The sequence below is a fragment of the Stegostoma tigrinum genome, chromosome 22, assembly GCF_030684315.1.
Source record: "Stegostoma tigrinum isolate sSteTig4 chromosome 22, sSteTig4.hap1, whole genome shotgun sequence".
NCBI classification, from domain to species: Eukaryota; Metazoa; Chordata; class Chondrichthyes; order Orectolobiformes; family Stegostomatidae; genus Stegostoma; species Stegostoma tigrinum.
This window is the reverse complement of record NC_081375.1, coordinates 2,348,603-2,636,960: the sequence shown is the minus strand read 5'-3', so window position 1 is coordinate 2,636,960 and position 288,358 is coordinate 2,348,603. Positions and strand designations below refer to the sequence as shown.

The window sequence follows — 288,358 nt, the reverse complement described above, 5'->3', positions numbered from 1 at the left end:
GTAGAGCATTGATAAGACCACATCTGGAGCACTTTATTTACAAAAGGATACATATCTTAAAAGCAGCTCAGAGAAAGTTCACTCAGTTGATTCCAGGGATGACTGGTGGGTTTGAGGAGAATGAGGTGATTTTATTGATATCCTGAAGGGAGTAATCAGGCCGAGAGATTTTTTAAAATTAATTCATGAGCGTTACTAGCTAGGCCAACATTTGTTGTCTGCCTTTAATTGCCTAGAAGGCCGGTGAGAGTAAGCTGCATTCCTGTGGCTGTAGAGTCACCTGTAGGTCAGACCAGGTAAGGATGGTATTTTCCTTCCCTAAAGGGCATTGATGAACCAGATGGGTTTTTCCCAATAATCGTCAATGTTTTAATTGTCATCATCAGGCTCTTAATTCCAGATACTTTTTATTGAATTCAAATTCCACCATCTGCTGCAGCAGGATTTGAACCCCAGACCCCAAAACATTAGTTGGGTGTCTGGATTAATAGTCTAGCAATGATATAGCTAGGCCATCGCCTTCCCCTGTGTGCCCTTATGGGAGAGAATGGAATAGGGGACAGAGTTTAAAAATAAAGGGTCTCCTACTTAAGGCCGAGATGAGAAGGATAATCTTTCCTCAGAGGGTCCTGAATCTTTGGAAAACTCCTCCCCAGAGAATGATTGAATATTTTTGAGGCAGTGTTATATTCTTGACTAACAAGCAAGTCAGAGGTTGTCTTAAGTAAACGAGGGAGAGTTGTTTAAAGTCATAGAGATGTTCAGCATGGAAACAAACCCTTTGGTCCAACATATCCATGCTGACCAGACATCCTAAATTAGTGCCGTTTGCCAGCATTTGGTCCATATCCCTCTAAATCCTTTCTATTCATGTACCCATCCAGATGCCTTTTAAATGTTGTAATTGTACCAGCCTGCACCACTTCCTCTGGTAGCTTGTTCCATACACACACCACCCTCTGCGTTGCCCCTTAGATCATTTTTAAAAATCTTTTTCCTCTCACCTTAAACCTGTGTCCTCTAGTTTTGGACTCTCCTACCCTGGGAAAAAGACCTTGTCTATTTAGTCTATCAATGCCCCCCTTGATTTTATAAACCCCTATAAAGTCACCCGTCAGCCTCCAACGCTCCAGGGGAGGTAGCCCCAGCCCTGGTTTGTCTTACCAAAATACAATCTCTTATTTGTCTAAATTAAATTCCATCTGCCATTCCCTGGCCCATTGGCCCATCTGATCATGGTCTATTGTACTCTGAGGTAACCTTCTTCACTGTCCACTACACCACTAGTCTTTGGCTGGATGGCAGGTTTGTAATATAAAGCCTCACTTGCAGCATGGGTCAATTCCATCACCAGGTGGGGCTATCATGTAGGATTCTTCTTCTCAACCTCTGTTCTTGCCTGTGGTGTGGTGACCCTCAGGTTAAACCACCATCACTTGTCTCTCTGTAATGAGAGAGCATCGTTATGGTCTGATAAGGCTGTGATAACTTTACCCTTACTCTGAATGGGTGTGATTGTGGACCTGAGGCCATGATCAGGTCAGTTGTGATCTGACTGAATTGTCGGACAAGTTTTGAGAGGTTGAATGGCCTTCTCCTGATTCTATTTTGTATGTTGGTAAGGTTGGATCCTCCGTTAGAGGTGGGAATTAACTTTGCATTTTGGATCTTTCTTGTTCAGATGTGAAATCACTACCAGAGAATACTGCCAGTTTAAGGATGGATATTTCCATGAGGAAGCGACCTTGTGTTCACAGGTAACATTGAAATCGAGTGGACACCCTGTTCTCACTGCTCCAATCATAAGTAATGTATTGTACACCCAGAATGTTGGGTTAATAAAGGATACAAGAATCAATTATAAATCTTAGATCTACAGGGTTCACCACAGAAAAGGGCCATACCTTTGGTTGTCTGACCTGCGCACAATCTGTCCCACAATTTATGGGCTATGATATGTACAGGCCAGCTTGTCCAGCCAGGCTGCTTACAATGAGCTTTACATGGGAAATGACTCTTTGTGGAAGTTTGGTTTTTGACCTGTTGAGTGACTGGTCGCCTCTCTGTTATAGGTACACTGCCTGGATGAAGTATGTGGGTTATTGCCATTCCTGAATCCAGATGTTCCAGATCAGATCTACAGGCTTTGGCTCTCCCTGTTTCTTCATGCTGGGTAACAAAAACTCACCATTTACAATATTGTGGCTATAAGAGCGTGGATCCTGTCATTGACATGAGGAGCAGCTGAAAAGAATGAAAGAGAGAGTGAGCTCAAAGTTGTGGTACATATTGGTATCAATGATGTAGAGGAGGACAGGCATTGAGCTTGTGTACCCAGGAGTAGGGAGGAATCTCCAAATAAGTGAACTCTGGATGAATCCCAATGCCATGCGTTAGCAAGAGCAGAGGTAGGAAGAAGGACAGGATCAATCTGTCACATGAGGTTTGGTATTTGCAGAGGGTGTAGGGCTTCTACAATGTTGCACACTGGGACCTATTATATGGCAGGAGCCAACTCTTGCTACTTGTGAGAATGGTGAGATAAGAGATCAGGCAATTGGCTGACCGATTAGTAGAAATAAACTTGCAGAATAACAGGTTAGAAGTTGAGAGAGGGACTGATTTGATTCTTCTGCAAAAGTTGTTATGATCTCAATGGGCCAAATGGCTTTCTATGCTGTAATGACCAAGGCTGACCTTTTTTGTTTTGGCAAAGTGCAGGTCACATTGTATCAGAGATAGTGGGAACTGCAGATGCTGGAGAATCCGAGATAATAAAATGTGAGGCTGGATGAACACAGCAGGCCCAGCAGCATCTCAGGAGCACAAAAGCTGACGTTTCGGGCCTAGACCTCTGATGAAGGGTCTAGGCCCGAAACGTCAGCTTTTGTGCTCCTGAGATGCTGCTGGGCCTGCTGAGTTCATCCAGCCTCACATTTTATTATTATGCAGGTCACATTGTGTTTGGTGGAGGGATTCTCGCTGTGAGGTTTGTCACTGGATTTTATTAAACTTGTTACATTTATTTGCCATTCCCAGCCCATGGAGAGAAGCAGGATTTTAGTCCTAATAAACATCCTCTTTATTTTTATACTCCGCCTCATTGGCCTAAAAATACCAACCAAAATGAATTGCCTTATATTTCTCTGCATCTGCCATTTGTTTGCTCATTCCACCAACTTGTCAATGTGCTTTTGGTATTCGACACCTAATGCCTTAACCTCCCCCCTCCCCCCACCCACCCCGCGTCCGCGTGCGCGCGCGCGCGCACACACACACACACACACACACACACACACACACACACACACACACACACACATAGTCTGCAATACTTACATATTTCACATCAACTGCAAATGTTGAGACTGTACTGCGTACACATCTGGGTCAATAATGTTTCAGCAAAACCTTGGGATCCATCACTGGCCCATGGTGAACTCCTTCCTCCAATCTGAAGAATGTCCATTAACCATTACTCTCTGTTTCCCAACACTCAGCCAATTCTATGTTCATTGTTGCTTCTGACAATTTTATTCTAGGAGCTCTCACTTTGCTCACAAAATCCTTTTGGGGTAGCACTGTACTAAATGCCTTTTGGAAACCCATGTACATTATATCAACAACATTGCCTTCAGCGACCCTTTCTGTCACTTCTTCAAAAATTACAGTTAGTTAAATCTAATTTTGTCTTATAAAAGCCATGCTGACTTTCTTTAATCAACCCCTGTTTGCCCATGTAACAATTAATTTTGTGCTGAATTATTGTTCCTTGGAATGAACTCACTGCCAAAGTTAAAATAGACAAAACCGAAACAACTGCAGGTGCTGCCAATCAGAAACAAAAGCAGAAGTTGCTGGGAAAGCTCAGCAGGTCTGGCAGCATTTGTGAAGAGAAATCTTTTTGTGGTAGCATTATACCAAATACCAAAGCACTATACTAACCTCCTCAGAACATTCTGAGGAAGAGTCACCAGACCCAAAACATTAACTCTGATTTGTCTTCACAGATGCTGTTAGATATTCGGAATTTTTCCAGCAACTTCTGTTTTTTGTGCCAAAGTTAAACTGACTGGTGTATAACGCCTGATTTATTTTTGCAGCTCCTTTTCACCAAGAGGCTATGATCATTGCAATTCTCTAGCTTTCTAACACTACCCCCTGAGTCTATGGAAAATGGAAAGATTGTGGTCAGTACCTCTGCAAGTTCGACACTCACTTCTCTCAGTTTCCTTGGATGCTTCTCATCTGGTCCTAGCATCTTATCAACTTTTAGCACAGACAGGTTATTTGATATGTGATTTGATTTGGTTTGATTTATTGTCACATGTACCTAAGTACAGTGAACAGCTTTTGTTTGTGAGCAGTTCAGGCAGATCATAGTAAGAAAGGAAAACAGATTGTAGGGTGTTAAAAACTTTGACAGAGTACAAGGTTACATCGCGCAGGACGTGAGACAATTTCAACATTAACCAGATTTAACATTATTGGAAGTTAGACAGTCCATTCATCAGTCTAAAAACAGCAGGGAAGAAGCTGTTCTTGAACCTGTTGGTGAGTGTGTTCAAGCCTCTGTATCTTCTGCCTGATGGAAGAGGTTATAGAAGAGCATTATTGGAGTGGGACGGGTCTTTGATGATGTTGGCCACCTTTCTGCAGCAGTGAGAAGTGTAAATGCAGTCCGTGGATGGAAGGTTGGCTTCTGTGATGGTTTGGGCCGTCCACACCACTTTCTGTAGTTTCTCATGGTCTTGGTCAGAGCAGTTGTCGTACCAGGCCGTTATGCATTCGGACAGTATGCTTTCAGTGATGCACCTCTAGATGGACTTGCTGGATTTCCTCAGTTGCCTGAGGAGGAAGAGAAGTTGTTGTGCCTTCCTAACCATCCCATCTACATGGGAAGTCCAGGACAGAATATTGGTTATTGTCACTCCCAGGACCTTGATATTCTCCACCCTCTCAACCTCCGCTCCTTTCTCCTCCTCCTTTCTTTCTGAAGTCAATGATCAGTTGTTTAAATTTACCGACATTGAGATAAAGGTTATTATCATTGTGCCATGTCACCAAGCGCTCTCTCTCCTTTCTGTATATCTCTTTGTTAACAATTATAAACGCTTGTGGTAACTAACTTATCCTTCCTGCTGCCTCAGGAAAGCAGCGAACATAATCATAATAATAATCAACCTTTTTCTTCGGTATGATGGCTTCAGCTTGTACAAGGGGGCATAGTTACACATTGAGGGGAGATAGATTTAAGACAGATGTCAGAGGCAGGTTCTTTACTCAGAGAGTGGTAAGGGTGTGGAACGCCCTGCCTGCCAATGTAGTTAACTTAGCCACATTAGGGGCATTTAAACAGTCCTTGGATAAGCATATGGATAATGATGGGATAGTGTAGGGGGATGGGCTTGGATTAGCTCACAGGTCAGCACAACATCGAAGGCCGAAGGCCCTGTTCTGTGCTGTATTGTTCTATGTTCTAAAGACCCCTCTTACCCCAGTTATACTGTCTTCCAGCCTGTTCCATTGGGCAGAAGTTTGAAAGCACTCACCATCAGATTCCAGGATAGCAGCAACGGCAGGTACCAATCAGTGATAACGCAGTGTGGGGCAGGAGGAACACAACAGGCCAGGCAGCATCATAGGGTCAGGAAAGTTAATGTTTTGGGTTGGAAAACTTCTGAAGATTCGAGAACAGATTCTTCCCTGCTGCTATTAGACTAATGAATGGACCTCTCATATTTATATTAGAGTTGATCTTTCTCTGCACCTTCTCTGTAGTAGTAACATTATATTCTGCATTCTGTTGTATTATTCTGATATACTTATGTAAGGTATGATTTGTCTGGATAGAATGCAAAACAATACTTTTCACTGTCTCCTTCCATTGGCTGGGAATCACTCACTATTGTATCTGTTGTAAAGAATTTACATTGATAAAATGATCCCAAAATAAAGACAGCATTAATACTGACCCTCTGATTGAATTAGCAGTGAAATCTGAGATGTTTCTCAGTGATATATAACTGATGAAGTGTGACAGTATTTCTGCATAAATTCACCTTTGATCTGATGACAGAGCAAACTCTATCTGAATCCCTTTGTGACTGGCACTGACCCCACCCACTGGCTTTGTGCCCCCTCCCCCACCCCACATGTGCCCTGTGCCATTAACCAGGCGGTTACCTCAGTCACTCCCACTGCCGATGCTGACATCACTTTCACTTCCACCTTTGATACCATCTCCACCCACACACCCACTCCTGGTTCCAGCTGTACACACAACCCTAAGCCCAAGCCCTGCCAGGTATTCACCATCCCCCAGACCTCCCCTTCACTGAGGACGAATGGTCAGTTCTCAGCAAAAGACTCATATGCATTCTCCTGCACCCACACATCAACGAATTCTGTACATATCTGGATGTTGAACTCTTTCTCTACCACCTCCACTCCACACCTGTTTCTTTGACAGGGAGTCTAGGCCATACTCTGCAGACCCCTTCTCCCACCTTCAACTAACCCCATCCTGCCGGACACCACCCCACAGCCTTCTACATTGCAGAGTCCAGGCACCAACTCTCTGACATCTCCTCCTACCACTCCCACTGGCACTGTTGATCATGAAGCCATCTCCCAGACCATCACTAACCTCATCACCTCAGGAAACCTCCCACCCATAGCCTCCAACCTCATCATTCCTCCAAAACAGCACAGCCCATTTCTATCTCCTTCCCAAAATCCACAAACCTTACTGCCCTGCTCAACATATTGTCTTTGCCTACTCCTGCCCCACTGAACTCATCTCCGCTTACCTCGACTCTGTCTCTTCCCACCAGTCCAGGACCCCCCACCCCCACGTTCAGGACACTACCCACACCTTCCACCTCCTCCAAGACTTCTAATTATCCAGCCCATAACACCTCATCTTCACCATGGACTTCCAGTGTATACCCATGTTTATGGCCGAAAAGCCCTCCACTTCCTCGCCCACAGGACCAACCAGTCCCCCTCCACCAACACTGTTGTCCACTTAACAGAACTTGTCCTTACTCTGAACAACTTCTCTATTAACTCCTCCCACTTCCCACAAAGTGAGACCGTGGCTATGGGCACCCATATGGGTCAACCTGCATCTTTGTAGGATACATGGAACAGCCCCTCTTCCGCTGCTACACTGGCAGCGTCCCCATCTCTTCCTTCGCTACACGGATGACTGCTTCAGCGCTGCCTCATGCTCCCCTGAGGACCTTGAACAATTCATCAACTTTACTAACACATTTCACCTCAAACATAAATTCACCTGGACCATCTCCAATGTCTTCCTCCCCTTCCTGGACCTCTCTGTCTCCATCTAGAACATAGAACATTACAGCACAGTACAGGCCCTTCGGCCCTCGATGTTGTGCCGACCTGCCATACCAATCTGAAGCCCATCTAACCTACACTATTCCATGTACGTCCATACGCTTGTCCAATGATGACTTAAATGTACCTAAAGTTGGTGAATCTACTACCATTGCAGTCAAAGCGTTCCATTCCCTTACTACTCTCTGAGTAAAGAAACTACCTCTGACATCTGTCCTGTATCTTACACCCCTCAATTTAAAGCTATGCCCCCTCATGTTCGCTGTCACCATCCTAGGAAAAAGGCTCTCCCTATCCACCCTATCTAAACCTCTGATTATTTTATATGTTTCAATTAAGTCACCTCTCAACCTTCTTCTCTCTAATGAAAACAGCCTCAAATCCCTCAGCCTTTCCTTGTAAAGTCCCTCAGCCTGTCCTCATAAAGTCCCTCAGCCTGTCCTCATAAAGTCCCTCAGCCTGTCCTCATAAAGTCCCTCAGCCTTTCCTCGGAAAGTCCCTCAGCCTTTCCTCAAAACTGACATCTATTTCAAGCCTCCTAACTCCCACAGCCAACAGGACTACACCTTCTCTCACCCACCTTCCTGCAAGAATGTGATCTCTTACTCTCCATTCTTCTGCCTCCACTGCGTCAGCTTTCAATGGGGCATTCCACTCATGATGTCCTCTTATTTCAAGGACCACAACGTCCCTCCTTCGATGATCAAAAATACCCTCAACCACATCTCTTATGTTTCTCACACGTCTGGCCTCAAACCCACTCTCCCCAACAAAAGTAAAGACAGAATCCCCTTGTCCTCTCATATCACCAACAACCTCTGTATTCAATGTATCATACACTGCCACTTCCACCTCCTACAATCCAACCCCACAACCAAGGAGGTACTTCCTTCCCAACCTCTATCTGCCTTCTGTAGGGACTGCTCTCTCCATGACTCCCTTGTTCGCTCCTCACTCTCCATTAGCTCCACCACACCCGGCACCTTCCCCTGCAACTGCAGGAAATGTTACACCTGCCTCTACATATCCCCCCTCACCTTCATTCAAGGCACAAAACAAACCTTCCAGATGTGACAGGGGTTCACCTGTATATCCTCCAACTTGGTCGACCGCATCCGCTGCTCCCGATGTGGCTTCCTCTACAATGGTGATACCAAGCGGAGGCTCAGAGACCACTTTGTATAGCATCTGCACTCTGTACGTGATAATCAAGAACACCTTCCAGTCACAAAACATTTCCGCTCCCCCTCCCACTCCCTGGCTGACATGTCCATCCTGGGCTCCTTCTGTGTCACAATGACGCCACCAGCAAACTGGAGGAGCAGCACCTCATATTCTCCCTCAAAAGCCTATAGAACATAAAACATTACAGCACAGTACAGGCCCTTCAGCCCTCGATGTTGTGCCGACCTGTCATACTGATCTCAAGCCCATCTAAGCTACACTATTCCATGTACGTCCATATGCTTAACCAATGACGATTTAAATGTACCTAAAGTTGGCAAATCTACTACCGTTGCAGGCAAAGCGTTCCATTCCCTTACTACTCTCTGAGTAAAGAAAATACCTAATTTCTGCTCTTGTGTCTTATGGTCTTAATTAGATTCAAAATCCACCTGCTGCTGTGGTGGGATTTGAATATGTGCCTCCAGAGCACCAAACTGTTTCAGGAAAGATTATCAATATTTAGTTGGGTTAATGGTGTTTTTAGGTTAATTATGATTTCTATCACTTTTATTCAAAATAGATTGAGAAACACTTTCATTGTCCATGTTTATTTTATGGAAAAATTCCCCAAATTAGAATAGCAGAGTGCAGAGGTTTTATAGAACTGCTGTAGAAACCAAACTGGCATTTCAATCTCCATTGTGAATGTCATCTTTTGAATTAATCGAGTGTTTCCTTGTTTCTCGAACTTTAGTTCTAAGGAACAGACAGACACAGAAGTATTAGCAGGAACATATATTCATTTTGAAGTGTCACTTTTTCCTTGAAATGTTCCTGTTTTCTCAATTGATTAGCTTGAATAATGCTTTTGCTTGCCTGATTTCTTCAAGATGGATCTCTAAGCTAAGTGTATCTATTGTAGTTCTCCTGGAATCGTTTTAGTTTCATTTCCGGGTAAATTAGATAACAGAACATTACAGCACAGTACAGGCCTCGTAAGACCTTCCCTCCATACCAGGCAACATCCTAGTAAATCTCCTCTGCACCCTTTCCAAAGCTTCCACATCCTCTTATAATGCGGTGACCAGAACTGTATGCAATTCTCCAAGTGCGGCCGCACCAGAGTTTTGTACAGCTGCAGCATTACCTCTTGGTTCTGGAACTCGATCCCTCTATTAATAAAAGCTAAAACACTGTATGCCTTCTTAACAGCCCTGTCAACCTGGGTGGCAACTTTCAACGATCTGTGTACATGGACACCGAGATCTCTCTGTTCATCTACACTACTAAGAGTCTTACCATTAGCCCTGTACTTTGCCTTCTGGTTACTCCTACCAAAGTGCATCACCTCACACTTGTCTGCATTAAACTCCATTTGCCACCTCTCAGCCCAGCTCTGCAGCTTATCTATGTCTCTCTGCAACCTACAGCATCCTTCGTCACTATCCACAACTCCACCGACCTTAGTGTTGTCTGCAAAGTTACTAACCCATCCATCTACGCCCTCCTCCAGGTCATTTATAAAAATGACAAACAGCAGTGGACCCAACACCGACCCTTGCGGTACACCACTAGTAACTGGTCTCCAGGATGAAGATTTCCCATCAACTACCACCCTCTGTCTTCTTTCAGCAAGCCAATTTCCGATCCAAACTGCTATATCTCCCACAATTCCATTCCTCCGCATTTTGTACAAGTTGTACAATGGTCTAAACATGGAATTCATCAGTTTTAAAATCATCCCACACCTGGCCTCTTCCCCTGTTCAACCCTCCCTCTCATTCCTGCCTCCTTGACCTGACACAATCTGCCCACTTTTGTCCCCACTTAGCCTCCCTACCCTTCCCACCCACCAATCCCCACTACCCCATGCATCCAACCTATCACTACCCAACCTGTGTTTCCTCAGCCTCATCCATCCTCCCTCCCACCTCCTTGACGTGACGCAACATGTCCATCTTGTTTCTCACCTATCCAACCATTCCTCCCATTGACCAATCCCCACCTGCATCCACGTATCACCATCCCACCCACTTACCCCCAGTGCCACCCCACCACTACATTTATTTCCCAGCTCCTTTCTCCCTTCCTATTTCTGAAGAAGGGCCTTGACCCAAAACCATCAACTTTACTGCTGCTCTGATGCTGCCTGGTCTACTGTGTTCATCCAGCTCCACACGGCGTTAACTGTGACTCCAGCATCTCCAGTTCTTGGTATCATCAGGATACTTACACCTGTGAATTTCTAAAGACATCAAGTCATGCAGCACAAAAACAGACCCTTCAGTCCAACTAGTCCATGCCGACCAAGCTTCCCAAATTAAACTAGTCCCACTTGCCTGCATTTGAGCCACATCCCTCTGTAACTTTCCTATCCATGTTACCAAACCAAATGTCTTTTAAATGCTGTAACTGTACCTGCATCTACTACTTTTTGGCCGTTCATTTCACATATGAACCATACTCTGTGTGAAACTATTGTCCCTCAGGCCCCTTTTATGTTTTTCTCTTCTCTCACCTTAAAAATACGCCCCTTAGTGTTGAACTCTGTTTTCCTGGGGAAAAGACTGTGGAAATTCAATTAATCTGTGCCCCTCATGATTTTGTAAACCTCTGTAATGTCACCCTCCTATGCTCCAGTGAAAGAAGTCCCAGTCTATCCAGCCCCTCCTTATAACTCAATCCGTCTAATCCCGATAACATCCTGGTAAATCTTTTCTGCACCGTCTCCAATTTACTAATATCCTTCCCCTGACAGGGAAACCAGAACTGGATGCAGTGCTCCAAAACAGGCCTCACCAATGTCCTGTACAACCTCAACATAACAACCCAACTCCTGTAGAGCTCCTCTGATGTTGCCTGGCCTGTTTTGTTCCTCCAGATCCACGCTGTGTTATCTCCAACTCCTATACTCTGTAGCCTGAGCAATGAGTGATTATCAGAAGCTGTATCAGGAAGGACTCAAACAGAATGAACTATCCCACCCCATCATTATGTTTAGTCCACCCCATCATTCTGTTTAGTGGTATAAACATGCTTAAATGTTGTAGCGTATCCAAAATAACTCAATATGTTAGGCCTTTATTCATTAGAGTTTAGAACAATGAGAGGTGACCTTCATGAAATTTACAAGGTTCTGAGAGGTAGACGTGTTTAGCCAGAGGGTGGTGAATCTTTGGATCTCACTGCCACAAGAGGCTGTGCAACGCAAGTCTTTGTGTGTATTTGAGGAGATCTTGATTAGTAAGGTGATCATACAGTTGAGGGGAAGGCAGGAGAATGGGTTTGACAAACATGACAGCAACAATCAAATGGCAGAGTAGACCCAACGGACTGAATGGAGTAATTCTCTCCTATATCTACGGTGTTTAGCACTTATGTTTCCACTAGAGTAGAAATCTTGAACAAGGGGACATAGCAAGACAATAAGGCGACACCCATTTAAACATAGGAACAGGAGTAGACCATTCAGCCCCTTGAGCCTGTCCCACCATTCAGTGAAATCAGACTGATCTGTGGCCTAACTCCATAAGTCCGCCTTTGGCCCATATCTCTTAATACCTTTGCTTAAGAAAAATATATCTATCTCTCCCTTAAAATTAACAACTGATCCAGCATCCACTGCCATTTGTGGAAGAGAGTTCTAAACATCGACCCACCCTTTATGTATAGTAGTGCTTCTGAAAATCTCTTCCGAACAATGTGGCTTTAATTTTCAGACTATGTTTAAAATTTCTCCCAAAGCGTGGTAAATGTCTGGCATTCTCTACCCCAGAGAGTGGTGGAGGCTAGATCAATTAAAGTATTTAAAGGTGAGGGAGATAGATTGCTGAAGTGTCAGGCAGTGGATCGCTATGGCCTGAAACAAGAGTTAAGGTTTGGGGTAGAACGGCCATGATCTTGTTAAATGGTTGGGCAGGCTCAAGGGACTGAATGGCCTACTCGTGCTCCTATTTCTTAAGTTCTTATGCTCTAACCCCTTTGAGAAATTTCAATAAACCATGCAAGGCCACAAGATCAATTTCATTAACATGAATGTAATTTTAACTGCTTTTAAAAATTAGTTTCAAGACTTTATGTTGACTTGAACTAAATTAAACATTGCACACACTTGCAAAAATAGTTAGAAGGCCTTTAAAGTTTTAAAATTACTTCAAAGAAAGCTTAAGGCCGTATAAAGAACATTCACTGTAACATTGCAAGACTACAGCAGGTTAAGGTGAAGTACCTCGTGTGTTGATATCGGATAGCCTAGTGCTGCTTGTTACTTGAGCCACTCTGGGTAGATCTTTACTGATGGATTCAAGCTGCAGCTATATCCCAAAGATCCTAGAGCTACACACAAAAAGGGAAAGTATGGACCATACCAAAACTCAGCAGGTCAGGCAGCATCTGTGGAGAGAAAACAGGATTGAGTGACCCTTGTTGGCTCAGTTTGCTTGTTTCAGGGTTCCAACATCTGCAGATCTTTGTTTTATTAAAGAGTTGGAACATTCCACGTCACCTCGTCCAGAACATGGTATACGTGGACACTTGATACAAGTGAAAAGTGACACTCTACCATTCTAATATATTTCATATTCTTTTCTCTTGTTCTCTCTCTCAAACTGTCACACTTTCTTTTCACTTCACTTTGGCTCTATTTCTGTTATTCCTCTGGCTGTATCCTCCTTTGTGCTGCCCTATCTCACTCTCCTCTCCCTACCCCTCTGCAGGATTATCCACTGCCTGATTTCCGTGCTATTCCAAATGACCATTCTTCGGGACCTGGAGAAGTTGGCGGGTTGGCTGCGCATTTCAATCATCTACATCCTGAGTGGAATGATGGGAAACTTGGCAAGTGCGATCTTCCTGCCGTACAGAGCTGAGGTACAACGACAGGATGATGAGGGGGAGTGTTGGAAAGTTGGCCTCAGTGGAGGTTGTGATAAGCCAGGCCAAATACAAAAACAACTGGAGCAACACTGTGTAATGCAGCCCATGTTTCACTGTCAATCAGATTTTCCGGCTATTTCTGGATATGACATATTGGCTTCAATCATTTCCTAAAGGATTGGGAAGAAGTGATTGTCTGACTTGATATACGACAATATTATAGTGCAGACCCTCTGACAGTGCAGCTCTCCCTCAGCGCTAACCCTCCGACAGTGCCTGCTCCCTCAGCACAGACCCTCTGACAGTGCAGCTCTCCCTCAGCGCTGACCCTCCGACAGTGCGGCACTCCCTCAGCGCTAACTCTCCGACAGTGCGGCGCTCCCTTAGCACTGACTCTCTGACAGTGCGGCACTCCCTCAGCGTTAACCCTCCAACAGTGCGGCGCTCCCTCGGCACTGACTCTCTGACAGTGCCAGCTCCCTCAGCACTGACCCTCCAACAGTGCAGCTCTCCCTCAGCACTGACCCTCTGACAGTGCGGCTCTCCCTCAGCACTGACTGACAGTGCCCGCTCCCTCAGCACTGACCCTCCGACAGTGCGGGACTCCCTCAGTGCTAACCCTCCAACAGTGCGGCGCTCCCTCAGCACTGACTCTCCGACAATGCGGCGCTCCCTCAGCACTAACCCGCCCTTTCGAAATAATCTGAAGTAAACTGGGCACTTTTCAGAACATATTGAGGCACACACAGTACAGCGAGAGACACTGAGTGAGTGGGCACTGTGGGAGGGTCAGTGCTGAGGGAGCGCCGCACTGTGGGAGGGTCAGTGCTGAGCAGAATATAGATAGACTGGAGAGTTGGGCAGGTAAATGGCAGATGGAGTTCAATCTGGGCAAATGCGAGGTGATGCATTTTGGAAGATCAAATTCAAGGGCGAACTATAGATTAACTGGAAAAGTCCTGGGGAAAATTGATGAACAGAGAGATCTGGGTGTTCAGGTCCTTTGTTCCCTGAAGGTGACAACGCAGGTCAATAGGGTGGTCAAGAAGGCATATGGCATGCTTTCCTTCATTGGGCGGGGTATTGAGTACAAGAGTTGGCAGGTCATGTTGCAGTTGTATAGGACTTTGGTTCGGCCACATTTGGAGTACTGTGTACAGTTCTGCTCGCCACATTACCAAAAGGATGTGGATGCTTTGAGAAGGTGCAGAGGAGGTTCACCAGGATGTTGCCTGGTATGGAGGGTGCTAGCTATGAAGAGAGGTTGAATAGATTAGGAATATTTTCATTAGAAAGACGGAGATTGAGGGGGGACCTGATTGAGGTCTACAAAATCATGAGGGGTATAGACAGGGTGGATAGCAAAAAGCTTTTTCCCAGAGTGGGGTTTCAATTACTAGGGGTCATGAGTTCAAAGTGAGAGGAGGAAAGTTTAAGGGAGATATGCGTGGAAAGTTCTTTACACAGAGGGTGGTGGGTGCCTGGAACACGTTGCCAGCGGAGGTGGTAGACGCAGACACGTTAGCGTCTTTTAAGATATATTTGGACAGGTACATGGATGGGCAGGGAGCAAATGGACACAGACCATGAGAAAATAGATGACAGGTTAGACAGAGGATCTTGGTCGGTGCAGGTTTGGAGGGTCGAAGGGCCTGTTCCTGTGCTGTTCTTTGTTTCTTTGTTTGTTTCTTTGTAATCCGCCGACAGTGCCCACTCCCTCAGCACTGACCCTCCCACAGGGCCCACTCCCTCAGCACTGACCCTCTGACAGTGCCCGCGCCCTCAACACTGACCCTCCGACAGTGCGGCGCTCCCTCAGCACTGACCCTCCCACAGGGCCTGCTCCCTCAGCACTGACCCTCCCACAGGGCCCACTCCCTCAGCACTGACCCTCCCACAGGGCCCGTTCCCTCAGCACTGACCGTCCGACAGTCCCCACTCCCTCAGCACTGACCCTCCCACAGGGCCCACTCCCTCAGCACTGACCCTCTGACAGTGCCCGCGCCCTCAGCACTGACCCTCCAACAGTGTGGCGCTCCCTCAGCACTGACCCTCCCACAGGGCCCGCTCCCTCAGCACTGACCCTCTGACAGTGCCCACTCCCTCAGCACTGACCCTCCCACAGGGCCCGTTCCCTCAGCACTGACCGTCCGACAGTGCCCGCTCCCTCAGCACTGACCCTCCCACAGGGCCCACTCCCTCAGCACTGACCCTCCCACAGGGCCCACTCCCTCAGCACTGACCCTCCCACAGGGCCCGCTCCCTCAGCACTGACCCTCTGACAGTGCCCACTCCCTCAGCACTGACCCTCCCACAGGGCCCGCTCCCTCAGCACTGACCCTCCCACAGGGCCCGCTCCCTCAGCACTGACCCTCTGACAGTGCCCACTCCCTCAGCACTGACCCTCCCACAGGGCCCGTTCCCTCAGCACTGACCGTCCGACAGTGCCCACTCCCTCAGTGTCTCTCGCTGTACTGTGTGTCCCTCAAAATGTTCTGAAAAGTGCCCAGTTTACTTCAGATTATTTCGAAAGGGCAAGTATCTGAAAAGTTTGAATATTGGGATAGGAACCCCTGGCCCTTTTAAGTTTCCTTGTGTCTTGGCCCCTTATCCTGGTGGATAAACGTATGTATGCTGATGTTTTTTCTATATTATTGCAGTAACAGGTGGCACTTATATGGTGCCATTAACATGGTATAAATGTCCCTGGGCGCTTCATAAGACTGCAATCAGATAAAATTTCACAGAACCATATAAGAGTTTGAGATTTTTAAAAATATTCATACGTGAGTTGTGGATGTTGTTTGCCGGGCCAGCATTTATTGCCCTTTCCTAATTGCCCAGCAGGCAACTGAGATTCCACCACATTGCTGTGGGTTTGGAGTCATATGTAGGCCTGACCAGGTAAGTATGGCGGTTTCCCTCCATAAAGGACATTAGTGGACCAAAAATGGCTTTTCTGACAAACAGTCCCAAAAAGTTCAGAAAGGAAGGATGGTTTGACAGATTTGATTGCGGGCAATATTACAGTGCAGGCCCTCAAAAATTAGAAAGTCAACAACGGTTTCATTAGATTCTTAGTTCCAGATTTTTATTGACTTCAAATTCTAGGATTAGTGCCCAGGTTCCCAGGACATTCACCTGGGTCTCTTGATTAATTGTCTAGTGACGTTATCATTAGGCTATCACCTCCACCCCAACCAATTCTGGTAACAATGAGATTGTAAGAACTGCAGATGCTGGAGTCCGAGATAACACAGTGTGGAGCTGGAGGAACACAGCAAGCCAGGCAGCTCCAGAGGAACAGGAAATTTTGACATTACAGTTCGGAAATCGTCTTCAGAAATAGGAGAGGGGGAAGGGAACTCCAAAATAAATAGAGAGGGGGGTGGGGCTGGGGAAGGTAGGTGGGATGATGATAGGTGAATGCAGGTAGGGAGTGCTGGGGATTGGTCAGTGAGGTGAGTAGGGCAGATAGATGGGAGAGAAAATGGACAGATCAAGGAGGTGGGGATGAGAGGGAGGTTTAGACATGGGCTGAGGCTAGGGGTGGGAAGGTTTTAAACTGGTGAATTCTATGTTTAGGCCATTGGGCTGTCGGGTCCTGAGATGGAATATGAGATGGAGCTCCTCCAGTGTGCAGGTGGTGTTATTGTGACACTGGAGGAGGCCCAGGATGGACATGTCATCCAGGGAGTGGGAGGGGGAGTTAAAATGGTTCATGACTGAAAGGTGTGGTTGGTTGTCAGATACAGAGCACAGATGCTCTACAAAACAGTCTCCAAGTCTCTGCTTGGTTCCCCTAATGTAGAGGAGGCCACATTGGGAGCAGTGGATACAGTAGACCAAGTAGGAGGATATACAGGACAAGGAAGTCAGAGAGAGAGAGCAGCCCCCTCCTCCCAATTCCTCCGCCTCTGCTGTATCTGCTCCCACAATGAGGCGTTCAATGCCCAAACATCCCGGAAGTCCTCGTTTTTCAAGGACCGTAACTCTGCCCCCAACCAGGTGATCAAAAATGACCTCAACTGCATCTCTTCCATTTCCTGTTCTTCTGCCCTTGCTCCCGTCCCTCCAAGAAAAATAAAGACAAAATCCCCCTTGTCCTCCCGTACCACACCACGAACCTCCGTATCCAACATTGCAGTCTCCACCACTTCCACCTCCTACAATCTGACCCCACAACCAAGGATACATTTCTCACCCCACCCCTATCTGTCTTCTGTAGGGCCCACTCACTCTGCGACTTCCTCGTCTGTTCTATGCTCCCCAGTAACCCCACCACCCCCGGTACTTTTCCCTGCAACATCAGGAGGTGCTATACCTGCCCCTACACCTCGCCCCTCACCTCCATTCAAGGCACAAAACAAACCTTCCGAATGTGACAGGGGTTCACCTGTGACTTCAGCTTGGTCTACTGTATCCGCTGCTCCTGATGTGGCCTCCTCTACATTGGTGTGACCAAGCGGAGGCTCGGAGACTGCTTCATAGAGCATCTGTGCTCAGTACGTGACAAAGAACCACACTTTCCAGTTGTGAACCATTTTAACTCCCTCTCCCGCTCCCTGGGGGACATGTCCATCCTGGGCCTCCTCCAGTATCACAATAACACCACCTGCACACTGGAGGAGCTACACGTCATATTCCACCTCAGGATCCTACAGCCCGATGGCCTAACCATAGAGTTTATCAGTTTCAAAACCCCCTCCGCCTCATCCCATGACCAACCCTCCCTGTCATCCCCGCGTCCTTAACCTGTCCATCTTCTCTCCCGCCTACCTGCTACTCCCACCTCACTGACCAATCCCCACTACTGCCTACCTGCTCTTACCTTTCGCCATCCTACCTACCTTCCACAGCCCCACACCACCTCGCTCTATTTATTTCTGGGCTCTCCTCCCCCTCTCCATTTCTGAAGAAGGCTCCCGACCCGAAACATCAGCTTTCCTGCTCTTTTGATGCTGCCTGTCCTGCTGTGTTAATCCAGCTCTATGCTGTGTTATCTGGTAACGAAGAGCTTCTCAAAGAGAGAGGATTTAAACAAAGTCTGAAAGACAGAGAGAAGTAGAGAGGTGGGGAAATGAAAGGAGGGCATTGCAGAGCATGTGGCACAGCCAGTGGGGGGGCTCGTGTGTGAGTGAGTAAAACTCTGCAAGTATGAAAAGTCTGACTGCAAGGTGTGCATTGTAACAATGGTTCCCTCTTTTGCCCACGCCAGGTTGGTCCTGCAGGATCGCAATTTGGTTTGTTGGCCTGCCTCTTTGTAGAATTATTTCAGAGTTGGCCAATCCTGGAGAAACCATGGAAAGCCTTGATGAAGTTGGTGGGAATTGTCCTTTTTCTTTTTACCTTTGGCTTATTGCCTTGGATTGACAATATTGCCCATATATTTGGATTTGTTAGTGGTTTCTTGCTATCTTTTGCCTTCTTGCCATACATTACATTTGGCCAAAGTGATAAATACAGGAAGATAATAATGATCATTGTCTCGCTTCTGGTCTTTGTTGGACTTGCAGCATCACTGGTGATCTGGTTCTACATTTATCCCACAAAGTGTCACTGGTGTGAATACCTCACCTGCATACCATTCACCAGCAGCTTTTGTGAAAAGTATGACCTCGATCAAACCATAAGTGAACAATAATTTGGAGCATGCAGTTTCTGGATAAATGAACTTACTGAAAAAAAGGCAGCTGGGTAATGATCACAGTTAATTTATGCAAATTGTACAGCCCATTGTTAGTAAGATTGAGAAGGTGAATGGTGCTGTTACACTGGGCATTTGGAAAGTGGAATACAGTGCTTACTGTGTGATAGTTTGAAATGACAACAATATCATCCAATTGCTGCCTTAGTCAATTACTCTGCTCCACAACTATTCAACACAATAACTCTGTTCTCAGTGTTGTTTGTTGGTTTGCAAACATTGATTGTCTTCTCTTGACAAATCAAGAGGAAGAAACTAATGTAAATTGTGAAAAATCTGCATTTGCCTGTAACTTCCACTTCTGGACAATATAATCTTTTTGATGAGTCACAAAATTGATTGAATGTTTGTTGGTGTAGTTGTAAAGGCAGATTCTGTTGAACCTACTAATTAGCAATGTCTTTGAAGGTTCTGTGTATGTTGAATTTTTTTGTTATTGATTTTATGTTTTTTGCTAGCTTACACTCATACTTCATTGTCACTTTCATTATGATTCCAGTTGATGTTACTCCTGGGCCAGTCAGATCCCAGAAGGAAATCTGCCTTGATAAAATCAGTTTTCTAAATATAACTTGATGGTCATTCACTGATACAGAGGCACAGAAGACTGAATTTTTTTTAAACAATAAAATGAAGTTTATTGCATAAAAAGGGAACATAAAATAAAACAAATCAAGCTAGCAAATATAAAAAACAACATAAAAGAACTGAAGATACATGACAAAACAAAGTCTCACTATCCTCCAACAACATCATTTCATAGTGAGTCAAATCCACAGAAATCACTATTCCATACCAACCTTTAAGTTTGACTGTTTCTCCCAAGTTTTGTTTTGCAAAATATGATGTGGAGGTGCCACTGTTGGATTGAGGTGATATCAGAAGTCACACAACACCAGGTTTATTTGAAAACACAAGCTTTCAAAGTGCTTCTCCTTCATCAGGTGAAGTGAAGGGATGTGCACAGGCACACAGTTTATAAGTGGAGAGATCATTGCAAGATAATTCCAGGTAATTAAGAGCTTCAAAAGAGAGTACAAATGATGTGAGTGGAATGTCAGGAGGCTGAATAACAGTTCTCTGCAGGTGATCAAAAGTGTCAGACGATGTGAGTAAAGTGTCAACAGCTGAAGAGCAAGTGAAGGAATGACCTATAATCTGATTAATTGAAACAGAAAGATAATTACAAAGTTAAAAATAAGGTTGTACTGGAGACAAACCAGACAGCTAGAATAACATAATAGGTCTAAGAGTCACATGCCAAGGATCTAACCAAAGTCAGAAGTAATCCAAGACTGTGCAAACTAATTAAGGTAGAGAGATCATAACACATTATCAAGGTGATGGTGTTAAAACAGGACAGTAAGGATTTTCTAACCAAACACTCCTCATCTAGAAGTTTTATAAGTTAACTGTTATCCCAAGGGAACTGACCTTTCCTTGCAGTCTCCAGTACCCTTTCTAGCACGTAGTTAGGTTCTGGAATGCATTGGATATGTGATGGAGATGGTTCAATTGAGACATTCAAGAGAGGCATTGGGTGATTATTTAGAAAGAAATAATGAGTAAGGGTACGAGAGAAAAGCAGGAATATTGGCAGTGGGTAATGAATGCTCATTTGAAGGCCTGGCACAGACATGATGGGCCAAATGGCCTCCTTCTGCACTGAAACACCTCTGTGACACACTTCTGGATGATGGAAATGAATGTACTATCGCCAAGTTTGCAGATGACACAAAAATAGATGGGGAGACAGTAGTGAGGATAACGAAGGATCTGTAGCAGGATACAAACAGGTTGAATAACTCCAGATAATAAAATGTGAGGCTGGATGAACACAGCAGGCCAAGCAGCATCTCAGGAGCACAAAAGCTGACGTTTTGGGCCTGGACCCTTCATCAGAGAGGGGGATGGGGTGAGGGTTCTGGAATAAATATGGAGAGAGCGGGAGGTGGACCGAAGATGGAGAGAAAAGAAGGTAGGTGGAGAGGAGCGTATACGTGGGGAGGTAGGGAGGGGATAGGCCAGTCCAGGGGAGACGGACAGGTCAAGGAGGTGGGATGAGGTTAGTAGGTAGGAGATGGAGGTGCGGCTTGGGGTGGGAGGAAGGGATGGGTGAGAGGAAGAACAGGTTAGGGAGGCAGAGAGAGGCTGGACTGGTTTTGGGATGCAGTGGGGGGAGGGGATGAACTGGGCTGGTTTTGGGATGCGGTGGGGGAAGGGGAGATTTTGAAACTGGTGAAGTCCACATTGATACCATTAGGCTGCAGGGTTCCCAAGCGGAATATGAGTTGCCGTTCCTGCAACCTTCGGGTGGCATCATTGTGGCACTGCAGGAGGCCCATGATGGACATGTCATCTAAAGAATGGGAGGGGGAGTGGAAATGGTTCGCGACTGGGAGGTGCAGTTGTTTATTGCGAACCGAGCGGAGGTGTTCTGCAAAGCGGTCCCCAAGCCTCTGCTTGGTTTCCCCAATGTAGAGGAAGCCACACCGGGTACAGTGGATGCAGTATACCACATTGGCAGATGCGCAGGTGAACCTCTGCTTAATGTGGAAAGTCATCTTGGGGCCTGGGATAGGGGTGAGGGAGGAGGTGTGGGAGCAAGTGTAGCATTTCCTGCGGTTGCAGGGGAAGTTGCCGGGTGTGGTGGGGTTGGAGGGCAGTGTGGAGCGAACAAGGGAGTCACGGAGAAAGTGGTCTCTCCGGAAAGCAGCAAAGGGTGGGGATGGAAAAATGTCTTTGAGTGGTGGGGTCGGATTGTAGATGGCGGAAGTGTCGGAGGATGATGCCTTGTATCCGAAGGTTGGTGAGGTGGTGTGTGAGAACGAGGGGTTCCCATTATCACTGAATAACTCCAAATGGTGGGTTACCAGTCACTGCTGTTGGATCCTGCACATGTTGTCACAGTGGAACCTGGAACGTGTCCCCAGATTCCACTGTTACACAAGAGGTGCATTCTACCAAGCTGAGCTGTGCTCTTATAACTTACTCGTAAATTTCTGTTTCACTTCACTTCCTCAAGTTTAAAGAATATTAATTGTACATCAGTAACATTTTCCTCTTTCTTATGCGTTACACACTTTTAAATTACAGACCAACTTCCACTTTAAATACTGGACAATGGAAATTCCCACACTGTCATGTTCACCAAGGTCACCTCTCTTCCCGCGCTGACTCATGCTTGCACTCAATGAGTTTAGGTTTACCATAAAATTTCCCTCTGGGACGGTTTAGAATCACACCTCTTGGTGCAGCGCTTCAGCATTTCAGCTCCTGGTCTCCATGAAGCTCTTTCCAATCAATGTCACACTTCGGATTCCACCAAATTTGAAAACACCTGCTGCTCTCTCACAAGCACGTAAACCAGCCTGAACTTGTGCTGTTTATATGATTCACGACATCGGTTTGCCTTTTACATATTTTACAAATTTTATCACCAATTGTGTACTATATTAAAATGAATTTTTTTTTAAAAAGGCCTTGGTCATTTAGCTGAGACATACCCAATGAACAGCTCACTCGTTTCCCTCTATTAGAGCCAGCATCAATTCCAATCCACTCCGATGAACCAAGCTCTGGCTCAAGCTCTCCCTCACAGGGACCCCACTCCCTCCCCACGGTGATACTACCTAAGGGTCCCCACCCGCTCCCCTCACTCACATTGTCACAGGGTCCCCACCCCGTCCACTCACTCACTCACTCACAGGGTGCCCAACCCCTCCCCTCAGTGATACTGTTACAGATCCCCGTGCTCTCCCCTCGGTGGCACTGCCTCAGGGTCCCCACCCACAGCCCTCAGTGACACTGACACAGGGTCCCCACCCCCTCCCCTCACTCACACTGTCACAGGGTCCCCACGTCCCTCCCCTCGGTGACACTGTCACAGCTCCCCATGCCCTCCTCTCAGTGACACTGTAACAGGTTCCCCACCCCCTCCCCTCACTCACACTGTCACAGGTTCCCCACCCCCTCCCCTCACACACTGTCAGAGGGTCTCCATGCCCTCCCCTCACTCACACTGTTGCAGGGCCCCCACCCCCTCCCCTCACTGACACTGTCACAGGGTCCCCACCCCCTGCCCTCATTGACACTCTCACAGGGTCCCCACTCCCTCCCCTCACTCACACACTCACACGGACCACACCCCCTCCCCTCAGTGGCACTGTCACAGCATCCTAAACCCCTTCCCTCAGTGGCACTGTCATAGGGTCCCCACCCCCTCCACTCACTCTCTCACAGGGTGCCCACCCCCTCCCCTCAGTGATACTGTTACAGATCCCCGTGCTCTCCCCTCGGTGACACTGCCTCAGGGTCCCCACCCACTCCTCTCACTCACATTGTCACAGGGTCCACACCCACACCCCTCAGTGACACTGTCACAGGGTTCCCCACCCCCTCCCTTCACTCACACGGTCCCCTCCCGCTCCCCTCAGTGGCACTGTCACAGGGTCCCAACTCTCTCCCCTCAGTGACACTGTCACAGGGTCCCACCTCCTCCCCTCACTCACACTGTCACAGGGTCCCCATCCCCTCCCCTCAGTCACACTCTCACAGGGTCCCCACCCGATACCCTCAGTGACACTGTCACAGGGTCCCCACCCCCTCAGTGACACAGCCACAGGGTCCCCACCACCCACCCTCCCCCTCAGTGACACTGTCACAGGGTCCCCACCACCCCCCCCTCAGTGACACTGTCACAGGGTCCCCACCCCCCACCCCCCACTCAGTCACACTGCCACAGGGTCCCCACCCCCCCCAGTGACACTGTCACAGGGTCCCCACCCCCCCCAGTGACACTGTCACAGGGTCCCCACCCCCCCCCTCAGTGACACTGTCACAGGGTCCCCCCCCCTCAGTGACACTGTCACAGGGTCCCCACCCCCCCCCAGTGACACTGTCACAGGGTCCCCACCCCACCCTCAGTGACACTGTCACAGGGTCCCCACCCCCCCCAGTGACGCTGTCACAGGGTCCCCACCCCCCCCCCTCAGTGACACTGTCACAGGGTCCCCCCCCGTGACACTGTCACAGGATCCCCACCGCCCAAGTGACACTGTCACAGGGTCCTCACCCCCCCCTCAGTGACACTGTCACAGGGTCTCCCCCCCCTCAGTGACACTGTCACAGGGTCCCCACCCCCCCCTCAGTGACACTGTCACAGGGTCTCCCCCCCCCTCAGTGACACTGTCACAGGGTCCCCCCCCCCCTCTCAGTGACACTGTCACAGGGTCCCCACCACCCCCCCTCAGTGACACTGTCACAGGGTCCCCACCCCCCACCCCCCTCAGTGACACTGTCACAGGGTCCCCACCCCCCCCCAGTGACACTGTCACAGGGTCCCCACCCCCCCGCTCAGTGACACTGTCACAGGGTCGTCCCCCCTCAGTGACACTGCCACAGGGTCCCCACCCCCCCCCAGTGACGCTGTCACAGGGTCCCCACCCCCCCGCTCAGTGACACTGTCACAGGGTCGTCCCCCCTCAGTGACACTGTCACAGGGTCCCCCCCCCTCTCAGTGACACTGTCACAGGGTCCCCACCACCCCCCCTCAGTGACACTGTCACAGGGTCCCCACCCCCCACCCCCCTCAGTGACACTGCCACAGGGTCCCCACCCCCCCCCAGTGACACTGTCACAGGGTCCCCACCACACCCCCAGTGACGCTGTCACAGGGTCCCCACCCCCCCGCTCAGTGACACTGTCACAGGGTCGTCCCCCCTCAGTGACACTGTCACAGGGTCCCCACCCCCCCTCCAGTGACACTGTCACAGGGTCCCCACCCCCCCCAGTGACACTGTCACTTGGTCCCCCCCCAGTGACAATGTCACAGGGTCCCCACCCCCCCCTCAGTGACACTGCCACAGGGTCCCCCCCCCCCCAGTGACACTGTCACAGGGTCCCCACCCCACCCCACTCCAGTGACACTGTCACAGGGTCCCCACCCCCCCTTCAGTGACACTGTCACAGGGTCGTCCCCCCTCAGTGACACTGCCACAGGGTCCCCCCCCCCAGTGACAATGTCACAGGGTCCCCACCCCCCTCAGTGACACTGTCACAGGGTCCCCACCCCCCCCTCAGTGACACTGTCACAGGGTCCCCACCCCCCCCCCCAGTGACACTGTCACAGGGTCCCCACCCCCCCCTCAGTGACACTGTCACAGGGTCCCCACCCCCCCCAGTGACAGTGTCACAGGGTCCCCCCCCAGTGACGCTGTCACAGGGTCCCCATCCCCCCCCCTCAGTGACACTGTCACAGGGTCTTCCCACCCCTCAGTGACACTGTTACAGGGTCCCCCCCCCCCCCCCAGTGACACTGTCACAGGGTCCCCACCCCACCCTCAGTGACACTGTCACAGGGTACCCACCCCCCACCCAGTGACACTGTCACAGGGTCCCCACCCCCCCCTCAGTGACACTGTCACAGGGTCCCCACCCCCCCCAGTGACACTGTCACAGGGTCCACCCCCAGTGACATTGTCACAGGGTCCCCACCCCCCCCCTCAGTGACACTGTCACAGGGTCTCCCCCCCCTCAGTGACACTGTCACAGGGTCTCCCCCCCCCTATGTGACACTGTTACAGGGTCCCCACCCCCCCCTCAGTGACACTGTCACAGGGTCCCCACCCCCCCCAGTGACACTGTCACAGGGCCCCCCCCAGTGACACTGTCACAGGGTCCCCACCCCCCCCTCAGTGACACTGTCACAGGGTCTCCCCCCCACTCAGTGACACTGTCACAGGGTCCCCACCCCCCCCCTCAGTGACACTGTCACAGGGTCTCCCCCCCCCCTCAGTGACACTGTTACAGGGTCCCCACCCCCCCCCCCCCTCAGTGACACTGTCACAGGGTCCCCACCCCCCCCCTCAGTGACACTGTCACAGGGTCCCCACCCCCCCCCCCCAGTGACACTGTCACAGGGTCCCCACCCCCCCCTCAGTGACACAGTCACAGGGTCCCCGTCCCCCCCAGTGACACTGTCACAGGTCCCCACCCCCCCCTCAGTGACACTGTCACAGGGTCTCCCCCCCCCCTCAGTGACACTGTCACAGGGTCCCCACCCCCCCCCTCAGTGACACTGTCACAGGGTCCCCCCCCCCCCCCAGTGACACTGTCACAGGGTCCCCACCCCCCCCCCCCAGTGACACTGTCACAGGGTCCCCCCCCAGTGACACTGTCACAGGGTCCCCACCCCCCCCTCAGTGACACTGTCACAGGGTCTCCCCCCCCCCTCAGTGACACTGTTACAGGGTCCCCACCCCCCCCTCAGTGACACTGTCACAGGGTCCCCACCCCCCCCCCCTCAGTGACACTGTCACAGGGTCCCCATCTGCTCTATTCTATCATTTACTCCCTACCCCACCCACCCCTCCTTTTTTCTGTAAATAAACTGGTGTTTTCCCAGCCACCATCAGCTCTGAGGAAGGGTCACCGAACCTGAAACGTTAACTCTGTTTTCTCTTCCACAGATGCTGCCAGACCTGCTGAGCTTTTCCAGCAACTTTGTTCTTGTTCTTGTACTTCAGCCCTCACTCCGTCTCTTCCTTCCTGCAACAGTGACAGGATCCCCCTGTACTTACCTACAATCCCACCACTTTGTTTTTGTTCTTGAAATGATTGGGGAGATAGAGCTCAAAGAGAGAAAAGAACAGTTAGACAAAGGAGTGGATAGCGATCTGGCTGGAAAGGTGAATAGCTATTAATAGGGACTGTTAGTGGCTAACAATGGGATGTGTGTAATAGCAGACTATGTGATAACAAGATCTGCATGTGAAGGTTGAGGTAAGGACATGGGAGAGCTCAAGTCCTAAAGTTATTGCATTTGATACTGAGTCCAAAGGCTGCAGGGTCCCCAGATAGAAAATGAGGCGCTGTTCTTTCAGCTTGCACTGAGCTTCACTAAAGCACTGCAGCGAGCCTGAGACAGAGACGTTGGCCAGGGAACAGGGTGGTGTGTTAAAGTAGCAGACAACTGGCAGCTCAAGCTCATTTTTATGAATAGAACGCAAGTGTTATCCAGTCCTCACTTCATTACCCCCATGTAAAGGAGACCACATTGTGAGCAGTGATGTATTAGACTAGATTGTGGGAAATGCAGGTAAAGTGCTTCTTTACTTGGAAGGTATGTTTGGGCCCTTGAATACTGAGGAGGGAGAAGGTAAATGGGCAGGTGTTACATCTTCTGCAGTTGTAGGGGACGGTGCCATGAAACCATGGAGCGATGTTGGGAGTGAAGGAAGTGTGGGCCAGGGTGTCCCAGAGGGAACGGTCCCTGTGGAAAGCGAACAGGGGAAGGGGGAGAATATATGTCTGCTGGTGGCATCTCATTGGAGGTGTTGGAAATGGCAGCTAATGATCCTTTGGATGAGAGTGCTTGTGGGATTGTAGGTAAGTACAGGGGGATCCTGTCACTGTTGCAGGAAGGAAGAGACGGAGTGAGGGCTGAAGTACAAGAACAAGAACAAAGTTGCTGGAAAAGCTCAGCAGGTCTGGCAGCATCTGTGGAAGAGAAAACAGAGTTAACGTTTCAGGTCCGGTGACCCTTCCTCAGAAATGATAGTGGCTGGATGTATACTGACATTTTCCCAGCCACCATCAGTTCTGAGGAAAGGTCACCGAACCAGAAACGTTAACTCTTTTTTCTCCTCCACAGATACTGCCAGACCTGCTGAGCTCATCCAGCAACTTTGTTTTTGTTCCTGATTTACAGCATCTGCAGTTCTTTTGGTTCTTATGCTGAAGTATGGGAGATGGGTCGGACATGGCTGAGGACCCTGTCAACTACAGAGCTGGGGAATCCATGGTTGAGGAAGAAGGTGGACAAGTTGAAGGCTCCCTTGTTGAAGTTGGCATCATTGGAACAAATGTGATGGGGTCAGAGGAACTGGGAAAATGAAATTTATAGGAAGCAGGGTTTAGACCTGAGGTTTTATAGTCCAGGCAGCTGTGGGAGTTGGTGGGTTTGTAGTGGATATTGATGGCCAGCCTATTCCCAGAAATGGAAACAAGGATGTCGAGGAAGGGAAGGAAGGAGTCACAGATGGACCAGGTGAAGGTGAGAGCAGAATGGAAATTAGAAATGAAATTGATAAACTTTTCCAATTCTGGGCAAGAGATGGCACTGATGATATTATTGCTATATCGGAGAAAGACTTGTGGCTGGTGGTCAGAATAGGACTGGAGCAGGGAATGTTCCATGTATTCCACAAAGGGAGAGGTATAACTGGGGCCCCTGCTGATAGCCACGGCCACCTCTCTGACCTGAAGAAAATGAGAGGAGTTAAAAGAAAAGTTGTTGAGAGTCAGGACGAGCTTGGCCAGGGTGAGGAAGGTGATGGCGGATGAGAATGGTTCAGGTCTGAGACCATCCTGATGGGGGATGGATGTCTAGAAGGATTGCATGTCCGTGGTAAAGAGAATGCAGCTGGAGCCTGCAAAATGGAAATTCAGAAGATGTTGTAAAGTGTCATAGGAATCTCGGATGTACGTGGGCAGGGACTGGACCAGGGGAGAAAAGACCAAGTCAAGGTAGGAAGAGATGAGTCCTTTGGGGGTAGGAGCAGGCAGAAACAATGATTCAGCCTAGGTAGCTCTGTTTATGGATTTTGGGAAGTATCCAAAGACTCAAACATGAACTCAAACTACAGATGAAGAAGCACTTTGCACAATCTAGTCTAAAACATCGCTGCTCACAATGTGGTCTCCTCTACATTGGGGAAATGAAACATTTGACTGGGTGACCACTTCACAGAATATTGAAAAAGACCAGTTGCCTGCCACTTCAGCATACCTCCGTGTTCTCTGGTCAATATCTCTGCCTCTGGCTTGCTGCAGTGTTCCAGCGAAGCTCATCTAAAGCCGAAATAACAAGGGTCTTCGATCCGCAACGTCAGCTTTCCTGCTCCTCTGATGCTGCTTGGCCTGTTGTGTTCATCCAGCTTCACACCGTGTTATCTCAGATTCTCCAGCATCGGCAGTTCCTACTATCTCTGAAACACCTCATTTTCCACCTGGGGACCCTACAGCCTTTGGGGTCAGTGTCGAGTTCAATAACTTTAGGGCCTGAACCCTCCCATGTCCTTACCCAGTCCCTACACACAGGCCTTGTTATCATATAGCCTACTATTTTCCACCACCCATTGTTAGCCAGTAACAGTCTCTGTTAATAGCTATTCAGCCTTCAAGCCAGATCATTAACCACTTCTTCATCTGTCTAAGTGCTCTTCTGTCTCTTTGAGCTCTATCCCTACCTATCATTTACTCCTTACTCCCTCCCCCACCCTACTTGCTGCATACAAACTGACATTTCCCTAGCTCCATCAGTTCTGAGGAAGGGTCACTGGACTCGAAACATTAACTCTGATTTCTCGGCACTGCTACTGCCAGAACTGCTGAGCCTTTTCAACAATTTCTGGTTTTGACTCTGATTTATAGCATCTGCAGTTCTTTCATTCATTTGTGGTTTCTTTATTATCTACCCAGATGCGACCTTTTTAATGAAATATCCTGATACTTCATAAAACATTGTTAGAAAGAGTACCCATTATTCCTGAGATAGTAGGAACTGCTGATACTGGAGAATCTGAGATAACAAAGTGTGAAGCTGGATGAACACAACAGGCCAAGCAGCATTGGAGGAGCAGGAAAGCTGACGTTTCTGGTCTAGACCCTTTCTGATGCTGCTTGGCCGACTGTGTTCATCCAGCTCTATACATTGTTAACCTATTATTCATGCTGGTGTTAAATAAGAAACGTCCTCCCCGCGAATTCAGTATTGTCTGAAACAACTGCTCCTTTGTAGAATGAAATCTAACTTCAGTGCCCCAGCTTAAAACGTTAACATATTAAAATGCATTTATCAAAAGTACAGTGCTAATGTTCCACTCCAAGTTTGAGTTACTTAAGATATGACAGTGGCAATGAAGTTAAATAAACCTGAACAGAACTGGAACAAAGTTCCTCGCAAGTTGTTTTGCTAATGCTGCTGAGCAGGATTTAAACTAAATTGACAGGAGTGTGGAACAAGGTGAGAGTATCAGAAGGGAATGCCAACGTGTTCTAAATACTGGCAGAAACAGTTAGTACTGGAATTCGTGGGTGGAGTCAGAATAAGGAAGAATTTAAACATTCTAAGCCTGGGTTACAGTTCATAATGCAAATGAACAGAGTATATTAAATAAGGTTGCTGTATAATAGGTGCACACTTCTACATGGAGATTGGATGGTGTGGGGCTAACAGAGGCCTGGCTCAAGGAAGAGAAAGGCTGGGTGTTCAAAATTGATTGATCCAAGGTGATCTGGAAAGATAGGAAAGGAAAAGAACAGGTGGTGTTATTGGTTATGGAGGCCATTGTAGCGCTAGAGAAAGGGAATATGTTGGGTGTCCAAGCACAGAGTTTTTGGCTACAACAAAGAAACAAAAAGGTGCAATTACATTACTCAGAGTAGACTCTAGACCACCACCTGGTGAAAAGAATATAGAAGAGCACATCTGCTGGGAAATTTCAGAGAGGTGCAAATGTTATACAACGTTACCGTAAAAAGACACATTTTGTCAAAGCTTTTTGTCTTGCAATCATCAGGACATTTTACAAGAATAACAAACCAAGAGGAAAATTATGTTTGTCCTATATAAGAAGAAATGTGGATTGTTTGACAACTGGCCTCTCATTGATAGAGGCATTGCCTGATGAATGCAGATGTTAGTGCTGATAAACCAGACAGATTGGTTGATTTTAAGTGGTCAGGATATTGCCCTAAGAAATCCACAGTGAATGGCTGTCAGGTATTTTGTTAAGTTTAAATGGAATGATGTACATTGATATTCTTTCCATCTGCAACCCTCAGGAGATTAAGATATAAGATGAATTTAACTGAGAAATTGCATGTCATGAGAGTTGGTATGTCTGAGCAGTTCAAGAGGACCCCCCACTAGACTCTTAGAACAACCGTCATAGTAAATTAATCTGAGGCTGGGCTTTGGAAGCTGGCGGGGTAGGGGGGGGGGTGTCATCTATTTAAAACAGAGATGAAGAGAGATTTTCTCCTCCACAAAGGGTCATGAGACTTTGGAATTTATTTGCTCAAAAAGGGGTGGAAGTTGAGTTTAACTACATTTAAGGCTGGCAAGGGTAGGTTCTTGATGAGCAAGGGGGTGCAAAGGTTGCAGGTCGACAGGAATATATAGTAATCAGATCAATCACAATCTTATGAACAGCTTTGGGCCCCCTAGCATTGGAGGCAGCCCAGAGAAGGTTTCCTAGGCTGATGCCAGGGGTGTAGGGACTGTCTGATGAGACAAGATTGAGTAAATTGAACAAAACAACTTGCTGACTCTTTTCATATCTTTCCCTCTCCACCTATGTGCTGCCCTACTAAACTATTCTCCTAAACCGATAAATACCACCTTTTCATAGCTGCTATCAATTCTGAAGATGAGCCATACCAGACTAAAAACATTAACTCTACTTTCTCCCCACAGATACTGCCAGACTGGATGAATTTCTCCAGCAATTTCTGTTTATGTTTCTTTGTGCACCCAGTGTTCATGATTTTTTGTTTTATTTGTGTAGATTATGTCTGTACTCAATACCTTATATAAATGCGTAAGATTCTTAGGTTGCTTTATGGGTAGCTACACAGAGATTGTTTTCCCTTGTTGGAGAGTCTAGGACCAGAGAGTGTAATCTCAGAATAAGGGATCACCCTTCTAAAACAGAGATGAGGCAGAATTTCTTCTCAGAGTGTAGTGAATCTGTGGAAATCTTTACTGCAGAGGACTGTCAAGGCTGGGTCATTAAATATGTTTAAGATTGGAATAGTGATTTTTAATCAGGAAGGGAATCAAGGGTTACGGGTAAAAAGCAGGCAAATGGAGTTGAGCATTATCAGATCCACCAGATCTATTCTTATGTTGTTTGTCTTACTCTGGATCATTACATGTCATCTTGCATTACTAGATTTAATGATAGTCTGATCGTTGTCCCCCACTGACACCTGATCAACTTGCCCCACCCAATTCCCCAGAACCAAATCCAGAAATGCCTCTTTGCTCATTTGGCCAGAAACACACTGGTATAGAATAATTCAGGGAAGTGATGGTCTGGTGGTATTATCGCTGGACTCCTTGCGAATCCAGAGACCCAGATAATGTTCTGGGGATCTGGGTTAGAATCCTGCCATGGCAGATGGTAGAATTTGAATTCAATAAACATTTGGAATTAAGAATCTAATGATGACCATGTGCCGACTGTCAGGAAAAACCCATTTGGTTCACTAACGTTCTTTAGGAAAGGAAACTGCTATCCTTACCTGGTCTGGCCTACATGTGACTCCAGACCCAAAGCAAATGTGTTTGACTCTTAACTACCCTGTGGGCAATTAGGGATGGACAATAAATGCTGCCTAGCCAGTGATGTCCTCATCCTGTGAATGAATAAAGAAATGAAACATTTCCCAGCACCTTAGAAATTCTCGCCTGTATCTGCCTTTACACTGTCGCTATTGCAATCTACACAAAGGCAACTAAAGTTCCTAGTTATGACTACTTTATAGTTTTTGCACTTCTCTATATTTTTCTTGCAAATCAGCTCCTCACTTTCTTAATTAATAGTATCTATTATAATTTGAAAAATATTCCAAAAGATGGCTTGACTAGAGTCTCATATCATTTGTAAAGAGCATGTCTTTCTTTTTTGCACTTTTTAAAAATTATGGGGAAGAACTGTTTTAAAACCAGAGTTTAAAAGAATTGCTGCAAGTTTTGGAAAGCAAGTCACCTGATCCTCATGGTAAGCATTGTTTGCACAGCTGTTTGTATAAGCAGGGATTGAAGTTGGAGTGGATGAGTCCAAGCTGACGGGTTTCATGTACAGATGCAGCTGGCTGACAATGAGAAGTTGATTGGCCCATGGACAAATGACAAATTATCAGGGATAAAAGTCTCTTGTCTGCCAACGACCAGGTAATTTCTTCTCAGGTACCTGAATAGCTTGGGGCTGGGAACAAGTTAAACAGAAATGTTTTGTCTCCACCAGCAGAGGATCTTTCTATCTGTTTCTACAGTCAAAACCCATTTGAAACCTAAAGAATTCTAAATCATGATCAGAGATAATGGGAACTGCAGATGCTGGAGAATCCAAGATAACAAAGTGTGGGGCTGGATGAACACAGCAGGCCAAGCAACATCTCAGGAGCACAAAAGCTTTTGTGCTCCTGAGATGCTGCTTGGCCTGCTGTGTTCATCCAGCCTCACACTTTGTTATCTTGAATTCTAAATCATCTTTCCTCCAGTTGTTGTTGTAAGCTGTGACTTTCAACTTAGCTTTTAGGGAAGCGAGGAAGCAGCTGTCATTGTCTAAGGTGTTGGCACATTATGATCCCAAAAAGATCTGCTGCTGACTTGCTACACCTCCCCAGGGTAGGTTTAACTCACAGGTGGCCCAATGGAAGGAAAACACTCAATAATGTATGCTTCCCAGACTTTGGCTGATATAGAGTGCAAATATACTGAGATAGAGAAGGTAGGCCTGGTGGTCATCTTTGGTGTGAGAAAACTACACCAATACTTTTACAGGCATGAATTTGTAATAATATCAGACCATAAACCCTGGCTAGGGATACTCAAAGAGGACAAGGCCGTGCTGCCCATTGCTTCAGGTTGAATTCAGTGGTGGACTCTCATTCTAAGTATGTACAATTACAAGTTGGAATACCATCAGGGAGGCCAAGTGGCAAATGTGGATGCCTTGAGCCATCTCCCAGCAGCAGATATACCACCACTGGAACAGTCTGTTCTGCTTTTAAACTTTCTGGACACCCTTCTGATCACCACTGACAATATATGACTATGGACACAAAAGGATCTGTTCCTGGCAACACTAAAACAGCTGGTGCTGATAGGGGAAACATAAAGGCCATCATAACCAGAACTGAGACGTTTCTGGACCTGGTGAGACCAGATCTATGTACAGGACAAAATTATATTACAGGGAGCAAGGCTGATTGTCCTGAGCAAAGGTCACTGCCAGATAGAATTACAAAATATAAAACTTCATAAAATTACGAAAAGAGTATATGGGGTTGACAGTCAGAATCCTCGTCCGAGAGTTGAAATGTCTAAATATAGAGGGCAAGCAATTAAGGTAAGTGGGGGAAAGTTCAAGGGAGATGTGAGCATAGTAGTTGCCTTGAACATGTACGTGCTTGGAAGAAGCGTTTAAACATTATGTTCAGGTTCTCCATTTGCTGTTCATTGGTCTTCCCTTTATTAGTACGTCATCCAGATGAATGGCAACCTAGGGCAGCCCTTGTAAAATGTTCTCCATAGTTTGCTGGAAAAGGTCGCAGGCTGATGATACTCCAAATGGCAATCTTGTCCATCGGTATAAACCTCTTATGGATATTAATTGTTTTGTACTTCTGGTACTGCTTGAAGCATATTCCGCACCCAGTTGCAGGTAGGTGCGGCTTACATCCAGCCTTGTGAAGGACAGCCCCCACCCCCTCCTCCACCAATGTTGTGTACAAACCCTCTGTGTGAGTGATTGGGTATTTATCCAGCTATGAAGAGCGGTTTACTGTTTGTTTAAAACCCCCACAAAGATGAACAGAGTCATCCGGCTTCACAATCAGTACAACCAGTGCTGCCAGTCTGCAAACTGCACTGGTTTGATGATTCCTTCACTCTCCAGCCTCCTGTCTTCTGACCCTACTTTTCCTTGCAAAGCTAATGGCACTGGGCAGGCCTTACAGATTGTGGAATTGCTTCCTGGTCGACATGTAAAGTTGCTTTGGCCCCTTTAATTGTTCCAAGCCTTTCCTGAAACACTCCTGGGTATTTCACTAGGACTTCACTCAGGCAGCCATTTTCTAAACCAATTCCACCCCAATTGGCTTAGGCCTGAGCCTTTTATTACCAACATTAGTAATTGTACCAATAGCTTCTCATTGGGAGACCTGAACCAAAGGTGTCCCCTTAATCTGTGACTGTTCCCTGTCGTGTGTTCTCAGTCTGGTTGAGGTATTATGCAAGCTTTAGGGGTTGGAATCCAAAGTGAATCTTGTTAAAGATTGGTTCTATAATCACTGATAAAGCTGTGCTCGGTATTGACCTCCATGACGACTGGGCGACAATTTAGCCAGATATTAATTTTAAGCAATTCTGATTTGGATGTCGCTAAGCAAAGAACAAAGAACAAAGAAAATTACAGCTCAGGAACAGGCCCTTCGGCCCTCCAAGCCTGCGCGATCGAGATCCTCTGTCTAACCGATCATCTATTTTCTAAGGGTCTGTGTCCATTTGCTCCCTGCCCATCCATGTATCTGTCCAGATACATCTTAAAAGACGCTAACGTGTCTGCGTCTACCACCTCCGCTGGCAACGCGTTCCAGGCACCCACCATCCTCTGTGTGAAGAACTTTCCACGCATATCTCCCTCAAACTTTCCTCCTCTCAAATTGAGCTCATGACCCCTAGTAATTGAGTCCCCCACTCTGGGAAAAAGCTTCTTGCTATCCACCCTATTTAATTGTTCCGTATAAGGGGACTTTCCATGGTGTGCACTCTCCTGAGGACTGGCCTACAAATTTTCTTAATCAAGTCAGGCCTTGTACGGCTCCTCTGTTGACTCGGGTCCGCGTGCCGACAGCAACTACAATGGCTTGCCGCACAGATCTGGAAGAATGTTTTAGCCACTTAACTGAGGCTCAGCTTTGTTGTGGGGTTCTGCTGTGCGCTGGTCCAGGGTCCCCCTGTTCAGGATATGGCCTGTGCGAGGCTCTGTGATTGCCTGTACTCATGTGGCGTTCCCCAAGCGCAGATGGACAGGTTGATAGTGTCTACTTCCATTGGGATGCCCTGTAGCTCCCATGCTCCACGAACTGCATTTTCTAATGATACAGCCAGATACAGTACCTGTTTGAAGTTCAGTTGGGCTTTAGCTACTAGGTGCTTCTGTGTGGTTATATCATTAATCCCAAATGATCTCTCAGCGTCTCATTCAGCATTAACCCAAAACCACTTGCCTCTGCCAGTTGTCTTTACCTTGTCAAAAATCCTGCTACAGATTCCCATAGTTCTCTAACAGCCAAATAAAACTAATAGTGTCACAGGATTAGAGAGGGTTGGGTGTCATAATTCCTTAACGAATTCCATCAAATCTGAAGAAGGGTCCCGACCCAGAACAACAACTTTCCTGCACCTCTGATGCTGCCTGGCCTGCTGTGTTCCTCCAGGTCCACACTGTGTTATCTACGATTCCAGCATCTGCAGTTCTTACTATCTCTGAGGTTTTAGCATCTGGTGCCTCTAGGAAAGTTAAGCAAAAATGCTGCAAGTCCACAAGCAGCCAGAAAGATTACTCATTGCTTTTCATCTGCCCAAAAATCTTTAGCCTGAAAAAAAATCACATTCTTTCCATTTTCTGGACTCAGTCTTCGATGGCAGGATCAAATGGGTCAAACTTCCAAAATAAACACATGATGCCAGAAATGCTTACCCCCCAACTGCAAAATGACACTGAAATAACTGCACAGAGGTTGGTATCCTGTCACCAAGTCATCTTTTATTTACTTGTACATAGTGCGCTGGCGCCAGCTAGCCAGCCAGCTCAGAGCCAATCCCCTGAACTGAGGAGATTCTAAATCCCCTGTTAATATTGGTCAGCCAGTGCCTCCTGACTAGGCCAGGTTAACAACTCCAATTGAGGACATTGTCATCAACAAGGTCCACTTGGTTTCAATCACGACAGTCAGCTCTACTCTTTATGAAGGTGCTGACCCACTCTCTCATGTTGTTTGAGAAGTTGCTGACTCTACTCTTCACAAAGCTGCTGTTCTGAAGCATAGATTTCTCCAAATTCTTGCTAAATCTGCTTCTTGGTGATGCTGTCTCACTGCCCACTCCTCATAGTATGGAATTCCTTCAGCCTCAGCATCAATATGACCTGGCTATGCTAATTTACTTAATCCTGGATCTGCTTCCTGAGTCTCCGGTAATGAAGATATGCCAGACATCTATTTTGAATTATCCTCATTCTTAAATAGAGTTTCATCTTTCATAACATTTACCTGTGGCATTACTGTGACCTCTACTGATGGATTTTGTTTAGTCATTGCTCTGGTCGCTAAACACAATGAAAAAAATGCCCAGAACCTATTCTTGCAACTGTTCCATCTCTTTAATCTCAACTGGGCTTCCTGTGATTATAGGCAAAGCTGCAATTTCATTCCTGTCAAATCATTCTCCAGGAGAATCCATGTGTAACTTCTTAACTGCACCTTCTACCACTATTCCTGACACCAAGTCACACACTCCCATTAGAATTGGTTTAATGGAACTGAGATATATTCTCCATCAACAATGTGGCTTTTAATGATGTGAAGGTACTGCTGTTGATCTGCGGTGGGTACGGTCAGAAATCACATGACACTAGGTTATAGTTCAACAGATTTATTTGAAAATGCAAGCTTTTGGAGTGTAACCCCTTCACCTGGCGAAGCTCCAAAAGCTTGTGGTTTCATTTAAACGTGTTGAACTATAATCTGGTGTCATGTGCTTTCAATGGATTCTGGAAGGAAACTCCAATATATTAAAGACAAAAAGATAACGAAGGAGAGAATAGAGCCCCTTAAAGATTAGCAAGGCTGTCTGTCTGGAATCACAGGAGATGGGGGAGATACTAAATGGGCTTTTTGTGGCTGTGTTTACTGTGGAGAAGGATAAGGATGCTAGAAAATGTGGGGAAATAAATAGTGACTTCTTGAAAAATGTCCAAATTACAGAGGAGATGGTGCTGGACGTTTTAAAATGCATAAAGGTGAATAAATCCCCGGGTCCTGATCAGGTGTACCCGACAACATTGTAGGGAGCTAGGAAAGTGATTACTAGACTTCCTTGCCGAGATACTTGGATCATTGATAGCCACAGACAAAGGGCCATAAAACTGGAGGTTGGCTAACATGATGTTACTATTTAAGAAATGTGATAAGGAAAAACCAGGGAAATATAGACCAGTGAGCCTGACATTGGTGGGCAAGTTGTTGGAGGAACTTGAGGGATAAGATTTATATGTATTTGGAAAGGCAAGGACTGATTAGAGATGGTCAACATGGCTTTGTGCCTGGGAAATTGTGTCTCACTAACTTGATTGAGTTTTTTGAAGAAGTAACAAAAAGGATTAATGAAGGTAGAGTGGTAGACAATATCTATATGGACTTCAGTAAGGCAGTCAGTAGGTTTCCTCATGGTAGCCTGACCAGCAAGGTCAAATCACACAGAATAGAGGGTGAACTAGCCATTTGGATACATAACTGGTTTGAAGGTAGAAGACAAAGGGTAGTGGAGGGTTGCTTTTTCAGACTGGAGGCCTGTGACCAGTGGTGAGCCACAAGGATCGATGCTGGGTCCACTGCTTTTTGTCATTTATATAAATGATTTGGAGTTGAACGTCGGAGGTGTGGTTAGTAAGTTTGTGGATGACATCAAAATTGGAGGTGTAGTGGACAGTGAAGAAGGTTACCTCAGAGTACAATGGGATCTTAGTCAGATGGGCCAGTGGGGTGGGGAGTGGCAGATGGAGTTTAACTTAGATAAATATAAGATGCTACGTTTTGGAAAGGCTAATCAGGACAGGACTTATACACTTAATTGTAAGATCCCAGGGAGTGTTGCTGAACAAAGAGAACTTGGAGTGCAGTTCATAATTCCTTGAGTGGAGCTGCAGGTAGATAAGGTGGTGAAGAAGGTACTTGGTATGCTTGCTTTTATTAGTCAGAGCATTGAGTATAAGTGTTGGAAGGTCATGTTGCAGCTGTACAGGGCATTGGTTAGGCCACTTTTGGATTACAGTGTTCAACTCTGGTCTCTCTGCTATAGGAAGGATGTGGAAAAGCTTGAAAGGGTTCAGAAAAGATTTACAAGGCTGTTGTCAGGGTTGGAGGGTTTGAGCTACAGAGAGAAGCTGAATAGGCTGGGGTAATTTTCCCTGGAGCGTTGAAGATTGAGCTTATAGAGGTTTACAAAATTATGAGGGGTATGGATAGGGTAAATTGCTAAGGTCTTTTCCCCAGGGTGAGGAACCCAAATCTAGAGGGTATAGGTTTAAAGTGAGAGGGGGAAGATTTAAAAAGGACCCAAGGGTCAACTAAGAGGTGACCTAATAGAGACATACAAGATGATCAGAGGATTAGATAGGCTGGATAGTGAGAGCCTTCTTCCTCGGATGGAGATGGCTAGCACGAGGGGATGTAGCTTTAAATTGAGGGGTGATAGATATGGGACAGATGTCAGAGGCAGGGTCTTTACTCAGAGTGCTAAGGGCGTGGGATGCCCTGCCTGCAACAGTAGTAGACTCACCAAGTTTAAGGGCATTTAAATGATCATTGGATAAACATATGGATGATAATGGAATAGAGTAGGTTCGATGGGGTTCAGTTTGGTTTCACAGGTCGGCTCAACATCGAGGGCCGAAAGGCCTGTACTGCGCTATAGGGTTTTATGTTCTACTTTTTCATGCAGAGGGTGGTGCATGTATGGAATGAGCTGCCAGAGGAAGTGATGGAGGCTGGCAAAATTAAAATATTTAAAAGGCATCTGGGTGGGTACTTGAATAGAAAGGGTTGAAAGGGATATGAGCCAAATGCTGAAAAATGGGTGGAGATCAGTTCAGGATACCTGGTTGGCATGGATGAGGTGGACTGAAGGGTTCATTTCCATGCTGTACATCTCTATGACTCTATCAGATCAGCCATGATATCTTTGAATGGCAGAACAGGCTCGATGGCTGAATGGCCTTCTTCTGCCCCTATGTGTTATGGTCGTATGATTCTTAGAATTCTCTTTTGACACTGAAGCACAAATTTCAAGTGTTCTACTTGTCAATTTACTTTGCATGTGCAGTAGCCAATGTTCCTTCAGCTATTCATTTGTCTCACTATTTTCTCATCTAACATGAGAGATGTCCCCGCACCCATTCCTTAAATGTTGGTAGGACCTGCAAAAACTTAATTATTTCCTTAATGGACTTTAGACAATGACTAAGTTATTCCTCACCAGGGCTGGCAATGGCACCTGAAATTCTACATTTTAACTCAATTTAACTATTGAGCTCGAATTTCCCTACCTCACTCCTCTTTTTCTAACTGAAATTCAATTTCCACTTTCCTAAGCTTTCTTCCCTTAATCCTCTCTTCTCTCTGAAGTTCAAGTTTTTAAAATTTGCTTCCCATCTCCAGCTTCTTTTTCTGTATCAAGTTGCTTTGACTTTTCCTAATGTTCAAATTGCCTTAGCTGTAATTCAGTTTGAACTGACCCAGCTTTCTCACTGCTTAGAGTACCAGGTCTCTCTCATATTTATATCAAGCCCAAATTCTGCGCTAATCCTTCAATTATCTCTGTCTTTTTAGTTGCGGCAGGCAATTCTACTTCTAATTTACTGGCCAATTCAATTACCTCTGTCTTTTGTGAACTTTCATAAGTTTGTCAGAGACATCTCTTCCATTTACAGAAAGGCTTTGGCAGCTTTCTAGTGTCCTCTTGTTTTTTTAATGAAAACCATTTTATCTTTCATTACTTACACTAACTCCACACCTAATTTTACGTTGTCCTCGTTTTTAAATATTCTGGCCCTGAGCCCCCAGACTTTGTCTTGACTCATTAGGATAGTGTACTTGAAATCAAGCTGCACTACTCCTGGAATTGTCACAAATCTGAAGATATCAAAAATCCCAATATGCCTTTGACATGCAGCTACCCAGAATAAAAGCAAAGCACAGCTGGCGCCTTTCTAATAATAAAGTAACTATTCATTTTAACACTCTCAACTTTTAACAATAGTAAACAGATTTCTAAATTATATACCTTAAACTTCACCCTTTCCAAAAATTACCATACACTCACAGATGAAGAAAAAAAAGACAAAATACAAATATTGTGAGTGGAGACAAAGAAAAGGTCAGAAGGAAAATTCTGTGCCACCAGTTCATATCACAAAATTGGATGGGTTGGTTTGACAATGTTTTTGATTCTTCAATGATATCTCACTGTTATCTCTGCAGATCTATCACATATAGAGAGGTGGTCACACCGCAGGCTCAGAGTCTGCAGGCAGGAAGGGAATTGGACACCAGACAGAGCAAAAGAGATAGGCAGGTAGTGCAGGAATCTCTTGTGGGCATTCCCCCTGCAAAACAGTTGCACTGCTTTGAAAACAGTTGAGGGAATGACCACTCGGGGAAAACAGCAGCAGCCAAACTTGTTGCGTCACGGTTGGCTCTGCTGCAGCAGGGAGGGGGACAAAGTCTGCTAGGGCAATAGTCATGGGATTCAATTATAAGGGGAGTAGACAGGCATTTCTGTGGCTGCAAACGAGACTCCAGGTGCTCGGCTCAAGGATGTCTTGGAGCAGTTACTGGACATTCTGGAGGGGGACGATGAACAGCCAGTGACTGTGGTATACATCAGTACAGCAACAGGTTTAAAAAATAGAATACAGGGGGCTAGGAAGTAAGTTACAAAATTGGACCTGAAAGGTAATGTTCTGAGCATTGGTACTGCCGCCACGAGCTAGTCAGAGTGGAAACGACAGGATAAACGTGGCTGAAAAGATGGTGTTGGGAAAGGGTTTCAGACCCTTAGGACACTGGGATCAGTTCAGACCTGTACAAATTGGACGTGTTACCCCTGGGCAGGAGTAGGACTGATGTCCTCGGGTGCTAGAGCATTTGGGGAGGGTTTAAACTAATATGCCAGGGGGATGAGAACCTGTGTAAGGAGTCAGAGAAAAATGCAGCAAGGACAAAAACAAAATGTAGAAAAAGGAATAAGAAAAGTGATAGGTAGAGAAACCTAGAACAAAATTCAAACAGAGCTATTGAGAAAAATAAGAGGGAGACAAACAATGTTAAAAAGACAAACTTAAAAGGCTTTGTGCCTTAATACATGAAGTATTTGCGATAAAGTGGATGAACTAATTGTGCAGGTAGATGTAAACAGGTTTGACATAACTGGGATTAAGAAGACATGGCTGCAGGGTGACCAGGGATAGGAACAGAATGTCCCAGGGTATTGAGTACTCAGAAAGGACAGGCAAAAGGAAAAGGTGGTGAATTGGCATTGCTGGTTAAAGAGGAAATTAACACAATAGTGAGAAAGGATATCATCTGTGACAATGTGGAGTCTGAATGGGTAGAATTGAGAAATACCAAGGGGCAAAAAACATTAGTGTGTGTCATATATAGAACCGAAATTGTAGTGGTGATATTGGAAATGGCATTAAACAGAAAATTAGAGATGCATGTGATACGGGACTATCAGTGACCAGTGGTGTGATTTTAATCTCTGTATAGATTGGGCAAATCAAATTAGCCACAATGCTGTAGAGGAGGAATTTCTGGAGTGTACATGGGATGGTTTTCTTGACCAATATGTGGAAGAACCAACTAGAGCGCAGGCCATTTTAGACTGGGTGCGGTGTAATGAAAAGGGAATCATTGCAAAACTGGCTGTGCGATACCTCTTGGGGATGAGCAACCATAACATGATAAATTTTTTAATCAAGATGGAGAGTGAGGTTGGTGATTCAGAGATTAGGGTGCTGAATCTTAACAAAGTAAACTATGAAGATATGAGGCATGAGTTGGCCTTGATAGATTGGGGAGAGTTACCTAAAGGGATGACCGTGGATAGACAATGACAAACATTCAAGGAACACATGGGGGAACTACAACAACTGTTTATTCCTGTCTGGCACAAAAACAAAGTAGGTAAGAGGGCCAATCCATGGTTATGATGGAAATTAGACATAATATCCAATCTTAGGAAGAAGCATACAAATTGGCCAAGAAAAATAATGTATCAGAGGATTGGGAGAAGTTTAGAATTCAGCAAAGAAGGACCAAGGGATTGGTTAAGAATGGTAAAATACAATATGAAAGTAAGCTTGCAGGGAACATAAAGACTGACACTAAAAGTTTCTATAGATATGTGAAGAGAAAGAGATTGGTGAAGACATATGTAGGTCTGCTACAGGCAGAAATGGGGGAATGTATAAGAACGGACAAAGAAATGGCTGAGGAACTGAATATATACTTTGGTTCTGTCTTCACAAAAGAGGACACAGATCAGATACCAGAAATGTTGGAGAATGCAAGATTTAGTGAGAGAGAGATCAACATTAGTAGAGAAAGGGCACTGGGAAAATTGATGCGATTGAAGGCGAATAAATCCCCAAGGCTTGACAATCTACATCCTATGACACTTAAAGAAGTGGCTGTACAAATAGTGGAAGCATCGGTGATCATCTTTCAGGATTCTATAGACTCCGGAATAGTCCCTGCAAATTGGAGGGTGGCTACTGTCATTCCAATATTCAAAAAGAGAAGTAGAGAGAAAATAGGGAATTATAGACCAGTGTGCCTAACATTGGTAGTGGGGAAAATTCTCAAATCCATTATCAGGGACTTTATAACAGAGAATTTAGAAAGCAGTGGCGGGATCAGACAGAGCATGGGATTGGGGAAGTGTATTGACATTGATAGGAGACTGGTTGGCAGAGAGGAAACAAAGGGTAGGAATTAATGGGTCCTTTTCAAATTGGCAGGCAGCAACTAGTGGGGTGCCACAGGGATCGGTGCTGGGACCCCAGCTGTTCACAATATATATTAATGATTGGGATAAGGGAACAAAATGTAACATGTCCCAATTTGCAGATGATACCAAGTTGGGGTGAACTGTGACAAAGGTGTTGAGATCCTTCAGCATGATCTGGCAGGTTGAGTGAGTGGGAAAATCAATGGCAGATATAGTACAATTTGGATAAATGTGAGGTTATTCACTTTGGAAGCAAAAACATGAAGGCAGATTACGACATGAACGGCTATAAATTGGGAGAGGGGAGTGAGCAATGGGACCTGGGTGTCCTTGTGCACCAGTTGCTGAGGGTAAGTATGTAGTTGCAGCAGGCGGTAAAGAAGGCAAATGATATGTTGGCCTTCATTGCGAGAGGTTTTGAGTGCAGGAGCAGGGATGTGTTGTTGCAGTTATACAGGGCCTTGGTGAGACTACACCTAGAATATTGTGTACAGGTTTGGTCTCCTTTTCTGAGGAAGAAGGCTCTTGCTCTCGAGGGATGTAGCGAAGGTTTACCAGGCTGATTCCGGGGATGGTAGGTCTGACGTATGAGGAGAGATTGATTAGATTGGGATTGTTTTTGCTGGAGTTCAGATGAATGAGGGGGAGATCGCGTAGAGACTTATAAGATTCTAACAGTACTAGGCAGGGTAGATGCAGGGAGGATGTTCCTGATGGTGGGTGTGTCCAGAACCAGGAGTCACAGTATGAGGATTCAGGGTAGACCATTTAGGCCAGAGATGAGGAGACATTTCTTCATCCAAAGACTGGTGAGCCTGTGGAATTCATTATCACAGGAAGTAGTTGATGCCAGAACATTGAAAGAATTAGATATATCACTTCGGGAAAATGGGATCAAAGGTTACGGGGAGAAAGCAGGATTAGGTTATTGAGTTGGATGATCAACCATGATCACGAAAAATGGTGGAGCAGGCATTTTTGCCGAAAGGCCTCCTATTGCTCCTATCTTCTTTGTTTCTATGTGATGCAATGTTGAATTTGGAGTTGACTGGTTGCTTGGTTGGACCCAGGTTCTTTCTGGGTGTCGTTGGGCTTTAGAACAATTTGTTTCAGCAATTCTGAATGTAGCTTTTTTGTTCTATTGACAGATAATTGGAGAGACTAACAGAGTACAGAGAAAGAGTAGAGAAAAAGATTGATGCAGCTAACATCAATCCCTTGCACATTCTCGCCTTTTCAAAGTGTCCATTTTTCTCATTTTTAGTCAATAGCCCAAAGAGTTAAATGGTGGGTCTCTTACATGATACCATGAACTGCTACTTTGTGAAATAAGCTTTTTTGTGGAACCTTGTCAAACGTCTTTAAACACACTCCCTTTATCCTCATTGCATGTTACTCCATCAATAAGTTGGTTGAATAGGATTTCCCTTTCACAAAACCATGCAGATGTCTCCTGATTGCTTAGAGGTTTTCCAAGTGCTTTATTACAACCTCCTTAATGATCGATTCTGACATGATCCACGTGACAGATGTCAAGCTAAATGGTTACAATTTCCTATTTTCTGCTTTCCTTCGTTCTAGGACAGAGATGTTATATTTGCTACTTTCCAACCTAATGAGCAATTCTATAACCTAACAAATTTTGGAAGATTAACACCTATGCACGTACCATCTCATTAGCCACCTCTCCAGTCTGGACTGCTACAAAAACACTACTAACTATACCATAGTAGGCCAGCCAACATCAGAGGAGCAGGAAAGCTGCCATTTCAGGTTGCGATCCTTTTTCAGAAATTTCTGAGGAAGGGTCCCAACCCAAAACATCAGCTTTCCAGTTCCTCTGATGCTGCCTGTCCTGCTGTGTTCCTCCAGCTCCACACTGCATTATTTCTGACTCCAGCATCGGCAGTTCTTACTATCTCTCACTAACTATACCATTCCAACTTTCCCATACTAGGCCCACAGCCTTGAATGTTATGACATGTCAAGTGCTCATTGAAGTGGTTTTTAAAGATTGTAAGGGTTACCCACCTCAGCTACTCTGCCAGGCAGTGCATTCCAGACCTCCACCACCCTCTGGGTGAAAAGGTTGTTCCTCAAACCCCTTTTAAACATTGTGCCTTTCACTTTAAAATTATGCCCCCTTGTTCTTCATCTTTTGATGAAGAGGGACAGCTGCTTTCTACCCACTCTGTCTAAGCCCCTCATGATCTTATACAGCTCCATCATGTCCACCTCAGTCTTCTATGCTCCTCAGAAAACAACCTAAACATATCCAAACTTTCTTCAAAGCTCAAGTGTTCCATCACAAGCAGCATCTTGGTGAATCTTTTTTTATATTCCTTTCAATGCAATCACGTCCTTCCCATGGTGCAGTGACCAGAACTGCTCACAGTACTCTGAGGGTGATCTAACCAAGGTCCTGTACAGCTCTAATACAAACTCCCTGCTCTTATAATCCATTCATAAAGGCTAATATCTTATATGACTTCTTAACTACCCTACCAAGCTGTTCTGCTGCGTTCAGAAATCTATGGACAAAGTCAGACATCACACAACACCAGGTCATAGTCTCTTCGGTCCGCTTCCCCCTCTATCCCTATTTATTCCAGAACCCTCACCCCATCCCCCTCTCTGATGAAGGGTCTAGGCCTGAAACATCAGCTTTTGTGCTCCTGAGATGCTGCTTGGCCTGCTGTGTTCATCCAGCTTCACACTTTATTAACCAGGTTATAGTCCAACTGGTTTATTTGAAATCACAAGCTTTTAGACCATTGCTCCTTTAGACCATTGCAGTGAGAGAGAAACACACAGTCACAGAGTTTATAGGCATAGAGATCAAAAGATCAACTAACTGGTGTGACTGGAGTGTCAGATGATAAATCTCTGCAGGTGACCAAGACTGTTAGACCGTGAGTAAAGTGTGAACAGCTGAATAACCAGCGATTAGGATGACCTATAATCTGATTAAATGAGGCAGAGAGATAATCACAAAAAGTTAAAAATAAGGTGGTGCTGGAGGCAAACTAAATGACGGGAATAACATGATAGATACATGCCGAGGCTTTACTCGAAGTAACAACTAATTCAAAACTGTACAAACTACTTAAGGCAGAGAGATCATACCAATTTATCAAGATGATGGTGTCAAAACAGGACAGTGAGGAAGATTTTACAGATACAGAACAGTGCGGTGGGATCACATGTAGTGAAACAGAAAGCCAAGATCACAGTTGAGGCTGCCTTCATTGGTATGGAACTTGGCTGTCAGTTTCTGCTTGGTGATTCTGCATTGTTGTGTATCTCAAAGTCCACCTTGGAGGACACTTATCTGAAGATCGGAGACTGAATGTCTTTGACCGTTGGTGTTCTCCAACTGGGAGGGAACATTTCTTTCTGGTCATTGTTGTGCAGTGTCCAAATATCGATTTTTGTAACTTCTGTGTGGTTGCACCAAAATACCATGCCTCAGGGCATCCTTGCCTGCTGCGTAAGGGATAGACAACATTGGGCGAGTCACATGAGTATCTGCCATGTACATCGTGGGTGGTGTTCCCATGTGTGATGGTAGTGTCCATGTTGATGATCTGACATGTCTTGCAGAGGTTGCCATGACAGGATTGTGTGGCATTATGGTCAATGTTGACCTGAAGGCTGAGTAGTTTGCTGCGAATAGTGGTCTGTTTAAGGTTTGGTGGTTTTTTTGAAGGTGAGAAATGGAGGCGTAGAGAGATGCTCATCGCCACTGATGACATGCTGAAGGCTGCAAAGAATATGGTGCAATTTCTCTGCTCTGGGCAAGTACTGAATCTGCTCAGATTAGGAGGAATGCGATGGACACCTAAAGGTTTTGAATGATGCCCTCATAAGGACGGGATACAATGCTCAGCTCATCAATCACCAGTTCTGATGTGCCACCACAGAAAATCGCAAAGACCTCTCCATAAGATGGACACAGGATATGACCTATAGGATACCCTTTGTTGTCCAGTACTTTGTCAGAGTGGAGAAACTATGCCGTGTTATTCACAGCCTTCAACCTGTCATTGATGATGAGTATTGTGCCAGGATGAATGGTTGAATGGACACTGCTCAACAATCACCAGATAGGGGTGGTCCCTCCCAGTGGGGGAATACTTCAGCAGTCAACGGCATTCAGCTTCTGATCTTCAGGCAGGCATCCTTCAAGGTGGACTTTGAGATACACAACAACGCAGAAACACCGAGCAGAGATTGATAGCCAAGTTCTATATCCATGAAGATGGCTTCAACCGTAATCTTGGGTTCATGTTGTCCTACAAGTGACCCCACCACACTGTTTTGTATCTGTAAAATCTTCCCCACTGTCCTAGCACCCCCTTGATAAATTGTTATGATCTCTGTCCCATTATTAGTTTGTACAGTTTTGTATTACTTATTAGTTTGGTTGGACCCTCCCCATGTGACTCTTATACCTATCATGTTAGTTGTAATTTATTTTGCCTCTAGCACCACCTTATTTCTAATTTTCTCATAACTATCTCTGCCTCACTTAATTGGATTATGGTTATCAGATTAGATTACCTACAGTGTGGAAACAGGACCTTTGGCCCATCAAGTCCGCACCGCCTGTTGAAGCATCCCACCCAGACCCATCCCCCTATAACCCACACACCCCTGAACACTACGGGCATATTAGCATAGCCGATCCACCTACCCTGCACATCTTTGGACTGTGGGAGGAAACCGGAGCACCCGGAGGAAACCCATGCAGCTACAGGGAGAGTGTGCAAACTCCACACAGATAGTCACCCAAGGCAGGAATTGAACCCAGCTCCCTGGCGCTGTGAGGCTGCAGTGCTAACCACTGAGCCACCATGCCACCCACAAGTGTCAGCTGTTGACACTTTATCCACTGTGTAATACTCTTGGTCACCTGCAGAGATTTATCATCTGACACTCTACTCACACCAGTTGTTTGATCTTTTGATCTCTCTGCCTATAAGCTCTGTTCTGTGTGTTCCTCTCTCACTGCACCTGGCATAGGAGCCATGCTTTGAAAGGTTGTGATTTCAAGTAAACATGTGTGACATTGACTTTGTCCAACACCAACATCTCCACATTCAGAAATCTGAGGACAAGCATCCCTAGATCCATCTGTTTTTTGATCTTCCTAGTGTCCTGCCATTCATTGAGTACTGAGACAGTAGGAACTGCCGATGCTGGAGAATCTGAGATAGCAAGGTGTAGAGCTGGATGAACACAGCAGGCCAAGCAGCATCAGAGGAGCAGGAAAACTGATGTTTCAGGTCTAGACCCTTCTTCAGGAAATGAGTACTCCTCTGTTTTGTTACTTCCTCCAATGTGCATCACTGCACACATCCGTGTTTAACTCTATCTGCCACTGCTCTGCCCACCTGACAAATCAGATTATATCAAATTATATCTTCCTGTAACCTAACAATTTTTCCCTCAATGTCAACCACCTGGCCAATCTTTAAAATCCAACGCTGCAATGCTGAAAACATTACATTTATCCCCACGTCCAAATTATTGATATAAATTGTGAGCAGTCGAGTGTGAAGCACTGATTCTCCTGTACCCTAGTCACTTGCCTGCCAACTTGAAAGTGACGCATTGATTTGTGTTTGACCATTAGCCAGTTCTCAATCCATGCCAATAAATCCCTTAATGATATCCGCAATGGTAATGTCGCTACGTCTGCACTTGAAGGCTTGGGCTCAAGTTCCACGTGCCTGGAGCTGCGTCTAATTCTGTCCGAACATTAAAAGATAATGTTTCTATCCTCCCAGTCCCACCTGTTGTAATTTTGTTTCCTCATCTCTGAGACCTGACGAAGAGATTTCCGAAAATCTCAGCATTCCACATCCTGATCCTTCACCCCGATCAGTTTCCCCGGCCATGGGCACACCCATCAATAGGCGGGGCTAGCAAGGAGGGCGGAGCTATCTCAGGATTAACAAGGAGGGCAAGGCCAGCCGGCAGAAATAGGCGGGGCTAGTTGGGAAGGCGGTGTTAATAGTGGGCGGGGATGGGTAAATAGGGCGGGGCTAATGGGGACAGTGGGACAAACGGGGCGGGGATGTGCCGTAAAGGGTGGGGCTACACAAGAGGGTGGGTAACAAAACACTGCCCCGCCCCGTAGGATTGTCCCGCCCCAGGAAGCGACCAATCAAAGTCGCAACCATGGTGTCCCGCCCCCAGCGTGCTATGACGTAAGGTTACGCTACGTAAATACGTCACCACGTTGCCGGGCGGCTTCTCCCAGCGGCGGCGATGGAGGCGGATGCGGATTTGGGTATCGGCGGTAGCCCAGCACCCGGTGATCCGGGGCTAGGCGATAGTCTGCCGTGTGAGGCATCTGGGCCGCAGGACAGCCCGACACCCGGGGAACCCGGTCCCGGTAGCATTGTGGTACCCGGCCCTGGTGGCAGAGGAACACCTGGGGATCCGAGGCCCCTGCTCACGGCCACTGGAGAGCCGAGGCCTGCCGTCCCAGGTTCTCCATCCTCTGCACCATCTCCCGCGCAGTCCCCGGCCCCAGGCAGCCAACGGCTCCTGTTTGTGGATGACCTTGTGTCTGGCACCTACAAGGGGGCCTTGAGGCACGGCATTGTCGGTTTAATTCATGGCGAGGTCAGTAGCGGTGAGAGCTCGGACACGGACGAGGAGGGCGCCGGCCGGGAGCGACCCCTTAAGAAAGGTTATGTCCGGGTGCAGTGGTATCCCGAGGGTGGCAAGCAGGACGTGAAGGAAATCAGGGTGAGATTGGCATGATGCTGAGAGGGGGCTGCTGGGGTTTCGGTGAAACACTGAAAGAATGTTTTCTGTTGAACTAAAATGTAGAACTAAGGCATAGTAGGAACTCTGGGCAACAGTATTTCTTTTAAAATGGGATAAAGGAACATTTTGTTTGTGAGGGTTGAATGCCTGTAATTCCCTTCCTGAAAAGGCAGCGGATGCACCATTTTTAAAAGGCAGAGGTGGATAGGTTTTTGATTACGAAGGGATACGCAGAAACGTGGGGTTGAGGTTAAAATCAGATCAGCCGTGATTTGGAAGAGCTGAATGACTGTGTGTAGTTCCATGTTCCTGTGGTCTTTGACATGTATGTTGGTGTATATATGATTCAGCTGTGCTGAATACCCTTCTGCCTGTGCATTGAAATCCTAATTTTTTTTTCCTTTTTTAAAAAAAAATCTCCCAGGCTAGACAGGGTCCACTTTGTTCAGGTTTGAATGAGACCATGTTCTCTGCCTCCTGCCCAATTTTGTAAAGTGATCATCACTGAGAAGAATTCACAACTTCCCCTGACAAAGGGTTTTGGCCCAAAACGTTGACTTTCCTGCTTGGATGACCTGTGTTTTTTCAGCTTCACACCTATAGAGTTTTACACTTTTCTGGCGGTTGCTGTTGTGCACCAGTTCTGTTGATTTTCCATTCATGAAATGTACGTGTACAATGATGTGCAGAAACCTTGGTGGATGGTGAGTTACCATTGACCAGAAACTTATCTGATCTGTTCACATGTGTTCTATGGCTGAATGAAGTTTAAGACCGAGTGTTGTGTAGTAATTAGACTAACTTCTGAATCCTGAAGCTTGACAACCAGTTGTAAATAGAAGCCAGGAGTGACACTATTCTGTTATGGCATACTAATGATGCTGTAAGTTCAACACTGTCTAGGGCAAAGCAGTCTGCTTGATTAAAGGCCATCAACCATCTTAAACAACTGCTCCCTTCACCATGGGTGTGGTGTGACTGCAGTTTCTCCTAAGTATAAGATTTACTGCAGCAATTGTGTAAGATATATTTTAAAATTGGCTTTCTCCATGGGACAGCAGTGTCATTGGGATGTTTTACCATGATAGGTAAAAGAACCTAAACTGAGTTCATTAATTTGTGACTCAAACTACTGTATTGTTGTAAAAGCTGATCTGCCTCTTGGAGCTTGAAACCTGCTCTGACCTGCTCTGACCTGGTCTGGCCTGTGATTTCAGGGTCAGCGATGTGGTTGACTCTTAACTGCTGTATGGCTTAGCAATGCACTCAGCTATGTAAAACCAAAATTACAATGTTGATCAATCTCCCCATCTTCAATGGAATTTAAGAATGTGCAACAAATGTTGATCTCGCCAGTGACACCCACCACGTTCCAAGAACAATTAAACTCGCCACTACTGTAGAAACCTGAAATCAGCAATTGTTTGGGAGAACCATAACTTCTCTGTCCAGCTCACTGTTCCAGGAGCTGAGCACCTGGAATTTCCCAGTGTTCTGCCTTTCAGTTGCTCCTATTGGCATCATCCTCCAGATCAGCTTTTACAACAATACAGTAGTATTCACTCAGAGCCAAAACTCCTGGAGTCCATGAGCTTTTAGTGGATGATTGAGTTTGGCTTTGAGACAATATTTTGTGTTATCATGTCTTTGATCTTATTCCTTCAACAAAGTCTCCTCAAGCCTCACTCTATAAAAATTGTCCTCTTGTTTTCATTACCTTCACCTCCAGCAACAAGTCCAAGGAAGTTGTGGTATTTTTTCTGTCACTAAGATTGAGACTATCTGATCGGCAATGTCTGTTGGATTCCTCCCTACCTGTACCATCCTAGGTCAAACCTCCTTGAAAGCTTATTCCTGCCCTAGTTTTACTCCTTGGGTTCTGTCCCTACCCCCTTTCACATTTTCCCTCACTACCCCTCTTCAAACTGACAGTCGACCACTTTGACCTTGTAAATGCTCCCCCATCCAACATTGTCTAAAGAAGCAATTGAGCAATCTGGGACCTTTTCTCATTGGAGGTTAGAAATATTGATAGGGTAAATACTAAATACATTCTCATTGCATTGGGGATTGTAGAGATAAGGGACACAGGTTCAGAATGAAGCATCTCCAATCTAGGATGAGGGTGAATTCTTCCCTAATTTTGTGAATTTCCATAAAGGGCTGTAGAAACTTTAATCATTGAACGTATTTGGTACTGAGTTGTAGATATCCTAAACCATAAAGGTATCGAGCTTTATAGGGACTAGGTGATCAGTGGAATTGAGACCCGATCAGCTATGGTTTTATAAAGCAAGCTTGAGGGACTGTGTTGATTACTTTCCTGTTTCTTATTCTGGTGTTCTTTCTAGAATCGTTGAATGAGGTTACCATTTTCCAAATTCATATGCAAGTTTCCTAGAACACTACATCTCTCCACTAGATCTCTGCCCACTAATGGTGTTGAGATAGCTGTCTTACACAGAGTTGTGAGAGCATGGAATGCGTTGCCAGCAGCAGTTGTGGAAGCAAGGTCATTGGGGTCATTTAAGAGACTGCTGGACATGCATATGGTCACAGAAATTTGAGGGTGCGTACATGAGGATCAATGGTCGGTACAACATTGTGGGCTGAAGGGCCTGTTCTGTGCTGTACTGTTCTATGTTCTATGTTTTAAATCACAAATAAGACCACACGAGTGTGATTGAACTTTCTTCCCTTGTCCTTTTCAACCTGCTGCAGCCTTTGATATCATTGATCTTGCCATTGTTCTCCACTGCCTTTGTACCTGTAAAGAATATTTTTGAGCCAGTTGGAATTTTGCAACAGAAAAGCTTCGTAGACACCATCGCTGAGAACAGCTGTCTGCTTTTTGGATTTTTAAAAGTTTACCTCAGGTTCATAAACTGCATTGGATTGATTTCAGCAATCATTCTCTGGGTCATTTGTCCATTAATATGGCTACTATCCTCCCAAGCCCATGATCTGCAGTGATTTTAAAAAGACCAGATTTATCTCTTGCTGTACCAGTTTTCTGTTCGGATTGAATACTGCTTCATTTGTAATGTCATCATTGAGTGATGTCTTTTCAGAAACAATCATACAGAAAATTTCAACACATTCTCAAATACCTTATTTTGTTATTAAAATTGGCTGTAGTGGCTGTGCTTTTCATAGACAACAGCTAACTTGACATGAATTTCTGATGTTCTCTCTTTTGCTACTTCTAATTTCCAGATAATTGGCAACTGTCGGTGTATTTTGGATTGGATATCATTCCAATTCTGGGGCCTTGTATTTACTGGCAATTGGTGTTACCAGTCATTCCTATTAAATGTTAACCTCCCTTGCAGGCTGGTTGACACCTTCCAGTCCCACTTTCACTTAATTCTGTGAAATGGATGCAATATAGTAGGTGTCTCTGTTCCCTTGCTGTCAAGTGTGTAATCATACTTGAATTTTGCTGTTCTGGTGCATGCATGCATATTGTAAGTGTTACTGTTTCCTTTCATTCTATCTGATAGTCTACTATAGTATATTTGCTTTGATTAATCCATGTTTGTATTTTGTACCCACATACAATACACTGCTAATGTTCTTTCCTGATGCTTCTGTGATGTGTGCTGATGAGTACTTTGAGTAGCCATTAGCTGTTGGTGAAATCATTATGGTGAAAATGAAGAAAGTAAATTCTGAATTTCAGCAGGCAGCACTGCTATATTACTCTAAAATAGACGCTTTGAAATTTTGCATTGCTTGGAATAATGACAAGACTGCATCAGACATTCTGTGTAAATATATCTGATGCAACATATTCCCTCTGGGATAATGCAAATGGTTCTCGGAGTGATGTAATGGAAAATGCTCAATCTATCTTGTTGTGGTAATAAGCTGATTTTTAGTTTTTATAGAAATACTGTACTCATGAATGTCTGTCTCTAAGACTCTTTAACATTCACTTTTTGACCAATCTTTGGGTTGCGTATCATAATATCTGCCTCTTCCTTTGATTTGGTGTCAGTTGTTTTCTGATTCTGTTCTTGTAAAGCACATTGGAATGTTTTACTGCATTAAATGCTGCCTGGCCTGCGGTGTTCTTCCAGCCTCCTGTTTGTCTGTCTTGGATTCCAGCATCTGCAGTTTTTTTTGTCTTTAACTCTGTTGATCTGGTTTCCACATGTATTCTTGTACCTACACTGTAAACGAGAAAACATTGTGCTGTGAATGGATAGAGATAGCAGCACACAATACAGTTGATTTTTATATTCCTGATTCCGTGCCACTTGCTGGAGATTGCAGGCTTGAGCAGCCGTGCACCATTTTAGAAAACATTGAGCTCAGAAATAATGATACTGAAAGCAACTTTTTTGGAGATAGCTTGAACTCCTGTCCTGTGATACTAATTTAAATCTGTTAATATGATGTAATTGCTTTGATTTTGTTAGAAACTTTTGTAGGATAAGTGTGGGGAATAGGTTAAGATTTCTCAATTTGCAACTACTTTGCAAATTGATAGTAAACAAATTAATACTGGTTATCTTAATTGATTTAAAATTGGCATCCTGACCTCAGATTAGAAGCTAATGCAATGTATTTTTAGAAGGCGTGCCAAACATACTCCTTTAACATTCTGACTTTGGACTTTGTACATCTGACAGTGGCCTTTTCTTAATAGTGAATAAAAATCTGTTTTCTGACTTACCGAAGCATTTGCTCATTGCCCTTTCCTCAGCATTCTTCTGTGGAAGATAGCTGTCAGCATGCTATTATTAGAATTTGAGTATTACTGGCAAGGCCAGTGGCTGTTGCCCATGCGAAAACTGGTGGCAGGCTCTTGGCTTGATTCATTGGTGAGCGTGTCATGCAGGTATGTCACAGTGCTGTTAGAGTAAAACCTCAAGTTTTGACCCAGTCAGTGAATGAACAGCACCATAACTCCTAGCCAGGATGGTGAATGACTTGATGGGAGCTTGCAGATAGTGGTATTCCTATGAGTTTTCTGCCTTGTCCTCTTAGGGAGTATGAATTGCTGGTTTTAAAATGTACTGTGAAAGGAGCCAGCAGTTACTGCAGTACGTCTTGTATTGGGGTGGGGGGGGCGGTGGTGTGGGTGGAGGTGAGTGGTGAATATTAAATATTCATCAATATTACTACGGCTACTGGGTTTCATATGGTGCTGAGCTTGAATGTGTTCGAGTGGTTCTCATCTGGACAAGTAGTGATAACAAAGTGTGGAGCTGGATGAACACAGCAGGCCAAGCGGCATCTCAGGAGCACAAAAGCTGATGTTTGGGCCTAGACCCTTCATCAGGATGAAGGGTCTAGGCCTGAAACATCAGCTTTTGTGCTCCTGAGATGCTGCTTGGTCTGCTGTGTTCATCCAGCTCCACACTGTTATCTTGGATTCTTCAGCAACTGCAGTTCCTGTTATCACTGGACAAGTAGTGACATTCCCTTCACACTCCTGATTTCGGAGTCAGGACGTGGGTTACTTGCAGACTGCCAACCCTCTAATTGGCTCTTTGCAGCCAGTGTTTGCATGACTGATCCAGTTGTGTTTCAGGCTACTGGTTTTGATGGAGAATTTGGTGATATTGACACTGTTGAATGACATGAAAAGCAGTTGGATCCCCTTATAGGAAATTATAACTGCTTGGTGCTTGAGTACTGCAAATGTTATTTAGCCCAAATTTGAATGTTCATTGCAATCATCAGTCCATTTCTGACCTTCTTGAATAGAAGGTCATTAATAAAATGGTTGGGTGTGAGAACCTGGAGAGTTTTTCTCATGATTTCCATTTACTTTGGTTTTTCCCTGGCTTCCTGATGCCAGTATCAGTCTGATATTGCTTTGTCGAGGGTAGATGCTTTTATCTCACCTCTGGAATTCAGCTGATTTGTCATTTGGACAAGGTTGTGCCAAGTAGCTCTTGCAGAACCTAAAGTGACAGTCAATGTTTACTTAAATTATGCAATTCATTGCTTTACTTTCCAGAATTGCAGTATCTTTGGTTTGTGATTGAGTGGAGGTGGTGCTTGTTTTGCTGTGCGCTGACCCAGCTCTGCTGCATTGAGGAAAGCTGCTGAGCAGATGTGCCACTGTTGTGCAGTGCAGGTTAGAGGAGGAGCCTCTTAATCGCACCAGAAGATTGATTCTTCTGTCAGTTGCTGGATGCAGCATTAAAAGCTGTCACAGCAAAGGATCCAATTTTTGGGCCAGATGGTTTAACTTATTGCATTGACATTTCCTTCCAATTTGTACTATTGCAGAAACATAAGCAGATTTGTTCAATGTGCAAAGAAGTCAAGTGATGTAATGTTAAGCCATAGCGTGACTTAAAGAATCTAGTAGAATGTAAGACAGTCAGGTGTGATATGATTAGTAGCTGAAATTACACGGATTGTGGCTAAATTAGGGCCAACCACATGCAAGTCTGAAGAAGGATCTAGGCCCGAAATGTCAGCTTTCCTGCTCCTATGATGCTGCTTGGCCTGCTGCATTCATCCAGCTCTACACCTTGTTATCTCACATGCAATTCACGTTGCCAATCACTTTGCTTTCAGTTTATACAAGTATTGCTGTAACAGTCTCTTGTAAATTATGGTAGGTTTGTTATTCTCTGGAATGGTATTGGTTTGTTCCTGGTATTGACCTAAAATAGTAGGTAATAGTGTGGTGGGCCACAGCATTTTTGAGCAGTAGGCATAGTTGGGGGCTTGTAGGAGTGGAGAGGGCCCCTCCCCCCAAAGAAAAGGCTCAATGCCCCTAGTCTAAGTTAGTGATGGCTGTGGTGCTCCTCCTCTGTTCCTGCTTGCTTTCCTGACTTCTTGTTGTATCTCCAGCGTTTGCTGTGAATAGGTTCAGCATGTGAAAGTGACTTGAAAGGATGCTGAACCTACCAATCCTATGTATGGGTGTAACTTTTTTCTAGTTACCTCCATGAATTCACTTACCTGCGTGTTTTGGAATATTTCGGGGATGAAGCCATCCACCTCCTATATACACCCTGGTCCTCAGGAATGTCTTGAAGTCTTTGGTTCTTTCAAAACATTAATGCATTCAGTACCTCTATAGCTGCCATCTTCAACACCAGTGTGACCTCATGTGGTCTAGTGGATTTTAAAAAAAGCTTTCAGCTCAGTTAGTTTTGAGTACTAGCACAAGCCAAACAGACATGCCAAGGAGTTCTTGGAGGTCTGGCATTCCAATCAGAACTTCAAACACATTGAATTAGACCCTGTGTACAAACGAACAAAGAAAATTGCAGCATAGGAACAGGCCCTTCAGCCCTCCAAGCCTGCGCCAATCAAGATCCTCTGTCTAACCTGTCATCTATTTTCTAAGGGTCTGTGTCCATTGCTCCCTGCCCATCCATGTACCTGTCCAAATATATCTTAAAAGACACTAATGTGTCTCCGTCTACCACCTCTGCTGGCAACGCGTTCCAGGCACCCACCACCCTCTGTGTAAAGAACTTTCCACGCATATCTCCCTTAAACTTTCCTCCTCTCACATTGAACTCATGATCCCTAGTAATTGAGTCCCCCACTCTGGTGTGGAGGGGGGGGAGCTTCTTGCTATCAGAACCAGAAGTGATACCAGCCACACCAGAAAACAGACGTTTAAATAACAAGCAGGACAGAACACCGATGCTTCACCAGAGACGTGCTGACCATGTTACCTGGCAGATGAAATGTCTGCAGTCAAGCCTATTGGCTCAGTGAGCAAACCTACAACCTGACCTTCCCTTCAGGATCAGCATCAGATTAGAAGTGGATGTTCTATGATTGCAAGGTGTTCAGCACCATTTGCAGCTCCTCAGATACTGGAGCAGTCGATGTTCAAATGCAACAAGATGTGAACACCACCCAGACTTGGACTGACAAGTGGCAAGTAACATTCACACCACACAAAAACCAGGCTATGACCATCACTGCAAAGAGAAAATCTAAACACCGCCCCTTGACATTCATTGGAGTTATCATCACTGAATACCCCAGTATCAACATTCTGGGGTTATTGACCAGAAATGCATGGGACTCACCACATAAGATGCAGCAGCTACAAGTGCAGGTCAGAGGTTAGGGATCTAGTGAATAGTTACACGCGAAGCCTGTCACGTTCTACAAGGCATAAGTCAGGAGTCGATGGAATGATTCCTACTTGTCTGGATCAGTGCAACTCTAATAACACTCAAGAAGCTTGACCCCACCCAGGAGGAAACAGACTACATGGTTGGCACTGTGTCTCCAAACATGCACTCTTCCACTGATGGTCAGTAGCGGGAGCATGTATAATCTGCCAGATGCGATCCAGAAATTCAAAGATTATATAAATGATTTGGATATGAATATAGGTGGTATGTTTAGGTTTGCAGATGATGCCAAATTTGGTGGTATAGTGCTCTGTCAAGAAGATTGCCATTAGGGTACAATGTATCTTGATCAGATGGGCTGACGGACTGAGGAATGGTAGGTGGTATTTAATTAAATGAGGTGCTACATTTTGGGATGGCCAATCAGGGCTGAACCTATATACTTAATGGTAGTGCGCTGGGGAATGTTGCTGAATAATGACCTTGGGGTGCAGGTTCATAATTCCTTGAAAGTGGATTTCCAGGTAGATGTGTTAGTGATGAAGCTTGGTGAGCTTGCCTTTTATTTTTTTTTTGGACAATGCATTGAGTATAGGAGTTGGCGGGTCATGGTGTGGCTGTACGGGACATTGGTTTAGCCACTTTTGGAATACTGAGTTCCGTTCGGGTCTTCTTTCTTTAGGAAGGATGTTGTGATACCTGAAAGGGTTCAGGAAAGAATGATGAGGATGTTGTCAGGGTTGGAGGGTTTGAGCTGTAGGGAAAAGGTGAATAGGCTGGGGCCATTTTCAGTGGAGTGTCGGAGGCTGAGGGGTGACCTTGCTGATGTTCATAAAATCATGACGGGCACTGATAGGGTTAATAGTCTAGGTCTTATCCCCAGGGTAGGGGCATCCAAAACTAGAGGTCATAGATATAAGATGAGAGAGGAAAGATTTAAAAGGGACCTAAGCGGCAGTTTTCACGCAGTGGGTGGTATGTGTATGGAGTGAGCTGCCAGAGGAAGTAGTGGAGACTAGTACAGTTAGAGCATTTAAAAGACATTTGGATAGGTACATGAATAGGAAGGATTGAGGGGGATATGGGCCTAATGGGATTGGATTAAGTTAGGCTATCTGGTCAGCATGGGTGAGTTGGGCCAAAGCGTCTGTTTTTGTGCTGGACGTCTGGCTGTACCCTCGGACAACACCTTCCAAACGCACGACCACGTTCTGATCTGAAACTACGAGAGCAGCAGATGCGTGGGAACACCATTGCCTTCAAGCTCCCCTCCAAGCCACTCACTATTCTGACTTGGAAACGTGTCTCCATTCCTTCATTGCTGGGTGAAAATCCTGGAATTCTATCTGTGGCATTGTGGTTTAACCCACAGCTGGTGGACTGCAGCAGTTCAGCACCAACTTCTTGAGGGCAAGTAGGCATGAGCAGTGATGTCCACAACGCACAGATCAATAAAGAAAACATATACCTCAGTGTTTCATGTTGGTACTAATAGAAGATTCTGTCTGGGTAACTGGAAAAAGAGTATGCATAAATGGGCCTTTTTTTTTTCAGGTTGCTGAGATGTAATGCTGGTGTGCTTCTGGAAACGGTGTTCGGATCTCAACTATTTACAATTTAAATGACTTTGAAACAACAGCAGGAAAGGTTGCCAAATTTACTGCTGATACAAAGAAAGGTTGCAAAGTGATTTGTGAAAAGGGCATAGAGGTTTCAAAAAGTATAGTAAATCCAAGAACTGTGGATGCTGAACATCTGAAATACACAAATACTGAGGTTGTTGGAGAGAGACCAGAGCTGACTGAGTCCAGTATCCTTTGAACATTGACCACTCAAGAGGCGAACAAAAACAGAGGCAAAGATTTGGCAAATGGTGTGTAAGGTGGGAAAATGTTTTAAGTGTATTAACAAAACGGAGTGATTTTCAAAGCTTTAAGATCCCAAAGGATCTGGGTGTCCTTGTGAACGAATCACAAAGTTAGTGTTCAGATACAGCGCGTAATTAGGAAAGCAAGTAAAATATTCTTTATTGAGATGGAAATTAAGATAAAAGTAAGGGGAAGAAAAACACCAAGCTATGGATGCTGCAAATCATAAAATCAGAAATTGCTGGAAAAAGTCAGCAGGTCAGACAGTGCCTGTTGAGAGAAAGTAGAGTTCATGTTTTGGGTCCAGTGACCCTTCAGAACTGGTTGTAGCTGGGAAAATGTTGATTTATGATTTGAATGGGAGGGTGGTGTTGGTGGTGAGTAAAGGATTAGTCAAAATGGAGCACAGAGACAGAGATAGAGTTGAGCACACGAAAGAATGGGTAAAAGACAGTCTGAAAGAATGAATAGCTGCCAAAAAGTAGTGTTGGCTGACATTTGGTTGCTTTGTGGTAGCAGCTGGTGTGTGGGGTTTGGGGTAAGGTAAGGACGTGGGAGAAGGTGCTGAGGCTCCGACATGATTGAACTCCCCATTAAGTCCAGCAGATTGTGTTTCCCAAGCGGAAAATGAGATGATGTTTTAACAGCTAGCGCACAGCTTTGCTGCGGTATAAATGTGAAGGATTTTTTCAGGCTCTCTCGTTGGAACATGGGCATCACTGGCCTGCATTTCATTGTCTGTCCCTAGTTGCCCTTGAGAAGGTGGTGGTGGTGAGCTACTGCCTTGAACCATGGTGTCCATGTGGTACTGGTAGACTCTGACTGCATTTAGGGAGGGAGTTCCAGGATTTGGAACTAGACTCTGAAGGAGTGGTGATATACTTCCAAAGCAGGATGGTGGTGTTCCCAGTGTCTGTTGCCATTCTCCTTCTGGATGAGTGATCATGGGTTTGGATCTTGAGAATTGGGGAGGTGTTGGCTTGTGAGGGAAAAGTGGGATCGATGAAGCTTGTATCTGCTGGTGTTTAGAAGAATAAGAGGTGACTTGATTGAAACACAACCTTTGGGGGTTCTCGATTTGTCAGGTATCCAAATGTGCTGACAACACGAAAATAGGCAGCATTGTCATCAGTATTGACAATAGCATAAATTTACAACAAGATGTTGGAAGCTGTGGCTGGCAGACTTGAATATAAGCAAATATGAAGTTATCCATTTCTGGCTGAGAGGATTGATCAGGATATTTTTTAGATGGCAAAAGGTTAAATGCAATGGATGTCCAATAAGATTTGAAGGTTCAGGTGTGTAGCTCTTTAAAATGCCACAAACAGGTGCAGAAAATAGTAAAGAAAGCCAATGGGATGCTGGCATTCATATCTGAAGGACTACAGTATAGGGATGCAGGTGTTTTGCTGCAATTATACAAAATGCTAGTTAGACCCCACTTTTTAGGATACTAAGGTGTTAGGAAGGTTGACTTGGCTCCAGAGCACGATCAATGCAGGTTTGCTAGAATGATGCCTGGGCTTCAGGGGTTAGTTTGAGCAGAGATTAGACAAAGTAGGCCTTTATTCTCCTGGGTTGAGAATGTTAAGGAGTGATCTAATCAAGATTTTTTGGATATTGACTGGGAAAGGCAGGGCAGATAAAGATGAGCTATTTCCACTGGTTAAAGATTTTAGAACCAGGGGGCGTAGTCAAAGAATTAAGGCCAGGCCATTCAGGAGAGACTTAGAAGTCACTTCTCCAGAGTGTTGGAGGTTTGGAATTGAATTGCTAATTCAGTTCTCAAATTTAAATTTGAGACAGATATTTAGAAAGCAAGGTTATTGAGGGATATGGGCCCATGGCAGGCAAAAAAATTTAGGCCACTGATTAGCCATGATTTTGAATGGCAGAACAGACTCGAGGCTGAATGGCCTACTCCTGTTCCCATGACAGAGTAGATATTTATCTCCTGGGAGGAACCAGAAGTATGGCATTTTTAGCTTTTGTATTAAAAAAAAATTACACTTTAGGTTTCTTTTCCTGAAAAGTAGGTAGCACGGTCTTTGAACGTTTTAACTGAGGTAAATAAATTCTTGTCAGCATGGGGATGAAATCTTTATCAGGGGTATGTGGGAATGTCGAGTTGAAGTTAGCCAAATTGGATGTCATTTTATTGAATGCAGAGTAGACTTGAGGGGTTGAATGACCTACTCTTCAAAATCACTTGTTTGTACGAGAGAACTTGTAATGAATTGGAAGAGGGCATTGAAAGGTATAATGTATAGACTTTGAATAATTGTATTATTTGCAGTAGCCATGCAATCCCTCAAAGTACAAAGAAACCCTTAAAAATGACAGTTATCTTTGGCTAACAAAGGAAATGAGGATTATACAAGACATAGAGAAAAGGTATTTTAAGTTGTCATGATTTGTAATACTGAAGTCTGAAGATTTGGAGGATTTCCGACTACAACAAAGGAGGATCACAAAACTAATGAAAGAAAGGGTACATAGAGTATTCTTGTCAATGAACAAACATTCGAAAGGACTGTAAGAGCTTCTGTAGTTACCTAGAAACAAAATATTAGCTGAGGCAAGTATGGGTGCTTTACAGGCTGAGGCAGGGAGGATGTATGATAGGAACTGGAGAAATGGCAGAGAAGTTAATTGATTGCTTAGTGCCTGACTAGCTACTTTCTCTGTTATCTACTTGGCATCTGTTGTGTGCATCTTTTGACTGTTTAATTTTGCTTTTTATACAACATTTATTTGTTTTGCCATGTTTATAGAAATTTTGTTCCAATAAAGAAAAAAAATCCTACGTTTATAGTTAAATTCAAATCAAAGATTGGCAACTAATTTTTGGCCCCCGATTTGATTGTTCCTTTTCATTTTCATACTGAAAAATGACCTTATTTCAAAAGGAACCAATTTAAGCAGGCTTTCTTGAATTGACTGAAAACAAAATGTTAGCTATCCCAGCAGGTCAGGTAGCATTCTTAGAGAAAGCAAGCTAATACTTTGAGTCTAAATGATTTCTGATCATAGCTGAAGGGAAGATCTGAAGAGTCATCGTGACTTGAAGCATTGGCTTGTTTCTTCATGGATACTGCCTGTCCTCCTGTGATCACCAGCATTTTGTTTTCAGTACAGATTCCAGCATCTGCAGGAATTTGCTCCTTTTTTCAATTGACAGTAAGTTTATTAAATGCTAAATGTAAGGAAAAAATGTTTTTTATTTCCAATGTGAGCATGAAAGTCCGAAAAATATGAAAGTTTTTAAAAGGTTTTTGCTGTCTCAGGATTATAATTGAGTCTCTGACCTGTCACGAAAAGTGGCTACTTGAACTTTGCAGTTGTTGCACCACAGGTTATTACGTGTGCTGACATTGGTAATTGAAGTCATTTCAAAATTCTGAGTTGTGTAGGTTGATCAAGATACTGGTCTAATTTCATTTGACTGTGACTGAAATCCATCATTCAGGGTGAGAAGAGTTTTTTTTGTCCTATTTCCTTTTGTCTATCTTGCTAGTGAGAGTCTCCTTATCTGAAACATGGTGACTAAGGGATCATTCTTTTGGCTGTGAATGAATCATTTAGCTGAGTTGGCCATGCAGCTGGTTTTTTTTCCTATTCGTTTGTGGAATGTGGGCATCACTAGCTGGCTAGCACTTCTTGCCCATCCCTAGTTGCACTTGAGAAGGTGGTGGTGAGCTGCTGTCTTGAACTACTGCAGTCCACCAACTATAGGTCGACAAGCAATGTTATTAGGGAGGGAACTCCAGGATTTTCATCCAGTGACTGTAAAGGAATGGTGATATATTTCCAAGTCAGGATGGTGAGTGGCTTGGGGTGAATGTGAAGGTGGTGTTCCCATGTATCTGCTGCCCATGTCCTTCAGGATGGAAGTGTTTGTGGGTTTGGAAGGTGCTGTCTGAGGACCTTTGAATTTCTTGTCCTCCTGCACACTCCATTGAATCTGGCTTGATGGTAATTGTTAAAAGGGTTATTTGATGGGCCATGAGATTACAGATTGTGCTGGAGTACAATTCTGCTGCTGTTGACGGCCCAGAGTGCCTCTTGGATGCACAGTCTTTAGCTGCTAGATCTGTACAAAGTCTGTCCCATTTAGCAAGGCGATAGTGCCACAACACGGATGGAAGTTATTTGCAATGTGAAGGTGGGACTTTGCCTCCAAGGACTATGCAATGGTCACTCTTAGCGATACTGTTATGGGCAGATGCATCTGCAGCTGGCAGATTGGTAAGGATGAGGTCAAGTATGTTTTTCCCTCTTGTTGGTTCCCATCACCTGCCACAGCGATGTGCTTTAGGAGCTGACCAGCTCAATCAGTAATGCTGCTGCTGAGTCACTGTTGGTGGTGGACATTGAGAAACCCCACCCAGTGTACATTTTGTGCCCTTTCCATCCTCAGTGCTTCCTCCGAGTGTTACTCAACATAGAGGAGTACTGATTCTTCAGCTGAAGGAGGACGGTATGTGGTAATCGGGAGATTTCCTTGCCCATGTTTAACCTGAAGCCATGAGACTTCGTGGAGTCTGGAGTTAATATTGAGGACTCCTACAGCAGCACCCTCCTGACTGTATCTCACTGTACCATCACCACCTCTTGCTGGTCAGACAGGGATGGTGATGGTGACAATGGGAACTGCAGATGCTGGAGAATCCAAGAGAACAAAGTGTGGAGCTGGATGAACACAGCAGGCCAAGCAGCTTTTGTGCTCCTGAGATGCTGCTTGGCCTGCTGTGTTCATCCAGCCTCACATTTTGTTGTCAGGGATGGTGATGGTGTCTGGGACATTGCCTGCAAGGCATGATTTCCATGAATATGACAATATCAGGCTGTTGCTTGACTACTCTGAGAGACCGCTGTTCCAATTTTGGCACAAATCCCTGGATATTACTGAGGAGGACTTTGTAGGGTCGACAGGGCCACTTCTGCCTTTGTCTTTTCCAGTGCCTCGGTTGATGCCAGGTGGTCTGCTGGTTTCATTTCTCTGAGATTTTGTAGTGATTTGGTACAACTGTTCAACATGGAGGACTATGAAATGGCAAGCCATGATGAATCCAGAGGGCAGTTGAGAGTGAACCATGCTGCTGTGGTTCTGGAGTCACTTGTAGGCCAGCCAGGTGAGGGTACCGGATTTCCTTCCCTGAAAGACACGAGTGAACCAGATGGGATTTCACCTTGTGCAATTCCAACAGCACAAGTTCAATTCATGCACTGGCTGAAGTCATTATTCAGGTCCTTCCTCCTTGATGTTTCCCCTTGTCTGGTGTGGTGACCCTCGAGTCTCTTTCTAATGCGAGAACAGCCCTTTGGTCTCTGGGACTTTGGTGACCTCTTCAACTCTGACCTTCACCCCAGGTGCTTATTACAACACAGGCCAGTGTACATGGGTACCTTAGCCCACTGGCACACAAGACTGACTGACCTATTGCTTCACTTCAGTAGAATTGACATTGGCTTTTTAACTGCTGTCCTCTGTATTCTTTAGTTGAAAATACAATGTCTGCAGTTGTGGGTGGCCTACCATTGAAAAGGGTGTCCCAAGACCACAGTTCAGTCTGTTTGATATTTCCCCTCTTCCTTTTGAGAGGTGGTTGTTTGAAGTTCTCTTTGGATCTTTAGGTGTGACATTCCACAGGATACACTCTCCAGGCAGCCACTTGGTTTACATTTGAGGCATTTTTGGCTTTATCAGCTCTCCTTCTCTTTGAAATTGTGATTTCAAATAAATTTGAGTTTAAATGTCATTAGTATTTAGGGATTCTGACCTGTGATTGTGATCTTTCTGCGCTTCACACTCCTACGTATCTTCCTCAGTCTAATAGTTTGACAATTTTAGCTATTCAATAATCTTTCTACTCATAGTTGTTTATTTCCTTACAAATTTGTTCCTCTTTCTAGTGAGCTGGTGCCCTATATTCTACAATTATACATTCTACAATTCTGCATATAAAATTGAAGGGAATAGCTAAACTAGAAGCAGGCAGGTTATTTCCAGAGATGCTGGAGAATCCAAGATAATAGTGTGGAGCTGGATGAATGCAGCAGGCCAAGCAGCATCTTAAGAGCACAAAAGCTGACGTTTCGGCTCCACTTGCAGGTGAAGCTAAAGCGGGTGTGGGGGGGGGGTGGGTTTGCCTCACAATAAGGCGGAGCAAATTTAGGACCAAGTTGAGAAGGAACTTCTTCACCCAAAGGGTTGTGAATCTGTGGAATTCCCTGCCGAGAGAAGCAGTTGAGCTGCCTCATTAAATATTTTTAAGGCTGAGATAGAGTTTTGAATAGTAAATGACTTGAATGTAATGGTGAGCGGATGGTAAGTAGGGCTGTCTGTGAAAAGATCAGCCATGATCTTATTGAATGGCAGAGCAGTCTTGAGAGGCTAGACGGCCCACTCTGATATTTCTTATGTCCCTTTTTTAGTTCCTTGGCTCTAACCATGTAGACATTGCCATTGACATCTCTCTCCATCAATGTGCTCTTAATCTATGTTACCGCCCCCTACATTTTCTTCCTTCTCTATCTTTCCTGAACACTTAAATTTGAGCTACTTCTGTTGCCATGTGATTAAATTCAAATCGTCAAACTTTCACAGTGTCAATAAATGATGCTGATGTAGCAGGGCAGTCTGTAAAAACTGATGTATAAATGCTGTGCACAGCAGAATTCATTGGTGAATGTTTGGTTAACTGTATGAGGTCAAAATGTGCTTATTCAATAGATAAGTAAAGTCTAGAATTCTTCTGTGAATGATTTTACAGTTTTTGGTGATTGTCATTGAGAATGCAGAAATTCTATGAACATCATGACTATTAATGGCTGAAGTCATGTGTATAGTTAGCATTTATAGTAATTAACTCTGTTTTTCTAATGCCTTTGTAATAAAAAATAATTGTAGGCTTATCACAAGTATTACAAAAACAAAGAATGACACCAACTCATGTGAGATAATAGAACTGATGACCAAAAGCTTCGTTAGACTTTTGTCTTAAAGGCAAAATGGAAGATGGCAAGATTAGGGAAGGAATTCAAACTTGTGGCCCAGGCAGCTAAACATGGAGCCACCAATAATATTGTAACTAAAATTTGAGTTGCTCAAAATGAGAATTGAAGGAGAGTTGCAGGACTGGAGATTAGAGATGGAGAACGGTTAGACTTCAGAAAAATTTGAAGGAGAAATTTAAAATTGAAGTGTTTCTTTACTGGTTGCCTATGTAGGTCAGCGAGCATGGGGATATAATGGTGATTGGAACTCGGTGTGAGTTATTGCATAGGCACCAGAGTTACCGAGGGTAGAATGTGGGAACTCCGCTTGGAGTCAAGTCCGTATGTATGCATGAGGGTCTCAGTAGTGATGCGCTGATTCAGGAGCGGAGTTAGATTATGGAGATGGGAACAAACAATCCTTGTAATGGTATTATCAGAAATTTATTGTGTTCAGGTTTGAAAATTAGCCTATTTCAACTTCTTCTCAAGAAGACAGATGAAATAAGTGGCTAGCAAACAGTTTGTGGTAGGTACTAAAGAGAATAGCTTTGGTTTACCCAGTATTTAATTGGAAGAAAGTATTGCACATCCAATATGTAACGTCAGACAAAACAGTCTAACAGTTTTTGAGATGCTTCCTTTTTTTTAGGAATCCTATCTAAAGGATTGTGAAAATTGTTCATTTGGAGCCCTTAAGGGAAACCTGATTTTTTTTAAAATTTTGGGGTCACACCTGAGACTTGTGGCAAAAATCCAGCAATAAGGGTGAGAACAGAGTCCTTTTATTGCCCTGTTTCCTTTTGTTTAATTTGTTGCACTACTGAATAGAATTCCATCAAGTCTGTGGTTATTAGGAGTTGTGGATTGCTTCATACTATTGGAGCTCACATTGGGTCTAGCCTGTGAAGATCTATAACCCCAGCTCGGCCTTTGCCACTTCCCTGAGGAAACCCTTTTAAGAATCCTATGCACGAGCTGAGAAACAAACTGCTATTCTCCTTGTAAGATTCCTAGAGGAATTTCTTTTGATGTCTCCTGAGCAAACTACATTTGGAGATCCTACGGACAATTGCCTATGAGCCCAATAACTTGGGTATGTTCAATTTTTGATGGTGTAGTCTTTGAAACGAAATTTTCTAATCATGATGCTGTGATTTCTAAAATTTGGAAATGATGAGAGGATGTGACTTAATTCTGACTTTAGTCTGGAAAATGTGCTCCACTTCAGACCCATAATTGTTACAGCCATTTGGCCCGTGTCTGCTGGCTTTCTGATTTTAAGGATTTTGTTTAGTGCCACTCATTTTGCCTCCTTCCTGTATCCTACATGTTCTTTCCATTCAGATAATAACCAAATTCCTCCTTTAATGACTTTTCACCACCCTGAGTGGATTGTGTACCTCAAACACTTGGTGTGTGATAAATATTTTTTCTTGTGTTTTACCAGTTTTCTTAATTCTGTGCCTTTTGTTCTCAATCCTCTTCCTAAATCAGAATCATGTTATCCCCTCTACTCATGATTTGAAATGAGGAAAATTGTCCTCGCTTTAACTTAATGTGAGCAAGTAGATGAAGATCATTCAATGTTTTATTTTTAGTGAGGTACCATTAGCCACTGAACCAGTTGTTCATTTGGTGCGCAGATGTTTCGTTACCCTTCTCGACATCATCAGTGCGACCTCTCATGGAAGCAGAACATCCTTGCTTCATTAAGGATTTGTATGATCCTCTGGTGTGATGGTCTTGTCGCTTCCAGTTCTGTTGTTTTAGCAGCGGTCTGTAGGTGGTGTCTATTTCTGTGTTTGTTAATGGACAAATGTGGCTTGCAGAAATTCCCTTGCATGTCTGGTATTCGCTTGTCCCAGTCGAACTCCTGGCCCTCATTGTCTGTGTATATTGAGACAAGTGAATATTGGTCGTGTCTTTTCGCCGTCAACTGGTGTTTGTGTATCTTCGTTGTCGGTTTCCTCCCTGTTTGTCCAATGTAATGTTTATTGCATTCACTATAGCATTCGGATTATTGTGTTGGTCTTGTTGACACTTGGTATGGAGTCTTTGGTCTTTGATAACATTTGGCACAATGTTGCTGTATGTTTATGTATAATCATGATCTTACACAGTCTTAGGAGTCTAGTAGGCATCTCTGATACATTTTTGATGTAGGGTAGTTTCGCTAGGGTCTTCTGTTCTACAGTCCTCTATTTGTTTTGTAGGCATCTGCGGACTGGGGTATCTGTTGGTGAAAACTGTGTTGTTTTACTTCCATTCTCTGGCCTTCTGGAGTGTTGCAGTGTGATGCGGCTCATTTAAGTAGCATATTGATGCAGCTCTGTTTGTGTACGGTGGGGTGGTTGCTATTGAAGTTAAGATTTGGTCTGTGTGCATGGCCCTCCTGTACACTTAGGTCTGGAATTTGCTGTTAGCTCTCTACCATTACGTCTAAGAACGGGAGCAATTTGTTGTTTTCTTCCCCTCTAGTGAAATTTGTCTGCAAAGATGTTGACAAGTTGGTCGGTTTCTTCTACTTTGTGCCTTTTATTACAAATGTGTTGTTTATGTACCTTACCCACGTTTTTGGTTGGATTATAGGAAGAACTGTGTGTTCCATGATGAGACCAGAGATGGGTGATCCCATTGTGGTGTTGATCTATTTGTTTATCTGTCTGTTGAACGTCAAGTGCATTGTGAGACATAAATCTAGCAGTTTCAGTAAGCTGCCCTTGATGTTGCCGGTGTTCGAGGTCAGTATTCCTGGTCCATCCAGTAGTGAGGCTAATGTCTCTCTGGTTAATGGTATCTCAACTGATGTGAATAGTGCTGTAACATCAAAGGAGATCATGATTTTGTCCTTGTCGATTTTTGTGCCCTTGAGCTGCGTGCAAAATTCTTGGGCCAAACATGCAAAGGAATTTCTGAAAACCTGGTTCTCAACATGGGACTCTGTTAACTAACACACAGAATTAGACCATGTTTACAAACAGTTTATGAAACTGTTTATGAAACCCCCCGTCACACCAGAGGATCAGAAATCTGGAAGGAAGCAGAGCACCAACGCTTTAATTAGAGGTTGCACTCATGATGTTGCCTAGAAGGGTAATGAAACGTTTGCACACTAGAGCATAACCAGTTTGGTGAGCTAACAAACATCAACTGGAGTAGAATTAAGAATGTTCCATGTACTCAATAAGACAGGAAGATCTGGACCCATGTAGATACTCATGGCAACCTTTCACGTGAAGAAAGTGTGAGAAGTTTAAAGGAGAAATTGCTCAGGGTAAGGACAAATTCAGCCAGGCAGAGGAAGAGGGTAGTAGTGGACAGGGATGATTCTGGCCTTTTTTCCAGATAGAAGTGGAGGGCCCTGAGACCATCCTGATGGGGGATGGATGTGTAGAGGGATTCTGTCCAAAGTGGAGCCAACAGTTGAACTCTGTAAACTGATGTAAAGCATCAGCGGAATTGCAGATGTAAGCCAGAAGGGCCTGGACCAAGGGGAAAGTTTTTGTGGAGCAGGCAGAGGAAAGAGCAATGGGTCTGCCTGGGAAGTCCTGTTTTTGGATTTTGGAAAGAAAGTAGAAGCATGAAGTTGCCCCTCAGGTCCTCCTTAAATCTTTTCCCCTCTCACCTTTAGAATCACAGAATCCCTACAGTGTGGAAACGGGCCCTTCGGCCCAAACAGGTCCACACTGACCCTTGGAGCATCCCACCCAGACCCATTCTCCCCTATAATCCACACACCCCTGAACACTACGGGCAATTTAGCATGGCCAATCCACCTGTGCCGCACATCTTTGGACTGTAGAGGGAACCAGAGCACCCGGAGGAAACCAATGCAGACATGGGGAGAATGTGCAAACTCCTGTAAGACACTCGCCTGAGGGTGGAATCAAACCTGGATCCTTGGCACTGAGAGGCTGCAGTGCTAACCACTGAACTATTTTGCCGTCCTTAAACAAGACTTAATGAGGATTGTCACGCACTTCATCTGGAAGAAGGTTACACCTAGATTTGAACTCTGATCCCAGAGCTTGGAAACCAGCATGCTCACCATTACACCATGGTAACCAGAGCCTTAAACCCATCTTAAACACGTGCTCTCTAGTTTGCAGTTCCCCATTCCTGGGGAAAAGACTTTATGACGATATATTCATCCTATCAATGCCCCTCATGACCTTATACGCCTCATTAAGGTCACTCCTCATTTTCCTATGTTGCAAGGAGTAAAGTCCTGTCCTGTCCTGGCCAACATCTTCCTCTAACTCAGGCCTACTAGCCCTGGCAACATCCTTGTAAATCTTTGCACACTTTCCAGTTTAACTGTGCCTTTGCTGTATCGGGGCGACTGAAACTACACAACACTCCCAGGTGTGGCCTCATAAATGACTTATTCAGGTGCTACATAGCGTCTCAAGTCATAGACTCAATGCCTTGACCAATGACGGCCAACCTGCTAAATGCCACTGCCTTCACCCTGTCAGCTGTGACGCTGCTCTCAATGAACTAGAACTTGTACTCCTAGGTCCCTCTGCACAACACTCCACTCCTCAGCACCTTACCAGTTACTGTAAGTCCTACCTTGGTTTGATTTTCCAAAAGTGCAACACCTCACACCTATCTGTATTGAATTGCATCTGCCAATCCTTGGTCCATTTCAAGATCCCTCTAATGTTTGTTACCCTTCTCGCTATCAACGACACCTCCTAATTTTGTATCATCTGCAAACTTAGTAATCATGCCCTATACGTTCACATCCCAGATCATTTACATAAATAACAAAGGTCCGAGCACTGACTCCTCTGGCACACTGCTAGTCACAGGCTTCCAGTCCAAGAAACAACCTTCAATCATCACCCTCTGCTCCTACCTTTTGAGCCAATTTTGAATTTAATTAGCTTGCTGTTGCTGGATCCCACGTGACTGAACCTTCATGACTAGCCTGCCGTGTGAGACCTTGTCAAAGGCCTTACTAAAGTCCACTTGGAGATAGTAAGGACTGCTGATGTTGGAGTCAGATAACACAGGGTCCCAACCGGAAACTTCAGCTTCCCTACTCAGCTGCGTGGCCTACTGTGTTCCTCCAGCTTCACACTGTTATCTCTTAAAGTTCACGTAGACAACATCCTTCAGACCTAATTGATCTCTGCTGGATCTTGCCCAATGGCCCCAAAATTGGCTGTGCTCCAGTTCAGAACCTCAACCTGTGAGCACAGAAATAAGAGAATATGATGAATGCATGGCTCGGAGTAGCTGCAGGAGGGAGGATTTTACATTCCTGTATCACTAGGACTTGGCAGCAGAACTGGAGGATGTGGGTCTGTTTGCAAGTGCTTTTGAGAGGAATTTAAACTAGCTCAGCAGGGCATGACCTTTTTAATAAAGGAACCAAGGCAGAGGAAGGTCAGCCATGTTGAATTTCAAGGAAGTAAGGTGAGGCTGGATGGCCTGTACTTTGATACCAGAGTATTATAGGTGCAACAGATGAGTTAAGGATATGCATTGATATGTTGGATTGCAGTGTTACTATCAAGGATAGTAGGAACTACAAATGTTGGAGAATCTGAGATAACAAGGTGTAGAGCTAGATGAACACAGCTGGCAAAGCAGCATCATAGGAGCAGGAAAGATGACGGTTTGGGCCTTGACCCCCCCTTCTGAAATGAGGGAGGGGAAGGGGGTACTAAAATAAATAGGAGAGAGGGGAAAGCGGATAGAAGATAGACAAAGGAGACCGACTGGTCAAAGAGGCGGGGATAGAGCCAGTAAAGGTGAGTGTAGATGGGGAGGTAGGGAGGAGATAGGTCAGTCCAGGGAGGAAGGACAGGTCGGGGGGGTGGGGGTGGTGGAGGAGGATGAGGTTAGTAGGTAAGAAATGGGGTTGGGGCTTGAGGTGGAAGGAGGGGATAGGTGGGAGGAAGGACCAGATCGGGAGGCAGCAACATGCTGGACTGGTTTTGGGATGTGATAAGGGGAGGGGAGATTTTGAAGCTTGTGAAGCCCACATTGATGTCATTGGGCTGCAGAGTTCCCAAGCGGAATGAGTTGCTGTTCCTGCGACCTTCGGGTAGCATTGTTGTGGCACTGTAGGAGGCCCAGGATGGGCATGTCGTCTGAGGAATGGGAGGGGGAGTTGAAATAGTTTGTGACTGGGAGGTGCAGTTGTTTAGTGTGAACCAAGCGTAGGTGTTCAGCAAAACAGTTCCCAAGCCTCTGCCTGGTTTCCCCGATGTAGCGGAAGCCACACTGGGTACAGCGGATGCAGTATACCACATTAGTAGATGTCCAGGTGGACGTTTGCTTGATGTGGAAAGTCGTCTTGGGGCCTGGGGGGGAGGTGTAGGGGCAGGTGTAGCACAGGTTGGTGGGGTGGTATGTGAGGACGAGGGACATTCTGTTTTGGTGTTTATTGTGGGAAGGGGTGTGAGGGATGAGTTGCGGGAAATGCAGGAGACACGGTCGAGTCCTTGAAAAACAAGGACATCAGAGATGTACAGGAGTGGAATGCTGCATCCTGGGAGCAGATGCAGTGGAGGCGAAGGTATTGGGAATAGGGGATGGCACTTTTGCAGGAAAGTGGGTGGGAGGTGTTGTATTCTAGGTAGCTGTCGGAGTTAGTGGGCTTGAAAAAATCAGTTCCTAGGTGGTTGCCAGAGATGGAGACAGAGCTTGAGGCAGCGCCGATATAGTCATCAATGTAATAGAGGAAGAGGTGGGGCTGAGGGCTAGTGTAGGTATGGAAGAGGGATTGTTCCACGTAACCTATAAAAAGGCAGGCATACTTGGGCCCATGCGGGTACCCGTGGCCACCTGCTTTGTCTGTAGGAAGTGGGAGGAATTGAAAGATAAATTGTCGAGCGTGAGGATGAGTTCGGCTAAACGGATGAGGGAGTCAGTGCAGGGGGATTGGTTGGGCCTGTGGGACAGGAAGAAGCAGAGGGCCTTTAGGCCATCTGTATGGGGAATGCAGGTGTATAGGGACTGGACATCCATGGTAAAGGTGAGGTGTTGGGGTCTGGGGAATTGGAAGTTCTGGAGGAGATAGAGGGCGTGGGTGGTGTCATGGACATAAGTAGGGAGTTCCTGGACCAAGGGGGAGAAAATGGAGTCCAAATAGGTGGAGAACAGTTCAGTGGGGCAGGAGCAGGTGAAGCCAATGGGACGAGCAGAGCAGTTGGGTTTGTGGATTTTGGGAAGGAGATAGCAGGCGGTGTGGGGTTGGGGAGCGATTAGGTTCGAGGCTGTGGGTGGGAGGTCACCAGAAGTGACGTGGTTGTGGATGGTTTAGAAGATGGTTTGGTGTTCAGGGGTGGGGTCATGATCAAGGAGGCGTTAGGTGGTGTTGGAGAGTTGGCACCAGGCCTCGGCGATGTAGAGGTCAGTGTGCCATACTATAACTGCGCCTCCCTTGTCAGCAGATTTTATGGTGAGGTTGGGATTGGAGCAGAGGGTTGCATGTTCTGCGGGGGGGGGGGGGGGGGGGGGGGAGAAAGAGGTTGGAGTGGGTGAGAGGTTGAGGCGATTATAATCATGATGGCAGTTGGAGATGACAAGGTCGAGGGAGGGTAGGAGGTCTTGGGGTCGTGTGTAGGAGGAGGGGGTGCGTTGGAGGCGGGAGAAGGTGTCAATAGAGGGAGGGTTAGGCTCACAGTTAAAGTAAGCACGGAGGTGGAGGTGATGGAAAAACTGCTCAACCTCCAAGCGTGACTGGTATTCATTGGTGCGTGTGGAGAGGGACAAAGGTGAGCCCTCTACTGAGGGCGAACGGTCAGTCCTCAGTAAAGGGGGAGGCCTGGTGGAATGGTGAAGACTCGGCAGGGCTGGGTGCTGCTGTTTCCTCTGGAGGTGGTGGGCAGAGTGACGTCCGCGGTGGGTGGCATTGCGTAGGTGTTGGTGGTGGATGGAGGTGTATCGAAGCAGGGCGACAGGCGGCAGCAGTGGTGATGGTAGGTGTGTCCTCAGTGTCTGTGGTGTTGGACTTTGGAAACGGAGGCGGTGGCATTCGCTGTCCCGAAAGTGGTATATCTGGCGACACAGGATGTGACGTCGTCCAAGGTTGCTCCGATAGTGGCCACATGACTAATGGTGGCGGGCACATTGTGGGGAAGGTCTGGGGAAGAGTTGGGCTTTTGGGAGGTGGGCAAAGCCTGTTTTGGGTGGTAGGCATAAGTTTGTTTTTGTGTTCACTAATGCTGAGTAGAATTGAGTTCAGGTTGTGGATCCTACGAAGAATGAAAAAAACAGGAGAGGCCCTTTGCAGGTCTGGGAGAGGGAGGCTCTGAGCTGGGGTAGGCTTGATTGTAGTGCCTGGAGATGTTGGCACATTGCTGCGAGTGTGTTTCAGGCGTCGCAGGGAGAAATGCTTCTGAAGGGTCTCAATGTTCTGCATGTAGACATTTTCACAGTTGGGGCCAAATTGGGAAGGCTTGAGTGTGGACTGTAGCACATTGGGGATGATCTGGTCCTGTAGGCAGGTACTAAGAAAGGTAATAAAATGTGAGGCTGGATGAACACAGCAGGCCAAGCAGCATCTCAGGAGCACAAAAGCTGACGTTTCGGGCCTAGACCCTTCATCAGAGAGGGGGATGGGGGGAGGGAACTGGAATAAATAGGGAGAGAGGGGGAGGCGGACCGAAGATGGAGAGTAAAGAAGATAGGTGGAGAGGGTGTAGGTGGGGAGGTAGGGAGGGGATAGGTCAGTCCAGGGAAGACGGACAGGTCAAGGAGGTGGGATGAGGTTAGTAGGTAGCTGGGGGTGCGGCTTGGGGTGGGAGGAAGGGATGGGTGAGAGGAAGAACCGGTTAGGGAGGCAGAGACAGGTTGGACTGGTTTTGGGATGCAGTGGGTGGGGGGGGAAGAGCTGGGCTGGTTGTGTGGTGCAGTGGGGGGAGGGGATGAACTGGGCTGGTTTAGGGATGCAGTGGGGGAAGGGGAGATTTTGAAACTGGTGAAGTCCACATTGATACCATATGGCTGCAGGGTTCCCAGGCGGAATATGAGTTGCTGTTCCTGCAACCTTCGGGTGGCATCATTGTGGCAGTGCAGGAGGCCCATGATGGACATGTCATCAAGAGAATGGGAGGGGGAGTGGAAATGGTTTGCGACTGGGAGGTGCAGTTGTTTGTTGCGAACTGAGCGGAGGTGTTCTGCAAAGCGGTCCCCAAGCCTCCGCTTGGTTTCCCCAATGTAGAGAAAGCCGCACCGGGTACAGTGGATGCAGTATACCACATTGGCAGATGTGCAGGTGAACCTCTGCTTAATGTGGAATGTCATCTTGGGGCCTGGGATGGGGGTGAGGGAGGAGGTGTGGGGACAAGTGTAGCATTTCCTGCGGTTGCAGGGGAAGGTGCCGGGTGTGGTGGGGTTGGAGGGCAGTGTGGAGCGAACAAGGGAGTCACGGAGAGAGTGGTCTCTCCGGAAAGCAGACAGGGGTGGGGATGGAAAAATGTCTTGGGTGGTGGGGTCGGATTGTAAATGGCGGAAGTGTCGGAGGATAATGCGTTGTATCCGGAGGTTGGTAGGGTGGTGTGTGAGAACGAGGGGGATCCTCTTGGGGCGGTTGTGGCGGGGGCGGGGTGTGAGGGATGTGTCGCGGGAAATGCGGGAGACGCGGTCAAGGGCGTTCTCAATCACCGTGGGGGGGAAGTTGCGGTCCTTAAAGAACTTGGACATCTGGGATGTGCGGGAGTGGAATGTCTTATCGTGGGAGCAGATGCAGCGGAGGCGGAGGAATTGGGAATAGGGGATGGAATTTTTGCAGGAGGGTGGGTGGGAGGAGGTGTATTCTAGGTAGCTGTGGGAGTCGGTGGGCTTGAAATGGACATCAGTTACAAGCTGGTTGCCTGAGATGGAGACTGAGAGGTCCAGGAAGGTGAGGGATGTGCTGGAGATGGCCCAGGTGAGCTGAAGGTTGGGGTGGAAGGTGTTGGTGAAGTGGATGAACTGTTCGAGCTCCTCTGGGGAGCAAGAGGCGGCGCCGATACAGTCATCAATGTACCGGAGGAAGAGGTGGGGTTTGGGGCCTGTGTAGGTGTGGAAGATGGACTGTTCCACGTAACCTACAAAGAGGCAGGCATAGCTGGGGCCCATGCGGGTGCCCATGGCCACCGCCTTAGTCTGTAGGAAGTGGGAGGAGTCAAAAGAGAAGTTGTTGAGTGTGAGGACGAGTTCCGCTAGGCGGATGAGTGTCGGTGGAGGGGGCCTGGTCGGGCCTGCGGGACAGGAAGAAGCGGAGGGCCTTGAGGCCATCTCCATGCGGAATGCAGGTGTCGGGCCTGCGGGACATTTACAATCCGCCATTTACAATCCGACCCCACCACCCAAGACATTTTTCCATCCCCACCCCTGTCTGCTTTCCGGAGAGACCACTCTCTCCGTGACTCCCTTGTTCGCTCCACACTGCCCTCCAACCCCACCACACCCGGCACCTTCCCCTGCAACCGCAGGAAATGCTACACTTGTCCCCACACCTCCTCCCTCACCCCCATCCCAGGCCCCAAGATGACATTCCACATTAAGCAGAGGTTCACCTGCACATCTGCCAATGTGGTATACTGCATCCACTGTACCCGGTGCGGCTTTCTCTACATTGGGGAAACCAAGCGGAGGCTTGGGGACCGCTTTGCAGAACACCTCCGCTCAGTTCGCAACAAACAACTGCACCTCCCAGTCGCAAACCATTTCCACTCCCCCTCCCATTCTCTTGATGACATGTCCATCATGGGCCTCCTGCACTGCCACAATGATGCCACCCGAAGGTTGCAGGAACAGCAACTCATATTCCGCCTGGGAACCCTGCAGCCATATGGTATCAATGTGGACTTCACCAGTTTCAAAATCTCCCCTTCCCCCACTGCATCCCTAAACCAGCCCAGTTCATCCCCTCCCCCCACTGCACCACACAACCAGCCCAGCTCTTCCCCCCCACCCACTGCATCCCAAAACCAGTCCAACCTGTCTCTGCCTCCCTAACCGGTTCTTCCTCTCACCCATCCCTTCCTCCCACCCCAAGCCGCACCCCCAGCTACCTACTAACCTCATCCCACCTCCTTGACCTGTCCGTCTTCCCTGGACTGACCTATCCCCTCCCTACCTCCCCACCTACACCCTCTCCACCTATCTTCTTTACTCTCCATCTTCGGTCCGCCTCCCCCTCTCTCCCTATTTATTCCAGTTCCCTCCCCCCATCCCCCTCTCTGATGAAGGGTCTAGGCCCGAAACGTCAGCTTTTGTGCTCCTGAGATGCTGCTTGGCCTGCTGTGTTCATCCAGCCTCACATTTAATTAATGTGGCTGTAGCACCTGGTTTGCTTCAGGATGTGGTCGACCAAAAATTAATTAATTTAGGTGTCACTGACTTGCAGAAACAAGCCCAGGGAACCTTCTGGATATCTGGGAATATTCGAGACTAGGTCAGCGTAATTTTGTGTTGGGGGGTAGCAGCGGTGTTGGAGAAGGGACGTGATTAGATTCCCTACAGTGTGGAAACAGGCCCTTTGGCCCAACAAGTCCACACCGCCCCTTGGACCATTCACCCAGACCCATCCCCCTAGAACCCACACACCCTTGAACACTGGGCAATTTTAGCATGGTCAATCCACCTACCCTGCACATCTTTGGACTGTGGGAGGAAACCCACGCAGACACTGCGAGAACGTGCAAATTCCGCACAGTCGCCCGAAGCTGGAAACGAACCCAGGTCCCTGGCGCTGTGAGGCTGCAGTGCTAACCGCTGAGCCACTGCTGCCCCATGCTTAACAAATCTGGTAGAATTTTTCAAGGTGATCAGGTGTAGGTGTTTGTAATGCGCTTGATGTAGTTTCTTTTCAGCAAAGCCATTGACAAAGTCCCAGATGGGAGAATGATTTTGAAAGAAAGGTAAAAACCTTCTTGGTTTCCAGGGTAATTTGGCAAGTTGGATCCAGAATTAACTTTGGAAGACAGAGGGTGGTGGTAAAGGCTGTTTGTATAACTGGAGGCTGGTATCCAGTGACATACCACACGGATCATGCTAGGTCTCTTTTTTTTTTGTTTCTTTTTTGCCTGTTTACATCCAGAAAAACTCTTGTGCACAACTGAATAGCTTTTTATTTCCCTGTCACTAAATCCCACTGGTAGGGTCCCTTGCACATTGTATGTATGGATGATGTACAGTGGTCCTTGACTTATAAACATCTGCCTTGCGGGGGAGGCCCCACATTACAGTAATTTTAAGGTCAGATGTGGATATACATTCATTCTTCGGAACAGCTATTTTATATTGTTTTGAGTAGTTTTCTGATTTGCCTACAAATCGACATAGAACCGTATTCAGGAATGGAACCTGTTCACAACTCGAGACTGCCTATGGAAGTGAATGTGAGGGTGTTGACACAAGTTTGTAGTGACACAAAGATTAGGTTGATGGTGAGGAAGATGGTCTTTAGTAAGATATGATTTTAGTATTGTGGATGGAATTTAATCTTGGATAGTGGGAGGTGTTGCATTTTGGAAGAAGTAACCAGACAAGGGAGTACTCCATGCCAGGGTACCAGGACGTTGTGGGATCTTGAAGCTGCAGGACAGGTTAATAGAGTAGCTAAGAAGGCATAGAGGATACTTGCCTTCAATAGTCAAAGCATAGATTATAATAATGAGATTATTTTGGAACTGTACAGGACTGTGGCTAGACCCCAGCTGGAGTGCTGTGTGCCGTTCTGATCACCACACTGGAGGGGTGCAGATTCACAAGGATGTTGCATGGGCTGGAGCAGTTTTTATATGACAAGAGGCTGCCTAAGCTCAGGTTGTTTGCTTGAGAGTCGAGAGAAGGCTGAGAAAGGACATAATTGAAGTGTATACGATTGAGGGGCATGGATAAGGTGGGTAAAAGATGTTTCCCTTGGTCGAAAGGTCAATAACAAGGCATTATGGATGCAAATTTGCTCGCTGAGCTGGAAGGTTTGTTTTCAGATGTTTCGTCAGCATTCTAGGTAACATCAATAGTGACCCTCCAGTGAAGCGCTGGTGTTATGTCCTGCTTTCTATTTGTGTTTAGGTTTCCTTGGGTTGGTGATGTCATTTCCTGTTCTTTTTCTCAGAGGGTGGTAGATGGGCTCCAAATCAGTGTGTTTGTTGGAGTTCCGGTTGGAATGCCATGCTTCTAGGAATTCTCGTGCGTGTCTCTGTTTGTCTTGTCCTAGGATGGATGTGTTATCCCAATCAAAGTGGTGTCCTTCCTTATCTGTATGTAAGGATACGAGTGATAGTGGGTCATGTCGTTTTGTGGCTAGTTGATGTTCATGTATCCTGGTGGCTAGCTTTCTGCCAGTTTATCCAATGTAGTGTTTGTCACAGTTCTTGCAAGGTATTTTGTAAATGATGTTCGTTTTGCTTGTTTGTCTGTATAGGGTCTTAAGTTTATTAGCTGCTGTTTTAGTGTGTTGGTGGGTTTGTGGGCTACCATGATGCCAAGAGGTCCGAGTAGTCTGGCAGTCATTTCTGAGATGTCTTTGTAGGGGAGAGTGGTTATGGTTTCTGAGCCCGTTTTGTCTGTTTGTTTGGGTTTATTGCTGAGGAATCAGCGGACTGTGTTCATAGGGTACCCGTTCTTTTTGAATATGCTCTATAGATGATTTTCTTCTGCTCTTCCTAGTTCCTCTGTGCTGCGGTGTGTGGTGGCTCGTTGGAATAATGTTCTAATGCAGCTTCGTTTGTGGGTGTTGGGATGGTTGCTCCTGTAGTTCAGTATTTGGTCCGTATGTGTTGTTTTCCTGTAGACGCTGGTTTGAAGTTCCCCATTGACTGTTCGCTCTACTGTGACATCTAGGAATGGCAGTTTGTTGTCGTTTTCCTCCTCTTTTGTGAATGTTATGCCAGTAAAGGGTATTATTGATGGTCTTGAAGGTTTCCTCTAATTTGTTTTGTTTAGTGATGACAAAGGTGTCATCCACAGAGCGGACCCAAAGTTTGGGTTGGATGATTGGCAGAGCTGTTTGTTCGAGTCTCTGCATTATTGAACATAAAACATCGAACAGAGAACATTACAGCTCAGTACAGGCCCTTCGGCCCTCGATGTTGTGCCGACCTGTCATACCAATCTGAAGCCCATCTAACCCACGCTATTCCATGTACGTCCATATGCTTGTCCAATGACTACTTAAATGTACTTAAAGTTGGCGAATCTACTACCGTTGCAGGCAAAGCATTCTATTCCCTTACTACTCTCTGAGTAAAGAAACTACCTCTGACATCTGTCTTATTATCTTTCACCCCTTAATTTAAAGCTATGCCCCCTCGTGCTCGCCGTCACCATCCTAGGAAAAAGGCTCTCCCTATCCACCCTCTGATTATTTTATATGTTTCAATTAAGTCACCTCTCAACCTTCTTCTCTCTAATGAAAACAGCCTCAGTCCCTCAGCCTTTCCTCAAAGACCTTCCCTCCATACCAGGCAACATCCTAGTAAATCTCCTCTGCACTCTTTCCAAAGCATCCACATCCTCTTTTATAATGCGGTGACCGGAACTGTACGCAATTCTCCAAGTGCAGCCGCACCAGAGTTTTGTACAGCTGCAGCATAACCTCTTGGTTCCGGAACTCGATCCCTCTATTAATAAAAGCTAAAACACTGTATGCCTTCTTAACAGCCCTGTCAACCTGGGTGGCAACTTTCAAGGATCTGTGTACATGGACACCGAGATCTCTCTGCTCATCTGCACTACTAAGAATCTTACCATTAGCCCTGTACTTTGCCTTCTGGTTACTTCTACCAAAGTGCATCACCTCACACTTGTCTACATTAAACTCCATTTGCCACCTCTCAGCCCAGCTCTGCAGCTTATCTATGTCTCTCTGCAACCTACAACATCCTTCGTCACTATCCACAACTTGACCGACCTTTGTGTCGTCTGCAAATTTACTAACCCTTCCTTCTACCCCTCCTCCAGGTCCTTTATAAAAATGACAAGCAGCAGTGGACCCAACACCGACCCTTGCGGTACACCACTAGTAACTGGTCTCCAGGATGAACATTTCCCATCAACCACCACCCTCTGTCTTCTTTCAGCAAGCCAATTTCCGATCCAAACTGCTGTATCTCCCACAATTCCATTCCTCCGTGTTTTTTCACATTAGTCTAATCTGGGGAACTTTATCAAACGCCTTGCTGAAATCCATATACACCACATAAACTGGTTTACTCTCATCTACCTGTTTGGCCACCTTCTCAAAGAACTCAATAAGGTTTGTGAGGCATGATCTTCCCTTCACACAACCGTGCTGACTATCCCTAATCAATTTATTCTTTTCTAGATGATTATAAATCCTGTCCCTTATAACCTTTTCCAACACTTTACCAACATCTGAGGTAAGGCTCACTGGTCTATAATTACCAGGGTTGTCTCTACTCGCCGCCTTGAACAGGGGAACCACATTTGCTATCCTCCAGTCATCTGGCGCTATTCCTGTAGACAATGACGAGTTAAATATCAATGCCAAAGGCTCGGCAATCTCCTCTCTGGCTTCCCAGAGGATCCTAGAATAAATCCCATCCGGCCTAGCGGACTTATCTATCTTCACCCTCTGTAGGATTTCTAATACCTCTTCCTTGTGAACCTCAATCCCACCTAGTGTGGTAGCCTGTATCTCAGTATTCTCTTTGACAACATTGTCGTTTTTCTAGAGTGAATACTGTTGAAAAATATTCATTTAGCGCTTCCCCTATCTCCTGTGACTCCACACACAACTGACCACTACTATCCTTGATTGGGCCTAATCTTACTTTTGTCATTCTTTTATTCCTTAAATACCTATAGAAAGCCTTATGGTTTACCCTGATCCTATCCGCCAACAACTTCTCATGTCTCCTCCTGGCTCTTCTGAGCTGTCTGTTTAGGTCTTTCCTGGCTATCTCGTAGCCCTCAAGTGCCCTAACTGAGCCTTCACATCTCATCCTAACGTAGGCTGCCTTCTTCCTCTTGACCAGAGATTCCACCTCCTTCGTAAACCACGGCTCCCGCACTCTACAGCTTCCTCCCTGCCTGACAGGTACATACTTATCTAGGACACACAGGAGCTTTTCCTTGAATAAGCTCCACATTTCTAATGTGCCCATCCCCTGCAGTTTCCTTTCCCATCCTATGCTCCCTAAATCTTGCCTAATCACATCGTAATTGCCTTTCCCCCAGCTATAACTCTTGCCAGTGGTATACACCTATCCCTTTCCATCTCTGAAGTAAACATTATAGAATTGTGATCGCTATCACCAAAGTGCTGACCTACTTCCAAATCTAACACCTGGCCGGGCTCCTTATCCAGTTCCAAACCTAATGTGGCTTCGCCCCTTGTTGGCCTATCTACATACTGTCACGAAGCCCTCCTGTGCACACTGGACAAAAACTGACCCATCTATAGTACTTGAACTATGGTGTTCCCAGTCAATATTTGGAAAGTTGAAGTCCCCCATGACAACTACCCTGTCTCTCTCACTCCTATCGAGAATCATCTTTGCTATCCTTTCTGCTACATCTCTGGAGCTATTCGGAGGCCTGTAGAAAACTCCCAACAGGGTGACCCCTCTTTCCTCTTACTAACCTCAGCCCATACTACCTCAGTTGACGAGTCCCCAAACATCCTTTCTGCAACTGTAATACTGTCCTTGACCAACAATGCCGCACCTCTGCCCCTTTTACCATCTTCTCTGTTCTTACTGAAACATCTAAATCCCGGAACCTGCAACAACCATTTCTGCCCCTGCTCTATCCGTGTCTCCGAAATGACCACAAAATCGAAGTCCCAGGTACTAACCCATGCTGCAAGTTCACCCACCTTATTCTGGATGCTCCTGGCATTGAAGTCGACACACTTCAAACCAACGTCTTGCTTGCCGGTGCCATCTTGCTTCCCTGAAACTTTTTAAATTTGGACTACCCTACTTTCAACATTTTCTATAGTCGAACTACAATTTTGGTGCCCATCCCCCTGCTAAATTAGTTTAAACCCACCCGAATAGCCTTAGCAAATTCCACCCCCATCCCCCCCGATATCGGTACCCCTCTGGTTCCGGTGAAGACCTTCCTGCTTGTAGAGGTCCCACCTCCCCCAGAAAGAGCCCCAATTATCCAAGAATCCAAAACCCACCATCCCTGTAGCCACGTGTTCAACTCCTCTCTCTCCCTATTCCTCGCCTCACTAGCACGTGGCATGGGCACCAAACCAGAGACAACAACTGTTTGTCCTAGGTCTAAGCTTTCCTCCTAGCTCCCTGAATTTCCTCTTTAAATCCCCATCTCTCTTCCTACCTATGTTGTTGGTGCATTTCTGGTTGCAGCAGCAGCAGCGCGAGCGGGAGCTTGGAGCAGGGGCCTGTCGGGAAGCCAGTGAGTCACTGTTTTTGAATCTTTAAAAAGCTTAGCTCGAGTGCCGGTGGAGGCACGCTGAGCAGGAGCCGACATGGGACTGATGAGTAAGTGAGGTAATTGTGTGGTTGTGTTACCCGAAACACTACCCGGGTAGTGTTTCCCACCCATCCTCCTCCTCTAACCAAAAAAAAGGTTCTGTGTGCCCGATTGGTAAGGTAGCTAGTTTATTTTTTATTCTTTATTTTTAAACAGTCTCTTTGGGAATTTAGAATAATGGGAACGGAGGTCGGGGCAGTTGAATGTTTCTCCTGCAGAATGTGGGAGGTAAGGGTCACCACTAGTGTCCCTGCTGACTACATCTGCAGGAAGTGCACCCAACTCCAGCTCCTTGAAAATGGCATTAGGGAACTGGAGCTGGATGAACTTCGGATCGTTCGGGAGGCAGAGGGGGTTATTGAGAGGAGTTACAGGGAGGTAGACACTCCTCAAGTACAAGAAAAAGGCAGATGGGTTACGGTCAGGGGACGGAAAGGGAACCGGCTGGCAGTGCAGGGATCCCCTGTGGCCATTCCCCTCAACAATAAGTATACCGTTTTGGATACCGTTGAGGGGGACGACTTACCGGGGAAAGCAGTGGGGCACAGGTCTCTGGCACAGAGTCTGTCCCTGCTGCTCAGAAGGGAAGGGGTAAGAGGAGCAGAGCATTAGTCATTGGGGACTCCATAGTTAGGGGGACAGAAAGGAGGTTCTGTGGGGACGAGAGAGACTCAGGGTTGGTGTGTTGCCTCCCAGGTGCCAGGGTGCATGATGTCTCTGATCGTGTTTTTGGGATCCTTAAGGGGGAGGGGGAGCAGCCCCAAGTCTCTGCTAAGAACCCTGATATCGGAGATCCCATGGGTATTCCGTTGGTTTGTCTGTAGGTTTTGTTATTGAAAGTGAAGTGGGTGGTAAAGCATAGGTTCACCAGCTTGATGTCCTTGCTGATGAGGTTGGTGGTGTCTGGTGTATGTGTCTTTGGTTCTTCTAATAGTGTAGTCATTGTTTCCTGGCCAAAGAAACGAACCTTCCAGGTCAGCGAGCAAACTTACATCCAGAACCCCACCTGAGCTACAAATCTTCTCAGAACTTGCTAGCAAGGCATTATAATTTTGAAGTGAAATTCAGGAGATTCAGAAGGCTCTTGACGAAAAAGACTTTGATCCAGAGGACCAAAAGAAATGGGAATAGGTGTAGGGTGTTCAGCCTGTGGAGCCTTCGATAGGATCATGGCTGCTCCGGCATTCCTTATGTTCACTTGTCTACCCTTTCTCATAACCCTTGATTTCCAGAGATAGCAAGAACTGCAGATGCTGGAGTCAGAGTCAGTACAGTGTGGACCTGGAGGAACACAGATGGATGTGTCATTAAGGGAGTGGGAGGGGGTGTTAAAATGGCTGGCAACCAGAAGGTGGTGTTAATTATAGTGTATCACCATCCCACCTACCTTCCCCCAGCACCACTCCCCTCCCTGTATGTATTTCCAAGCTCCCTTCCCCTCCCCCAGCCCTGATGAAGGGTGTAACCCGAAACGTCGACTTTCCTCATCCTCTGCTGTATGATCTGCTGTGTTCCTCCAGCTCTACACTGTATTGACCCTTGATTTGGTTTTTTTTCCCTATTCAGCAAGAATCTACGTATCTCAGTCTTAAATATACACAAGGACTCCACGTGCACAGCTCTGTGGCAAGTAGTTCGAAAGATTTGCATCCTTCAGGAGGAGAAATTCTTCATCAATTCAGTCTAAAATTCTGATACGACATCCTCTGGCTCCTGGAATCTGGAATGCACTGTCGAAGGCATAGTTGAGATGGGAAACCTCAATCTTTTTAAAAGTACCTGGATGTGCATTTGAAGTGTTGTAACATTCAAGATTATGGGCCAAATGCTGGAAAGTTGGTTTAGTGTAGATTTAGAAACAAGAAACAAAAACCAAATCTGGTGAGAGCCCACACCCTGGTCTGTCATGGTATGGGTTGTTTCTAGTAAAGCTAGCCTATTCTCGTGTGCTCTCACTTGTGTGGTCATACTGTCTTGCTGTCTGTCAGCAGTCACACAGTACTTGCCCTGTGATATTCTCTCTCCCCTGCATTTGTGTGTATTCCCTGTTCCTGCTGGGTGCTGGGGTTTACTACCGGAGTCTAAGGATTTTCAAGTAAGGTAGGCTGGTCAGGCCAAAAATGTCCTGTAATGGGGTTATGGGGAAGGGTGGGTCTAGGTGGGGTGCTCTTCAGAGCATCAGTGCGAACCCAAAGGGCTGAACACCCTCTATTTGCATTGTAGGGATTTGATGATCCAGCCTCTCATTCCAGTATCTCCAACCTTCACTCAACCCCATTTTAGATGTGAAAGGTTTCATACTCTGCCTTTCCTTCTTGCTGTACAACTCTTGCCTGTTTCTCTTGCAAATTTCCTGAGTTATGTTTCCTTTATCGCAAAGGAACATTACCAATGTCAGCATCTGTTCATCATTCAATCAGAATTTGGGGTTTTCTACTTGCGGTTATAGTTTATTGGCTTTTATCAATTGCTCGTTAACTTTGTCCAAAGACTGCTGGGATGAAAATCTGCACCAATTTTACACTACAGTAAAATATAGTTAAGGTTTATATTGCCAGATAATTTGAAATTTCATCTTCAATGCTTCATCAAACGTTCACATCCCTGTCACAGCAAAGTGTGATGTTCATTGAGCCAGCAATCATGATCGTTGACTTGCCTAAGTGATCAGCTTAGTTCTATGATTTTTAACTTCACTCCTGATGTTGAAGCAGCACATTGTTTTGGTACATTTTTACTGGCTTTTAAATGTAGCTACGGCTGTTATTCTCTAATATGTGATTTGCAATATGGGATAATCTACACTGGTTCAATTTACTTCAACATGGTGTGGAGCTGGAGGAATGTTTTCTGGTTTACTTGATGTTCAGTATAGTGACCAACTTCATTTATTATTCCTTCACAGCTCAAGCTCGAAGACCGTTCACTGATGCCCCGTGACCTCGTTCGACGCATGGGCAAAAATGCTGTAAGTTCGTTTTCTCCATTTTTTTAAAGACTTTTTTTAGCTAATGACATTGAAGCATTCTAGTTTCCTTCTAGCCCCAGATTTCATAATTTTGGTTTCTTGCTAAGGTCAATGTTTAGTCCACAATGTATTTTTTTTCCTCATCCTTTTCCCTTTGCACAGAGTTCTGCTGTTTCGGGACCTCGCACGTGAAAATATCAATTCTGGTGTGTTGTGTCTGCTAGTTGCCTGGTGTAGTTTTGGTGCTGGACTATTGGGTTCAGTTCATTTTCCATGATGACCAAAGACCTGTACATTTTTCAGAAGGTGCCAAAACTGTAATTGTGGAGTGGTCAGAAAATGGTTTGTTAATCCTGAAAGTAATTCACGGAAGGGATCTTGGCATTCTACATCACTTAGGTCCTGTACTATGTGGCTGTTAATGTCATGCAATTAGAGGTGAGGGCTGGGTAGAAATTAAAGGACAGAAAATATCAAAGATTAAGTGCACAAATAGTGACAGGAAGTGGTGCTTGGATAATCATCTTCATTTGTCCTGGATAACCTGTTTAGCGTTGTAGTCTAGATTTTCTTCTGTTTCCTTTTGTTTATTGCTCTGAACAATAAACAATCTCATGAGGGGTATTGTTACATATATGTGCTAATCTTGCTGACTTTAGATGACAGCAAAATGTGCCAAAAATTTTAAAACCTTGAGCCATAGGCATGAGAGCCAAATGTCCTCCAAGTGGTGTCATTGATTATTTTTGCCTGGAAGGTCCTAAGTTTGACCCTGATCAGTTAAGTGATTGGATTTGAACGTGACAGATGAGTTTTGGTGATGAGGAACTCCTACAAAGAAAATTACAGCACAGGAACAGGCCCTTCGGCCCTCGAAGCCTGCGCCGATCAAGATCCTCTGTCTAACCTGTCATCTATTTTCTAACGGTCCGAGTCCATTTGCTCCCTGCCCATCCATGTACCTGTCCAAATGTATCTTAAAAGATGCTAACGTGTCTGCATCTTAACACCTCTGCTGGCAACACGTTCCAGGCACCCACCACCCTCTGTGTAAAGAGCTTGCCATGCATATCTCACTTCAACTTGCCTCCTCTCACTTTGAACTCATGACCCCTAGTAACTGAGTCCCCCGCTCTCGGGGGTGGGGGGGGAGCTTTTTGCTATCCACCCTGTCTATACCCCTCATGATTTTATAGACCTCAATCAGGTCCCCCCTCAATCTCCGTCTTTCTAACGAAAATAATCCTAATCTATTCAACCTGTCTTCATAGCTAGCACCCTCCATACCAGGCAACATCCTGGTGAACCTCCTCTGCACCCTCTCCAAAGCATCCACATCCTTTTGGTAACGTGGCGACCAGAACTGCATGCAGTACTCTAAATGTGGCCGAAACGAAGTCCTATACAACTGCAACATGACCTGCCAACTCTTGTACTCAATACCCTGTCCAATGAAGGAAAGCATGCCATATGCTGCCTTGACCACCCTATTGACCTGCGTTGTCACCTTCAGGGAACAATGGACCTGAACACCCAGATCTCTCTGTTCATCAATTTTCTCTAGGACTTGTCCATTTACTGTATAGTTCGCCCTTGAATTTGATCTTCCAAAATGCATCACCTCGCAGAATATAGATAGACTTGAGAGTTGGGCAGATAAATGGCAGATGGAGTTCAATCTGGGCAAATGCGAGGTGATGCATTTTGGAAGATCAAATTCAAGGGCGAACTATACAGTAAATGGAAAAGTCCTGGGGAAAATTGATGAACAGAGAGATCTGGGTGTTCAGGTCCATTGTTCCCTGAAGGTGACAACGCAGGTCAATAGGGTGGTCAAGGCGGCATACGGCATGCTTTCCTTCATTGGACGGGGTATTGAGTACAAGAGTTGGCAGGTCATGTTGCAGTTGTTACAGCAGAACTCCTACGCGTGTCCCAATTTATGATTGCCAAGAGGACACTCCAGTTTGCAAAATGCTTATTTTTCTGTCTGAAATTTTACTTTCAGGAGCTATTGATAGTGTTTTTAGTTCTACATCAGAAGAAAGTAGCTCTGGCAAGGCCAGAATTTGCAATCACTGTGATACCCCACGAACATAGAACATAGAACATTACATTACAGCACAGGACAGGCCCTTCGGCCCTCGATGATGTAGCGACCTGTCATACCGATCTCAAGCCCATCTAACCAACACTATTCCACGTACGTCCATTTGCTTATCCAATGACGACTTAAATATACCTAAAGTTGGTGAATCTACTACCATTGCAGTCAAAGCGTTCCATTCCCTTACCACTCTGAGTAAAGAAACTACCTCTGACATCTGTCCTATATCTTTCACCCCTCAATTTAAAGCTATGCCCCCTCATGCTCGCCGTCACCATCCTAGGAAAAAAGCTCTCCCTATCCACCCTATCTAAACCTCTGATTATTTTATATGTTTCAATTAAGTCACCTCTCAACCTTCTTCTCACTAATGAAAACAGCCTCAAGTCCCTCAGCCTTTCCTCGTAAGACCTTCCCTCCATACTAGGCAACATCCTAGTGAATATCCTCTATTAATAAAAGCTAAAACACTGTATGCCTCCTTAACAGCCCTGTCAACCTGGGTGGCAACTTTCAAGGATCTGTGTACATGGACACCGAGATCTCTCTGCTCATCTACACTGCTAAGAATCTTACCATTAGCCTTGTACTTTGCCTTCCGGTTACTCCTACCAAAGTGCATCACTTCACACTTGTCTGCATTAAACTCCATTTGCCACCTCTCAGCCCAGCTCTGCAGCTTATCTATGTCTCTCTGCAACCTACAGCATCCTTCGTCACTATCCACAACTCCCCTGACCTTAGTGTTGTCTGCAAATTTACTAACCCATCCTTCTATGCCCTCCTCCAGGTCATTTATAAAAATGACAAGCAGCAGTGGACCCAACACCGACCCTTGCGGTACACCACTAGTAACTGGTCTCCAGGATGAACATTTCCCATCAACTACCACTCTGTCTTCTTTCAGCAAGCCAATTTCTGACCCAAACTGCTATATCTCCCACAATTCCATTCCTCCGCATTTTGTACAATAGCCTATTGTGGGGAACCTTATTGAACGCCTTGCTGAAATCCATATACACCACATAAACCGGTTTACTCTCATCTACCTGTTTGATCACCTTCTCAAAGAACTCAAGGTGTGTGAGGCACGACCTTCCCTTCACAAAGCTGACCATGCTGACCATCCCTAATCAATCTGTTCTTTTCTAGGTGATTGTAAATCCTATCCCTTATAACCTTTTCCAACACTTTACCAACAACTGAGGTAAGGCTCACTGGTCTATAATTACCAGGGTTGTCTCTACTCGCGTTCTTGAACAGGGGAACCACATTTGCTATCCTCCAGTCATCTGGCACTATTCCTGTAGACAATGACGAGTTAAATATCAATGCCAAAGGCATGGCAATCTCCTCCCTGGCTTCCCAGAGGATCTGAGGATAAATCCTATCCGGCCCAGGGGACTTATCTATCTTCACTCTCTGTAGGATTTCTAATACCTCTTCCTTCTGAACCTCAATCCCACCTAGTCTAATAGCCTGTATCTCCGTATTCTCCTAGAGAACATTGTCGTTTTCTAGAGTGAATACTGTTGAAAAATATTCATTTAGTGCTTCCCCTATCTCACCTGACTCCACACACAACTTAGCACTACTATCCTTGATTGGGCCTAATCTTACTTTTGTCATTCTTTTATTCCTTAAATACCTATAGAAAGCCTTATGGTTTACCCTGATCCTATCCGCCAACAACTTCTCATGTCTCCTCCTGGCTCTTCTGAGCTGTCTGTTTAGGTCTTTCCTGGCTACCTCGTAGCCCTCAAGTGCCCTAACTGAGCCTTCACATCTCATCCTAACGTAAGCCGCCTTCTTCCTCTTGACCAGAGATTCCACCTCCTTCGTAAACCACGGCTCCCGCACTCTACGGCTTCCTCCCTGCCTGACAGGTACATACTTAGCTAGGACACACAGGAGCTTTTCCTTGAATAAGCTCCACATTTCTAATGTGCCCATCCCCTGCAGTTTCCTTCCCCATCCTATGCTCCCTGAATCTTGCCTAATCTCATCATAATTGCCTTTCCCCCAGTTATAACTCTTGCCCAGTGGTACACACCTATCCCTTTCCATCACTAAAGTAAACATAACAGAATTGTGATCGCTATCACCAAAGTGCTGACCTACTTCCAAATCTAACACCTGGCCGGGCTCATTACCCAGTACCAAATCTAATGTGGCTTTGCCCCTTGTTGGCCTGTCTACATTCTGTGTCAGGAAGCCCTCCTGCACACACTGGACAAAAACTGACCCATCTTTCGTACTTGAACTATGGTGTTTCCAGTCAATATTTGGAAAGTTGAAGTCCCCCATGACACCTACCCTGTCTCTCTCTCCTATCGAGAATCATCTTTGCTATCCTTTCTGCTACATCTCTGGAACTATTCGGAGGCCTATAGAAAACTCCCAACAGGGTGACCTCTCCTTTCCTCTTTCTAACCTCAGCCCCTACTATCTCAGTTGATGAGTCCCCAAACATCCTTTTTGGAACTGTAATACTGTCCTTGACCAACAATGCCACACCTCCGCCCCTTTTGCCGTCTTCTCTGTTCTTACTGAAACATCTAAATCCCGGAACCTGCAGCAACCATTCCTGTCCCTGCTCTATCCATGTCTCCAAAATGGCCACAACATCGAAGTCCCAGGTACTAACCCATGCTGCAAGTTCACCCACCTTATTCTGGACGCTCCTGGCATTGAAGTAGACACACTTCAAACCAACTTCTTGCTTGCCGGTGCCATCTTGCTTCCCTGAAACTTTATTTTGGACCACACTACTCTCAACCTTTTCTATAGTCGACCTACAATTTTGGTGCCCATCCCCCGCTAAATTAGTTTAAACCCACCCGAACAGGCTTAGCAAATTTTCCCCCCAGCATATCGGTACCTCTCTGGTTCAGGTGAAGACGATCCTGCTTGTAGAGGTCCCACCTACCCCAGAAAGAGCCCCAATTATCCAAGAATCCAAAACCCTCTCTCCTACACCATCCCTGTAGCCACGTGTTCAACTCCTCTCTCTCCCTATTCCTCGCCTCACTAGCACGTGGCACGGGCAACAAACCAGAGACAACAACTTTGTCCTAGCTCTCAGCTTCCATCCTAGCTCCCTGAATTTCTGCCTTAAATCCACGTCTCTTCCTACCTGTGTCGTTGGTGCCAATGTGGACCATGACTTGTGGCTGCTCCCCGTCCCCCTTAAGGATCCCAAAAACACGATCAGAGACATCACGGTCCCTGGCACCTGGGAGGCAACACAACTGTGAGTCTCTCTTGTCCCCACAGAACCTCCTATCTGTCCCCCTAACTATGGAGTCCCCAATGACTACTGCTCTGCTCCTCTTCCCCCTTCCCTTCTGAGCAGCAGGGACAGACTCTTTGCCAGAGACCTGTGCCCCACTGCTTTCCCCGGTAACATTCACACTTAAACCATTAAACATGCCAAATGGCAGTACTGCCAAATGAAGGTGTTCTGTTATCCCACGCCTGACTGCAGTGCTTTGAGTGAGGCCTCTGTTTTAGTTAAAAGTCAATGCTGCAGAGGCAGGAGTGGGACGACTGGTCTTATCGCCTTTGTACAATCAGTATCTGATTGTTGCTTGTTGAAAGATCCAGGACATTGATTTTGTGTAGTGAGATTGAAATGGCAGTAAATGCTTTGTCACTTGCTTTATGACTTTTTTGTCACCATTGCAATGAGTTGCACTTAATTGCAAAAGTATTTAGTTATGCTACGTAGATTTTCATTCTGTGTCTGAATTTTCTTACAGGATAATCAATGTGGAACAGTGATTGATGTGAATATGGAGTGCACCTTGAAGATTCTGGGAACAAATTATATTCTTCACCCAGTCAACAGTAGAGACTTGCAGCATATTTGGGTGTGTGATTGAAAAGTTGCATGATGTCCCATTCTCTCCCTGCCGCCCTTATTGTCTGCACTGATTTATGATGAAAATGCTTGTTTTTGGAAGAAGTGTTTTTTAGGCTGAATTTTCATTGTATATAATGGAGAAGATGATGATACTGTAGTGATAATGTGATTGCACTGGCAATCTGTAGACCCAAGTTAATGCTCTGGAGGCACATATTCAAGCAGGAGAATGGGGTTGAGGAACTTGGGGCTCAGAGGAGGTTCATGAGAATGGAATGGAAAGCTTAATGTATGAGGAACGTTTAAGGACTCTGGGACTATACTCATTGGAGTTTAGATGGATGGGAGGGGCGGGATCTAAACTAAGTTTACAGAATACTGAATGACCTGGACAGAGTGGATGTTGGGAAAATGCTTCCATTCCTAGGAGAGACTAGGACTCAAGGGCACAGCCTTGGAGTGAAGGGAAGATCCTTTAGAATGGAGATAAGGAGAAACTTCTTCAGCCAGAGACCGGTGAATCTATGGAATTCACTGCCACAGAACGCTGGAGGCCATGTCATTGAGTATATTTCAGACGGAGCTAAACAGGCTCTTGATTATTAAGGGTTCTGGGGAGAAAGCAGGAGAATGTGGTTGAGGAACTTATCAACCATTGAATGGCAGAGCAGACACGGTGGGCTGAATGGCCTAATTTCTGCTCTGGTGTCTTATGGTCTTACGGTCTTAATTAGATTCAAAATCCACCTGCTGCTGTGGTGGGATTTGAATATGTGCCTCCAGAGCACCAAACTGTTTCAGGAAAGATTATCAATATTTAGTTGGGTTAATGGTGTTTTTAGGTTAATTATGATTTCTATCACTTTTATTCAAAATAGATTGAGAAACACTTTCATTGTCCATGTTTATTTTATGGAAAAATTCCCCAAATTAGAATAGCAGAGTGCAGAGGTTTTATAGAACTGCTGTAGAAACCAAACTGGCATTTCAATCTCCATTGTGAATGTCATCTTTTGAATTAATCGAGTGTTTCCTTGTTTCTCGAACTTTAGTTCTAAGGAACAGACAGACACAGAAGTATTAGCAGGAACATATATTCATTTTGAAGTGTCACTTTTTCCTTGAAATGTTCCTGTTTTCTCAATTGATTAGCTTGAATAATGCTTTAGTTTGCCTGATTTCTTCAAGATGTATCTCAAAGCTAAGTGTATCTATTGTAGTTCTCCTGGAATCGTTTAGTTAGTTTCATTTCCGGGTAAATTAGAACATAGAACATTACAGCACAGTACAGGCCCTTTGATCCTCGATGTTGTGCCGACCTGTCATACTGATCTCAAGCCCATCTAATCTACACTATTCCACGTACGCCCATATGCTTATACAATGACGACTTAAATGTACCTAAAGTTGGTGAATCTACTACCGTTGCAGGCAAAGCGTTCCATTCCCTAACTACTCTCTGAGAAAAGAAACTACCTCTGACATTTGTTCTATATCTTTCACCCCTCAATTTAAAGCTATGCCCCCTCGTGCTCGCCGTCACCATCCTAAGAAAAAGGCTCTCCCTATCCACCCTATCTAACCCTCTGATTATTTTATATGTTTCAATTAAGTCACCTCTCAACCTTCACTCTAATGAAAACAGCCTTAAGTCCCTCAGCCTTTCCTTGTAAGACCTTCCCTCCATACCAGGCAACATCCTAGTAAAACTCCTCTGCACTCTTTCCAAAGCTTCCACATCCTTCTTACAATGCGGTGACCAGAACTGTGTGCAATACTCCAAGTGCGGCCGCACCAGAGATTTGTACAGCTTCACCATAACCTCTTGGTTCTGGAACTCGATCCCTCTATTAATAAAAGCTAAAACACTGTATGCCTCCTTAACAGCCCTGTCAACCTGTGTGGCAACTTTCAAGGATCTGTGTACATGGACACAGAGATCTCTCTGCTCATCTACACTGATAAGAATCTTACCATTAGCCCTGTACTTTGCCTTCCGGTTACTGCTACCAAAGTGCATCACCTCTCACTTGTCTGCATTAAACTCCATTTGCCACCTCTCAGCCCAGCTCTGCAGCTTATCTATGTCTCTCTGCAACCTACAGCATCCTTCGTCACTATCCACAACTCCACCGACCTTAGTGTTGTCTGCAAAGTTACTAACCCATCCTTCTACGCCCTCATCCAGGTCATTTGTAAAAATGACAAGCAGCAGTGGACCCAACACCGACCCTTGCGGTACACCACTAGTAACTGGTCTCCAGGATGAACATTTCCCATCAACCACCACCCTCTGTCATCTTTCAGCAAGCCAATTTCCGATCCAAACTGCTGTATCTCCCACAATTCCATTCCTCCGCGTTTTTTTACAATAGCCTAATGTGGGGAACCTTATCGAACGCCTTGCTGAAATCCATATACACCACATCAACCGGTTTACTCTCATCTACCTGTTTGGTCACCTTCTCAAAGAACTCAATAAGGTTTGTGCAGCACGACCTTCCCTTCACAAAACCGTGCTGACTATCCCTAATCAATTTATTCTTTACTAGATGATTGTAAATCCTATCCCTTATAATCTTTTCCAACACTTTACCAACAACTGAGGTAAGGCTCACTGGTCTATAATTACCAGGGTTGTCTCTACTCGCGTTCTTGAACAGGGAACCACATTTGCTATCCTCCAGTCATCTGGCACGATTTCTGTAGACAATGACTAGTTAAAGATCAATGCCATAGGCTCGGCAATCTCCTCCCTGGCTTCCCAGAGGATCTGAGGATAAATCCTATCCGGCCCAGGGGACTTATCTATCTTCACCCTCTGTAGGATTTCTAATACCTCTTCCATGTGAACCACAATCCCACCTTGTCAAATAGCCTGTATCTCCGTATTCTCCTAGACAACATTGTCGTTTTCTAGAGTGAATACTGTTGAAAAATATTCATTCAGTGCTTCCCCTATCTCACCTGACTCCACACACAACTTAGCACTACTATCCTTGATTGGGCCTAATCTTACTTTTGTCATTCTTTTATTCCTTAAATACCTATAGAAAGCCTTATGGTTTACCCTGATCCTATCTGCCAACAACTTCTCATGTCTCCTCCTGGCTCTTCTGAGCTGTCTGTTTAGGTCTTTCCTGACTATCTCGTAGCCCTCAAGTGCCCTAACTGAGCCTTCACATCTCATCCTAACGTAATCCTCCTTCTTCCTCTTGACCAGAGATTCCACCTCCTTCGTAAACCATGGCTCCCACGCTCTGCAGCTTCCTCCCTGCCTGACAGGCACATATTTATCTACGACCCACGAGCTTTTCCTTGAATAAGCTCCACATTTCTAATGTGCCCATCCCCTGCAGTTTCCTTCCCCATCCTATGCTCCCTAAATCTTGCCTAATCGCATTGTAATTGCTTTTCCACCAGTTATAACTCTTGCCCAGTGGTGTACACCTATCCCTTTCCATCACTAAAGTAAACATAACAGAATTGTGATCGCTATCACCAAAGTGCTGACCTACTTCCAAATCTAACACCTGGCCGGGCTCATTACCCAGTACCAAATCTAATGTGGCTTCGCCCCTTGTTGGCCTGTCTACATACTGTGTCAGGAAGCCCTCCTGCACACACTGGACAAAAACTGACCCATCTATAGTACTTGAACTATAGTGTTTCCAGTCAATATTTGGAAAGTTGAAGTCCCCCATGACAACTACCCTGTCTCTCTCACTCCTATCGAGAATCATCTTTGCTATCCTTTCCTCTACATCTCTGGAACTATTTGGAGGCCTATAGAAAACTCAACAGGGTGACCCCTCTTTCCTGCTTCTAACCTCAGCCCATACTACCTCAGTTAACGAGTCCCCAAACATCCTTTCTGCAACTGTAATACTGTCCTTGACCAACAATGCCGCTCCTCTGCCCCTTTTACCATCATCTCTGTTCTTACTGAAACATCTAAATCCCGGAACCTGCAACAACCATTCCTGTCTCTGCTCTATCCATGTCTCTGAAATGGCCACAACATCGAAGTCCCAGGTACTAACCCATGCTGCAAGTTCACCCACCTTATTCCGGATGCTCCTGGCATTGAAGTAGACACACTTCAAACCAATGTCTTGCTTGCTTCTAAAATCAACACATCACTGCCTTCAATACAACTCTCAAACTGATGCATTCCAGATTGTAATGACTTGCATAATTAAATTCTTGTCATCGTTGACTCTTTCACATTAACACTTAACTCTGTCCTCTGGATGCCAGCCCTAACAAAAATAGAAACAATTTATTTCTCCCCATTCTGTCTGAACCCCTCGTGATTTTTATACACTTCGATCAAATATGCGCAACCTCTTTAAGGCAACAGACTTCATTTTGCGCAGTTTATTCATGTAGCTGAAGTCCCCTATTCATGGGACCAATTTTTATTTTTCTGAATTTTATAAAATTTTCTAAAGTCTTCCTATCTTTCTAAAAGTGGGATACCTGGAATTGGACACCGTACTTGGATTGCGGTTGAGTCAGTGCTCTCTGAGTAGTTGATAATTTTACTTTTGTACTTAATACTTCTATTTAAGAAATTCTGGATTCTGTATGCCTTGTTAACCAACTTGTTAATCTGCCTTGCCTCATTCCAAGGTTTGACCTGCCAGATCCCTGATGTTGGATGAGAGTTCCTTAAGGGGAAAAAAAACTAAAAGAACTGCAGATGCTGTAAATCAGGAACAAAAACAAAGTTGCTGGAAAAGCTCAGCAGGTCTTGCACCATCTGTGGAGGAGAAAACTGTTAACATTTCGGGTCTGGTGACCCTTCCTCCGAACTGATGGTGGCTGGGAAACATCAGTTTATATACAGAATATAGGGAGGTGGGTGGGGTAGGGCATATATGATAGGATAGAGCCCAAAGAGAGAGAGAGACAGACACTGTTGGACAGACAAAGGAGTTGCTAACAATCAGGCTGGAAGGGTGAATAGTTGTTAATGGGGATTATTAGTGACTAACAACAGTGGGTGTGTAGTGGCAGGCTATGTGGTAACAGGGGCGGGGACATGGGAGAGTTTTTCGGTTCTTAAACTGTTGAACTCCATATTGAGTCCGGAGGGCTGTAGGGTCCCCAAGCAGAAAATGAGGTGTTGTTCCTCCAGCTTACGCTGGGCTTCACTGGAACACTAGCAAGCCGGAGAGACAGATGTTGGCCAGGGAGCAAGATGGTGCATTGAAGTGCCAGGCAACAGGTAGTTTTTTTTTGTGGGCAGAACGTAGATGGACTGCGAAGTGTAGACTTGACAAACACTTCATTTTCCCCAACATAGAGGAGACTGCTTTGTGAGCAGCGAATGCAGCAGACTAGATTGTGGCAAGTGCAGGCAAAGTGCTGCTGCACCTGGAAGATATGTTTGGGCCCTTGGATACTGGAGAGGGAGGAGACGGTGTCGTAGGGTTGTGGGGAGGTGTTGGGGGTGAAGGAAGTATGGGCCAGGGTGTCCTGGAGGGAATGTTCCCTGTGGAAGGCAGACCAAGGAGGGGAGGGGAATATGCCTGGTGGTGACATCTTGCTGGAGGTGGCGGAAATGGCATCTGATGATCTTCTGGATGTGGATGCTGGTGGGATGGTAGGTCAGGATAAGGGGAACCCTATCGCTGCTGTGGGAGGGAAGAGAAGGGGTGAGGGCAAAAGTACAGGAGATGGGTCAGACCTGATTGAGGGCCCTGTTGACAACGGAGGTGGGGAATCCTCGGTTGAGGAAAAATGTGGACATTTTGGAGGCTCCCTTGTTAGTGGCACCCTGGTCCATACTCCCCCGTATCCAAGGGCCCAAACATACCTTCCAGGTGCAGCAGCACTTCACCTGCCCTTCCAAGAATCTAGTCTGCTTCATTCAGTGCTCACAACGTGGTCTCCTTTATGTTGGGGAAACGAAGCGTAGACTTCACAGTACATCTATGTTCTGGCCACAAAAAAGACCCTGAACTACCTGTTGCCTGACACTTCAATGCACCATCTTGCTCCCTGGCCAACGTCTGTGCCTCTGGCTTGCTACAGTTTTCCAGTGAAGCCCAGTGCAAGCTGGAGGAACAACACCTCACTTTTCGCTTGGCGACCCTACAGACCTCCAGACTCAATATTGAGTTCAATAATTTTACGACCTAACACTCCCATTTCCCAGCCCCCCACCCACACACCAGGCCTTGTTACCACATGACTTGCCACTACACGCCCCCTGTTGTTAGTCATTAACAGTCCCCATTAACAACTATTCATCCTCCCGGCCAGATTGTTAGCAACTCCTTTGTCTGTCCAACTGGCTCTCCCTTTGGGCTCTATCCTATCGTTTACTCCCTAACCCACCTACCTCTCTGTATTCTGCAAGTAAACTGATGTTTTCACAGCCACCATCAGTTCGGAGGAAGGGTCACTGGACCCGAAACATTAACTGTGTTTTCTCCAGCTCAGATGCTGCCACACCTGTTGAGAATTCCTTACATGTGTCTTCCTCAGCCTATTCACTTTCTAAACTTGAAGTTTGTTACTTTAGTAAATTTTCTGTCCATGATCAGTCTCAGCCTGTTTTGCTTCTGTGGTTTCACACAGCATAGAATGATGTCCATCATATCTGTGATTGTTTGAAAGTGCTAATTTGTCCAGTTGCCCTGCCTTTTTTCTCTCCCCACAGTCCTGAAATGTTTCAGTTTCCCGCTATAGCTTCAGCCTTTTTGGCTTCCTGCTGCTGACTGCTCTTTCACTTCAGTCCTTGCAGATCCTAGACCCTTCAGCAATACAAGATAATAAAATGTGAGGCTGGATGAACACAGCAGGCCAAGCAGCATCTCAGGAGCACAAAAGCTGACGTTTCGGGCCTAGACCCTTCATCAGAGAGGGGGATGGGGAGAGGGAACTGGAATAAATAGGGAGAGAGGGGGAGGCGGACCGAAGATGGAGAGTAAAGAAGATAGGTGGAGAGAGTATAGGTGGGGAGGTAGGGAGGGGATAGGTCAGTCCAGGGAAGATGGACAGGTCAAGGAGGTGGGATGAGGTTAGTAGGTAGATGGGGGTGCGGCTTGGGGTGGGAGGAAGGGATGGGTGAGAGGAAGAACCGGTTAGGGAGGCAGAGACAGGTTGGACTGGTTTTGGGATGCAGTGGGTGGGGGGGGAAGAGATGGGCTGGTTGTGTGGTGCAGTGGGGGGAGGAGACAAACTGGGCTGGTTTGGGGATGCAGTAGGGGAAGGGGAGATTTTGAAACTGGTGAAGTCCACATTGATACCATATGGCTGCAGGGTTCCCAGGCGGAATATGAGTTGCTGTTCCTGCAACCTTCGGGTGGCATCATTGTGGCACTGCAGGAGGCCCATGATGGACATCCCATCTAGAGAATGGGTGGGGGAGTGGAAATGGTTTGCGACTGGGAGGTGCAGTTGTTTGTTGCGAACTGAGCGGAGGTGTTCTGCAAAGCGGTCCCCAAGCCTCCGCTTGGTTTCCCCAATGTAGAGGAAGCCGCACCGGGTACAGTGGATGCAGTATACCACATTGGCAGATGTGCAGGTGAACCTCTGCTTAATGTGGAATGTCATCTTGGGGCCTGGGATGGGGGTGAGGGAGGAGGTGTGGGGACAAGTGTAGCATTTCCTGCGGTTGCAGGGGAAGGTGCCGGGTGTGGTGGGGTTGGAGGGCAGTGTGGAGCGAACAAGGGAGTCACGGAGAGAGTTGTCTTTCTGGAAAGCAGACAGGGGTGGGGATGGAAAAATGTCTTGGGTGGTGGGGTCGGATTGTAAATGGCGCAAGTGTCGGAGGATGATGCGTTGTATCCGGAGGTTGGTAGGGTGGTGTGTGAGAACGAGGGGGGATCCTCTTAGGGCGGTTGTGGCGGGGGCGGGGTGTGAGGGATGTGTTGCGGGAAATACGGGAGACGCGGTCAAGGGCGTTCTCGATCACTGTGGGGGGAAAGTTGCGGTCTTTAAAGAACTTGGACATCTGCGAATGCGGGAGTGGAATGTCTTATCGTGGGAGCAGATGCGGCGGAGGCGGAGGAATTGGGAATAGGGGATGGAATTTTTGCAGGAGGGTGGGTGGGAGGAGGTGTATTCTAGGTAGCTGTGGGAGTCGGTGGGCTTGAAATGGACATCAGTTACAAGCTGGTTGCCTGAGATGGAGACACTGAGGTCCAGGAAGGTGAGGGATGTGCTGGAGATGGCCCAGGTGAACTGAAGGTTGGGGTGGCAGGTGTTGAAGTGGATGAACTGTTCGAGCTCCTCTGGGGAGCAAGAGGCGGCGCCGATAGTCATCAATGTACCGGAGGAAGAGGTGGGGTTTGGGGCCTGTGTAGGTGCGGAAGAGGGACTGTTCCACGTAACCTCCAAAGAGGCAGGCATAGCTGGAGCCCATGCGGGTGCCCACTCCTTCAGCAATACCACTGAATCTGCAGAAACTATGCATGGAACGAAATATCTGTTTGCTCAAGTCTTGTGCTCTCGAATAACATGGCCGACTCAATGCGTGATTGTGTGGCATAATGTATTTTTAAAATAAAAAGTAGCTAAATCAGTACTGACTACATTTTTAAAATCTGTTTAATACTGGATGTTCTTTTGCAGCCATTTGTCTATGGTGATTATATAGCCTTTGATTGCTGGCTAGGAAAGGTTGACAACATTGTGGCCCAGCTTATTCTAAAACTATCAAATGGAGCCAGGTATCGCTTATACTTTTTCGTATGAATTGTGTATGTTGTTACATGGTTGTGTAAAATGGGGCCATTGGAAGGTGTGACTTGTCCTTGGATTTGACTTAAAAGTGCACTTAATTACCTAAAAATATTATCCAGTTGGTTTTCAGCCACCTAGACCTGAAATTTCTAGTCTGTGGCAATGTTCAATGTCATTTTGATAAAGTATATGTGTGAATATATGTGGTTTAACTGATTTTGAGCATTAGATTTGAATAGAATCACTTGTCTCCTTTTTCAGTTCTGGATATTGGCATCACCAACTTGACTGACATTTATTGCCCACCCTTCCTATTTTGTAAGGATAGGCCAAGATCTCACCACTGAGCTGAATGTACTTTCTAAACACCTTTTTGTAATCTAAGCATACTACAGAATATTGAGCACATGTTGAACAGTACAAGGGGATTAAGCCCCTTTGGAGTTGCACGATTTTCCTCATTCCTGTTTAAAGCAGCACACTGGAACATTCAAAATGCATCCAGCAGCTTTCAAACTTGCAAATGTGTGTCTGACAGTGTCAGGTGGTGTGAATAAGTGTTTTCCCTTCTCGGTCATTTGCTTTATTTTACTTCAATTAGCTATTAATATTTGCGATGTTTAGGGAATCTTTTTGTGATGTATTACGTGATTGAAGACTGTCAAATGTGAGAAATATTTCACAAAAGCATTTGGAACTTGCAACCAACAGCTTGTGTTTCTTGCCTTTCATGATTTCTGGGCTTCCCAAAGTGCTTTGCAACTGTGAAAAATGTTTTGAAATGGTTGCTATAGTTTTAGGAAAACCAGTCACTAATTTATGCATAGCAGAGTGCCATAATCAGCAATGGGATAAATGATCAGGTACGCTGTGTTTGAGGGGTAAAAATCGTTTAGGGCATAGAGATCTCCATAAAATCTCCACAGTGTGGAAACAGACCCTTCAGCCCAACAAGCCCACTCTCATCCTCAGCGTACCACCCAGACCCATCCCCCTCTCACCTACCTGATCTACACATCCCTTAACACTGGGCGATTTAGCATGGCCAATTCACCTAGACTGCACATCTTTTCTCTCTGGAAGGAAACCGGAGCACCCAGAGGAAACCTACGCAGACGTGGGAGAATGTGCAAACTCCACACAGTTGCCCAAGGGGAAGTTGAACCAGGGCCCCTGGTGCTGAGGCAGCAGTGCTAACCACTGAGCTACCATGCTCTCCTCCGCTGAAATATGCATTGTTTCTTTCACATGCATCTAACACCCAAAACAATGCCCTTGATTCTTAACTTCTCACCAAAAATGATATCTCCTGACTACAGCTATCTCTCAGCACTCCGTTAGCAGTGTTGGCCTAGATTAATGTCTTATTTCTGGATTTAGACTTGAATCCATAATCTTCTGACTCAGTTGAGGTGTGCTACCAACTGAATCGCAACTGGCACCTATTACGATTTTATATATTAATTGCTCTGCTATTCGTCTTAATCCTGTGTTACTGCTGTGTTTTAAGTTTAACAAAATGCTGTTTGTCAGTACTCTATTTTTACTTTGTGTTTGGAGCTAGTTTAGATTATTGATCCCACTTAAAACTAGCATTGTCCATGTTTAATGTATTAATTGATAGTTTGTTCCTCTTTTAGATGCTCAATGAGTACCAGTGATGGCAGTAAGCTTGTTGATCTTTGTCCCCATGTCAGTGACTCGGTAAGTTTGTAGGCTTTCCCTGAATGGGAAAAAGTGTGGAAATTGTTACTGTGCACTGTTTGTGCTAACATTTGTAATAGATAATTGAGTTTGGCCCCTAGTCGATTATTGGCAATATTGAGTTGAAACAATAATTTGAAGTTTGAGTGTAGTGATTTTGTGAATATGGGCCTGTGCTTAGTGAGTCAGGGTTGGGGGTTGCAGCTCTGCTTTGATATGGTGTCTGGCTCGTTAGAAAGTGAGTTACAATTATGTGATAATCACCCTTGCATGAAACCCCTAGACTTGACAAGCACACACTATGATTCACCTCCCACAAGTGCAAAAAATTGTTCTTTCTAACTTCCTTCACTTTCAATATAATTGACGTAATGCTTTACCATGAACACTGACTATCTTTGGCAATTTTGACTCCATTCATTGAATGGTAGTTAAGGTGGTGCATACTTAATCAAAAGTTTGTTCCTCCTGACAAATAGTGATTCTCAGAAGCTACGCTTATCAGACAGACAGAACTTGTGTTTGAGTGCCACAATTTATTGATGCCTTTCCTACAATTCTGAAACATTTATGACGGATCTGCATGTTCTTGTGAATTGGGCACCTGTGTCTCTGGAAAAAGTGTTGGTACTCGTAGATAATGTTTCACTGTTTAAAGCCTCAGACCTCATTAGAGCCTAGATCTAAACATTCGTGGAAAAAATTGGATTACAGAAGTGAGGTGAAAATGACTGGCTACCCTTGATCAAACAACATTGGAATGTTGAATTCCACCATGACTGGGAACTAATGGCACCAAGTTGTAAGATCTGAGGAAAGATGGGGAAATTTCAGAACCGGAGTAGTAGCCTTAAAGATTAATTGGCTTCAGTGATAAGTGAATAACACGAGTGATGAGCAGGCAGTGGAGACTTTGCATTAGAATTAAGTATGAAAGGATTTAACACACTCTTGTGTAGGTGGTTAGTACACTTCAGAATTTCTAGCATTAGACCTGCTCTTGTAGCCACTTTTCTAGCTACCATACATATGTCTGGATGAGGAATTCAGAGGCTTGAAATTGATTTTGAATTTATTGTCATATGTACTCAAGCACAAAAGTACAGGAATGCAGTGAAAAGTGTATAATGTCACAACACAAATCTCTTTGGAATCATAGAGCTGTACAACATAGAAACAGAAACTTTTGGTTCAACATGTCCATGGTGACCAGATATTGGTTATATAACAGCATTTAATAAAAGGGTAAACATGTGAAGCAAGACAACAGAAACAAGTCAGGAATGTGGGTGAAAGGCAAATTGATTTAGTTAATGCATGAACATTAACACTGGAGCCAACGTAACTGGAATCTCAAATATAACAGAAGTAGAATTCACACAGTGATAGTGTTCTAGCAAAAAAAAAGTCAGATGCACAGCATGGGACAGACCCTTTGATCCAACTTGTCCATGCCAGCCGATTATCCTAAACTAATCTAGTCCCATTTGCCAGCATTTAACCTATGTACCTCTCAACCCTTCCTATTCATATACCCATCCAAATGCCTTTTAGATTTTGGAATTGTGGCAGCTCATTTCCATGTATGCCTCACCCTCTGGAAAAATTTGCCCCTTAAACCCTTAAAATGTATGCCCTCTAGTTTTGGACTCCCCCCATGCCAGTTTCAACACTGACCAGTTCTGTTCCTCAAGGATCAGTGTTGGGATCTTTTTTGCTATTTGCAATATATACGAATGATTTGGAAGAAAATGTAAGCGTTTTATTAGTAAGTTTGCCAATGATAAAGGCTGATGGAATTGTGGATAGCGATGAGGACCATCAAAGGATATAGCTGGATGTAGATTGGTTGGTGACTTGGGCAGAGAAGTGGCAGATGGAGTATGGAGTTTAATCTGGAAAACTGCGAGGTAGTACATTTTGGAAGGTCTAATCCTAATGGGAAATATACAGTGAATGGCAGAACCCTGAAGAATACTGATAGGCAGAGGGAGCTGGGTGTACAGGTACACTGTTCACAATGGCAACATGGTGGAGAAGGTCATCAACAAGGCATACGGCATGATTGCCTTCATCAGCCGGGGTAGTGAGTTTAAAAATTGGCAGGTAATGTTGCAGCTTTATAGGACCTTAGGCCACATTTGGAATATTGTTCAATTCTGGTCTGCTCACTACCAGCAGGATGTGATGGCTTTGGAGAGGGTATAGAAAAGATTTACCAGGATATTGCTTGGCATGGAGGGCATTAGCTACGAGGAGAGGTTGGAGAACCTTGGGTTGTTCTCACAAGAATGATGGAGGCTGAGGGGTGACCTGATAGAGGTCTACAAGATTATGAAGGGCATGGATGGAGTGGACATTCAGAAGCTTCTTCAGAGTGGAAGAGTTAATTACTAGCGGGTGTAGGTTGAAGGTGTCAGGGCCAAGGCTGAAAGATGAGAGGCACGGATAGAGTCGATAGCCAGAGACTTTTCCCCAGGGCAGGATTGACTGCCATGAGGGGTCATAGTTTTAAGGTGTTAGGAGGAAGGTATAGAGGAGACGTCAGAGGGAGGTTCTTCACCCAGAGAGTTGTGAGCGCATGGAACTCTTTACCAGTGGTAGTCATGGAAGCGGAGTCATTAGTGACATTTAAGAGACTGCTGGACATGCACATGGACAGCAGTGAATTGAGGGGAATGTAGGTTAGGTTATTTTATTTTTGGATGAGGATTAATCCACGGCACAACATCGTGGGCCGAAGGGCCTGTACTGTGCTGTACTTTTCTATGTTTACTTCTATGTCTATGTTCTAAGTATGACATACAAGGCAAGTTTTTTTTTAGTGCAGTGGGTGCCTGGAACTTGCTGCCGTGGGAGATAGTGGAAGCGGATACGAAAGTGACTTCTAAAGTTTGTCTTGACAAATATGAGTGGGATGGGAATAATGGGATACAGTCCACAGAAGGATAGAGGGTTTTGGTTGTGACGGGCAGCATGTTGGTGCAGGCTTGGAGGGCCGAAGAGCCTGTTCCTGTACTGTAATTTTCTTCTTTGTTTATCAAAAACTTCTTCAGCCCATGTCAGTAAGATTGAGAAAGTGCCTCCGAGCAGTGATGATTCACTTCCAACATCAACTGCTGCCTGAGTATTCATACCATATGGACGAGAAACTCCAACCTCAGTTGTATCTGTATGAAAACTAAAACTGAGCACTGTAAATAACCACGACAGCATGTGGATGGCTGTAGTGTTATTACCTACTCTGCACTAGATTTTCATGCTACTCTTTTGATCTCTTCAGTTCTGGGCACAATCTGACTGGTGCCTACACATTGCAAAAAGAAAACTTTGTATCGACCTATATGTGGCCAATCAAATATTGCTCCTCCTGCTATATTGGAGACAACATGGAATATGTTGCATTTGTTGATATCTTGGCAGCTACCTCTTGCCCAAAGGTTACCTTTTAATCTGAAGGCCTAACACTGGATCTTGTAAAGATTCAATGTTTGACCAAGACCTATTCAAGTCAACAAATTTTACTGTGTAGAAATGTTTTCACTGCACTCTTCCATTGCATTTAGACCTGGACTCTGTCAGCAGCATGTAAGTGCACGAGACATTCCACCAGAAGTTGAATGAATGCTGTAGAGACAATGTGCAGATAATGGAACAAAAGTTAATTACCTTGAAACTTGTTATATAAATATTTGGCCAAAGCTTCTGTAAAAGCAATTACAGTGGACTGGACAGTGTCTGGATAGCTGAAGAATACTTGAAACAAACTTGTACATACTGTTATTCCTCAGTAGAAATTGAGCGTGGCTGTTCCTGGAGGAGTCTCAGAAGTTAAAGATATTGTACAAATACATTAAAATTATCCAGATTCTCACCTTTACATGTAAGTTGACAACACACATCAGGTTTTCTGTATTATTTGAATTACTATTTATTACAGATAAACAATTACGAACCATTGACTTTTAACTACTGGTTAAGACTGTAACCATCTTCTGCTATGCATACGTGCATATATGGAGATCACAGATGGATATTCAAAACAAATGGGTGTTATAGGTGGAGGAAAAGACTGCAAAGATAGTTCAATGGTTCATATGAATTGCTGAGGTGATCGTTTCTAGCTTGTTGTAGCTCCTGCATGTTACTTCTCCACTCTACATCCAGTACAGTGAGAGGATGCTTCCTCTCCAAAACGACGCTGTCAAAACGTCTCTCGATATTACAATCAAGTTACCTCTTCTATCTCAATTCCAAAGGGCTTAAGCACATCTTGTCAAACCTTCCCACTAAAGTCAGCCCACCCATTCTAATTCCAGGTGTTAGTCTTGAGACCTTGTAAATGCACTAGAGGCAGTTCTGTGCTTTTTTAAATAAGGAGACCAGTGTGAACCATAGTACTTCAGATGTGGTATCATCAGGGCGCTGTATAAGCTTCCTACTTGTGTAATCCTTTCCTCTTGTGAAAACTAATGTTCAGTTAATTGCCTCTTGTGACAAATGTTCTATTACTTGCTGTACCTGCATACTAACATTTTGTGAATTATGCACAAGAACACCTCGAATCTGTTTGCATCTGAGCTGTGCAACTTCACCATTTTAGATAATGCTTTTTTTAAGCTAACTGGCTTGTAGTTCCCTGCTTTATCTCCTTTTCAAAATAAGGGTGTTACACTTGCTGTCTTCCAATCTAATGAACCGTTCCTGTATCAAGGGAGTTTGTGAAAATTAATAAATTCATAAGCTATCTTACTAGCTATTTCTTTTAAGACCAGAGGATGAAGGCATTCATTGCCCAGGCACTTGTCAGTGCACAGTTCCAACAATTTACTCAGCACCATTTCTCTGGTAATTATGATTTATCCTGTGTTCCTCCCCTCATTTCCTGATATTATTCCTGTTTTTGGAATGTTACTTGTGTCCTGTATGGTGAAGACTGTAAAATACTTATTCATTTGATCTGTAATATCTTATCTTATTTTCTATCAATTCTCGGGTCTCACTTTCTATAAAAATCAATTCGTTTCTTTTTGTTGAGTTCTATGAATATTTAAAAAAAAAATGCTTTTAGATTTCTCCCATAATTTTTTTATGACACCAGGAACTGGAGTATCTGACATAACAAGGTGTAGAGCTGGATGAACACAGCTGGCCGAGCAGGAAGGGACTCTGAGGAAGGGCCTAGGCCTGAAACGTCAGCTTTCCTGCCCCTCTGATGCTGCTTGGCCTGATGTGTTCGTCCAGCTCTGCACCTTGTGATCTCTTTTTTTTTTTCCCAGTCGTTTTTTTTGTTTTATATTTGGTTCAGCCTTCTGATGTGTAACCTTGGTTTGCACAACCTATACTTTTTTAAAATTAGTTTGATACTATCTTTAATGTTTCTGAAGTATTCTGTTAAATGTCTGCCCTGCATCTCAATTGAGATATTTACTTTTAGCCAGCTCTGTTTTAATGCCCTCATTGTTCATTTTTTAAATTTTAAAAAGTCTCTGACGCACTCTGTTCCTTGAGCTGCAATCACCCTGCTAACCAAGATGCCTTCAGTGAAATCATTCATTAATCCTGTTGGTCCAGCTTAATCTCGTATCTGGATCATGCTGTTTTTGTTTTATAAGGGAGGCAATGGCCTAGTCTCCTTGTTAATCCAGAGACCCAGGTAGGTTTCTATGACCCAGGTTGGAATCTCACCAGGGCAGATGATATTATTTGAATTTATTAAAAATAATTGAATTAAAGTCTAATAAAGACCATGAGACCACTGTCAATTGTTGGAAAAATCCATCTGGTTCACTAATGTCTTTTAGGAGAACACTGCTATCCTTACTTGGTCTGGCCTGTGTGTTACTCTAGAACCACGGAAATGTGGGTGACTCTGAACTGCCCTCTGGGCAATTAAAAATGGGAAATGAATGCTGCCCTAGCCTGTGGTGCCCTCATCCCTTAAATTGACTTTTAAAAAAAAACACTACCCTGAAAAACTTTGAATTCTCACTTTGGTGACCTTTGCCCATCTGACTTTTGTAGTTGATCTGTTGATTAAAACTTCATGTTATCGTTATGCCTTTGTGACAAGCTCTTACTATTTCTTTCTTTTTTCTGCACCCAACCATGTGATTACTGTTGCAGGACCTGTACAGCTTTTCCCCAGAAGGGATTTTTTTTTGTTAATCATCTCATTTCTATCCAAACACTCTTTCTATACCTTGGGTTTTTGAACTTGGACCATCCTTCTCTACTGTTCAATATCATTGTTAGCTAATAGCTCCCTTCCACATTTTTGCCAGTTTCCTGAAAGGTTTTGCTCCAATCCATATTATTCTGCAGCCAAGTCTCTAATGGTACCAGTAATGGCTTTTACCTGTCAGTTCTTGATTTCTTAACTTTCTACAGTTCCAGCATGAACAAAAAGTACTACAAAGACACAAGCTATCCTTGGAAAGTGATGGTATTGACATTAATGACTGGAAATAGCTTGGTGCAAATAGTTCTAAATAGTGACACTTTGCCAATCAAGCTGTGTCATTTTTTGATTCCATGCACCTTGAGGCAGCATAGATGGAAAGAAAAAGAAACGAGTACTGTACTCTGGATTCTACAACTCTTGAGACATGGCCTTTTCAGTCACGTGAAGACCGAGTAGATGATACTTGAATTGAAGGTCAGCTGATGACTGCATGCACACCATGCAGTGGATGATGAACAATTCTAATCAAAGCTGTAATCAAGAGATCAGACAAAAGTTTTGTAGTACTGCTGGTCATGAATTGGGACAGGGAAGGATCATCCACTGGTCAGTTACACCTTACAACAGATGGCTGTTTTTTTTTATTTTAAGAAATGGATCAGCTCAGTCCTAGGGTATAATGTCACTATTTCTTTGGGCCATCGTTTTAGGCCTAACTAGTTTCATCAATGCCCTCCCCTCTACCATGACGTCAGAGCTGGAGGCGTTCTGTTATTGCAGTGTTCTGTGCCATTCACTACTTAGAAATGGAAACAGTCTGTGTTCATATACAGCAATACGTGGAGAATGTCCAAGCTTAGTCTGATAAGTGGCAAGTTACATTTGTCAACACCTAGTGCCAAGCATTTTCCAGCTTGAAAATATGATCATCTTGCCTTGATTTCAATCATAGCACTATTGCCGAATCCCCCCTATCAACATGCTGAGAGGTTACCATTGGCCAGTAATGGAGCTAGACCAGCCATATAAATACAATGGATGGCCACAAGAGCTGGTCAGAGGCTCAATTCTGGAGTGGGTAACTCTCCTCCAAACTTGCCAAAAATTGTCCACCATCTACAAGAATGGCATGTTCTCAATTGTATGAACAAGTGTGGTGTGCCAACACTTAAGCTCAACACCATACAGGACAAAGTTCTCTTGACTAGCACCATTCACTACGGCCAACATTTGCTACTTCCAGCAAAGTGCACTTTCTGGAAGATGCTCTGTAGCAACTTGCCATGCTTTCTTCACCTGCACCTTCCAAATCCATGACTTTACCACTTCTGCAGACACATGGGAACACCACCATCAACAATTCCCCAAAGTCGCACATCATCCTGATTTTGGAAGTATATTGCTGTTACTTCTGTGTCACTGAGCCAAAATCCTGGAACTCTTTCCATCTGCACTGTTGGTGTACTACAGTGTTTCAAGAACAGAACTTTACATCCCTTTTTATCAAGGGATAGGCTATAAGTGTTGGCCTTGGTAATGCCACAGAGAGCTCATAAAAGAATAAAAGTAGATAAATCTTTGAATGTGTATTGGTATTTCAAACACAACTTTGAAGAAATGTCTTATAGTTGTACGTCCTATGTTCATTTTGATATCTATCTGGTTACAGATGGGGATATCTTAAATTACAGCCATTCTTTTCTGTTCTAGGGGCAGTTCTTCGATGAATCCTATGGGTTTTATCCAGGACAAATGTTGTTTGGAGCAGCTAAAGTTTTCTCAAATGTCCAGTGGCTGTCTGGTGTTCGACCTGTGCTGAGCAAAAAAAGCAAGTTTAAAGCGGTTGTTGAAGAGGTATTTTCAAAAATTTGTTAAAAGCCAAAGGTACAGGCATTGCATGTTGAATGACCATATTTATAGAGTTCCTGCAAGTTTCTTTATTGAATTGGAAGAATGTTTTATTTCTGTGGGTCTTCTTCCAGTACGATCTTTGAAAGATCTGCCATGAGGAGAAAGACTTCAGTGTCCATTTCCTGTGATTGCCCAGGATATAACCTGTCACTTGCAGGCATAAGTGATCAGTTGACCTTTGAAATGGAGTGGTTAATTTAATTAGGAGCAACGTCTAAACCTCAGTTTAAATAGCCTGTGGCTCTTGCTATAATATGCATACCTTCTGTGACTCTTTCTTAAATATCTTGAAGAAATACACTGATTTGCAAAGCTTGTCCTAAGCTCATGTTCTTGTTAATATGCCAAAATTTTCAGCATTAACTGAAATGCTGTAAAGTTTTCCACATGCAGATCAGTTGCACTTTCTGTAATGTGGAAGTTACCTTCAACTGGAGACTGTCGAGGTGTTCTGTGGTTGAGTGAAAATTAACATTGTGCTGGCTGAAATATTCCTTTCCTAGATACAAGCCGTACATGACTATCTAATAGTTCACAAGCTGTGTAGGCATCTTATGATTATCCTCTTATAGTGGATTTATGCAGAGGCTTTACTGGCTTTTCAGTATCCGCTCCAGATACAATCAGCACAAGTGAGGCATGTTCCAAAAGACCCCCACAGGTATTTGATCCATGTGAATTCATCTAGCCTCTCTCTAACCTTTTGTATCCTCCAATTTCTTTTTCCTTCATTTACTTAATCAGTTTGTCATCAAGTTCATTTGTTATTCACTTCAGAAGGGATTTTCAATCTTGCCATTCTCCAACAAAATTTCTCCAGGATGTCCATTTAACTTATATTAATTTCTATCTTTATATTTATGCCTCTACTTACAGAGTCGTAGAGTTAAACACCATGAGAGCATGCCCTTCGGCCCAACTTGCCCATGCTGACTCGGCTTCCTAAAGTGAATTAGTCCCATTTGTCTTTGTTTAGCCTGCGTCCCTTTCAACCTTTCCTATCTATGTTCCTGTCCAAATATCTTTTAAATGTCATAGTTGTACTTACCTCTACCGCTCCATCTGGCAGCTTCTTCCATATATGCACCACCGTTTAGAGAAAAAGTTGTCCCTTGGGTCCTTCACCCCAGTCCTCTAGTTTTGGACTTCCTACCTTGGGGAAAATAACTAGGCTATTTGTGTTTCTAGACTCCTCATTGTAAACCTCCTAAGGCCACCCCTCAGTTTCCTGTGCTCTGGGGGAAAACGTCCCAGCCTATCCTTTATAACTCAAATTTTATCGTTTTGGTAACGTCCTTGTAATTTTTTTTCATCTTTCCAGTTCAGTAATATCCTTTCTATAGCAGGATGACCAGAACTGTATACAATACTCCAGATGTGGCCTTAGCAATATCTTGTACAGCTGTAACTTGAAGTCTCAACTCTAAGACTTAATGCTGTGACCAGCGAAGGCAAGTGTGCCAAACATTATCTTCACTGCCCTGTATATCTGTGATGCCACTTTCAAGGAACTATGAACCTGCACCCCTAGATCTCTCTTCGTTGACACTCCTCAGGGAATTACCATTTAACTATGTACGTACTGCCGTTGTTTATATTTCGAAAATGCCACACTTTGCATTTATCTGAATTGGACTCCATCAGCTATTTGTTGGCCCAGTTGATTAAGATCCTGTTCTACTCTTAAGAGACCATCACTGTCCACTATGTTACAAATTTTGGCGAATTTATTCTCATTCAATTCATTTATATAATGGTGAACAAGTGTGGATCCAACATGGATCTTTGTAGAATGTTACTGATCATGGGCCTCCAGTCAGAAAAACAACCCCTTACCAACACCAAGCCTCCACTCTCAAGGTGATTGAGAGAGTTGCAGTGGGAGAGAGATCCACTGAGGTTTCTCCAGAGAGGAGGGTAACTTCTTCAGGCAAGGCATCCTTAGAAGAGGCTTCACAGTGGGTTTAAAATTGTTTCAGAGATAGTAGGAACTGCAGATGATGGAGAATCTGAGATAACGAGGTGTAGAGTTGGATGAACACAGCAGGTCAAGCAGCATCAGAGGAGCAGGAAAGCTGACGTTTCGGGCCTAGCAGGGTCTAGGCCCGAAACATCAGCTTTCCTGCTCCTCTGATGCTGCGTGGCCTGCTGTGTTCATCCAGCTCGACACCTTCTTATCTCAGTAAGAACTGCAGATGCTGGAGAATCTGTCTCCTACTGTCAAGCCAATTTTGTAACCCATTGACTAGGTCTCCCTGGATCCCATGTGGCCTAACCTTACTTACCAGTCTTTTGTGCTTGTCGAAAGCCTTGCTAAAGTCCATGGGTATAATGTCTATTGCAACATTTATTATTTATCAGCTTGGCCACCTCTTCGAACAAAAATCAATCAAATTTGAGACCCAATTTCCCATGCACAAAGCCATGCTGACTATCCCTAGTCAGTTCTTGCCTTTGCAAATTCACATAGAACCTTGTCCCTCAATCCCCTCCAACAACTTAAACACCATTGATGTTCGGGTCACTGGCTTATAGTTCCCTGGTGTTTCCCTGCAGCCTTTCTTAAATAATGGCACACCAGTCTCCACCCTCCAGTCTTCTGGCACCTCATCTGGCTGTCAATGATACAGGTATCTCTTAGGAGCTCTGCAATTTCTTCCCTAGCTTCCTGCAATGACATGGGATGGACTTGATCAGGTCCTGGGGATTTAACTGCCTTTATTCCTTTGTTTGCTATGTTAAGAAATGTGCCACACTTAGTCCAAGGGGCCTGGTATGCTTTATGTTCTAGGTGCAAGTGGTGGAGCTTAGAGTTTCCTGGATAACAAAGAGCTTTTGCCTTGGTGGAAGTGAGAGTGTTTATCCTCCATCTCCAGTTATCACACAAGACAATTTGCCCAGGTATGGTGAGAGTTAAATTTCTTTACTAACTAGAAAATACAGCACAAGAGTAAACCGGTAAGAAATATTGTTTTTAAAAATTAAGAGCTTTACTGATCTGAGTTTCTCCCAGCATTTTCTGTTTGTTTCAGAGCTACTTTTGTTCCCCAACACTGCTGAGAGATGTCTGTTGCTGTGTGTGATAATGGACCACTAGATCAACACAATGCAAGGAATAGATAATAAAATGTGAGGCTGGATGAACACAGCAGGCCAAGCAGAATCTCAGGAGCACCAAAGCTGATGTTTCGGGCCTAGACCCTTTATCAGAGAGGGGGATGGGGAGAGGGTTCTGGAATAAATAGGGAGAGAGGGGGAGGTGGACCGAAGATGGAGAGAAAAGAAGATGGGTGGAGAGGAGAGTATAGGTGAGGAGGTAGGGAGGGGATAGGTCAGTCCAGGGAAGACGGACAGATCAAGGAGGTGGGATGAGGTTAGTAGATAGATGGGGGTGCAGCTTGGGGTGGGAGGAACGGATGGGTGAGAGGAAGAACCGGTTAGGGAGGCAGAGACAGGTTGGACTGGTTTCGGGATGCAGTGGGTGGGGGTGGGGGTGGGGAAGAGCTGGGCTGGTTGTATGGTGCAGTGGGGGGAGGGGACGAACTGGGCTGGTTTGGGGATGCAGTTGGGGAAGGGGAAATAAAGCAAGTATTTGAGATTTTGATCTCTTGGTGAATTTGACATTCTTTCAATCTGTTAGTGGGGAGGGATTTCACTCTCTTTCATTCTGTTAGTCTATTTTCTTGCAGAAAATTGAATACTTTATTCTCTCTTTCAAATCAAATGCACAGCTAACAGTAATTGTTCCTTGCTGCATTTTGTGGGTTTATACGTGAGACAAGATTTTGGTGATTTTTACTTTCCTGCAGTGTCTTGATTTTTGTTTAGGTTAAAATCCTGTAGGGGCTATAAAAGGTGTGATAATAGAACCTTGAAAAACATTAACTGAATTAAAGTCAGTATGAGTTTACGAAAGGAAAATCATGCTTAGCTAATCTATTGGAATTTTTTGAGGACATAACTGGAAGAATAAATAAATGGGAGCCAAAAGGACTGTGGATGCTGTAAATCAAGAACAAAAACAAAGTTTCTGGAAAAGCTCAGCAGGTCTGGCAGCATCTGTGAAGGAGAAAACAGTTAATGTTTCTGGTCTGGTGACCCTTCCTCAGAACAGTGTGTGAATAAATAAGTGGCAATCGGTGGATGTGTATTTGGATTTCAAAAAGGCTTTTAATAAGGATCCACATAAAAGGCTGGTGGGCAAAATCAAAGCACTTGAGAATGGGGAATATACTGACATGGATTGAGAATTGCTTGGCAGAGTAGAAACAGTGAGAAGAAGTGGGTCTTTTGAGGTTGTAGACATAATCACCAAGCCGATGTGTTTGATTGCAGATGTTTCATCACCATGCTCGGTAACATGGTCAGTGTGTCTCCGGTGAAATGTTGGTGTTCTGTCCCGCTTGTCATTTATATGACTTGGTTTGCTGGGGTGGTTGGTATTAACTTCTGGTTCTGTTCTTCAGCTGTTTGTTTAGAGTCCAGTTCAATGTGTGTTTTGATGGAGTTCTGTTTGGAATGTTAGGCCTGCAGGACTTCCCTGGCATGTCTCTGTTTGGCTTGTGCTATTATGGATGAGTTGTCTCAGTTGAAGTGGTCCTTTTTGTCCATGTGTATTGAGACCATTGAAAATTGGTTGTCACCAACCAGCCACCAAGAGACACATTTGACTGGTGACGAAATGTCTGCATTCAAACACACCGGCTCTGCGAACAAGTCTACAACCTCATCCACCTCAAACAAATCTTCTCAAAAACTTTAAGGTGATCTTTTTCCATGTGGCAGATGATGAGTGCTTGGGGCTGCAGCTACTCTCAATTTATGCATATAAATTGGAAACAAAAGCAGTTTTTTTCGGAAGCTTCGGGTTGAGAGTTGAAGATGCTAGCAGGCTCCAGGATATCCTAGGCAAATTGAGTATGTGGACAAACACATGACAGATGCAGTGCAATGTGGCTAAATGTAAGGCTGTACGCTCTGGTGTGAAAAACAAAGTTAGAATAGTGCTTAAATTGTGATATATTGGGAAATGTGGATGTACAAAGGGATTATCCTTGTACGCCAGTCAATGAAAGTAAGCAGGTAGATGCAGCAAGCAATTAGGCAGGCGAAATATATTGACCTTCATTGCAATTTGATTTCAAAAATAGGGATGTCTTACTGCAGTTATTCAGGGCCTTTGATATCACGCTTGAGTATTGTGCTCAGTTCTACATAGAATCGATATATAGAATTCCTACAGTGTGGAAACAGGCCCTTCGGCCCAACAAGTCCACACCAAACCTCGGAGCATCCCACCCACACGTGTCCCCTTGTAACCCAACTAATCTACACATCCCTGCACACTACAGGCAATTTAGCATGGTGAATCCACCTAACCTGAAAATGTTTGGGCTGTGGGAGGAAACCCATGCAGACGCGGGGAGAATATGCAAACTTCACACAGTCGCCCAAGGCTGGTATCGAACCTGTGTCCCTGGCTCTGAGGGGCAACAGTGCTAACCTCTGAGCCACCGTGCCACCCCTTCTGGTCAGGAGTGCAGTAGTTGATACTGTAGCAGGACTGTTGTAGAGATCAGTTAATTTTTGCTTTACAGATTTTTTGTTAATCGTATTAAGGGATTTGTATCAAAGGTGTATGAGTTGATTGCAGACAAACTATAATGTCAATGACTGACAGAACAGGTGCTCCTAACTCCTGTTTCTATGATGTGAATATTTGGAATTTAGTACCTCCAGGATTGTGGATGCTCAATGAGTATGTTTAAGATTGAGATTTATAAACTTTTACGTACTTGAAGAATCAATGGATTGAGCAGCAAATAAGTGAAGCCGATGTAGATGTTCAGTCGTGACATACTGAATGTGGTAGCAGCTTCAGTATGCTGTTAGCTCCTTTGTTCTGATTGTCAAACTAGAAATTTAGTTCTTTAAGAAAATGATCACTAGTCTTGTGCTGAATGAAATAAAAATAGATTTTGCAGAATCTGTAACAGATCTAATAATTTGGCTGAATGTTTGTTCATATTTTAATACTTTGCCAGTAGAGGTGGTGAACTAGATAATTTGAAGGTTCATTGAAGTCAATCATAACTTTGTTTTTCTTCATAGATAATGCTGTTATGTTGAGTGTTTCCAGCATTTTCTGTTTCAATTTCAGATTTCCGGAATCCACAGTATTTTGCATCAGTGATATGGAATACATATTCACTGTATTCAACCACAAGACACCCTTGTTATGTTTATCAAACCTAAATTGCAGATACATTGCAAAATAATGTGGGATATGGCCATTACATTAACAAATTCATAGAAAATTTTTGATTAGTGAAGTTGTACTTTAGTGTCAGTATATTGGAGATTATACCCATTTTATACTTATGACTGATTCTGGGCATTATCTGTATGTCAGTGGACAGTGACTGTCCCACTGTTCCTCTAAATTCCATTTGTATTTTGACATGGACTGTAGCAGATGATGTACCCATTGTATTTTTCCTTTCTCCAGGGTGAAACGCTTGAACTGTTATGACCATGCTCGCATGGTCCTGGCAGAACGGGCTGTTTATGTGCTTCCGGGAGATCCTGAATCTACGGCTATTTCTTCGGAGGGTCCAGAAGGAAATTCCATCATTGCTGTGAATTCTGTTGTCAGAAAGGTAACTTCAGTATGGAGATACTGTGCCTAAGGCAGGTAACTAACCAAGAGTGACTACTCCTTTAAGGAGAGCATAGTAACTCTTGTATATTTGATGAATGGAGTTTAAAATATGTGTGGAGGTGGAGTGTTTTGATAGGTAGAATAAAAAGGCCTTGCACTTCTGGATAAATTTCAAAGGGGGATATGGGTGTATAGCTAATGTAAATCACTAAATGTAGCAATACGGTGTAAGAAAACCAGAATGAAGGAATGCAGACAAAACAACAGGGCTCTTTTCTAAAAGAAGTAGAATTCGGTATGAGAAAAATTTGTTATTTTGAATGGGTATGGTTGTCATGAAAGATTGAATAAACTTGCAATACTTTTTTCGAAGAGCAGGATGTTCTGATTGAGGCAAATTATGAAGAGATTCTCCAAGATAGACACAGAGATGGTCCTTCCATTGACAAAAGAGATTGGATTGGAGCCTTATGTAACTTAGTCATGCAGGGAATGGTGAGAATGTGATAGCCAGTTACACACAGTAGGTGAGGTAAACAGTACGTACATATTTGGCAAAAATTAGGTAAACATGACTAAAGTGTTTGGTTATAGAGTTAGGGTCAAGTGAGAGGTGATGTTAATGGAGCATTCACACAGACATAAACCATTTGAGCTAAAGAGCAGTTGGTGTAGTAAATGTGTTATAATGTGTGTAATCCTGTCTTAGTTGGATGTCCAGAAATTACAAAGTCAGTTAGAAAAACATTCTTGCAGATTTAAACACAAGAAGAAAAAGAACAAACCTTCCCGAGAATTCAAACCAGGTGACAGGTGAGATATTGATGCCTAATGAAGGGAAGCAGTAAGTCAAATGCTCTCTGATATGGATTGAGAGTCAGCCTTTTTGTTTTGAAGGGATGTACCAAGATGTATATACCAGTCATCAGCTAACCTGTATCCTTTGCCTCAAGGATAAGATGTTTATTTTTAATTTTAAACAATACATGGAATTATCTGGAACTATTGTAGGAATGTTTGTTGCTGAGTTTGGAACTTTATTCATAAATTAACATGTCAATGTTCTGTACTTTGTATGCATTTGTGCAGCTGTGTGATTGCACCTGATGCAGTTTATCCTTTCGTCATTTTTAGGTTAAACGCCTCTTTGACAAAGAGATGGTGAAAAACATCTTGAATAATTTGGATGCCCGTGAAATGGATCATTCTGACAAGTTCGCAGTTGCCTTGGATGATGGATCTGTCATGGTCACCTCAAATGTTTTTGGCATCAGCAGCTCTAAATCGAATTTGGGTTGGGAGGGCACGCCTCGACTTGCCATAGGACTGAAATCCCAGTCTGTAAATGGGACTGTGGAGAAGGAATCTGTTCTGAGCAATGGTCCTACCTTCACTAACGATGATGCTCAGAATCAGCTGGAAAAAAGAGTAAAAGAAGGGAACTCGAAGGAAATGAACCAGTCTCCAGTGATACTAGGTGAAGATTTAATAGAAAGTAGACAGACACTGAAGCCGCAGCTGGCAGAAAAGGATGCAGATGATGAAGGTGCTGAAGATACTGATGAAACCAGCTCCATTTCTTCTTCTGCAAGTTCGACTGCATCATCGCAAAGTGGTGGACATGGGCGTAAAAAGAGTATCCCACTTTCTATAAAAAACTTGAAGAAGAAACACAAGAAGAAAAAGAACAAACCTTCCCGAGAATTCAAACCAGGTGACAGGTGAGATATTGATGCCTAATGAAGGGAAGCAGTAAGTCAAATGCTCTCTGATATGGATTGAGAGTCAGCCTTTTTGTTTTGAAGGGATGTACCAAGATGTATATACCAGTCATCAGCTAACCTGTATCACATAGGAAATCAAGACCAAAAATAACTTTCATGAGATGTATGCCCAAAGGATGGAGGATGCCGTAGACTGGTTTTCCTTGCATTTAATTCTTAGGCCACGTTATACTGAGATCACTCTAAATACTTGCATTGTAATGCCACCTCCCATCGGTGGTTGTGATATGGTATATCCATTTGAAGTGCACAGAAATATAAAGATAGAAATTTATTGAGGATAACATTGGAATGGAAAACTAGCTTCTACATATCACGGAGTTATTGTTAGAAGCATTTTTGAGTTATAGGCATCTATGATTCCGAGCAAAAACAGAAATTCTTAGAAAAGCTGAACAAGTCTGATGGAAGGTTGCAAGAAACGGTTACTGGACCCAACGCGTTAACTCTGATTTTATTCCACAGATGCTGTCAGGCCTGCTGAGCTGTTCCAGCAATTTCTGCTTTTGCTTCTGATTTACGGCAACTGTGGTTTTATTTTGGCTCTATGACCATGAGATAGGATCAGAGCAGACCATTTTAGACCTTGAGCTATGTTGCTACTCAAACAAACTAAGTTTGTTTATATTTTCCCCTATCTTTATTATACGTAAGGGCTGGATTCCTGAGGGGGGAAAAGTCTTTAAAACCTTGAATTAATCACAAGTTACTGATGTAAATTGCCAATATTGAGTGGGTGAAGACTGCTGCAATTGGAATCTGTATGCAAAGGGAGTTTGTTAACCTCTTCCTTACAGTAGCAGAAGAACACGTTAACAGTGACTTCACGGATGTATAGTGCGTTGATTTGTTGCGCAACTTCAGTTCAGGATTGTTTCAACTTCAGTAATTTTGAAATATTAGAAACTTCTAAAGTCTTACAAGAAAAGTAAGAAATAAAGCTATGAGAGGGACTTGAATTGTGGAAAGAATGAGTATTTTCCACTAACTTTTGCTTTGTAGTAAACCTTACTTTTTGTAAGGTTAAAGCAAGTAAAATGAAACCAAGTTTAAGAAGGCTTAAGGTATGTTTAGGCAATTTGGATAGCAGATTGCCTATCCTATGGCATGTAGGCAGTTGGAGTAGTGGAATGGAGACTTCACATGACCTGGAAAAACCCATCAACAGAAAATATTACCAGCTATGCAAGTATGAGCTATGGGTCTCGCTACTCAAAGGGCAGCTGGAGTTAAAGGTTCGTTTGCAAGTTATAGAAGAGTGGATAAAATATTGAGAGCTGGTTACACCACAAGTTAGAGAAGAGCAAGCACGTTGGGGATGTGTGACTACTGGACAGTCAAGAGAAATAGGCAGGTAGTGCCAGAGGTCCTGCACTTCTGTTATTAGTCTGGAGTTAGGTGACCCCATTGGTGTCCCGTTGATTTGTTCATAGATTTGGCTGTAAAAGGTAAAGTGGGTCTTGAGGCATAGGTCCAGTAGTTTTAGCATGCCTGTGGAGATGATGTTACCCGGGTCTCATTCTTTCAGAAGTGTTGTTGGTGTTTCTCTTGCCGATGGATGCCAATCGATGTGAATAGGGCAGTGATTCAAAGGAAACCATGTTCTCATTCGCGTCCTTGTCTATTCTTATGTCGTTGAGGGAATTGAGGAGCTCCTGGGCTGTGTGGATTGAGTGGGGTCACCTATCTCCAGCCTAATTGCAGAAGCAGTGGCGCAGAGACTTGGAAGGCATAGCACTTCTACAGATCCAACTTAAAACTATGGGTGCAGCGCACAGACTAAACCAGAGGAGACACATTAGCTAATAAACACTCTTCTGATGTCAAATTCACCAGGGAAGAAGAATAAACTGCTCATGCCGTATGCGCACCACCATCTGCTTGTGAAACTTGTTCCTTATGTCCCTTTTATATCTTTCCCTGCCACCTTAAACTATGCCCTCCAGTTTTGTGTACACAATCCTTGGGGGAAAAGACCCTGCTATTCACCCTGTCTATGCACCTCATGACTTTACAAGTCTCTATAGGGTCACCCCTCAGCCTCCAATGCTGCAGGGAAAATAGGTCCAGTCTATTCAGCCTCTCCCTATGGCTCACATCCTCCAACTGTAGTAACATCCTTGTAAATCTTTTCTGAAACCTTTCAAGTTTCACAACATCCTTCGTATAGCAGGGAGAACAGAATTGAATGCAGTATTCCAAAAGTGGCCTAACTAATGTCCTGTACAGCCACATGATATCCCAACTCTTATACTCTGTGCACTGACCAACAAGGGTTAAGCATACCAAATGCCGCTTTCACTATCCTGTTGACCTGGGACTCCACTTTCAATGAACTATCAACCTGTACTCCAAGGTCTCTTTGTTCAGCATAACTCCCCAGGACCTTATCATTAAGTGTATAAGACCTGCCTTATTTGCATTTCCAAATTATAGCACCTCACATTTATTTAAATTAAGCTCCATCTGCCACTCCTTGGTGCACTGGCCCACCTGATCAAGATCCTGTTGTTCTGAGGTAACCTTCTTTGCTGTTCACTACACCCCTAATTTTGGTTCATTTGCAAACTCTATGTTCACATCCAGACTCTATATATAAACATTGAACAACAGCGGACCTAGCACCCAACCTTGTAGCATACTGCTGGTCACAGGCCTCCAGTCTGAAAAGCACCCTCCACGATCACCCTCTGTTTTCCACCTTTGAGCCAGTTTGTGTTCACTTCCTCAGGTTGGTAGAGAATGTAAATGTACGTGTATGGTTTCTATGGATGGTGAAGCATAACTTTTGTGTACCTGTTAATGTACTCCACAACCCGAGCTATAAATCTTAAACTCTAAAGGGTATTTCACTGAATGCTGCATCCATGTTCAGCCTCTTTTACAAGAAATAAGCACTCTTTTCAAAGATTTTAGTGTCGTCATCCTCAAAATTGAAACTGATGGAATGTTCAAATTCCTTAACTATGTCCTGGTTCATTTTTCCCAGTGGGTCTGTTAGTAATTTAGCCAGCCTGATTCACACATGGTAGACATGCATCAATTGTGCAATACTGCACAGTGCAAAGACTGACTATATTACTGCTGAAACCTCTTATGATCAATGTGCTGTCATTGATCTGTCTCCTCCACAACGATCACCTAACTCCTTTGTTCTGTTTGGTTTTGACCAGCTTACAGCATGTGGGAGAGTTCATGGTTAGCGATAGTCTATATTGTACTTAACATTCATTAACTGCACCCTGAGTATTTCTGGTGTTCGTTCAACCAATGAAAGTCCCAATTTCTCTTTGTTTCTCAATTTTCAATAGGCTTTTTTTTTGCTCATTTCTATTGGGTGTAGTTCCTGTTTTGTACTGTCACCTGCAAAGTGTATCAAGATGGTCTTACCAATTTGTTAACATTGTGTCCTTGTTTTCTGTCATATTATTGATTCCTCCCTTGTTTGAGCTATGACTTCAGTTGTGAAGGAATTCTCCCCTAGAAGTTTTTTCTGTGCTTCTGACATTTGTTCTAGTTCTCCCTGCCAATCTGCACATTTAACTCTCTTCATAACTAGAAGCCTCACCATTCTTGATAGCTTTAGCATAGTTCAAAAATTCAAATGCCAGCATATTGGGGAAGTTACAAATTAAATTTCTACAATCTACTGAGTTCTATTACCTACTCTTCCATTGCACTGTCTTCAGCCTTTCTAAATTTATCAAAATCTTACCTGCCTCCTCAGCAGTCAGTAGATGATGTTTCTGAAACTTTATTCATGAAAATTGTCAATCTGTCCAAACCTTCATCTGTGTTCAAGTCACCCAGGCTCTTTGTTTTTTTAAAATCTGGCTTCTATATGCAAACTGAAGTGGTAAAGAGGTAACCTAGATCTACATTGCAACTTCATTCTTCAACTGTCCTGAGACTCATTTTCAAAAAACAGGTGTGTAATCGTACTCTAAAACTTTATACTTAATCATTCTCTGCTACCGTTATTTTAATTCAATAACTATTTAAATAGAAATCAAGTCTGCGTTTTTACATGAAGGTTTTAAGTCAGTTAGTTACATTCCATAAGATTTCCACCGCCCCTGCCATTACTAGCTCCCTAAATTGAACCATTAGTTTGAACCTAATGAATACATCATTAATGTATCCGTCATCTGAACTGCCACTTCATTAGATCTAGGGCATTCTTCAGGTCATATTGGGTAATAACGCCATTTTGAAATGTAACATCTTGTGTCTGAAGTGTACACCATAAAAACCCATTTGACATTCAAGTTGCAAAACCTCGCTCGGTATTTTACCTCTTTCTTAAACAGCTGTTCTTTGTTACTCCTGCTCAAGGGTCCAGCACCTGCTCCTGATTCCGATTATTGTAGAACAAGGGGACAAGAACTTGCTCCTCCCTGAAATGCTGTCCACTACATAATGTTAGCGATGACATCTCTAACTTAAGCCAGAATCAAAATGCATCAGCTGGCCATTCACTCAAAATCTCTGCTCCTTTTGCATCAGCCCTACCAGGCCAACACCGCCTTGTGGTAACATGAAATCTGTCAAATCTATGCATTGTGAAAAACCTACTGGCCTCCCATCAAACTGCTGTGTAGTCCACCTTTGCTAACTGTATAGTAAATGATGTTATTGTATGTTTTTAAACTTGGTCATGTTAAAACTATCCCTGACTTGCTGTAACAGCCTGTAGCAGCCTCCGCTCCTTAAACATTCTGGGTTGGATTAAGTTTACTGTTTTCAGAATTTCTATGTACGTTGTGGTTCGGACCTATTTATCAATATATTGATATAGCCCTCTTACACTGAGCTTGTGGTTCCAATTAATAGAATCACCATTGTGTAAATTTGGGAATTGGGCATTCTTAGGATGTGGGTGTCACTGGCTGGCCAGCATTTATTGCCCATTCCTAGCTGTTCAGAGCCAGCCACATCACTGTGGATCTGGAGTCATATGTAGGCCAGACCAGACAAGAAGGGAAGATTTCCTTTTTTATTCTTTATTCTTTTACTCATTAATGGGTTGAGGACATCACTAGCTAGGCAGCATTTATTGTCCATCCCTAATTGCCCAGAGGATAGATCAGAGGTCTGGAGTCACATGTAGGCCAGACCAGATAAGGATGGCATTCTCCCCCGCACCCTGCTCCAAGGGCATTAGTGAACCAGATGGCTTTTTCCGACAATCGACTCATGGTCATCATTGGATTCTTAATTTCAGATATTTTATTGATCTTTGGATTCCACAATCTGCCACGGTGGGATTTGAACCTGGGTCTGTGGATTAACAGTCCAACGATAATACTGCTGGGATATTGCTTCTCTTTAAAGGACATAGGTGAAGCAGATGGATTCTTATGGCAATTGACAATGGTTTCATGGTCATCATTAGATTCTTAATTCCCAGATTTTATTGAATTCAGATCTTACCATCTGCCATATAGAACTTGGACCTTGGCCCCAGAGCATTACTTGGGTTTTCAAGATTATTAGTTTAGTGCTAATACCACCAGGTATTCCTCACCATTTAATTCTATTTCTTTCCTAGAATTGCTGTTGAGATTCTGAAAACCAGCACCTGTGTTGATGTGATGTGGCAGGATGGTACAGTAGAAAAAAATATTCGATCCAATGACTTGCTGCCAGTTCATCATGTGGACAATAATGAGTTTTGCCCTGGAGATTTTGTGCTGGATAAACGTGGTAAGTGTATAGTTTAAGAACTCAATCTTGGAGGTGATGGATAAATAAATGGACAAAAGCAATCACTTTCGTAGAACTTCCTCTTTAGTTGGTTTTCATCTTCATTCTAGAATTCAGAATGATGAAAGAGTTTATAGTTTTTGTCCTATTAAATTTTTCTGGTTTTGTCTCACCCAGGAAATTAGATGATGGTGGATAATCGGGAAATGGCCAAGTGTTACATAGAATGATAGACAAGCCGTCGTGGTATGGGGTGGACCTGATCTTTATCTATCATTTTTGTATATTTAGATGAGATTAAAGTAAATGTAATATTGAGATATCCTCACTTGTCTTTTCCATGTCAAAGTGATCAAATTTGATCAATCCATGCAATGACTGGTGTAGGGCCACCTAGATTTCAGGTTTACTTTCTGATCTCTGGTTTTATTAATCCACAGCTGTGATTTTGGAGTTTGTTTCTACTTGTCCTCCTGCCCCTGGTAGTTTTCCTGCCGGTTCTGTAGGCTTAATCAGCATTTGGATGTGGTACCATTTTTAAGAAAACTATACTCCAACATGTTATAACCTTGCATTAAGAACATTAAAAATGTTTGCGAAAAGAATATTGGGGACTGAGGTTGCCATCACATGAGATTATGAACATGGGGCTGGAATAGGCCACTTGAGTCTAATTTGCCATTCAACGTGCTGAAGCATCTTGGTAAGGTAGACATGGACAAAATGTTCCCTTTTGTGGCTGTGGCTCGCAGATTAAAAAAAGGCATCAGCTTTATAAATGGTGATGAGGTTAAATGTTTTCTTGGGGTTGAGTTATTTGAACTTGCTTTCTGAAAAAGCAGTTGAAGCAGAGTTGATGAATGTATCCAACTCTGCCTTTAAAAACATTCCTTTGTAACCTTTTGTTCCTTGCTTATCAGGAATACGTAGGGTTTGAGGTTACATTCAGATCAGCTGTGATCTTATTAAATGGTTGAACAGGTTTGAGGGACTGAATGGCCACCTGTTTGTATGAGCGACTCATAGAGCGAGCTGGAGTGGGGACAGTGTCTTCTGAAGCTGTGCGAAAAAGCATGAAGATAGCAGGAACTTTGGCCTTTTCAGTCTTTGTTCCCAAAGTCTCAAATCTGATTCAGTAGCAGAAGAACGCGTTAACAGTGACTTCACGGACGTATAGTGCGTTGATTTGTTGCGCAACTTCAGTTCAGGATTGTTTCAACTTCAGTAATTTTGAAATATTAGAAACTTCTAAAGTCTTACAAGAAAAGTAAGAAATAAAGCTATGAGAGGGACTTGAATTGTGGAAAGAATGAGTATTTTCCACTAACTTTTGCTTTGTAGTAAACCTTACTTTTTGTAAGGTTAAAGCAAGTAAAATGAAACCAAGTTTAAGAAGGCTTAAGGTATGTTTAGGCAATTTGGATAGCAGATTGCCTATCCTATGGCATGTAGGCAGTTGGAGTAGTGGAATGGAGACTTCACATGACCTGGAAAAACCCATCAACAGAAAATATTACCAGCTATGCAAGTATGAGCTATGGGTCTCGCTACTCAAAGGGCAGCTGGAGTTAAAGGTTCGTTTGCAAGTTATAGAAGAGTGGATAAAATATTGAGAGCTGGTTACACCACAAGTTAGAGAAGAGCAAGCACGTTGGGGATGTGTGACTACTGGACAGTCAAGAGAAATAGGCAGGTAGTGCCAGAGGTCCTGCACTTCTGTTATTAGTCTGGAGTTAGGTGACCCCATTGGTGTCCCGTTGATTTGTTCATAGATTTGGCTGTAAAAGGTAAAGTGGGTCTTGAGGCATAGGTCCAGTAGTTTTAGCATGCCTGTGGAGATGATGTTACCCGGGTCTCATTCTTTCAGAAGTGTTGTTGGTGTTTCTCTTGCCGATGGATGCCAATCGATGTGAATAGGGCAGTGATTCAAAGGAAACCATGTTCTCATTCGCGTCCTTGTCTATTCTTATGTCGTTGAGGGAATTGAGGAGCTCCTGGGCTGTGTGGATTGAGTGGGGTCACCTATCTCCAGCCTAATTGCAGAAGCAGTGGCGCAGAGACTTGGAAGGCATAGCACTTCTACAGATCCAACTTAAAACTGTGGATCCAATACACGGACAACACTTTTAGTCCATTTGATGATGACAAAAACCAGAGGAGACACATCAGCTAATAAACACTCTCTGATGTTAAATTCACCAGGGAAGAAGAATGAACTGCTCCCAATCCTGGATGTCACCCATTGGCCCAACATATCCATACTGACCCTTGGAGCATCCCACCAAGACCCACTCCCCTATAACCCACCTAATCTATACATCCCCGAACACACTGGGCAATTTAGCATGGCCAATCCACCTTGCCTGCGTATCTTTGGACTGTGGGAAGAAACCGGACCACCTGGGAGAAACGCATGCAAACACATGGAGAATTTGCAAATTCCACACAGCCAGTCACCTGAGGGTGGAATTGAACCAGAGTTCCTAGGGTTGTGAAGCAGCAGTGTTAACCATGGAGCCACTGTGCCGCCCCATGCTCCTCCTCCCCCTGTTCCCATACATCAATAACATATCCGAACTGACCACAAGATTCATATGACCGTTGGTCATTAGATTGGCACACAAACTTGTGTCAACCCTATGCCAACTGCTAACTTGAACCAAAGACCCCTTACCACTATGGACAGAGCCAACGTGATATACAAGATCCCATGCAAAAATTGTGACATTACATTGGACAGACAGGAAGGAAGCTGACCCCAAGAATACGTGAACACGAGCTAGCAACAAAAAGACATAACCAGTACTCACCACATCCCCATTCACATGGATAAGGATAGCCACCAGTTTGATTGGGACAATATCAGGGCAGGCTAAACAGAGACAAGCACAGGAATTTCTAGAGGCTTGGTTTGCTGCCCAGATGGCCATCAATAAACACTTAGAATTAACCCTATTTATATGCCACTGTGAAGCAAAACTGGAAATGAAGTAACCAATTCCAACAGACTCCAGAGTTTAAAAACCAGATGGGAAAACACAACAGCGCTTCCTCGGAGGCTGCACTGATGTTAGTGTGGAGCTGGATGAACACAACAGGCCAAGCAGCGTCTCAGGAACACAAAAGCTGACGTTTTGGGCCTAGACCCTTCACCCTCTAACAGTTCTTCCATTTCACCAACACCTTCCACCCCAACCTCAAGTTCACCTGGGCCATCTCCAACACATCCCGCACCTTCCTGGACCTCTGTCTCCATCTCAGGTAACCAGCTAGGAACTGACGTCCATTTCAAGCACACTGACTCCCACAGCTAAGATGAAGGGTCTAGGCCCGAAACGTCAGCTTTTGTGCTCCTGAGATGCTGCTTGGCTGCTGTGTTCATCCAGCTTCACACTTTATTGTCTTGGATTCTCCAGCATCTGCAGTTCCCATTATCAGGGTAATGTAACATCTGATCTAAGAAACCAGTTTGGTGAGTGAACCAACCGCAGAGATCCATACTGTTCACAGTACTCTGTTTATGTTCTCATCAGTGCCCTGTTTAACTGAAGCGTAGCCGCCTCACTTTTTTGGATTTATCCTGCCCCCCGCCTCGATTAAACTACAACCTTATTCCTAAATGCTTCTCCTAGCTATGTTTTAAGGGGTTAAAAATAAAGTCTGACTATCCATGGTTCCCATGGTCTTGTAAACTTCTACCAGGTCACGTCTCTGTCTTTGTTCCAGTGCAAGCAAAACTAGTTTGTCCAAATCTCTCCTCATAGCTAATACCTTCCCAACCAGGCAACATTCTGACAAACCTTTTCTGTACTCTGCCCAAAGCCTCCATCTTTGGTTGAGTTCTGTACCAATCAAAATTGTGTACACTATTCCAAATGTGGCCTAATTAAATTTCTACAGAACTGCAACATGTCTTGCCAATTCTTATACTCTGTGCTCCGATCAATGAGGGTGAGCGTGCCAAATGCTGCCTTGGCCAGCTTATTTACTAAAGTCCAGCCCTCTGCTCCACTCCCAACCTCACCATAAAACCCGTGGACAAGGGAGGTGCAGTTGTAGTATGGTGCACTGACCTCTGTCAGAGGCCAGATGCCAGCTCCGACCGCCCCTTTGATCATGACCCCACCAAAATACCATCTATCAAACCATCCACAACCTCATCACCTCAGGTGACCTCCTAACCACAGCCTCCAACCTCATCTTTCCCCAACCCCGCACTGCCCATTTCTATCTCCTTGGCAAAATCCACAAACCTGACTGCCTCGCTCAACCCATTGTCCCCACTTGCTCCAGCCCCACTGAACTTATCTCGACTTATCTCGTCTCCATTTTTCTCCCTCCTTGGTCTAGGAAATACCCCACCTACGTTTGTGACACCACTCACTCCCTCCACCACCTCCAAAACTTCGGATTCTCTTGTCCCCAACAACGTCCAGTCTCTATACACCTGCATTCCCCATGCAGATGGCCTAAAGGCCCTCTGCTTCTTCCTGTCCTGCAGGCCCGACCAGCCCCCCTCCACTAACACCCTCATCTGCTTAGCTGAACTCGTCCCCACCCTAAACAACTTCTTTCAATTCCTCCCCCCTCCCTACAGACAAAGGGGGTGGCCATAGGTACCCACATGGCCCCAAGCTATGCCTATCTGTTTTTTTTTGTAGGTTATGTGGAACAATCCCTCTTCATAGCTGCACTGGTCCTAAACCCCACCTCTTCCTCCATTACATTGACTATATTGGCGCCACCTTGTGCTCTTGCGAGGAGCTCGAAGAGTTCATCCCCACCTGGCCCTACACCACACCCCTATCCTAGACCCCAAGAAGACCTTCCACGTCAAGTAGATGTTCACCTGCACATCTAATGTAGTATACTGTATCTGCTGTTCCAGCTGTGGCCTCTTTTCTACATTGGGAAACCGAGCAGAGGCTTGGCGACCACTTTGCGGAACACCTATGCTTGGTTCGCAACAAACAACTGCATCTCCCAGCCACGAACCATTTCAACTCTTTCTCTCCTCTTCTCTTCCCCCCCCCCCCCCCCCCCCCCCAAAACTCCTTAGGCCCAGGACGGACACGTCCGCTGCACTACCACAATGATGCCACCCGAAGGTTGCAGGAACAGCACCTCATTTTGCCTGGGAACCCTGCAACCTAGTGGTATCAATGTGGACTTCACAAGCTTCAAAATCTCCACTTCCCCCGACCACATCTCAAAACCAGCCCAGGCTTGTCCCTGCCTCCCTAACCTGTCCTTCCTGTCACCTATCCCCTCCTCCCTACCAGCCTCAACCCGCCCCCTTGACCTGTCTGCCCTCCCTGGACTGTCCTATCCCTTCCCTAACTCCTTACCTACACTCACCTTTTACTGGCTCTACCCCTGCCTCTTTTGAACTATCTGTCTCCTCTACACTTGTCTCCTCCTTTTATCCATCTTTTGTCCACCTCCCCCTCTCTCTCTCTCTTTATTTCAGAACCCACTTCCCCTCCCCAATTATGAAGAAGGGTTTAGGCCCAAAACGTCAGCTTTCCTGCTCCTCTGATGCTGCTTGGCATGCTGTGTTCATCCAAATGTACACCTTGTTATCTACTAATATTCCCACTTATAGGGAATTGCGGACCTGTATGCTCAGGTCCCTTTATGTTGATGCTACTGAGGGTTCAGCCATGTATTGTATACTTCCCTCCTGTATTAGAACTTCAAAAAAGGATCACTTCGCACTTGTCTGGATTAAGTTCCATCTGCCATTCCTCTGCCTGAGTCTCCAGCCTATCTCTACCCTGCTTTGTCTTCTGACAATCCTTCTCACTCTCAGCAGCTCCCTAGATCTTTGTATCTGCAAGCTTACCACTGGATCCACCTACATTCTCCTCCAAATCATCTATCTATGTATGGAGCCCCAGTGCTGATTCCTGCAGAACACCACTGATCATAGATTTCCAGACTGGGAAAAATGTCCCTTGCGCTGGTATAACAAGGTGTAGAGCTGGATGAACGCAGTATCAGAGGAGCAGGAAGGCTGATGTTGGGGCCGAGACCCTTTCTATGCCTGAAACGTCAGCGTTCCTGCTCCTCTGCTTGCCCTGCTGTGTTCATCCAGCTCGACACCTTGTTATCTCAGATCCTCCAGCATCTGCAGTTCCTACTATCTCCTCCCACTGATATTCTGTCTTGTATGACGAAGCCAGTTCTCTATCCATCTTACCTGCTAACTGGAGATCCTATGTGACTGCACCTTTAATATCAGCCTGCCAGGAGGGACCTTGTCAATCCTTGCTAAAGTCCATTTAGAGAGCATCCACTATCCAACCCTCCTCAACCATCTTTGTCATTTCCTCAAAAAACTCGAATCATGTTTGAGATACCACTTCCCCCTCATAAAGCCGTGCTTTCTATCATTTGAGTCCATTTTTTTACAAATGTGTGCAAATCCTGTCCCTGAGATTTTCTCCAATAATTTCTCTACTTGGTGTAAGGCTTACCAGCCTGTAATTTCACAATTACCCCTGTTGCTTCCATTTAACAAAGGAATGACATTAGCTACTCTCCAGTCCTGTCTCACCTCTCCTGTGACCACAGAAGGTACAAAGATTTTGCACATGGCCCCAGCAAATTACACCTAACCTCCCTGATTATCCTGGGATAAATCCCCTCTGGTCCATGTGAATTTTCTGCCTAAATGCTTTTTTGAAATACCTAACACCATGTCTTCAGAGATAGTGGGAACTGCAGATGCTGGAGAATCCAAGATAATAAAATGTGAGGCTGGATGAACACAGCAGGCCAAGCAGCATCTCAGGAGCATAATGATGAAGGGTCTAGGCCTGAAACGTCAGCTTTTGTGCTCCTGAGATGCTGCTTGGCCTGCTGTGTTCATCCAGCCTCACATTAACACCATGTCCTTTCTTGTGTTGACACACCACAGCATATCAACGTGTCCCTCCTGAGACTCACCGTCCACTATGTCGTCGTCCTTTGTGAATACTAATGCAGAGTATTTGTTTCTTGCCCACTTTCTCTGGCTATGTGCATAAATTACCTCCTTTATTCTTGAGAGAATCTACCATTTTTCCTTACATATGTATAAAACACCTTGGGACTTCCCTTAATCTTGTTTGCTGAGGGCATTTCGTGGCCTCTTAGCCTTCCTAACTCCTTGTTTAAGTTGTTTCCTGCTTTATTTGTATTTGTCAAGGGCTCTGTCTGTCTTTGGTTTCCTAAATCATGTGTATGCATTGGTTTTGTTTCTGACTAACCTCTCAACTTCTCTTGTCATCCAATGTCAGAACTGTAAAGAGTCCCCATGTGACAGATGTGGATTTACCCTCAAACAGTTGCTCCCAACCTACAATCCACTGTTCCTGTCTAATATTGTCATAGTCAGCCTTCCCTGAGTTTAGTATAGCAAACTTTTTATGGACTATAGTATCAGAGATAATGGGAACTGCAGATGCTGGAGAATTCCAAGATAATACATCAGCTTTTGTGCTCCTGAGATGCTGCTTGGCCTGCTGTGTTCATCCAGCCTCACATTTTATTATTTTTATGGACTATGCTGGTTGATCAAGTATTCTGGTTGATCATGAGGTCCAAGAAATGTAAAAACACACTAAGAATTGCAATGCAGAAGATATACACATCACTTATACTTTATTTGTAACTTGTGCTGTAAATAATTGAAATAAAACTTACTGGCGGAGAGCCTTCTCACTCACGCACTCAACTGACTACTTGGAGATCATGATAATGCAGTAAACGTCTTGCTCTTCAGGTTCAGGATTTTTGTCCCTGGCACTGAGGAAGTTGCAGTCAATGTAGGGTAAATTTAAAATCACCCACCATCAAAATCCTGTTTTTTATATTTTTCCATATCTGTTCCTGCTTTTTTGATTTGATTTATCATTGCTTCATGCACCTAGGTAAAATTTAGTTTTACGTGCAGTAGAGGCAAATCATACCATACAAAGTGCATAGGGTGTAATAGACCAAAGTCAGAAATACAGTGTTACTGCTGTAGAGAAGGTGCGCAAGGAACATTAAATTTGAGGTCCATTCAGAAGTCTAATAACAGTGGGGAAGAAGTTGTTCTTGAATCTGTTGGTACATGTGTTTTCAGCTTTTGCATCTTCACTCCAAGGAACCAGGTTAGAGATTATAACTGGGCTGGGAAGGATCTTTGTTTATGTTGACTGGTTTTCTGAAGCAGTGGGAAGTGCAGATGGAGTCAATGGATGGAAGGTTGGCTTGTGTGATAGCCTGGGCTGTGTTCACAATGCTGTAGTTTCTTACGGTCCTAGGTAGAGCAGTTGCCATACCAAACCTTGGTGCATCTGGATAGAGTGCATCTATAAAAGTTGGTATGAATCTTTATGGACCTGCTGAATTATATTAGCCTTTTGAAGTAAAGGTGTTGTTGTGCTTTCTTGACCATCACATCAATGTTGGTGGACTAGGACAGATTGGTGATCATCACTCCTAGGAACTTGATGCTCTCCACCACAGTTCAAATAATGTAGATGGGGACATGCCCTCCACAACACAGTCTGCAGATCAGTGCATTGAGCAACTGCTAGTTTTTTTTAGTCATGCTAATTGGCTGAGACTGACTTGCCTAGAGAGATCTTCCAGACTTTGAATACTGCCAGGTCTTTTGGATTCAGTGAATGAGGACCAAGAGATTGATTAATCAAGAGGGGGAAAATTAAGAGTTTGAGCTGAAATTTGTAAGGAACTTTAAAGTGGGTTGTAAAAGTTGCCATAAATATATAAAAGGAAAAAGATTAGTGAAGACAAATTTTGTAGGTCCCTTATCTGATTTATGACAGTAGCTAAAAGAAAGCGTAGAAATGGCAGAGCAATTAAACAGATACCTTTTACCTCCACAGGAAAAAAAAAACAAGTAACTTATTGGGAAGGAATGTTTGATTTTTAGGGAGGAGGAATTAAAAGAAATATGTGTTTTTAAAAATACCAAAATGTTGTTGAAGTAATGGCAGTGAGCTGTTAATCTCCAGGGCATAATAAACTCTACCCCAGGGCTCCGGATACAACGCATTATCCTCCGACACTTCCGCCATTTACAATCCGACCCCACCACCCAAGACATTTTTCCATCCCCTCCCCTGTCAGCTTTCCGGAGAGACCACTCTCTCCGTGACTCCCTTGTTCGCTCCACACTGCCCTCCAACCCCACCACACCCGGCACCTTCCCCTGCAACCACAGGAAATGCTACACTTGTCCCCACACCTCCTCCCTCACCCCCATCCCAGGCCCCAAGATGACATTCCACATTAAGCAGAGGTTCACCTGCACATCTGCCAATGTGGTATACTGCATCCACTGTACCCGGTGCGGCTTCCTCTACATTGGGGAAACCAAGCGGAGGCTTGGGGACCGCTTTTCAGAACACCTCCGCTCAGTTCGCAACAAACAACTGCACCTCCCAGTCGCAAACCATTTCCACTCCCCCTCCCATTCTCTAGATGACATGTCCATCATGGGCCTCCTGCAGTGCCACAATGATGCCACCCGAAGGTTGCAGGAGCAGCAACTCATATTCCGCCTGGGAACCCTGCAGCCATATGGTATCAATGTGGACTTCACCAGTTTCAAAATCTCCCCTTCCCCTACTGCATCCCTAAACCATCCAGTTCGTCCCCTCCCCCCACTGCACCACACAACCAGCCCAGCTCTTCTCCTCCTCTCCCCCCCCCCCCCCCACCCACTGCATCCCAAAACCAGTCCAACCTGTCTCTGCCTCCCTAACCGGTTCTTCCTCTCACCCATCCCTTCCTCCCACCCCAAGCCGCACCCCCAGCTACCTACTAACCTCATCCCACCTCCTTGACCTGTCTGCCTTCCCTGGACTGACCTATCCCCTCCCTACCTCCCCACCTACACTCTCTCCACCTATCTTCTTTACTCTCCATCTTCAGTCCGCCTCCCCCTCTCTCCCTATTTATTCCAGTTCCCTCCCCCCATCCCCCTCTCTGATGAAGGGTCTAGGCCCGAAACGTCAGCTTTTGTGCTCCTGAGATGCTGCTTGGCCTGCTGTGTTCATCCAGCCTCACATTTTATTATCTTGGAATTCTCCAGCATCTGCAGTTCCCATTATCTCTTATACCCCAGGGCACTTGAGTTGACAATGGAAATAGTGTTGGTTACCATCTTCCAGACTTGTGATTCTTGAACAGCCCTGGCAGACTGGAGGGTTGCAAATGTAGCCCCATAATTTAGAAAGGAGAAAACAGGAAATTATAGGCTGTTTATCTTAGTGCCAGAAGTGGGTGAAATGCTAGAATCTCTTACAAAGAATGTGTTGCAGGAGATTTAGAAAGTATTAATGGAATTAGACAAAGTCTAACCCTTTAGGAAAGGGAAAACATGTTTGCAAACCTTTTTGAAGCTTTTTGAAGATGTCACTAGTAGAATTGGAGAGAACCAGTACAAGTGGTATATTTGATTTACATCGTTCAAAGTTTCATGTAACAGATTAATGTGCACAATTAAAAGATATGGTATTAGTCGCAATATACTTGCATTGATTGAGAATTGACTAACAGACAGAAAACAGGAATAAATTGGTTATTTGTGGTTGGAGTTATTCCTGGCACTTAGAAAGATGGTTGGGTTTGTTGGAGGTCTGTCATCTCAGCTCCAGGACATCTTTAGGAGTTCCTCAAGGTAATGTCCCAGGTCCAACAATCTTCCCTCCATAAGGCCAGAAGTGGGGATATTTGTGAATTATTGCACAATGCTCACCATTTATGACTCCTCAGATACTGAGTGAGCCCATTTTCAAATGGAGCAGGATGGGCAATATCTAGGCTTGGACTGAAGTGGCAAAGAACATTCTCACCATAGAAGTGTCAGGCGATGACCATCACTGAAAAGAGACAATCTAACCATTGTCCCTTGACATTCAGTGGTGTTATCATCACTGAATTCCCCACTATCAATGTACTGGGGGAATTACCATTGACCAGAAACTCAACTGGACTTGCCACATAAACGTAGCTGCTACAAGAGCAGGGCAGATCCTAGGAATACTGTGGCCAGTAAGTCACTTCCTACTTCCCCAAAGCCTGTCTCTCTTCTACAAGACAAGTCATTACTGTGCTGGAGTACTCCCCACGTGTCTGGATGGATGCAGCTCCAACAACACAAGTTAAATACCATCCAGGAAGCAGCAGTATGCTTGATTGATATTACACCCACAAACACCCATTGCCTCCACCACCAATATTCAGTAGCAGCAGTATGTACTACCAAAAGATACGCCAAAGAATCTTAAACAGCAGCTTCCAAAGCCATGACTATTTTCATCTTGAAGGACAAGGGCAGCAAATACATGGGTACACCACCACCTTTTAAGTTTCCCTCCAAACCACTCACCATCCTGAGTTGGAAGCATGTTGCCATTCCTTCACTGTAGCTGGGTCAAAATCCCGAAATTCCGTCCCTCACAGCATTGAGGACCTACCTAGGTGCACTGTAGCAGTTCAGCACCACCTTCTCAAGGGCAGCTAGGGACAAGCAATAAATGCTGGCCCAGCCAGTGAAGTCCCCATCCCACAAGATGAATGGAAAAAATAGTCAAATGGTATGTTGGCCTGCACTGCAAGGATAACATGCTACACCTGTATGATGCCTTGGTGAGACCATACCTGGAGTATTGTATGGTATTACCGAATAAAAGACAAGCACTGTTCATAAAGGGGGTGCAATGACTGGTTCCTGAAATTGTGTGGTTTTTGGCATGTTAGGAGAGATTGAATCACCTGGCTCTTGGAATTTTGAGAATGATAGGCAATCTCAATGAAACATGTAAATTCTGACAGGGCAAGATAGACTAGTTGCACAGAATATCCTCAGGCAGGGAAAGCATAACAAACAAAGGATGATGGTTAATGGACAGAGCATTTAGAAATGAAATGTAAAATTTCTTCACTGGGATGGTGGCAAACCTGTAGAATTCGCAATCATCCAAGGTGTTGGAGGCCAAATCTCAATATGTTGACAAAAGAGGTGGATAGCTAGACACTAAAGGCATCATGGAGGAGAGGGAAAGTGTGGGAGTATGGTGTTGAGATAGATCAGCCATGATCATATTGAACTGTGGAGTGGGATTAGCGATAAAAGACCTACCTACTCTTGCTCCTGTTTTGTGTTTCTAAGTATGATCTGTATACTTTGATTAAACTGTTAAAGGCCATATTATGATTTATGCCATTTGCGTATTTGAGATACTGCATTCTACCTTTTTAAAAGCTGGGGTTAATTAAATTATTTCTAGTGGGGGAAAGTGCAGAAGTATTTCTGATCGAGCAGAACCTTTGTTTTGCAATTTGAGTTTTGCCTAGTACTAACTATAGAAGTAAGTTCTCACTTCCTGCTTTGTGATTTGTTTTTCCTGCTTTGGATGAATTCACTGTTCCCTATAAGCACAAGGACCTCAGGATGTTGGCGTGTATGGAGTCGTGCAGTCTGTTGACCACATTGGACGGACGTGTTCAGTGAAGTGGTTCAAACCAAAAGCGAATGGCACAGAGATAGAGGTGACAAACTTGTGAAACACTCATCAAAACTCTTTATTTTCTTGCTGGTTCTTGACTGTGTGAAATTTTAATTTTTTGCTTGGGATGTGGCTGTTGGTTGCAAGCATTTATTACCTGTCCCTAATTCCCCTTGAACTCAACTGATGTTTTTGGCTGTTTGAGGGCAGTTAAAAGTCAACCGTTGTCAACCAGAGCAGAAACTGGCAGATATTCTTCCAAGGGCTTTAGTGAACCAGATGATCGAAGCTTGCCATTATAGAGACCACTTTCAAATTCAGGTTTTATTAATTGAACCAATGTTCCATGAGCATTAATTAGCCTGGGCCTCTGGTTTACTAATACTCTAGTTTCCACTATTGATTAACGCTTTATCAATATTCACAAATCTTCATAGTTTTAGAACAATGGATGACGTTAATTGAGGGGATAGCACATTGATAGCTGAAGTCTGGAAAGAAAAACTAGAAACTTGAAAGGAACCTTGCTGAATGTAACTGAATAATTGCGCAATGGAGTTCAGTTCTCTAGTATTGTAGTCATTAGTGTTTAGAAGGTTGAGGGGAGATCTAATAGAAACTTACAAGCTAATGTATGGCTTAGAAGGGGTGGACGCTAGGAAGTTGTTTCCGTTAGTCAGGGAGACTAGGACCCGTGGGCACAGCCTTAAAATTAGAGGGGGTAAATTTAAAATGGAAATGAGATGACATTTCTTCAGCCAGAGAGTGGTGGGCTTGTGGAATTCATTACCACAGAGTGCAGTGGAGGCCGGGATGTTGGATGCTTTCAAGGCAGAGATCGACAAATTCTTGATCTCACAAGGAATCAAGGGGTATGGGGAGAGTGCCGGGAAGTGGAGTTGAAATGCCCATCAGCCATGATTTAAATGGCGGAGTGCATTTGATGGGCCGAATGGCCTTCCTTCCACTCCTATGTCTTATGGACCTATAGTGTGCACTTTAAAGTGGCATTTATGAATGACACCTGTGGAGCTTGAGAAACAGTGCAGATTCCTTGACTCATTTGTTCTGTTTTTAATGTGTCATCAGGTTCGAAATGAGGGAAGGGAAAATCAGTATTCCTTTCCCTAAAGAAAAAGGATGTGTTCTCAAGTGGAGCATCCTAAATAAAATTCTTTAAAATTGCATTGTGAAACACTTTACCCATTATTATGAGAAGACCACACCTGGAATTTGATTAGTTTTGGCTTCCTTATCTGAGGAAGAGGTTTACCAAACTGATTCTTAGCATGGAAAGGCTGACATATGAAGGGAGACTGAATCAGCCAGGATTATGTTCACTGGAGTTTAGATGAATGAGGTGGGGACATCCTAGAAACTTATGAAATGCTAATAGGATGGGCTGAGGTCAATGCGGGAAAGTGTTCTTGATGACTGGGGAGTCCAGAACCAGGGGCTAACAGTTTGAGTGCAGAGTAGACCACTTAGGATTGAAATGAGAAATTTCTTCACCCAGAGAGTGGTCAGCCCTTGAAATTCTCTGCCATAGAAAGTGGTTGAGGCCATTACGTTGAATGATTTCAAGGAGGAGTTAGGCATAAAGGCGGTAAAGGTATGGGAAGAAAGCAGGAACAGGCTACTCATTTGGATGATTAGCCATAATGTTGAATGGTGGAATAGGCTTGAAGGGCCAAAAGGCCTACTGCTCCAACTTACTAATTTTCACTATTTACTGTACTCATATTTTGGCTTTGTCCATGTGCTGTCTTCACTGAGGAATAAAGGAAATCATCTTGGCATATGGGGCATGACTAAAGACTTGAAGTTGGTCAGTTATCTTGAGGCTTGAAATTTATACATTGATTGGGCCATCTGATAATGTTGACCTGTGTAGATAAAACTGTCCTGACACTGCCCAGCAGTGTGCATTAATGTATAGTAGTATCTTTCTGTATCAGACACAAGGAAGGATGACTTGTTGCTGAGATTTAGCAGCAGAGTGCCATTTATTGATGTTTGCTGCTGTTAACTTCTTGAGACAGCTGTGAAGCAGTCTGGAAGAACTGTAAGCCAAGAAATGAGATTTGGGGAACGGTACTTGAGTTCCATTTGCTCAAACAAACTTTACTTAATACTGCAGATGCTGGGATGCGAGGAAGATATTAGTGTTTATGACATTGCTGATCATCCAGATTTCCATTTCCGCATCACTGATATCGTGATCCGTATTGGAAATGTGGAAGAAGGGCGAACGTTGCCGAAGGACAATGAGGTAATGTAAATTTCATTCCCTATTCTGTTGCTGCAACGTGTTATGAGACCAATTGATCACTTTTTAAAAAAAAATTGATTTCCTTTGTTCAAAATAATTGAGTTCAAATCCTGGTAGGTGATGAAGCATGAGCCACGTGGAGCATGGTGGTGGAGAGTTGCTTTTTGGACTGGAGGCCTATGAAAGGTGGTGTGCCATATGGATTGCTGCTGGGTCCATTGCTTTTTATGATTTATAGAAATGATTTGGATGTAAATGTAAGAAATATGCTTAGTAAATTTGCATATTACACCAAAATTGGTGGTGTAGTGGACATCAAGAAGATTACATCGTAGTTCAAGTAGAGTTTAATTTTAGATAAATGTGAGATGTTATATTTCGGTAAGACAAATCAGGGCATGCTTTTTGCACCTTAATGGTAAGCTTCTGAGGAATGTTGATGAATAAAACAATCTTTAGAGTGCAGGTTCATAGTTCCTTGAAAGTAGAGTCACAGGTAGACAGGATAGTGAAACAGATGCTTGGTGTGTTAGTCTTTATTGGTCAGTGCATTGATTATAGGAGTTAACAGGTCACTGTCGCTGCACAGGACTTTTGGAATTTTACATTCAATTCTGGTCTCCCTTATGAGGGAAGAATGTTGTGAAATTTGAAATAATACAGAAAAGACCAACCAGGATGGTGCCAGGGTTAGTGGGTTTGAGCGATAGGGCAAGGCTGAATAGGCTGGGTCTATTTTCCCTGGAGTCTTGAAGGATGACCGTAGGAGTTTATAAGAACATGAGGGACATTGATAGGGTGAATAGTCTTGATCTTTTTTTCCCAGGTTAGGAGAGTCCAAAACTAGAAGGCACAGGTTTAAGGTGAGGGAGAAAATTTTTAAAAGGGATCTAAGGGGCAACTTTTTCACACAGAGGGTGTTGTGTGTATGGAATGAGCTGCCAGAGGAAGTATTGGGGGCTGGCTTAATTACAACATTTAACAACATTTGGATGGGTATATTAATAGGAAGGGTTTAGAGAGAGGTGGTCTAAATGCTGGCAAATGGGACTAGATTAATTTAGGATATCTGGTTGGCATGAGCGAGTTGGACTGAAGGGTCTGTTTCCACACTGCATCTGTTACTCTCTTTATCCCTGTGAATAGTATTCCTGTCATATTTTGAGATTCCAGTTATGTTGACCCCACGTAATGTCCATGCATGAACTAAATCAGAATTTGCCTTTTACCCATATTCCTGACTCTCGTTTTGGTTTGTAGTTACCCTTTTATTAAAAGCTGTTATTATCAATATTCTCTGCCCCTATCAGACAGTGTATTTCAAATCCTAACCACGTGTTGCATAAGGTTTTTCTTCTGGTAATTGTACCAATTGTCTTGATTACCTTTCTTCTTTCTTCAGAGTTGACTGATTTTTGGAATTTTCCACCTTTGAAGCTGTGGGTGCTCAGTAATTGAGTACCTTCAAAACTCTGATAGCATTTCAGACACTAATGGAATCAAAGGATTAAGATTGAGTTAAAATGGAGTAAATGTAAAGGATAATTGAGAAGTTCTATTCCTTCCCCTAACCCTATCTCCTTCCCAAAATTCACAAACCCGCCTGCCCTGGTCGACCCATTGTCTCAGCCTATTCCTGCCCCACCGAACTCATCTCCACCTATCTGGACTCCATTTTCTCCCCTTTGGTCCAGGAACTCCCTACCTACGTCCGTGACACCACCCATGCCCTCTACCACCTCCAGAACTTCCAATTCCCTGGCCCCCAACACCTCATTTTTACCATGAACGTCCAGTCCCTATACACCTGTATTCCACATGCAGATGGCCTCAATGCCCTCCGCTTCTTCAGTCCTGCAGCTCGACCAGTACCCCTCCACCGACACACTCATCTGCCGAGCCAAACTCGTCCTCACCCTCAACAACATCTCTTTTGATTCCTCCCACTTCCTGCAGACAAAGAGGGTGGCCATGGGCACCCGCATGGGCCCCAGCTATGTCTGCCTCTTTGTAGGTCACGTGGAACAGTCCCTCTTCCGCATCTACACAGGCCCCAAACCCTACCTCTTCCTCCGTTACATTGACTGTATCGGCGCCGCCTCTTGCTCCCCAGAGGAGCTCGAACAGTTCATCCACTTCAACACCTTCCACCGCAACCTCAAGTTCACCTAGGCCATCTCCAACACATCCCTCACCTTCCCTGGACCTCTGTCTCCATCTCAGGCAACCAGCTAGTTACTGATGTCCATTTCAAGCCCACCGACTCCCACAGCTACCTAGACTACACCACCTCCCACCCACCCTCCTGCAAAAATTCCATCCCCTATTCCCAATTACTCCGCCTCCGCCGCATCTGTTCCCAGGATGAGGCATTCCACTCCCGCACATCCCAGATGTCCAAATTCTTCAAGGACTGAAATTTTCCCCCCACGGTGGTCGAGAACGCCCTTGACCGTGTGTCTCGCATTTCCCGCAACACATCCCTCACACCCCACCCCTGCCACAACCGCCCAAAGAGGATCCCCCTCGTTCTCACACACCACCCCGCCAACCTCCGGATACAACGCATCATCCTCCGACACTTAGGACATCTACAATCCGACCCCACCACCCAAGCTATTTTTCCATCCCCACCCTTGTCTGCTTTCTGGAGAGACCACTCTCTCCGTGACTCCCTTGTTTGCTCTACACACTGCCCTCCAACCCCACTACACCCAGCACCTTCCCCTGCAACCGCAGGAAGTGCTACATTTGCCCCCACACCACTTCCCTCACCCCCATCCCAGGCCCCAAGGTGACTTTCCATATTAAGCAGAGGTTCACCTGCACATCTGCCAATGTGGTATACTGTATCCATTGTACCCGGTGTGGCTTCCTCTCTGGGGATACCAAGTGGAGGCTTGGGGACTGCTTTGCAGAACACCTCTGCTCAGTTCGCAATAAACAACTGCACCTCCCAGTCGCGAACCATTTCAACTCCCCCTCCCATTCTTTAGATAACATGTCTATCATGGGCCTCCTGCAGTGCCACAATGATGCCACCCGAAGGTTGCAGGAACAGCAACTCATTCCGCTTGGGAACCCTGCAGCCCAATGGTATCAATGTGGACTTCACCAGCTTCAAAATCTCCCCTTTCCCCACCGCATCCCGAAACCAGCCCAGCCTGTCTCTGCCTCCCTAACCGGTTCTTCCTCTCACCCATCCGTTCCTCCCACCCCAAGCCGCACCTCCATTTCCTACCTACTAACCTCATCTCACCTCCTTGACCTGTCCGTCTTCCCTGGACTGACCTATCCCCTCCCTACCTCCCCACCTATACACTCCTCTCCACCTATCATCTTTTCTCTCCTCTTCGGTCTACCTCCCCTTCTCTCCCTATTTATTCCAGAACCCTCACCCCATCCCCCCCTCAGATGAAGGGTCTAGGCCCGGAACGTCAGCTTTTGTGCTCCTGAGATGCTGCTTGGCCTGCTGTGTTCATCCAGCTACACACTTTATTATCTATTCCTTCCTCTTAAATTTTTTGAGCTGTGTTGTTTGGCTATTAACGCTTCAGCCGTTCAAAATAGTTTGTCGTTATTTATCCCATGTAAGAACTTCGTAATTTTTCAAATGCCTCTATCGGAATCTCCTTTTAAACTTCAAGAAGAGTGGTTCTAGTTCCTCCACACTCTCAACCCTGAAAGTTTTCTTGTAGATCTCTTCAGTGCTTTGCTCAAGCCTTCAATTGTTTCCTAATGTATGCTCAGAATGATGCATCTCATGCTGTATCTAGGCATTTTCTTAAACAATAGATTTAGGATCATTTCCCCATTTGTAATCTGCTTCTCATTAAACTGCTTTGTTAACCAGTCCTGCCACGTCCAAGATGTGTGTAATACATTCCCAAGTATTGGTTTTGCACCCCTTTTTCAAATTGTACAGTTCACTTCGTGCTTCTCATCCTTCCTCCAGCCAAAACACCACCACCTGTTTTCTGAATTAGATTTCTCATTCCAGTTTTCTTTCAGTTTATCATCATCTTTACTATTTTGTAAACTTCCAAATTTCATGAAGTGTACAAATTATGATATTGAGCTGATCCATAAATCTAAATAATCACTGTAAAGCAAAGATGGCAGACTGAAACTTGTAGAATACTTTAGTCTGGTCCAAATAGCAACCATTCGCAGTTACGCTTTACTGGAATCCAGCAGGAATGGGGGTAAACTTTGTGATGGTTCAAGTCGTATCTGGCAGATAGGAAGATGGTTGTGATTGTGGGAGGTCAGTCATCTCAGCTCCAAGACATCTCTCCTCCGGGTGTTGCCTAGACCCAACATCTTCAGCTGCTTCATCAATGACCTTTTCTCCATCATAAGGTCAGAAGTGGGGATGTTCGCTAATGATTGCGGTACGTTCAACGTCATTTACAACTACTCGGATACTGAAGCCGAACATGTCTGGATCTTGCTGCATCTGAACAATATCCAAGCTTAGGCTGACAATTGGCAAGTAGCATGCATTGATTATAGAATAGAATCCCTGCAGTATGGAAGCCGGACATTTAGCCCATAGAGTCTACACCGGCCCTCCATAGAGCAACCAACCTTCTACCCCATCTGTGCATTTCCCATCCTAAACACTATGGGAAATTTAGCATAGCAGTCCACCTAATCCCCACATCTTTGGACTGCGAGAGGAAACCAGAGCATCAGAAGAAACCTACACAGACACAGGGTGAATGTGCAAACTCCACACGGACAGTCACCCGAGGCTGGAATTGAACCCGGGTCCCTGGTGCTCTGAAGTAGTCGTGCTAACCACTGAGTCACGGTGCCGCCTCATGGCACAAAAGCCAGGAAATGACCATCACCCATAAGAGATGATCTGACTACTGCCCTTTGACATTCAACGACATTAACCATCACTGAATACCCTACCATCAACATTGAGGTTACCATTGACCAGAAAGTGAATTGGACGTTCCATATAAATACAGTGGCTACAAGAGCAAGTCAGAGGCTGGGAATATTGCAGCAAGCCGCTTCACTTTGACTCCCCAAAACCTGTCCTCCACCCTCAAGGCACAAGTCTGAAGTGTGATGGAATACTCCTCATTTGTCTTGGGGCACGACTGATGCTCACTAACAGCAGTGAGTACCATCTACAAGATGCATTGCAGAAATTCACTAAAGCTCCTCCGACAGCACCTTCCAAACGTATAACCACTTCCATCTGGCAGGACATGGCAGAAACTACATGGGAACACCACCACCTACAAGTTCCCCTTCAAGTCACTCTATATCCTGATTTTAGAAGTATATCTCCATGGCTTCATCGTCACTGGGTCAAAATCTGGGAACTTCCTCGCCACCCCACGACATTGCGGATCAACCGATAGCACGTGGACTGCAGTGACTAAGGGCAGTTCACCACCACCAGCACATTCCCCATCCCTAGTTGCTGTAAGTAATAAATGCTGGCCAGCTAACAACAACAATTCCCAAGAGTGAATAAAAACTTTTTTGTCTCTTGGCTTTTTATTCTGACAAACATGAAACCAAACCTGAAATTAGCTGCATTTTGTGCAGGTTCATTCATGGAATGTGGCAACCACTAACAAGGCTAGCTTTTATTGCTGATTTAGTTGCTTTCCACAGGTGTGGTGAGTTCTCTCTTTGATTCATTACAGTCTCTCTGGTGTGGGTACACCCTGTAATGCCATTTGAGTGGAAATTCCAGGATTGTTTTTGTTTTTAAAAATATCATTCATGGGATGAGGGTGTTGATGGTTAGGCCAGCACTCATTGCCCTTCTCAATCTCCCAGAGGGCGGTTAAGAATCAACCACATTGCTGTGGGTCTGGAATCACCTAAGCAAGAACGGGTAAAGATGGTAGTTTTCTCCTCTGAAGGACATCTGTGAAACAGATGGGTTTTTTGCTGGCAATCAACAATGGATTCATGGTCATCATCAGATTCTCAATTTCAGATTTAATTGAATTCAAGTTCCATGTCTCTTGACACAAGATTTGAACCAGGACCCCCGAACATTACCTGGATTAACAGTCCAGTAGTAATGCCACTAGGCCTTTGCCTCCCTTCGTGTTGTTGCAATGATAGAATGGTATGTGATTTGGAGTGGAATTCGCAGATTGTGCTGCTCTTATTCCTCAGTGTGGTAGTGGTCGTTTAAAGTGGATGCTGTGCCAATCATGCTGGATATTTTACCCTGTGTGGTGTTGAGTTTCTTGACTGTTGCATTCATCCAAAAGTGTGGATAGTATTCCATTATATTTCTACCTTTGTAGGTTGAAATGAGTTAGTTTCCACAAAATGCCTAACCTCTGATCTGTTCTTGTAGTTACAGTAGATGTGTGGTGATTTGGTTTTAAAAAAAACTTACTGAATGCGAGCATCACAGGCTAAGCCAGTGTTTATTACCCACACGTAATGGACCTTAAGAATGTGGTGGTGAACTGTCTGCTTGAACTAGTGCCGTTCATAACGTGGAAGGGAGCCCAAGGTGCTATTGAGAAGTTCTGAGATTTAATCCTCTCATAAAGGTGTATTAATTCTCACTTGGTAATTTGGACTTTTAAAAGAGGAGCAGATGGATTTTGGTTTCAGTTCTGTGATGGTAACTTTAGGAGATCAAAAGTAACATGAAACAGAAATCTCAGTACGTAATTTCTGAGAAAGCTGGTGATGCAGTTCAGTGCCTAGTAGCATGCCTGTGATGTTAATTGATATATTTTTGCTATGAAAAGTATGACACAAAACAGACCAGGCTGCTGGCTTAGTTTGACTTTGGTTCATGGAAAATCAGGATTTCGATTCAGAAGTGAAGGTTTCTCATAACAGGAATGTGAAAATTTTCAGGAAAACCACTTGCACCCAGGCCAGGACGGTTTGTTTGTGAAGTCTTGTCAACAGAATTTGTATTGAAGTTTTCAATTTATCAGGACTGAAAAGGGGTTCTGGACATAAGAACCTGAAATAAGCCATAAGACGGACTTACTAGCCCAAGGAGGAGAATTGGAAAGAATACTTGCAGTAAGAAATTAGTGTTGAGGTAGAAGTGCTATATCTCTACCAAGGATATCTCTTGGAAACAGATCAAAACTTTCCTTTAAGAGATCTAAAACTGTTCATAGTATTCCAACTGTGACAACTGCCTTGCTTCATCCTAACAAGAGTTTCCTACTTTTTTTAAACTCCGCTATGTTTAAAATGAAGGCCAACGTTCAATTTTTGTTCCGTATTACCTGCTGAACTTGTGCGCTAAGTTTTCAGATTCATGCACTTCTGTTCTTCCTGCCAAATTGCGCAACCCCTCACTTTCTCACATTACATTCCATCTGCCTAGTTTTTACACTAAATAAATTGCTGGAGTTCTACCAGTGCACATGGCAGAAGTGCATTCTATCTACACCTTGCACTTTTCAAATTCATAACCTCTACCACCTGGAAGAACAAAGTTAACAGACACATTGACTCTTAGAGATCTACAACACAGAAAGGGTTCCTCCACACTAGTCAAAGACAACCAACTAACTATTCTAATCTCATTTTCTAGCACTTGCCGCTAACCTTTATTGCCTTGGCATTGCAGGTGCACATCTAAAAATAACTCATGTTATGAGGATTTCTGCCTTCACCACCCGTATGGACAGTGAGTTCCAGGTTTTCCACCACCTCTTGACAATGTTTTTCCGCATATCTCCTCTAAACCTTCCGAGTTGATTTATTATTATTGATTTATTGATTTATTATTGTAACATGATTCTAGATAGTGAAAAGTTTTTGTTTTGCGTACAGTACATACCATACAAAGTGCACAGGGATAATAGAACAGAGCATGGAATACCGTGTTAAGGCTGCAGAGAAGGATCAACGTTCTGCGTCATACCTTAAATCTATACCCCTGGTCATGATCCCTCTATCAAGAGAAAAGCTTCTTCCTGCCCACCCTGGCCACGCCCTTCATAATTTTATGCATCTGAATCATGTCCCTCCGCAATGTCCTTTGCTGCAAGGAAGACAACTTCAGTTTTCCCAGTCTTTCTTTCTTTAATTGAAATTTATCTCTTGCTCCCTTTCAGAATAATGGTATCACATTGGTTGTCCTCCAGTCCTCCAGCATCTCTTACGGCTAGGTGAGAATTGAACAGCTTTTGTAAAGGCCCTTGTTATTTCCTCCCTCGCCTCTCTAGCCTGGGATACATTTCATCCAACTCCTGATATTTATCTACTACTAAAGCCTGACGGACCACTCAACATTCTCTTAGTCAATGCTAATTTCTTTAATTATATCACCAGCCTTTCTCTTAGTTTCGATTTTCACATTGTCCATTTCACTAGTGAACACCAACATAATGTATTCATTTAGATCCTACCAATATCCTCTGGCTCCACGTACAAATTATCACTACAGTTCTAAATTGGCCCAACTCTTTCCTCCATTATCTCTTTACCCCTCAATGTACTTGTAAGGCAACATGGGATTTTCCTGTATTTTACCTGCCATTATCCTTTCTTGTCCCCCTTTAGCTCTCCTGATCATCTTTTCAAGTTCCATCTTGCACCTTCCTTGCTTCTCTTCTGCTTTATTGAGCTCTCATTATCTGCAATAAACCACCATTTTTCTCTTAATCCACAGCTGTACATACCTCAATATCCAGGGTTCACAGGAATTTTGGGATGTGTTGGTCTTGTATGCTCTATTTCCTTCATGAATGCATCCCGCTGTTCTGAGGCAGATTTGCCTGAAGGTATCTGCTTCCAATCCACTGCCAGATCCTATCTGATGTTATTAAAGCCAGCCTTTCCCTGGTTGAGAACTTTGACTTCGGACCCATTCTTGATCTTTTCCATAACAAGCTTGAATCTAACGGATTTATGAAGTGACGAAGATGATTGAGGGAAAAGCAGTTGATGTTATCTGCATGGACTTCAGTAAAACCTTTAAGGTCCCTCATGGCAGACTGGTATAAAAGGTGAAATTACATGGTATCAGGAGTGAGCCGGCAAGATGGATTCAGAACTGGCTTAGTCACAGGAGATAGGGGTAGCGGTGAATAGAATAGAATCCTTAGTGTGAAAACAAACCCTTCGGCCCAACAAGTCCCCACCGACCCTTGGAGCATCCCATCCAGACCGATACCCCTCTAACCCACCTATTTTACATATCCCTGAACAATGCAAGCAATTTAATACAGCCAATCAACCTAACCTGTGCATCTTTGGACTGTGGGAGGAAACCAGAGCACCTGAAGGAATCACATGGAGAATGTGCAAACTCCACATAGACAGTCGCCCCAGGGTGGAATCAAACCCGGGTCCATGATGCTGTGAGGCAGCAGTGCTAGCCACTGAGCCACCGTGCTGCCCTGATGGAAGGATGCTTTTCAGAATGGAGGGTTCTAACTAGTGGTGTTCAACAGGAATCAGGTCCTGGGACCTCTGCTGTTCAGGGTCTACCTAAATGATGTGGACATACAAAAATTGGTGGAGTTGTCGATAGTGAGGAGGACTATCAGGATACAGATCAGTTGGAGGCATGAACAGAAAAGTGGCAGATGAAGTTTAATCTGGACAAATGTGAGGTGATGTATTTTGGAAGGTTTGGTACAAGTGGAAATTTAAAGGTGAATGGCACAACCATTAGTGTGGTATGCAGAGGGATCTGGGGTTGCAGGTCCACCAATTGCTGAAGGTGGCATGAGGTGCAGGTAGATGAGGTACTAAAGTTGATGGCACACTTGCCTTCATTGGAAGGGGCACTGTGTAAAGATAAGCAAGCTATGCTGCGGCTTTATAGAACTTCTTGTAGATGGCACAGTGGCTCAGTGGTTAACAATGCAGCTTCACCACACTAAGGACTCTGGTTGGATTCCAGCCTTGGGCATCTCAGTGTGGAGTTTGCATGTTCACCCCGTGTCTGCATGGGTTTCTGCCGGATCCTCCGGTTTCTTCCTTTGGTCCAAAGATGTGCCTGTTAGGGTGGGGGTTTGGCTGTGCTACATTGCCCATAGTGTTCAGGCGTAGATTAGTGACGGGAAATGCAGGGTTATAGGGCATGGAGGTGAGTGTGGGTGGGATGCTGTTTTTGGCGGGGGGCGGGGGGTGCGGCGTCAGTGCTGAACTTCCTGTGTACTGATTTTGAGACTAGGACCTGAGGGCACAGCTTTAGAGTAAAGTGAATTCGTTTTAGAGCAGGGATAACGAGAAACTCGTTCAGCCAGACCGTAGTGAATCTATGCAATTCACTGCCACAGAAGGCTGTGGAGGCCAGGTCATTGAGTATATTTAATACAGAGACAGAAGTTCTTGATTGTCAAGGAGATCAAGGGTTCTGGGGAGAAAGCGAGAGAATTGGATTGAGAAACAGATCAGCCATGATTTGAATGGTGGAGCAGACTCGATAGGCTGAACGGCCTAATTTCTGCCCCTGTCTTATGGCCTTTAGTTAGGCTATATTTGGAGTTCTGCCTAAGACGCTATCAGAAGGATGTGGATGCTTTTGGAGAAGGTACAGAAAAGGTTTACCAGGATATTAGCTATGAAAAAATGCTGGGACAGACTGGGCTTGTTTTCAGTGGCAGGCAGGAGGTTGACGAGTGACTGAATAGAAGTTTATAAGATTGTGATTGGCATGGATAGAGTGGAAAGTATGAGGGCTTTTCCCAGGAGGGGTCAGTTACTAGGGAACGCAAGATCAAAGCATGAGAGGGAGGGGGAGGAAGCTTAAAAGAGATATACAAAGTATGTATTCCACACAAAGGGTGGCAAGTGCCTGGAATGTGCTGCCAAAGGAGGTGGTGGAAGCAGACACAACAGCACTTAAGAAACACCTGGATGAATAGCTGAATAGCAAGGGAATGAAGCGATGTCTATGTTCCACAAGTGAATTTAAAAGCAAACCTAATGTTAAGCCCAGGACCCTTGTGCTTTGTGCAAGTACTTGTTCGAAAAGCTGTTTTGAATGCACTTTAAGAATTCTGCTCCCTCTAAACCTTTGACACCATGACGCCCTCAGTCAGGTTTACAGCTGAGATCCTCTAATATCAGTACCCTGTTATTTCTGTACTTCTCTGAAATGTGCCTCTATATCTGATTTTGTTTCTTTCTGTCTGATAGGGGGCTATATACACCCCCAGCAATGTGATATAGTTATATGACTGAATCTGAGAACTTTCTAAAATGTCATCCCTCACTTTGTGCTGTAATGGATTCCCTGATCACTACTGAGATACCTGCTATTCTCTTCCCTCTGTCCCTGTCTCTCCTGAATTCCTGATCCTGGAATATTGAGATGCCAAAACTCCTGCTTACCACCACTGCCACCCTACCACCACCACAGCTTGACCATGTCTTTTCATACTCCTTTGTAATGTGTACCCTCAACTCATCTGTCTCGATTGTCAGACTCCTCATGTTAAGATAAAAATCATCTAACCCTGCCTCTTGTGTCTTAATTGACCTATAATGTCAATGCTTTCCTGATTTGCTTTCTGTTTCTTCTAATTTTGCCTGTTCATCTTCCCCTGCTGAATCTTCTCTGGAACTCATCCTCTTGCCAATTATTTTGAACCTTCTCAGGCAGCACAAGCAAATCCCATCCCCGGCCACCAGGAAACTGGCCCTGTTTGGTTCAGGTGCAACCTGTCTGCCTGTTTTATATGCCCCACTACCCCAAAGATAGTGCCAATGTCCCAGAAATCTAAAGCCCTTCATCCTGTATCATTGTGTATGGCCACACATTCATCTGGACTAACCTATTTCTAGATTCACTCGCAGGTGGTATTGGAAGTAATTCAGAGGTTACTACCTTCTTTAATCTACTTCCTAAATTATACTTGCAGGACCTCATCCCTCTATGTATTTAATTGGTACCAATGTATACTACAATCTGCTTATCCTTCCATTTCAGAATGCCCTCCAGCTGTTCAATGACATCCTTGACCCTGGCACATGGAAGGCAACTTACCAATTCCCCTACTTATAAAGACTTGCTGTTGTTTCTCCCCCGCCGTTTGTGCAGCAGACCACTATCACACTGATAAATGGACTGTGTAGCTTCAAGTAATGCTGATCTTGCTAATGTTGATTTTGCCTAGCTCATGCCCTGTGCAGTGTAACTAGTATACATCTGTCTTAAGATAATGAAATGTGAGGCTGGATGAACACAGCAGGCCCAGCAGCATATCGGGAGCACAAAAGCTGACGTTTTGGGCTCTGATGAAGGGTCTAGGCCCGAAACGTCAGCTTTTGTGCTCCTGAGATGCTGCTGGGCCTGCTGTGTTCATCCAGCCTCACAGTTCGTTATCTTGGAATTCTCCAGCATCTGCAGTTCCCATTATCGCTGATACATCTGTCTTAAGTTGTTTTGATCTGTACATCCTTGCTTATTATAATCTGCCTGTATGCTCATAAACAAAGCTTTTCACTGTACTCGGAAACGTCGAAATATAGAAGATAGGAGCAGGAGGTGGCCATTTGGCCTATCAAACCTGCTCTGCTATTCATCATGATCACAGTGGATTGTCCAACTCGGTAGCCTAATCCTGCTTTCTCCCCATAACCTATGATCCCATTTGCTCCAATTGCTATATGTAGTCACCCTTTAAATACATTGAATGTCTTCGCATCAACTACTTTGTGGTAATGAATTCCACAGGCTCACCACTCTGGGTGAAGAAATTTCTCTTCCTCTCCATCCTAAATGGTCTACATGTAACACTAAATCAGTCAATTCGACTCACCCATCGTGCATGGAGCTGGAATCAAGAACGGTATCAGAAATGTTCTTGATTTGAAAGGGGGATGACCACTAGGGCCTCCTGCACTAACTGCTTGCGTCTATTCTGCCTGGTTGTCACCAATGCCCTTTCGGCCTGTTCAGTCTGCACTTGCACGTGACCAACTTTGTTGCTCTGCATTGAATTTACCTGTAACTCTAGTTCTGAAACATTATTCTCCAGTAGCTACAGCTGGACACTTGCTATGCACGGGGTCACCAGGGACAACTGAAGCTTCCAAGATTTGCCACATAGCACAGGAGCATATCACAGATGAGTTCTGCACCATGACTATGTTAAGGTCCTTAGTAATGCTCTTTCAAAAAAAAAATTCATCATGATGAACTAACTGCCATGCTAACTGTACTTCCCTTACCCTACTTAGCTTTGTTGTGCTGTTATTGTATTGACCCCAGAGTTCACTTTATCCCTGTTCTTTCTCTATAAACAAAAAGAACCTCTTTCCCCTGTGCACTGAATTCCCATAGTGCACTACCTTTCCAGCGACATACACACACTCATTTGAGCTGCGCTTCACTCTGCATTAGAAGACTGCCATATTACAACCACATTCAGCAGAAAGAATTAACAACTACCTGCCGTTGACATTCAACAGTATTGCCAATGCTCTATCCCACACCAGTAATTGGGGGACGGGGGTGGGTGTGTGCATGGAATACTCAATCAGAAGCCAGGCCAACTTCAAACCACTGAGATGAATTCCTTGCAGTTTAATGTGGAAAATCTGGCTGAATGCCGCTAATGAGAAAAATGTAGTTGAAACTTTCTGTTGTATCTTTTCCTGCCAATTAATACATCTTAAATCTATGCATTAAATAGGTAGTAAAATGTGAGGCTGGATGAACACAGCAGGCCAAGCAGCATCTCAGGAGCACAAAAGCTGACGTTTCGGGCCTAGACCCTTCTAGGCCCGAAACGTCAGCTTTTGTGCTCCTGAGATGCTGCTTGGCCTGCTGTGTTCATCCAGCCTCACATTTTATTATCTTGGAATCTCCAGCATCTGCAGTTCCTATTATCTCATTAAATAGGTAGTAACTGGTTGAAATTTTCCAGTTTTGTGCATATGCAGTGAGGACAGATTTAGCTGTGAACTCTCAAATCTGTAGAAGATGAATTTAAAGTGATGACTTTTTTCTGTTTTCTAGTGTCATTTATTTCAGGAAGCAAAGCTTTGAATGTGAATTTTTTTTATTCATTTGTGGGATGAGGGTGTCGTTGGCTGGCCAGCATTTATTGCCTGACCCTAGTTGCCCTTGAGAAGGTGGTGGTGAGCTGCCTTACCTGAACCAGTGCTTAGTGAATTAATCGGGTGAGATAATCTTCTGTGCCGCCTTGATATGTAGTTAATTATGGCTCAGACTAATTCTTGTTTACTGATAGTTTCACGAACTTGACCCAACTATCCAGTTGATCACAGAAACCATTGTAGGTTAGCCTTTGTCCTTTTTGTTAAACCAATTTTTGATCCATGGAAGTTCTCCAGTTCAAAATCAAATGATGGAAGGCAAGTTTCAATAGCCCATATTTACCACTATTCTAACAGCAAAAATCAAAAGCTTTACCTAACCAACCTCCGGCCCCGAAAATCAACACATTGAACTCTTGAAACCTTAAACAGTTGTGTCACTTGTATTTCGTCTAATAAATAAAAACAGGCTATTGGTTGAACAGAGTGCCAATGCTTTGGTTGATCCTGAGAAGCCAAAGGACAATCCACTTATTCTCTGTGGACTACAGTCTTTATGGAGTCTAGCTGGCATTTGATTTACAAAATAGAATTTGCATGTTTGGACTGAGCAATTCTCTCTTCCTTTTAGGAGCCTTCTGTTGGTCAGGTGTCACGAGTTGATATTAGTGGGAAGGTTGAAGTAGTCTGGGCTGATAACTCCAAATCCAGCATACTGCCTCAGGTAAGAAACTGCCCAGAGCTGTTGGGATTATCATCAAGGTAGGAAGGAATGTCCATACTCATTCTGACTTAACTCATTCTCAGTCAGCTTGAGAATAAGTTGACACAGTTGAGGGAAAACAACATTGTCATCCTTACGGAAGTTTAATGGGACAGACCAAGGTCATACACCCCATCAAGTCCATGCCGGTGCTCAAGAGTGATCAAATCAGCCCATTCCCTTGTTTTATATCTCTGTAACCATTTCAAGTTTATTTTCTTCAAGTACCCATCTAATTTCCTTGTGAATTTGATTTTGTTAATTTCTGGTCATAACTAACTGCTGTATCTAGTATGTTTATTGGCCCAAGTTGTTCAATTCTGTACCAGAATTATACTTTTAGCTGAATCTGATTATACACTGGGCTTTATACCCGCAATGTAACAATCATAGAAACTTACCTCACACAAGACCATTCGGCATGTTCAGCTTGCGCTTAGTGTACGAAGGAGCAGCCCTACTTCCCACATCACTGGCCTGTTGTCTTTTAATCTGTATCCTTCATCTTCAAGGACTTAGATTTAGGGAGCCAAAGATGTACAACACAGACCCTTGGGTCCAATTCGATCATGCAAACCAGATACCCTAAATTAATCTATTCCCATTTGGCCCAAATCCCCCTCAACTCTTCCTATTCATGTACCCATCCAGATGCCTTCTTAAATTTTGTAATTGTACCAGCACTTTCTCTGCCAGCTCATTCCATACGCGCATCACTCTCTGAATGAAAACATTGTCCTTTACATCCCTTTTAAGTCTTTCACCTGAAACTATGCTCTCCAGCTTTGGACTTCCCAGTCCCAGGAGAAAGACCATGATTATTCACCCTAAGCATACCCCGCAGGATTTTATAAAGCTCTATAAGGTCCTCCGCTCCAGAAAAAATAACTGTGTAGCCTATTCAGTCTCTCTCTCTCTAGCTTAAACCCTCCAACCCTGGCAACATCCTTGTAAATCTTTTCTGAATCCTTTCAAGTTTCACAATACTCTTCCTACAGCAGGAAGACCTGAATTGAATGCTGTGTTCCAAAGGTAGCCTAACCAATGACCTGCTCAGTGACAACATGATCTCTAACTCCTGTGCCCCATGCACTGTGACCAATCAAGGCAAGCATACCTAATGCTGACTTCACCCCCTAGCTCCTGGGGGTCCACTTTCTAGAAACTATGAACCTACACTCCAAGGTATGTTTGTCCAGAAATACTCACTAGGACTTTATTGTTAAGTGTACAAGTCCTGTTCTAATTTGCCTTTCTGAAATGCAGCATCTAACATTTATTTAAATTAAACTTTGCATGCAGTTCCTTGGCTCATTGGCCCATCTGATCAAGGTCCTGTGGTACCCAGAGATAACCACCTCTGTTGTCCACCAGGCCTCAAATTTTACTCTCACTTGCAAACTTACGAACTCTATCTCCTATGTTTAAAGCTCAATCACCTTTTATATAAGTGAAGTGTTGGACCCAGCACCAATCCTTGTGACACACTGCTGGTCACAGACCTCTAGTCTGAAAAACAATCCACCACCGCCACCCTCTGTCTTCTACATTCAAGTCAGTTCTGAACCTAAATGGCTAGTTCTCCCTCTATTCTGCGTGACATAACCGTACTAACCAGGCTACCGTATGGAACGTTGTTGAATGCCATACTGAAGACCGTATATATAGATCATGGCCACCACTCTGCCTTCATCAATTGTTTCTGTTACTTCTTCAAAAAACTCAAGTTAGGGAGACATGATTTCATGTGCACAAAGTTTTATGTTGGCTATTTCTAATCAGTCCTTGCTTTCCAATTACACACAAATCCTATCCCACTACTGTCAGGCTCACCACTGTATAGTTTCTTGGCTTTTCCTTACCACCTTTCTTAAATAGTGGCACCATGTTAGCCAACCTCCAGTCTTTCAGCACTTCACCTATAGCTATCGATGATACACCCATCTCAACATGGAGCCCAGCAATTGCTTCCCTAGCTTCAGGATACACCTCATCAGATCTATCCACCTTCATGCATTTTAGGATGTCCAGCACTACCACCACTAATCTGCTGCTCTCTGGTTTTTAAAAGCTTCCCATTCCTCTGACTTCCCAATAATCATGTTGACATGAACAAAAAAAATTTCCTTGTTCCTCCTCTTTTTACCATTTCCAAATCTTCTGCTTACATGAACCCTCCTCCACACTGTTTGGTTTAAAGCCCTCTCTACAGCCATAGTTACACTATTCATCAGTACACTGGTCTTTCACCTGAACACCTCTAACAGAACTGTCCCCTATTTCCTGTTTGGTGCTAGTGCTCAGTGCATTGAAACATATTTCTTGCTCACGCTCTCCAGTCTGAATCATGCATTTGACTGATTTCTTGTCCTATGCTAAGTTGCTCATGGTTAAGTTGTAACCCAGACAATGGAACCAAATGATCCTTGATTTATTTTCTAATATTATGTAATGTTAGCAACTTCAGAATCAAGTTTGACTTACTTTTACTTTACTTTTTTTTGCTAGCACCTATATAATGTTGAATCTGACATTGAAGAATCTGACCTGGATTCTTTGGATGGGACTTCTACTGGAGCAACATCTGATGAGTGGGAAGATGACAGTGATAGTTGGGAAACAGATGATGGTGTGACTGAGGATGAAATTGTAAAGGGAAGTGAAGCACTTGAAGTTGGAATAGAGGTGTCAGCACAATCAGAAGAGAGTAAGACTGAAGCAGAGCAGGCTCAGGTTGCTGGAGCAACTTCAAGTGGCACAACTCTTGAAAAAGTGGCAAAGGATGGCTCTCCCAAAAGTTTTCATGAGATAAAAGAGGCGATCAAGATTTTGGAAAGTCTGAAGAATATGACAGTAGAACAGCTGATGACTGGCTCTGCTACTTCCCCAACAGTAGAGCCAGAAAAGCAAACTAAAGATAAGAAGTTTCGAGATGATATCAAGAAACTGCAGGAAACTCTTCAAAAGACACTGGACAATGTGGCCATTGTGGAGGAAGAGAAAATGGAGGCTGTTGTGGAAACTGACAATAAAGAAGAAAAGCTTGAGATGCAGACTCCTATTAAATCAGAGTGGTCCAGTGATACGCCTGTACTATGTCAACAGAGCAGTAAACCTGGTGTGACTTTTACGAGTGCAAAAGGAGAAGTCTTCTCTGTACTGGAGTCAGTGCCTGGTAAGACTAATCTGTACAAGCATTTTACTTTTTAATTTGTTTGCCCTTTCTCTAAACGTGTGACAAATTGTAAAGTAGAAATTTCAGGCAATGCATAAAACTAATGCTTTTGACAATGCATAGTTCTCATTTGTGACTGAGACAGGCTGACTAAGGAGATAATGGTAGAGTGGTAAAAGTCACTGGTCTCATAATCCACAATGCTATGTTAATGTACTGGGGCATAGATTCAAAACTGACCAATGTGAAGGTGAAATTTAAGGTTTATACAGTTCTAGAATAAAAGGCTAGTCTAATGGTGAGCATGTAACCCCTGTTGTAAACACTAATCTGGTTCGTTAAGGCCCTTTAGGAAAGGAAGTCTGCCATCATTACCTGGTCTGGCTTATTTGTGACTACACACCCACAATGGTGTGGCTGACTTCTGAGCGATTGAAGTTGGACAATGAATGCTGGCTTGGCCAGGAACAACAACTCTCATGAACACGTGTAAAGGAAATAGAGGATGCTGCTATTTTCAGGCATGAATCTTGGATTCTTGCAGGCTTATACCCTCTCCTTGCTTCCTTGACATAGTAAGGTGGGAAGGAGAATTCTTACTTGTGAGTTGCACAATGAGAGATTATTGGGTTCATCCAGAGCAGGGTCAGCTGAGGGCGTAGCCATAAGTTATGAGTCAAGTTGTTGGGTATTTTCTGCAATGAATTCTTGTTACCAAAAAAAATTGGAAAACTGGGAAGTACTGCCAACAAAGGCTGCAAATACAAAGAGGCAATTAGTTTTCAAAACTGAGAATGATGGACTTTGGTTACGGTATGGAGCGCTGGTAAAATAGAGTTGACATAGATCAGCCATGACCTGATTTCTTTCTTCAGTTCCTGTTTTGTTCATAATAAAATGTGGGCTGAAAGGCCTCCAGTAGAACAATTAGTATGAATATATGTTGGCAGTTTGCGTTTGTTAGTACCTGTTTTTATCATTATGCTGATATAAATCTCAGAATGATACAGAAATTGTTTATGCACATTTCATTCTCTTTATTATTTACAGACAGTCATGCATTCAAAAAGATGGAATTTCAACCAGCAGAATCAAAAAAATTTTTCAACACCGTGAGGAAAGAGATGGCATTACTTGCGACAGCACTTCCTGATGGCATCATGGTGAAAACATTTGAGGATAGAATGGCAAGTCTATGCCAGTCTTTCAACAAAGCTTTCAAAATTGCATGGAAATAGCTGTTGCAATAATGCTTAAATACCAGTCTTGGTTATGTAAACATTGATTAAAGTAAGAGCGAGCCTATGTGAGGCTTTATCCCCTCACTTGTTTCAATGCATTTTTATTACTTAGGAGTTGTATGATAGGTGTCAAGACCAATAACTTCTTTTCTTTCTATAGGATTTGTTCTCTGCTCTAATCAAAGGCCCAACACGCACTCCCTATGATGATGGGTTGTTCCTGTTTGATATCCAGCTACCCAATGTTTATCCTGCAGTGCCGCCACTTTTTCGTTATATCTCTCAATGCAGTGGCCGTCTCAATCCTAACCTGTATGATAATGGCAAAGTGTGCGTGAGTCTGCTGGGCACGTGGATTGGAAAGGTATGTGGCTCTTGATGAGAATCTAGCCATTTGTTAGCAATGTGATTCTCAGAAAACGAGTCATGCAAATTCCTAGTATATTCTTTTATTATGATCCCTGCTGATGTTATTATTTAACAAGTCAGATCCCAGAGTCAAATGGAGCACATTGGTTTGAACAGTAAAACTGAAGTTTATTAAACAAAATGAAAATAAAATTAAACAGACCAAATTTTACATATAATATTCTTTTGAGATTTTGAAACATACAGTAGAAATATATTCCCATTAATCTCAAAACACTTCTTTACGAATCCATAAAATATACCTTGTACTTTACCGAAACCATTCTTGCCAGTACTCTCACCAGCGAATCCCTTTCTCTAATACAGCTTCATATCAGCTCCAGGGATTTTATCCAAACGTTTTTGCCTTGGGCTGTCACTAAACTACTTACTCTAAAGTAATTCTAGCATTAACAAATCTTGCTACCTTCTCTCTCTCTCTTAGGAGCACTGCTTTGTACATCCATCTTTGTCCAAGGAGTTCAGCAGTTCTGTCCTGTCAGAACTAAAATTGAGAGATCTCTCAGCAATGTTTCAGCTAAGCTTAGACAAATCCAGAAATTTCTCTGGAAACAAACCTTTAAACAATTATTTACCTTGTTCAACCATAAATATTCATAATATACACAAATGTCACATACTCACTCTCTGCCTCCCTGCCAACATAATTTCTGACTAAAAGCAAAATACTGCAGATTCTGGAAATCGGAAACAGATCTGCTGAGTTTCGCCAGCAATGTAGCAGAATCTGCGCAGAGAGAAACAGTTAATGTTTTCAGTCTAGTACATGACACTACTTCTGAAGTAGAGTTGTACTCTGGCAATTCAGGGAAATTCTGAGAGATGGATCTGAAACTAGCTTAGTCAAGTAGTGGTGGAAGGCTGTTCGAATGACTGAAAGTCCACTGCCTGGCCTGCAGTGTACCGTAAGGACCGTACTGGGATCCTTATTATTTGTTAAACACTTAAATGATGCAGATGAAAATGTGGGGAGAATGTTTAAGCAAGTTTGCAGGTGACACCAAAATTTGGTAGAATGGTTGTAGGTTACACAAAGATATAGTGTAATTGGTCAGATTGAAGGTTGTTAGATGGTTATTTACTCAATGTGGTAGGAATCTGGAATGCACTGCCTTGGGGCTGGAAACCTTACAACCTTTTGGGGGAAAAATAATTTGGATGAGCACTTGAAATCATAACATGCAAGAATATGGGACAAGTGTCAGAAACTGGGAATAGTGTACCTGTAATGGTAGTTATTGTCAGTGCAGAGTCAATGAGCCAAAGGGTCCTTTCTGTGTTGTGTGACTCTTCCCTAATGGACTCAGAACGCTTTTTCTGTCCAAGCATGCTGCTATACCTATTATTTATGAAGGCCAATTCTCTCACTGTTTTAAAAGAAGTCACAATGGCTACAGAACTACTTGCAAGTTAAATGATAAAATCTTTTCCTGTGTATAGATACATACCACAAAAAACTTATCACTAATTCAAAATAAAAAAATCGAAATCAGAAGATAAACAACATTAAAAATGTACATAAATCTGTCACTGAGATCGCACCATACAAATTGCTGACTGGTTTGTCATTTCTTGTGTATTCCTGGTAGACATAGGGAAGGTGGTAATGAGCTACCTTAGTAAATTGTTGTCACTTCGGTGTAGATACCTCCAAAATGCTTTTGGGAAGAGTTCCAGGATTTTATGACCCAGTAATGTGGATGGAACAATTTTCCCCCACCCCAAAAAAAAAAATCAGGCGAGGTGAGCAGCTTGAAGTGAGGGCTAGTAAGATGATGGTGCTACCACGTTGTGGTCGTCTGTTTGGAAGGTGCTGAATAGGGGTCCTAGGTGAATCTATGCAGTACATCTTGTAGAAAGTACAGATGCTGTGCTGTCATTGTTAAATGAACTGAATAGCACCACATCCTCTCTCACTCTAACTGTTTTGTCCTGGATGATGTCAAACTTCTTGAGTGTTGTTGGAATGGTGTTCATCCAGGAAACTGGGATATTCCATCAAACTCCTGATTTGTGCCTTAGAGTGAACAAGCTTTGGGCAGATGGGAGGTGTTACTCACTGCAGAATTCCTAGCCTCTGACCTGCTGTTGTAGCCACTGTATTTGTGTGACTACTCCAGTTTGGTTTCTGGTCAGCGGTAACCTCTGGGGTATTGATTATTCGGGGAGCTCAGTGATGCGAATGTCATTAAAAGCCATGTGGTAATGTTGGGTTTCTCCATTTCTTGCTGGAAATGGAGATTACCTGGCACTTGACTGGCACAAACATAACTTGCCATTTGTCTGGATATTGTCCAGGTTTTACTGCATTTAGACAAGGACTGCATCAGTAACTGATGGGTTGCAAATGGTGCTGAATGTTGTGTAATTGTCAGTGAAGATCCCCAATATTAACATCTCCTAAGATCTAGGAGAAGGAGTAGGCAATTAAGACCATAAGACAGAGGAGTGGAAGTAAAGCCATTCGGCCCATCAAGTCCACTCCACCATTTAAATCATGGCTGATGGGCATTTCAACACCACTTCCCTGCACTCTCCCCGTAGCCCTTGATTCCTTTTGAGATCAAGAACTTGTCAACCTCTGCCTTGAAGGCATCCAATGTCCCGGCCTCCACTGCACTCTGCAGCAATGAATTCCACAGGCCCACCACACACACTGGCTGAAGAAATGTCGTCTCATTTCCGTTTTAAATTTACCCCCTCTAATTTTAAGGCTGTGCCCACGGGTCCTAGTCTCCCTGCCTAACGGAAACAACTTCCTAGCGTCCATCCCTTCTAAACCATACCCTCCAGCCCTCCATAAGACCCTCCAGCCTGCTTTACTAAGTAATATGATCATGGCTGATCGCTTGGCTTCAACTCCACTTTTCTGCCTGCTTCTCATAACCCTTTCTCCATTACTAATTTTTAAAAAAAAAGCTGTCTATCTCCTTATATTTATTCAGTAAATGCTTCTAATCAAGCATTGAATGGCATACCAAGCTCCCTTTGCACAAACCCCCTCATCCCTTAAAGGGACATGAACTTATATGGCAGCTGAATAGTTTCTAGATGTGCATAACATCTGCCCAAGTCTCCACAAACAGCTAACTTCTCAGTCCATCTTCAGGGTCTCCAGTGCGGGGACACATTCCACCCAGTTTTGCTTACCTTGCTAATGTTTTTGTCATGTTTGGCATGACTTAATAATTGAAAATCCTGGTAAATCTGAAGAATGGAATGAAGAAACTGTAAATTTTATAACAACATTTATTACTGAAGATATTTGAGATTTTTATGAAGGAGCAGATTATTGAGACACCAATTAATGTTTGATAAAATAAAACTAAGCCACTTGTTTTTGTTTTGTCCTACTTTTGAAAACTTTGGAATATCCCAATGAGAGTTTGCTCGCTGAGCTGGAAGGTTAGTTTTCAAACGTTTTGTCACTTTTTTTATTTGAAAAAATATACTTTATTCGTAAGATGTACAAAAAATAAAACATATTTACACACCTACCCAGTCGTGCAAGCCGCTCCGGGTTACCCAGGGGGTACGTACACCAACTAAAGGCAAAAAACAAAGAAGGAAAAAAAAACAAAGCAAAGAAAACACCCCGGCAGTCTCCCCGCACAGTCCCAGTTGGCCCCCTGACCAGTTGGGGAAGGCGCCAGCTGGGCCCAGTTACCAGTTAGGGTTCTGTTTTCTATTCTGGACAAGGGGTTTCATACTGTGGTCTTTCCCCACTGCGCCTTGGCAGCGGCTGCCCCAAGCTTTAGCACGTCCCTCAGCACGTAGCCCTGGACCTTGGAGTGCGCCAGTCTGCAACATTCAGTCGGGGTCAGTTCTTTCAGCTGGCAGACCAGCAAGTTGCGGGCAGACCAAAGAGCGTCTTTCACCGCATTGATGGTCCTCCAGGTGCAGTTGATGTTGGTCTCGGTGTGCGTCCCGGGAAACAGCCCGTAGAGCACGGAGTCCCGCGTCACGGAGCTGCTCAGGACGAACCTCGACAAATACCACTGCATCCCCCTCCAGACCTCCTGCGCATAGGCACACTCCAGAAGGAGGTGATCGACAGTCTCGTCCCCCCCGCAGCCACCTCGAGGGCAGCGTGCGGTGGCGCAGAGATTCCGGGCATGCATAAAGGATCTCACTGGCAGAGCCCCTCTCACCGCCAGCCAAGCAATGTCCTTGTGCTTGTTTGAAAGTTCTGGCGATGAGGCATTCTGCCAAACGACTTTGGCAGTCTGCGTGGGGAACCACACGACGGGATCCACCCTCTCCTTTTCCCGAAGGGTCTCGAGGATACTACGTGCTGACCACTGCCTGACGGCCTTGTGGTCAAAGGTGTTTCCTATCAAAAATTTCTCCACGAAGGACAGGTGGTACGGGACGGTCCAACTACTCGGAGCGGTCTGCAGCAACGAGGCCAGGCCCATCCTTCGCAACACCGGGGACAGGTAGAACCTCAGTAAGTAGTGACACTTGGTGTTTGCGTACTGGGGATCTACGCACAGCTTGATGCAGCTGCACACAAAGGTAGCCGTCAGGGTGAGGGTGGCGTTCGGTACGCCCTTTTCCCCCATTTTCCAGGTCTTTGGACATGGTGTCCCTGCGGACCCGGTCCGCCCTCGACCCCTAAATGAAGTGGAAGATGGCCTGGGTGACCGCAGCAGTGCAGTTCCAGGGAATAGGCCAGGCCTGCGCCACATACAACAGTACTGAAAGCCCCTTGCACCTGACAACCAGGTTCTTAACCGCGATGGAGAGGGACCGGAGCGTCCATCTGCCCAGCTTCTGCTTCAATTTGGTGATACGCTCCTCCCAAGTCTTAGTGCACGCCCCAGCTCCACCGAACCAAACACCCAGCACCTTCAGGTAGTCTGTCCTGACGGTAAAGGGGATGAAGGAGCGGTCGTCCCAGTTCCCGAAGAACATGACCTCGCTCTTACCCCTATTGACTTTGGTACCCGAGGCCAGTTCAAACTGGCCACAGATGCCCAACAGCCTACTCACTGACTGACTATCGGTGCAGAAGACGGCGACATCGTCCATGTACAGGGAGGTCTTTACTTGAAGGCCTCCGCTGCCTGGGATAGTCATGCCCTTCAGGCTCACGTCCTTCCTGATGGATGCGGTGAAGGGCTCCACACAGCACACGAACAAGGCAGGAGAGAGCGGGCAGCCCTGCCTGACTCCAGATCTAACAGGAAAATTGTCTGATTCCCACCCGTTGATCGAGACTGCGCTAACTATGTTGGTGTAGAGCAGCTGGATCCAATTGCGGATGCCCTCCCTGAACCCCAATTTGGAGAGGATGTCCCTCATGTAAGCATGAGAGACCCTGTCGAAGGCCTTCTCCTGGTCCGGGCTGACGAGGCAGGTGTCCACCCGCCTGTCCTGTATGTAGGCGATCGTATCCCTGATGAGCGCGAGGCTCTCAGCGATCTCCCTGCCCGGCACAGCACAGGTTTGGTCAGGGTGAATCACTGACTCCAGGACAGACCTGACCCGGTTGGCTATGAGCTTGGCCAGGATTTTGTAGTCCACGTTCAATAGTGAAATGGGACACCAAATCTTAATTTCTTCCCTCTCCCCCTTTCTCTTGTAAATGAGGGTGATGATGCCCTTCCTCATGGTCTTGCACATTTCCCCTGCCTGAAGAGCACTATCGTACACCTCCAGCAGGTCCTGGCCGACCAGGTCCCAAAGAGCGGAATACAGCTCGACCGGTAAGCCGTCGTTTCCGGGAGTCCTATTCCTCTCCAAGGACTTGAGGGCTCTGGCCAGCTCGTCCAGGGATATCGGCCGGTTCAGCCACTCCCTCGTGCCGTCGTCTAAGACCTCCGTGATAGACGACAGGAACGACTCGGAGGCCGTGCTGTCTGTGGGCTTCGTGTCGTACAGTCCGGCATAGAAGGATCTGCTGAGCCTCAAAAATGTCGGGCCGAGACGACGTTACCGAGCCGTCGTCCTCCTTCAGCCGGCTAAGCACGGAGCTCTCTTTGTGCACCTTCTGAAGGAAGAAACGCGAGCACGTCTCGTCCTGCTCCACGGAGCAGACCCTGGACTGGAAGATTATTCTGGAGGCCTCCGTGGTGAAGAGCGAGGCTTGCTGGCCCCTCACCTCGCGGAGGTCCTCCGTGACATCGACCCCCATCAACTGCAGAAGGAGCAGGTTCTGCACCCTTTTCTGGAGTCGCGACAGCTTTCCCCGCCTCTCTCTCTCTCCTTCCGAACACCGTTGAGGACAAAGAACCTCTTGATGTTCTCCTTCACCGTCTCCCACCAGTCACCTGGAGAATCAGAGGGGTTTCACGGTTCTCCAACCGGCGTACTCCCTCTTAAGCTCCTCGACGTTCTCTGGGGTCAACAGAGTCGTGTTGAGCTTCCACGTCCCCTGGCTGGCCGGCTGGTTGTCCTGTAAGTGACAATCGGCCAGCAGGAGGCAGTGGTCAGAGAAGAACACTGGCTCGACGCCAGTGGACCTGACCGAGAACGCCCGTGACACAAACAGGAAGTCTATCCTTGAGCGGATAGACCCGTCTGGCCACGACCAGGTGTATCTCCGCTGCGCTCCATCTGCAGGGATGCTGAAGACGTCGAGTAGCTTGGCGTCCTTCACCGTGCCCATCAGGAATCTGGACGTGACGTCCAGTTGCCTCCCCACGCCGGATCTTCCATCTGCAGCAATGATGCAGTTGAAGTCTCCGCCTAGGATGACCAGCCTGGACGTAGCCAGCAGGGGTGGAAGCCGCTGCAGGACGGCCAACCGCTCACTCCGTACCGCTGGGGCGTACACGTTGATCAGCCTCAGGGGAGCGTTCCTGTAGGTGACGTCAGCCACTAGGAGGCCCCCCCCCCACCACCTCCTGAACTTGAGAGATGGTGAAGTCGTGCCCCCGCAGCAGAATAGCCAGGCCCGAGGAGCGACAGTCGTTACCCCCCCGACCAGATCAAAGGCCCACAGGTCCAGGCGCCGGACCATTTCCCGTACCTGCCGAGGTGCGGTATCGCGCACTCCTGCAGAAACAGGAGGTCCGCCTTGATGGTGGTCAGGTAGAACAACGTGGACACACCTCTTGCGGTGGACTTGACACTGCGCACATTAATGCTCGCAACGCGTACCCCCATTGTGGGCAGTGACCGCAGTACCCTCCCCAAGTCCAACGTCCAGCCCCTCCATCTGTCCCTTCATGCCCATTGCCCGGGCTAACTGCTGGACGCTCTCCGGGCTCAGGAAACCGTCCGTGCTGCCTTCCGGGTGGCATCCCCCCGTCAGGGGTGCGGAGGCAGGAGGGTCCGGCTATGGGTCAGGCTGGGGGCGCGCTGTTTCCTCCTTCCCGCCTGGAAGTTCCGGGGGGCCCTCCAGTGCCCCAGCGGCACTTGACTGGGTGTCGGAGGGAGCCTCAGGACGCCTCCCGTCACCTGGAAGGCGGGGTGCTGCTTTGCTTCTCTCTCGAGATCTTTAACTTCTGCTTCGGGTGGGCCCTCTCCGAATCCCCCTCATCAGAGGAGCTCTTATAGCCCCCCTGTAGCTGCCTCTTCCCACCTGATGGTTGCGGTTCCTGGGCCCGTCGACGCACCACCTTCCTCGCTTTCCGGACTGTTGTCCACTCCCCTGGGTCGCCTGTCGCCGGCTCCATCGACTCCGGGTTGTCGGGGGGAGCGGAGCCTGCAGGGGCGCTTTGCTGGCCTTGGGGCCCATCCTGCGGGGCTGGGCCCTCCTGCACGACATGGCCCTCCTGCACATTAGTGGGGTCCTTGCTGGGTCCTGGTGCCTTCCTCTCCTCCGGGGGGGCTGGCCCCGCATCGTCCCTGCCGGCAACCTGGGCGTAGGTGGTCCCCCGCTGCGGGCATGCCCTATAGAGGTGGCCCACTTCCCCGCAAAGGTTGCAGCGTTTCTCTCGTGGGCAATCCTTTGCAAGGTGTCCCTCCTCCCTGCAGATGGTGGCTTTGCAGTCGGCCACCACGTGACCTGACCTACCACAGGCATGGCAGACTTTACGTTGCCCTGCGTAGGTTAGGTAGCCCTTGCTCCCGCCGATCGCGAAGCTGGACGGTGGGTGTATGACATTCCCGTCCGTGCCCATCCTCAGCGTCACCTTGACCTGCCTCTTACTGGTCCAGATGCCAAAGGGGCCCATGATGTCAGTTGGGTCCCCTTCCACCTTCACGTACCTTCCAAGGAAGGTCAGGACATCAACTGCTGGCACATGCGGGTTGTACACGTGTACAGTCACCATACGGCTCCCTGCGCCGGCATCACGAACAGCGGGACAGCGGTCGGTATGGAGAGGGGGCCCTCACCTCCTTTCTCCTTGAAAACCTCCAGGAAGCGCTCGCAAAGCTTGGCACTCCTGAAGGTCACATCGTAAAAACCTCCTCCGGGGAAATCCTGCAGGCGGTAAATGTCCGCAGCAGCAAACCCACAACAGTCCAACAGGACCCTCTTCACGAAGAAGGTGCGGTCCACAGGTGCACCTCCATCCACCTTCTTTACAGAAACACGGATGGTGTTCCGGACCCCCTGACCTGGGGCACGAGCACTTGCCGCAGCCATCGTTGCAGGTTGGCTGCTCCCCTGAACCAGCGTTAGGCCGAAGCCAGCATTAAGATCCACTGGTTGCAAGGGTGCACAGCCAACCCGACGTCCTCCTTTCACCTCCAAGACAGCACTCTCCTCTTCGCGGTCCACAAGAGAGTGGGTCTTTATTTTGTTCCAGATGTAAGCTGGTTCACTGAGCGGGAAGGTTTGTTCCCAGATGTTGCGTCACCATTCTAGGTAACATCATCAGTGAGCCTCCGACGAAGCACTGGTGTTATGTTCCGCTTTCTGTTTATCTGGATAGGTTTCCTTGGGTTGGTGGTGTCATTTCCTGCATTGTGATGTCATTTCCTGTTCCTTTTCTCAGGGGATGGTAGATTGGCTCCAAATCAGTGTGTGTTGGAGTTCCGGTTGGAATGCCATGCTTCTAGGAATTCTCGTGTGTCTCTCTGTTTGGCTTGTCCTAGGATGGATATGTTGTCCCAATCAAAGTGGTGTCCTTCCTTATCTGTATGTAAGGATATGAGTGATAGTGGGTCATGTCGTTTTGTGGCTAGTTGATGTTCATGTATCCTGGTGGCTAGCTTCCTGCCAGTTTGTCCAATGTAGTGTTTGTCACAGTTCTTGAACGTCATCCACAAAATACCTTGCATTTTGTTTGTCTGTATAGGGTCTTTTAAGTTCATTAGCTGCTGTTTTAGTGTGTTTGTAGGTTTGTGGGCTACCGTGATGCCAAGAGGTTCGAGTCGTCTGGCAGTCATTTCGGAAATGTCTTTGATGTAGGGGAGCGTGGTTATGGTTTCTGAGCCCGTTTTGTCTGTTTTGTTTGGGTTTATTGCTGAGGAATCAGCGGACTGTGTTCATAGGGTACCCATTCTTTTTGAATACGCTGTATAGGTGATTTTCTTCTGCTCTTCCTAGTTCCTCTGTGCTGCAGTATGTGGTGGCTCGTTGGAATAATGTTCTAATGCAGCTTCGTTTGTGGGTGTTGGGATGGTTGCTTCTGTAGTTCAGTATTTGGTCTGTATGTGTTGATTTCCTGTAGACGCTGGTTTGAAGTTCCCCATTGACTGTTCACTCTACTGTGGCATCTAGGAATGGCAGTTTGTTGTTTTTTTCCTCCTCTTTTGTGAATGTTATGCCAGTAAAGGGTATTATTGATGGTCTTGAAGGTTTCCTCTAATTTGTTTTGTTTAGTGATGACAAAGGTGTCGTCCACATCGCGGACCCAAAGTTTGGGTTGGATGTTTGGCAGAGCTGTTTGTTCGAGTCTCTGCATTACTACCTCTGCTAAGAACCCTGATATCGGAGATCCCATGGGTGTACTGTTGGTTTGTCTGTAGGTTTTGTTATTGAAAGTGAAGTGGGTGGTGAGGCCACTAGCTTGATGTTGTCCTTGCTGATGATTGGTTCCAAAACCAATCCTAACCTACCATCCCCTGAGAAAAAGAACAGGAAATGACATCACTAACACAGGAAATGACATCACCAACCCAAGGAAACCTAACCAGATAGATAGATAGAAAGCGGGACATAACACCCAGCGCTTCGTCGGAGGCTCACTGATGATACCTAGAATGGTGACGAAACGTCTGAAAACGAACCTTCCAGCTCAGCAAGCAAACTCACATCCAGAACCTCAACCTGAGCTACAAATCTTCTCAAAACTCGCTATCCCAATGTAAATATACAATTGAATATAATATAAATATTAGCTGTTAGATAGCTGTCGTAATTTTACATGTTTAAACTCACTCTTTGCTCCCCGTAACCACCTCTTTTCATGTAGCTGCCTAATTCTCCAAGTTTAAAGACAATGACTGGTGACAGATTTTTACCTACTGTGCTATCAGGAAGCTTTGACCTTTTTTATTGCCTGTGTGTTAGAAACAGTTGTTAGAAATAGTCATGTAAGAACATATATTCATCGGAAACCAGGGTAGTGATTGAGATAATAAAGTTACAATAAAATTACAATTTGCACCATTAATGTGCTATTCCTAAATTACAGCTAGTGAAGTATATTTAGATTTCTTTATTTATGCTGTTCTTTGAGGACCTGAACTATATAAAGTATAGGGCTGCAGCAGTACCTTTCATCTTGCATCTTATGGGTTAGATTTAGTCATATGTGGGATAATGCATCATAAATTGAGCCCAGCTATTCCTGGAGATGTACCAAATATTATTTTAAGGTATGTCCAGTAGCCCAAATTACCTTACTGTAAAACCAAGATTAATAGAAGGCATGGACCAGATTTCTGTACCAAACAAGTTTTATTATTAAACAAATATAAACTGTGGTATATAACACTATGTATATAACACTATGAAATAAAACTGTAATCCCCTTTTATAAACTTCACTTACATGTACAGACAAGTAGGAAAAATAGGTTATTGATGGAGATAGCAAGAAAACTGCAAAGTTGATTCTGATACTGCAATGATCCTCCTCTGGTTTATCAAGAATGCCAGTTGATTTAAGTGGTGGTTAAAACAAAATTTGCTGTCCATAAAAATTTGAGATTTTTATCTTCGTCAGGATGTAGCTGCTGTTTTTTGAGATGCATGTGCTGTTGCCTATTAAGAACTGTTTGCATGTCTTTTAAGATCATTTAACTGCATACAGTTCTTGCCATCTCATTCACTGAGAGCATTTAGAATCTTCTGAACTCATGATTAACCACAAGGATACAATCAACTCTGAAACAGCTTATAAAAATTCAAATGTAATAATGATAATGGTAGTCCCTAGCTGTAGGTTATGGCACTTCAAGTGAACATAAATTTGGTTTTTAAAGTGCACTTAGTTTCTATTTCTCCCTCTGTTTCTGATGTTGAGTTACAGACCTCTACCACCCTTTGGCGAAAAGAACTGTCTTTCAACTCCCATCTTCAGTTCTACCAGTGACTTTAAATTTAAGCCCCTGGTTATTGATTTCTCTGTTAAGGCTATTAGGCTCTTCCAATGCACTACATCTAGGTCCTTTATGATTTTATATGCCTCCATTAAATCTCCCTTTGGCTGCTTTCATGACAAAGGGAATAACCCTCAGCTTATATGATGTTTTGTCTTTGCCAAAATTCTCTATCGTATAAGAACATAAAGAACAAGAGTACTTAATACAGCCCCTCAAGCACACCCCTATAATTAATATGTTGGCTGATTATCTAACGCTTCTCCATTTTCTGAGCCATACCTCTTGATTCCTCTGATCTACCCAAGCCCTCAAATATCTTTCACACAGTGTAGCATCGCAACTCTGAGGAACAGAATTCCAAAGAGTCACATGCCTTTTTCAGTGAAGAGATCTCTCCAAGTCTCAGCCCACAATTAACATTCATAACCTCTGCCCCCCCCCCCCAAAAAAAAAGCTTAGACCCCCTTAGCCAAGGGAAGCAGCCCTTCTGAATCTTTGGGTTAAATTTTGTTGTTCCATGAGATCACTTTCTTTTTATCTTCTAATGCACAAAATTTACCCTGCCTTTCATTGGACTGCCTCATCCTAAGCCTATCTGTATTGAACTTTTGTTGAATCACCTCCAGGTGAGTTTATCATTCCTTTGTTACAGAGACCAATACTGCACATACCATCACTGATATGGTCTGACTAAAGCCCTGGCAGCAATTCTTTTTACATTCCCTTGCTGTCCTGCAGTGCATGTTGCAGTGCAATAACCAGAATTGCACAGTTTTCTAGTTATGGCCAAGATCTGGTTTTATGCAACTCTAACAGGATTGCAGTTTTTAATATTTTGCCTCAACCATTTAAAATATCCAAAATGGCATTTTGAACATTTATTCTACCTAATGATTCTTCCTAAGGTCCTGCCATCCTTTGATATTTCTTTGGATTTTGCTGTTTACTGATCAATCCTGTGCCGTGTTTGCTGTAAGAAAATGCATTAGCTCACACTTCGGTTGGAATGGGGTATAAAAAAGTCATGTTGCAGCTGTAATGAACTTTAGGTCATATTTAGAATATTGTGTGCAGTCTGGTTGCCACACTATCAGAAGAATGAAGATGCTTTGGAGTGGTTACAGAAATGATTTACCAAGATGTTGCCTGGATTGGAGGGTATTAGCTATGAGAAGAGATTGGACAAACTTGGTTTGTTGTCACTTGAACGTCAAATGAAGTGGGATGACCTGATAGAAATTTACAAAATTGAAAAGCGTGGATAGAATTGAGATTCAGTCTTTCTCCTGAGGTCAAAACGTCAACTATTACAGGACATAGTTTTAAGATAAAAGGGAGTTGGATTTTAAAGGAGTGTTGTAAGGGTATGGAATGTGCTGCCAAAGGTGGAGGTAGTGGCCGATTATAATAGCCATGTTTGAGGCATCTTGACAGATATGAAGAGGCAGGGAATAGAGGCATATGGACAGCATAGAGGCAAAAGGTTTTTAGCTTAGAAAAGTGTCATGTGTCAGTGTCAGCATGGTAGGCTGAAGGGCATGTTTCTGTGGTGTACTGTTCTTTCTTTGTTCCCAAGCCTTGTCTCCCTCCCTCCTTTCGAGTTCTATGGGATGCTCCCTCACTGGAGTGATTGGTGAGCTTTCAGCAATGTCTTCACAACCTCCTCTGCTGTATCCTTCTGAACTCTGGGGAATTGTCTATTTGGCCTGGGCGACTTATCTACCTTAAGATCTTTCAGCTTACCTGGCTTCTTTTTAGTGATGTTAGCAATCTGCTGACACCCAGTTTTTGTTCCACTAGAGCTAATCCGCATCTGACCTTATTGCAGCCTCGGTTCAAACATGAATGAAAGAGCTGAATTCCAGAGGTGAGATGAGAGTGACTGCCCTTGACATCAAGGCCGCATACGACTGTGTGGCATCAAGAACCCCTAGCAAAATGGGAGTCACTAGGAATCTGGGTGAGGATGGGGAGAATTTCCCTACTGATTGGAGATGTACCCAAATCAAAGGAAGATAGGTGAGGTTGTAGAAATTCACCAAAGGTTCTCAGACAGCACCTTCCAAACCCTCAAGCAATTCCATCTAGGAGGACAGGGCAGCAGATGCATGGAAACATCCCTTCCATTTCAAGGCATCATCATCCTGACTTTGAAATATATCGCCATTCCTTCAGTGTCATGGGGTCAAAATTCTAGAATTACTGCCAGCACCCCAAAGGCATTGTGGCTGTCCCTTCATCAAATGGACTGCAGTGGTTCAAGAAGGCAGCTTGCTGCCACCTCAAGCATAACTCTGGACAATAAATGCTGGCCTAGCCAACGACATCCACGTTCTATAAGTGAACCAAAAAGAGTGCAGCAAATAATTTGGAAGGCAAATGTTGACCTTAATTACAAAGCAGGTGGAGTAGGAAAAGTGAGGTATTAGATCAGCTATGTGGAGCATTAGATCCCAACTTGAGTACTGTGTACAGTTTTGATCTTTTAGGAATTACATGTTTGAATTGAACTAGCTTGTGGCACAATGGATAGTGACCCTGCCTCTGAGCCAGAAGCTCCAGCTGAAGTGCCACTCCAGGACTTGATGACCAAGGAACATGATCACATTTTGAACAAGGAGGTTCCATTTAAACCTATAAATCCCTTAAACATAAGGCCATGGCAGGTTTGAAAATGCAGAGATTCCTGATCAGCCAAGGGATGGAAAGAAAATTTGAGTCATTATGCATGACTCAAAGCTACAGTGTGCATTTACTTCTGAATGTTGCCACAGTAATTCTCACTTCCTTGGGGTGTGGATGTCACTAGCAAGATCAACGTGTTATCCATCCCTAACTATTCAACTGAGTTGCTTAATAGGCTGCTTCTGAGGGCACCTCAGAATCAACTGCTGTGGGTCCAGAATTGCATGTAGGCCAGATAATGTAATGCTGATAGATTTCCTGCATGAAGGGATAAGAGTGACCAGATGGATTTTATAATAATTGTTAGCCTCAATAGTGACAATGAAACTAACTTTAGTTTCCAGATTTATGCATTGAATTTAAATTTCCATCAGCTACTGTGAATGGGATTTGAGCCCATACCCTTACAACATCAGCCTGTGCCTTTGGATTATTAGTCCAGTAATATTACATCTCTGCCACCATACTGAAAGTGGTTAGCCGACTCAGCTGATTGCATCACCAGTATGGATCAGATTGGTGCCTAGCACACAGGTTTGATCCCCCATTCTGGTTGGCGTGAAGTTTAGATCTACCTCCTTGCCCTGTGTGTGGTGGCAGTCAGTGCTGAGGATTGTACCTGCCTACAGACTGAGGACTCAGACAGTATCTACATTGGAGCTAATTCATAGAATGTTGACGGAAGTTGATTCCCAGGAATAAGGTGTTCACTTGTGAAGAAAACTTGAGTAGGTTAGACCAATGCTTATTAGATTCTAGAAATGACAGGTGATTTGGTTAACCGGGAAAATACTAAGAATGTTTTTCTTTCTGGATGAATCTTAGATGGGGTTGAGGAGCTGAGTGGGAATCAGTCATGTGGTCTTATTGAAGATGAAGAGGGCTGTCTTCTCAAAGGCAGTTCATCATTGGTGTAGAATTGCTTGGTCTTTATGGCACACTTGCCCATTCTCACTGACATTTCCCCTCAATTCTAGATTTCTGGCTTGCTCTCCCCAGGACCTTAACTGATTGCTTTTGGATGATCGATCCATCTTAATGGTTTTGTAAATTATTCTTTTGATACCTATGTGCTTGTTGTCAGCAGTAATATTATTATAATAGGAACCTTTCTCCTCCTTGTGAATTTGTTATAGTGCTACTAAATAAATCAAAATTGTATTTAAAATATGAACACTCCCCACAGCAACATAGTATTATCCTAATCCATTTCATCTGAAGAAATGATTTAATTTGCTGTCTTTCCCACCATGCAATAACTTAATTTCCTTTTTGGTCTAGGGAACTGAGAGGTGGACAAGTAAATCCAGTCTTTTGCAAGTGCTGATATCGATCCAAGGTTTGTGCGAAACAAAATTTTGAACTACTTGTATTTTGACAGTTTGCTTTGCATAGTACAGCAAATCAATGTTGCTCGTTTGCTGGATTTTGAGTAAAAGGAAGGATTTCCTGATTATATTCTCTTCCTCCAACTTGTGATTTATCACCCAACTTCATTGTTGCTTTGAATTTGGCAGTGACTTCAGGGTAGGAAAGTAGGTTAAGGTTTTGCATGTAATTTCAAATTAGAGCAAACTTATTGAGATGCCCTTGTAGGGTGCTCAGATTTTGGTGTCTTGGCAAATGAATCACAAAACATCGCTAAGTAGTTTTATGCCCTGTATCTAAAGAACAATGTGCTGGCCTTGGAGGGGATCTGGAGCAGGTTCACAAAAATGATCTTGGGGATGAAGGGCTTGCCATATGAAAAGAGTTTGAGGACTCTGGGTCAGTACTCAATGGAGTTTAGAAGGCTGAGGGGAATCTCATTGAAACTTGTCAAATACTGAGAAACTGGCGAGAGTGGGTACGGATTTGTTTTCACTAGTAGGAGAGACTAGGACTTGAGGGCACAGTCTCTGTTTCCTTCACTAAGAAGAGGAGGAATTTCGTTAGCCAGAGAGTAGTGAATCTATGGAACTCATGCCACAGAGCCATTGAGGCCAACTTATTGTGTACTTAATTAGGTTATTTACTGATCTCAGGTTCTTGATTTTAGTAAGGGGATCAAGCGTTATTGGAGAAAGGCAGGAGATTGGAAGTGAGAGATGTATCAACAACCATTATTGATTAACAGAGAAGGCTGGATGGGCCAAAAGTTCTTAATGTGCTCCTGTATTTTAAGGTCTTGCTGCTAATTTGACATTAAATTCAAAAGTAGACCGTTCAACCCCTCATGCTTGCTCCACAGTTTGATAAGGTCATAGCTGATCTGGTTGTCCTTCAAATTCCATATTTTCATCTACCCCAAAGACCTTTTGATATCCTTGCCTGACAAGAATCTATTCATCACCATCTTAAAATATTCAGTGACTTCTCCTTAATGACTTACCTGAGGCAGAGTTAAAAAGCCACGCACTCCGAAAATAAATTTCCACTCCTCTGTCCTAAAAGGGTGACCTCTACTGGTGGACCAACCCACGAAAGGAAGCATTCTTTCCACATCCACCTTGTCAAGACTTTTCAGTATGTTAAATATTCCAATCAATTACCTGTCATTCACTCTTCTAAACTTGTGGAAACGAGTTCAGTTTGTCCAGTCTTTCCTCATACGATAACCTGCTCATTCCATATATGAATCTAATAAATTTCCTGAGAATGACTTCCAGTACACTTGCATCCTTTCTTTGAAAAATGAAACCAAAATTGCATCAATGCCTTGTATAACTGAAGAATAACATCCTTATTTTATGTTCAGTAGCTCTTGCAATAGCTGCTACTATGCCTGCACACTGACATTTTTATAATCATGAACTAGAGCACACAGGTCCCTTTACATCTTGGAATTCTGTGATCACACACTACTCAAGTAATACTCTGCTTTTTGTAATTTTTTTCCAAAGTGAACATCATATTTTCTTACTTAATACTCCATTTATGAAATTTCTGGCGGCTCATTGAACCAATCTGTATCTATCTGTGTACTTTTATGTCCTGTTCGTAATGTACTTTACGACCTATCATTGTGTCACTTGCAAATTTAGGTGCCATGTCTTTATTGCCCTCATCTAGATGTGTTCTAATCAGCGATGTTCAGAAATGTTAGTACACACTTGAGCTGGTTGGTTGTGAACCTGAGCCTCCTCGCCCGAGGGTAGAGACCTAAGTTCCCTGTAAAGCTGCGTATATGGGCCTGCACACCAAGAAAATGAAACAGCACACGTCCCATAATCGTCCATGCAGGGTCAGGCAATAAAGAAATCCTCAATGTTCATGCAGGGTGATCCTGACAGCTGTATACGGATGGCTTGTTAATACCAGGATTCTCCAGAACAAAGCCCAGGCTTTCTGAAGTCACTACTCGTGCAGTCGCTTCCAGCACCAGATGGATTGTAAAAATACTTGTGATTATCAAAACATACTCTGGACAAGGAAAGAAGCCTGGTCATATAACTTCCAGTCAGGGATTCAAGTTAAAAGCAGTAGGAACAGAATCAGAAGTGGGCTGTTTAGCCTTCTCAGCAGTGACCAGGAGGATTGGGCACTTCAACTTTCCCAATATTGATTGGAACCTCCTTAGTGTGGATGGTTTGGATGGAGCTGTTTTTGTCAGGTGTTCAGGAGGGTTTCCTTACTCAGTATGTGCACAGACTGACGGGGGGGAGGCCATTTTGGATTTGGTGCTCTGCAATGAGCCAGGACAGGTGTCAGATCTCGTGGTGGGAGAACACTTTGGCGACAGTGACCACAACAGCCTCACATTTACCATAGCTATGGAAAGGGAAAGGAGCTGTTACCAGGGGAAGATATTTAACTGGGGAAAAGGAAACTATGACGCTATCAGACAGGAGTTGGGAAGTACAGATTGGGAGCAATTGTTCCACAGAAAGGGCTTCAACAAACGTGGAGGCTGTTTAAGGAACACTTGTTGCGAGTGATGCATAAATTTGTTCCTCTGAGGCAGGTAAGAAGGGGTAAGATTAAGGAATCTTGGATGACGGAAACAGAGGTGCTTCTCGTCAAAAAGAAAAAGGCAGCGTGCGGAAAGTGGAGGAAGCAAGAGTCTAGCACAGCTTTAGAGGATTACAGGCTTTCTCGGAAGGAGCTCAAAAGTGGACTGAGGAGGGCCGGGAGGGGGCACGAAAAAGGCTTGGCAGGAAGGATTAGGGAGAACCCGAAGGCATTTTACTCATAGTGAGGAATAAGAGAATGATCAGGGAGAAGGTCATGCCTCTCAAATCTTATTGATTTCTTTGAGGAGGTCACGAGATAGTTTGACGAGGGTCAAGCAGTGGATGTGGTGTACATGGACTTCAGCAAGGCTTTTGATAAGGTTCCCCATGGCAGGCTCATTCATAAAGTCAGGAGGTATGGGATACAGGGTGATTTGGCTGTCTGGATTCAGAATTGGTTGGCTGACAGGAGGCAGAGAGTGGTTGTAGATGGTAAATATTCTGCCTGGAGGTCAGTGCTGAGTGGTGTCCCGCAGGGCTCTGTTCTTGGGCCTCTGCTCTTTGTAGTTTTTATAAATGACTTGTAAAAGGAGGTTGAGGGGTGGGTTAGTATGTTTGCTGATGACAAAGGTTGGCGGTGCTGTTGATGGTATCGAGGGTTATTGCAGGCTTCAGTGAGACATTGACAGTGTGCAGAACTGGGCTGAGAAATGGCAGATGGAGTTCAACCTGGATAAATGTGAAGTGATGCATTTTGGAAGGTTGAACTTCAATGCTGAATATAAGGTTAAAGGCAGGGTTCTCGGCAGTGTGGAGGAACAGCGGGATCTTGGTGTTCAAGTGCACAGCTCCCTCAAAGTTGCCACCCAGGTGGATAAGGTTGTTAAGAAAGCATATGGTGTTTTGGCTTTCATTAACAGGGGGATCGAGTTTAAGAGCCGCGAGGTTTTGCTGCAGCTCTACAAAACCCTGGTGAGATCACACTTGGAATATTGTGTCCAGTTCTGGTCGCCCTATTTATAGGAAGGATGTGGAGGAGAGGTTGACTGAGTTCGGACTTTTCTCACTGGAGAGAAGGAGGAAGAGAGGTGACCTGATTAAGGTGTACATGGTAATGAGAGGCATGGATAGAGTCGATAGCCAGAGACTTTTCCCCAGGGCAGGATTGACTGCCACGAGGGGTCATAGTTTTAAGGTGTTAGGAGGAAGGTATAGAGGAGATGTCAGAGGGAGGTTCTTCACCCAGAGAGTTGTGAGCGCATGGAATACTTTACCAGTGGAAGTCATGGAAACAGTCATTAGTGACATTTAAGCGACTGCTGGACATGCACATGGACAGCAGTGAATTGTGGGTAATGTAGGTTAGGTTATTTTAGTTTTGGATTAGGATTAATACACGGCACAACATCGTGGGCCGAAGGGCCTGTACTGCGCTGTACTTTTCTATGTTCTATGTTCTAACGTCTGGGAAAGACGTGGCCAATTGAGAAGGGTTAACAAATTATGCAAGTAGCAAGTTGTATTTCTGGCCATGTTTTAAAGCTTTTGTTCCTTTGGTAAGTTTTTAAAGTGTGTTCAAAAGTAAAGCACATGAGTCCTCAAGTCCTGTTAATAACTTCAAAAGGGAATGGCTTTTTGAGGTTGATACAGAGATGCCATCTACACCATAAACACAACATACGTTTAATGGGATTTTTGCTTATCGTGCAGCAAATGATGTTATATGCACTATTTTCCCTAAAGCAAATGCTGGGTGAGAGTTTTCTGGGGCAGGATTGGGAATTGGACTACCAATGGCAACATTTGAGCCAAATGGTGTATGTAGTTATTGTTATTTACAAAGCTAAAGCAAAGGAGAAATTTTATGGACTCTCTCTGAAACACCAGGAAGTTGAGATTACGATGGAGCATACAGAGAACAAAAGGACCAAGACCAATCCTCTTAAAAATATAAACACTTAAACTGTGAGGATGGTATGGTGGAAATTTCTTCTCTTAAAATATACTTGTGATGAAGATGAATACACCATGCTTTCTATGCAAGACTTTACATGATCATGTTGTGAATGACATTGTTGCATTAATTGCTGTGAGAATAGTGTCATCAAATTTGTAGAGGATTGACTTGGTAATTATAGGCAGTTCTTGGATGAATTGTGCAAATCGTGTTTTCATATATTGATACTGGATGAAATAATGGATATTTCAGTATACTAAAAGAAAGTTGACTATGTACATCGTTTTGACCGGAATCTGAACTTGATTACAAGACTTGTAGGAATTTTGAAACTGACTGCTTGTACCAATGTATCTATTATGATAGCAATTAAGAAATGTTTTGTTAAGTGACGTAGATTTACAGAAGATGGCGATATATATGTCAGACAGCTCCTCTGTTATGCTGGGGAAGAAAAATGGATTAGCCACAAGCTTGCAACACACAAACTTTAACGTTTGTCCAAACAGTATTGTGTTCAGTTTAACAGTATAATGTCTTGAAATGTTTCTAAGACAAATGTATGCAATTTTCAGCAAATGAACTGTGAAGAAAGGACAATTTGAAGATTTTTACGAAGTCAGTATAATATAGTCTAAATGCCACTGAATGAAATGAGGTGACTATTGAGATGCTTTCACGTGAAAGCATTAATGTGAAACTTCAACAATTTAATGAGCATTGCACACAGACCAAGTGAATAAGTGCAACAATACGATAAAATGCCTGACAATTCTTTAAAAACCACAATATTGCATTGAATTAAGGGCTCTGAGTAATGTCTTTGGTGGATTGGCATCCCTGTGCAAGTTATTGCAAAGAAGCTTTTTGCAGTACTTTGAAGCTATGCAATTTGCAAAGGTCAAGATCAATAAACCAAGACTCTTTATTTAGGAGAATGCATTTATTGGAGTGATAAAGTTAAGGTTCTGGCTGCTCTTGACAGTGATGTGGACACTGCTGCAATCCTTCAATTTAGTCAACTGCAGTGTGACCGTCTGTAAAGCAGATTCCCAGAAGTGCAATTATGATAGTGACATGCATTTGATTAGACTGCAATTGTGAAGATAACAGATAATGAATTTGGAAAAGACAGTATTGTGGACTGATATCAAAATATTTCCCTTTTATACCAAACTGTGATGAGTGTGGACATGAAGATGTGTGAGGGATACCCAGTTCAAATATATGGTTGTGGAAAAGACAAGGTGGGTTCCGTTCAGGTACATTCCACCAAATCACAATGTTCAAAAGACGACCAGTTTCAAGAAATGTCCATTGTGTGTGTGTGTGTGTGTGTGTGTGTGTGTGTGTGTGTCTTTTATAATGCTATCACATCCAGTACTGACTAGAAAGCTGAATCCAGAAATAGATCACCTGGGGCAGCTCAATGGAAATTTAGTCCTGCATTTCATTTGGACAAAATATCAATTTGAATGCAGTATATAATCCTTGGGCAGCAAATTACAATGGTTGTGAAATTTTCCCATTATTGAGTGAATAAATTGTTAGTGTCCACTTTTAGTCAGTAGTGTATGTGGTGTATGTAGTGCTGCTACCAAATAGGCCCCTAGTCTTCTGAGATGTGCAAATAACTTTTTTTATCGATTTTAGCAGGTAGAATGCTTTAGCCTTAAAAATATAAACACTTAAACTGTGAGAAATGTTTCAGCACAACTTCCACTCTATGTATTAAAGACCCATTTATGCAGTTTTTATCAACCAGCTAGACTTCTGTCCATTCTAATATGTTATCCCTTTTACAAGAGCTTTACTTTTCGCATGAGCCTTTAATATGGTGCCTCATCAAATGCCTCATGAAAATCCAAGTACTGTTGTCTACAGGTTTCTCTTTATCTACATGTTACTCATTGAAGGAGCTCCAATAAATCCGTTAACATGATTTTACTTGGAAACTCTGACTCTTATCATCCTTGATTTTCTTTTTCTCTATGCGACCAACTATAGTCTCCTTTATAATCAATTCTAACTTTTCCGAATGACAGCTGTCAAACTAACTGGCCTGTAGTTTCCTGTATTCCATCTCCCTCCATTCTTCAATATTTACTACTTCACCTTTGAAATCTTTTCCAGACTCTAGCAAAATTTAGAAAACTAATTACCTATGACCACATGATCCCCCTCTTGTGGGGTGCTAAGATGAAATCTGTCAGAACTTCGAAATTTGACAATCTATTGCTCTGTCAGCTTACTTTGTTCTGCTTCCCCGCTAATTGTAATATCACCAAGTTTGTCTTTTCAACCTTATGATCTACAGCTATTACTGGAATTTTTGTGTCTCCTGTAGTGAAGGTAGAAGCAAAATATTTGACTAATTCAACAGCTGTTTATCTACTGCTAACTTCTCCCATTCTGTGCCTCTCTTGAGGACCAACACTTGTTAATATACCTTTAGAAACTGTTGATATCCACTTGTACATTTTCTAGCCAACTTGCCCTCATACTCTAATTGCATTTTTTTGTTAATCCCTTAAAACCCTTAACAGCATTTAACATACAAAGGGATCTAGGAGTGCACGTCCACAGTTCCCTGGAAGTAGCAGCATAAATGGATAAGGTGATCAAAAATGCATATGAAATGCATGGCTTCATTGTTCGGGCATAGAGTATAAAAATTGGCAAGTCATGTAGCAGCTGTATAGAACTCAGTAAGGCTATATTTGGAATATTGCATACGGTTCTGGTGGCTACACTCCCAGAAGGAAATGGAGACTTTGGAGAGGGTACAGATCCCATTTACCAGGAGGTTGCCTTGTTTGGAGCGTATTAACAATGACGAGTGATTGGATAAACTCTATTTTCGCTTGAACCTTAGAGGCTGGAGGGTGACCTGATACAAGTTTACAAAATTGAGGTATTGGATTGAATGGATAGTTAAGTTTTTCTCCCCCCCGCCAAGTGTAGAAATGTCAATTACTAGGGGACATATCCATTTTTACCTTAAAAAGTTGACTTTAAAAGAGATGCAAGAGGCAAGTTGTTTTTCTTGGAGGGTGGTAAGAGCCTGGAATGCACTGCCAGTGGAAGTGGTAGAAGCAGACACAATGGCAACATTTTAAAATGCATCTGGACAGGTATGTGAACAGGAAATAGAGGTATATGGACCACGTAGAGGCAAAGGGTCTTCAGCTGGCACAGGTTGGGTAGGCCAAAGGACTTGTTCCTGTGCTGTAGTGTTCTTTGTTCTGGATAGAACAACCCCAACCCCCATTCAAGGCTCAAAACAAACTTTCTGTAGCCGACAGGGGTTCACCTGCACATCCGTCAACTTAGTCTACAGTATCCACTGCTTCCGATGTGGCCACCCTTTTCAGTGAGACCAAGCGTAGACTCGGAGACTTTTGTGGAGCATCTGCGCTCTATGTGACAGATGAGAACGCCTTCCGATTGCCAACCATTTTAACTCCCCCTCCCATTCTCTCTGGGCGATATGTCCATCCTGTGTCTCCAGCGCAAACTGGAGGAACTACACCTCATAATCCACCTCCGGGCCTACAGCCCGATAGCCTAAATATAGAATTCACCAGTTTTAAAACCTCCCCAACCCCGGCCTAATCCCATGACCAACCCTCCCTCTCATCCCCGCTTCCTTGACCTGACAATCTGTCCATCTTGTCTTTCACCTATCTGCCCCTCCCACCTCACTGACCAATCCCCACCACTGCCTACCTGCACTCATCTATCAACATCCACCCACCTTTCCCAGCCCTCTGTCTTTTTCAGCTCCCTTCCCCCTCCCCATTTCTGAAGAAGGTTCCCAACCCAAAATGTCAACTTTCCTGCTCCTCTGCTGCCTGGCCTGCTGTGTTCCTCTAGCTCTGTACTGTTATCTCTGACTCTAGCATCTGCAGTTCTTGCTATCTCTAAGCAAAAAACACCTGTCCGTTTCAACTCTGAATTCCCACACTGCCTCCAAAGTCCCTTAAACATTCTGGAACAGAAATTGAAGTAGCGGAGTCATGTAACTGATCTAGAAAGTAATACTTTTCCCCAAGGTGTGTAGCAAAGCACAGGCTGAAAAGTTTACAGTAGATAGGACAGCACAGATTTGATGGGACAAAGGGCCTCTTCTGTGCGGTATATGACTGTTTATACACCATCACAAAAGTTGGCACAGATCAGTAGATTACATTGTTCCCTTTTAATTCTGTTGGATCTTTGTAAATTTTAGATTAGAAGCTTCCAGTCTTGATCCAGCAACATATTGTAAACACGGGCTTATCAGTTCATGTTTAAGCTGTTTTGTTTTCTCAGTATAATTTGAAAATCTCCATGATTGAATTTCCAGGTCTGATCCTGGTGAATGAACCCTATTATAATGAGGCTGGATTTGACAGTGATCGTGGTCTTCAGGAGGGTTATGAGAACAGTCGCTGTTACAATGAGATGGCCCTTATAAAACTGGTGCAATCTATGACTCAGCTCATTCAGAAACCTGTGGAAATTTTTGAACACGAAATAAAAGAGCACTTCTACACCAATGGATGGCGCCTCCTGTACAGGATGGAGTCTTGGCTGGAAATCAATGAAATGATCCAAAGAAGCATTGAACTTGGCCATAGTGCTGAAGATGAGTCCGTTCCAATCTCGTCGTCTGATGCAGCAGACAGTCGAGTGGATGGTCTCTCACCATCTGCAGCACAAATTGTTGAATCTGTTCAAGCTGCTAAAGAGCCTGGTATGGAAAATTCTGAAGATCATGTGAGTACTAAGCCACAGAAGTTAGCAGAAGCGGGCTCAGATGAAAATATCTGTCTGGAGACTGATTCTGCTGAGCAGCAACCTACTGAAACTTGCTCCCCAACCGTGGAGCAGAAGGGATCATCACAAGCTATTGTCAGGCCAAAGAAAAGGCGAAAGAGTTACAGGAGCTTCCTCCCTGAGAAGCGTGGTTACCCTGACATAGGTTTCCCACTTTTCCCCCTCTCCAAGGGGTTTGTAAAAAGCATCTGTGGCTGCCTGCAGCAGTACAAAGCAACCTTAATCAAGTCTGGAATTCCAGAAAAAAGAGAGGAGAGATGAGCACCAAATCTGTGCCACAGGTTTACAAAATTTTCTAGACTTTTGATAATTGTGTAATATTAAAGCAAAGAGTCATGAGCAAATCAAGGCTGCTCACTTTTTGTAAATGGATTGAAGTAAGATGAATGAACATCATGTCGGGAGAAAAGAAGGCCCAGCCTGAGTATTTTAAAGCATGATACATATGGTGAACTGCATCTCTGGCCTTAGAATGGCTGCAAACTGATGCCCATAAAAGATGTAAAAATTACATTGATAAATGTTTCACTCAGTAACATTAAATCTGAATTTGTAGCTTGAGATGTATACAGTATTTAATCCAGATTTAAATGTGTACAGGTGTGGGCTTGAATTGGTTGCTTCTTATGTAGAAATTGTCCCTGAGTTTTTTAATTTATTTTCAGTTGCCTTATGCCAGTGTAATATACAACTTTACAATTAAATTTAACTACAGTTAAGGATGTCACTGGATAAGGGTTTTCACGCCCTGGCTTTATTCAGTACTATGTCTACAGATACTGCCCGGTAATATGAAAATAAAACAAAGTATATGCTGATTTGGACGTGCATTGAACTCCGTTGACTGCATTGACAAGCCCCACCTTGAATAAAAGAAAGGTGCTGTATTGCATGATGTAACATACATTCAGGTCAATGAAAGTATACAGTTTTTATTTATAAAATCCTTCCAACGTTGCTGTCTTTCAGTGTCTAACACTGATGTATTTATCCACCAAACTGCTTTACATTGGTGTATACAAGCCTATTTGTTGCATTATAAGGGGATTTTGCTTGTCTAGTCTTTTGCATGGGATGTGACGTTGTAAAGCAGGATATTCTCAGCAACTTGCCCATGAATCTGTTTTGTTAATGTACATGTAGAATTGAGCTGGTTTTTCTCAATGGAGTTCAATTGAAATCTCCCATTAACAGCCTTGCAGTGACTCCCCATTTTGTAAATGCATTGTGAAAAATCTGCCCAAAGCAATTTCTATTGTCTCCAAAATGTTTTCCTCCTTCACTCTCACTCTTATTTTATACATATATATCCCAAGAATATAGGCTTCTAATTTCAGCCTTTTGAGTGTCTCACTTTTCCAATCTTGGTTCTTTTTTTTCCCCTCTCGTTTGCCTGCTGCCCTTCAGCCCTTGCCCATAGGCAACTTTTGAAATTGGGCCAACAGTATTCAGTTTTACCCTTATTTCACCACTTTTGATTTTGTGATGATTGGTCAGGCCATGGTCTGTATCTGGCATCATCAAACTTTTAATCACTTAATCACTAATCAGTTGTAATTTCAAGTACTTTCTCACTTATTCCCAGTAATACTCTTCCTGCACTTACAGTGGCAGGACAAATTGGTAAGATGACTTAAAAACATATGCTGCTTTTTTGATTTATAAATTTGAGGAATAGAATATAAAATAGTGATCATACTGGACCTTCGTAAGTCATTTTTAGGTCCGAGTGTTGTGCTTTTGGACATGGCCTCGAAGGAGAGACTGGGTACAGGAGATTTGCTGTAATAATGCCTGACTTTAAGGAATTCTGTAATAAGGAGAGGTTGGAAAATTTAGGACCATCCCTTTTGGAAGAGGGAATTAAAGTGACCTTAATTGTGAAAATCTCCTAGTTTTGATGAATTAGTTAAAGGAAAAACTACTCCATCTGGTAACTTAATCATTCATCAGAAATCTCCATTCTTTCTGCAACAGTGCATAGCCTTACATGGACTAGTCAGGATCTGAACTGTTCTCATCAGGAAACCTGTTTCTGTAAGACCATTGTATGTAGGACCTGAAGCAAGCTATTTGGCCCACCAAATCAACTCTGCTTTCATTGCAATCATGGCTGATTTGATAATCTCCAATTCCAAATTCACTGCCTTTTTCCTTGTAACTCTAGATTCATTTCAATTTAAATACTGTCAATTTTAGCCGTGAATACACTTTGAATATATTATACAGCTTCCATTGTTTTCTGTAATAAAGAATTCCACAAATTCACTTCCCTTGAGAGGGGGAATCTATCTTCATCTTTTTCTAATGATCATTAGTCTGACGTTATAATCTCCTGGCCCTTGACATCCTAGGGGGAACAACCGCTTCAAACTCTGAGATTCTGTTTCGATAAAGTTGCCCCTCATTCTTCTGGTGAATCTAGTCTTCTAGTCCAATCTCTTGAACCTCCCATAAGACATGCCATCCACACCTGGTATCAACTTATTGGACGCAGTCCAGAAAAGGTTCACTGCCAGTACTACTTTCCTTGGATTAGGGGACAAAACTGTTTCCTCTGTTCCACTGCTTGTGATCTGACTAGTGCCTTACATAATTTTAGCAAAACCTTCCCACATTTATATTCCATTCAATTTGAAATAAAGGCCAACATTCTATTTGCCTTCTGTATTACCTGCTGAGCTTGAATGCTGGCTTTGTGATTTATGCACAAGCACTCCCAAATCATTGTCTGCTGCAGCTTTCTATAATCTTTCACCATTTAAAAAAAATAAATCAACTTCTCTATTCTTTCTGCAACAGTGCATAGCCTTACATTTTCCCACGTTATATTCCATCTACCAAGGTTTTACCCATTCACCTAAACTGTGTTAATCTCCCTGCAGACTGTCATCGTTGCCACTTGCCTTTCTGCCTAAGTGTCGTACACAAACTTAGCGACAATACGTTAACTTCAGTCATTTAAGTCATCAATATGTATGGTAAATAATTGGTGTCCCAACATGTCCTGTGTCGTTTCACCAGTTAGAGGTTGCTATCCTGAGAAAGCCCCTCCTTATTCCAACTGTTTTCTATCTACACTGATAAACCACTCCCAACACTGGGCTATTATGTACCCTATGTGCAGTACCTTATTGAATGCCTCTTTGAAATGTAAACATATTACATCAACTTGTTTCCTTCTACTCAGCTTATCACCTGCACAAAGTATTATAATAAATTTGTCAGGCATGATTTCTACTTCATAAGGCTATACTATCTGCTTGATTTGTATAATGCGTTTCTAAATGCTCTGAAAGTACATCCTTTACATTTGACTGTGACATCTTCCCAATGAAAGATGCTAAATTAACTGGCCTACAGTAACTACTTTTTTGTCTTCCATTCTTTTGAATATGTGTAACTTGGGTGTTTTCCAATCCTTGGGCTTGTCCAGATTCTAGAGATTCATGGAAGATTACCAGTGCATCCATTATCTCTTCAGCTGTTCCTTTAGTGTTCTCGGATACAATATATCGGGTCCAGGGGACTTAAGACCATGATATGCAATAGCAGAAGCAGGCCAGTCAGGCTGTTCGAGTCTGCTCTACTAGTCAGTTAGATAATGACTGATCTGGTTATTTTTAGTCCCCGAGTCCTTTTTTTTGTTAAATTTAGTGTTCCGTTCATTTTCTTTCCACTTTTTGGTGCTAGATTAGTATTTTTTAGAATGCGGTGGATATTCTGTACTGTGAAAACTGAAACAAAATATTTATTTAATTCCTTTGGCGTTTTGATTCCGCATTTACTGTTTCCCAACCTCATTTTCTAAAGGGTCCATGTTCATTCTGGCTTCTCCTCTTTATCTATTCAAAAGAAACTCTTACTGCCCATTTTTCATTTGCTAGAATTTTAATGATAATTTTAAGAAGGGTGGTAATCAGTACTTGAGAATGAGGAACTTGGAATTACGGGTAAAAATAAAGCTGAAATACTCAGCACATCTACTGCTGTGTTCTAGGATTTACAAAGCTTTCCACCATCGTTGGATTTCAATTGCACACTGTCAAAAATTCAGGTTTGTCATGTCTGTGGAAATGTTATTACAGTCTGTGCCATCCTGAGGGACATTTCTTGTGCTGGAGGCTGCTGAACTCATTTTAACTTGGTTCTACAAAGCCCATCCATCTGCTTTCATTCCCAAACACCAAAATTGGACCACGGAGGTCCATTTAATGAATTTGTTCTTGAGATATGCAGACAACTACAAAAGATCCCCAGCTTTGATACTGCTTGTTGATGCATGGTCCTTAATCACGTAAGAAAATTTTGAGCAATTTCTGCAATGATGAAGTCTTTGAAAATACTCTGTATTTTGGCAGGTGAGAGATTGGGAGGAAGTGTTGCTGCTGCTTCAAAGGAGTACAGTATGTTTAGTGCCTGTCCACACGTGGCCTGTGATAGATACAAAGGCTGCAATTGTGGACCCTGTGGGAGCTCTGAAAATGGCTTTTTAAATTGGGATGTGGGTATGACTGGCAAGATCTGTGTTGGTTGCCCATCCCTAAAGAACGGCCTGTTGGCTCGCTGATTAGCACTGCTGCAATTCAGCACTAGAGATCCAGGATTGATTCCAGTCTCTGGCAACTGCCGCTGTAGTTTGTGCACTCTCCCCATGTCTGTGTGGGTTTCCTCTGGGTGCTCTGGTTTCCTCTGTCTGAAGATGTGCAGGCTAGGTGGATTGGCCATGCAGAAATTATCCATTGTGTTCAGTCATGTGTTGGCTAGGTGAATTAGCCATGGGAAATACAGGGCTACTAGTTATGGTGTTTTGGCTGGGGCTGGATCGAGGTGACATATTCGTTGAAGGGTTGGATTGGTGTGCACTGTATGGGCCAAATGACCACGTTCCATGCTATAGGGATTCTGTGATTCTGCCAACATAATGGCATTGCTGGACTGGTAATCAAACGCAGGTAACATTTTGGGAGAATGGGTTCATATGCCACAATGGCAAATGGCGGACTTCAAATTTATTCAAATGTAGAATTTTTAGAAATGTAGAACAAAAATCTAATGATGACTCTGAAACTCACTATTGTAAAAGCAGTCTGGAGTCACATGTAGGCCAAAACCTCAGCAGCATGTTGACTCTTAATTGCTCTCTGAAATGGCCAAATATGCTCTTTTTTTCATTCATGGGATGTGGGTGTCATTGCTGGGTTAGCAATTATTGCCCATCCCTATTTGCCGCTTGAACTGTTGCAGGCTGTGTGTTGCAGGTAGATTAAATGCTGTTAGGATAGAGTTCCAGGATTTTGACTCAGTAACACTATAAAAGGAGGACCCTATTTCTAAGCCAGGATGGTGAATGGCCTGGAGGGGAACTTGCAGGTGGTGGTGTTCCCATGTTATCTGCTGCCCTTGTCCTCCTTGATGGAAGTGATTTGGAGGATGTTGTTGAATGAGCTTTGAATTTCTGCAGTGTATCTTGTAGTTGGAGCACATTGCTGGTATTGGGCCGTGGTACTGAAGGGAGTGAATGTGGATATGGTACAAATGAAACTGTTTCACTTGTCCAAGATGGTGTTACGTTGCTTGAGTATTGCTGGAGCTTTACTCAACCGTACAACGGGGGAGTATTCCATTGCAGCCCTGCCTTTGTAGATGGATAGACTTTGTGGAGTGAGGTGGCATGCTACTCAAGTTACAATGTGGCTGACTGTTGACTGTCTTCCTGGTCATTTCAGAATATTACGAAGTTTTAAAGATAAAATTGAAACAAAACGGATAAAAGAACATCAACGTGGGCGCCCAAAGGTCCTGTTAACATATCAGCAATAGTACTGAAGAAGTGTTCCCCAGAATTGGCTAGGTGGCAACCAATCTGTTTCACTACAACCAGGCCTAACGGTCCATGCTGACCAGGTGTCCTAAATTTAATCTTGTCCCTTTTGCCAGCATTCGAAAAATATTTGTCTTGAACCTTTTTCCATTTGTATACCCATCCAGATGCCTTTTCTAAAATGTTGTAATGGTAACAACCTCCACCTCCACCTCTGGCAATTCATTCCACACATACAGCACCCTCTGTTTGGCAGTGTGGAGGAACAGAGGGATCTTGGTGTGCAGATACATAGATCCCTGAAAATGGCCACCCAAGTGGACAGGGTTGTTAAGAAAGCATATGGTGTTTTGGCTTTCATTAACAGGGGGATTGAGTTTAAGAGTTGTGAGATCTTGTTGCAGCTCTATAAAATTTTGGTTAGACCGCACTTGGAATACTGCGTCCAGTTCTGGTCTCCCTATTATAGGAAAGATGTGGATGCTTTGGAGAGGGTTCAGAGGAGGTTTACCAGGATGCTGCCTGGACTGGAGGGCTTATCTTATGAAGAGAGGTTGACTGAGCTTGGTCTCTTTTCATTGGAGAAAAGGAGGAGGAGAGGGGACCTAATTGAGGTATACAAGATAATGAGAGGCATAGATAGAGTTGATAGCCAGAGACTATTTCCCAGGGCAGAAAAGGCTAACACGAGGGGTCATAGTTTTAAGCTGGTTGGAGGAAAGTATAGAGGGGATGTCAGAGGCGGGTTCTTTACACATAGAGTTGAGAGAGCATGGGATGCGTTGCCAGCAGCAGTTGTGGAAACAAGGTCATTGGGGACATTTTAAGAGACTGCTGGACATGCATATGGTCACAGAAATTTGAGGGTGCATACATGAGGATCAATGGTTGGCACAACATAGTGGGCTGAAGGGTCTGTTCTGTGCTGTACTGTTCTATGTTCTAAAAAGCTGCCCTTAAGCCCCTTTAAATCTTCCCCTCTCACCCTCAGCCAATGTCCTCTAGTTTTGGACACCCCGACCCTAGGGAAAAGACTTTGTCTATTCATCTTATCCATGCAATTAGAGATAATAAATGCTGCCTAGCCAACAAGGCCCTCATCTTGTTCATGAATAAAGGAAAAAAGGGCTGGACATGATTTTATAAGGTCACCCCTCAGCCTCTGGTGCTCTCGGGAACATAGCCCCAGCCTATTCAGCCTTTCTGTATAGCTTGAACCCTCCAACTCTGTTTACATCCTTGCAAATCTTCTCTGAGCCCTTTCAAGCTTCACAATATCCACCCTATAGCAGGGAGATCAGAATTGAATGCATTATTCCAAAAGTGGCCTAACCAATGTCCTCTGCAGGCACAACATGACCCTCCCAACTCTTACATTGAATCCACTGTCCACGAAAAGCAAGCTTACCAAAGGGTTTCTTCACTGTCCTGTTGATCTGGGACTTCAAGAAACTATGAACCTGCACTCCCGAGGACCTTACAATTAAGTGTATAAGTCCTGTCCTCATTAGCCTTTCCAAAATGCAGCACCTTGCATTCATCTAAATTAAACTCCATCTGCCATCCTCTGCCCACTCAGTGTGGAAAATTGCCCAGATTTCTCCAGTGCATAAAATGCAGAACAAATTCAGCCCAGCTACACTTGTCTACACTCAATCATCAACAAAATGATGGAAGAAGTTGTCATCAGGGCTATCAAATAATACTTGTTCAGTAGTAACCTTGTTATTGATAATCAGTTTTGGATCAAACAAGATCACTGAACCACATTTACAGACTCAGTCCAAAAGCGGAATTTCAGATGTCAGGTAAAATAATCCCTGGAGTTAATTATCAAAGAATGAACAAAAAATTACAACACAGGAACAGGCCCTTCACTGATCGAGATCCTCTGTCTAAACCTGTCATCTATTTTCTAAGGGTCTGTATCCCTTTGCTCCCTGTTCATCCATGTACCTGTCCAGACATCTTAAAAATTACTGGTGTTTGCGTCTACCACCTCCGCTGGCAATGTGTTCCAGGCACGCACCACCCACTGTGTAAAGAACTTTCCACGCATATCTCCCTTAAACTTTCCTCCTCTCACTCTGAACTCATGACCTAATTGAGTCCCCCACTGTGGGGGGTGGTGGTGGGGAGAGAAAATCTTGCTATCCACCTTGTCTATACCCCTCATGATGTTGTAGACCTCAATTGGGACCTCCTCAGTCTCTGTCTTTCTAATGAAAATAATCTGAATCTATTCAACCACTCTACATAGTTAGTGCCTTCCATACCAGGCAACATCCTGGTGAACCTCCTCTGCACCCTCTCCAAAGCATCCACATCCTTTTGGTAATGTGGCAACCAGAACTGTATGCAGTACTCTAAATGTGGCTGAACGAATGTCTTATACAACTGTAACATGACCTGCCAACTCTTTTACTCAATACCCTGTCTGATAAAGGAAAGTATGCCATATGCCGCCTTGACTACTGTATTGACCTGTGATGCCACCTTCAGGGAACAATGGACCTGAACATCCAGATCTCTGTGCATCAATTTTCCCCAGGACTTTTCCATTTACTGTATAGTTTGCTCTTGAATTAGATCTTCCAAAATGCATCACCTCACATTTGCTCGGATTGAACTCCATCTGCCATTTATCTGCTGAACTCTCCAATCTATCTATATTCTGCTGTAACCTCTGACAGTCCTCTTCACTATCTTCTACTCCACCAGTCTTCGTGTCATCTGCAAACTTGCTGATCAGACCACCTACACCTTCCTCCAAATCATTTACATATATCACAAACAACAGTGGCCCCCAGCACAGATCCCTGTGGAACACCACTGGTCACAGGTCTCCAATTTGAGAAACGCCCTTCCACTGCTACTCTGTCTCCTGTTGCCCAGCCAGTTTTTTTTAATCCATCTAGCTAGCACACCCTGGACCCCATGCGACTTCACTTTCTCCATCAGCCTGCTGTGGAGAACCTTATCAAATGCCTTACTGAAGTCCATTATATGACATCTACAGTCTTTTTGGTGTCAATCAACTTCGTCACGTCCTCAAAGAATTCTATTAAGTTGTTAAGACATGTCCTTCCCTGTACAAAACCATGTTGCTTATCACTGCTGAGCCCATTTTCTTCCAAATGGGAATAGATCCTATCCCTCAGCATCTTTTCCAGTAGCTTCCCTACCACGGATGTCAGACTCACCTGTCGATTAATTACCTGGATTATCCCTGATACCCTTAAACAAGGGGACAACATTAACAATTCTCCAGCCCTTTGGGACCTCACCCATGTTTAATGATGCTGCAAAGATATCTGTTAAGGCCCCAGATATTTTCCTCTCTCGCTTCCCTCAATAACCTGGGATAGGTCCCATCCGGACCATTTCAGCATTCAGCATCGGTCAACCGAATGAGATTGACATCAGTGGAAAGTCCTGCACTAGCTGGAGTCATAACAGGAGGGAAGCTGGCTCTGGTTGTTGAAGACTTGCCTTGGCTCCAGGTAATTGCTTTAGAGGTGCTTTAGGTGCATACCTGTATCATTTCCAGTGGCTTCATAATGCTCTGTTCTATGATAGAAGTTCAGAAAAAGGGTTATTTGCCAATTGATAGCATAGTATTCAGTACCATTTGCAATGTTTGCAAATATGGTGATACTGAATCAGACCTTGCCAATGAGATGGGTTGATAAATAACACTTACTACTCTGGCAAGAAAATCAAGCCATTTCCTTTGTAAAGATCACATCTGATTTTAATCTTAAGTATTTTTGGTCAACTGAAATGAAATAAGAAATCTTAAAACTGAAGAGCTGCATATTTTGAAACCTGACACTCGGAGGCATTGTTTACACAGCTGTTGGTTCCAGCAGTAGTTGAAGTGTAGCTTGCAGATTACCTGGAGTCGAGGGTTTTGTGTACAAATTGAAATCTGGACTAATAACCAGTTATTAAAGATGAAGCAAGGAAAGGCTGAGGGATGATGAGGAAAGGCTGAGGGACTTGAGGCTGTTTTCATTAGAGAGAAGAAGGTTGAGAGGTGACTTAATTGAAACATATAAAATAATCAGAGGGTTAGATAGGGTGGATAGGGAGAGCCTTTTTCCTAGGATGGTGACAGCGAACATGAGGGGGCATAGTTTTAAATTGAGGGGTGTAAGATACAGGACAGATGTCAGAGGTAGTTTCTTTACTCAGAGAGTAGTAAGGGAATGGAACGCTTTGCCTGCAACAGTAGTAGATTCGCCAACTTTAGGTACATTTAAGTTGTCATTGGATAAGCATATGGACGTACATGGAATAGTGTAGGTGAGATGGGCTTGAGATCGGTATGACAGGTCGGTACCACATCGAGGGCCGAAGGGCCTGTACTGTGCTGTAATGTTCCAAGAAGTTCTCCTGGAATATTGTGCCGAGCTCTGATTGCCCAATTACAGGAAAGATAGTTTACCAGGTTGTGGCCCAGTGTGATAGTTTTGAGTTATGAAGAAAGGCTGGACAGGCTGAGATTTTTTTCTTGGAAGTGTAAGAGGTTGAGAGGTGACTTTTAGGAGCTTTTAGAAGAATGAGAGGGGGTGGGATTTCAAGATTAAATGCACATTTTTAAGGTGAGAAGTTTAAAGACGAGTGATGCTCACAGTGCAATAGACCTCCTGAGGAAGTGGTGGATGTGCGCAAGATTACAATGTTTAAAAAAATTTGGATAAGTGCATGAATAGAGGTTTTGGAGGGGTAAAAGTCAGGAGTAGGCTGGTGGGAAGTTAATTTGGGATTATGTTTAGCATGGACTGGTTTGACTAAAGGTTCTGTTTCCATGCTGTATGACTCTAATAGACCCTTCCGCCTCCTACCAACTGTGATTTGATTTGGTTCTCAAGAGCTGCATGGCTTCAGGCTGGAGGTGAGAAATCTTCAGATCTCTGTCAGTTTAGGAGTTCTGGTCATTAAAAGCTGCTTTTAAACAAAATAAAACTTATTTTTCTCAAGCACTTCCGGTAAGCTATTCCTCTTAAGTCAGATATTTAAGTATAAACCAACTCCAGTCTTCCTGAAAACCAGTGTAAATATCCCAGAAGACTGAAGAGCAACATTCTGATCACTGAGAGCCATTCCAATAAATTCTGTGTACAGGCTATTGAACTGCTTTCCCAATTTTGTCTCCATCCAATACCCCTTTTGTTTTGGTTGTGAGTGTGTGTGGTTTTCTATCCACAGAAGCTTGGTCAGTGCTTTTGATAAAACTGGGTCACCTGAGTGTTTGGGATACTCAAGTGGCTGGATGGTGCAGCTCTAACCATATTTAAGCTCAGTCTTACTCAGGATTGGATTGCTAATTACCACCATAAATGTTCCTTTCATGCTGACAGAGTTGCAACAGGAGAAGATATCAGTGATGCATGGCAACAATTCATCAAGTTGGCTTGACTCTGACCTAGGAGATCAAGGCAGCAGATGCATGAAGAATCACCAACCACCTTTTCCATTCCTCTCCACCCTGCGTTGGAATGTTTGTACCCCTTTCTTCCCTTTACTATGCATCAAGACTCCGAATTTCATCTGTAATCCAACATGACAGAAGTTTCTCAAGGCCCATTAGCCAGAGGTAGTATGGCCTAGCCAGTAATGCAGTCATCCCAAGAAGAAATATTCTTAGCAAAGAGGCACCATCTGAGTATTAAATGTCCCACTTAGTATGGTCTTATCCTTGTGTTTCTCCTGCTGGAACCAGCTGACAGTTGTACTTTATCAACAGTGTCAAATTTAGACTTCTGTTTTTCACAAACAGCACTGACTATTAAACTTTGATTTGTTTTAAACAGTCCAGCAAATTCCTTTGCCTGTTGTGTGGGAGAGGGCTTTTGAAGAGGAGCCTGCCTTCCACGTTCAGTGGCACAAATTGATCTTTATTTGCAGTGCTTTAGAGTGTGGGATGGGTCTCTTGGATACTCTACCATTCTCCAGGACGTACACAACATTTATGCATAGTGTTACAATGGATGCATGCACCTTTGTCATCAGTGCTAGCCCCATCCCCTCCGACTAACCCATCCAAGCCTGAGAGTACAAGATCAATGATGGAGAGCTTCATGGTCAACCTTAGATTCTCTCATCATCTCTCATCTGTCCATGGCACTGTCACAATACATCATCTTGACCACATTCCAACACTGTTCTGTCCAATTCGAGACATTTGCCATCTGTATTGTACACTTGATCATTACTAGTGACTTCAACTTCAATCATGCCATTCCTATTCCTTGATAATTTTATTACAGAATGTTAAAAGGGATGTTAAGCGTGACCAATTTTTGTCGAATTTATAATATCTATTCTAATATAAAGTTAGTTATAGAGTTATATAGTAATAACTAATGCTACAATTCTGTATCTAATAATTTTGGGAATAGCTTTCTCCCCCGCCCCCCGCAACCTACCTGACTTGGAAAAGTCAAATGAACCCAGTCTCTGTCTCACAACTACCTCTCACAATTTCTTATATTTTACAAGCTGTAAGATGGTTTAAAACAGATTTGATAATGAAGCAGCAGTTTATTATTCTGTCACTCATAGTGATCCTGTTTCACAACTGTTCCGCACCTCCAGCGCCATTTCAGTTGGCACTTGGTGCTCTTGCGCAGTTATCTTGTTCATACTTGTTTTAAAATGTTCTTGTCCTGCTGACGAAGGAAAAGTTGCTACAACAATGTTTATCAAAACAGGTTTCTGCATCCAAGGCTGACGTCTTAGAGACAGCTAAAGGGGGTAGAAACAGAAAGGTGGAAGCAGTGGGTGAGAAACGGGCAGATTCTGAGGGGGCGTGAAACCAGGATGTTAAATCAGAGGGGCGGAAAGAGAGAGTAAGAAACAGAGCGGCAAAACAGTGGGTTCTTTACGGCAGGGGGAGAAACAGGGGGCGCAAAAGCAGCAGGGTCACAGGTGAGAAACAGAGGGGCAGAAATAGCAGCTGGGTAATAGAGGGTGCGAAACAGTGGTGGGAGATCAGTGGGCCGAAAGAGCAGTGCAGGAACACAGGGTCCGGAACAGAGGGGCAGAAACAGATGGTGTGAAACACATGGAATGAGTGTGATAAACATGGGCATGAGTTGGAAGGGCACAAACAGAGCGTGTAAAACAGAGGGGCAGAAGCCAAGGGGCTGAAATGGAGCGTGAGAAATGCAGGGGCTGAGCCGGACTGGAAGGGAGATGAATCAGAGTGGCTGGGAATCAGAGTGGCCGAAACAGTGGGCGGGAATCAGAGTGGCCGGGAATCAGAGTGGGAGAAGCAGAGTGGCGGGGAATCAGAGTGGCCGAAACAGTGGGTGAGAATCAGTCAGGGTGGCCGGGAGTCAGGGTGGCCGGGAGTCAGGGTGGCCGGGAGTCAGGGTGGCCGGGAGTCAGGGTGGCCGGGAGTCAGGGTGGCCGGGAGTCAGTCAAAGTGGCCGAGAATCCGCGGGGGGGAATCAGGGTGGCCGAGAATCCGCGGGGGGGAATCAGGGTGGCCGAGAATCCGCGGGGGGGAATCAGGGTGGCCGAGAATCCGCGGGGGGGAATCAGGGTGGCCGAGAATCCGCGGGGGGGAATCAGGGTGGCCGAGAATCAGAGTGGCCGGGAATCGGTGGGCGAGAATCAGTCAGAGTGGCCGAATCCGAGGGCGGGAATCAGAGTGGCCGGGAATCAGAGTGGCCGAAACAGTGGGCGAGAATCAGGGTGGCCGAGAATCCGAGGGCGGGAATCAGGGAGGCGGAAACAGTGGGCGAGAATCAGAGTGGCCGGGAATCAGAGAGGCCGAAACAGTGGGCGAGAATCAGTCAGAGTGGCCGAATCCGAGGGCGGGAATCAGAGTGGCCGGGAATCAGAGTGGCCGAAACAGTGGGCGAGAATCAGGGTGGCCGAAACAGTGGGCGAGAATCAGGGTGGCCGAAAATCCGAGGGCGGGAATCAGAGAGGCGGAAACAGTGGGCGAGAATCAGAGTGGCCGGGAATCAGAGTGGCCGAAACAGTGGGCGAGAATCAGGGTGGCCGAGAATCCGAGGGCGGGAATCAGAGAGGCGGAAACAGTGGGCGAGAATCAGAGTGGCCGGGAATCAGAGAGGCCGAAACAGTGGGCGAGAATCAGAGTGGCCGAAACAGTGGGCGAGAATCAGAGTGGCCGAAACAGTGGGCGAGAATCAGTCAGAGTGGCCGAAACAGAGTGCGAGAATCAGGGTGGCCGAGAATCCGAGGGCGGGAATGAGAGTGGCCGGAACAGTGGGCGAGAATCAGAGTGGCCGGGAATCAGAGTGGCTGAAACAGTGGGCGAGAGTCAGAGTGGCCGAAACAGTGGGCGAGAATCAGAGTGGCCGAAACAGAGGGCTAGAATCAGAGTGGCCGGGAATCAGAGTGGGAGAATCAGAGTGGCCGAAACGGTGGGCGCGAATCAGAGTGGCCGAAACGGTGGGCGAGAATCAGAGCGGCCGGGAATCAGAGTGGGAGAAGAAGAGCGGCCGGGAATGAGAGAGGCCGAAACAGCGGGCGAGAATCAGAGTGGCCGAGAATCCGAGGGTGGAAATCAGAGTGGCCGAAACAGTGGGCGAATATCAGAGTGGCCGAAACAGAGTGCGAGAATCAGTCAGAGTGGCCAAAACAGAGGGCGAGAATCAGTCAGAGTGGCCAAAACAGAGGGCGAGAATCAGGGTGGCCGAGAATCCGAGGGCGGGAATCAGAGTGGCCGAAACAGTGGGCGAGAATCAGAGTGGCCGAAACAGTGAGCGAGAATCAGTCAGAGTGGCCGAAACAGAGGGCGAGAATCAGGGTGGCCGAGAATCCGAGGGCGGGAATCAGAGAGGCGGAAACAGTGGGCGAGAATCAGAGTGGCCGGGAATCAGAGAGGCCGAAACAGTGGGCGAGAATCAGTCAGAGTGTCCGAATCCGAGGGCGGGAATCAGAGTGGCCGGGAATCAGAGTGGCCGAAACAGTGGGCGAGAATCAGAGTGGCCGGGAATCAGAGTGGGAGAATCGGCGGGCGAGAGTCAGAGTGGCCGAAACAGTGGGCGAGAATCAGAGTGGCCGAAACAGAGGGCTAGAATCAGAGTGGTCGGGAATCAGAGTGGGAGAATCAGAGTGGCCGAAACGGTGGGCGAGAATCAGAGTGGCCGAAACAGTGGGCGAGAATCAGAGTGGCCGAAACGGTGGGCGAGAATCAGAGTGGCCGAAACAGTGGGCGAGAATCAGAGCGGCCGGGAATCAGAGTGGGAGAAGAAGAGTGGCTGGGAATGAGAGAGGCCGAAACAGCGGGCGAGAATCAGAGTGGCCGAGAATCCGAGGGTGGAAATCAGAGTGGCCGAAACAGTGGGCGAATATCAGAGTGGCCAAAACAGAGTGCGAGAATCAGTCAGAGTGGCCGAAACAGAGGGTGAGAATCAGTTAGAGTGGCCGAAACAGAGGGCTAGAATGGGAGCGGCCGAAACAGTGGGCGAGAGTCGGAGTGGCCGGGAATCAGAGCGCGAGAATCAGAGTGGCCGAAACAGTGGGCGAGAATCAGAGTGGCCGAGAATCCGAGGGCGGGAATCAGAGTGGCCGGGAATCAGAGTGGGAGAATCAGAGTGGCCGGGAATCAGAGTGTGAGAATCAGAGTGGCCGAAACAGTGGGCGAGAATCAGAGTGGCCGAGAATCCGAGGGCGGGAATCAGAGTGGCCGAAACAGTGGGCGAGAATCAGAGTGGCCGGGATACAGAACGCGAGAATCAGAGTGGCCGAAACAGTGGGTGAGAATCAGAATGCGAGAATCAGAGTGGACGAGAATCCGAGGGCGGGAATCAGAGTGGCCGAAACAGTGGGCGAGAATCAGAGTGGCCGGGAATCAGAGTGGGAGAATCAGAGTGGCCGAATCGGTGGGCGAGAATCAGAGTGGCCGAAACAGTGGGCGAGAATCAGAGTGGCTGAAACAGAGTGCGAGAATCAGAGTGGCCGGGAATCAGAGTGGGAGAATCAGAATGGCCGAAACAGCGGGCGAGAATCAGGGTGGCCGAGAATCCGAGGGCGGGAATCAGAGAGGCGGAAACAGTGGGCGAGAATCAGAGTGGCCGGGAATGAGAGTGGCCGAAACAGTGGGCGAGAATCAGAGTGGCCGGGATACAGAACGCGAGAATCAGAGTGGCCGAAACAGTGGGTGAGAATCAGAATGCGAGAATCAGAGTGGACGAGAATCCGAGGGCGGGAATCAGAGTGGCCGAAACAGTGGGCGAGAATCAGAGTGGCCGGGAATCAGAGTGGGAGAATCAGAGTGGCCGAATCGGTGGGCGAGAATCAGAGTGGCCCAAACAGTGGGCGAGAATCAGAGTGGCCGAAACAGTGGGCGAGAATCAGAGTGGCCGAAACAGTGGGCGAGAATCAGAGTGGCCGAAACAGTGGGCGAGAATCAGTCAGAGTGGCCGAAACAGAGGGCGGGAATCAGAGGGGCCGGGAATCAGAGTGGCCCACACAGTGGGCGGGAATCAGAGTGCGAGAATCAGAGTGGCCGAAACAGTGGGCGAGAATCAGTCAGAGTGGCCGAAACAGAGGGCGAGAATCAGAGTGGCCGGGAATCAGAGTGGGAGAATCAGAGTGGCCGAATCGGTGGGCGAGAATCAGAGTGGCCCAAACAGTGGGCGAGAATCAGAGTGGCCGAAACAGTGGGCGAGAATCAGAGTGGCCGAAACAGTGGCCGGGAATCAGAGTGGCCGAAACAGTGGCCGAGAATCAGAGTGGCCGAAACAGTGGGCGAGAATCAGTCAGAGTGGCCGAATCCGAGGGCGGGAATCAGAGGGGCCGGGAATCAGAGTGGCCCAAACAGTGGGCGGGAATCAGAGTGCGAGAATCAGAGTGGCCGAAACAGTGGGCGAGAATCAGTCAGAGTGGCCGAAACAGAGGGCGAGAATCAGGGTGGCCGAGAATCCAAGGGCGGGAATCAGAGTGGGCGAAACAGTGGGCGAGAATCAGAGTGGCCGAAACAGTGAGCGAGAATCAGTCAGAGTGGCCAAAACAGAGGGCGAGAATCAGTCAGAGTGGCCAAAACAGAGGGCGAGAATCAGGGTGGCCGAGAATCCGAGGGCGGGAATCAGAGTGGCCGAAACAGTGGGCGAGAATCAGAGTGGCCGAAACAGTGAGCGAGAATCAGTCAGAGTGGCCGAAACAGAGGGCGAGAATCAGTCAGAGTGGCCAAAAGAGAGGGCGAGAATCAGGGTGGCCGAGAATCCGAGGGCGGGAATCAGAGAGGCGGAAACAGTGGGCGAGAATCAGAGTGGCCGGGAATCAGAGAGGCCGAAACAGTGGGCGAGAATCAGTCAGAGTGGCCGAATCCGAGGGCGGGAATCAGAGTGGCCGGGAATCAGAGTGGCCGAAACAGTGGGCGAGAATCAGAGTGGCCGGGAATCAGAGTGGGAGAATCGGCGGGCGAGAATCAGAGTGGCCGAAACAGTGGGCGAGAATCAGTCAGAGTGGCCGAAACAGAGTGCGAGAATCAGGGTGGCCGAGAATCCGAGGGCGGGAATGAGAGTGGCCGGAACAGTGGGCGAGAATCAGAGTGGCCGGGAATCAGAGTGGCTGAAACAGTGGGCGAGAGTCAGAGTGGCCGAAACAGTGGGCGAGAATCAGAGTGGCCGAAACAGAGGGCTAGAATCAGAGTGGCTGGGAATCAGAGTGGGAGAATCAGAGTGGCCGAAACGGTGGGCGCGAATCAGAGTGGCCGAAACGGTGGGCGCGAATCAGAGTGGCCGAAACAGTGGGCGAGAATCAGAGTGGCCGAAACGGTGGGCGAGAATCAGAGTGGCCGAAACAGTGGGCGAGAATCAGAGCGGCCGGGAATCCGAGGGTGGAAATCAGAGTGGCCGAAACAGTGGGCGAATATCAGAGTGGCCAAAACAGTGGGCGAGAATCAGAGTGGCCGAAACAGAGTGCGAGAATCAGTCAGAGTGGCCGAAACAGAGGGTGAGAATCAGTTAGAGTGGCCGAAACAGAGGGCTAGAATGGGAGCGGCCGAAACAGTGGGCGAGAGTCGGAGTGGCCGGGAATCAGAGCGCGAGAATCAGAGTGGCCGAAACAGTGGGCGAGAATCAGAGTGGCCGAGAATCCGAGGGCGGGAATCAGAGTGGCCGAAACAGTGGGCGAGAATCAGAGTGGCCGGGATACAGAACGCGAGAATCAGAGTGGCCGAAACAGTGAGTGAGAATCAGAATGCGAGAATCAGAGTGGACGAGAATCCGAGGGCGGGAATCAGAGTGGCCGAAACAGTGGGCGAGGATCCGAGGGCGGGAATCAGAGTGGCCGAAACAGTGGGCGAGAATCAGAGTGGCCGGGAATCAGAGTGGGAGAATCAGAGTGGCCGAATCGGTGGGGGAGAATCAGAGTGGCCGAATCGGTGGGCGAGAATCAGAGTGGCCGAAACAGTGGGCGAGAATCAGAGTGGCTGAAACAGAGTGCGAGAATCAGAGTGGCCGGGAATCAGAGTGGGAGAATCAGAATGGCCGAAACAGCGGGCGAGAATCAGGGTGGCCGAGAATCCGAGGGCGGGAATCAGAGAGGCGGAAACAGTGGGCGAGAATCAGAGTGGCCGGGAATGAGAGTGGCCGAAACAGTGGGCGAGAATCAGTCAAAGTGGCCGAAACAGAGGGCGAGAATCAGTCAAAGTGGCCGAAACAGTGGGCGAGAATCCGAGTGGCCGAGAATCCGAGGGCGGGAATCAGAGTGGCCCAAACAGTGGGCGGGAATCAGAGTGCGAGAATCAGAGTGGCCGAAACAGTGGGCGAGAATCAGAGTGGCCGAAACAGTGGGCGAGAATCAGAGTGGCCGAAACAGTGAGCGAGAATCAGTCAGAGTGGCCAAAACAGAGGGCGAGAATCAGGGTGGCCGAGAATCCGAGGGCGGGAATCAGAGAGGCGGAAACAGTGGCCGGGAATCAGAGTGGGAGAAGCAGAGTGGCCGAAACAGTGGCCGGGAATGAGAGTGGCCGGGAATGAGAGTGGCCGGGAATGAGAGTGGCCGAAACAGTGGGCGAGAATCAGAGTGGCCGAAACAGTGGGCGAGAATCAGTCAAAGTGGACGAAACAGAGGGCGAGAATCGGAGTGGCCGAAACAGTGGGCGAGAATCAGTCAAAGTGGACGAAACAGAGGGCGAGAATCGGAGTGGCCGAAACAGTGGGCGAGAATCGGAGTGGCCGGGAATCAGAGTGCGAGAATCAGAGTGGCCGAAACAGAGGGCGAGAATCCGAGTGGCCGAGAATCCGAGGACGGGAATCAGAGTGGCCCAAACAGTGGGCGAGAATCAGAGTGGCCGAGAATCCGAGGGCGGGAATCAGAGTGGCCGAAACAGTGGGCGAGAATCAGAGTGGCCGGGAATCAGAGTGGGAGAATCAGAGTGGCCGAATCGGTGGGCGAGAATCAGAGTGGCTGAAACAGAGTGCGAGAATCAGTCAGAGTGGCCGAATCCGAGGGCGGGAATCAGAGTGGCCGGGAATCAGAGTGGCCCAAACAGTGGGCGGGAATCAGAGTGGCCGAAACTGTGGCCGAGAATCAGAGTGGCCGAAACAGTGGCCGAGAATCAGAGTGGCCGAAACAGTGGGCGAGAATCAGTCAGAGTGGCCGAATCCGAGGGCGGGAATCAGAGGGGCCGGGAATCAGAGTGGCCCAAACAGTGGGCGGGAATCAGAGTGCGAGAATCAGAGTGGCCGAAACAGTGGGCGAGAATCAGTCAGAGTGGCCGAAACAGAGGGCGAGAATCAGGGTGGCCGAAACAGTGGGCGAGAATCAGAGTGGCCGAAACAGTGGCCGAGAATCAGAGTGGCCGAAACAGTGGGCGAGAATCAGAGTGGCCGAAACAGTGGGCGAGAATCAGTCAGAGTGGCCAAAACAGAGGGCGAGAATCAGGGTGCGAGAGTCAGAGTGGCCGGGAATCAGAGTGGGAGAAGCAGAGTGGCCGGGAATCAGAGTGGCCAAAACAGTGGGCGAGAATCAGTCAGAGTGGCCGAAACAGAGGGCGAGAATCAGGGTGGCCGAGAATCCGAGGGCGGGAATCAGAGTGGCCGAAACAGTGGGCGAGAATCAGAGTGGCCGAAACAGAGGGCTAGAATCAGAGTGGCCGGGAATCAGAGTGGGAGAATCAGAATGGCCGAAACAGCGGGCGAGAATCAGAGTGGCCGGGAATCAGAGTGGGAGATTCAGAGTGACCGAAACGGTGGGCGCGAATCAGAGTGGCCGAAACAGTGGGCGAGAAACAGAGTGGCCAAAACAGAGTGCGAGAATCAGTCAGAGTGGCCGAAACAGAGTGCGAGAATCAGAGTGGCCGAGAATCCGAGGGCGGGAATCAGAGTGGCCGAAACAGTGGGCGAGAATCAGAGTGGCCGAGAATCAGAGTGGCTGAACCAGTGGGCGAGAATCAGAGTGCGAGAGTCAGAGTGCCCGAATCAGTGGGCGAGAATCAGAGTGGCCGAGAATCCGAGGGCGGGAATCAGAGTGGCCGAAACAGTGGGCGAGAATCAGAGTGGCTGGGAATCAGAGTGGGAGAAGCAGAGTGGCCGGGAATGAGAGTGGGAGAAGCAGAGTGGCCGAAACAGTGGCCGGGAATGAGAGTGGCCGGGAATGAGAGTGGCCGAAACAGTGGGCGAGAATCAGAGTGGCCGAAACAGTGGGCGTGAATCAGAGTGGCCGAAACAGAGGGCGAGAATCAGTCAAAGTGGCCGAAACAGAGGGCGAGAATCAGTCAGAGTGGCCGAAACAGAGGGCGAGAATCAGTCAGAGTGGCCGAAACAGAGGGCGAGAATCGGAGTGGCCGAAACAGTGGGCGAGAATCGGAATGGCCGGGAATCAGAGTGCGAGAATCAGAGTGGCCGAAACAGAGAGCGAGAATCCGAGTGGCCGAGAATCCGAGGGCGGGAATCAGAGTGGCCGAAACAGTGGGCGAGAATCAGAGTGGCCGAGAATCCGAGGGCGGGAATCAGAGTAGCCGAAACAGTGGGCGCGAAGCAGAGTGGGAGAATCAGAGTGGCCGAAACGGTGGGCGAGAATCAAAGTGGGAGAATCAGAGTGGCCGGGAATGAGAGTGGCCGAAACAGTGGGCGAGAATCAAAGTGGCCGGGAATCAGAGTGGGAGAATCAGAGTGGCCGAATCGTTGGGCGAGAATCAGAGTGGCCGGGAATCAGAGTGGGAGAAGAAGAGTGGCCGGGAATGAGAGAGGCCGAAACAGAGGGCGAGAATCAGAGTGGCCGGGAATCAGAGTGGGAGAATCAGAGTGGCCGGGAATCAGAGTGGCCGAAACAGTGGGCGAGAATCAGAGTGGCCGAAACAGTGGGCGAGAATCAGAATGGCCGAAACAGAGTACGAGAATCAGTCAGAGTGGCCTAAACAGAGGGCGAGAATCGGAGTGGCCGAGAATCAGAGTGCGAGAATCAGTCAGAGTGGCCGAAACAGAGTGCGAGAATCAGTCAGAGTGGCCGAAACAGAGGGTGAGAATCAGTCAGAGTGGCCGAAACAGAGGGCGAGAATGGGTGTGGCCGAAACAGTGGGCGAGAATCGGAGTGCGAGAATCAGAGTGGCCGAAACAGTGGGCGAGAATCAGAGTGGCCGAAACAGAGGGCTAGAATCAGAGTGGCCGGGAATCAGAGTGGGAGAATCAGAATGGCCGAAACAGTGGGCGAGAATCAGAGTGGCCGGGAATCAGAGTGGGAGATTCAGAGTGACCGAAACGGTGGGCGCGAATCAGAGTGGCCGAAACGGTGGGCGAGAATCAGAGTGGGAGAATCAGAGTGGCCGAAACAGTGGGCGAGAATCAGAGTGGCCGGGAATCAGAGTGGGAGAATCAGAGTGGCCGAAATAGTGGGCGAGAATCAGAGTGGCCGAAACAGTGGGCGAGAATCAGAGTGGCCGGGAATCAGAGTGGGAGAATCAGAGTGGCCGAATCGGTGGGCGAGAATCAGAGTGGCCGGGAATCAGAGTGGGAGAATCAGAGTGGCCGGGAATCAGAGTGGCCGAAACAGTGGGCGAGAACCAGAATGGCCGAAACAGAGTACGAGAATCAGAGTGGCCGAAACAGTGGCCGAGAATCAGAGTGGCCGAAACAGTGGGCGAGAATCCGAGTGGCCGAGAATCCGAGTGGCCGAAACAGTGGGCGAGAATCAGAGTGGCCGAAACAGTGGGCGAGAATCAGAGTGGCCGAAACAGTGAGTGAGAATCAGTCAGAGTGGCCGAAACAGAGGGCGAGAATCAGGGTGCGAGAGTCAGAGTGGCCGGGAATCAGAGTGGGAGAAGCAGAGTGGCCGGGAATCAGAGTGGCCGAAACAGTGGGCGAGAATCAGTCAGAGTGGCCGAAACAGAGGGCGAGAATCAGGGTGGCCGAGAATCCGAGGGCGGGAATCAGAGTGGCCGAAACAGTGGGCGAGAATCAGAGTGGCCGGGAATCAGAGTGGCCGAAACAGTGGGCGAGAATCAGCCAGAGTGGCCGAATCGGTGGGCGAGAATCAGGGTGGCCGAGAATCCGAGGGCGGGAATCAGAGTGGCCGAAACAGTGGGCGAGAATCAGAGTGGCCGGGAATCAGAGTGGCCGAAACAGTGGGCGAGAATCAGCCAGAGTGGCCGAATCGGTGGGCGAGAATCAGAGTGGCCGAGAATCGGAGGGCGAGAATCACAGTGGCCGGGAATCAGAGTGGGAGAATCGGTGGGCGAGAATCACAGTGGCCGGGAATCAGAGTGGGAGAATCGGTGGGCGAGAATCAGAGTGGCCGAAACAGAGTGCGAGAATCAGTCAGAGTGGCCGAAACAGAGGGCGAGAATCAGAGTGGCCGGGAATGAGAGAGGCCAAAACAGAGGGTGAGAATCAGAGTGGCCGGGAATCAGAGTGGCCGAAACAGCGGGCGAGAATCAGAGTGGCCGAAACAGTGGGCGAGAATCAGAGTGGCCGAATCGTTGGGCGAGAATCAGAGTGGCCGGGAATCAGAGTGGGAGATTCAGAGTGGCCGAAACGGTGGGCGCGAATCAGAGTGGCCGAAACGGTGGGCGCGAATCAGAGTGGCCGAAACGGTGGGCGCGAATCAGAGTGGCCGAAACGGTGGGCGAGAATCAGAGTGGCCGGGAATCAGAGTGGGAGAAGAAGAGTGGCCGGGAATGAGAGAGGCCGAAACAGAGGGCGAGAATCAGAGTGGCCGGGAATCAGAGTGGGAGAATCAGAGTGGCCGGGAATCAGAGTGGGAGAATCAGAGTGGCCGGGAATCAGAGTGGCCGAAACAGCGGGCGAGAATCAGAGTGGCCGAAACAGTGGGCGAGAATCAGAATGGCCGAAACAGAGTACGAGAATCAGTCAGAGTGGCCGAATCCGAGGGCGGGAATCAGAGTGGGCGGGAATCAGAGTGGCCCAAACAGTGGGCGGGAATCAGAGTGGCCGAAACAGTGGGCGAGAATCAGAGTGGCCGAAACAGTGGCCGAGAATCAGAGTGGCCGAAACAGTGGGCGAGAATCAGTGTGGCCGAGAATCAGAGTGGCCGAAACAGTGGGCGAGAATCAGAGTGGCCGAAACAGTGGGCGAGAATCAGAGTGGCCGAAACAGTGAGTGAGAATCAGTCAGAGTGGCCGAAACAGAGGGCGAGAATCAGGGTGCGAGAGTCAGAGTGGCCGGGAATCAGAGTGGGAGAAGCAGAGTGGCCGGGAATCAGAGTGGCCGAAACAGTGGGCGAGAATCAGTCAGAGTCGCCGAAACAGAGGGCGAGAATCAGGGTTGGCCGAGAATCCGAGGGCGGGAATCAGAGTGGCCGAAACAGTGGGCGAGAATCAGAGTGGCCGGGAATCAGAGTGGCCGAAACAGTGGGCGAGAATCAGTCAGAGTGGCCGAATCCGAGGGCGGGAATCAGAGTGGCCGGGAATCAGAGTGGGAGAATCAGAGTGGCCGAATCGGTGGGCGAGAATCAGAGTGGCCAAGAATCGGAGGGCGAGAATCAGAGTGGCCGAAACAGTGGGCGAGAATCACAGTGGCCGGGAATCAGAGTGGGAGAATCGGTGGGCGAGAATCAGAGTGGCCGAAACAGAGTGCGAGAATCAGTCAAAGTGGCCGAAACAGAGGGCGAGAATCAGAGTGGCCGGGAATGAGTGAGGCCAAAACAGAGGGTGAGAATCAGAGTGCGAGAATCAGAGTGGTCGAAACAGTGGGCGAGAATCAGAGTGGCCGAGAATCCGAGGGCGGGAATCAGAGTGGCCGAAACAGTGGGCGAGAATCAGAGTGGCTGGGAATCAGAGTGGGAGAATCAGAGTGGCCGAATCGGTGGGCGAGAATCAGAGTGGCCGAAATGGTGGGCGAGAATCAGAGTGGCCGAAACAGTGGGCGAGAATCAGTCAAAGTGGCCGAAACAGAGGGCGAGAATCGGAGTGGCCGAAACAGTGGGCGAGAATAAGAGTGGCCGGGAATGAGAGAGGCCAAAACAGAGGGTGAGAATCAGAGTGGCCGGGAATCAGAGTGGCCGAAACAGCGGGCGAGAATCAGAGTGGCCGAAACAGCGGGCGAGAATCAGAGTGGCCGAGAATCCAAGGGCGGGAATCAGAGTGGTCGGGATTCAGAGTGGGAGAATCAGAGTGGCCGAATCGGTGGGCGAGAAACAGAGTGGCTGAAACAGAGTGCGAGAATCAGTCAGAGTGGCCGAAACAGAGTGCGAGAATCAGAGTGGCCGAGAATCCGAGGGCGGGAACCAGAGTGGCCGAAACAGTGGGCGAGAAGCAGAGTGGGAGAATCAGAGTGGCCGAAACGGTGGGCGAGAATCAGAGTGGGAGAATCAGAGTGGCCGGGAATGAGAGTGGCCGAAACAGTGGGCGAGAATCAGAGTGGCCGGGAATCAGAGTGGGAGAATCAGAGTGGCCGAATCGTTGGGCGAGAATCAGAGTGGCCGGGAATCAGAGTGGGAGAAGAAGAGTGGCCGGGAATGAGAGAGGCCGAAACAGAGGGCGAGAATCAGAGTGGCCGGGAATCAGAGTGGGAGAATCAGAGTGGCCGGGAATCAGAGTGGCCGAAACAGCGGGCGAGAATCAGAGTGGCCGAAACAGTGGGCGAGAATCAGAATGGCCGAAACAGAGTAAGAGAATCAGTCAGAGTGGCCTAAACAGAGGGCGAGAATCGGAGTGGCCGAGAATCAGAGTGGGAGACTCAGAGTGGCCGAAACAGAGTGCGAGAATCAGTCAGAGTGGCCGAAACAGAGGGTGAGAATCAGTCAGAGTGGCCGAAACAGAGGGCGAGAATGGGAGTGGCCGAAACAGTGGGCGAGAATCGGAGTGCGAGAATCAGAGTGGCCGAAACAGTGGGCGAGAATCAGAGTGGCCGAAACAGAGGGCTAGAATCAGAGTGGCCGGGAATCAGAGTGGGAGAATCAGAATGGCCGAAACAGTGGGCGAGAATCAGAGTGGCCGGGAATCAGAGTGGGAGATTCAGAGTGACCGAAACGGTGGGCGCGAATCAGAGTGGCCGAAACGGTGGGCGAGAATCAGAGTGGGAGAATCAGAGTGGCCGAAACATTGGGCAAGAATCAGAGAGGCCGAAACAGTGGGCGAGAATCAGAGTGGCCGTGAATCAGAGTGGGAGAATCAGAGTGGCCGAAATAGTGGGCGAGAATCAGAGTGGCCGAAACAGTGGGCGAGAATCAGAGTGGCCGGGAATCAGAGTGGGAGAATCAGAGTGGCCGAATCGGTGGGCGAGAATCAGAGTGGCCGGGAATCAGAGTGGGAGAAACAGAGTGGCCGGGAATCAGAGTGGCCGAAACAGTGGGCGAGAACCAGAATGGCCGAAACAGAGTACGAGAATCAGAGTGGCCGAAACGGTGGCCGAGAATCAGAGTGGCCGAAACAGTGGGCGAGAATCAGAGTGGCCGAGAATCAGAGTGGCCGAAACAGTGGGCGAGAATCAGAGTGGCCGAAACAGTGGGCGAGAATCAGAGTGGCCGAAACAGTGAGTGAGAATCAGTCAGAGTGGCCGAAACAGAGGGCGAGAATCATGGTGCGAGAGTCAGAGTGGCCGGGAATCAGAGTGGGAGAAGCAGAGTGGCTGGGAATCAGAGTGGCCGAAACAGTGGGCGAGAATCAGTCAGAGTGGCCGAAACAGAGGGCGAGAATCAGGGTGGCCGAGAATCCGAGGGCGGGAATCAGAGTGGCCGAAACAGTGGGCGAGAATCAGAGTGGCCGGGAATCAGAGTGGGAGAATCAGAGTGGCCGAATCGGTGGGCGAGAATCACAGTGGCCGGGAATCAGAGTGGGAGAATCGGTGGGCGAGAATCAGAGTGGCCGAAACAGAGTGCGAGAATCAGTCAGAGTGGCCGAAACAGAGGGCGAGAATCAGAGTGGCCGAGAATCAGAGTGGCTGAAACAGTGCGCGAGAATCAGAGTGGCCGGGAATCAGAGTGGCCGAAACAGCGGGCGAGAATCAGAGTGGCCGAAACAGCGGGCGAGAATCAGAGTGGCCGAATCGTTGGGCGAGAATCAGAGTGGCCGGGAATCAGAGTGGGAGAAGAAGAGTGGCCGGGAATGAGAGTGGGAGAAGCAGAGTGGCCGAAACAGTGGCCGGGAATGAGAGTGGCCGGGAATGAGAGTGGCCGAAACAGTGGGCGAGAATCAGAGTGGCCGAAACAGTGGGCGAGAATCAGAGTGGCCGAAACAGAGGGCGAGAATCAGTCAAAGTGGCCGAAACAGAGGGCGAGAATCAGTCAGAGTGGCCGAAACAGAGGGCGAGAATCGGAGTGGCCGGGAATCAGAGCGCGAGAATCAGAGTGGCCGAAACAGTGGGTGAGAATCCGAGTGGCCGAGAATCCGAGGGCGGGAATCAGAGTGGCCCAAACAGTGGGCGGGAATCAGAGTGCGAGAATCAGAGTGGCCGAAACAGTGGGCGAGAATCAGAGTGGCCGAAACAGTGGGCGAGAATCAGAGTGGCCGAAACAGTGGGCGAGAATCAGAGTGGCCGAAACAGTGGGCGAGAATCAGGGTGGCCGAAACAGTGGGCGAGAATCAGAGTGGCCGAAACAGTGAGCGAGAATCAGTCAGAGTGGCCGAAACAGAGGGCGAGAATCAGGGTGCGAGAGTCAGAGTGGCCGGGAATCAGAGTGGGAGAAGCAGAGTGGCCGGGAATCAGAGTGGCCGAAACAGTGGGCGAGAATCAGTCAGAGTGGCCGAATCCGAGGGCGGGAATCAGAGTGGCCGGGAATCAGAGTGGGTGAATCAGAGTGGCCGAATCGGTGGGCGAGAATCAGAGTGGCCGAAACAGAGTGCGAGAACCAGTCAGAGTGGCCGAATCAGAATGGCCGGGAATCAGAGTGGGCGGGAATCAGAGTGGCCCAAACAGTGGGCGGGAATCAGAGTGGCCGAAACAGTGGGCGAGAATCAGAGTGGCCGAAACAGTGGGCGAGAATCAGAGTGGCCGAAACAGTGGGCGAGAATCAGTCAGAGTGGCCGAAACAGAGGACGAGAATCAGGGTGGCCGAGAATCCGAGGGCGGGAATCAGAGTGGCCGAAACAGTGGGCGAGAATCAGAGTGGCCGGGAATCAGAGTGGGAGAATCAGAGTGGCCGAAGCAGTGGGTGAGAATCAGAGTGGCCGAAACAGAGTGCGAGAATCAGTCAGAGTGGCCGAATCCGAGGGCGGGAATCAGAGTGGCCGGGAATCAGAGTGGCCGAATCGGTGGGCGAGAATCAGAGTGGCCGAAACAGAGTGCGAGAATCAGTCAGAGTGGGCGAATCCGAGGGCGGGAATCAGAGTGGCCGGGAATCAGAGTGGGAGAATCAGAGTGGCCGAATCGGTGGGCGAGAATCAGAGTGGCCGAAACAGAGTGCGAGAATCAGTCAGAGTGGCCGAATCCGAGGGCGGGAATCAGAGTGGCCGGGAATCAGAGTGGCCCAAACAGTGGGCGGGAATCAGAGTGGGCGAAACAGTGGGCGAGAATCAGAGTGGCCGAAACTGTGGCCGAGAATCAGAGTGGCCGAAACAGTGGCCGAGAATCAGAGTGGCCGAAACAGTGGGCGAGAATCAGAGTGGCCGAAACTGTGGCCGAGAATCAGAGTGGCCGAAACAGTGGCCGAGAATCAGAGTGGCCGAAACAGTGGGCGAGAATCAGAGTGGCCGAAACTGTGGGCGAGAATCAGAGTGGCCGAAACAGTGAGCGAGAATCAGTCAGAGTGGCCGAAACAGAGGGCGAGAATCAGGGTGCGAGAGTCAGAGTGGCCGGGAATCAGAGTGGGAGAAGCAGAGTGGCCGGGAATCAGAGTGGCCGAAACAGTGGGCGAGAATCAGTCAGAGTGGCCGAAACAGAGGGCGAGAATCAGGGTGGCCGAGAATCCGAGGGCGGGAATCAGAGTGGCCGCAACAGTGGGCGAGAATCAGAGTGGCCGGGAATCAGAGTGGCCGAAACAGTGGGCGAGAATCAGTCAGAGTGGCCGAATCCGAGGGCGGGAATCAGAGTGGCCGGGAATCAGAGTGGCCCAAACAGTGGGCGGGAATCAGAGTGCAAGAATCAGAGTGGCCGAAACAGTGGCCGAGAATCAGAGTGGCTGAAACAGTGGGCGAGAATCAGAGTGGCCGAGAATCAGAGTGGCCGAAACAGTGGGCGAGAATCAGAGTGGCCGAAACAGTGGGCGAGAATCAGTCAGAGTGGCCCAAACAGAGGGCGAGAATCAGGGTGCGAGAGTCAGAGTGGCCGGGAATCAGAGTGGGAGAAGCAGAGTGGCCGCGAATCAGAGTGGCCGAAACAGTGGGCGAGAATCAGTCAGAGTGGCCGAAACAGAGGGCGAGAATCAGGGTGGCCGAGAATCCGAGGGCGGGAATCAGAGTGGCCGAAACAGTGGGCGAGAATCAGAGTGGCCGGGAATCAGAGTGGGAGAATCAGAGTGGCCGAAGCGGTGGGTGAGAATCAGAGTGGCCGAAACAGAGTGCGAGAATCAGTCAGAGTGGCCGAATCTGAGGGCGGGAATCAGAGTGGCCGGGAATCAGAGTGGCCGAATCGGTGGGCGAGAGTCAGAGTGGCCGAAACAGAGTGCGAGAATCAGTCAGAGTGGGCGAATCCGAGGGCGGGAATCAGAGTGGCCGGGAATCAGAGTGGGAGAATCAGAGTGGCCGAATCGGTGGGCGAGAATCAGAGTGGCCGAAACAGAGTGCGAGAATCAGTCAGAGTGGCCGAATCTGAGGGCGGGAATCAGAGTGGCCGGGAATCAGAGTGGCCCAAACAGTGGGCGGGAATCGGAGTGGCCGAAACAGAGGGCTAGAATCAGAGTGGCCGGGAATCAGAGTGGGAGAATCAGAATGGCCGAAACAGTGGGCGAGAATCAGAGTGGCCGGGAATCAGAGTGGGAGATTCAGAGTGGCCGAAACGGTGGGCGCGAATTAGAGTGGCCGAAACGGTGGGCGAGAATCAGAGTGGGAGAATCAGAGTGGCCGAAACATTGGGCAAGAATCAGAGTGGCCGAAACAGTGGGCGAGAATCAGAGTGGCCGGGAATCAGAGTGGGAGAATCAGAGTGGCCGAATCGGTGGGCGAGAATCAGAGTGGCCGGGAATCAGAGTGGGAGAAGAAGAGTGGCCGGGAATGAGAGAGGCCGAAACAGTGGGCGAGAATCAGAGTGGCCGGGAATCAGAGTGGGAGAATCAGAGTGGCCGGGAATCAGAGTGGCCGAAACAGCGGGCGAGAATCAGAGTGGCCGAAACAGTGGGCGAGAATCAGAGTGGCCGAGAATCCGAGGGTGGAAATCAGAGTGGCCGAAACAGTGGGCGAATATCAGAGTGGCCTAAACAGAGGGCGTGAATCGGAGTGGCCGAGAATCAGAGTGGGAGAATCAGAGTGGCCAAAACAGTGGGCGAGAATCAGAGTGGCCGAAACAGAGTGCGAGAATCCGAGTGGCCGAAACAGAGTGCGAGAATCAGTCAGAGTGGCCGAAACAGAGGGTGAGAATCAGTCAGAGTGGCCGAAACAGAGGGCGAGAATGGGAGTAGCCGAAACAGTGGGCGAGAATCGGAGTAGCCGGGATTCAGAGTGCTAAAATCAGAGAGGCCGAAACAGAGTGCGAGAATCAGTCAGAGTGGCCGAAACAGAGGGCGAGAATCAGTCAGAGTGGCCGAAACAGAGGGCGAGAATGGGGGTGCCCGAAACAGTGGGCGAGAGTCGGAGTGGCCGGGAATCAGAGCGCGAGAATCAGAGTGGCCGAAACAGAGGGCGAGAATCAGAGTGGCCGAGAATCCGAGGGCGGGAATCAGAGCGGCCGAAACAGTGGGCGAGAATCAGAGTGGCCGAGAATCCGAGGGCGGGAATCAGAGTGGCCGAAACAGTGGGCGAGAATCAGAGTGGCCGGGAATCAGAGTGGGAGAATCAGAGTGGCCGAATCAGTGGGCGAGAATCAGAGTGCGAGAATCAGAGTGGCCGAAACAGTGGGCGAGAATCAGAGTGGCCGAGAATCCGAGGGCGGGAATCAGAGTGGCCGAAACAGTGGGCGAGAATCAGAGTGGCTGGGAATCAGAGTGGGAGAAGCAGAGTGGCCGGGAATGAGAGTGGCCGAAACAGTGGGCGAGAATCAGAGTGGCCGAAACAGTGGGCGAGAATCAGAGTGGCTGAAACAGAGTGCGAGAATCAGAGTGGCCGGGAATCAGAGTGGGAGAAGCAGAGTGGCCGAAACAGTGGCCGGGAATGAGAGTGGCCGGGAATGAGAGTGGCCGGGAATGAGAGTGGCCGAAACAGTGGGCGAGAATCAGAGTGGCCGAAACAGTGGGCGAGAATCAGAGTGGCCGAAACAGAGGGCGAGAATCAGTCAAAGTGGCCGAAACAGAGGGCGAGAATCAGTCAGAGTGGCCGAAACAGAGGGCGAGAATCGGAGTGTCCGAAACAGTGGGCGAGAATCGGAATGGCCGGGAATCAGAGCGCGAGAATCAGAGTGGCCGAAACAGTGGGTGAGAATCAGAGTGCGAGAATCCGAGTGGCCGAGAATCCGAGGGCGGGAATCAGAGTGGCCGAAACAGTGGGCGAGAATCAGAGTGGCCGAGAATCCGAGGGCGGGAATCAGAGTAGCCGAAACAGTGGGCGAGAAGCAGAGTGGGAGAATCACAGTGGCCGAAACGGTGGGCGAGAATCAGAGTGGGAGAATCAGAGTGGCCGGGAATGAGAGTGGCCGAAACAGTGGGCGAGAATCAGAGTGGCCGGGAATCAGAGTGGGAGAATCAGAGTGGCCGAATCGGTGGGCGAGAATCAGAGTGGCCGGGAATCAGAGTGGGAGAAGAAGAGTGGCCGGGAATGAGAGAGGCCGAAACAGAGGGCGAGAATCAGAGTGGCCGGGAATCAGAGTGGGAGAATCAGAGTGGCCGGGAATCAGAGTGGCCGAAACAGCGGGCGAGAATCAGAGTGGCCGAAACAGTGGGCGAGAATCAGAATGGCCGAAACAGAGTAGGAGAATCAGTCAGAGTGGCCGAAACAGAGGGCGAGAATCAGAGTGGCCGTGAATCCGAGGGTGGAAATCAGAGTGGCCGAAACAGTGGGCGAATATCAGAGTGGCCTAAACAGAGGGCGAGAATCGGAGTGGCCGAGAATCAGAGTGGGAGAATCAGAGTGGCCGAAACAGAGTGCGAGAATGGGAGTGGCCGAAACAGTGGGCGAGAATCGGAGTGCGAGAATCAGAGTGGCCGAAACAGTGGGCGAGAATCAGAGTGGCCGAAACAGTGGGCGAGAATCAGAGTGGCCGAAACAGAGGGCGAGAATCAGTCAAAGTGGCCGAAACAGAGGGCGAGAATCAGTCAGAGTGGCCGAAACAGAGGGCGAGAATCGGAGTGGCCGGGAATCAGAGCGCGAGAATCAGCGTGGCCGAAACAGTGGGTGAGAATCCGAGTGGCCGAGAATCCGAGGGCGGGAATCAGAGTGGCCCAAACAGTGGGCGGGAATCAGAGTGCGAGAATCAGAGTGGCCGAAACAGTGGGCGAGAATCAGAGTGGCCGAAACAGTGGGCGAGAATCAGAGTGGCCGAAACAGTGGGCGAGAATCAGAGTGGCCGAAACAGTGGGCGAGAATCAGGGTGGCCGAAACAGTGGGCGAGAATCAGAGTGGCCGAAACAGTGAGCGAGAATCAGGGTGCGAGAGTCAGAGTGGCCGGGAATCAGAGTGGGAGAAGCAGAGTGGCCGGGAATCAGAGTGGCCGAAACAGTGGGCGAGAATCAGTCAGCGTGGCCGAATCCGAGGGCGGGAATCAGAGTGGCCGGGAATCAGAGTGGGAGAATCAGAGTGGCCGAATCGGTGGGCGAGAATCAGAGTGGCCGAAACAGAGTGCGAGAATCAGTCAGAGTGGCCGAATCAGAGTGGCCGGGAATCAGAGTGGGCGGGAATCAGAGTGGCCCAAACAGTGGGCGGGAATCAGAGTGGCCGAAACAGTGGGCGAGAATCAGAGAGGCCGAAACAGTGGGCGAGAATCAGAGTGGCCGAAACAGTGGGCGAGAATCAGTCAGAGTGGCCGAAACAGAGGGCGAGAATCAGGGTGGCCGAGAATCCGAGGGCGGGAATCAGAGTGGCCGAAACAGTGGGCGAGAATCAGAGTGGCCGGGAATCAGAGTGGGAGAATCAGAGTGGCCGAAGCGGTGGGTGAGAATCAGAGTGGCCGAAACAGAGTGCGAGAATCAGTCAGAGTGGCCGAATCTGAGGGCGGGAATCAGAGTGGCCGGGAATCAGAGTGGCCGAATCGGTGGGCGAGAGTCAGAGTGGCCGAAACAGAGTGCGAGAATCAGTCAGAGTGGGCGAATCCGAGGGCGGGAATCAGAGTGGCCGGGAATCAGAGTGGGAGAATCAGAGTGGCCGAATCGGTGGGCGAGAATCAGAGTGGCCGAAACAGAGTGCGAGAATCAGTCAGAGTGGCCGAATCCGAGGGCGGGAATCAGAGTGGCCGGGAATCAGAGTGGCCCAAACAGTGGGCGGGAATCAGAGTGGGCGAAACAGTGGGCGAGAATCAGAGTGGCCGAAACTGTGGCCGAGAATCAGAGTGGCCGAAACAGTGGCCGAGAATCAGAGTGGCCGAAACAGTGGGCGAGAATCAGAGTGGCCGAAACAGTGGGCGAGAATCAGAGTGGCCGAAACAGTGAGCGAGAATCAGTCAGAGTGGCCGAAACAGAGGGCGAGAATCAGGGTGTGAGAGTCAGAGTGGGTGGCCGGGAATCAGAGTGGGAGAAGCAGAGTGGCCGGGAATCAGAGTGGCCGAAACAGTGGGCGAGAATCAGTCAGAGTGGCCGAAACAGAGGGCGAGAATCAGGGTGGCCGAGAATCCGAGGGCGGGAATCAGAGTGGCCGCAACAGTGGGCGAGAATCAGAGTGGCCGGGAATCAGAGTGGCCGAAACAGTGGGCGAGAATCAGTCAGAGTGGCCGAATCCGAGGGCGGGAATCAGAGTGGCCGGGAATCAGAGTGGCCCAAACAGTGGGCGGGAATCAGAGTGCGAGAATCAGAGTGGCCGAAACAGTGGGCGAGAATCAGAGTGGCCGAAACAGTGGCCGAGAATCAGAGTGGCTGAAACAGTGGGCGAGAATCAGAGTGGCCGAGAATCAGAGTGGCCGAAACAGTGGGCGAGAATCAGAGTGGCCGAAACAGTGGGCGAGAATCAGTCAGAGTGGCCAAAACAGAGGGCGAGAATCAGGGTGCGAGAGTCAGAGTGGCCGGGAATCAGGGTGGGAGAAGCAGAGTGGCCGGGAATCAGAGTGGCCGAAACAGTGGGCGAGAATCAGTCAGAGTGGCCGAAACAGAGGGCGAGAATCAGGGTGGCCGAGAATCCGAGGGCGGGAATCAGAGTGGCCGAAACAGTGGGCGAGAATCAGAGTGGCCGGGAATCAGAGTGGCTGAAAAAGTGGGCGAGAATCGGAGTGGCCGAAACAGAGGGCTAGAATCAGAGTGGCCGGGAATCAGAGTGGGAGAATCAGAATGGCCGAAACAGTGGGCGAGAATCAGAGTGGCCGGGAATCAGAGTGGGAGATTCAGAGTGGCCGAAACGGTGGGCGCGAATTAGAGTGGCCGAAACGGTGGGCGAGAATCAGAGTGGGAGAATCAGAGTGGCCGAAACATTGGGCAAGAATCAGAGTGGCCGAAACAGTGGGCGAGAATCAGAGTGGCCGTGAATCAGAGTGGGAGAATCAGAGTGGCCGAAATAGTGGGCGAGAATCAGAGTGGCCGAAACAGTGGGCGAGAATCAGAGTGGCCGGGAATCAGAGTGGGAGAATCAGAGTGGCCGAAACAGTGGGCGAGAATCAGAGTGGCCGGGAATCAGAGTGGGAGAATCAGAGTGGCCGAATCGGTGGGCGAGAATCAGAGTGGCCGGGAATCAGAGTGGGAGAAGAAGAGTGGCCGGGAATGAGAGAGGCCGAAACAGTGGGCGAGAATCAGAGTGGCCGGGAATCAGAGTGGCCGAAACAGCGGGCGAGAATCAGAGTGGCCGAAACAGTGGGCGAGAATCAGAGTGGCCGAGAATGGAAATCAGAGTGGCCGAAACAGTGGGCGAATATCAGAGTGGCCTAAACAGAGGGCGTGAATCGGAGTGGCCGAGAATCAGAGTGGGAGAATCAGAGTGGCCAAAACAGTGGGCGAGAATCAGAGTGGCCGAAACAGAGTGCGAGAATCCGAGTGGCCGAAACAGAGTGCGAGAATCAGTCAGAGTGGCCGAAACAGAGGGCGAGAATGGGAGTAGCCGAAACAGTGGGCGAGAATCGGAGTAGCCGGGAATCAGAGTGCTAAAATCAGAGAGGCCGAAACAGAGTGCGAGAATCAGTCAGAGTGGCCGAAACAGAGGGCGAGAATCAGTCAGAGTGGCCGAAACAGAGGGCGAGAATGGGGGTGCCCGAAACAGTGGGCGAGAGTCGGAGTGGCCGGGAATCAGAGCGCGAGAATCAGAGTGGCCGAAACAGAGGGCGAGAATCAGAGTGGACGAAACAGAGGGCGAGAATCAGAGTGGCCGAGAATCCGAGGGCGGGAATCAGAGTGGCCGAAACAGTGGGCGAGAATCAGAGTGGCCGAGAATCCGAGGGCGGGAATCAGAGTGGCCGAAACAGTGGGCGAGAATCAGAGTGGCCGGGAATCAGAGTGGGAGAATCAGAGTGGCCGAATCAGTGGGCGAGAATCAGAGTGCGAGAATCAGAGTGGCCGAAACAGTGGGCGAGAATCAGAGTGGCCGAGATTCCGAGGGCGGGAATCAGAGTGGCCGAAACAGTGGGCGAGAATCAGAGTGGCCGGGAATCAGAGTGGGAGAATCAGAGTGGCCGAATCAGTGGGCGAGAATCAGAGTGCGAGAATCAGAGTGGCCGAAACAGTGGGCGAGAATCAGAGTGGCCGAGAATCCGAGGGCGGGAATCAGAGTGGCCGAATCGGTAGGCGAGAATCAGAGTGGCCGAAATGGTGGGCGAGAATCAGAGTGGCCGGGAATCAGAGTGGGAGAAGCAGAGTGGCCGGGAATGAGAGTGGCCGAAACAGTGGGCGAGAATCAGAGTGGCCGAAACAGTGGGCGAGAATCAGAGTGGCCGAAACAGTGGGCGAGAATCAGAGTGGCCGAAACAGTGGGCGAGAATCAGGGTGGCCGAAACAGTGGGCGAGAATCAGAGTGGCCGAAACAGTGAGCGAGAATCAGCCAGAGTGGCCGAAACAGAGGGCGAGAATCAGGGTGCGAGAGTCAGAGTGGCCGGGAATCAGAGTGGGAGAAGCAGAGTGGCCGGGAATCAGAGTGGCCGAAACAGCGGGCGAGAATCAGAGTGGCCGAAACAGTGGGCGAGAATCAGAATGGCCGAAACAGAGTACGAGAATCAGTCACAGTGGCCGAAACAGAGGGCGAGAATCAGAGTGGCCGTGAATCCGAGGGTGGATATCAGAGTGGCCGAAACAGTGGGCGAATATCAGAGTGGCCTAAACAGAGGGCGAGAATCGGAGTGGCCGAGAATCAGAGTGGGAGAATCAGAGTGGCCGAAACAGAGTGCGAGAATCAGTCAGAGTGGCCGAAACAGAGGGTGTGTATCAGTCAGAGTGGCCGAAACAGAGGGCGAGAATGGGAGTTGCCGAAACAGTGGGCGAGAATCGGAGTGCGAGAATCAGAGTGGCCGAAACAGTGGGCGAGAATCAGAGTGGCCGAAACAGTGGGCGAGAATCAGAGTGGCCGAAACAGAGGGCGAGAATCAGAGTGGCCGAGAATCAGAGTGGCCGAAACAGTGGGCGAGAATCAGAGTGGCCGAAACAGTGGCCGAGAATCAGAGTGGCCGAAACAGTGAGCGAGAATCAGTCAGAGTGGCCGAAACAGAGGGCGAGAATCAGGGTGCGAGAGTCAGAGTGGCCGGGAATCAGAGTGGCCGAAACAGTGGGCAAGAATCAGTCAGAGTGGCCGAAACAGAGGGCGAGAATCAGGGTGGCCAAAAATCCGAGGGCGGGAATCAGAGTGGCCGAAACAGTGGGCGAGAATCAGAGTAGCCGGGAATCAGAGTGGCCGAAACAGTGGGCGAGAATCAGTCAGAGTGGCCGAATCCGAGGGCGAGAATCAGAGTGGCCGAAACAGAGTGCGAGAATCAGTCAGAGTGGCCGAAACAGAGGGCGAGAATCAGAGCGGCCGGGAATGAGAGAGGCCAAAACAGAGGGCGAGAATCAGAGTGGCCGGGAATCAGAGTGGCCGAAACAGCGGGCGAGAATCAGAGTGGCCGAAACAGAGGGCGAGAATCAGAGTGGCCGAGAATCCAAGGGCGGGAATCAGAGTGGTCGGGAATCAGAGTGGGAGAATCAGAGTGGCCGAATCGGTGGGCGAGAAACAGATTGGCCGAAACAGAGTGCGAGAATCAGTCAGAGTGGCCGAAACAGAGTGCGAAAATCAGAGTGGCCGAGAATCCGAGGGCGGGAATCAGAGTGGCCGAAACAGTGGGCGAGAATCAGAGTGGCCGAAACAGTGGGCGAGAATCAGAGTGGCCGGGAATCAGAGTGGCCGAAACAGTGGGCGAGAATCAGAGTGCGAGAATCAGAGTGGCTGAAACAGTGGGCGAGAATCAGAGTGCGAGAGTCAGAGTGGCCGAAACAGTGGGCTAGAATCTGTGTGGCCGAAACAGAGGGCTAGAATCAGAGTGGCCGGGAATCAGAGTGGGAGAATCAGAGTGGCCGAAACAGTGGGCGAGAATCAGAGTGGCCGAAACAGTGGGCGAGAATCAGAGTGGCCGGGAATCAGAGTGGGAGGTTCAGAGTGGCCGAAACAGTGGGCGCGAATCAGAGTGGCCGAAACGGTGGGCGAGAATCAGAGTGGGAGAATCAGAGTGGCCGAAACAGTGGGCGAGAATCAGAGTGGCCGAAACAGTGGGCGAGAATCAGAGTGGCCGAAACAGAGGGCGAGAATCAGAGTGGCCGTGAATCAGAGTGGGAGAATCAGAGTGGCCGAAACAGTGGGCGAGAATCAGAGTGGCCGAAACAGTGGGCGAGAATCAGAGTGGCCGGGAATCAGAGTGGGAGAATCAGAGTGGCCGAAACAGTGGGCGAGAATCAGAGTGGCCGGGAATCAGAGTGGGAGAGTCAGAGTGGCCGAATCGGTGGGCGAGAATCAGAGTGGCCGGGAATCAGAGTGGGAGAAGAAGAGTGGCCGGGAATGAGAGAGGCCGAAACAGAGGGCGAGAATCAGAGTGGCCGGGAATCAGAGTGGGAGAATCAGAGTGGCCGGGAATCAGAGTGGCCGAAACAGCGGGCGAGAATCAGAGTGGCCGAAACAGTGGGCGAGAATCAGAATGGCCGAAACAGAGTACGAGAATCAGTCGGAGTGGCCGAAACAGAGGGCGAGAATCAGAGTGGCCGAGAATCCGAGGGTGGAAATCAGAGTGGCCAAAACAGTGGGCGAATATCAGAGTGGCCTAAACAGAGGGCGAGAATCGGAGTGGCCGAGAATCAGAGTGGGAGAATCAGAGTGGCCAAAACAGAGTGAGAGAATCAGTCAGAGTGGCCGAAACAGAGGGTGAGAATCAGTCAGAGTGGCCGAAACAGAGGGCGAGAATGGGAGTGGCCGAAACAGTGGGCGAGAATCGGAGTAGCCGGGAATCAGAGTGCGAGAATCAGAGTGGCCGAAACAGAGTGCGAGAATCAGTCAGAGTGGCCGAAACAGAGGGCGAGAATCAGTCAGAGTGGCCGAAACAGAGGGCGAGAATGGGAGTGGCCGAAACAGTGGGCGAGAGTCGGAGTGGCCGGGAATCAGAGCGCGAGAATCAGAGTGGCCGAAACAGAGGGCGAGAATCAGAGTGGCCGAGAATCCGAGGGCGGGAATCAGAGTGGCCGAAACAGTGGGCGAGAATCAGAGTGGCCGAGAATCCGAGGGCGGGAATCAGAGTGGCCGAAACAGTGGGCGAGAATCAGAGTGGCCGGGAATCAGAGTGGGAGAATCAGAGTGGCCGAATCAGTGGGCGAGAATCAGAGTGCGAGAATCAGAGTGGCCGAAACAGTGGGCGAGAATCAGAGTGGCCGAGAATCCGAGGGCGGGAATCAGAGTGGCCGAAACAGTGGGCGAGAATCAGAGTGGCCGGGAATCAGAGCGCGAGAATCAGAGTGGCCGAAACAGTGGGTGAGAATCAGAATGCGAGAATCAGAGTGGCCTAGAATCCGAGGGCGGGAATCAGAGTGGCCGAAACAGTGGGCGAGAATCAGAGTGGCCGAGAATCCAAGGGCGGGAATCAGAGTGGCCGAAACAGTGTGCGAGAATCAGAGTGGCCGGGAATCAGAGTGGGAGAATCAGAGTGGCCGAATCAGTGGGCGAGAATCAGAGTGCGAGAATCAGAGTGGCCGAAACAGTGGGCGAGAATCAGAGTGGCCGAGAATCCGAGGGCGGGAATCAGAGTGTCCGAAACAGTGGGCGAGAATCAGAGTGCGAGAATCAGTCGGAGTGGCCGAAACAGAGGGCGAGAATCAGAGTGGCCGGGAATCAGAGTGGGAGAATCAGAGTGGCCGAATCAGTGGGCGAGAATCAGAGTGCGAGAATCAGAGTGGCCGAGAATCCGAGGGTGGAAATCAGAGTGGCCGAAACAGTGGGCGAATATCAGAGTGGCCTAAACAGAGGGCGAGAATCGGAGTGGCCGAGAATCAGAGTGGGAGAATCAGAGTGGCCAAAACAGTGGGCGAGAATCAGAGTGGCCGAAACAGAGTGCGAGAATCAGTCAGAGTGGCCGAAACAGAGGGTGAGAATCAGTCAGAGTGGCCGAAACAGAGGGCGAGAATGGGAGTGGCCGAAACAGTGGGCGAGAATCGGAGTAGCCGGGAATCAGAGTGCGAGAATCAGAGTGGCCGAAACAGAGTGCGAGAATCAGTCAGAGTGGCCGAAACAGAGGGCGAGAATCAGTCAGAGTGGCCGAAACAGAGGGCGAGAATGGGAGTGGCCGAAACAGTGGGCGAGAGTCAGAGTGGCCGGGAATCAGAGCGCGAGAATCAGAGTGGCCGAAACAGAGTGCGAGAATCAGTCAGAGTGGCCGAAACAGAGGGCGAGAATCAGTCAGAGTGGCCGAAACAGAGGGCGAGAATGGGAGTGGCCGAATCAGTGGGCGAGAATCAGAGTGCGAGAATCAGAGTGGCCGAGAATCCGAGGGCGGGAATCAGAGTGGCCGAAACAGTGGGCGAGAATCAGAGTGGCCGAGAATCCAAGGGCGGGAATCAGAGTGGCCGAAACAGTGTGCGAGAATCAGAGTGGCCGGGAATCAGAGTGGGAGAATCAGAGTGGCCGAATCAGTGGGCGAGAATCAGAGTGCGAGAATCAGAGTGGCCGAAACAGTGGGCGAGAATCAGAGTGGCCGAGAATCCGAGGGCGGGAATCAGAGTGTCCGAAACAGTGGGCGAGAATCAGAGTGCGAGAATCAGTCAGAGTGGCCGAAACAGTGGGCGAGAATCAGAGTGGCCGAGAATCCGAGGGTGGGAATCAGAGTGGCCGAAACAGTGGGCGAGATTCAGAGTGGCCGAGAATCCGAGGGCGGGAATCAGAGTGGCCGAAACAGTGGGCGAGAATCAGAGTGGCTGGGAATCAGAGTGGGAGGATCAGAGTGGCCGAATCAGTGGGCAAGAATCAGAGTGCGAGAATCAGAGTGGCCGAAACAGTGGGCGAGAATCAGAGTGGCCGAGAATCCGAGGGCGGGAATCAGAGTGGCCGAAACAGTGGGCGAGAATCAGAGTGGCCGGGAATCAGAGTGGGAGAATCAGAGTGGCCGAATCAGTGGGCGAGAATCAGAGTGGCAGAAACGGTGGGCGAGAATCAGAGTGGCCGAAACAGAGTGCGAGAATCAGTCAGAGTGGCCGAAACAGAGGGTGAGAATCAGTCAGAGTGGCCGAAACAGTGGGCGAGAATCTGGGTGGCCGGGAATCAGAGTGGGAGAAGCAGAGTCGCCGGGAATCAGAGTGGCCAAAACAGTGGGCGAGAATCAGTCAGAGTGGCCGGGAATCAGACTGGCCGGGAATCAGAGTGGCCGGGAATCAGAGTGGCCGAAACAGTGGGCGGGCATCAGAGTGCGAGAATCAGAGTGGCCGAAACAGTGGGCGAGAATCAGAGTGGCCGAGAATCAGCGTGGCCGAAACAGTGGGCGAGAATCAGAGTGGGCGAGAATCAGAGTGGGCGAAACAGAGTGGGCGAAACAGAGTGGGCGAAACAGAGTGGGCGAAACAGAGTGGGCGAAACAGAGTGTCGGAAACAGAGTGTCGGAAACAGAGTGTCGGAAACAGAGTGTCGGAAACAGAGTGTCGGAAACAGAGTGGCGGAAACAGAAGGCGAGAAGCAGAGAGGCAGAAACAGAGTGGCTGAAACAGAATGGCTGAAACAGAATGTCTGAAACAGCATGGCTGAAACCGAGGGCGAGATGCAGTGAGGCTGAAACAGAGTTGCTGAAACAGAGTGTTCTCATCAGTGGGCGAAAAGCAGAGTTGCAGAAACAGAGTTGCAGAAACAGAATAGCTGAAACAGTGGCTGTAACAGAATAGCTGAAACAGTGTGGCTGAATCAGAGTGGGTGAAAAAGAGTGGCTGAAACAGTGGCTGAAACAGAGAGCGAGAAGCAGAGTGGCTGAAGCACAGTGGCTGAAACTGAGTGGCTGAAACAGCGTGACAGTAACAGAGGGCGAATGGCAGAGTGGTTGAAACAGAGAGGCTGAAACAGAATGGCTGAAACAGAGTGTGAGAATCAGCGTGGCTGAAACAGAGTGTCAAAAAAAAACAGTGGCTGAAACAGAGGGGCTGAAACCGACTGGCTGAAACAAAGTGGTTGAAACAGAGTGGCTGAAACAGACTGGCTGAAGCAGAGTGCGAGAAGCAGAGTGGACAAAACAGAGTGGCTGAAACAGAGTCGCTGAAACCGACTGGCTGAAACAAAGTGGTTGAAACAGAGTGGCTGAAAAAGAATGGCTGAAACAGAGTGGCTGTAACAGAGTGGCTGAAACAGAGGGCGAGAGTCAGAGTGGCTGAAACAGAGTGGCTGAAACAGAGTGGCTGTAACAGAGTGGCTGTAACAGAGGGCGAGAGTCAGAGTGGCTGAAACAGAGTGGCTGAAACAGAGTGGCTGAAACAGAGTGCGAGAACGAGAGGAGCAGTAAGAGAATGGCTGAAACAGAGATCGAGAATCAGAGTGGCTGAAACAGAGTGGCGGAAACAGAGTGGCTGACACAGAGGGCGAGGAGCAGAGTGTCTGAAACAGAATGGCTGAAAAAGACTGCGAGAGGCAGAGTGGCTGAAACAGAGTGGCTTCAACAGAGAGTGTGAATCGGAGTGGCTGAAATAGAGTGGCTGAAACAGAATGGCTGAAATAGAGTGGCTGAAACAGAATGGCTGAAACAGAATGTCTGAAACAGCATGGCTGAAACAGAGGGCGAGATGCAGTGAGGCTGAAACAGAGTGGCTGAAACAGTGGGCGTGAAGCAGAGTGGCTGAAATGGAATGGCAGAAACTGAGTGGCTGAAACAGAGTGACTGAAACAGAATGGCTGAAGCAGAGTGTTCTTATCAGAGGGCGAGAAGCAGAGTTGCAGAAACAGAGTTGCTGAAACAGAGTGGCTGAAACAGAATGCGTGAATCAGAGTGGCTGAATCAGAGTGGCTGAATCAGAGTGGCTGAAACAGAGTGGCTGAAACAGAGTGGCTGAAACAGAGTGGCTGAAACAGAGTGGCTGAAACAGAGTGGCTGAAACAGATTGGCTGAAACAGAGTGGCTGAAACTTAGGGTGAGAAACAGAGAGGCTTAAACAGAGTGGCTGAAACAGAGTGTGAGAATCAGCGTGGCTGAAACAGAGTGTCAAAAAAAAAACAGTGGCTGAAACAGAGGGGCTGAAACCGACTGGCTGAAACAAAGTGGTTGAAACAGAGTGGCTGAAACAGACTGGCTGAAGCAGAGTGCGAGAAGCAGAGTGGACAAAACAGAGTGGCTGAAACAGAGTCGCTGAAACCGACTGGCTGAAACAAAGTGGTTGAAACAGAGTGGCTGAAAAAGAATGGCTGAAACAGAGTGGCTGTAACAGAGTGGCTGAAACAGAGGGCGAGAGTCAGAGTGGCTGAAACAGAGTGGCTGTAACAGAGTGGCTGTAACAGAGGGCGAGAGTCAGAGTGGCTGAAACAGAGTGGCTGAAACAGAGTGGCTGAAACAGAGTGCGAGAAGGAGAGGAGCTGTAAGAGAATGGCTGAAACAGAGATCGAGAATCAGAGTGGCTGAAACAGAGTGGCGGAAACAGAGTGGCTGACACAGAGGGCGAGGAGCAGAGTGTCTGAAACAGAATGGCTGAAAAAGACTGCGAGAGGCAGAGTGGCTGAAACAGAGTGGCTTCAACAGAGAGTGTGAATCGGAGTGGCTGAAATAGAGTGGCTGAATCAGAATGGCTGAAATAGAGTGGCTGAAACAGAATGGCTGAAACAGAATGTCTGAAACAGCATGGCTGAAACAGAGGGCGAGATGCAGTGAGGCTGAAACAGAGTGGCTGAAACAGTGGGCGTGAAGCAGAGTGGCTGAAATGGAATGGCAGAAACTGAGTGGCTGAAACAGAGTGACTGAAACAGAATGGCTGAAGCAGAGTGTTCTTATCAGAGGGCGAGAAGCAGAGTTGCAGAAACAGAGTTGCTGAAACAGAGTGGCTGAAACAGAATGCGTGAATCAGAGTGGCTGAATCAGAGTGGCTGAATCAGAGTGGCTGAATCAGAGTGGCTGAAACAGAGTGGCTGAATCAGAGTGGCTGAAACAGAGTGGCTGAAACAGAGTGGCTGAAACAGATTGGCTGAAACAGAGTGGCTGAAACTTAGGGTGAGAAACAGAGAGGCTTAAACAGAGTGGCTGAAAGAGAGTGCGAGAAGCAGAGTGGCTGAAACAGAGGGCGAGAATCATAGGGGGAGAATCAGAGGGCGAGAATCAGAGTGGCTGAAACGGAGAGGCTTGACACAAAGAGTCAGAAACAGACTGGCTGTAACAGACTGGCTGAAACAGAGTGGCTGAAACAGAGTGGACTGAGCAGAGTGGACTGAGCAGAGTGGCTGAAACGGAGTGGCTGAAACGGAGTGGCTGAAACGGAGTGGCTGAAACGGAGTGGCTGAAACAGTGTGGCTGAAACAGTGGCTGTAACAGAATAGCTGAAACAGAGTGGCTGAAACAGTGTGGCTGAATCAGAGTGGGTGAAAAAGAGTGGCTGAAACAGTGGCTGAAACAGAGAGCGAGAAGCAGAGTGGCTGAAGCACAGTGGCTGAAACTGAGTGGCTGAAACAGCGTGACAGTAACAGAGGGCGAATGGCAGAGTGGGTGAAACAGAGTGACTGAAACAGAATGGCTGAAGCAGAGTGTTCTTATCAGAGGGCGAGAAGCAGAGTTGCAGAAACAGAGTTGCAGAAACAGAGTTGCAGAAACAGAGTTGCAGAAACAGAGTTGCAGAAACAGAGTTGCAGAAACAGAGTGGCTGAAACAGAGTGGCTGAAACAGTGTGGCTGAATCAGAGTGGCTGAAAAAGAGTGGCTGAAACAGTGGCTGAAACAGAGAGCGAGAAGCAGAGTGGCTGAAGCACAGTGGCTGAAACTGAGTGGCTGAAACAGCGTGACAGTAACAGAGGGCGAATGGCAGAGTGGTTGAAACAGAGAGGCTGAAACAGAATGGCTGAAACAGAGTGTGAGAATCACGGTGGCTGAAACAGAGTGTCAAAAAAAACAGTGGCTGAAACAGAGGGGCTGAAACAGAGTGCAAGATTCTGAATGGCGAGAATCAGAGTGGCTGAAACAGACTGGCTGAAACAGAGTACGAAAATCAGAGTGCAAGAATCAGAGTGGCTGAAACAGAGTGGTTGAAACAGAGTGGCTGAATCAGAGTGCAAGAATCAGAGGGCACGAAACAGAGGGCGAGAATCAGAGTGGCTGAAACAGAGCGGCTGAAACAGAGCGGCTGAAACAGAGTGGCTGAAACAGTGTGGCTGAATCAGAGTGGGTGAAAAAGAGTGGCTGAAACAGTGGCTGAAACAGAGAGCGAGAAGCAGAGTGGCTGAAGCACAGTGGCTGAAACTGAGTGGCTGAAACAGCGTGACAGTAACAGAGGGCGAATGGCAGAGTGGTTGAAACAGAGAGGCTGAAACAGAATGGCTGAAACAGAGTGTGAGAATCAGCGTGGCTGAAACAGAGTGTCAAAAAAAAACAGTGGCTGAAACAGAGGGGCTGAAACCGACTGGCTGAAACAAAGTGGTTGAAACAGAGTGGCTGAAACAGACTGGCTGAAGCAGAGTGCGAGAAGCAGAGTGGACAAAACAGAGTGGCTGAAACAGAGTCGCTGAAACCGACTGGCTGAAACAAAGTGGTTGAAACAGAGTGGCTGAAAAAGAATGGCTGAAACAGAGTGGCTGTAACAGAGTGGCTGAAACAGAGGGCGAGAGTCAGAGTGGCTGAAACAGAGTGGCTGAAACAGAGTGGCTGTAACAGAGTGGCTGTAACAGAGGGCGAGAGTCAGAGTGGCTGAAACAGAGTGGCTGAAACAGAGTGGCTGAAACAGAGTGCGAGAACGAGAGGAGCAGTAAGAGAATGGCTGAAACAGAGATCGAGAATCAGAGTGGCTGAAACAGAGTGGCGGAAACAGAGTGGCTGACACAGAGGGCGAGGAGCAGAGTGTCTGAAACAGAATGGCTGAAAAAGACTGCGAGAGGCAGAGTGGCTGAAACAGAGTGGCTTCAACAGAGAGTGTGAATCGGAGTGGCTGAAATAGAGTGGCTGAAACAGAATGGCTGAAATAGAGTGGCTGAAACAGAATGGCTGAAACAGAATGTCTGAAACAGCATGGCTGAAACAGAGGGCGAGATGCAGTGAGGCTGAAACAGAGTGGCTGAAACAGTGGGCGTGAAGCAGAGTGGCTGAAATGGAATGGCAGAAACTGAGTGGCTGAAACAGAGTGACTGAAACAGAATGGCTGAAGCAGAGTGTTCTTATCAGAGGGCGAGAAGCAGAGTTGCAGAAACAGAGTTGCTGAAACAGAGTGGCTGAAACAGAATGCGTGAATCAGAGTGGCTGAATCAGAGTGGCTGAATCAGAGTGGCTGAAACAGAGTGGCTGAAACAGAGTGGCTGAAACAGAGTGGCTGAAACAGAGTGGCTGAAACAGAGGGGCTGAAACAGATTGGCTGAAACAGAGTGGCTGAAACTTAGGGTGAGAAACAGAGAGGCTTAAACAGAGTGGCTGAAAGAGAGTGCGAGAAGCAGAGTGGCTGAAACAGAGGGCGAGAATCATAGGGGGAGAATCAGAGGGCGAGAATCAGAGTGGCTGAAACGGAGAGGCTTGACACAAAGAGTCAGAAACAGACTGGCTGTAACAGACTGGCTGAAACAGAGTGGCTGAAACAGAGTGGACTGAGCAGAGTGGACTGAGCAGAGTGGCTGAAACGGAGTGGCTGAAACGGAGTGGCTGAAACGGAGTGGCTGAAACGGAGTGGCTGAAACGGAGTGGCTGAAATGGAGTGGCTGAAACGGAGTGGCTGAAACGGAGTGGCTGAAACAGTGTGGCTGAAACAGTGGCTGTAACAGAATAGCTGAAACAGAGTGGCTGAAACAGTGTGGCTGAATCAGAGTGGGTGAAAAAGAGTGGCTGAAACAGTGGCTGAAACAGAGAGCGAGAAGCAGAGTGGCTGAAGCACAGTGGCTGAAACTGAGTGGCTGAAACAGCGTGGCAGTAACAGAGGGCGAATGGCAGAGTGGTTGAAACAGAGTGACTGAAACAGAATGGCTGAAGCAGAGTGTTCTTATCAGAGGGCGAGAAGCAGAGTTGCAGAAACAGAGTTGCAGAAACAGAGTTGCAGAAACAGAGTTGCAGAAACAGAGTTGCAGAAACAGAGTGGCTGAAACAGAGTGGCTGAAACAGAGTGGCTGAAACAGAGTGGCTGAAACAGAGTGGCTGAAACGGAGTGGCTGAATCAGAGTGGGTGAAAAAGAGTGGCTGAAACAGTGGCTGAAACAGAGAGCGAGAAGCAGAGTGGCTGAAGCACAGTGGCTGAAACTGAGTGGCTGAAACAGCGTGGCAGTAACAGAGGGCGAATGGCAGAGTGGTTGAAACAGAGTGACTGAAACAGAATGGCTGAAGCAGAGTGTTCTTATCAGAGGGCGAGAAGCAGAGTTGCAGAAACAGAGTTGCAGAAACAGAGTTGCAGAAACAGAGTTGCAGAAACAGAGTGGCTGAAACAGAGTGGCTGAAACAGAGTGGCTGAAACAGAGTGGCTGAAACAGAGTGGCTGAAACGGAGTGGCTGAATCAGAGTGGGTGAAAAAGAGTGGCTGAAACAGTGGCTGAAACAGAGAGCGAGAAGCAGAGTGGCTGAAGCACAGTGGCTGAAACTGAGTGGCTGAAACAGCGTGGCAGTAACAGAGGGCGAATGGCAGAGTGGTTGAAACAGAGTGACTGAAACAGAATGGCTGAAGCAGAGTGTTCTTATCAGAGGGCGAGAAGCAGAGTTGCAGAAACAGAGTTGCAGAAACAGAGTTGCAGAAACAGAGTTGCAGAAACAGAGTTGCAGAAACAGAGTTGCAGAAACAGAGTGGCTGAAACAGAGTGGCTGAAACAGTGTGGCTGAATCAGAGTGGCTGAAAAAGAGTGGCTGAAACAGTGGCTGAAACAGAGAGCGAGAAGCAGAGTGGCTGAAGCACAGTGGCTGAAACTGAGTGGCTGAAACAGCGTGACAGTAACAGAGGGCGAATGGCAGAGTGGTTGAAACAGAGAGGCTGAAACAGAATGGCTGAAACAGAGTGTGAGAATCAGCGTGGCTGAAACAGAGTGTCAAAAAAAAACAGTGGCTGAAACAGAGGGGCTGAAACCGACTGGCTGAAACAAAGTGGTTGAAACAGAGTGGCTGAAACAGACTGGCTGAAGCAGAGTGCGAGAAGCAGAGTGGACAAAACAGAGTGGCTGAAACAGAGTCGCTGAAACCGACTGGCTGAAACAAAGTGGTTGAAACAGAGTGGCTGAAAAAGAATGGCTGAAACAGAGTGGCTGTAACAGAGTGGCTGAAACAAAGTGGTTGAAACAGAGTGGCTGAAACAGACTGGCTGAAGCAGAGTGCGAGAAGCAGAGTGGACAAAACAGAGTGGCTGAAACAGAGTCGCTGAAACCGACTGGCTGAAACAAAGTGGTTGAAACAGAGTGGCTGAAAAAGAATGGCTGAAACAGAGTGGCTGTAACAGAGTGGCTGAAACAGAGGGCGAGAGTCAGAGTGGCTGAAACAGAGTGGCTGTAACAGAGTGGCTGTAACAGAGGGCGAGAGTCAGAGTGGCTGAAACAGAGTGGCTGAAACAGAGTGGCTGAAACAGAGTGCGAGAAGGAGAGGAGCTGTAAGAGAATGGCTGAAACAGAGATCGAGAATCAGAGTGGCTGAAACAGAGTGGCGGAAACAGAGTGGCTGACACAGAGGGCGAGGAGCAGAGTGTCTGAAACAGAATGGCTGAAAAAGACTGCGAGAGGCAGAGTGGCTGAAACAGAGTGGCTTCAACAGAGTGGACTAAACAGAGTGGCTGAAACAGAGTGGACTAAACAGAGTGGCTGAAACAGAGTGGCTGAAACAAATTGTTTGAAACAAAGTGGCTGAAAAAGAATGGCTGAAACAGAGTGGCTGTAACAGAGTGGCTGAAAAAGAGTGGCTGAAACAGTCTGGCAGAAACAGAGGGCGAATGGCAGAGTGGTTGAAACAGAGAGGCTGAAATAGAGTGGCTGAAACAGAGTGTGAGAATCAGAGTGGCTGAAACAGACGGTCAAAAAAAAGAGTAGCTGAAACAGAGTGGCTGAAACAGAGTGCGAGAATGAGAGGGCAAGAATCAGAGTGACTGAAACAGAGTGGCCGAAACAGAGTTGCTGAAACAGAGTGGCTGAAACAGAGTGGCTGAAACAGAGTGGCTGAAACAGAGGGGCTGAAACAGAGGGAGGAAACAGAGGGCGAGAAACAGAGGGCGAGAAACAGAGGGGCTGAAACAGAGGGAGGAAACAGAGGGCGAGAAACAGAGGGGCTGAAACAGAGGGGCTGAAACAGTAGGGCTGAAACAGTGGGGCTGAAACAGAGGGGCTGAAACAGAGGGTGAGAATCAGTCAGAGTGGCCGAAACAGAGGGCGAGAATGGGAGTAGCCGAAACAGTGGGCGAGAATCGGAGTAGCCGGGATTCAGAGTGCTAAAATCAGAGAGGCCGAAACAGAGTGCGAGAATCAGTCAGAGTGGCCGAAACAGAGGGCGAGAATCAGTCAGAGTGGCCGAAACAGAGGGCGAGAATGGGGGTGCCCGAAACAGTGGGCGAGAGTCGGAGTGGCCGGGAATCATAGCGCGAGAATCAGAGTGGCCGAAACAGAGGGCGAGAATCAGAGTGGCCGAGAATCCGAGGGCGGGAATCAGAGTGGCCGAAACAGTGGGCGAGAATCAGAGTGGCCGAGAATCCGAGGGCGGGAATCAGAGTGGCCGAAACAGTGGGCGAGAATCAGAGTGGCCGGGAATCAGAGTGGGAGAATCAGAGTGGCCGAATCAGTGGGCGAGAATCAGAGTGCGAGAATCAGAGTGGCCGAAACAGTGGGCGAGAATCAGAGTGGCCTAGAATCCGAGGGCGGGAATCAGAGTGGCCGAAACAGTGGGCGAGAATCAGAGTGGCTGGGAATCAGAGTGGGAGAAGCAGAGTGGCCGGGAATGAGAGTGGCCGTAACAGTGGGCGAGAATCAGAGTGGCCGAAACAGTGGGCGAGAATCAGAGTGGCTGAAACAGAGTGCGAGAATCAGAGTGGCCGGGAATCAGAGTGGGAGAAGCAGAGTGGCCGAAACAGTGGCCGGGAATGAGAGTGGCCGGGAATGAGAGTGGCCGGGAATGAGAGTGGCCGAAACAGTGGGCGAGAATCAGAGTGGCCGAAACAGTGGGCGAGAATCAGAGTGGCCGAAACAGAGGGCGAGAATCAGTCAAAGTGGCCGAAACAGAGGGCGAGAATCAGTCAGAGTGGCCGAAACAGAGGGCGAGAATCGGAGTGTCCGAAACAGTGGGCGAGAATCGGAATGGCCGGGAATCAGAGCGCGAGAATCAGAGTGGCCGAAACAGTGGGTGAGAATCAGAGTGCGAGAATCCGAGTGGCCGAGAATCCGAGGGCGGGAATCAGAGTGGCCGAAACAGTGGGCGAGAATCAGAGTGGCCGAGAATCCGAGGGCGGGAATCAGAGTAGCCGAAACAGTGGGCGAGAAGCAGAGTGGGAGAATCACAGTGGCCGAAACGGTGGGCGAGAATCAGAGTGGGAGAATCAGAGTGGCCGGGAATGAGAGTGGCCGAAACAGTGGGCGAGAATCAGAGTGGCCGGGAATCAGAGTGGGAGAATCAGAGTGGCCGAATCGGTGGGCGAGAATCAGAGTGGCCGGGAATCAGAGTGGGAGAAGAAGAGTGGCCGGGAATGAGAGAGGCCGAAACAGAGGGCGAGAATCAGAGTGGCCGGGAATCAGAGTGGGAGAATCAGAGTGGCCGGGAATCAGAGTGGCCGAAACAGCGGGCGAGAATCAGAGTGGCCGAAACAGTGGGCGAGAATCAGAATGGCCGAAACAGAGTAGGAGAATCAGTCAGAGTGGCCGAAACAGAGGGCGAGAATCAGAGTGGCCGTGAATCCGAGGGTGGAAATCAGAGTGGCCGAAACAGTGGGCGAATATCAGAGTGGCCTAAACAGAGGGCGAGAATCGGAGTGGCCGAGAATCAGAGTGGGAGAATCAGAGTGGCCGAAACAGAGTGCGAGAATCAGTCAGAGTGGCCGAAACAGAGGGTGAGAATCAGTCAGAGTGGCCGAAACAGAGGGCGAGAATGGGAGTGGCCGAAACAGTGGGCGAGAATCGGAGTGCGAGAATCAGAGTGGCCGAAACAGTGGGCGAGAATCAGAGTGGCCGAAACAGTGGGCGAGAAACAGTCAAAGTGGCCGAAACAGAGGGCGAGAATCAGTCAGAGTGGCCGAAACAGAGGGCGAGAATCGGAGTGGCCGGGAATCAGAGCGCGAGAATCAGCGTGGCCGAAACAGTGGGTGAGAATCCGAGTGGCCGAGAATCCGAGGGCGGGAATCAGAGTGGCCCAAACAGTGGGCGGGAATCAGAGTGCGAGAATCAGAGTGGCCGAAACAGTGGGCGAGAATCAGAGTGGCCGAAACAGTGGGCGAGAATCAGAGTGGCCGAAACAGTGGGCGAGAATCAGAGTGGCCGAAACAGTGGGCGAGAATCAGGGTGGCCGAAACAGTGGGCGAGAATCAGAGTGGCCGAAACAGTGAGCGAGAATCAGGGTGCGAGAGTCAGAGTGGCCGGGAATCAGAGTGGGAGAAGCAGAGTGGCCGGGAATCAGAGTGGCCGAAACAGTGGGCGAGAATCAGTCAGCGTGGCCGAATCCGAGGGCGGGAATCAGAGTGGCCGGGAATCAGAGTGGGAGAATCAGAGTGGCCGAATCGGTGGGCGAGAATCAGAGTGGCCGAAACAGAGTGCGAGAATCAGTCAGAGTGGCCGAATCAGAGTGGCCGGGAATCAGAGTGGGCGGGAATCAGAGTGGCCCAAACAGTGGGCGGGAATCAGAGTGGCCGAAACAGTGGGCGAGAATCAGAGTGGCCGAAACAGTGGGCGAGAATCAGAGTGGCCGAAACAGTGGGCGAGAATCAGTCAGAGTGGCCGAAACAGAGGACGAGAATCAGGGTGGCCGAGAATCCGAGGGCGGGAATCAGAGTGGCCGAAACAGTGGGCGAGAATCAGAGTGGCCGGGAATCAGAGTGGGAGAATCAGAGTGGCCGAAGCGGTGGGTGAGAATCAGAGTGGCCGAAACAGAGTGCGAGAATCAGTCAGAGTGGCCGAATCTGAGGGCGGGAATCAGAGTGGCCGGGAATCAGAGTGGCCGAATCGGTGGGCGAGAGTCAGAGTGGCCGAAACAGAGTGCGAGAATCAGTCAGAGTGGGCGAATCCGAGGGCGGGAATCAGAGTGGCCGGGAATCAGAGTGGGAGAATCAGAGTGGCCGAATCGGTGGGCGAGAATCAGAGTGGCCGAAACAGAGTGCGAGAATCAATCAGAGTGGCCGAATCCGAGGGCGGGAATCAGAGTGGCCGGGAATCAGAGTGGCCCAAACAGTGGGCGGGAATCAGAGTGGGCGAAACAGTGGGCGAGAATCAGAGTGGCCGAGAATCAGAGTGGCCGAAACAGTGGGCGAGAATCAGAGTGGCCGAAACAGTGGGCGAGAATCAGAGTGGCCGAAACAGTGGGCGAGAATCAGAGTGGCCGAAACAGTGAGCGAGAATCAGTCAGAGTGGCCGAAACAGAGGGCGAGAATCAGGGTGTGAGAGTCAGAGTGGGTGGCCGGGAATCAGAGTGGGAGAAGCAGAGTGGCCGGGAATCAGAGTGGCCGAAACAGTGGGCGAGAATCAGTCAGAGTGGCCGAAACAGAGGGCGAGAATCAGGGTGGCCGAGAATCCGAGGGCGGGAATCAGAGTGGCCGCAACAGTGGGCGAGAATCAGAGTGGCCGGGAATCAGAGTGGCCGAAACAGTGGGCGAGAATCAGTCAGAGTGGCCGAAACCGAGGGCGGGAATCAGAGTGGCCGGGAATCAGAGTGGCCCAAACAGTGGGCGGGAATCAGAGTGCGAGAATCAGAGTGGCCGAAACAGTGGGCGAGAATCAGAGTGGCCGAAACAGTGGCCGAGAATCAGAGTGGCTGAAACAGTGGGCGAGAATCAGAGTGGCCGAGAATCAGAGTGGCCGAAACAGTGGGCGAGAATCAGAGTGGCCGAAACAGTGGGCGAGAATCAGTCAGAGTGGCCAAAACAGAGGGCGAGAATCAGGGTGCGAGAGTCAGAGTGGCCGGGAATCAGGGTGGGAGAAGCAGAGTGGCCGGGAATCAGAGTGGCCGAAACAGTGGGCGAGAATCAGTCAGAGTGGCCGAAACAGAGGGCGAGAATCAGGGTGGCCGAGAATCCGAGGGCGGGAATCAGAGTGGCCGAAACAGTGGGCGAGAATCAGAGTGGCCGGGAATCAGAGTGGCTGAAAAAGTGGGCGAGAATCGGAGTGGCCGAAACAGAGGGCTAGAATCAGAGTGGCCGGGAATCAGAGTGGGAGAATCAGAATGGCCGAAACAGTGGGCGAGAATCAGAGTGGCCGGGAATCAGAGTGGGAGATTCAGAGTGGCCGAAACGGTGGGCGCGAATTAGAGTGGCCGAAACGGTGGGCGAGAATCAGAGTGGGAGAATCAGAGTGGCCGAAACATTGGGCAAGAATCAGAGTGGCCGAAACAGTGGGCGAGAATCAGAGTGGCCGGGAATCAGAGTGGGAGAATCAGAGTGGCCGAAATAGTGGGCGAGAATCAGAGTGGCCGAAACAGTGGGCGAGAATCAGAGTGGCCGGGAATCAGAGTGGGAGAATCAGAGTGGCCGAAACAGTGGGCGAGAATCAGAGTGGCCGGGAATCAGAGTGGGAGAATCAGAGTGGCCGAATCGGTGGGCGAGAATCAGAGTGGCCGGGAATCAGAGTGGGAGAAGAAGAGTGGCCGGGAATGAGAGAGGCCGAAACAGTGGGCGAGAATCAGAGTGGCCGGGAATCAGAGTGGGAGAATCAGAGTGGCCGGGAATCAGAGTGGGCGGGAATCAGAGTGGCCCAAACAGTGGGCGGGAATCAGAGTGGCCGAAACAGTGGGCGAGAATCAGAGTGGCCGAAACAGTGGGCGAGAATCAGAGTGGCCGAAACAGTGGGCGAGAATCAGTCAGAGTGGCCGAAACAGAGGACGAGAATCAGGGTGGCCGAGAATCCGAGGGCGGGAATCAGAGTGGCCGAAACAGTGGGCGAGAATCAGAGTGGCCGGGAATCAGAGTGGGAGAATCAGAGTGGCCGAAGCGGTGGGTGAGAATCAGAGTGGCCGAAACAGAGTGCGAGAATCAGTCAGAGTGGCCGAATCTGAGGGCGGGAATCAGAGTGGCCGGGAATCAGAGTGGCCGAATCGGTGGGCGAGAGTCAGAGTGGCCGAAACAGAGTGCGAGAATCAGTCAGAGTGGGCGAATCCGAGGGCGGGAATCAGAGTGGCCGGGAATCAGAGTGGGAGAATCAGAGTGGCCGAATCGGTGGGCGAGAATCAGAGTGGCCGAAACAGAGTGCGAGAATCAGTCAGAGTGGCCGAATCCGAGGGCGGGAATCAGAGTGGCCGGGAATCAGAGTGGCCCAAACAGTGGGCGGGAATCAGAGTGGGCGAAACAGTGGGCGAGAATCAGAGTGGCCGAAACTGTGGCCGAGAATCAGAGTGGCCGAAACAGTGGCCGAGAATCAGAGTGGCCGAAACAGTGGGCGAGAATCAGAGTGGCCGAAACAGTGGGCGAGAATCAGAGTGGCCGAAACAGTGAGCGAGAATCAGTCAGAGTGGCCGAAACAGAGGGCGAGAATCAGGGTGTGAGAGTCAGAGTGGGTGGCCGGGAATCAGAGTGGGAGAAGCAGAGTGGCCGGGAATCAGAGTGGCCGAAACAGTGGGCGAGAATCAGTCAGAGTGGCCGAAACAGAGGGCGAGAATCAGGGTGGCCGAGAATCCGAGGGCGGGAATCAGAGTGGCCGCAACAGTGGGCGAGAATCAGAGTGGCCGGGAATCAGAGTGGCCGAAACAGTGGGCGAGAATCAGTCAGAGTGGCCGAATCCGAGGGCGGGAATCAGAGTGGCCGGGAATCAGAGTGGCCCAAACAGTGGGCGGGAATCAGAGTGCGAGAATCAGAGTGGCCGAAACAGTGGGCGAGAATCAGAGTGGCCGAAACAGTGGCCGAGAATCAGAGTGGCTGAAACAGTGGGCGAGAATCAGAGTGGCCGAGAATCAGAGTGGCCGAAACAGTGGGCGAGAATCAGAGTGGCCGAAACAGTGGGCGAGAATCAGTCAGAGTGGCCAAAACAGAGGGCGAGAATCAGGGTGCGAGAGTCAGAGTGGCCGGGAATCAGGGTGGGAGAAGCAGAGTGGCCGGGAATCAGAGTGGCCGAAACAGTGGGCGAGAATCAGTCAGAGTGGCCGAAACAGAGGGCGAGAATCAGGGTGGCCGAGAATCCGAGGGCGGGAATCAGAGTGGCCGAAACAGTGGGCGAGAATCAGAGTGGCCGGGAATCAGAGTGGCTGAAAAAGTGGGCGAGAATCGGAGTGGCCGAAACAGAGGGCTAGAATCAGAGTGGCCGGGAATCAGAGTGGGAGAATCAGAATGGCCGAAACAGTGGGCGAGAATCAGAGTGGCCGGGAATCAGAGTGGGAGATTCAGAGTGGCCGAAACGGTGGGCGCGAATTAGAGTGGCCGAAACGGTGGGCGAGAATCAGAGTGGGAGAATCAGAGTGGCCGAAACATTGGGCAAGAATCAGAGTGGCCGAAACAGTGGGCGAGAATCAGAGTGGCCGTGAATCAGAGTGGGAGAATCAGAGTGGCCGAAATAGTGGGCGAGAATCAGAGTGGCCGAAACAGTGGGCGAGAATCAGAGTGGCCGGGAATCAGAGTGGGAGAATCAGAGTGGCCGAAACAGTGGGCGAGAATCAGAGTGGCCGGGAATCAGAGTGGGAGAATCAGAGTGGCCGAATCGGTGGGCGAGAATCAGAGTGGTCGGGAATCAGAGTGGGAGAAGAAGAGTGGCCGGGAATGAGAGAGGCCGAAACAGTGGGCGAGAATCAGAGTGGCCGGGAATCAGAGTGGGAGAATCAGAGTGGCCGGGAATCAGAGTGGCCGAAACAGCGGGCGAGAATCAGAGTGGCCGAAACAGTGGGCGAGAATCAGAGTGGCCGAGAATGGAAATCAGAGTGGCCGAAACAGTGGGCGAATATCAGAGTGGCCTAAACAGAGGGCGTGAATCGGAGTGGCCGAGAATCAGAGTGGGAGAATCAGAGTGGCCAAAACAGTGGGCGAGAATCAGAGTGGCCGAAACAGAGTGCGAGAATCCGAGTGGCCGAAACAGAGTGCGAGAATCAGTCAGAGTGGCCGAAACAGAGGGCGAGAATGGGAGTAGCCGAAACAGTGGGCGAGAATCGGAGTAGCCGGGAATCAGAGTGCTAAAATCAGAGAGGCCGAAACAGAGTGCGAGAATCAGTCAGAGTGGCCGAAACAGAGGGCGAGAATCAGTCAGAGTGGCCGAAACAGAGGGCGAGAATGGGGGTGCCCGAAACAGTGGGCGAGAGTCGGAGTGGCCGGGAATCAGAGCGCGAGAATCAGAGTGGCCGAAACAGAGGGCGAGAATCAGAGTGGACGAAACAGAGCGCGAGAATCAGAGTGGCCGAGAATCCGAGGGCGGGAATCAGAGTGGCCGAAACAGTGGGCGAGAATCAGAGTGGCCGAGAATCCGAGGGCGGGAATCAGAGTGGCCGAAACAGTGGGCGAGAATCAGAGTGGCCGGGAATCAGAGTGGGAGAATCAGAGTGGCCGAATCAGTGGGCGAGAATCAGAGTGCGAGAATCAGAGTGGCCGAAACAGTGGGCGAGAATCAGAGTGGCCGAGAATCCAAGGGCGGGAATCAGAGTGGCCGAAACAGTGGGCGAGAATCAGAGTGGCCGGGAATCAGAGTGGGAGAATCAGAGTGGCCGAATCAGTGGGCGAGAATCAGAGTGTGAGAATCAGAGTGGCCGAAACAGTGGGCGAGAATCAGAGTGGCCGAGAATCCGAGGGCGGGAATCAGAGTGGCCGAATCGGTAGGCGAGAAGCAGAGTGGCCGAAATGGTGGGCGAGAATCAGAGTGGCCGGGAATCAGAGTGGGAGAAGCAGAGTGGCCGGGAATGAGAGTGGCCGAAACAGTGGGCGAGAATCAGAGTGGCCGAAACAGTGGGCGAGAATCAGAGTGGCCGAAACAGTGGGCGAGAATCAGGGTGGCCGAAACAGTGGGCGAGAATCAGAGTGGCCGAAACAGTGAGCGAGAATCAGTCAGAGTGGCCGAAACAGAGGGCGAGAATCAGGGTGCGAGAGTCAGAGTGGCCGAGAATCAGAGTGGGAGAAGCAGAGTGGCCGGGAATCAGAGTGGCCGAAACAGCGGGCGAGAATCAGAGTGGCCGAAACAGTGGGCGAGAATCAGAATGGCCGAAACAGAGTACGAGAATCAGTCAGAGTGGCCGAAACAGAGGGCGAGAATCAGAGTGGCCGTGAATCCGAGGGTGGATATCAGAGTGGCCGAAACAGTGGGCGAATATCAGAGTGGCCTAAACAGAGGGCGAGAATCGGAGTGGCCGAGAATCAGAGTGGGAGAATCAGAGTGGCCGAAACAGAGTGCGAGAATCAGTCAGAGTGGCCGAAACAGAGGGTGAGAATCAGTCAGAGTGGCCGAAACAGAGGGCGAGAATGGGAGTGGCCGAAACAGTGGGTGAGAATCGGAGTGCGAGAATCAGAGTGGCCGAAACAGTGGGCGAGAATCAGAGTGGCCGAAACAGTGGGCGAGAATCAGAGTGGCCGAAACAGAGGGCGAGAATCAGAGTGGCCGAGAATCAGAGTGGCCGAAACAGTGGGCGAGAATCAGAGTGGCCGAAACAGTGGCCGAGAATCAGAGTGGCCGAAACAGTGAGCGAGAATCAGTCAGAGTGGCCGAAACAGAGGGCGAGAATCAGGGTGCGAGAGTCAGAGTGGCCGGGAATCAGAGTGGCCGAAACAGTGGGCAAGAATCAGTCAGAGTGGCCGAAACTGAGGGCGAGAATCAGGGTGGCCAAAAATCCGAGGGCGGGAATCAGAGTGGCCGAAACAGTGGGCGAGAATCAGACTAGCCGGGAATCAGAGTGGCCGAAACAGTGGGCGAGAATCAGTCAGAGTGGCCGAATCCGAGGGCGAGAATCAGAGTGGCCGAAACAGAGTGCGAGAATCAGTCAGAGTGGCCGAAACAGAGGGCGAGAATCAGAGCGGCCGGGAATGAGAGAGGCCAAAACAGAGGGCGAGAATCAGAGTGGCCGGGAATCAGAGTGGCCGAAACAGCGGGCGAGAATCAGAGTGGCCGAAACAGAGGGCGAGAATCAGAGTGGCCGAGAATCCAAGGGCGGGAATCAGAGTGGTCGGGAATCAGAGTGGGAGAATCAGAGTGGCCGAATCGGTGGGCGAGAAACAGAGTGGCCGAAACAGAGTGCGAGAATCAGTCAGAGTGGCCGAAACAGAGTGCGAAAATCAGAGTGGCCGAGAATCCGAGGGCGGGAATCAGAGTGGCCGAAACAGTGGGCGAGAATCAGAGTGGCCGAAACAGTGGGCGAGAATCAGAGTGGCCGGGAATCAGAGTGGCCGAAACAGTGGGCGAGAATCAGAGTGCGAGAATCAGAGTGGCTGAAACAGTGGGCGAGAATCAGAGTGCGAGAGTCAGAGTGGCCGAAACAGTGGGCTAGAATCTGTGTGGCCGAAACAGAGGGCTAGAATCAGAGTGGCCGGGAATCAGAGTGGGAGAATCAGAGTGGCCGAAACAGTGGGCGAGAATCAGAGTGGCCGAAACAGTGGGCGAGAATCAGAGTGGCCGGGAATCAGAGTGGGAGGTTCAGAGTGGCCGAAACAGTGGGCGCGAATCAGAGTGGCCGAAACGGTGGGCGAGAATCAGGGTGGGAGAATCAGAGTGGCCGAAACAGTGGGCGAGAATCAGAGTGGCCGAAACAGTGGGCGAGAATCAGAGTGGCCGAAACAGAGGGCGAGAATCAGAGTGGCCGTGAATCAGAGTGGGAGAATCAGAGTGGCCGAAACAGTGGGCGAGAATCAGAGTGGCCGAAACAGTGGGCGAGAATCAGAGTGGCCGGGAATCAGAGTGGGAGAATCAGAGTGGCCGAAACAGTGGGCGAGAATCAGAGTGGCCGGGAATCAGAGTGGGAGAGTCAGAGTGGCCGAATCGGTGGGCGAGAATCAGAGTGGCCGGGAATCAGAGTGGGAGAAGAAGAGTGGCCGGGAATGAGAGAGGCCGAAACAGAGGGCGAGAATCAGAGTGGCCGGGAATCAGAGTGGGAGAATCAGAGTGGCCGGGAATCAGAGTGGCCGAAACAGCGGGCGAGAATCAGAGTGGCCGAAACAGTGGGCGAGAATCAGAATGGCCGAAACAGAGTACGAGAATCAGTCGGAGTGGCCGAAACAGAGGGCGAGAATCAGAGTGGCCGAGAATCCGAGGGTGGAAATCAGAGTGGCCAAAACAGTGGGCGAATATCAGAGTGGCCTAAACAGAGGGCGAGAATCGGAGTGGCCGAGAATCAGAGTGGGAGAATCAGAGTGGCCAAAACAGAGTGAGAGAATCAGTCAGAGTGGCCGAAACAGAGGGTGAGAATCAGTCAGAGTGGCCGAAACAGAGGGCGAGAATGGGAGTGGCCGAAACAGTGGGCGAGAATCGGAGTAGCCGGGAATCAGAGTGCGAGAATCAGAGTGGCCGAAACAGAGTGCGAGAATCAGTCAGAGTGGCCGAAACAGAGGGCGAGAATCAGTCAGAGTGGCCGAAACAGAGGGCGAGAATGGGAGTGGCCGAAACAGTGGGCGAGAGTCGGAGTGGCCGGGAATCAGAGCGCGAGAATCAGAGTGGCCGAAACAGAGGGCGAGAATCAGAGTGGCCGAGAATCCGAGGGCGGGAATCAGAGTTGCCGAAACAGTGGGCGAGAATCAGAGTGGCCGAGAATCCGAGGGCGGGAATCAGAGTGGCCGAAACAGTGGGCGAGAATCAGAGTGGCCGGGAATCAGAGTGGGAGAATCAGAGTGGCCGAATCAGTGGGCGAGAATCAGAGTGCGAGAATCAGAGTGGCCGAAACAGTGGGCGAGAATCAGAGTGGCCGAGAATCCGAGGGCGGGAATCAGAGTGGCCGAAACAGTGGGCGAGAATCAGAGTGGCCGGGAATCAGAGCGCGAGAATCAGAGTGGCCGAAACAGTGGGTGAGAATCAGAATGCGAGAATCAGAGTGGCCTAGAATCCGAGGGCGGGAATCAGAGTGGCCGAAACAGTGGGCGAGAATCAGAGTGGCCGAGAATCCAAGGGCGGGAATCAGAGTGGCCGAAACAGTGTGCGAGAATCAGAGTGGCCGGGAATCAGAGTGGGAGAATCAGAGTGGCCGAATCAGTGGGCGAGAATCAGAGTGCGAGAATCAGAGTGGCCGAAACAGTGGGCGAGAATCAGAGTGGCCGAGAATCCGAGGGCGGGAATCAGAGTGTCCGAAACAGTGGGCGAGAATCAGAGTGCGAGAATCAGTCGGAGTGGCCGAAACAGAGGGCGAGAATCAGAGTGGCCGGGAATCAGAGTGGGAGAATCAGAGTGGCCGAATCAGTGGGCGAGAATCAGAGTGCGAGAATCAGAGTGGCCGAGAATCCGAGGGTGGAAATCAGAGTGGCCGAAACAGTGGGCGAATATCAGAGTGGCCTAAACAGAGGGCGAGAATCGGAGTGGCCGAGAATCAGAGTGGGAGAATCAGAGTGGCCAAAACAGTGGGCGAGAATCAGAGTGGCCGAAACAGAGTGCGAGAATCCGAGTGGCCGAAACAGAGGGTGAGAATCAGTCAGAGTGGCCGAAACAGAGGGCGAGAATGGGAGTGGCCGAAACAGTGGGCGAGAATCGGAGTAGCCGGGAATCAGAGTGCGAGAATCAGAGTGGCCGAAACAGAGTGCGAGAATCAGTCAGAGTGGCCGAAACAGAGGGCGAGAATCAGTCAGAGTGGCCGAAACAGAGGGCGAGAATGGGAGTGGCCGAAACAGTGGGCGAGAGTCGGAGTGGCCGGGAATCAGAGCGCGAGAATCAGAGTGGCCGAAACAGAGTGCGAGAATCAGTCAGAGTGGCCGAAACAGAGGGCGAGAATCAGTCAGAGTGGCCGAAACAGAGGGCGAGAATGGGAGTGGCCGAATCAGTGGGCGAGAATCAGAGTGCGAGAATCAGAGTGGCCGAGAATCCGAGGGCGGGAATCAGAGTGGCCGAAACAGTGGGCGAGAATCAGAGTGGCCGAGAATCCAAGGGCGGGAATCAGAGTGGCCGAAACAGTGTGCGAGAATCAGAGTGGCCGGGAATCAGAGTGGGAGAATCAGAGTGGCCGAATCAGTGGGCGAGAATCAGAGTGCGAGAATCAGAGTGGCCGAAACAGTGGGCGAGAATCAGAGTGGCCGAGAATCCGAGGGCGGGAATCAGAGTGTCCGAAACAGTGGGCGAGAATCAGAGTGCGAGAATCAGTCAGAGTGGCCGAAACAGTGGGCGAGAATCAGAGTGGCCGAGAATCCGAGGGTGGGAATCAGAGTGGCCGAAACAGTGGGCGAGATTCAGAGTGGCCGAGAATCCGAGGGCGGGAATCAGAGTGGCCGAAACAGTGGGCGAGAATCAGAGTGGCTGGGAATCAGAGTGGGAGGATCAGAGTGGCCGAATCAGTGGGCAAGAATCAGAGTGCGAGAATCAGAGTGGCCGAAACAGTGGGCGAGAATCAGAGTGGCCGAGAATCCGAGGGCGGGAATCAGAGTGGCCGAAACAGTGGGCGAGAATCAGAGTGGCCGGGAATCAGAGTGGGAGAATCAGAGTGGCCGAATCAGTGGGCGAGAATCAGAGTGGCAGAAACGGTGGGCGAGAATCAGAGTGGCCGAAACAGAGTGCGAGAATCAGTCAGAGTGGCCGAAACAGAGGGTGAGAATCAGTCAGAGTGGCCGAAACAGTGGGCGAGAATCTGGGTGGCCGGGAATCAGAGTGGGAGAAGCAGAGTCGCCGGGAATCAGAGTGGCCAAAACAGTGGGCGAGAATCAGTCAGAGTGGCCGGGAATCAGACTGGCCGGGAATCAGAGTGGCCGGGAATCAGAGAGGCCGAAACAGTGGGCGGGCATCAGAGTGCGAGAATCAGAGTGGCCGAAACAGTGGGCGAGAATCAGAGTGGCCGAGAATCAGCGTGGCCGAAACAGTGGGCGAGAATCAGAGTGGGCGAGAATCAGAGTGGGCGAAACAGAGTGGGCGAAACAGAGTGGGCGAAACAGAGTGGGCGAAACAGAGTGTCGGAAACAGAGTGTCGGAAACAGAGTGTCGGAAACAGAGTGTCGGAAACAGAGTGTCGGAAACAGAGTGGCGGAAACAGAAGGCGAGAAGCAGAGAGGCAGAAACAGAGTGGCTGAAACAGAATGGCTGAAACAGAATGTCTGAAACAGCATGGCTGAAACCGAGGGCGAGATGCAGTGAGGCTGAAACAGAGTTGCTGAAACAGAGTGTTCTCATCAGTGGGCGAAAAGCAGAGTTGCAGAAACAGAGTTGCAGAAACAGAATAGCTGAAACAGTGGCTGTAACAGAATAGCTGAAACAGAGTGGCTGAAACAGTGTGGCTGAATCAGAGTGGGTGAAAAAGAGTGGCTGAAACAGTGGCTGAAACAGAGAGCGAGAAGCAGAGTGGCTGAAGCACAGTGGCTGAAACTGAGTGGCTGAAACAGCGTGACAGTAACAGAGGGCGAATGGCAGAGTGGTTGAAACAGAGAGGCTGAAACAGAATGGCTGAAACAGAGTGTGAGAATCAGCGTGGCTGAAACAGAGTGTCAAAAAAAAACAGTGGCTGAAACAGAGGGGCTGAAACCGACTGGCTGAAACAAAGTGGTTGAAACAGAGTGGCTGAAACAGACTGGCTGAAGCAGAGTGCGAGAAGCAGAGTGGACAAAACAGAGTGGCTGAAACAGAGTCGCTGAAACCGACTGGCTGAAACAAAGTGGTTGAAACAGAGTGGCTGAAAAAGAATGGCTGAAACAGAGTGGCTGTAACAGAGTGGCTGAAACAGAGGGCGAGAGTCAGAGTGGCTGAAACAGAGTGGCTGAAACAGAGTGGCTGTAACAGAGTGGCTGTAACAGAGGGCGAGAGTCAGAGTGGCTGAAACAGAGTGGCTGAAACAGAGTGGCTGAAACAGAGTGCGAGAACGAGAGGAGCAGTAAGAGAATGGCTGAAACAGAGATCGAGAATCAGAGTGGCTGAAACAGAGTGGCGGAAACAGAATGGCTGACACAGAGGGCGAGGAGCAGAGTGTCTGAAACAGAATGGCTGAAAAAGACTGCGAGAGGCAGAGTGGCTGAAACAGAGTGGCTTCAACAGAGAGTGTGAATCGGAGTGGCTGAAATAGAGTGGCTGAAACAGAATGGCTGAAATAGAGTGGCTGAAACAGAATGGCTGAAACAGAATGTCTGAAACAGCATGGCTGAAACAGAGGGCGAGATGCAGTGAGGCTGAAACAGAGTGGCTGAAACAGTGGGCGTGAAGCAGAGTGGCTGAAATGGAATGGCAGAAACTGAGTGGCTGAAACAGAGTGACTGAAACAGAATGGCTGAAGCAGAGTGTTCTTATCAGAGGGCGAGAAGCAGAGTTGCAGAAACAGAGTTGCTGAAACAGAGTGGCTGAAACAGAATGCGTGAATCAGAGTGGCTGAATCAGAGTGGCTGAATCAGAGTGGCTGAAACAGAGTGGCTGAAACAGAGTGGCTGAAACAGAGTGGCTGAAACAGAGTGGCTGAAACAGATTGGCTGAAACAGAGTGGCTGAAACTTAGGGTGAGAAACAGAGAGGCTTAAACAGAGTGGCTGAAACAGAGTGTGAGAATCAGCGTGGCTGAAACAGAGTGTCAAAAAAAAAACAGTGGCTGAAACAGGGGGGCTGAAACCGACTGGCTGAAACAAAGTGGTTGAAACAGAGTGGCTGAAACAGACTGGCTGAAGCAGAGTGCGAGAAGCAGAGTGGACAAAACAGAGTGGCTGAAACAGAGTCGCTGAAACCGACTGGCTGAAACAAAGTGGTTGAAACAGAGTGGCTGAAAAAGAATGGCTGAAACAGAGTGGCTGTAACAGAGTGGCTGAAACAGAGGGCGAGAGTCAGAGTGGCTGAAACAGAGTGGCTGTAACAGAGTGGCTGTAACAGAGGGCGAGAGTCAGAGTGGCTGAAACAGAGTGGCTGAAACAGAGTGGCTGAAACAGAGTGCGAGAAGGAGAGGAGCTGTAAGAGAATGGCTGAAACAGAGATCGAGAATCAGAGTGGCTGAAACAGAGTGGCGGAAACAGAGTGGCTGACACAGAGGGCGAGGAGCAGAGTGTCTGAAACAGAATGGCTGAAAAAGACTGCGAGAGGCAGAGTGGCTGAAACAGAGTGGCTTCAACAGAGAGTGTGAATCGGAGTGGCTGAAATAGAGTGGCTGAATCAGAATGGCTGAAATAGAGTGGCTGAAACAGAATGGCTGAAACAGAATGTCTGAAACAGCATGGCTGAAACAGAGGGCGAGATGCAGTGAGGCTGAAACAGAGTGGCTGAAACAGTGGGCGTGAAGCAGAGTGGCTGAAATGGAATGGCAGAAACTGAGTGGCTGAAACAGAGTGACTGAAACAGAATGGCTGAAGCAGAGTGTTCTTATCAGAGGGCGAGAAGCAGAGTTGCAGAAACAGAGTTGCTGAAACAGAGTGGCTGAAACAGAATGCGTGAATCAGAGTGGCTGAATCAGAGTGGCTGAATCAGAGTGGCTGAATCAGAGTGGCTGAATCAGAGTGGCTGAAACAGAGTGGCTGAAACAGAGTGGCTGAAACAGATTGGCTGAAACAGAGTGGCTGAAACTTAGGGTGAGAAACAGAGAGGCTTAAACAGAGTGGCTGAAAGAGAGTGCGAGAAGCAGAGTGGCTGAAACAGAGGGCGAGAATCATAGGGGGAGAATCAGAGGGCGAGAATCAGAGTGGCTGAAACGGAGAGGCTTGACACAAAGAGTCAGAAACAGACTGGCTGTAACAGACTGGCTGAAACAGAGTGGCTGAAACAGAGTGGACTGAGCAGAGTGGCTGAAACGGAGTGGCTGAAACGGAGTGGCTGAAACGGAGTGGCTGAAACGGAGTGGCTGAAACAGTGTGGCTGAAACAGTGGCTGTAACAGAATAGCTGAAACAGAGTGGCTGAAACAGTGTGGCTGAATCAGAGTGGGTGAAAAAGAGTGGCTGAAACAGTGGCTGAAACAGAGAGCGAGAAGCAGAGTGGCTGAAGCACAGTGGCTGAAACTGAGTGGCTGAAACAGCGTGACAGTAACAGAGGGCGAATGGCAGAGTGGGTGAAACAGAGTGACTGAAACAGAATGGCTGAAGCAGAGTGTTCTTATCAGAGGGCGAGAAGCAGAGTTGCAGAAACAGTGTTGCAGAAACAGAGTTGCAGAAACAGAGTTGCAGAAACAGAGTTGCAGAAACAGAGTTGCAGAAACAGAGTTGCAGAAACAGAGTGGCTGAAACAGAGTGGCTGAAACAGTGTGGCTGAATCAGAGTGGCTGAAAAAGAGTGGCTGAAACAGTGGCTGAAACAGAGAGCGAGAAGCAGAGTGGCTGAAGCACAGTGGCTGAAACTGAGTGGCTGAAACAGCGTGACAGTAACAGAGGGCGAATGGCAGAGTGGTTGAAACAGAGAGGCTGAAACAGAATGGCTGAAACAGAGTGTGAGAATCACGGTGGCTGAAACAGAGTGTCAAAAAAAACAGTGGCTGAAACAGAGGGGCTGAAACAGAGTGCAAGATTCTGAATGGCGAGAATCAGAGTGGCTGAAACAGACTGGCTGAAACAGAGTACGAAAATCAGAGTGCAAGAATCCGAGTGGCTGAAACAGAGTGGTTGAAACAGAGTGGCTGAATCAGAGTGCAAGAATCAGAGGGCACGAAACAGAGGGCGAGAATCAGAGTGGCTGAAACAGAGCGGCTGAAACAGAGCGGCTGAAACAGAGTGGCTGAACCAGTGTGGCTGAATCAGAGTGGGTGAAAAAGAGTGGCTGAAACAGTGGCTGAAACAGAGAGCGAGAAGCAGAGTGGCTGAAGCACAGTGGCTGAAACTGAGTGGCTGAAACAGCGTGACAGTAACAGAGGGCGAATGGCAGAGTGGTTGAAACAGAGAGGCTGAAACAGAATGGCTGAAACAGAGTGTGAGAATCAGCGTGGCTGAAACAGAGTGTCAAAAAAAAACAGTGGCTGAAACAGAGGGGCTGAAACCGACTGGCTGAAACAAAGTGGTTGAAACAGAGTGGCTGGAACAGACTGGCTGAAGCAGAGTGCGAGAAGCAGAGTGGACAAAACAGAGTGGCTGAAACAGAGTCGCTGAAACCGACTGGCTGAAACAAAGTGGTTGAAACAGAGTGGCTGAAAAAGAATGGCTGAAACAGAGTGGCTGTAACAGAGTGGCTGAAACAGAGGGCGAGAGTCAGAGTGGCTGAAACAGAGTGGCTGAAACAGAGTGGCTGTAACAGAGTGGCTGTAACAGAGGGCGAGAGTCAGAGTGGCTGAAACAGAGTGGCTGAAACAGAGTGGCTGAAACAGAGTGCGAGAACGAGAGGAGCAGTAAGAGAATGGCTGAAACAGAGTGGCGGAAACAGAGTGGCTGAAACAGAGTGGCGGAAACAGAGTGGCTGACACAGAGGGCGAGGAGCAGAGTGTCTGAAACAGAATGGCTGAAAAAGACTGCGAGAGGCAGAGTGGCTGAAACAGAGTGGCTTCAACAGAGAGTGTGAATCGGAGTGGCTGAAATAGAGTGGCTGAAACAGAATGGCTGAAATAGAGTGGCTGAAAAAGAATGGCTGAAACAGAATGTCTGAAACAGCATGGCTGAAACAGAGGGCGAGATGCAGTGAGGCTGAAACAGAGTGGCTGAAACAGTGGGCGTGAAGCAGAGTGGCTGAAATGGAATGGCAGAAACTGAGTGGCTGAAACAGAGTGACTGAAACAGAATGGCTGAAGCAGAGTGTTCTTATCAGAGGGCGAGAAGCAGAGTTGCAGAAACAGAGTTGCTGAAACAGAGTGGCTGAAACAGAATGCGTGAATCAGAGTGGCTGAATCAGAGTGGCTGAATCAGAGTGGCTGAAACAGAGTGGCTGAAACAGAGTGGCTGAAACAGAGTGGCTGAAACAGAGTGGCTGAAACAGATTGGCTGAAACAGAGTGGCTGAAACTTAGGGTGAGAAACAGAGAGGCTTAAACAGAGTGGCTGAAAGAGAGTGCGAGAAGCAGAGTGGCTGAAACAGAGGGCGAGAATCATAGGGGGAGAATCAGAGGGCGAGAATCAGAGTGGCTGAAACGGAGAGGCTTGACACAAAGAGTCAGAAACAGACTGGCTGTAACAGACTGGCTGAAACAGAGTGGCTGAAACAGAGTGGACTGAGCAGAGTGGACTGAGCAGAGTGGCTGAAACGGAGTGGCTGAAACGGAGTGGCTGAAACGGAGTGGCTGAAACGGAGTGGCTGAAATGGAGTGGCTGAAACGGAGTGGCTGAAACGGAGTGGCTGAAACAGTGTGGCTGAAACAGTGGCTGTAACAGAATAGCTGAAACAGAGTGGCTGAAACAGTGTGGCTGAATCAGAGTGGGTGAAAAAGAGTGGCTGAAACAGTGGCTGAAACAGAGAGCGAGAAGCAGAGTGGCTGAAGCACAGTGGCTGAAACTGAGTGGCTGAAACAGCGTGGCAGTAACAGAGGGCGAATGGCAGAGTGGTTGAAACAGAGTGACTGAAACAGAATGGCTGAAGCAGAGTGTTCTTATCAGAGGGCGAGAAGCAGAGTTGCAGAAACAGAGTTGCAGAAACAGAGTTGCAGAAACAGAGTTGCAGAAACAGAGTTGCAGAAACAGAGTGGCTGAAACAGAGTGGCTGAAACAGAGTGGCTGAAACAGAGTGGCTGAAACAGAGTGGCTGAAACGGAGTGGCTGAATCAGAGTGGGTGAAAAAGAGTGGCTGAAACAGTGGCTGAAACAGAGAGCGAGAAGCAGAGTGGCTGAAGCACAGTGGCTGAAACTGAGTGGCTGAAACAGCGTGGCAGTAACAGAGGGCGAATGGCAGAGTGGTTGAAACAGAGTGACTGAAACAGAATGGCTGAAGCAGAGTGTTCTTATCAGAGGGCGAGAAGCAGAGTTGCAGAAACAGAGTTGCAGAAACAGAGTTGCAGAAACAGAGTTGCAGAAACATAGTTGCAGAAACAGAGTTGCAGAAACAGAGTGGCTGAAACAGAGTGGCTGAAACAGTGTGGCTGAATCAGAGTGGCTGAAAAAGAGTGGCTGAAACAGTGGCTGAAACAGAGAGCGAGAAGCAGAGTGGCTGAAGCACAGTGGCTGAAACTGAGTGGCTGAAACAGCGTGACAGTAACAGAGGGCGAATGGCAGAGTGGTTGAAACAGAGAGGCTGAAACAGAATGGCTGAAACAGAGTGTGAGAATCAGCGTGGCTGAAACAGAGTGTCAAAAAAAAAACAGTGGCTGAAACAGAGGGGCTGAAACCGACTGGCTGAAACAAAGTGGTTGAAACAGAGTGGCTGAAACAGACTGGCTGAAGCAGAGTGCGAGAAGCAGAGTGGACAAAACAGAGTGGCTGAAACAGAGTCGCTGAAACCGACTGGCTGAAACAAAGTGGTTGAAACAGAGTGGCTGAAAAAGAATGGCTGAAACAGAGTGGCTGTAACAGAGTGGCTGAAACAGAGGGCGAGAGTCAGAGTGGCTGAAACAGAGTGGCTGTAACAGAGTGGCTGTAACAGAGGGCGAGAGTCAGAGTGGCTGAAACAGAGTGGCTGAAACAGAGTGGCTGAAACAGAGTGCGAGAAGGAGAGGAGCTGTAAGAGAATGGCTGAAACAGAGATCGAGAATCAGAGTGGCTGAAACAGAGTGGCGGAAACAGAGTGGCTGACACAGAGGGCGAGGAGCAGAGTGTCTGAAACAGAATGGCTGAAAAAGACTGCGAGAGGCAGAGTGGCTGAAACAGAGTGGCTTCAACAGAGTGGACTAAACAGAGTGGCTGAAACAGAGTGGACTAAACAGAGTGGCTGAAACAGAGTGGCTGAAACAAATTGTTTGAAACAAAGTGGCTGAAAAAGAATGGCTGAAACAGAGTGGCTGTAACAGAGTGGCTGAAAAAGAGTGGCTGAAACAGTCTGGCAGAAACAGAGGGCGAATGGCAGAGTGGTTGAAACAGAGAGGCTGAAATAGAGTGGCTGAAACAGAGTGTGAGAATCAGAGTGGCTGAAACAGACGGTCAAAAAAAAGAGTAGCTGAAACAGAGTGGCTGAAACAGAGTGCGAGAATGAGAGGGCAAGAATCAGAGTGACTGAAACAGAGTGGCCGAAACAGAGTTGCTGAAACAGAGTGGCTGAAACAGAGTGGCTGAAACAGAGTGGCTGAAACAGAGGGGCTGAAACAGAGGGAGGAAACAGAGGGCGAGAAACAGAGGGCGAGAAACAGAGGGGCTGAAACAGAGGGAGGAAACAGAGGGCGAGAAACAGAGGGGCTGAAACAGAGGGGCTGAAACAGTAGGGCTGAAACAGTGGGGCTGAAACAGAGGGGCTGAAACAGAGGGCGAGAAACAGAGGGCGAGAAACAGAGGGGCTGAAACAGAGGGGCTGAAACAGTAGGGCTGAAACAGTGGGGCTGAAACAGATTGGCTGAAACAGAGTGGCTGAAACTTAGGGTGAGAAACAGAGAGGCTTAAACAGAGTGGCTGAAAGAGAGTGCGAGAAGCAGAGTGGCTGAAACAGAGGGCGAGAATCATAGGGGGAGAATCAGAGGGCGAGAATCAGAGTGGCTGAAACGGAGAGGCTTGACACAAAGAGTCAGAAACAGACTGGCTGTAACAGACTGGCTGAAACAGAGTGGCTGAAACGGAGTGGCTGAAACGGAGTGGCTGAAACGGAGTGGCTGAAACGGAGTGGCTGAAACGGAGTGGCTGAATCAGAGTGGGTGAAAAAGAGTGGCTGAAACAGTGGCTGAAACAGAGAGCGAGAAGCAGAGTGGCTGAAGCACAGTGGCTGAAACTGAGTGGCTGAAACAGCGTGGCAGTAACAGAGGGCGAATGGCAGAGTGGTTGAAACAGAGTGACTGAAACAGAATGGCTGAAGCAGAGTGTTCTTATCAGAGGGCGAGAAGCAGAGTTGCAGAAACAGAGTTGCAGAAACAGAGTTGCAGAAACAGTGTTGCAGAAACAGAGTTGCAGAAACAGAGTTGCAGAAACAGAGTGGCTGAAACAGAGTGGCTGAAACAGTGTGGCTGAATCAGAGTGGCTGAAAAAGAGTGGCTGAAACAGTGGCTGAAACAGAGAGCGAGAAGCAGAGTGGCTGAAGCACAGTGGCTGAAACTGAGTGGCTGAAACAGCGTGACAGTAACAGAGGGCGAATGGCAGAGTGGTTGAAACAGAGAGGCTGAAACAGAATGGCTGAAACAGAGTGTGAGAATCAGCGTGGCTGAAACAGAGTGTCAAAAAAAAACAGTGGCTGAAACAGAGGGGCTGAAACCGACTGGCTGAAACAAAGTGGTTGAAACAGAGTGGCTGAAACAGACTGGCTGAAGCAGAGTGCGAGAAGCAGAGTGGACAAAACAGAGTGGCTGAAACAGAGTCGCTGAAACCGACTGGCTGAAACAAAGTGGTTGAAACAGAGTGGCTGAAAAAGAATGGCTGAAACAGAGTGGCTGTAACAGAGTGGCTGAAACAGAGGGCGAGAGTCAGAGTGGCTGAAACAGAGTGGCTGTAACAGAGTGGCTGTAACAGAGGGCGAGAGTCAGAGTGGCTGAAACAGAGTGGCTGAAACAGAGTGGCTGAAACAGAGTGCGAGAAGGAGAGGAGCTGTAAGAGAATGGCTGAAACAGAGATCGAGAATCAGAGTGGCTGAAACAGAGTGGCGGAAACAGAGTGGCTGACACAGAGGGCGAGGAGCAGAGTGTCTGAAACAGAATGGCTGAAAAAGACTGCGAGAGGCAGAGTGGCTGAAACAGAGTGGCTTCAACAGAGTGGACTAAACAGAGTGGCTGAAACAGAGTGGACTAAACAGAGTGGCTGAAACAGAGTGGCTGAAGCAAAGTGTTCATATCAGAGGGCGAGAAGCAGAGTTGCAGAAACAGAGTTGCTGAAACAGAGTGGCTGAAACAGAGTGGCTGAAACAGTGTGGTTGAAACAGTGTGGCTGAAACAGTGTGGCTGAAACAGAGAGGCTGCAACAGAGAGGCTGCAACAGAATGGCTGAAACAGGGTGGCTGAATTAGAGTGGCTGAATTAGAGTGGCTGAATTAGAGTGGCTGAATTAGAGTGGCTGAAACAGAGTGGCTGAAATAGAATAGCTGAAACAGAGGGCGAGAAGCAGAGTGGCTGAAAGAGAGAGGCCGAAACAGAGTGGCTGAAACAGAGTGGCTGAAACAGAGTGGCTGTAACAGAGTGGCTGAAACGGAGTGGCTGGAACAGAGTGGCTGAAACAAATTGTTTGAAACAAAGTGGCTGAAAAAGAATGGCTGAAACAGAGTGGCTGTAACAGAGTGGCTGAAAAAGAGTGGCTGAAACAGTCTGGCAGAAACAGAGGGCGAATGGCAGAGTGGTTGAAACAGAGAGGCTGAAATAGAGTGGCTGAAACAGAGTGTGAGAATCAGAGTGGCTGAAACAGACGGTCAAAAAAAAGAGTAGCTGAAACAGAGTGGCTGAAACAGAGTGCGAGAATGAGAGGGCAAGAATCAGAGTGACTGAAACAGAGTGGCCGAAACAGAGTTGCTGAAACAGAGTGGCTGAAACAGAGTGGCTGAAACAGAGTGGCTGAAACAGAGGGGCTGAAACAGAGGGAGGAAACAGAGGGCGAGAAACAGAGGGCGAGAAACAGAGGGGCTGAAACAGAGGGAGGAAACAGAGGGCGAGAAACAGAGGGGCTGAAACAGAGGGGCTGAAACAGTAGGGCTGAAACAGTGGGGCTGAAACAGAGGGGCTGAAACAGAGGGCGAGAAACAGAGGGCGAGAAACAGAGGGGCTGAAACAGAGGGGCTGAAACAGTAGGGCTGAAACAGTGGGGCTGAAACAGATTGGCTGAAACAGAGTGGCTGAAACTTAGGGTGAGAAACAGAGAGGCTTAAACAGAGTGGCTGAAAGAGAGTGCGAGAAGCAGAGTGGCTGAAACAGAGGGCGAGAATCATAGGGGGAGAATCAGAGGGCGAGAATCAGAGTGGCTGAAACGGAGAGGCTTGACACAAAGAGTCAGAAACAGACTGGCTGTAACAGACTGGCTGAAACAGAGTGGCTGAAACGGAGTGGCTGAAACGGAGTGGCTGAAACGGAGTGGCTGAAACGGAGTGGCTGAAACGGAGTGGCTGAATCAGAGTGGGTGAAAAAGAGTGGCTGAAACAGTGGCTGAAACAGAGAGCGAGAAGCAGAGTGGCTGAAGCACAGTGGCTGAAACTGAGTGGCTGAAACAGCGTGGCAGTAACAGAGGGCGAATGGCAGAGTGGTTGAAACAGAGTGACTGAAACAGAATGGCTGAAGCAGAGTGTTCTTATCAGAGGGCGAGAAGCAGAGTTGCAGAAACAGAGTTGCAGAAACAGAGTTGCAGAAACAGAGTTGCAGAAACAGAGTTGCAGAAACAGAGTGGCTGAAACAGAGTGGCTGAAACAGAGTGGCTGAAACAGTGTGGCTGAATCAGAGTGGCTGAAAAAGAGTGGCTGAAACAGTGGCTGAAACAGAGAGCGAGAAGCAGAGTGGCTGAAGCACAGTGGCTGAAACTGAGTGGCTGAAACAGCGTGACAGTAACAGAGGGCGAATGGCAGAGTGGTTGAAACAGAGAGGCTGAAACAGAATGGCTGAAACAGAGTGTGAGAATCAGCGTGGCTGAAACAGAGTGTCAAAAAAAAACAGTGGCTGAAACAGAGGGGCTGAAACCGACTGGCTGAAACAAAGTGGTTGAAACAGAGTGGCTGAAACAGACTGGCTGAAGCAGAGTGCGAGAAGCAGAGTGGACAAAACAGAGTGGCTGAAACAGAGTCGCTGAAACCGACTGGCTGAAACAAAGTGGTTGAAACAGAGTGGCTGAAAAAGAATGGCTGAAACAGAGTGGCTGTAACAGAGTGGCTGAAACAGAGGGCGAGAGTCAGAGTGGCTGAAACAGAGTGGCTGAAACAGAGTGGCTGAAACAGAGTCACTGAAACCGACTGGCTGAAACAAAGTCTTGAAACAGAGTGGCTGAAAAAGAATGGCTGAAACAGAGTGGCTGTAACAGAGTGGCTGAAACAGAGGGCGAGAGTCAGAGTGGCTGAAACAGAGTGGCTGTAACAGAGTGGCTGTAACAGAGGGCGAGAGTCAGAGTGGCTGAAACAGAGTGGCTGAAACAGAGTGCGAGAAGGAGAGGAGCTGTAAGAGAATGGCTGAAACAGAGATCGAGAATCAGAGTGGCTGAAACAGAGTGGCGGAAACAGAGTGGCTGACACAGAGGGCGAGGAGCAGAGTGTCTGAAACAGAATGGCTGAAAAAGACTGCGAGAGGCAGAGTGGCTGAAACAGAGTGGCTTCAACAGAGTGGACTTAACAGAGTGGCTGAAACAGAGTGGACTAAACAGAGTGGCTGAAACAGAGTGGCTGAAACAAATTGTTTGAAACAAAGTGGCTGAAAAAGAATGGCTGAAACAGAGTGGCTGTAACAGAGTGGCTGAAAAAGAGTGGCTGAAACAGTCTGGCAGAAACAGAGGGCGAATGGCAGAGTGGTTGAAACAGAGAGGCTGAAATAGAGTGGCTGAAACAGAGTGTGAGAATCAGAGTGGCTGAAACAGACGGTCAAAAAAAAGAGTAGCTGAAACAGAGTGGCTGAAACAGAGTGCGAGAATGAGAGGGCAAGAATCAGAGTGACTGAAACAGAGTGGCCGAAACAGAGTTGCTGAAACAGAGTGGCTGAAACAGAGTGGCTGAAACAGAGTGGCTGAAACAGAGGGGCTGAAACAGAGGGAGGAAACAGAGGGCGAGAAACAGAGGGCGAGAAACAGAGGGGCTGAAACAGAGGGAGGAAACAGAGGGCGAGAAACAGAGGGGCTGAAACAGAGGGGCTGAAACAGTAGGGCTGAAACAGTGGGGCTGAAACAGAGGGGCTGAAACAGAGGGCGAGAAACAGAGGGCGAGAAACAGAGGGGCTGAAACAGAGGGGCTGAAACAGAGGGCGAGAAACAGAGATGCTGAATCAGAGGGGCTGAAACAGAGGGCGAGAAACAGAGGGCGAGAAACAGAGGGCGAGAAACAGAGGGGCTGAAACAGAGGGGCTGAAACAGAGGGGCTGAAACAGAGGGGTTGAAACAGAGGGGTTGAAACAGAGGGGTTGAAACAGAGGTGCTGAAACAGAGGGCGAGAAACAGAGGGGCTGAAACAGAGGGGCTGAAACAGATTGGCTGAAACCGTGGGCGAGAAACAGATTGCGAGAAACAGAGGGGCTGAAACAGAGGGGCTGAAACAGAGGGGCTGAAACAGAGGGCGAGAAACAGAGGGGCTGAAACAGAGGGGCTGAAACAGAGGGCGAGAAACAGAGGGAGAGAAACAGAGGGTCTGAAACAGAGGGGCTGAAACAGAGGGGCTGAAAGAGAGGGCGAGAAACAGAGGGCGAGAAACAGAGGGGCTGAAACAGAGGGCGAGAAACAGAGGGCGAGAAACAGAGGAACTGAAACAGAGGGGCTGAAACAGAGGGCGAGAAATAGAGGGGCTGAAACAGAGGGGCTGAAATAGAGGGGCTGAAACAGAGGGCGAGAAACAGAGGGGCTGAAACAGAGGGGCTGAAACAGAGGGGCTGAAACAGAGGGCGAGAAACAGAGTGGCTGAAACAGAGTGGCTGAAACAGAGTGGCTGAAACAGAGTGGCTGAAACAGAGGGGCTGAAACAGAGGGGCTGAAACAGAGGGGCTGAAACAGAGGGTGAGAAACAGAGGGCAAGAAACAGAGGGGCTGAAACAGAGGGGCTGAAACAGAGGGGCTGAAACAGAGTGCGAGAAGCAGAGTGGCTGAAACAGAGTGGCTGAAACAGAGTGGCTGAAACAGAGTGGCTGAAGCAGAGTGCGAGAAGCAGAGCGGCTGAAATAGAGTGGCTGAAACAGAGTGGCTGAAACAGAGCGTGTGGAGCAGAGTGGCTGAAACAGAGGGCGAGAATCAGAGGGCGAGAATCAGAGGTCGAGAATCAGAGTGGCTGAAACAGAGTGACTGAAACAGAGTCCGAGAAGCAGAGCGGCTGAAACAGAGTGGCTGAAACAGCGTGGCTGAAACAGAGTGGCTGAAACAAAGTGGCTGAAACAGAGTGGCTGAAACAGAGTGGCTGAAGCAAAGTGTTCATATCAGAGGGCGAGAAGCAGAGTTGCAGAAACAGAGTTGCAGAAACAGAGTTGCAGAAACAGAGTTGCAGAAACAGAGTTGCAGAAACAGAGTGGCTGAAACAGAGTGGCTGAAACAGAGTGGCTGAAACAGAGTGGCTGCAACAGTGTGGCTGCAACAGAATGGCTGAAACAGGGTGGCTGAAACAGAGTGGCTGAAATAGAGTGGCTGAAAAAGAGTGGCTGAAGCAGAGTGGCTGAAACAGAGTGGCTGAAATAGAATAGCTGAAACAGAGTGCGAGAAGCAGAGTGGCTGAAATAGAGTGGCTGAAACAGAGTGGGGGAAACAGAGTGGCTGAAACAGAGGGTGTGGAGCAGAGTGGCTGAAACAGAGGGCGAGAATCAGAGGGCGAGAATCAGAGGGCGAGAATCAGAGGTCGAGAATCAGAGTGGCTGAAACAGAGTGACTGAAACAGAGTCCGAGAAGCAGAGCGGCTGAAACAGAGCGGCTGAAACAGAGCGGCTGAAACAGAGCGGCTGAAACAGAGTGGCTGAAGCAAAGTGTTCATATCAGAGGGCGAGAAGCAGAGTTGCAGAAACAGAGTTGCTGAAACAGAGTGGCTGAAACAGAGTGGCTGAAACAGTGTGGTTGAAACAGTGTGGCTGAAACAGTGTGGCTGAAACAGAGTGGCTGAAACAGAGTGGCTGAAACAGAGTGGCTGCAACAGTGTGGCTGCAACAGAATGGCTGAAACAGGGTGGCTGAAACAGAGTGGCTGAAATAGAGTGGCTGAAAAAGAGTGGCTGAAGCAGAGTGGCTGAAACAGAGTGGCTGAAATAGAATAGCTGAAACAGAGTGCGAGAAGCAGAGTGGCTGAAACAGAGTGGCTGAAATAGAATAGCTGAAACAGAGGGCGAGAAGCAGAGTGGCTGAAAGAGAGAGGCCGAAACAGAGTGGCTGAAACAGAGTGGCTGAAACAGAGTGGCTGTAACAGAGTGGCTGAAACGGAGTGGCTAGAACAGAGTGGCTGAAACAGAGTGACTAAAACAGAATGGCTGAAGCAGAGTGTTCTTTTCAGAGGGCGAGAAGCAGAGTTGCAGAAACAGAGTTGCAGAAACAGAGTTGCAGAAACAGTTGCAGAAACAGAGTGGCTGAAACAGTGTGGCTGAAACAGAGAGGCTGTAACAGAGAGGCTGTAACAGAGAGGCTGTAACAGAGAGGCTGTAACAGAGAGGCTGTAACAGAATGGCTGAAACAGGGTGGCTGAAACAGTGTGGCTGTATCAGAGTGGCAGAAAAAGAGGGGCTGAAGCAGAATGGCTGAAGCAGAGAGCGAGAAGCAGAGTGGCTGCAACAGAGTGGCTGCAACAGAGTGGCTGCAACAGAGTGGCTGCAACAGAGTGGCTGCAACAGAGGGCGAGAGTCAGAGTGGCTGAAACAGAGTGGCTGAAACAGAGTGGCTGAAACAGAGTGCGAGAACGAGAGGAGCAGTAAGAGAATGGCTGAAACAGAGTGGCGGAAACAGAGTGGCTGAAACAGAGTGGCGGAAACAGAGTGGCTGACACAGAGGGCGAGGAGCAGAGTGTCTGAAACAGAATGGCTGAAAAAGACTGCGAGAGGCAGAGTGGCTGAAACAGAGTGGCTTCAACAGAGAGTGTGAATCGGAGTGGCTGAAATAGAGTGGCTGAAACAGAATGGCTGAAATAGAGTGGCTGAAACAGAATGGCTGAAACAGAATGTCTGAAACAGCATGGCTGAAACAGAGGGCGAGATGCAGTGAGGCTGAAACAGAGTGGCTGAAACAGTGGGCGTGAAGCAGAGTGGCTGAAATGGAATGGCAGAAACTGAGTGGCTGAAACAGAGTGACTGAAACAGAATGGCTGAAGCAGAGTGTTCTTATCAGAGGGCGAGAAGCAGAGTTGCAGAAACAGAGTTGCTGAAACAGAGTGGCTGAAACAGAATGCGTGAATCAGAGTGGCTGAATCAGAGTGGCTGAATCAGAGTGGCTGAAACAGAGTGGCTGAAACAGAGTGGCTGAAACAGAGTGGCTGAAACAGAGTGGCTGAAACAGAGTGGCTGAAACAGATTGGCTGAAACAGAGTGGCTGAAACTTAGGGTGAGAAACAGAGAGGCTTAAACAGAGTGGCTGAAACAGAGTGTGAGAATCAGCGTGGCTGAAACAGAGTGTCAAAAAAAAAACAGTGGCTGAAACAGGGGGGCTGAAACCGACTGGCTGAAACAAAGTGGTTGAAACAGAGTGGCTGAAACAGACTGGCTGAAGCAGAGTGCGAGAAGCAGAGTGGACAAAACAGAGTGGCTGAAACAGAGTCGCTGAAACCGACTGGCTGAAACAAAGTGGTTGAAACAGAGTGGCTGAAAAAGAATGGCTGAAACAGAGTGGCTGTAACAGAGTGGCTGAAACAGAGGGCGAGAGTCAGAGTGGCTGAAACAGAGTGGCTGTAACAGAGTGGCTGTAACAGAGGGCGAGAGTCAGAGTGGCTGAAACAGAGTGGCTGAAACAGAGTGGCTGAAACAGAGTGCGAGAAGGAGAGGAGCTGTAAGAGAATGGCTGAAACAGAGATCGAGAATCAGAGTGGCTGAAACAGAGTGGCGGAAACAGAGTGGCTGACACAGAGGGCGAGGAGCAGAGTGTCTGAAACAGAATGGCTGAAAAAGACTGCGAGAGGCAGAGTGGCTGAAACAGAGTGGCTTCAACAGAGAGTGTGAATCGGAGTGGCTGAAATAGAGTGGCTGAATCAGAATGGCTGAAATAGAGTGGCTGAAACAGAATGGCTGAAACAGAATGTCTGAAACAGCATGGCTGAAACAGAGGGCGAGATGCAGTGAGGCTGAAACAGAGTGGCTGAAACAGTGGGCGTGAAGCAGAGTGGCTGAAATGGAATGGCAGAAACTGAGTGGCTGAAACAGAGTGACTGAAACAGAATGGCTGAAGCAGAGTGTTCTTATCAGAGGGCGAGAAGCAGAGTTGCAGAAACAGAGTTGCTGAAACAGAGTGGCTGAAACAGAATGCGTGAATCAGAGTGGCTGAATCAGAGTGGCTGAATCAGAGTGGCTGAATCAGAGTGGCTGAATCAGAGTGGCTGAAACAGAGTGGCTGAAACAGAGTGGCTGAAACAGATTGGCTGAAACAGAGTGGCTGAAACTTAGGGTGAGAAACAGAGAGGCTTAAACAGAGTGGCTGAAAGAGAGTGCGAGAAGCAGAGTGGCTGAAACAGAGGGCGAGAATCATAGGGGGAGAATCAGAGGGCGAGAATCAGAGTGGCTGAAACGGAGAGGCTTGACACAAAGAGTCAGAAACAGACTGGCTGTAACAGACTGGCTGAAACAGAGTGGCTGAAACAGAGTGGACTGAGCAGAGTGGCTGAAACGGAGTGGCTGAAACGGAGTGGCTGAAACGGAGTGGCTGAAACGGAGTGGCTGAAACGGAGTGGCTGAAACAGTGTGGCTGAAACAGTGGCTGTAACAGAATAGCTGAAACAGAGTGGCTGAAACAGTGTGGCTGAATCAGAGTGGGTGAAAAAGAGTGGCTGAAACAGTGGCTGAAACAGAGAGCGAGAAGCAGAGTGGCTGAAGCACAGTGGCTGAAACTGAGTGGCTGAAACAGCGTGACAGTAACAGAGGGCGAATGGCAGAGTGGGTGAAACAGAGTGACTGAAACAGAATGGCTGAAGCAGAGTGTTCTTATCAGAGGGCGAGAAGCAGAGTTGCAGAAACAGAGTTGCAGAAACAGAGTTGCAGAAACAGAGTTGCAGAAACAGAGTTGCAGAAACAGAGTTGCAGAAACAGAGTTGCAGAAACAGAGTGGCTGAAACAGAGTGGCTGAAACAGTGTGGCTGAATCAGAGTGGCTGAAAAAGAGTGGCTGAAACAGTGGCTGAAACAGAGAGCGAGAAGCAGAGTGGCTGAAGCACAGTGGCTGAAACTGAGTGGCTGAAACAGCGTGACAGTAACAGAGGGCGAATGGCAGAGTGGTTGAAACAGAGAGGCTGAAACAGAATGGCTGAAACAGAGTGTGAGAATCACGGTGGCTGAAACAGAGTGTCAAAAAAAACAGTGGCTGAAACAGAGGGGCTGAAACAGAGTGCAAGATTCTGAATGGCGAGAATCAGAGTGGCTGAAACAGACTGGCTGAAACAGAGTACGAAAATCAGAGTGCAAGAATCAGAGTGGCTGAAACAGAGTGGTTGAAACAGAGTGGCTGAATCAGAGTGCAAGAATCAGAGGGCACGAAACAGAGGGCGAGAATCAGAGTGGCTGAAACAGAGCGGCTGAAACAGAGCGGCTGAAACAGAGTGGCTGAAACAGTGTGGCTGAATCAGAGTGGGTGAAAAAGAGTGGCTGAAACAGTGGCTGAAACAGAGAGCGAGAAGCAGAGTGGCTGAAGCACAGTGGCTGAAACTGAGTGGCTGAAACAGCGTGACAGTAACAGAGGGCGAATGGCAGAGTGGTTGAAACAGAGAGGCTGAAACAGAATGGCTGAAACAGAGTGTGAGAATCAGCGTGGCTGAAACAGAGTGTCAAAAAAAAACAGTGGCTGAAACAGAGGGGCTGAAACCGACTGGCTGAAACAAAGTGGTTGAAACAGAGTGGCTGAAACAGACTGGCTGAAGCAGAGTGCGAGAAGCAGAGTGGACAAAACAGAGTGGCTGAAACAGAGTCGCTGAAACCGACTGGCTGAAACAAAGTGGTTGAAACAGAGTGGCTGAAAAAGAATGGCTGAAACAGAGTGGCTGTAACAGAGTGGCTGAAACAGAGGGCGAGAGTCAGAGTGGCTGAAACAGAGTGGCTGAAACAGAGTGGCTGTAACAGAGTGGCTGTAACAGAGGGCGAGAGTCAGAGTGGCTGAAACAGAGTGGCTGAAACAGAGTGGCTGAAACAGAGTGCGAGAACGAGAGGAGCAGTAAGAGAATGGCTGAAACAGAGTGGCGGAAACAGAGTGGCTGAAACAGAGTGGCGGAAACAGAGTGGCTGACACAGAGGGCGAGGAGCAGAGTGTCTGAAACAGAATGGCTGAAAAAGACTGCGAGAGGCAGAGTGGCTGAAACAGAGTGGCTTCAACAGAGAGTGTGAATCGGAGTGGCTGAAATAGAGTGGCTGAAACAGAATGGCTGAAATAGAGTGGCTGAAACAGAATGGCTGAAACAGAATGTCTGAAACAGCATGGCTGAAACAGAGGGCGAGATGCAGTGAGGCTGAAACAGAGTGGCTGAAACAGTGGGCGTGAAGCAGAGTGGCTGAAATGGAATGGCAGAAACTGAGTGGCTGAAACAGAGTGACTGAAACAGAATGGCTGAAGCAGAGTGTTCTTATCAGAGGGCGAGAAGCAGAGTTGCAGAAACAGAGTTGCTGAAACAGAGTGGCTGAAACAGAATGCGTGAATCAGAGTGGCTGAATCAGAGTGGCTGAATCAGAGTGGCTGAAACAGAGTGGCTGAAACAGAGTGGCTGAAACAGAGTGGCTGAAACAGAGGGGCTGAAACAGATTGGCTGAAACAGAGTGGCTGAAACTTAGGGTGAGAAACAGAGAGGCTTAAACAGAGTGGCTGAAAGAGAGTGCGAGAAGCAGAGTGGCTGAAACAGAGGGCGAGAATCATAGGGGGAGAATCAGAGGGCGAGAATCAGAGTGGCTGAAACGGAGAGGCTTGACACAAAGAGTCAGAAACAGACTGGCTGTAACAGACTGGCTGAAACAGAGTGGCTGAAACAGAGTGGACTGAGCAGAGTGGACTGAGCAGAGTGGCTGAAACGGAATGGCTGAAACGGAGTGGCTGAAACGGAGTGGCTGAAACGGAGTGGCTGAAATGGAGTGGCTGAAACGGAGTGGCTGAAACGGAGTGGCTGAAACAGTGTGGCTGAAACAGTGGCTGTAACAGAATAGCTGAAACAGAGTGGCTGAAACAGTGTGGCTGAATCAGAGTGGGTGAAAAAGAGTGGCTGAAACAGTGGCTGAAACAGAGAGCGAGAAGCAGAGTGGCTGAAGCACAGTGGCTGAAACTGAGTGGCTGAAACAGCGTGGCAGTAACAGAGGGCGAATGGCAGAGTGGTTGAAACAGAGTGACTGAAACAGAATGGCTGAAGCAGAGTGTTCTTATCAGAGGGCGAGAAGCAGAGTTGCAGAAACAGAGTTGCAGAAACAGAGTTGCAGAAACAGAGTTGCAGAAACAGAGTTGCAGAAACAGAGTTGCAGAAACAGAGTGGCTGAAACAGAGTGGCTGAAACAGAGTGGCTGAAACAGAGTGGCTGAAACAGAGTGGCTGAAACGGAGTGGCTGAATCAGAGTGGGTGAAAAAGAGTGGCTGAAACAGTGGCTGAAACAGAGAGCGAGAAGCAGAGTGGCTGAAGCACAGTGGCTGAAACTGAGTGGCTGAAACAGCGTGGCAGTAACAGAGGGCGAATGGCAGAGTGGTTGAAACAGAGTGACTGAAACAGAATGGCTGAAGCAGAGTGTTCTTATCAGAGGGCGAGAAGCAGAGTTGCAGAAACAGAGTTGCAGAAACAGAGTTGCAGAAACAGAGTTGCAGAAACATAGTTGCAGAAACAGAGTTGCAGAAACAGAGTGGCTGAAACAGAGTGGCTGAAACAGTGTGGCTGAATCAGAGTGGCTGAAAAAGAGTGGCTGAAACAGTGGCTGAAACAGAGAGCGAGAAGCAGAGTGGCTGAAGCACAGTGGCTGAAACTGAGTGGCTGAAACAGCGTGACAGTAACAGAGGGCGAATGGCAGAGTGGTTGAAACAGAGAGGCTGAAACAGAATGGCTGAAACAGAGTGTGAGAATCAGCGTGGCTGAAACAGAGTGTCAAAAAAAAACAGTGGCTGAAACAGAGGGGCTGAAACCGACTGGCTGAAACAAAGTGGTTGAAACAGAGTGGCTGAAACAGACTGGCTGAAGCAGAGTGCGAGAAGCAGAGTGGACAAAACAGAGTGGCTGAAACAGAGTCGCTGAAACCGACTGGCTGAAACAAAGTGGTTGAAACAGAGTGGCTGAAAAAGAATGGCTGAAACAGAGTGGCTGTAACAGAGTGGCTGAAACAGAGGGCGAGAGTCAGAGTGGCTGAAACAGAGTGGCTGTAACAGAGTGGCTGTAACAGAGGGCGAGAGTCAGAGTGGCTGAAACAGAGTGGCTGAAACAGAGTGGCTGAAACAGAGTGCGAGAAGGAGAGGAGCTGTAAGAGAATGGCTGAAACAGAGATCGAGAATCAGAGTGGCTGAAACAGAGTGGCGGAAACAGAGTGGCTGACACAGAGGGCGAGGAGCAGAGTGTCTGAAACAGAATGGCTGAAAAAGACTGCGAGAGGCAGAGTGGCTGAAACAGAGTGGCTTCAACAGAGTGGACTAAACAGAGTGGCTGAAACAGAGTGGACTAAACAGAGTGGCTGAAACAGAGTGGCTGAAACAAATTGTTTGAAACAAAGTGGCTGAAAAAGAATGGCTGAAACAGAGTGGCTGTAACAGAGTGGCTGAAAAAGAGTGGCTGAAACAGTCTGGCAGAAACAGAGGGCGAATGGCAGAGTGGTTGAAACAGAGAGGCTGAAATAGAGTGGCTGAAACAGAGTGTGAGAATCAGAGTGGCTGAAACAGACGGTCAAAAAAAAGAGTAGCTGAAACAGAGTGGCTGAAACAGAGTGCGAGAATGAGAGGGCAAGAATCAGAGTGACTGAAACAGAGTGGCCGAAACAGAGTTGCTGAAACAGAGTGGCTGAAACAGAGTGGCTGAAACAGAGTGGCTGAAACAGAGGGGCTGAAACAGAGGGAGGAAACAGAGGGCGAGAAACAGAGGGCGAGAAACAGAGGGGCTGAAACAGAGGGAGGAAACAGAGGGCGAGAAACAGAGGGGCTGAAACAGAGGGGCTGAAACAGTAGGGCTGAAACAGTGGGGCTGAAACAGAGGGGCTGAAACAGAGGGCGAGAAACAGAGGGTGAGAAACAGAGGGGCTGAAACAGAGGGGCTGAAACAGTAGGGCTGAAACAGTGGGGCTGAAAAAGATTGGCTGAAACAGAGTGGCTGAAACTTAGGGTGAGAAACAGAGAGGCTTAAACAGAGTGGCTGAAAGAGAGTGCGAGAAGCAGAGTGGCTGAAACAGAGGGCGAGAATCATAGGGGGAGAATCAGAGGGCGAGAATCAGAGTGGCTGAAACGGAGAGGCTTGACACAAAGAGTCAGAAACAGACTGGCTGTAACAGACTGGCTGAAACAGAGTGGCTGAAACGGAGTGGCTGAAACGGAGTGGCTGAAACGGAGTGGCTGAAACGGAGTGGCTGAAACGGAGTGGCTGAATCAGAGTGGGTGAAAAAGAGTGGCTGAAACAGTGGCTGAAACAGAGAGCGAGAAGCAGAGTGGCTGAAGCACAGTGGCTGAAACTGAGTGGCTGAAACAGCGTGGCAGTAACAGAGGGCGAATGGCAGAGTGGTTGAAACAGAGTGACTGAAACAGAATGGCTGAAGCAGAGTGTTCTTATCAGAGGGCGAGAAGCAGAGTTGCAGAAACAGAGTTGCAGAAACAGAGTTGCAGAAACAGAGTTGCAGAAACAGAGTTGCAGAAACAGAGTGGCTGAAACAGAGTGGCTGAAACAGAGTGGCTGAAACAGTGTGGCTGAATCAGAGTGGCTGAAAAAGAGTGGCTGAAACAGTGGCTGAAACAGAGAGCGAGAAGCAGAGTGGCTGAAGCACAGTGGCTGAAACTGAGTGGCTGAAACAGCGTGACAGTAACAGAGGGCGAATGGCAGAGTGGTTGAAACAGAGAGGCTGAAACAGAATGGCTGAAACAGAGTGTGAGAATCAGCGTGGCTGAAACAGAGTGTCAAAAAAAAACAGTGGCTGAAACAGAGGGGCTGAAACCGACTGGCTGAAACAAAGTGGTTGAAACAGAGTGGCTGAAACAGACTGGCTGAAGCAGAGTGCGAGAAGCAGAGTGGACAAAACAGAGTGGCTGAAACAGAGTCGCTGAAACCGACTGGCTGAAACAAAGTGGTTGAAACAGAGTGGCTGAAAAAGAATGGCTGAAACAGAGTGGCTGTAACAGAGTGGCTGAAACAGAGGGCGAGAGTCAGAGTGGCTGAAACAGAGTGGCTGAAACAGAGTGGCTGAAACAGAGTCACTGAAACCGACTGGCTGAAACAAAGTCTTGAAACAGAGTGGCTGAAAAAGAATGGCTGAAACAGAGTGGCTGTAACAGAGTGGCTGAAACAGAGGGCGAGAGTCAGAGTGGCTGAAACAGAGTGGCTGTAACAGAGTGGCTGTAACAGAGGGCGAGAGTCAGAGTGGCTGAAACAGAGTGGCTGAAACAGAGTGCGAGAAGGAGAGGAGCTGTAAGAGAATGGCTGAAACAGAGATCGAGAATCAGAGTGGCTGAAACAGAGTGGCGGAAACAGAGTGGCTGACACAGAGGGCGAGGAGCAGAGTGTCTGAAACAGAATGGCTGAAAAAGACTGCGAGAGGCAGAGTGGCTGAAACAGAGTGGCTTCAACAGAGTGGACTTAACAGAGTGGCTGAAACAGAGTGGACTAAACAGAGTGGCTGAAACAGAGTGGCTGAAACAAATTGTTTGAAACAAAGTGGCTGAAAAAGAATGGCTGAAACAGAGTGGCTGTAACAGAGTGGCTGAAAAAGAGTGGCTGAAACAGTCTGGCCGAAACAGAGGGCGAATGGCAGAGTGGTTGAAACAGAGAGGCTGAAATAGAGTGGCTGAAACAGAGTGTGAGAATCAGAGTGGCTGAAACAGACGGTCAAAAAAAAGAGTAGCTGAAACAGAGTGGCTGAAACAGAGTGCGAGAATGAGAGGGCAAGAATCAGAGTGACTGAAACAGAGTGGCCGAAACAGAGTTGCTGAAACAGAGTGGCTGAAACAGAGTGGCTGAAACAGAGTGGCTGAAACAGAGGGGCTGAAACAGAGGGAGGAAACAGAGGGCGAGAAACAGAGGGCGAGAAACAGAGGGGCTGAAACAGAGGGAGGAAACAGAGGGCGAGAAACAGAGGGGCTGAAACAGAGGGGCTGAAACAGTAGGGCTGAAACAGTGGGGCTGAAACAGAGGGGCTGAAACAGAGGGCGAGAAACAGAGGGCGAGAAACAGAGGGGCTGAAACAGAGGGGCTGAAACAGAGGGCGAGAAACAGAGATGCTGAATCAGAGGGGCTGAAACAGAGGGCGAGAAACAGAGGGCGAGAAACAGAGGGCGAGAAACAGAGGGGCTGAAACAGAGGGGCTGAAACAGAGGGGCTGAAACAGAGGGGTTGAAACAGAGGGGTTGAAACAGAGGGGTTGAAACAGAGGTGCTGAAACAGAGGGCGAGAAACAGAGGGGCTGAAACAGAGGGGCTGAAACAGATTGGCTGAAACCGTGGGCGAGAAACAGATTGCGAGAAACAGAGGGGCTGAAACAGAGGGGCTGAAACAGAGGGGCTGAAACAGAGGGCGAGAAACAGAGGGGCTGAAACAGAGGGGCTGAAACAGAGGGCGAGAAACAGAGGGAGAGAAACAGAGGGTCTGAAACAGAGGGGCTGAAACAGAGGGGCTGAAACAGAGTGGACTGAGCAGAGTGGACTGAGCAGAGTGGCTGAAACGGAGTGGCTGAAACGGAGTGGCTGAAACGGAGTGGCTGAAACGGAGTGGCTGAAATGGAGTGGCTGAAACGGAGTGGCTGAAACGGAGTGGCTGAAACAGTGTGGCTGAAACAGTGGCTGTAACAGAATAGCTGAAACAGAGTGGCTGAAACAGTGTGGCTGAATCAGAGTGGGTGAAAAAGAGTGGCTGAAACAGTGGCTGAAACAGAGAGCGAGAAGCAGAGTGGCTGAAGCACAGTGGCTGAAACTGAGTGGCTGAAACAGCGTGGCAGTAACAGAGGGCGAATGGCAGAGTGGTTGAAACAGAGTGACTGAAACAGAATGGCTGAAGCAGAGTGTTCTTATCAGAGGGCGAGAAGCAGAGTTGCAGAAACAGAGTTGCAGAAACAGAGTTGCAGAAACAGAGTTGCAGAAACAGAGTTGCAGAAACAGAGTGGCTGAAACAGAGTGGCTGAAACAGAGTGGCTGAAACAGAGTGGCTGAAACAGAGTGGCTGAAACGGAGTGGCTGAATCAGAGTGGGTGAAAAAGAGTGGCTGAAACAGTGGCTGAAACAGAGAGCGAGAAGCAGAGTGGCTGAAGCACAGTGGCTGAAACTGAGTGGCTGAAACAGCGTGGCAGTAACAGAGGGCGAATGGCAGAGTGGTTGAAACAGAGTGACTGAAACAGAATGGCTGAAGCAGAGTGTTCTTATCAGAGGGCGAGAAGCAGAGTTGCAGAAACAGAGTTGCAGAAACAGAGTTGCAGAAACAGAGTTGCAGAAACAGAGTTGCAGAAACAGAGTTGCAGAAACAGAGTTGCAGAAACAGAGTGGCTGAAACAGAGTGGCTGAAACAGAGTGGCTGAAACAGAGTGGCTGAAACAGAGTTGCTGAAACGGAGTGGCTGAATCAGAGTGGGTGAAAAAGAGTGGCTGAAACAGTGGCTGAAACAGAGAGCGAGAAGCAGAGTGGCTGAAGCACAGTGGCTGAAACTGAGTGGCTGAAACAGCGTGGCAGTAACAGAGGGCGAATGGCAGAGTGGTTGAAACAGAGTGACTGAAACAGAATGACTGAAGCAGAGTGTTCTTATCAGAGGGCGAGAAGCAGAGTTGCAGAAACAGAGTTGCAGAAACAGAGTTGCAGAAACAGAGTTGCAGAAACATAGTTGCAGAAACAGAGTTGCAGAAACAGAGTGGCTGAAACAGAGTGGCTGAAACAGTGTGGCTGAATCAGAGTGGCTGAAAAAGAGTGGCTGAAACAGTGGCTGAAACAGAGAGCGAGAAGCAGAGTGGCTGAAGCACAGTGGCTGAAACTGAGTGGCTGAAACAGCGTGACAGTAACAGAGGGCGAATGGCAGAGTGGTTGAAACAGAGAGGCTGAAACAGAATGGCTGAAACAGAGTGTGAGAATCAGCGTGGCTGAAACAGAGTGTCAAAAAAAAACAGTGGCTGAAACAGAGGGGCTGAAACCGACTGGCTGAAACAAAGTGGTTGAAACAGAGTGGCTGAAACAGACTGGCTGAAGCAGAGTGCGAGAAGCAGAGTGGACAAAACAGAGTGGCTGAAACAGAGTCGCTGAAACCGACTGGCTGAAACAAAGTGGTTGAAACAGAGTGGCTGAAAAAGAATGGCTGAAACAGAGTGGCTGTAACAGAGTGGCTGAAACAGAGGGCGAGAGTCAGAGTGGCTGAAACAGAGTGGCTGTAACAGAGTGGCTGTAACAGAGGGCGAGAGTCAGAGTGGCTGAAACAGAGTGGCTGAAACAGAGTGGCTGAAACAGAGTGCGAGAAGGAGAGGAGCTGTAAGAGAATGGCTGAAACAGAGATCGAGAATCAGAGTGGCTGAAACAGAGTGGCGGAAACAGAGTGGCTGACACAGAGGGCGAGGAGCAGAGTGTCTGAAACAGAATGGCTGAAAAAGACTGCGAGAGGCAGAGTGGCTGAAACAGAGTGGCTTCAACAGAGTGGACTAAACAGAGTGGCTGAAACAGAGTGGACTAAACAGAGTGGCTGAAACAGAGTGGCTGAAGCAAAGTGTTCATATCAGAGGGCGAGAAGCAGAGTTGCAGAAACAGAGTTGCTGAAACAGAGTGGCTGAAACAGAGTGGCTGAAACAGTGTGGTTGAAACAGTGTGGCTGAAACAGTGTGGCTGAAACAGAGAGGCTGCAACAGAGAGGCTGCAACAGAATGGCTGAAACAGGGTGGCTGAATTAGAGTGGCTGAATTAGAGTGGCTGAATTAGAGTGGCTGAATTAGAGTGGCTGAAACAGAGTGGCTGAAATAGAATAGCTGAAACAGAGGGCGAGAAGCAGAGTGGCTGAAAGAGAGAGGCCGAAACAGAGTGGCTGAAACAGAGTGGCTGAAACAGAGTGGCTGTAACAGAGTGGCTGAAACGGAGTGGCTGGAACAGAGTGGCTGAAACAAATTGTTTGAAACAAAGTGGCTGAAAAAGAATGGCTGAAACAGAGTGGCTGTAACAGAGTGGCTGAAAAAGAGTGGCTGAAACAGTCTGGCAGAAACAGAGGGCGAATGGCAGAGTGGTTGAAACAGAGAGGCTGAAATAGAGTGGCTGAAACAGAGTGTGAGAATCAGAGTGGCTGAAACAGACGGTCAAAAAAAAGAGTAGCTGAAACAGAGTGGCTGAAACAGAGTGCGAGAATGAGAGGGCAAGAATCAGAGTGACTGAAACAGAGTGGCCGAAACAGAGTTGCTGAAACAGAGTGGCTGAAACAGAGTGGCTGAAACAGAGTGGCTGAAACAGAGGGGCTGAAACAGAGGGAGGAAACAGAGGGCGAGAAACAGAGGGCGAGAAACAGAGGGGCTGAAACAGAGGGAGGAAACAGAGGGCGAGAAACAGAGGGGCTGAAACAGAGGGGCTGAAACAGTAGGGCTGAAACAGTGGGGCTGAAACAGAGGGGCTGAAACAGAGGGCGAGAAACAGAGGGCGAGAAACAGAGGGGCTGAAACAGAGGGGCTGAAACAGTAGGGCTGAAACAGTGGGGCTGAAACAGATTGGCTGAAACAGAGTGGCTGAAACTTAGGGTGAGAAACAGAGAGGCTTAAACAGAGTGGCTGAAAGAGAGTGCGAGAAGCAGAGTGGCTGAAACAGAGGGCGAGAATCATAGGGGGAGAATCAGAGGGCGAGAATCAGAGTGGCTGAAACGGAGAGGCTTGACACAAAGAGTCAGAAACAGACTGGCTGTAACAGACTGGCTGAAACAGAGTGGCTGAAACGGAGTGGCTGAAACGGAGTGGCTGAAACGGAGTGGCTGAAACGGAGTGGCTGAAACGGAGTGGCTGAATCAGAGTGGGTGAAAAAGAGTGGCTGAAACAGTGGCTGAAACAGAGAGCGAGAAGCAGAGTGGCTGAAGCACAGTGGCTGAAACTGAGTGGCTGAAACAGCGTGGCAGTAACAGAGGGCGAATGGCAGAGTGGTTGAAACAGAGTGACTGAAACAGAATGGCTGAAGCAGAGTGTTCTTATCAGAGGGCGAGAAGCAGAGTTGCAGAAACAGAGTTGCAGAAACAGAGTTGCAGAAACAGAGTTGCAGAAACAGAGTTGCAGAAACAGAGTTGCAGAAACAGAGTGGCTGAAACAGAGTGGCTGAAACAGAGTGGCTGAAACAGTGTGGCTGAATCAGAGTGGCTGAAAAAGAGTGGCTGAAACAGTGGCTGAAACAGAGAGCGAGAAGCAGAGTGGCTGAAGCACAGTGGCTGAAACTGAGTGGCTGAAACAGCGTGACAGTAACAGAGGGCGAATGGCAGAGTGGTTGAAACAGAGAGGCTGAAACAGAATGGCTGAAACAGAGTGTGAGAATCAGCGTGGCTGAAACAGAGTGTCAAAAAAAAACAGTGGCTGAAACAGAGGGGCTGAAACCGACTGGCTGAAACAAAGTGGTTGAAACAGAGTGGCTGAAACAGACTGGCTGAAGCAGAGTGCGAGAAGCAGAGTGGACAAAACAGAGTGGCTGAAACAGAGTCGCTGAAACCGACTGGCTGAAACAAAGTGGTTGAAACAGAGTGGCTGAAAAAGAATGGCTGAAACAGAGTGGCTGTAACAGAGTGGCTGAAACAGAGGGCGAGAGTCAGAGTGGCTGAAACAGAGTGGCTGAAACAGAGTGGCTGAAACAGAGTCACTGAAACCGACTGGCTGAAACAAAGTCTTGAAACAGAGTGGCTGAAAAAGAATGGCTGAAACAGAGTGGCTGTAACAGAGTGGCTGAAACAGAGGGCGAGAGTCAGAGTGGCTGAAACAGAGTGGCTGTAACAGAGTGGCTGTAACAGAGGGCGAGAGTCAGAGTGGCTGAAACAGAGTGGCTGAAACAGAGTGCGAGAAGGAGAGGAGCTGTAAGAGAATGGCTGAAACAGAGATCGAGAATCAGAGTGGCTGAAACAGAGTGGCGGAAACAGAGTGGCTGACACAGAGGGCGAGGAGCAGAGTGTCTGAAACAGAATGGCTGAAAAAGACTGCGAGAGGCAGAGTGGCTGAAACAGAGTGGCTTCAACAGAGTGGACTTAACAGAGTGGCTGAAACAGAGTGGACTAAACAGAGTGGCTGAAACAGAGTGGCTGAAACAAATTGTTTGAAACAAAGTGGCTGAAAAAGAATGGCTGAAACAGAGTGGCTGTAACAGAGTGGCTGAAAAAGAGTGGCTGAAACAGAGTGTGAGAGTCAGAGTGGCTGAAACAGAGTGGCTGTAACAGAGTGGCTGTAACAGAGGGCGAGAGTCAGAGTGGCTGAAACAGAGTGGCTGAAACAGAGTGGCTGAAACAGAGTGCGAGAAGGAGAGGAGCTGTAAGAGAATGGCTGAAACAGAGATCGAGAATCAGAGTGGCTGAAACAGAGTGGCGGAAACAGAGTGGCTGACACAGAGGGCGAGGAGCAGAGTGTCTGAAACAGAATGGCTGAAAAAGACTGCGAGAGGCAGAGTGGCTGAAACAGAGTGGCTTCAACAGAGTGGACTAAACAGAGTGGCTGAAACAGAGTGGACTAAACAGAGTGGCTGAAACAGAGTGGCTGAAACAAATTGTTTGAAACAAAGTGGCTGAAAAAGAATGGCTGAAACAGAGTGGCTGTAACAGAGTGGCTGAAAAAGAGTGGCTGAAACAGTCTGGCAGAAACAGAGGGCGAATGGCAGAGTGGTTGAAACAGAGAGGCTGAAATAGAGTGGCTGAAACAGAGTGTGAGAATCAGAGTGGCTGAAACAGACGGTCAAAAAAAAGAGTAGCTGAAACAGAGTGGCTGAAACAGAGTGCGAGAATGAGAGGGCAAGAATCAGAGTGACTGAAACAGAGTGGCCGAAACAGAGTTGCTGAAACAGAGTGGCTGAAACAGAGTGGCTGAAACAGAGGGGCTGAAACAGAGGGAGGAAACAGAGGGCGAGAAACAGAGGGCGAGAAACAGAGGGGCTGAAACAGAGGGAGGAAACAGAGGGCGAGAAACAGAGGGGCTGAAACAGAGGGGCTGAAACAGTAGGGCTGAAACAGTGGGGCTGAAACAGAGGGGCTGAAACAGAGGGCGAGAAACAGAGGGCGAGAAACAGAGGGGCTGAAACAGAGGGGCTGAAACAGAGGGCGAGAAACAGAGATGCTGAATCAGAGGGGCTGAAACAGAGGGCGAGAAACAGAGGGCGAGAAACAGAGGGCGAGAAACAGAGGGGCTGAAACAGAGGGGCTGAAACAGAGGGGCTGAAACAGAGGGGTTGAAACAGAGGGGTTGAAACAGAGGGGTTGAAACAGAGGTGCTGAAACAGAGGGCGAGAAACAGAGGGGCTGAAACAGAGGGGCTGAAACAGATTGGCTGAAACCGTGGGCGAGAAACAGATTGCGAGAAACAGAGGGGCTGAAACAGAGGGGCTGAAACAGAGGGGCTGAAACAGAGGGCGAGAAACAGAGGGGCTGAAACAGAGGGGCTGAAACAGAGGGCGAGAAACAGAGGGAGAGAAACAGAGGGTCTGAAACAGAGGGGCTGAAACAGAGGGGCTGAAAGAGAGGGCGAGAAACAGAGGGCGAGAAACAGAGGGGCTGAAACAGAGGGCGAGAAACAGAGGGCGAGAAACAGAGGAACTGAAACAGAGGGGCTGAAACAGAGGGCGAGAAATAGAGGGGCTGAAACAGAGGGGCTGAAATAGAGGGGCTGAAACAGAGGGCGAGAAACAGAGGGGCTGAAACAGAGGGGCTGAAACAGAGGGGCTGAAACAGAGGGCGAGAAACAGAGTGGCTGAAACAGAGTGGCTGAAACAGAGTGGCTGAAACAGAGTGGCTGAAACAGAGGGGCTGAAACAGAGGGGCTGAAACAGAGGGGCTGAAACAGAGGGTGAGAAACAGAGGGCAAGAAACAGAGGGGCTGAAACAGAGGGGCTGAAACAGAGGGGCTGAAACAGAGTGCGAGAAGCAGAGTGGCTGAAACAGAGTGGCTGAAACAGAGTGGCTGAAACAGAGTGGCTGAAGCAGAGTGCGAGAAGCAGAGCGGCTGAAATAGAGTGGCTGAAACAGAGTGGCTGAAACAGAGCGTGTGGAGCAGAGTGGCTGAAACAGAGGGCGAGAATCAGAGGGCGAGAATCAGAGGTCGAGAATCAGAGTGGCTGAAACAGAGTGACTGAAACAGAGTCCGAGAAGCAGAGCGGCTGAAACAGAGTGGCTGAAACAGCGTGGCTGAAACAGAGTGGCTGAAACAAAGTGGCTGAAACAGAGTGGCTGAAACAGAGTGGCTGAAGCAAAGTGTTCATATCAGAGGGCGAGAAGCAGAGTTGCAGAAACAGAGTTGCAGAAACAGAGTTGCAGAAACAGAGTTGCAGAAACAGAGTTGCAGAAACAGAGTGGCTGAAACAGAGTGGCTGAAACAGAGTGGCTGAAACAGAGTGGCTGAAACAGAGTGGCTGCAACAGTGTGGCTGCAACAGAATGGCTGAAACAGGGTGGCTGAAACAGAGTGGCTGAAATAGAGTGGCTGAAAAAGAGTGGCTGAAGCAGAGTGGCTGAAACAGAGTGGCTGAAATAGAATAGCTGAAACAGAGTGCGAGAAGCAGAGTGGCTGAAATAGAGTGGCTGAAACAGAGTGGGGGAAACAGAGTGGCTGAAACAGAGGGTGTGGAGCAGAGTGGCTGAAACAGAGGGCGAGAATCAGAGGGCGAGAATCAGAGGGCGAGAATCAGAGGTCGAGAATCAGAGTGGCTGAAACAGAGTGACTGAAACAGAGTCCGAGAAGCAGAGCGGCTGAAACAGAGCGGCTGAAACAGAGCGGCTGAAACAGAGCGGCTGAAACAGAGTGGCTGAAGCAAAGTGTTCATATCAGAGGGCGAGAAGCAGAGTTGCAGAAACAGAGTTGCTGAAACAGAGTGGCTGAAACAGAGTGGCTGAAACAGTGTGGTTGAAACAGTGTGGCTGAAACAGTGTGGCTGAAACAGAGAGGCTGCAACAGAGAGGCTGCAACAGAATGGCTGAAACAGGGTGGCTGAATTAGAGTGGCTGAATTAGAGTGGCTGAATTAGAGTGGCTGAATTAGAGTGGCTGAATTAGAGTGGCTGAATTAGAGTGGCTGAATTAGAGTGGCTGAATTAGAGTGGCTGAAACAGAGTGGCTGAAATAGAATAGCTGAAACAGAGGGCGAGAAGCAGAGTGGCTGAAAGAGAGAGGCCGAAACAGAGTGGCTGAAACAGAGTGGCTGAAACAGAGTGGCTGTAACAGAGTGGCTGAAACGGAGTGGCTAGAACAGAGTGGCTGAAACAGAGTGACTAAAACAGAATGGCTGAAGCAGAGTGTTCTTTTCAGAGGGCGAGAAGCAGAGTTGCAGAAACAGAGTTGCAGAAACAGAGTTGCAGAAACAGTTGCAGAAACAGAGTGGCTGAAACAGTGTGGCTGAAACAGTGTGGCTGAAACAGAGAGGCTGTAACAGAGAGGCTGTAACAGAGAGGCTGTAACAGAGAGGCTGTAACAGAGAGGCTGTAACAGAATGGCTGAAACAGGGTGGCTGAAACAGTGTGGCTGTATCAGAGTGGCAGAAAAAGAGGGGCTGAAGCAGAATGGCTGAAGCAGAGAGCGAGAAGCAGAGTGGCTGCAACAGAGTGGCTGCAACAGAGTGGCTGCAACAGAGTGGCTGCAACAGAGTGGCTGCAACAGAGTGGCGGAAACAGAGTGGCGGAAACAGAGTGGCGGAAACAGAGTGGCGGAAACAGAGTGGCGGAAGTAGAATGGCTGAAACAGAGAGCGAGAAGCAGAGTGGACAAAACAGAGTGGCTGAAACAGAGTGGCTGAAACAAAGTGCGAGAAGGAGAGCAGCTGTAAGAGAATGGCTGAAACAGAGAGCGAGAATCAGAGTGGCTGAAACAGAGTGGCTGAAACAGAGTGGACTAAACAGAGTGGCTGAAACAGAGTGGACTAAACAGAGTGGCTGAAACAGAGTGGACTAAACAGAGTGGCTGAAACAGAGTGGCTGAAACAAATTGTTTGAAACAAAGTGGCTGAAAAAGAATGGCTGAAACAGTCTGGCAGAAACAGAGGGCGAATGGCAGAGTGGTTGAAACAGAGAGGCTGAAATAGAGTGGCTGAAACAGAGTGTGAGAATCAGAGTGGCTGAAACAGACGGTCAAAAAAAAGAGTAGCTGAAACAGAGTGGCTGAAACAGAGTGCGAGAATGAGAGGGCAAGAATCAGAGTGACTGAAACAGAGTGGCCGAAACAGAGTTGCTGAAACAGAGTGGCTGAAACAGAGGGCGAGAAACAGAGGGGCTGAAACAGAGTGGCTGAAACAGAGGGGCTGAAACAGAGGGCGAGAAACAGAGGGCGAGAAACAGAGGGGCTGAAACAGAGGGCGAGAAAGAGAGGAGCTGAAACAGAGCGGTTGAAACAGAGGGGCTGAAACAGAGGGGCTGAAACAGAGGGCGAGAAATAGAGGGGCTGAAACAGAGGGGCTGAAACAGAGGGGCTGAAACAGAGGGCGAGAGACAGAGGGGCTGAAACAGAGGGGCTGAAACAGAGGGGCTGAAACAGAGGGCGAGAAACAGAGCGGCTGAAACAGAGGGGCTGAAACAGAGGGCGAGAAACAGAGGGCGAGAAACAGAGGGGCTGAAACAGAGGGGCTGAAACAGAGGGGCTGAAACAGAGGGGCTGAAACAGAGGGCGAGAAACAGAGGGCAGAAACAGAGGGGTTGAAACAGATGGGCTGAAACAGAGGGCGAGAAACAGAGGGGCTGAAACAGAGGGGCTGAAACAGAGGGGCTGAAACAGAGGGCGTGAAACGGAGGGCGAGAAACAGAGGGCGAGAAACAGAGGGGCTGAAACAGAGGGCGAGAAACAGAGGGGCTGAAACAGAGGGGTTGAAACAGAGGGGCTGAAACAGAGGGGCTGAAACAGAGGGCGAGAAATAGAGGGGCTGAAACAGAGGGGCTGAAACAGAGGGCGAGAAACAGAGGGGCTGAAACAGAGGGGCTGAAACAGAGGGCGAGAAACAGAGGGGCTGAAACAGAGGGGCTGAAACAGAGGGCGAGAAACAGAGGGGCTGAAACAGAGGGGCTGAAACAGAGGGCGAGAAACAGAGGGGCTGAAACAGAGGGGCTGAAACAGAGGGCGAGAAACAGAGTGCGAGAAACAGAGGGGCTGAAACAGAGGGAGGAAACAGAGGGCGAGAAACAGAGGGGTTGAAACAGAGGGCGAGAAACAGAGGGCGAGAAACAGAGGGGCTGAAACAGAGCGCGAGAAACAGAGGGCGAGAAACAGAGGGGCTGAAACAGAGGGGCTGAAACAGAGGGGCTGAAACAAGGGCGAGAAACAGAGGGCGAGAAACAGAGGGGCTGAATCAGAGGGGCTGAAACAAAGGGCGAGAAACAGAGGGGCTGAAACAGTGGGGCTGAAGCAGAGGGGGTGAAACAGAAGGGCTGAAACCGAGGGCGAGAAACAGAGGGCGAGAAACAGAGGTGCTAAAACAGAGGTGCTGAAACAGAGGGGCTGAAACAGAGGGGCTGAAACAGAGGGGCTGAAACAGTGTGGCTGAAACAGTGTGGCTGAAACAGTGTGGCTGAAACAGTGTGGCTGAAACAGAGGGGTTGAAACAGAGGGGCTGAAACAGAGGGGCTGAAACAGAGGGGCTGAAACAGAGGGAGATTATCAGAGAGGCTGAAACAGAGGGGCTGAAACAGAGGGCGAGAAACAGAGGGCGAGAAACAGAGGGGCTGAAACAGAGGGGCTGAAACAGAGGGCCTGAAACAGAGGGGCTGAAATAGAGGGGCTGAATCATAGAGGCTGAAACAGAGGGCGAGAATCAGAGTGGCCGGGAATCAGAGTGGGAGAATCAGAGTGGCCGAATCGGTGGGCGAGAATCAGAGTGGCCAAGAATCGGAAGGCGAGAATCAGAGTGGCCGAAACAGTGGGCGAGAATCACAGTGGCCGGGAATCAGAGTGGGAGAATCGGTGGGCGAGAATCAGAGTGGCCGAAACAGAGTGCGAGAATCAGTCAAAGTGGCCGAAACAGAGGGCGAGAATCAGAGTGGCCGGGAATGAGTGAGGCCAAAACAGAGGGTGAGAATCAGAGTGCGAGAATCAGAGTGGCCGAAACAGTGGGCGAGAATCAGAGTGGCCGAGAATCCGAGGGCGGGAATCAGAGTGGCCGAAACAGTGGGCGAGAATCAGAGTGGCTGGGAATCAGAGTGGGAGAATCAGAGTGGCCGAATCGGTGGGCGAGAATCAGAGTGGCCGAAATGGTGGGCGAGAATCAGAGTGGCCGAAACAGTGGGCGAGAATCAGAGTGGCCGGGAATGAGAGAGGCCAAAACAGAGGGTGAGAATCAGAGTGGCCGGGAATCAGAGTGGCCGAAACAGCGGGCGAGAATCAGAGTGGCCGAAACAGCGGGCGAGAATCAGAGTGGCCGAGAATCCAAGGGCGGGAATCAGAGTGGTCGGGAATCAGAGTGGGAGAATCAGAGTGGCCGAATCGGTGGGCGAGAAACAGAGTGGCTGAAACAGAGTGCGAGAATCAGTCAGAGTGGCCGAAACAGAGTGCGAGAATCAGAGTGGCCGAGAATCCGAGGGCGGGAATCAGAGTGGCCGAAACAGTGGGCGAGAATCAGAGTGGCCGAGAATCAGAGTGGCTGAAACAGTGCGCGAGAATCAGAGTGCGAGAGTCAGAGTGGCCGAAACAGAGGGCTAGAATCAGAGTGGCCGGGAATCAGAGTGGGAGAATCAGAGTGGCCGAAACAGTGGGCGAGAATCAGAGTGGCCGAAACAGTGGGCGAGAATCAGAGTGGCCGGGAATCAGAGTGGGAGATTCAGAGTGGCCGAAACGGTGGGCGCGAATCAGAGTGGCCGAAACGGTGGGCGCGAATCAGAGTGGCCGAAACGGTGGGCGAGAATCAGAGTGGCCGGGAATCAGAGTGGGAGAAGAAGAGTGGCCGGGAATGAGAGAGGCCGAAACAGAGGGCGAGAATCAGAGTGGCCGGGAATCAGAGTGGGAGAATCAGAGTGGCCGGGAATCAGAGTGGCCGAAACAGCGGGCGAGAATCAGAGTGGCCGAAACAGTGGGCGAGAATCAGAATGGCCGAAACAGAGTACGAGAATCAGTCAGAGTGGCCGAGAATCCGAGGGTGGAAATCAGAGTGGCCGAAACAGTGGGCGAATATCAGAGTGGCCTAAACAGAGGGCGAGAATCGGAGTGGCCGAGAATCAGAGTGGGAGAATCAGAGTGGCCAAAACAGTGGGCGAGAATCAGAGTGGCCGAAACAGAGTGAGAGAATCAGTCAGAGTGGCCGAAACAGAGGGTGAGAATCAATCAGAGTGGCCGAAACAGAGGGCGAGAATGGGAGTGGCCGAAACAGTGGGCGAGAATCGGAGTAGCCGGGAATCAGAGTGCGAGAATCAGAGTGGCCAAAACAGAGGGCGAGAATCAGAGTGGCCGAGAATCCGAGGGCGGGAATCAGAGTGGCCGAAACAGTGGGCATGAATCAGAGTGGCCGAGAATCCGAGGGCGGGAATCAGAGTAGCCGAAACAGTGGGCGAGAATCAGAGTGGCCGGGAATCAGAGTGGGAGAATCAGCATGGCCGAATCAGTGGGCGAGAATCAGAGTGGCCGGGAATCAGAGTGGGAGAATCAGAGTGGCCGAATCAGTGGGCGAGAATCAGAGTGCGAGAATCAGAGTGGCCGAAACAGTGGGCGAGAATCAGAGTGGCCGAGAATCCGAGGGCGGGAATCAGAGTGGCCGAAACAGTGGGCGAGAATCAGAGTGGCTGGGAATCAGAGTGGGAGAATCAGAGTGGCCGAATCGGTGGACGAGAATCAGAGTGGCCGAAATGGTGGGCGAGAATCAGAGTGGCCGGGAGTCAGAGTGGGAGAAGCAGAGTGGCCGGGAATGAGAGTGGCCGAAACAGTGGGCGAGAATCAGAGTGGCCGAAACAGTGGGCGAGAATCAGAGTGGCCGAAACAGTGGGCGAGAATCAAAGTGGCCGAAACAGAGGGCGAGAATCAGTCAGAGTGGCCGAAACAGAGGGCGAGAATCGGAGTGGCCGAAACAGTGGGCGAGAATCAGAGTGGCCGGGAATGAGAGAGGCCAAAACAGAGGGTGAGAATCAGAGTGGCCGGGAATCAGAGTGGCCGAAACAGCGGGCGAGAATCAGAGTGGCCGAAACAGCGGGCGAGAATCAGAGTGGCCGAGAATCCAAGGGCGGGAATCAGAGTGGTCGGGAATCAGAGTGGGAGAATCAGAGTGGCCGAATCGGTGGGCGAGAAACAGAGTGGCCGAAACAGAGTGCGAGAATCAGTCAGAGTGGCCGAAACAGAGTGCGAAAATCAGAGTGGCAGAGAATCCGAGGGCGGGAATCAGAGTGGCCGAAACAGTGGGCGAGAATCAGAGTGGCCGAGAATCCAAGGGCGGGAATCAGAGTGGTCGGGAATCAGAGTGGGAGAATCAGAGTGGCCGAATCGGTGGGCGAGAAACAGAATGGCCGAAACAGAGTGCGAGAATCAGTCAGAGTGGCCGAAACAGAGTGCGAAAATCAGAGTGGCCGAGAATCCGAGGGCGGGAATCAGAGTGGCTGAACCAGTGGGCGAGAATCAGCGTGCGAGAGTCAGAGTGGCCGAAACAGTGGGCGAGAATCGGAGTGGCCGGGAATCAGAGTGGCCGAAACAGTGGGCGAGAATCAGAGTGCGAGAGTCAGAGTGGCCGAAACAGTGGGCGAGAATCGGAGTGGCCGAAACAGAGGGCTAGAATCAGAGTGGCCGGGAATCAGAGTGGGCGAATCAGAGTGGCCGAAACAGTGGGCGAGAATCAGAGTGGCCGAAACAGTGGGCGAGAATCAGAGTGGCCGGGAATCAGAGTGGGAGAATCAGAGTGGCCGGGAATCAGAGTGGCCGAAACAGCGGGCGAGAATCAGAGTGGCCGAAACAGTGGGCGAGAATCAGAATGGCCGAAACAGAGTAGGAGAATCAGTCAGAGTGGCCGAAACAGAGGGCGAGAATCAGAGTGGCCGAGAATCCGAGGGTGGAAATCAGAGTGGCCGAAACAGTGGGCGAATATCAGAGTGGCCTAAACAGAGGGCGAGAATCGGAGTGGCCGAGAATCAGAGTGGGAGAATCAGAGTGGCCAAAACAGTGGGCGAGAATCAGAGTGGCCGAAACAGAGGGTGAGAATCAGTCAGAGTGGCCGAAACAGAGGGCGAGAATGGGAGTGGCCGAGAATCAGAGTGGGAGAATCAGAGTGGCCGGGAATCAGAGTGCGAGAATCAGAGTGGCCGAAACAGTGCGAGAATCAGTCAGAGTGGCCGAAACAGAGGGCGAGAATCAGTCAGAGTGGCCGAAACAGAGGGCGAGAATGGGAGTGGCCGAATCAGTGGGCGAGAATCAGAGTGCGAGAATCAGAGTGGCCGAGAATCCGAGGGCGGGAATCAGAGTGGCCGAAACAGTGGGCGAGAATCAGAGTGGCCGGGAATCAGAGCGCGAGAATCAGAGTGGCCGAAACAGAGGGCGAGAATCAGAGTGGCCGAGAATTCGAGGGCGGGAATCAGAGTGGCCGAAACAGTGGGCGAGAATCAGAGTGGCCGAGAATCCGAGGGCGGGAATCAGAGTGGCCGAAACAGTGGGCGAGAATCAGAGTGGCCGGGAATCAGAGTGGGAGAATCAGAGTGGCCGAATCAGTGGGCGAGAATCAGAGTGCGAGAATCAGAGTGGCCGAAACAGTGGGCGAGAATCAGAGTGGCCGAGAATCCGAGGGCGGGAATCAGAGTGGCCGAAACAGTGGGCGAGAATCAGAGTGGCTGGGAATCAGAGTGGGAGAATCAGAGTGGCCGAATCGGTGGGCGAGAATCAGAGTGGCCGAAATGGTGGGTGAGAATCAGAGTGGCCGGTAATCAGAGTGGGAGAAGCAGAGTGGCCGGGAATGAGAGTGGACGAAACAGTGGGCGAGAATCAGAGTGGTTGAAACAGAGTGCGAGAATCAGAGTGGCCGGGAATCAGAGTTGGAGAAGCAGAGTGGCCGAAACAGTGGCCGGGAATGAGAGTGGCCGGGAATGAGAGTGGCCGGGAATGAGAGTGGCCGAAACAGTGGGCGAGAATCAGAGTGGCCGAAACAGTGGGCGAGAATCAGAGTGGCCGAAACAGAGGGCGAGAATCAGTCAAAGTGGCCGAAACAGAGGGCGAGAATCAGTCAGAGTGGCCGAAACAGAGGGCGAGAATCGGAGTGGCCGGGAATCAGAGCGCGAGAAGCAGAGTGGCCGAAACAGTGGGTGAGAATCCGAGTGGCCGAGAATCCGAGGGCGGGAATCAGAGTGGCCCAAACAGTGGGCGAGAATCAGAGTGGCCGAAACAGTGGGCGAGAATCAGAGTGGCCGAAACAGTGGGCGAGAATCAGAGTGGCCGAAACAGTGGGCGAGAATCAGGGTGGCCGAAACAGTGGGCGAGAATCAGAGTGGCCGAAACAGTGAGCGTGAATCAGTCAGAGTGGCCGAAACAGAGGGCGAGAATCAGGGTGCGAGAGTCAGAGTGGCCGGGAATCAGAGTGGGAGAAGCAGAGTGGCCGGGAATCAGAGTGGCCGAAACAGTGGGCGAGAATCAGTCAGAGTGGCCGAATCCGAGGGCGGGAATCAGAGTGGCCAGGAATCAGAGTGGGAGAATCAGAGTGGCCGAATCGGTGGGCGAGAATCAGAGTGGCCGAAACAGAGTGCGAGAATCAGTCAGAGTGGCCGAATCAGAATGGCCGGGAATCAGAGTGGGCGGGAATCAGAGTGGCCCAAACAGTGGGCGGGAATCAGAGTGGCCGAAACAGTGGGCGAGAATCAGAGTGGCCGAAACAGTGGGCGAGAATCAGAGTGGCCGAAACAGTGGGCGAGAATCAGTCAGAGTGGCCGAAACAGAGGACGAGAATCAGGGTGGCCGAGAATCCGAGGGCGGGAATCAGAGTGGCCGAAACAGTGGGCGAGAATCAGAGTGGCCGGGAATCAGAGTGGGAGAATCAGAGTGGCCGAAGCGGTGGGTGAGAATCAGAGTGGCCGAAACAGAGTGCGAGAATCAGTCAGAGTGGCCGAATCCGAGGGCGGGAATCAGAGTGGCCGGGAATCAGAGTGGCCGAATCGGTGGGCGAGAATCAGAGTGGCCGAAACAGAGTGCGAGAATCAGTCAGAGTGGGCGAATCCGAGGGCGGGAATCAGAGTGGCCGGGAATCAGAGTGGGAGAATCAGAGTGGCCGAATCGGTGGGCGAGAATCAGAGTGGCCGAAACAGAGTGCGAGAATCAGTCAGAGTGGCCGAATCCGAGGGCGGGAATCAGAGTGGCCGGGAATCAGAGTGGCCCAAACAGTGGGCGGGAATCAGAGTGGGCGAAACAGTGGGCGAGAATCAGAGTGGCCGAAACTGTGGCCGAGAATCAGAGTGGCCGAAACAGTGGCCGAGAATCAGAGTGGCCGAAACAGTGGGCGAGAATCAGAGTGGCCGAAACTGCGGCCGAGAATCAGAGTGGCCGAAACAGTGGCCGAGAATCAGAGTGGCCGAAACAGTGGGCGAGAATCAGAGTGGCCGAAACAGTGGGCGAGAATCAGAGTGGCCGAAACAGTGAGCGAGAATCAGTCAGAGTGGCCGAAACAGATTGCGAGAATCAGGGTGCGAGAGTCAGAGTGGCCGGGAATCAGAGTGGGAGAAGCAGAGTGGCCGGGAATCAGAGTGGCCGAAACAGTGGGCGAGAATCAGTCAGAGTGGCCGAAACAGAGGGCGAGAATCAGGGTGGCCGAGAATCCGAGGGCGGGAATCAGAGTGGCCGCAACAGTGGGCGAGAATCAGAGTGGCCGGGAATCAGAGTGGCCGAAACAGTGGGCGAGAATCAGTCAGAGTGGCCGAATCCGAGGGCGGGAATCAGAGTGGCCGGGAATCAGAGTGGCCCAAACAGTGGGCGGGAATCAGAGTGCGAGAATCAGAGTGGCCGAAACAGTGGCCGAGAATCAGAGTGGCTGAAACAGTGGGCGAGAATCAGAGTGGCCGAGAATCAGAGTGGCTGAAACAGTGGGCGAGAATCAGAGTGGCCGAAACAGTGGGCGAGAATCAGTCAGAGTGGCCGAAACAGAGGGCGAGAATCAGGGTGCGAGAGTCAGAGTGGCCGGGAATCAGAGTGGGAGAAGCAGAGTGGCCGCGAATCAGAGTGGCCGAAACAGTGGGCGAGAATCAGTCAGAGTGGCCGAAACAGAGGGCGAGAATCAGGGTGGCCGAGAATCCGAGGGCGGGAATCAGAGTGGCCGAAACAGTGGGCGAGAATCAGAGTGGCCGGGAATCAGAGTGGGAGAATCAGAGTGGCCGAAGCGGTGGGTGAGAATCAGAGTGGCCGAAACAGAGTGCGAGAATCAGTCAGAGTGGCCGAATCTGAGGGCGGGAATCAGAGTGGCCGGGAATCAGAGTGGCCGAATCGGTGGGCGAGAGTCAGAGTGGCCGAAACAGAGTGCGAGAATCAGTCAGAGTGGGCGAATCCGAGGGCGGGAATCAGAGTGGCCGGGAATCAGAGTGGGAGAATCAGAGTGGCCGAATCGGTGGGCGAGAATCAGAGTGGCCGAAACAGAGTGCGAGAATCAGTCAGAGTGGCCGAATCTGAGGGCGGGAATCAGAGTGGCCGGGAATCAGAGTGGCCCAAACAGTGGGCGGGAATCGGAGTGGCCGAAACAGAGGGCTAGAATCAGAGTGGCCGGGAATCAGAGTGGGAGAATCAGAATGGCCGAAACAGTGGGCGAGAATCAGAGTGGCCGGGAATCAGAGTGGGAGATTCAGAGTGGCCGAAACGGTGGGCGCGAATTAGAATGGCCGAAACGGTGGGCGAGAATCAGAGTGGGAGAATCAGAGTGGCCGAAACATTGGGCAAGAATCAGAGTGGCCGAAACAGTGGGCGAGAATCAGAGTGGCCGGGAATCAGAGTGGGAGAATCAGAGTGGCCGAAACAGTGGGCGAGAATCAGAGTGGCCGGGAATCAGAGTGGGAGAATCAGAGTGGCCGAATCGGTGGGCGAGAATCAGAGTGGCCGGGAATCAGAGTGGGAGAAGAAGAGTGGCCGGGAATGAGAGAGGCCGAAACAGTGGGCGAGAATCAGAGTGGCCGGGAATCAGAGTGGGAGAATCAGAGTGGCCGGGAATCAGAGTGGCCGAAACAGCGGGCGAGAATCAGAGTGGCCGAAACAGTGGGCGAGAATCAGAGTGGCCGAGAATCCGAGGGTGGAAATCAGAGTGGCCGAAACAGTGGGCGAATATCAGAGTGGCCTAAACAGAGGGCGTGAATCGGAGTGGCCGAGAATCAGAGTGGGAGAATCAGAGTGGCCAAAACAGTGGCCGGGAATCAGAGTGGCCGAAACAGAGTGCGAGAATCCGAGTGGCCGAAACAGAGTGCGAGAATCAGTCAGAGTGGCCGAAACAGAGGGTGAGAATCAGTCAGAGTGGCCGAAACAGAGGGCGAGAATCGGAGTAGCCGGGATTCAGAGTGCTAAAATCAGAGAGGCCGAAACAGAGTGCGAGAATCAGTCAGAGTGGCCGAAACAGAGGGCGAGAATCAGTCAGAGTGGCCGAAAC

At 47.5% G+C, this 288,358-nt stretch overlaps 2 protein-coding genes across 7 annotated transcripts in view; both read left to right on the top strand.

Annotated features, from left to right (window-relative positions):
• LOC125463856 (inactive rhomboid protein 2-like) overlaps nt 1–19,652 on the top strand; it is a 120,031-nt gene extending 100,379 nt beyond the window's left edge. For all 6 annotated transcript variants that reach the window (XM_059653861.1, XM_059653862.1, XM_059653864.1 and 3 more), the window contains 4 exons: nt 1,682–1,757; nt 2,073–2,173; nt 13,248–13,401; nt 18,626–19,652. In XM_059653861.1, coding sequence (XP_059509844.1) covers nt 1,682–1,757; nt 2,073–2,173; nt 13,248–13,401; nt 18,626–19,051 — 757 coding nt within the window. In that variant the 3' untranslated portion in view covers nt 19,052–19,652. The remainder of the gene's footprint in view (nt 1–1,681; nt 1,758–2,072; nt 2,174–13,247; nt 13,402–18,625) is intronic.
• Nucleotides 19,653–49,962: 30,310 nt separating this feature from the next.
• Nucleotides 49,963–188,928, top strand: LOC125463857 ((E3-independent) E2 ubiquitin-conjugating enzyme UBE2O). The gene is made up of 18 exons (XM_059653564.1): nt 49,963–50,465; nt 87,767–87,829; nt 93,698–93,808; nt 102,391–102,488; nt 104,142–104,205; nt 112,100–112,243; nt 115,092–115,201; nt 118,809–118,959; nt 120,096–120,682; nt 126,297–126,451; nt 138,894–139,006; nt 141,104–141,235; nt 155,859–155,951; nt 158,499–159,165; nt 160,216–160,352; nt 160,567–160,770; nt 176,252–176,309; nt 185,208–188,928. Exons 1-18 carry the CDS (start codon nt 49,980–49,982, stop codon nt 185,939–185,941), a joined length of 4,107 nt encoding a protein of 1,368 aa, XP_059509547.1. The 5' UTR covers nt 49,963–49,979; the 3' UTR covers nt 185,942–188,928.
• The last annotated feature ends 99,430 nt before the right edge of the window (nt 188,929–288,358 follow it).

What these genes read in the sequence shown, in the direction of transcription:
- LOC125463857 (XM_059653564.1), top strand. Translation starts at nt 49,980, where the DNA reads ATGGAGGCGGATGCGGATTTGGGTATCGGCGGTAGCCCAGCACCCGGT. An exon ending in GACGCATGGGCAAAAATGCT is followed by an intron (nt 87,830 to 93,697) that starts GTAAGTTCGTTT and finishes ATTTTCTTACAG; the next exon opens with GATAATCAATGTGGAACAGT. An exon ending in AATCCAGCATACTGCCTCAG is followed by an intron (nt 155,952 to 158,498) that starts GTAAGAAACTGC and finishes TTTTTTTGCTAG; the next exon opens with CACCTATATAATGTTGAATC.